This window comes from Giraffa tippelskirchi, chromosome 4 (assembly GCF_054371585.1).
Source record: "Giraffa tippelskirchi isolate mGirTip1 chromosome 4, T2T-mGirTip1v1.2.pri, whole genome shotgun sequence".
Lineage (NCBI taxonomy): Eukaryota > Metazoa > Chordata > Mammalia > Artiodactyla > Giraffidae > Giraffa > Giraffa tippelskirchi.
Genome location: NC_137278.1, coordinates 5,284,980 through 5,539,433, shown reverse-complemented (window position 1 = coordinate 5,539,433; position 254,454 = coordinate 5,284,980). Strand labels below are relative to the sequence as shown.

Below are 254,454 nucleotides of genomic sequence, written 5' to 3'. Positions count from 1 at the left end.
TTTGCGTGCAGTTGTGGCCATAGGAGCCCCAGCACCTGAGCCGGTGACCACTCCATCCTATTCCCCCCCCCCCCCACCCTGTCCCCACGAGCATCCTGGTGCTGTCCTCAGCTTTACTTTCTGTTTCTGGCAACCCCCAGAGATGTTTCTGAGTCAGATCTCTGGTGCTATGGAGAGGGTGTGGGCGTTGCGGGCTGACCTGACTCTCACCCTCACTGGCATCAGGGCCGGGACGAGGCACGTGGCCTCCTAGTCTCCCTCGGCAGTGAGATCCCGACCTTGGGGGCCCTTGTGAAGATGAAAGGAGGGTCCACCCTTGGAGCACCCAGCACAGAGTAGGTTCTCACTAAACGGTGGCTCTTCTCACCCTACGGACCTCGCCCTACGTCCCAGGTAAACAATGTTAGATAGATCCCCACGTCAGCCTCATCTGGTTTGTGACGGGGGGCATCTTCCCCCTGGCTGTCCAGCCCTAGGCTTAGCAGATAGGGGACCACCTGGGAGAGGGGTCATCCCTGCTTAATGAAGTTCTAACGTAGGTGGGTCCGTTTCCCCCTGAGATGCTGGCCCAGCAGAGGTGAGTTGGTCCCTTGAACCTGTTTCCAACAAGCTTCACAGGTGATTCCCACGAAGATGGTCCGTGTTCATGTTTAAGGACAGTAAACACTTTCTCCCTGGGGACATTGAAAAGAGGCTCTCGTGCTGTGGTCGTGTTCACTTTGTCAGGAGTCCAGGGTGAGAAATCGAGCACCACTGAAGGACAAGGAATAACAAGAGCGTGGACAGATCTCAAATCAGATGCGAATCCCCAGCCTTTGCCTTTAGGTTTCCTAACTGGCAGAATGGGAGTGTTACAAGGGCTAGTGCAAGGCACGATGAGCCTTTTCTAAATGGAAGCTGATATCAAGAGTTTTTTAGAAGGTTTGGATGAGAAATTGGCTACTCTAATTAAAGGACATGATTTAGGTTGGTCTGTATTACATACAAATACCTTTGTCATGCTGGCAGACCAACTTTTCAAAACCATTAAAAAGAAAAGGACATCTCTATAAAAATTATGAATCTTCACTTGCGCCAATTAAGTAATCAAGGTCTGTCAGTGGTTAACAATTCTTGGTCCGATCCATGACTCATAAAGAAATCTAGTGTTTGCTTTTACTGTAATCAACTTGGTCACCTAAAAAGAGACTGCAGAAAATTTTTAAAAAATTGAGGACAGACTAGATTTCAAATGAGAATTTCAAGTTAAACAAGAATTAGAAAAAAAAAAAAAAGAACTAGAACTGCTCTGAGGAAACCTGGGGAGTCTTCCCCCTTCTCCTTTCTAACACCGTTGGGGAAGTAGAAATGAATATATAAGGAGAAACGATTAAAGCCTTAGTAGATACAGGAGCCGCCTTCTCAGTTTTAAGCCCTACCAAAATCAAAGGCTCCCTCCCTCAGAGTAACACCTCAGTGCAGATAGTGGGAATTTCCAGTGCACCCATTAGGGCTTTTAAATCATTACCTTTAGAATTTTATTTAGCAGAACTTCAAAACATTCCTTTTTCCTAGTAGAAAGTACCCCTAGTCACCTGGTAGGTAGAGATTCATTAGAAATACATGGCGCCCAGATTTCTTTTACTCCTAAGGGAGAAATGGTTTTAGGTGTAAAAGATCAATCAGATTTCTCTCTTCATATAATGTTTACAGCCCATGATAAAGGTGATGCAGAGCAAGGAAAACTGCTAGGCTTAGTGCCTGAAGAGTTACAGGCATGTGATCCTGCTGACAGGGAGAATACATTCCTCATCACCATTAACATTACCATAGACCAAAATAGCCCCTGCCCAATAGTCGTCAATATCTGTTGCAGCAGGAAGCTATAGAGGGAACCCTAGTGGTGGTGGTTTAGTTGCTAAGTCGTGTCCATCTCTTGCCAATTCTTGGACTGTAGCCCACCAGGCTCCTCTGTCCATGAGATTTCCCAGGCAAGAATACTGGAATGGGTGCCATTTCCTTCTCCAGGGGATCTCCCCAACCCAGGGATCAAACCCACATCTCCTGCATTGTCAGGTGGGTCCTCTACCACCGAGCCACTAGAGAAGCCCATAGAGGGAGTAAAACCCTTGATTATCAGCTTCCATTAGGAAAGGGTTCACTGTGCCTTGCACTAGCCCTTGTAACTCCCTCCCAGTTAGAAAACCTAATGACAAAAGTTGGAGATTGACACAGGATTTGAGATCTATCAATGCTATTTTTATTCCTTGTCACTCTGCGGTACCTAACCCCCATACCTTACTGTCCTATATCCCTAAAAACAGTGACTTCTTTTCTGTGATAGATCTCTACATACTGAGTGCATTCTTCAGTATCCCTATACATGCTGATGATCAGTATCTTTTTGCCTTTACTTGGAATGAATGGCATTATACGTGGACTGTGATGCCACTGGGCTCCACTGAAAGCCCCACTTACTTTTCTCAGATATTAAAAGCAGATTTAGATGATCTAGTTTTTCCTCATATCAGTCTTGATACAATATTTAGATGACTTGCTGTTGTATTCAAATTCCTTAATAGATAGTCAGCAAGACACCCTGTACTTGCTCCAGAAGTTAGCTTCAAAAGGACATAAGGGGTTCGAAGAGAAATTACAGTTGGGCTTCCCTGGTGGCTCAGACAGTAAAGGGCCCATCTGCAATGCAGGAGACCCGGTTTGATCCCTGGGTCAGGATGATCCCCTGGATAAGGGAATGGCTACCCACTCCAGTATTCTTGCTGGGAGAATTCCATGGACCGAGTCCACGGACAGAGGCATCTAGCGGGATACAGCCCATGGGGGTCTCCAAGAGTCAGACACAGCTGAGTGACTAACACTTTCTCAAGGCTAATATAAAGAATTCGGGACATGTGATACCTAAGGGTGGCTTTTAATTGATCTAGACGGAGTAAAGGGCATATTGGCCTTCCCTGCCCCGGGAACAGAAAGACAACTGAGAGGATTTCTAGACCTTGCCGGCTCCTGCAGGAATTGGATTCCAAGTTTTTCCCTAGTAGCTCAACCATTATATGATTTAGTTAAACAAGACCAAACTGAACCTCTTTGCTGGGAAACAGAACATTCTAAGCCATGGAGAGCTTTAAGGGCTTCCTGGTAACGGCCCCAGCCTTAGGGCATCCAAATTAGGATTTACCTTTTTCCTTTGTCCATGGAAACAAGAGTGCTGCACTGGGCATTATCCCTATGGCATGGCGGCTACTTCCGACCAATAGGTATTGCAGCCTGCAGCCAGATGCGGTAGCCAGTGGCCTTCCTCCATGTCTCCAAGCTGTCACTGCAACAGCTATGATGTGTCGAACCACAGAGGAGATAGTTCTGAGTCACCCTCTCACTGTCTTTGTTCCACGCTTTGTGGAGGCCTTAGTAAATTCTCATCGCACACAGCATTTATTCAGCAAGGCGTTTAACTTCTCATGAGGTTATCTGCTCTCACTGAGCATAACTCTCTATAGGTGTAACAAGCTTAATCCAGCTGCCTTGCTCCCAGAAAAATCGGATGAGGAAAAGCACGATTGTATTGTTGTAACTGACAGTCTTTTATTTCCTAGGATTGACCTTGGAGAGAGTCCGATGAATAATCCTAACCTTATTTTATTCACTGACGGTTCATATTTATGAGGACCTCATGGAGAACCATTTGTTCTTGCCGGTCTTGTATCTCTCCTCAAACGACCTTTGCCTCTCTTCAGAAGCTGCGAGTTTAGGTCGGTCTCAGTTAATAAAGGAGAAGGCAATGGCACCTCACTCCAGTACTCTTGCCTGGAAAATCCCATGGACGGAGGAGCCTGGTAGGCTGCAGTCCATGGTGTCGCAAAGAGTCGGACACGACTGAGCGACTTCACTTTCATGGAGAACACCAGGCTGGCTATGCTGCTGTTTCTCCAGCGTCCATCCTCGAAAAGGGTCCTTTGCCTAGTGTCTCTCACCCAACAGGCTGAGTTAATAGCACTGACCAGGGTGTGTCAGTTGGCAAGAGGGAAATCTGCCGGTATCTACACGGACAGCCGCTGTGGTTTGGGAGCGGCACGTGATTTTGGTATGCTTTGGAAACAAAGAGGATTTCTGACATCCTCAGGACGGCTTATCAAAAACGGGAAGCAGGTAGCAGAGTTGTGAGATGCCATTCTGCTACCACGTGCGCTTGCTCTTGTTAAGATGTCAGGTCATTGAAAGGCTGACACTGCAGAGGCCAAAGGAGACCCTTTAGCTGATGGTGCCACCAGGAGGGGCAGCCTCTCTAATTATCAACAGCCAACTAACTACTGCCTTTTCCCTTTCAGTCTCCAGTAACCCCACTAACATGTTGTTAAAGCTTCAGAGAACAGCAGCAGACCAAGGAAAAGACACCTGTGTACAGAAGGGAGGGAGGTTTCAATTGCAGCAGGGCGTAGGCGCAAACGGGAAACCTGTCCTTCTGTTTTCAGCCCAGTATCCTGTTTTACAATACATTCATGAGTTAACTCCTTGGAACCCAGATAAGATGGTGTTGTGGGGTAAACAATATTTTTGGACACCTTCCTTTACCATAGCTTGGAAGGTCTATTCAGGATGCGATTCGTGTCCAAAATATAACCCAGAAAAGGCACTGCCTAGTTCTCAGGGAAGTTTTCCGTGACCTGCAAGTCCTTCTGAAGTATAGCAGATTGATTTTATAGCAGAAGCCTCCCTTGCAAGGTTATCAGTATGTTCTTGTTATGATGTGTATGTTCTTGTCATGATCTGTGTGTTTTCACACTGGGTTGAAGCATTCCCCTGCAAAAGGGCCACGGCACAATCGGTCAGGAAGCTGCTTTTAGAAAGAGTGATTCCCAACTGGGGAATCACCCCAGAACTACACAGCAACAGAGGGACTCATTTTACTGGACAAATTGTTAAGGAAATTTGTAAAATTTGGCCTATTATGCAACATATCCACTGTGCCTAACACCACCAGTCTTCTGGGTTAGTAGAAAGGGCAAATCGAACAAATGAAAACTCAATTGGCTAAAATAACAGTTGCTTATTCCTTTCCCTAGCCTGCAACCTTTCCATTGCTTCTCTCCAACCTCAGACCCACTGCTTTTGGCTAACATCATTTATCTCCCTTCAAGATTAGCACAGGGAGACCAGTGAGAATGGATGAAGGGTTATATGATCCTATATTACTAAAGGGAGATATATTACATAATTGCAAAGTTTTAACCAAATTATTAGCAGGACATCCTAAGCTTGTTTTTGAAGCTCATCACAGTAATCTGACCTCATACGAAGATCAGATGTCCTGTGACTTACAACCAGGAGATTATGCATACTGGAAAAGACAAATCTAAAGGACTCCCTCCAGCCTAGATGGAAGGGCCCTTGTCAGGGTCTTTTAACTAGCTCATGTGCAGTGAAACTGAAGGGTATTGATTCTTGAATTCCTATTTCGCACCTTTTAGGGCTCCTGAAGCAGAATGGTATGTAGCGAGAACTGCTGACCTCAAACTCATTTTAAGGCGTCGCCCTAATGAGGTAGAAATACCAACACCAGGACCAGACAAAGAGCCTGCTACCCCAATACGCTGGACTTGACCTGTATGATTATTCATAACATTCTCGGTTTCTTGGACTCTTACAGATGAATCAAGTATTTTTCTATCATGGACATGATCTTATGCAGATTTTAAAATCAAATTGTTGGGTTTGTGGTCAATTACCTGCATCCTGTACTTCTGGTTTACCACGCTGGGTTTCTCCCCTCCAAGGCTCTGATTGGATGGCTCTTAGAAAGTTTATTTTAGAAGAAAGGAATTATAGTTCCGTGTGGGCCACCACTGATATCACCAGATGGGACCCACTCACTCGGCCAATCAAACATACCTATTCAGACCCTGGCCATAAATATGAAATTTCAGAACAGCAAGCTAAATTTCAGTCACAAAATGTAAATTCTGTGCTCTCAGAAGGGACCTTCCCCAGTTACGGGATGGATTTGTCTATCTAAAACGCCAGGCTATCGTTAGACGTCTAAGTTCTCTAAAGGCCTCCCTATGGTGGGAACAATCAAATCATACTAATCAGCCTAGCAACCCTGGAGAATTAGACTGGGCGCCTTATGAAAAATGCCAGTGTTTCATTTCCCTGAAGGACAGCGATTGGCATGGAGCGGATCGGGTCAGACAGCCAGAAATACACTGGGTGGCACCTAACAGGACCCAATGGCTCTGTGTGTCCAGTCTGTGGCCCTGGTGTCTGGGAAGGTGAACTTGAGGGTTCCCTTGGGCTCAGGGCCACTTACGTGCCAATTTAGATGCAACTCCAGCAAACTTACCATACATCCGAGCCTGATGAACTGAGAGGTCTGTGTTCCACTGGTGTGATCATTGGGCAGCTATTTTTGTGCCTTCCCTAGGATTGGAAGATGTTAATTTCCCACACTGAAACCTTAACAAAATTCGCTCAGAAGCCTTTAAATGATAGCAGCCAGGCTATTAGCCTGCTAAATTCTGAGGTCTCTATGAGGAGGAAAGCTGTCTTACAAAATCAAATGGCCCTTGATATCCTCACAGCATCTCAAGGGGGCACCTATGCCATAATTCAAACTGAACATTGTGTTTACACACCAGACAAATCCTCTAATGTAACACATTTAATGACTCATCTGAAAAATCAAATGGCTGCCTGAGATGATCCATTTCCTAACCTTGGTGATCTTTTGGGAAGATGGTTTGGCTCTGGAAAGTGAAAGTGAAGTCGCTCAGTCGTGTCCGACTCTTTGCGACCCAATGGACTGTAGCCCACCAGGCTTCTCTGACCATGGGATTTTCCAGGCAAGAATATTGGAGCGGGTTGCCATTTCCTTCTCCAGGAGATCTTCCCGACCCAGAGATTGAACCCGGGTCTCCCACATTGTAGGCAGACGCTTTACCATCTGAGCCACCAGGGCTCTGGAAACCCATGGCTTAAATCCCTGCTTGTATCTTTAATAACATTACTAGCTGTATTACTCACAGTTTTGTTGCAGCAAAAATAGAAGTGTAATTTTTCCTGAGAACAAGGAAAGTAAAGAGAACTGTGAACAGACTAGAGAAGAAACAAATGGGCCTGAAAGAGCTAATCACGCCTAGCCTTACTTTAACTGTTACTAACCTGTGGTCTGTATCTCTCAAAACTAACCTGACGGTCTGTAAACGACACCCTGCACCCACTGCCCCTAACTTACACATGAGTTACACCCTGCACCGACCTCCCCCAACTCTGCATGTTGCACCCTGCACTGACCTCCCCTAACTCCAGGCAAATTACATCCTGTACCTGGTGCTTACCTTCCCCATGCTTCTTAGCAGATCAGCCCTGTAGCTTTTTGCATTTTAGAAGGAAGACCACAATACCGTAAACCAGAGACAGACCCACGTACAGGCCTACCTGATACTAGCTCTGACCGGTTTGAAACAGTGCAAGAAGAAGAATGAAGACTCACTGCTTTGCGCTTATCACTTACCCCAGACTGTGAGCCCCACCTGGGTGATCCCCTCAGATTCCCCGTGGTAGGGGCACAGTTCAGGCTCTAGCCTGCTGCGTTCTCCCTTCAGCCAGCTGAGAACTAAAGCCATCTTTCTATTTCCTCCAGACCCTGTCTCCATAATTTTTTATTTGGTGGGCAGAGAAAGCCAAGATTTTGGCCGGAACTATTTTATAAGATTGTTGTCGGGTTTCCCTGGTGGCTCAGTGGTAAAGAATCTGCCTGCCGATGCGGGAGACACGGGTTTGATCCCCGATCTGGGAAGATCTCACGTGCCCCGGAGCAGCTGAGCCCATGCGCCACAGCTATTGAGCCTGTGCTCTTGAGCCCAGGGATCACAACTACTGAGCCCACACGCCCTAGATCCTGTGCTCTGCAACAAGACAAGGCACTGCGATGAGAAGCTCATGCGCCGCAACTAGCAAGCAGCCCCCACTCCACAAGTAGAGAAAAGTGCACACGGCAATGAAGATCCAGCATGCCAAAAATAAATAAAATTATTTAAAAAAACAAAAGATCGTTGTCTCTTGCATTACACGATGTGTAACCAGGCCCCCAGCCAAATTAATAATGGAGCCAAATTAATGATGGCTAAACATCTTGAAGAAATAGATCACATGTATAACAAAGAATAATTGCAACAATGTGATTCTAGATATGGGAAGAAGCAACAAGGGAAGTAGCTCCTGGACCATAATAGGTTAGTAGATAGAGGATCCAGAGAAGATTTAATTATCAGAAAGCGAAAGTGTTAGTCGCTCAGTCACGTCCCACTCTGTGACTCATGGACTGTAGTCCACCAGGCTCCTCTGTCCATGGGATTCTCCAGGCAAGAATACTGGAGTGGGTTGCCATTCCCTTCTCCAAGGGATCTTCCCAACCCAGGGATCAAACCCAGGTCTCTTGCATTGCAGGCGGATTCTTTACCGTCTGAGCCACCAGGGAAGCTGTTTGATTATCTACCAATGAGCCTAATCCAAAAATTAACACCTGGAGTGATGCATCAGTGAGAACTTTTGCCTGATCTAGGATGAGCCTCCCAGCACTGTGGGGGACAAAACTTAGTCATGAGATGTCTCCCAAATATTGATCGAATTCTAGACCAAGAGGAGGAACTGAGAAGTGGAATATTTCCTCCCATATCAGTTAACCACAAATATCACAGTCACCAGCAATTGCAGCCACCAGGTAAGGTGAGCTGGTGAGCCCTGAGGGAACTCAGGAAGGAAGAACACCTGCCATCTAGCAGCCGTCAGACCGCAGCCACTCCCTACAGTGAGCCCCGAGGAAGCTCAGAATGTGAAAAACACAGGAAACTGGCCCCGGATGGCTGAGGTGCATATGAAAGGGGTGATTTCAGTGAGCTCAGACGCTTGCCTCTTCCCATACAAAGAAAAGCACTAAATTCCGTAGATTAGGATATCTGGTTCTCTTTCATTCACAAAAATATGCTTGACATTCAGACTCCCTCCCGGGCTTAAGTCCTAAAAGTTTCCACCAAGTAAAACAGAACCCTCAACTTTTAGGTTGCATGTTATTTTTTGAGTCGACAGGGCTGAAGGATCTTTCTGAAGTCACTGATGAGAGGCACCGAGTTTTAAGTTTCAGCTGCGTTTTGGGCACCTGCTCAGGAGAGGCCCACAGGTGGGCCGTCCCCTCCTTTCCCTGGAGGTTTCTGTTGGCCGCTTCGGTGAGATGTCCCCGGTTAACGGGCGGAAGGAGGGCCCCTCCCCAACTTCATCCACCTTCCCACACTGCTCACTCCGCTGTCTCTTGTCTCCACATCATCCTTTTAGACAAAGTCCTGGAGGAGGGGCAGCGGCGGCTCTGTCCCTCTCCTCTCCAGTCCCATCAGCCCTGGGTTCCCACTCGGTCTCATGAAGCGCCTGTCCAGCGCTTCCAGGCACCGGCCGGCTCCCCCACTCCTGCTCCTTCTGTTAGTAGGTGTCGCCTGCTGAGAGGCGAGCAGGGGCGGGGGTACCTCCCGGCCCCCGGCTTCCACCATCAGTCACTTCCTCCTGCTGCCCTGGTTCACTCTGATTTGTCTGTTCCTCACTCACATGAGGAGGGGAAAAGCAATCAGACTGAGACGGTTTTAGCCCCCAAACCTCCGCTATCTCCAGAATGTTTCCTGTGGGAAGGTTGCGTGTGTGGGCTCAGTCACTTCAGTTGTGCCCAACTCTTTGTGACCCACAGGCTCTAGCCCTCCAGGCTCCTCTATCCAGGAGATTCTCCAGGCATCAATACTGGAGTGGGTTGCCATGCCCTGGATCTTCCCCACCCAGGGATTGAACCTGCATCTCCTATGTCTCCTGCATTAGGCAGGCGGGTTCTTTACCAGTAGCGCCACCTGGGAAGCCCAGAAAGTTTATATATTCATCCAAAACATAAAGGGTTCCCTGGGTCAGATAAGTTGGGGAAGAGTGAACAGAACAAGATTTTAACAGATCTTTTTATTGAAGGACTCTGTGTGTGTCTTTAATATGCAAATTGGCTTTGTAAATCAGTAAGATGAAATAGTCTGCCGTTTCCCAAACATTGTGACCATGGAGCCTTTCTTCTGGAGCCAGGTTCCTTGGAACTCATCCTTGCTTCGTCATGGGTGTCTCTGGACAAACGCAGAGCTTATTTACTTCCCGAGGGTTGTGTTTCCAAGACGTTCCTCTCTCGTGTTTGACGATAACAGGAGTGAGAATTCATTCAGTGATTACCAGCTGCCAGGCACTGTCTGTCCTGAGTGCTTCTCGGACATTTTCAAGTGTAACTTAGGTCTTTCAGATGAGAATGAGGCCAAGTGAGGAAGCAGTTTGCTGAGTCCCAAGCGTGGGTAGCGGTGGAGCTAGAAAGGAACCCTGGGCGGTGCTTCCTGCCTGACCCCCACCGCAGCCCCCTGCCCTCAGCTAGGCCAGGCCACCATCACTGGCTCTCACAATCGTTCTCCCTCAAGCTGGTCACTGCTTTTAGAATAAATACCTGCCTGATTGTTCCAAGGACCTAGAAGAAATACCTGCCCAATTATGCCAAGGACCTAGAAGAAATACCTGCCCGATTGTGCCAAGGACCCTGCCAAGCCCCTCACACGCCTGTCGCGTCCACCCCACGGAACGACATTGGATGTGGACCCCGGTAAACGCTCTGCCTGTCGTGTAGTCACTTACTGGCTCCAACCTTGTACGTGATCGTCTGTCTAAGCCGCAGCCCCCGGGGAGGCGGGGTGGGGGCAGGGGCCGAGTCTGTTGAGCCCATGTTGGCACACGCCATCCGCAGATGGGGACTTGCCAGCCGCTTTCGGAGGAAGGTGATCAGACCCTGGAGGAAGCAGCTGGCCCCACGCCCTCTGGCCGGCTAATCCCCTCCTTCCTGTGCCGTCTCTTCCGGGGGGTGGGGGTGGGGGGTCTGGCTTTGAGGCTTTCCAGAGTCCCCCAGGAGGTCGGCCACAGACCCACCGAGGCGGCAGTCGCTCCATTGTTTAGCCCCTCCCTCTGTGCTTATAAATAGAATCCCAACCATCCCACAGCCCCGGCCGGAGATTCTCCACATTGTTTGTGGCCCTGGATCACCAGCTGCAGAGAGTCTGTGCAGGCGGGGTGGGGGGCAGGCTGGAGCCTTGGGTGCAGCGGGTCGAGCTCATCCTCTTTTCCTCTTTTGGGTAGTTTTCACAGCCACGGCCGCCATCACGAAGGTCCGAGAAGGGAATCCTTACCGTGGCCCGCGGGTCACACATCCGGGCCCGCCCACCCCTGCCGCCCCCTCTTGCTTCACCACCTTCCTCTGCAGGCCCTTCTGCACTTTCTCTTCCTCAAACGGTCGGCGGGCCTCCCTCCCTGCTCAGGGCTTTTCCACACTCATCTCTTCTGCAGGGCCCTCCACTCACCCTGCAGGTCTCAGCTTGAATCCTTCTGCTCCCCCCACCGGCGCCCCCCACCCCACCCCAGGCTGCCTGCCCTGCTCAGATTCATCTGTGTCCCGCCCCACTGCCATTTTGAGGCCCACATCACAGTTACAAGTATTCGTCGAATGGGTGGGTTGTTCGTTTGTCTGGTCTGTTCCATGCCTTCTCCCCCCCGCACCCCCAATTTTCAGCTCAGGACGGGCAGAGGTCGTGTCAGCCTTGTCTGTCCACAGCCCCTGACCGTGCCAGGATGACAGAGTCAGGAACTGTGGGCAGAAGCCACCCAGGATGACTTTCCAGAAGCAAACCGGGGGGCTCCCTCCGAAGCCAGACCCCAGCAGGGGAGGACACGGGGGTGGGGGCAGGGCTGCTGTTGAGGAGCGTGGAGCCAGCTGATCACAGCAGGGCTGCACATCGTCCTTCAGCCCAGGGCCTGGCTCTTGGCTCTCTGCGCAAGCCGGCCGGAGCCCCCCACAGGCATCACTGCAGCGGCTGGCCCAGCGGTCCCCACCCCGCCCGGTGGCCCCCGGGTTCTCAGCATCCCTGCACAGTGCTCGCTCGGGGCTAGCCGTCTGTGGCCCGCAGCAGGTGACGGGGAGGGGGGGCACAGGCCGGACGCAGAGAGGCCTGGGTACAAAGCTGTCCTCCTGAGACTTTCCAACTGGAGCTGGTCGTGTCCTCCGGCCCAAGTTAGAAACAGGCAGAGGCTGCACGCCTCACAGAACAGGTGTGCCCTAGGCCATGCCTGCACATCACTGGGAGTCTCACCCGTGGCTTCCCGGGGAGAGACGAGAGACCCACGAGCTGTGGCAGCCTGGCTCAAGCAGGTGAGCCCCCGTGCCTGCCCCCCGCGTCCCCTACCTGGGCACTGACCTGCCATATTTTCATCTGCTCAGTCCCTAAGGAGGGACAGGCCTCAGGCTGAAAGATACTTGGCTCCTGCTTCTGCCTGACTCATCCTGGCGCAGGAGGGTGCAGGCCTCACACACACACATATGCATGCACATACACCTGTCCAGGCTACACACACACACACACACACACACACCCATCCAGGCTACAGGTTCCTGTGCCTGCAGGTAAGAGCCGCCAGATCCACGACTCACACCCCACCGGCTCCCCTCCAGCCCCACCCCTTGCTAATCTGCCCACCCAGAGCCCTCCAGCTGGCCCGGGGGGTGGTGGGGGGTGCGGGAGGAGCAGGAAGGGCCGCAGTGCCAAGTTTTGATTCACTGGCTGCAGCTGACAGAAGGAGCGACGGAACAGCTTGGCTGTCACCAGCCGGCGTTTTCAGGAGCACTTAGAACTCTCAAGTCCTGGGCTGTTTTGCTTTCAGATTGCTTTCGTGCTCTGCGTTTTAGGGAACAAAGATGTGCCCCAGTGTAGGGAAATGAAACTGCTATAATTGCAAGTTTCTACTTGCAGCGCAGCCCGGACCTCTGCCACCAGCCCTCCTGCCCGGGGCCCATGAGAGCCAACGTCCTCTCTGATCAAGTAGCAGCAGTCGCTCCGAGCTGCACTCAGACCAGCTCCTCGTCTCCCCTTGGGGCTTCGGGCAGCCGACCCGCCCCCTGACCCCTGACTCCTGTCTCCAGCTGCGGCTTTCTTCATCTTGAGTCATTCTGGAAACAGGAATAAACATCATCTCTGAGACATTCAAGCCAAGTGGTCAGTGTCGCAGATGGTGGCACCGGTTGTCACCGTCCACGAGCATGTACTCGCGTGTCCTACTTCCTGGGTGCGTCTGCACGCCAGTCCCTCGTTAGCACGGCGCACCCATCACACTTCCTCCTGATGGGCAGTGGGTCCGACTGCTCCAGCCACGGGCCCTCTTCTCACCAAGTGTGTTGCTGGCTGTGGGATCCGTGTTCTGGGCGGAGGCGGGCCCTTCCATGGCCTTGACATGCAGCAAAGCCGGCCCCGGCGGGACTCAAAGCAGCAGTGTTTGGGGGCTGAAAATGGCCCTGTTCAATTCCACCCTCAATACAGAAGGGAATTCAGACCTAAAAACGGGAAGAAAGTGACTCAATCCAGCAAGTAGAGTTTATTGGTTAAGATCATGTGGACACATGGAATTCTAGGCTAGAATTCCATCCTAGCTGTGTGACTTCAGGCAAGTCACTTAACCTCTCTGAGCTCCAGTTGTATCATCTACTTAAAAAGGGGAAATGATTTTTTTAAAAGGGGAAGAATGACATATTCGTCCAGATTTGCTGAGGATTAAATGAGACGTTATGTGTAAAGCTGGTATTGTTATCCTCACTTATTAGACTGAGCGCAGCAGCCTGAGTTCCCTATACCTGACCTACTTCTCATTTATTGCACATAAGGAGCCTTGCACTCAGTATATGGCAATAATTGAAGAGCTAAAATGAGTCTGTCGCAAGCTCTGAGGCTCTTCTCTGTTAGCTGTTTGTACTCCAAAACAAATGAGCTCGACTGCCCAGAGCTAAATCTTTCTCAGAGCATTACAGCTCAAAAAGATATGCGAGATAGGTCAGCTTGTGCAATAGATGTTCACTGGATAAGAAAAATAACCACAGTCAAACTGTGGTAAACGTTTTATCTTCACGTTTTCAGCCACAGGCCCTGAGAATCAATTATTCAAAGTTGCATCCTGGGAATCTAGCTGTAACGTGGGTCCCAGTGGTCCTGGAAGGTCTTAGTGGTCCATTTCAGATTCTGGCTTCACAGGTGCCTGACGCGCAAAGGTGCAAACCGTGGGTCGTGGCTGTTCACCCACATGAGTCCCTAAGTGCCTCTGGGTGTCCCTGATGCCCTCTCTGCACACGTTTCCCAGTGGAATGTCTCCCACGAAGGTGAGATTTCACTTTTCATTCATCCATGTTAAAGCCAGCTCTCTCAAAGTGCTACTGCTGCTGCTGCTAAGTCGCTTCAGTCATGTCCGACTCTGCGACCCCATAGACAGCAGCCCACCAGGCTCTGCCGTCCCTGGGACTCTCCAGGCAAGCACACTGGAGTGGGTTGCCATTTCCTTCTGCAATGCATGAAAGTGAAAAGTGAAAGTGAAGTCGCTCAGTCGTGTCCGACTCTTCGAGATCCCATGGACTGCAGCCTACCAGGCTCCTCCGTCCATGGGATTTTCCAGGCAAGAGTACTGGAATGGGGTGCCATTGCCTTCTCCGTCTCAAAGTGCACTGGGCCTGAAATCGGAACCTGCGAATACACAGAAATTAAAATTCTGCCCCAAAGAAGCTTCTTAGTCTGATTTTTGTTGTAGAGATCAGCCTTTTCATGATGGTGTCCATCTACTATCTCTTGGATATAAAATCAGAATGTTCCTCGGGCTTCTCTCAAACCCATTTCTCTTTGCAGTGGCTCTTCTTGCCTATACAGGAGTTGTTTAGTCGCTCAGTCGTGTCCGACTATTTTGCAGCCCCATGGCCTGTAGCCCACCAGCCTCCTCTGTCCATGGGATTTCCCAGGCAAGAATCCTGGAGTAGGTTGCCATTTTCTTCTCCAGGGGATCTTCCCGACCCAGGGATCAAACCTACATCTCCTGCATTGGCAAGCGGATTCTTTACCGCTAAGCCACCAGGGAAGCCCTATAAAGGAGTACTTTGTGCCAAAGCTATTGGATTCAGGAGTTTGGAATGAGAAAAGACCCCAGCTCTGCTCATAATTTAATGTCGATCAGGGCACAAGAGCAACTTGCCTGAGCAGATAGAGCTCTTCTTTCCAAAAGTCAATTGAATTTCCAACTGGATTCTTAATCAAAGCTGTTTATTTTGTCTTACAGCTAAACTTCTGTCAAGAACAAATAGAACCGTCAGAGTACACTCAGCTTAGCTACCTGATAACGGGAAACAGGACCATGGGGGCCTATGTGATGGCGACCCGTTGCTATTTGTAAGTTTATTAATGCTGTCCGATAGTGACTCCTGTTTATTTCCTGGCACTAACACCTGATTGGATTGGTAGGAGAGGGCAGAGGGCTAGAGGGGAAGACAAAACCACTCATCTTTAAAGTAAAACTCTTTCAACCTGTATCTTGGTCACTGATGCCAGAGCTATGGACTAAGTTCCCAAACCTCTGGGCAACATCCTCTAGAAGGGTCTGTGGATCTAAAAATGGAAGTTTTTCTTCAACACAGAATTCCTTAGATTTCCTTCACATGCAAGGAAAATGACTTAGTTAGAAAAGGTTACCCATATGAGGTATTCCCAGCTGAAAGCATGGGGAAAGTCTACAGAGAACCCTAGGTCCCTGTTGAGATGTGCAGCTCTCATGCAACTTCCCACTGCATCAAAGCCTGTCAAGAGAGCGGGGAGTCTTGAAGTCTGGGGGAGGGCCAGATTTTCTTCAGTGAGCATCAGCATTGCCTTGAATTGGTCATGGCTTTTAGTTGTTACTTACGAATGAATTCATAAATTTGAGGATCACTGTTGTCCTTTTGGATGGGTCACTGTATTCCTATGAAATTGCTGCCATAATGCCTTTTGCAAAAAAATTAGTCGATCCCTCTGATTCTTGGTTGTTTCAGAGTTCTTTTCCTCTACAAATTGTAGAAATGCATGACACTGGCCCACGGATTCTTTTTTATTTCCAAGGAAGCTGACCTCGTCTGTTTCCAGGAAGATGGATTAGTAGCTACCAGATTTACCTTCTTTCTAAAACAACTAAAAATCCAGTCAGTTTTCAAGACAGTTGATGGCAAACAGCAAGTGACAGTGACCCCTGAGGTTCAAGGAACAAATGAGGTGAGTCCTACAACCGCCCCAGCCTGCCCGGGGAACATTAACGGATCACAGCACCAGAAAGGAGCCTCCAGGTGGGGCCCAGTAGTCTTTCTGCGTTCGTAAGGCGAAGTGTCAGAGAGGACAGAGGTGCACAGCGAGAATTCTGGGCTCTGCCAAGGGTCTCTCTCTGGTACTAAGTACTGATCCGCACATCCATGTGAGGAAATCCCATGTCTGGAGAAAAAGCAACATGAAAGGTTTAGAGACAAAGTCCTCAGGACTCCAGGCCATAAACTAGTGCTGGTTCCTATCAACCAAAGTGGAAAACCTCATTATTCACTTAGCATTAGATAATAAACTCAGAAGGGTCTTACCTCAGTAGTAGGGGGAAATTAATCCTAACAAAATGCCACTCTTATCTAATAAAGCTTAGAAGCAAGACCCAGATAAATAAGATCACTTCCAGATCCCAGAACTAAGCTCAGGAAACTCACAGAAATACAAAATACCCAGTACGCAATGAAATAAATTTCACAATGTCCAGCATCCAATCAAAAATTACCAAGTATGCAAAAAAGAGAAATGTGAGCTGTGGTGAGGAGAAAAATCAATTGAAACTAATCCAGAAGTGACCCAGGTGATATAATTAGTGGTCAAGAATTTTTCAATCATTATTAAAACTGTATATGTTTAAGAAGCTTAAAAAAAAAAAAGACAACATGTTAAATAGGGGTATGGAAAAGACCCAAATCAAAGTAGAGGTGAAAATTATAATGTCTGAAATGAGAATATCCTGGATGGGATGAATACAGTATTATACACTTTGGAGGAAGATTAGTGAACTTGAAGACACAGCAATTGGAACACTCAAAATGAACCATGCAAAGGAGCCTGAGAAAAAATTGAAATTGAGCATCAATAAACTGAAGAACAAGCCCAGGCACCTTAATGTATGTGTCATGAAACTCCCTGAAAAGAGAGGAGAGGTGGGGGAAATATGAACGGCGTTAGAAATGTTAACTATATGAGTAAATATAAAAATTGGGGGGGAGGTGTTTTTCAAGGCTCTTATACTATTGTAGAGCTCATCAACTACAGGTTAAAGATGTAGTAAACCTCACAGGACTGGGGGAAACAGAGACTCCTGGGGGCACAACAAAGAGTTATGGCTCATAAACCAACAAAAGGGATAAAACGGAAACATTCAACGAATCTAAAAGAAGGCAGAAAAGAGGGAGGAAAGTCACAACAAGAACACCAGAAACCCATTTGGATCTGGAGTTCTCTTTATGAGAAAGTTCTGAATGATAATGTCATTTATGGGAAATAATGTCCCATAATGTCTTTATGGGAAATAAAGAAAAATCCAGGTCCAAATGACTTGCCTAGTGAGCACCAGCAAATATTTAAGGAAAAATAATGCCAATTGTATACCAACTCTTCCCCAAAAAATCGAAGAGAGTGGAATACATCCAATTTGTTCTATGAGGCTAACATTACTCAGATAACAAAATCCAAAAAAGATATATAATATAAAGGAAAACTATAAATATCACTCATCAATATAGATGTAAGAATTTTTAACAAAAGTTTAGGCATCAACTCCAATTATTTATATATATATATATATATTTATATATATGATAATGATCGAGTGGGATTTATTCTAGCAACTAATTGTTGATTTAACATTTGAAAACCAATTAATACAATTATATTAACAGAGTAAAAAATAAAAGACATATGATCATCTCAATAGATACAGAAAATGCATTTGATAAAATCCACTGTTCAATTCTGACAAAAATTTTCAATGAAGTAGAAATAAAAAAGAATCTCTTTGACTTGATAAAAGGCCTCTAGAAAAAAAGCCTACTGTTAACATCATACTTAATGGTGAAAGAATGCTTTCACATCAGATTCAGAACAAAGCAAGAATTCCATTCTTACCTCCTCTGTTCTATGTTGTACAGGAAGTTCTAGCCAATGCACTGAGGCAAGAAAAAGAAACAAAAGGATCCAGATTAGAAAGGAAGAAGTTAAGCAGAAGTTTGCAGATAACATGATTATCTATAGAAAATTCTATGAAATCTATAGAACTACTAAAACTAGTAAGTAACTTTAGCAAGGTTGCAGGACATAAGGTCAATGTAAAAAGCCAATTGTATTTCCACATACTAGCAATCAATAATCAAAAATTGAAATTTAAAAAGCAAATACCACTTACAATAGCATCAACTGTATAAATGACTTAGGTATAAATCTGACAAGATTTATAATACAAGACCTATACACTGAAAACTATAAAATATCGCTGTGTAAATTTAAATAAAAAGAAAGATATATATGCATGAATCAGAAGACTCTATATTAAGGGATGTCAGTTCTCTCCAAACTGATTTACAGATTCAGTGCAATCCCATGAAAGTCACAATAGGCTCTCTTTTTTTCCTTAACAACTCTTTGCACATTATATTTTTCTTTCTTTTTTGCTCTATGCGCAAGGTTGAATATAAGTGGTAAAAGTGGACATCTTTGTCTTGTTTCTTCTGCCCTCCAAGCAGCCACAGTGATGTGTCCTGTGGCTGAGCCTTGGCAGTGGAGAGGTGGGGTGAGGTGGGTGAAATGAGCACTAAGGGGTTTTCTGTGGCACCCGGTTTTCTGGATTCTCAGGCTGAATTTTCAGGACCCCTGTCCAGCTAACAAGGAAGCAGTGCTTCTTCCTAGGGTGTCTGTCTCCCTCAGAGCCCCCCAGGGAAGAAGATGGGTTGTGGGCAGGATTCAGGCCTTTTTGGTTTCCCTGACCATCAAACCCATCGATTCTGCCAACACTGCACCATTTTTCACATCTGTCATTCCTATAAGATCATTAGCTTCGTTTCGAGGTGGGGGTAGGGGTTGGATTCTCCTCCTCCATCACCATCAGAGAGTGGAGGAATGTGTCCACGTGGCAGAATTACCATGATGTAATTCTGTGTCACGTGTGTCAGAGCCATGTGTCAAGAGGACAGCTGCAGAATGTGGACGGCCCTAGAGATTGTCATACTGAGTGAAATAAGCAGAGAGAGAAGGAGAAATATTGTATGATATCCCTTATATGTGGGATCTTAAAGAGATGATACAAATGAACTTATTTACAGAACAGAAAGCGACTCACAGACTTTTAGAACTTAAGGTTACCAGGGGTGGGGGGGTGGGGGGAGAAGGATGGGGGAAGGGATGGTTAGGGAGTTTGGGATGGACATGTACACACTGCTGTATTTAAAATGGATAACCAGCAAGGACCTACTGCGTAGCACAGGGAACTCTGCTCAATGTTATGTGGCGGCCCGGATGGGAGGAGAGTTTGGGAGAGAATGGATACATGTGTATGTAAGGCTAAGTCCCTTCGCTGTTCACCTGAAACTACCCCAACATTGTCAATGGGTTATATCCCGATACAAAATAAATAAAACATATATGAAAGAAAAATGAAAAAATAAAATGGATAACCACCAAGGACCTACTGTATACACAGGGAACTCCGCTCACTGTTATGTGGCAGCCTGGATGGGAGGGGAGCTCGGGGGGAAGTGGAGACGCGTGTGCGTATGGCTGAGTCCCTTTGCTGTTCACCCGCAACTATCACAACTTGCTAATTAACAGCCTTTTTAAATTTGTGAATAAGTACAGGACAGAGGAGCCTGGTGGACTACAGTCCATGGGGTCCCAGAGTCAGACACAACCTAGTGACTAAACCAGCACCACAGCCTTGTCAAATCGTCTGTACCCCGATACAAAATTAAAAGTTTAAGAAAAACAAAGAGGACAGCTTCAGAAGCCAGGTCAGCCTCCCCTCACTTACCTTTGCTGGAAATGTCAGGCTGTTTACAGGGAAATCCCTTGGCCTTGCAGGTAACAACATCCTAAGGGCTGCCTTAGTCCCTCAACCCACCTCACCGGCTGCCAGGCTTAATCTCTGAGGCCCCGCCGTGCAGAGCTCCTCACTGATCAGAGATACCAGAAGTCCCAAAGGGAACTCCTTTTCCACTGCTGACAGCCAGATCTACAGCCAAAACCGAGCAATGGCTGAAAATCAGGGCAGATGCCCCGGCCACTGACCCACGACGAGGCCATCAGGTGACCAAGTGGGAACACCCTGGCCACAGCCTCTAGGTCCCATCCTGTCCCTGCCACCTCTTGTGATGGGCTGTGTCCAGATTAGAAGAACTAGGGATGCCCAGGTTTCACCTGTGAACACCCGCCCCGAGGATGTAACAAAAGTGAAAGTGAACAGCGCTCAGTCGTGGCCGACTCTTTGCAACCCCAGGGACTATACAGTCCATGGAATTCTCCAGACCAGAATACTGGAGTGGGTAGCCTTTCCCTTCTCCAAGGGATCTTCCCAACCCAAGGATCGAGCCCAGGTTTCCTTCATTGCAGGCAGATTCTTTACCAGCTGAGCCACAAGAGAAGCCCAAGACTACTGGAGTGGGTAGCCTTTCCCTTCTCCAAGGGATCTTCCCAACCCAAGGATCGAGCCGAGGTTTCCTTCATTGCAGGCAGATTCTTTACCAGCTGAGCCACAAGAGAAGCCCAAGACTACTGGAGTGGGTAGCCTAGCCCTTCTCCAGGGGATCTTCCCAACCCAGGAATCAAACCAGGGTCTCCTGCATTGCGGGCGGATTCTTTACCAACTGAGCTATCAGAGAAACCCTGGATGTAATAAAGGACCATCTCAAAGGTCACTCTGAAGTCCAGGGTCACTATGGCACTTCAGAAAGTGCTTCCTTATACTCTCACCTTTTATGTGCATCGAAATAACTTCATTTCATGAAGAGCCTTTTATAGGTGAGTTTTTCAGATGAGAAACATTTCTCTCTTTAAGTCCTCGGGATCTTTTTATTTTCACCAGTTGGAGGCAACTCTTTCAAAGTGGACCACACAGGGACTTCCCTGCATAGCTCTAGATCTGCCCCCAGGTTGATGACTCACTGCGGGCAGCAGGAATTGGGGCTGTGATCTTGGGACACGTCCGCCTAGTCAGGGCCCAGCGAGGGATGGTCAGACCGAAACCCTCAAAAAGGAAGGAAATGTGGACACCCGCTCCCGTGTGGATGAACCTTGAAGACAGGATGCTACGTGTGATAATAAGGCAGACACGAAAAGACAAATAATGTATGATTCCACTCGTCTGGGGTCCCTAGACTAGTCAGATGCATAGAGACAGAAGGAAGGGTGATTTCCAGGGGGTGCTGGGGAGAGGAGACTGAGGAGTTGTCACTGAATGAATACAGAGTTTCTGTTGTGTAAGATGAGAGTTGTGGAGACAGAGGGCAGTGAGGGTTGTGCAACAATGCAGGTGATGTGCGATGTGAATGGCACAGAACTGGATGCCCGAAAAATGGGTAAGGCGGAACACCGTACATGTGTGCGTTCAGCCCCTTCATCCGTGTCCACTTCCTTGCGACGTCACGGACTGTAGCCCACCAGGCTCCTCTGTCCATGGGATGATCTCAGCAAGAACACCGGGGCGGCTTGCCACTTCCTCCTCCAGGTCGGTCTTCCCGACCCAAATATCGAATCCGTGTTTTCTGCGTCTCCTTTGGCAGGCCGAGTCTTTACCACTGAGCCACCTGGGAAGACCCACGTTGTACATGTATGTTACCACAATTAATAATAGCAATCAATAACATACCACCGGCCTTCTCAGCTAAGGATGCTGGCAGTGCTTGGGGAGGATAACCATAAGCCAAGGTGAAGGCAGTGTTCTACTCCAGGACCGCGTGCATCTGAGCTCAGGACCGTGGTGAACGTTCGCTGGGCCTTCAGCGCCGGGGGAGCACAGGGTAAATAAAGCCCACAGAGTCGGGGTGCTAGACTTTGTGCAGTTTTTTCCTTTTTTTATTGCTGATTTAATTTCATTAAACTGCTAATTGGTCATAGTTGTCTCTTATGATCCTTTGTATTCCCGGGGTGTCAGTTGTAACTTCTCTCTTTCTCTTTCTGATTTTACTGATTTGGGCCTCTCTCTTTTATTCTTGATGAGTCTGGCTAAAGATCTATCAGTTTTGTTTAGCTTTTCAAAGAACCAGCTCTTTTAAGTTTATTGATTTTTGTAATTTTTGGTCTTATGTCTGCTCCCAATCCTTATGATTTCTTTCCTTCTCACATTGAGCTTTGTTTGTTTTCTAATTCCTTCAGATGTAAAGTTTGGTTGTTTATTTGAGATTTTTCTTGTTTCCTGAGGTATGGCAATAAAATTCCCTCTTCCCTCTAGAACTGCTTTTACTGCATCCCCTAAATTTTGAATAATTGCGCTTTCATTTGTCCTTGGGTAATTTTGGTTTCTTCTTTGATTTCTTCAGTGATCCATTGGTTGTTTAATAGTACATTATTTAGACAACACATGTTTTTGTTTTGTTTGCAGCTTATTTCTTAGAGTTGATTTCTAGTCTCCTAGCATTATGGTTGGAAAAGATGCTTAATAAGGTTTTTTTGTATATCTATTATAGATTTTTGCTTTGTAGTTACCATGAGAAGTGTGTATGTGTGTGTGTGTGTGTATGTACATATATATGATTTATTTCTATTAATAATCACATGTATAATGATTTTAACTTGCTGATCTCTAATTGTAAATGCATTTTAACTCTGCATTTTAGTCTTCTCCCCCCATGATTACTGTTTTTGATATCATATTTTGTAACTCTCTGTTTTGTGTATCCCTTAACTACTTACTGCAGTTATAAACGATGTTAATACTTTTGTCTTTTAGCCTTCCTGCTAGCCTTATACACGGTTGGTTTGCTACCTTTACTGTGTATCTGCCTTTACCAAGGAAGTTTTCCCTCCGTAATTTTCAGGAAATGTTTCTAGCTGTGTCCTTTTCTTTTTCATTTCTTGGAATGAACGAGAAGTCCCTTTAACATGTTTTGTAAAGCTGCTTTGGTGATGCTGAACTCTTTTGGCTTTTGTTGTTATTTAGTCTCTAGGTCATGTCTCTCTTCCGAACCCCTGGACTGTAGCCCACCAGGCTCCTCTGTCCATGGGGTGTACCAGGCAAGAATACTGCAGAGGATCGCCATTTCCTTCTCCAGGGGATCTTCCCGACCCAGGGGTCAAACCTGAGTCTCCTGCATTGACAGGTGGGTTTTTTACCACTGAGCCACCAGGGAAACCCCTTTGAGCTTTCGTTTATCTATAAAGCTTTTTACTTCTCCATGAAATCTAAATGAAAACCTTGCCAGCTAGAGAATGACTGGTCATATTTCCCTTTCATCACTTGAAATGTATCATGACACTCCCTTCTGGCCTGCAGAGTTTCTGCTGAAAAGTCAGCTGTTGGCCTATGGGAGTTGCTTTGTACATAACTGTTGCTTTTTCCTTGCTGCTTTTAATACTCTTATCTTTTTTTTGTTAATCATTTTTGAATACAGTATATGTCGCTGAGGCCCTCTTTTGGTTGATCTTTTTGGGAACTCTCTGTGCTTCCTGGACCCCCATGTCTGTTATCTTTCCCAGGTTAGGGAAGTTTTCAGTCACTGTGTCTTCAAATATGTTCTCTCCTTTTTCTGGGACTCCCATAAGGTGACCGTTGGTATGCATGATGATGTCCCAGAGGTATCTTACACCATCCTCATTTCTTTTCATTCTTGATTCTTTTTGTTATTGTCATTCAGGTATTTAGTCCTCTGCCTTCCAACTCACATCTTCTAATCTACCGTCGATTCCATATTCTAGTGTATTTTTTTATTTCAGTTATTGTATTCTTCAGCTCTCCTTTGTTTATATCTCCTAACTCTTTGTTAAACGTCTCACTGTGTTCATCCATTTTTCTCCCGAGTTCTTTGATCATCTTTTTGCTTCCTTACCTTGAACTCTCTGTAGGGTAGATTGCCTATCTCCACTTCCCTTGGCTTTCCCTCTGGGGTTTCATCTTGTTCTTTTGTTTGCAACATGTTCCTCTGTTGCCTCATTTTTCTTAATTTGCTGATTTTATTGCTAAATATCTGGTAGTTTGGTTACATTTCCCGACCTTGGAGAAACAGCCGTTTACAGGAGGCGTCCTACGTGTCCCCCACAGTGCCTTTGGTCACCAGAGCTGTATGTTTTCTAGGGGCGCCCCCTCTGTGGGCGGCATGAGTCCTGCTGTGGGGGACTGACTGCTGAGTGTGGTCCGGGGGGTGTGGCTGGCCCCCAATCCGCATGGTTGCCAGGCCCTGCCTGTGTGGAGGCTGCCAGCCCCTGTTGCCAAGTCCACATCACAGGCTGCGGTATCCCAGGGGGTCGGGGGGTCCTGGTGTTGATGCTGGCTCACTAGTGGGCAGAACCAGGCTCTGATGTGCGTGGTTCTGGGGCCAGGGTTCCTGGAGCTACTGTCACCCCTGCTGGTGGGTGGGACTGATCCTTGAAAGGGCTGGACGTAGGTTCTAGGTGCCCCAAAGTGGGTGCTGGCCACCAGTGGGTGGGGCTGGGTCCCAAGGTGCCTTGCTGAGGGGTCCAAGGTGTCTCAGAGGTGGTGTGGGCCTGCTGGTGCCCATGTTGGCTGGGTCCTGACAGGCGGGCTGCAGGCTGCAGTGGTCTTGGGGCTGGTGAAAACTGATCGTGGGTGCGATCAGAACCCAGGAGACTCCAGGGCTAGTGCCAGGCTACTGGTGGACAGTCCCTGGTCCTGGGGTCTCTGGCTGCAGGGCCCAGGGGTCCCAGAGCTTGTATCAACCCACTGCTGAGTGGGTCCCAATCCCAGGGCAGCTGACTGAGGGGCCCAAGGTGTCTCTTCGTTGATGGTGGCCTGCTGGTGGGAAGGGCCAAGGCCTGACGCATTGCAAATGACTGCCTCCACCCTGGGTCTCCACATGTGGGAATCCTGTATGCGCCCTTTAGGAGCAGAGTCTCTATTTCCCAGAGTCCTCTGGGCCTCCCGAATGCACAACACCCTGCTGGCCTTCAAGGACAGAGGTTCTGGGGGCTCCTCTTCCCATGGCAGACCCCAGGGCTATGGAGCCTGCTGTGGAACCCAGACCCCCTCACTCCTCGGGGGAATCCCTGCTGTTGCAATTATTTTCTCATTTGCAGGTCACCCACCCAGAGGTATGTGTCTTTCCTACACCTCGACTCTGTCTCCTCCTCCCGCTGCATCCCAGGGCTGGTGCCAGGCTGCCAGTAGGTAGACTGGGTTCTGCTGTGGCAAGTTGCAGGACTGTAGTAGTCTTGGGGCTGGGGTCGGTCCTCCCATTGGTGAGCAGGCCAGGGCCCAGGGTTTCCTGAGTCAAGTACTTGCCCACTCATCTGAGGCTGGTCCCCAGGATAGATCTGGCTGGCTTATGGGCAGAGCCAGGGCCTCAGGGACTCTGGGATTGGTTCCTGCCCACGGCTGGGTGGGGCCTGGTCTTGGAATCCCCAGCTGCCAGGGCCCTACGAATCCTGAGTCTGGTGCCTGTCCCTTGAGCCTTCTGGTAGACAGGGCCTTGTCCAGGCACACTGTAGGCTTGGGGGATCTTTTTTCTTACTGAATCTATCTGCCTGCACCAGGTCTTAGTTGCAGCACTCAGCGTATCTTCAGTTGCAGCAGGTGGGATCTAGTGCCCCGACCCAGGATCGAACCCAGGCCCCCTGCATGGGAAGCGTGGGGTCTCAGCCACTGAACCGCCAGGGAGATCCCGGCTCAGGAGATCTTAAGGCAGCCTGCCCGCTGGTGGGCGGGGCTTTGTTCCCACGCGGCTCACAGCTTGGCCTGAGATGTCCTGGGCCTGGGGCCGACAGGCTGGCGGGCAGGGACAGGTCCTGGCACTAATGACCTCGGGGAGGGTTCCAAAATGGCACTTGCCAGCACCAGTGTCCATGTGCTAGAAGAAGCCCCGGGATCTGTGGCCAGCACCTGTGTCCCCAGGGTGCGCTCCGGTCGCCGCCTGCCTCTCCAGGAGGCTCTCCAAGGTCAGCAGGTGGTCTGATCCGGGCTCACTGCAAATGACTGCCTCCGCCCTGGGTCTCCGCGTGTGGGAATCCTGTGTGCGCCCTTTAGGAGCAGAGTCTCTATTTCCCAGAGTCCTCTGGGGCCTCCTGAATGCACGACACCCTGCTGGCCTTCAAGGACAGAGGTTCTGAGGGCTCCTCTTCCCATGGCAGACCCCAGGGCTGTGGAGCCTGCTGTGGACCCCAGACCCCCTCACTCCTCGGGGGAACCTCTGCTGTTGCAATTATTTTCTCATTTGCGGGTCACCCCCCCCAGGGGTACATGTCTTTCCTACACCCCGACTCTGTCTCCCCTTCTCACCTCATTGTGATTCTTCCCTTGTATCTTCAGCTGTAGATCTTTTCTGCTAGATTCTGGTCCCTCTGCTGAATGGTTGTTCTGGAAATAGTTGTTCTGGAATTTTCGGTGTTTCCCTTGTAGGAGGGGCTTCAGTAAGTAAGGAAGCTGCCTGCAATGCAGGAGACCTGGGTTCGATCCCTGGGCCGGGAAGATCCCCTGGAGAAGGAAATGGCAACCCATTCCAGTATTCTTGCCTGGAGAATTCCATGGACAGAGGAGCCTGGCGGGCTATAATCCATGGGGCCACAGAGTTAGACACGACCTAGTGTCTAACTAAACCACCACCACCTGGTAGGAGATGATCTCAGCGTCTCCCTACTCTGCCATCTTGGAGCAGAACTTCGTTAAGCAGCCATGTTTATCCCCATTCTCCATACGCACACCCATATATCCTGCTCAAGTTCACGTGACCAGGGCAGGGTGGAGCCGGCCCGCAAGCCCAGCTGAGTTCACCGAGACCCTCTCTGCCCCGGTGGCCGGAATAGAACAGGAGCTGCTGCCGTCTGCAGAGACCTGAGAGCTCCTCCTGACAGGCAGGGGGTCTGGCACGCGGCCTCCACCACTGTCCTTCCCGGAATCACCTCTGGGTCGTTCCCAAGTGACCGCACCTTCCGGAGAGCTGCTGCCGCCGCCACACAGCTAACCCCAGGCATAGCCGAGCACCCCCTGTCCTCACTGCTCCTAAAATAACAAGCGCTCCTTCCCCAGGCTTGGCTCTGGCCACCGTCTCTCCAAAGGGCTCCTCACCACCCCACCCCGGGGGGCTCTCCCAGCTCAGACTCTCCAGGCGGTGCTCCTTCCCCGCCCCGTTCTCACAAGGCTCGGACTCTTCGGTTCATCCTCCAAGTCTCCGTGACAAAGCCTCCTCCTCTGGGAAAACTTGCCCACTCCTAGCTCATCTTCTGAAACCTTTCACTCTCACCTTTTCCTCGGGACTGTGGGCTCCAGGCTGCTGCCTCTCAGGCACCGAACAAACGACCTCGTACACGGGAGATGACCAAAAGTGCATTTGCCGGGACGGGCCTGGGGCTCCAGTGGCTAAGACTCCGTGCTCCCAATGCAGGGTCCCAGGTTCGATTCCTGGTCCAAGAACTAGATCCTGCAGGCCGCAACTAAGAGTTCATATGCTGCAACTAAATAAGATTTTGCAGGCTGCAATGAAGATCAAAGATCCTGCGTGCCGCAATTAAGACCCGATAAAGCCAAATAAGTGGGCTTCCCTGGAGGCTCAGTGGTAAAGAATCTGCCTGCCAATGCAGGAGACACAGGAGACATGGTTTGATCCCTGGGTTGGAAAGATCCCCTGGAGGAGGAAATAGCAACCCACTCCAGTAGTCTTGACTGGGAAATCCCATGGACAAAGGAGCCTGGTGGGCTACAGTTGCAAAGAATCAGACATGACTAAGCGACCCAGCACACACACAGCCAAATAGATAAGTAAGTAAATGTTTTCCAAGTGTGTTTCTTAAAAAGGGAGTGCTGGTGTGTGCCATAGCACAGGGAACCTGAAGACATGTTCAATGAGGAAGCTAGGCAGAAAAGACCACCTTTCATATGATTCCATCCACACAAAATGTCCAGAATAGGGGCATCTATAGAGACAGAAAACAGATTAGTGGTTGCTAGGGCTGGGTTGTTGGGGAGGGAGTGGGCAGGCCATAGTTAATGGGTGCAGGGTTTCCTTTTGAGATGAAAATATCCCCGAATTCACTGGTGATGGGTTCACAACTCTGTAAAGATACCAAAAACCATAGAATTGGACACTTTAAATGGGTGACTGTTATAGTATGTGAACTATATTTCAATACAGCTATGGAAAAAAAGTTTAAGACATCTGTCTGGAAGACCAGCTAGCCCTTGGTGTATATTTGTGAGGATGTGTGCGTGCCGAGTCGCTCAGTCGTGTCCAACTCTTTCGTGACCCCATGGAATGTAGACTGCCAGGCACCTCTGTCCATGGGATTTCCCAGGCAAGAATACTGGAGTGGGTTGCCAATTCCTCCTCCAGGGGACCCTCCCGATCCAGGGATCAAGCCCGCATCTCCTGCATCTACTGCGTTGTAGGTGGGTTTTTTACTACTGCGTCATCAGGAAAGCCTCTATTTGTTGAGGATGCTAAGTCCTAAATAACCAACTCCTGTCGTCTGGATGTTGTCGAGACTTTCAGCCACAGTGAAAGAGAGGAATCTCTGGTCTCTCATAGAAACCGGGATCCAGGGTAATCCTTCTCAGGCAGCCCCCTCTGCACATTTAACATTGAGCACCACCCCTGCCCTTGGCGGGGTCCCACAGGGGAGGGCGGGGGGCGGGGGTGAATGTCCCAGCTTGCAGATTAGGAACCGGGCATGAGCGACCAGCCCAACCTCTCTCAGAGAGACAAGTGGCAGCCAGGAATAGCACAGGGCTTCTAACTGCGTCCCGCCTGCTGTAAACAGCCAGCAGGCCACCCTTCATCTGTCTGATTTTAAAAAGGACCATAAAATATGAACCAGGGCAGCGGCCCTGAAACCTGAGTTGGGCTCAAGCTGATGGAGAATTTCAGCATTTCCCAGTCTGCAGGGACATGTGGGGAAGGCCCAGTGGCTCGGAGCTGGGCCAGCTTCTGCCAGGACGGGTGTCAACCGTGTGGCTCTGCCTCTCTGGTCACAGGCACAGAGGCTGAGCTCATCTCGAAGATGTACTTTTTTTTTTGCATTGGATAATTTCTGTCTTCCAGCACCAGAGGGGCTGCAGATGATGCATATTAAGCCTCATACCTGGGGACCTTGTGTGCTAGTTAATGAAGGAACAGTGAAGGGCAGTGTGGTAGAATTGGGGTGTGGTGGAAAACGGGGGGGGGCGGGGGGTAGCCAAAAAGCCAAGTCAAAAGACAGCTGTTTGACTGCAACGGCTGAGCCCCTGTGCTGCAACTACTGAAGCCTCCATGCCCTAGAGCCTGAGCTCTGCAACCAGGGAGGCCGCCGCTGACAGAAGCCTACGCACCGCAACTAGGAAGCAGCCCCCACCCTCTGCAGCTAGAGAGGGCCCGTGCACAGCCACAAAGACCCAGTGCAACCAAAAATAAATACGTAAATAAATAAATTTTAAAAATAAATTTTTTTAAAAAGACAGCTCTTTCGAAAGCAGCCCAGCTCCGTGACTTCCCAGCTGAGGGAACTTCAGCAAGGCCCTCAGCCCTTTTGGAGGGTCAGTTTCCTCATCTATAGAAGAGGAAGAACACCATTTGATGATGTATAGGGACAGGAAGGGGCTTCCCAGGTGGTTCAGCAGTAAAGAATCTGCCTCCCAATTCAGGAGACACAGATTCCATCCCTGGGTGGGGAATCCCCTGGAGAAGGCACGGCAACTCACTGCAGTACTCTTGCCTGGAGAATCCCATGGACAGGGGAGTCTGGCGGTCTCACAGTCGAACACGACTTAGTGACCGAACCACAATGACAGGGATGGGAAGGGGTGGTGACAGACCAAGCGTTCACTCTTCAGATGCCAACCGTCTTAGCGGGATTTTGTTCTGTTGATGATTCGGATGGATCCTTGGTGGACAGTGTGTGTGCACTGAGGTCCATACCTACGACATTTGCCTTAATTGAGGGCCCAGATCCCAACCAGGAGAGAAACAGTCTCCTTGGGGCCATTCAGGCAAGATAGATAAGGACCAAGAGACCACTCAAGGCCGAGGGGAGAGCGAGTACATGGGCCATTAGAAATGTCCAGGGGCTTGAGAGTACCAGCAGCCTCTAGCTTTCTGCAGTTGACAAAAAGCTGTCTCCCTCTTGGACCCAAATGGAGTTTCCTCTAGGCCTCAGCTGAGCCACAAGGGAAACCCTGGTGGCTCAGACGGTAAAGCATCTGCCTGCAGTGGGGGAGACCTGGGTTCGATCCCTGGGTCGGGAAGATTCCCTGGAGGAGGGCATGGCAACCCACTCCAGTACTCTTGCCTAGAAAATCCCATGGATGGAGGAGCCTGGTAGGCTACAGTCCATAGGGTTGAAAAGAGTTGAACACGACTGAGCGACTTCTCTTTCTTTTTTCTAGGCCTCAGGGCCCAAACTAGAGGGACTCTGTCCAGAGCAGAGGCTTGGCTGGACCCAGAAGTGACTTTAGAGGTGGAAGGCAGGCTGGGTGTGCGGGCCCGGGGCACCTGCTCCTCCCTGGTGTCTTGGGGCAGGTGGTCCTGGTGCGGTCCAGACAGCCGACTCTCCACGCCTTGGCTCCTGGCGGGTGGAATGCTTCAGCAGCCGGCGGGAGCCTGGTGTCTGTGTCTCACCCCAGTCTGGGGCTTCTAAATTTAACCTGCTATCAGCCTGAGAGGCCGGAGGCTTCCACCGAGTGACAAAATGCCACTTGGAATCCATTTTGCTCCTAAGCGCTCCCCCTGCAGAATCCCCTCCCAAATGTCACCCCCAAATGCAGGCAGCCATCTGAGCATCCTCGCATGTCAGCGTGCAGATTCAAAAGCCCAAGCAACTGCAGACCCTGATGGGGTCCAGCCCGGCTTCCTCCTGCCAGGAGCCAGGGCCACACCTCATTGTCTGTTCATACGCGCACACACATACATTCACACACGTCCAAGCAAACACACATGCACGCCACAGTCTCATGGGCAGAGCGCAGGAGCTGACTCTAAGGTCGAAAGCCAAACCACAACAGCAAACTGCACCACCCATAAGCCATCTGGGTGGAGGGTGGCCAGGCCCATTATGCAATTTCCTGCTCTGGTGTTTCAGACCCCAGAGACAGGATGCAGAGTGGCGTTGGGATGCTGCAATGCGGGAAGCCCAGGAAGACACCAAACCAACGACCACCGTGAATGGGGCCCCGGGATCTCTGCAGCCTGCTGACCTGGCGGCCCCTCCCAGGCAGGGACCCAGTGGGCTCACCGCACACAAGGACTTCCTGTTGGGGGAGGAAGGAATTTCCTGCCTGGGGAACCTAAGATGGACTGAGCCACAAGCAGGGGGGCCTTCTTATTGTTTTCTTTGTTTCTGTTTTGTTTTTAATTTTTGGCTGCCCCGTGCAGCCAGCAGGACCTTAGTTCCCTGACCAGAGATCGAACCCGTGCCCCTGCAGTGGAAGGGTGGAGTCCCAACCACTGCACCGCCAGGGAAGTCCCTTGGCGGGCCTTGTTATTAATAGGCGCCATTACTGGGCACCAACTGTGTGCCCCATGTTGACGCACTGAGGTTGAGAGCACACAGCGGAAGGTTTGGGATGGCGTTCAGATTCTGGCTCTGCTTCTTCCCAGATGCTCTTGGGCAGCTTATCCACTTGCGTTCTCCCTCAGTTTCCCCATCTGTGAAATGGGGACCAAGAAAACACCTGAGGGTTCAGTAACACTCAGAACCCAAGTGAAATGGGGTGTTCTCACCACGTCAGCCAGGGGGTGGCTACTCAGAGCACCCCATCTTCCATGCGCGGTAAGTGGGGTCAGAGGGGCTCAGTCTTGTTGTGAGTCTTGCCCAGACTCTCAACAATGACCTTGAGTCCATGGCCCACCTGTAGAGCCCACACCCACTTCAGGACCTCTGGGCCGTCCCAGCTCCCATCCTTCCATAAGAAAGTTCTGATAGAAGACGGTATTTAGAATCGGTGTTCTGGCCCCACACAGCCCTTCAGCAGCTGCAAGTGTGGGCAGGGTGCAGGGTTGACCTTAGTTGACCTTGGCTTAGCAGCTGCGTCTCCACGTGAAGATGGGTTTGCAAATCTGTGGGTAAGGACCCAGTCCACACACTAACCCCCTGTCACACAGCTTCCACTGTTTGCCAGAAAACCAAGCTGCCCCCAAGTCCTAGCTCCATATCCAGTCTCCTGCCCCAACCCGGGGGTGCTATGGGTGGGGAACCAAGGTCCCAGGGCTGTGGACGGCAAAGTGACTTGCCTCCTCCTGGGTTCTCGTTCCAAGCCCTTAGCACCAGAACCCCCAGGCCCCAGCCATATACCCACCCCCAAATACATTCACCTCCTAGGCTGGAAATAGAGCCATCACCACCACCCTGCCCCCTTGCCAATAAACCCACCACTTCAGAAACATCCAGATCCTAGCCAGGCCTACTTTAAAATTACATTTTATTTCTCTTTGTGAGTATTTGTTGCTGTTGTTTTAAAAAGGTTCACGGTACATTTTTTTTTTTTTCAAGAGTCTTGTGCCTCCTGGTAAGTGCACTGGTTTGCTTTCACAGTACTCTCCACGAGCGCGGACGGTCCTTATTGCTGAAGGAGTGTGTCCACGCCGGGGAGTGGGGACACCGGAGGGATGGGGGGCAGCCCAGGTGAGAAGCCTGGGTCTGTGCTCCTGACCCGACAGGCTGAGGGACCAGACCCAGGCTAAGTCGAGCATCCTTAGCCAGACCTCCAGCCTCCCCCGGGTCTTCCCAGCCGTGTCTTTAGAAAGGCTGGGAGGGGTAGAGAGAAAGGGGCGAGGGGTAGAGGATGGGGTGGGGAGTGAGCCAGGCAGCAAGCTGACTGGGGGCCCAGGCATGCAGTAGGCCCGGGTGGAGACAGCCGGAGCAGCGATGGCCTCCGAGAGGGCCCTGCTCCCTCTCAGGGGGAGTGGGCTTGGGAGCCTCTGCCCCCGAACAGCTCAGGACCACCCTTTCCCCAGGCAGAACTCCTCAGCGATGGCCCAGCCCAGAAGCAGCACTCCGGTTCCTGACCCCTCACCCAGAGCCCTCCCTCCTTTTTAGTGCAAGAAAGACCTGAGTGCAGAGAAGGGCCTTGCCGCCTAGAGGCCAGGTCCCATCCATGGCAGCCAGACTTCACCACCCCGGCCCCTCCACAGCTTGTCCCTGGGCGGGGGCCTCGGATCCCCCTCGCTGGTGGCTGTGGCCTCTCTGGGTGGCAGGCCTCCCTCCAAACACACCAAGGGAAGCTGGCCGTTTCCCTCCACCCCACCCCCAACCCCGGGGGCCTGACAGGGCTCCCCGAGCACCAGGTGGGCCGCCGGCCACACCAAGTTCTCCCCCGTCCAGTGGTTCCAGGAGAGCGGCCTGCCTCCCATCGGGAGCGGGCTCAGGAGATGGCTGGACAGTAAGCACCCCTTGAATAAACGCAATATCCCACGGATAAAGGAGCATAACGAGGACTCAGTGACCCATGGCCTCCCACAGTCACTGGGGCTCCTCCAAGTGGCTCATCTGTAGCAGAAATGCCTTATTTCCCTCATAGGACAGTTTTCTGTGCTTGACTATGATCCGTTTGAATGAGGGGACCCAGGTGACGTCGCTGTGGGTCTGGCAAGCTTGGAGGAAGGGGGCTTCAGCTGGGTGTCCCCTCAGCTCCTGCAAGCAGCAGACATTGCTAAAAAAAAAAAAGCTTGGCGTCACTCAGAACCAGGTCCTGGGGCTCCAGAGGGCCCAGGCCCACTTCCATCCCCCAGCTGGGGGGGCCCTCGTTCCCTTCTGTGAGGACAGGCAGCAGGGGTCTGCCTTATGCCTTCCCAGGCCCAGGAATGCCCATCTGTGGGTGCCCCCACCTCCAGCACCACAGTGCCCAGAGCCTGTCTGCAGCCCTCCCCCAGAGTACCTGGGAGGGGCGTCCCCTGAGAAGATGCTGCAGGGAGGTGCAGGCCCTCTTACCTCTGAACTACAGCTGGGTAGGGTGGCTGGCCCCCTCCAGGCATCGGGGACCAGTGTGGATGGAAAGAGAAAAGCTGAGATGTGCCAACAGACCCATCTAAGGACCAAGATGCTGGTAATTCCCTGGGTTCTTACCTGCAACTCACAGGACCTGCCCTCTCTCCTCCCAGCCCCACCCAAGGCAAGTTCTGGCTGCAGAGGAGAGAGGTGGGGCGCCCCCCCCCCCCCCCCCGCCCCGGCAGGTCTACCCTGGGCCCGAGCTCAGCCCTCTCTGCAGGTATGGGGTCGGGGATGGGGTTCTACCTGGGGCAGAGAGAAGGGACTTTGCGGGCAGAATCTGTCTGTGGTTTCGGCTCAGCTAAAACGAAAGATTGAGCAGCTGGTTTTAGATCTACCTTGGTACCCTCGACGGCCTGGGCAATACCCAGGAGGAGGGGCTCGGGGCGTCTCTCTCTTTCCCCATCCCCTCCTCCCTCGCCTCTGGCAGAAGATACAAAGTCCAATAGAAAAGAGATCCTGCTTTCTTTGTTCCGGGTTTTTTTTTCCTTTAAAATCAGCTTAAGGCAAAAGTTTGGCAAAGCAAGTCTACATAAGGCCGCGTGACGGAGGACGAGGGGAGGGGGGGGTCTTTCCCCTGGAGGGGCCGGCCGCACCCACCAGGCTCATCAGCAGCTCCTCCTCAGACCCTGAACCTCGTAAAGAGGCGTTTAAAAAAAAAAAAAAAAAAACAGAAAAAGCAGTTGTTTCAGGGCGTCTGTTCCAAATGAATGACTGAACTTGCGAGGAGAGGAAAGGAGACCCAGGCTGCCACTGAGGGTGCACGTGGGGGTGGTCGGTCCCGCCTGGGTCTCCCCGCTCCCCGCAGGAAAGCAGGTTCCAGAAGGGCGGGGGCGGGGTGGGGTGGGGCCATCCCAGGGGCATGCGCACAGTGAGATCCGCCCCTCCGGAGAAGGTAGAAAGGTTGTATTTCGCTGACCGAGCGCAGAGTCTTTGTGGGGGGTTGTTCTAGCGGTGTCCTCATCCGGGGGTCGCCCCGCGGGCGCCCCGGCCGCTACCGGTGCTTGGGCGGGATCACCACCAGAGGCTGCCCGAACTTGGGCCGCCACATGAGGACCTGAGCGTCGTTGGCGTTGGGCTTGACCAGGGCGCTGGGCGGGATGGGCTCGTTCTTGCTTAGGATTTTGGGCTGGTCCTGGGCAATGGGCTCTCGGAGCCGGGCACGCTGGCCCAGGGGCCGGGTGGGGTTCACCTCGATACTCAGCTGCATGCGCCAGTGCAGGGTCTGCAGGATGATCATGTCGTTGGTCGAGGTGTTGGTGGCCACCAGCCATGTGATGAAGCTCTGGTCCCGGTAGATGTTGGTCAGTTTGGCCACGTTGCTCTCGCTGACGGGCACGGCCCACGTGACGCTGGGGTAGAAGTTATCGTTCATGCTGATGATGAACTTGGAGTTTCTCTTGGTGGGGCCCACGATGGTGCAGGTCTCCGTAGTGTTGCCGTACCATGGGTAGTTCACCCCGTCCGAGTCGCTGATGGCCTCGATCTTGCCTTCCTGGAGGTCCGGGAGCTCCCAGCTGGACCTGAGGACGGGAAGGCAGTTTACGTCACCAGCCAGCCAGCCAGCCACAGGCTGGTCTGCATCCCTTTGTCCTGCGGCGGGGGTGGGGGGGGGACGGGGGGGCTCACCTCTGCGGGGGGTGGCCGACAGGAAACAGACTATCCAGCATCAGGTCGGGGAATTGGGGCTCCCCTAGACCTGGCAACCCCCCCTCAAAAGCCACATCCTGTTCTCTTGCATCATCTCAGATTGGTCTCTCCCTGGAAACCACTCTAAACGGAGCTGGACTTTGGGAAGTCCTGGCTGCCCCTGGCCTTGAAGGGATGTGTCCCAGGGAGGGGCCTGGGGGCAGTGCACAGTAATGGGGAGCCCTGACATGCGCTGTGCCCCCCAACACCAGGTCCCAGTGGCTGGTGGAACAGCCACATGCAGCCCTGTGATTTCAGTGAGGGCAGAGGCCGCTGACCACGAGGGGCTGGGGGTCGGGGGACTCTCCTGGACACACAGCACATCAGGGCGCCCTGCATGGGAGTGCAGGGGGCAGGGAGTTTCTTTCTCTTGCTTTAGGGGCTGACAGGAAGCTTCAAGGCCCAGGGGCCGTGAGGTCGGCACATCTTAGAGTGATTCCAGTCCCTCCATTGACCAGCATGTGACCTAGGTCAAATGCCTGCGCTCTCTGAGCTTCGGTGTTAGCACCTGGGCCAGAGGCACAGGAATCAGTGCCCGGAGCCCTCGCTCAGACTCTGTTGCCTCTCCTCCACGTCTCCTCCACCACGTGTGGGTCTGGGCTCCCTGGCCCCTGCCCAGCATGGCCAGCATCATAGGTAGGTTCTTTCTGCTCATGCCTGCCTAGAAAAGGAAGCACAGTACGGCCTGAATTGCTCCTGCCCAGCCGGCCCCTGTCTTTGGAGCAGCAGAACCAAGAAAACCTAACCAGCCCATCTCAAAACACCACACTCAGTCCCTGCCTCCAGGCCAGCTATACAATCGATGTCTCCTGGCCTTGCTGCAGCTGCCTGGGAACCTGCTCTTGCAGCTTCAGGCCCGGCTGAGTACCAGCAGTACTCAGTCAGCCCGTCTTGCTTTCAGGGGGCTCAGTCTTCCTGGGGTGGAAGAAGGCGGCTGGGCTGTCTGGAGTTTGGACTCAGGAAACCTATTGGCCTTGCTCAAAGTCTCAGCCACCCTCTCACTGGTGTGACACCCTGAGCAAAGTCCCTGCACCCCCTGGGCCCCAGACTCATCACCTTGTCCCACCTGGGGTCATGGAAGGATTCAGGCAGGAACATGCCAGCCCAGGGCAGGGCACAGGACAAAGGCCAGTGACTGGTGTCTGCTAGCACTGTTGTCGCCATGGTTGTTGCTATAATAATAGCTCTCAGGCAGAAGAGGGCACTGGGCTGTCCCAAGTCACTCTGAGGACACGTGGGGCTGGACAGCAGCATCCGGGGAACCCACCCCTTAGAGACTCGTCAACAGTCACCTCCACCACACTAGGCACATCAAGTAAGGGAAGTTGGGGGCAGGGGTCTTTTTCCCCAGGTGATTCAGCTGAGCAGTGAGACCTGGGCATCTGCCCCACCAAAGCTCAGGACGCTTTGCCCCCAGAATTCTGCACACCTGTGTACCCCAGCAGTTCTCTCCAGAATATATATTACAAAATGCATTTTTGTTCATGGCAGCACTGTTCACAGTATGTGTTCACTGCTCCAAAATGTGGAAACAACCCGAGTGTCCATCCCTGGACGATGGACAAAGTGGTCTGTCCATTGCAATGGAATATTATTCACCCTGAAAAAGGACGTTCCAGCATGTGCTACAACATGGATGAACCTTGAAGACATTTTGCGAAGTGAAATAAGTCAGACACACAAGGACAAAGACTGTGTGATTCCACATATGTGAGGTCCCTCGAGGACTCAGATTCATAGAGACAGAAAGCAGGATGTGGTTGCCGGGGGCTGGGGGAGGGGCATGGGCAGCCAGGGTCCCATGGGTGCAATCTCAGTTGGGGAAGATGAAAAATTTCTGGAAATAGACACACAACAGTCTGGGTGTTTTTAATACCACTGAACTTAAAAATGGTTAAGATGATAAATTTTATGTATATCTTTGCTGTTGTTTAGTCACTCAGTCATGTCTGATTCTCTGTGATGCCATGGACTGCAGCCCTCCAGGCTCCTCTGTCCATGGGAATTTCCAGGCAAGAATACTGGAGTGGGTTGCCATTTCCTCCTCCAGGGGATCTTCCCGACACAGGGATCAAAGCTGCATCTCCTGCATTGGCGGGCAGATTCTTTACCACTGACCCACCAGGGAAGCCCATGTATAACTTAATCATAATTAAAAATGCATTCCTGAGATGCATCATTTAATGTTAGCAGTTAGTAAATGTCACTACTGGAGGGATAATTAGGAATGCGATTTTGCTAATTTTTCTGTTTATTTCATTAAAAAGGTCACAAATTAGTGTAACACCTGTCTCATAGGCCATCTCCAGCCCCGGGGCCCTGAGCTCATCAGACTCCAAGGGAGGAGGTCAGAGTCGTGAACCTGGAGATTCAGCTGTCCCAGGGGGATGGCCGCCATGGAGCAGAGAAGGGGGGCAGGGTCCTGTCCTGAATTTCTCAGCAGCCCGTGTCCCACCTGCATCCAGCCTCCTGGGGCGGAAGGCACCCACTCCACCCGCTCATGGTGTTTCACTTGCTCTTAAAAATTGCTTTTTTGTTGTTTTTTTTTAAGGCAGAAAGCCATCTCGCCAAAGGCCCCCTTCCGCTTCCTTAGAGCTGGCTTGTTTGGGGGGGTGGGGCTTGGTACCCCCATAGCCCCCCTCTCTCTGTGTCTCAGCCTCTGACCCCAAAGCTTCAGGTTCCCTTTCCCCTACCAGCCGCCCCCAATGCCTAGGCGCTGGCTCGGTCACAGACGGGTGACGGTCCCTGTGAGCCAGACAGCCGTGTCTCACGTGGAGTATTACTCAGAACCAGGGCCAAAGGCGTCTGTTTTCACATCATCGCAGGCCAGCTGAGCTAGCTCTGGTCCCCTCAGTCCAGTCTCCGAGTCGAGGCGGTACAAGGGGGCGTGGGTAAGGGCACGGTAGCTGAAGGATGTGGGCCAGCCCGGGGCCAGTATCTCTCCGGCTACCAGCTCTGGTCAAGTCACAGATGTCAGTTCCACGCCGGTCCACCGTGGTAATCACACCCACCTTCCAGGTTTCTGTGATGATTAAACCTGTCGACACATACTACCTGGTACGTGATAAACAGCAAAACGTGGAAACTCCCGGAGAACATCTGAGGGAGGCGTGCCTCCCACACTAATGGATTTGCCAGCCCCGATGTGACCTGAGGCCTTCTGACCTCACTTATGTTTCCAGATTATCCGGGCTCTGAAAGGAATAATTCCATACAGTTCCTGCCTCGAAGACTTCCTGTTTGTTCTGCAGGGACCTCGGGCTTCAAGGCAGACCCTCGGTTTTCCACTCCCTGCACAGCCTGAGCCTTCTGGTTTGCAAGGTGAGGACAGTACAGCTACACATGTCACTGAAAGGTCTGGGCAAGGCTCTCGGGTCCACACGGATGCCCAGCCTCCACCAGATCTAGGTGGAGGAGGGGGATTTGTGAACACAAGCAACCGCCCATCTCTGCCCCAGCGCCTCCTGTCCAGACCTCAGGGTAGGTCCTGTCAGGCCTCCCACAGGGGAGCAGGGGACATGGTCTCCCCCGCGTCCTCCCCGCCTTTGCTCACCAGCCTACACTGGTCTTCAGGGCGACAGTGGCCACAGGATGTGTGGGACCAGCGCGAAGTGCAAAAGTTGTGCAAAAGGTAAGAACTGTCATGTGGTGACAGTGGAGCCTGGCATCAGGCCAGGGGGCCCTTCAGAGCACAGGACCTCGCTGTGCCCACGCCCAGGAAACTGGCCCGCTTCCGTCACTCTCCCGCCCTCATCCCGGAGGTGTGGGAAAGCAGAGGACAGCAGGCAAGTCCAGGCTTCAAGCCGGACCGCAGATGCTTTCTGGGGCCCGCTGGCAGCACGTCTGAGCCAGACTCCTGAGTTCACCTCGACCCCCGTTCCTTCTGCAGTGCCATCCACCGGCCACTCAACAAACGTCTGCAGGGACCCGCCATGGGCGCTGGCCGCGCCGCTGTGGGGACCCGGTCATTGGCGATGTCGGGGGCCCTGCACCCTCTGGACACCCGAATCCATCGCTGACTCCCCGCTTCTCACTTCCAGACTGCCCCCTACCCCAGCCTCACCCCTGGCCACGACCCTCAACCTCTCCCAGCTCTCCTCCTGCCATCTGTCAGGCTCTCCTCCCGGAAGCACGAGCAATCTTTAAAAACACAGATCGGATGGCACGCTCCCTCCCTCCAAACCCGTTAAATCTGCCACGACCCCCCTCCCCACGGCCCTGAAAGTCAGATGTAGGCGAAGCCAAGGGCCCCCGGGTGCGTGCATGCACGCACACACACACACGCGCGCGCTCCGAGCAGTACAACTGACGGGGAGTGAGTCTGAAGGGGTTACCAAAGGCCTTCCCTGCAGGCCAGAGAAGCGGTTGAGGCTGTGCCAAAGGGTGCCCGCAGAGGCTGGGGAGGGTCACCCTGTGGCCCCAGGCCCAGCCACCAGCCCGAAGCTGGCTCTGCTCGAAGGCCTGTGGGTAGAGAATGAAGGAAACCAGAGGTGCCCAGAGGCCAGAGGTGTGACCCTCCTGTGACCACTGTTTCCTTCCACCTCACCCTTCCCTCTGTGCCCAGGCCACAGTCCCAGGGCCTGCCACGAGGCGGGAAGGGCCAAACTGTACCTGTTTTAGTTTTCAGTTACAAAAGCTGTGTTTTTGTTTTGTTTTTAAAAAGCAAGCCATAGAGAAGTACATAAAGTGAGAAACGAGAGTCTTGCCTTCCGGGCCTCCCCCTCCCTCGCCAGGGTTTTACTCACCACATCCCACTCTCGGTAAACATCCTTCTAAAGCTTTCTCCCTGCACATATGCAGTATATGTTCAGCTTTTAGCGATGATCACATGATATAGAATCTTGATTCGAGCCCTCCTCGTCCTATGCAGCAGCCTGGCCATACTCTGCCCTGGAGACAGGACACTTGGGGTGTTCATGGCTCTCTTCCACGATGGCCAGAGCTGGAGTTTCTGCCCCCACACACAACCTGCCCCACTCCTTGCATTCATGTATTCATTGATTCATTTGTTCAGTAGACTTTTTTCATGCGCTTACTACCTGCCAGGCACCAGGCCAGGGGCTCAGCTTCTGTGAAGACAGACGGCAGAACTACTGGGTTGGCCAAAAAGTTCGTTCAGGTCTTTGTGTTTGTGTGTGGTTAGTTGCTCAGTCGTTTCCGACTCTCAGCGACCCCATGGACTGTAGCCCGCCAGGCTCCTCTGTCCATAGGATGCTCCGGGCAAGAATACTGGAGTGGGTTGCCATTTCCTTCTCCAGGGGATCTTCCCAACCAAGGAATCGAGCCCAGGTCTCCTGCATTGCAGGCAGATACTTTCCTTTCTGAGCCACTGGAACACGAAAAACCTGAATGAACTTTTTGGCCAGCCCAATACAATGGCAGAGTTGAAGGTCCCAACTACTTGAAATTCTGAAAGCTCATCTTCCAGAAGCTGCCCACATTGTCCCCCCATGCCAGGCATCACTGACCCTTTCCATTTTTAACCCAGATCCTATCAGCGGGAAAAAAAAAAGCATCTCCCCGTTTCATTTGCCACTCTCCTGATCATGGCGGCGGCCAGTGCCTCCCCGCATGGCCTGGGAGACACCAGCTTTTGTTTTCGGCCCTCGGAAGGTGAGGGTGGGCATGATCACCAGGCGAGGGCTGGTCCAGGGGCAGTTCTTCTGGGGCTGGGCAGTACCCCCGCCCTCAACTTCCTTCCACCCCAAAGCCTGGAAATGAGGACTTCCCTCTCTGGCCTCCACCAAGGCCCCGCAGATGGGGGAGGCTGCCTTCCGGGCGCAGAGAGGAAGTACAGTCCCCAATTGTTCTGCCCGGCCCCCCGGGCAGGCCCAGGCCTCAGGAAGAGGCCACGTGGTCACCAGGCCATGCCTCCTGACCCAGCCCCATGCCCGCTGGAGCAGAGCAAGCCTCCTCGGGCAAGTGGCCTCGGGTCTCAGTGGCCCCAGCCTCAACATAAGTGAGGACCTCGTGGAGTCCTTGGGAGACCAGAGAGAGACTGGGGAGCCGGGCAGAGGCCCCTCTACCCCAGCCCGGCCCTTTCCCACTGGCCTCGTCATCCTGTGACAGTTCAAGTCACTGCAGGTCCGGCTACAAAAACCCTGAGAGGTCTCATCACCAGAGATTCCCATGCTGTAGGTGGGTATGGGAAACCCAACCCAAAAGAAGACCAAGAGCAACGACTCTAGCCCCGCAATTTGTGCTGATTCCTTGCCGGGCGCTGTGTAATTGATGTTGAATGATTGCTAGTTATGGTAGGGATAGCAACTATGCAAGCAGTGTTCTGTATACGCAGGCACTGTGCCGAGTCCTCATCAGGCACTATCTCATTTAGTCCCTCAACAACCCCATTTCACAGATGGGAACAGTGAGGCTCATAAAGGTTGGGAACCTGGCCCAAGCTTGCCACACCTGTGGATGGTGGGGCTGGGTGGGCCATGCCCTGCTGGACAAGGGCATGGGCAGGGGGCATTGTTAATCCAGAGAGACCCCCCATCTCTTGAGCTGTTCTCCCCTCACCCCAAGCCTGCCCTTTGGCAAAACCTGGAGCCAGAGCCGTCCTTGGCCTTGACTTTGACTTTGGCCGTGGGCCAGATTCACTGGGGGCTCCAGCAGAGGGCAAATTAGGGATAACATGAAGCGTCCCACACACGGGAGAAATTGGGACTTGTCACTTGGAAGACTGTGCCAGCTGACAGGTGGCGGCTGAGGATTGCGGAGGATGGGGCTGTGGAGGCAGGCGTCTCCAACAGTTTTTTTTGGGGGGGGGGTAGCTTTTAAAGCAATGTGGGCTGAACCCCAAACGATATAGAATCCTCTCAAGCTGGCACAGGAAACTCACCATTTTCTAGCTCTCATCTTTAAGCCAGGGCATTACTGGGGTTTGGCCTGTGGCATTGTTCCACTGCAAACATTTCCAACCCACAATGTCATTCAAAAGGGTTCTCCTCCTGGATTAGAGATTAATTTCAAGCAGGGATAATGTTTGGGGGTATTATGGGTTTTGGTTAAGTATTTGGAATTAATATTTTCAATACAAGAACAGAAACCCTAACCTAACCTTTGCCACGGGCCGTCCCCTCCCAAGGCCTTTAAAGCCCAGGGGGGCTTCATTTTAAGGCTTCAAATTGCCTGGATCTAGCCCAGCAGTTCTCAATCAGGGGTGACTTTTCACCCCTCCTGGGGACATCGGGCAGTGTCTGGAGACATTTTTGGCTGTTGGGGCGGGGGGAGGGAGGCTACTGGTATTGAGTGGGTAGAGACCAGGGACACTGCTGAATATCCTGCAATGCACAGGACAGCCCCATTCCCAGCAAAGTTAAGGGACAGCTCCGCGCAGCCGGAGGCCAATGGTCACGCCACCTCTCACCACCTCTGACTTTCCTTCACGTCAACGGGGTTTAAAAAAGTGAAGAAGCCTCGTTATCACAGGAGGTTTCAGATAGGGAAGATGGGAAGAGTCTTTTCATCCCATCAAATTGCTTCCATCTGGGACTTCCATGGCAGTCCAGTGCTTAAGACTCTGAGCTTCCAATACAAGGGGCGTGGGTTCAATCCCTGGTTGGGGAACGAAGATCCCACATGCTGCGTAGCAAAAAAAAAAAAAAAAAAATGCTTCCATTGGCATTCAAGCAGGCACAGCTGTTCAGGCTTTTTCTGGAGGCCAGAGCCTCCCCACCGGCCAGAGGAACCATGCTACTTGGTAATGCAGTTTCTTAATACAATTTTGTTGATTAATAACCAAGCAGTTTCCAACTGTGCATTTCAGCCACAGGGCAGTCACCTACAGCTGTCCTCTCCTCGAATCCTCCCAGGAGCCTGCGGGCACTTCTGACTCCCCGTCCACAGATGGCAAAACCTAACCTCCAAGAGGCAACTTGCTGAGGCCCCGGAGCCAGCACTGGGGGTCATCCTGACCCTAGAGACTGAACTCATTAATGGCTAGTCCCTCCTGCCCCTCCAGGGATCCTCCAACTCTGCCCTTTCTCTGGGGCTGGTCCCATCTCCACTGGGAGCTCAGTGGACCCTGGAGAAGGAGGTCTCTGGGACACAGGGGTCCCTGCGCTGAGGCATGTTCCGAGAAGGGGAGAGAACAAAATGAAACACATACAGAACAAGGAAAACAGCCTTCAACCACTTGAAAACTCAAATCACACGTGACTTACACTGTTAACTGTTAAATTCTTAAATCAGGGAATGGGCTCTGTGTGAAACAGGAAGACCTGGACTGGGGAGAAAATTCAACACAAGGAGTAATTTACATCTGTCCGAATTCAGCCACAATTCTTTTTACAGGTCTCATCACACATTCCCCATCTGACAGAAGGATCATCACAGTAACAACAGCATTAAAGACAACAGTCACTTGCAGTGAGTATTTACCATGGGCTTGGCACAGGGCCGACAGCTTGACCAATGTCATCTCCTGTAATTCAATAAGCCCATGCTGCAAGGCCTATGACTGGCCCCGATTTGCAGACAAGGAAACTGAGGGTCAGAGTGGCTAAGGTCACACCCTGGAAAGTGACAGAGCCTGGACTGGCGCCCAGGTCTGCTTGACTGCAGTCTAGGTGTGCACTCAGTTCCTCTAACCAGGAACCAAGGACTGGCACAGACAAAGAAAGGTCAGCTCAGGTCTCCTAATGCAGGCCTGCCTCCAGCCGTAGTGCCCGAACGGACCTGGAGCCACCAGAGGTAGCCCAAGGCCTTGAAGACTCACCGGTGGGGAAACAGAGGCTCCGGGCCAGGCCTGCTCCCTCCCCACCACACAGCATGTCCATCTCCGCAAAACTCAGTCCCTTCAACCCTCCCCAACTTTCCTCTTCCTGGCGCTTGCAGGAGGACGGAACTTTCCAACTTCAGAAGGACCCTCTGACTTCCCTATTCTTTCTCGGGAAGAAAACAAGCTTAGCCTAAAAGCCTAGAAAAACCTTTGTGTCTTGCCAATTGTCCCAGATGCCTTGCAAAGCCTGAGAATATTTCAGGCTTAAGACTTCTTAGGGAAGGTCCACATCAAGTAACTAAGAAGCACGTTTCCCTTCTTGGGATGGAAAGTCAGCAACCACCCCCCCCCCCCAACCCCACCTGGTTTAATAACCACTTGGAGGGTCAGACGTGGAGCATAGATGTCAGGTAGGCAGTGGGGAGCGATGAGTGTCCAGATATGGCCCACGTGCCTCTCGGGGCGGTCATGGTTACGCCTAGTTTTCAGTTTTTCCATGATCCTCCTGTTGCCCTTGTAACATCAGAGTCACAGGTGGAGAAGCCACAAGATTTGGTGTCCCCTCCCCATCCTCTCTAATTTCAGGTGGCCCCGGAGGGATTCTTAAATCAGTTCCAAATCCGAGGGCAAGTTGGCTACAGGACGGGGGAGGTGTGTTGCAGGGGTGGATCCCGAGAGAGGCTTTGGGCGAGCGTCCGTGGCCACTCCCAGGGGTCTAGTTGGGGGGCTGCCTGGTGCCCTCAGAAGCCTCCTCATGCTCAGAAACAGCTATTGTCATTCATCACCCTGTCTTAGGCAGCCCTTCAAGTTAAGTCACTTCCCTCTTTGTCTACCGCTGCTCTTTGCACACTCAGGGTGACCATCTCTAAGATCAGGGCACCTGCCAGGATCCCAGGGGGCCACACCGAGCGCTACATTATCCTGGGGACATTCTAGGAGACTGGGCTGGAGAGGAGAGGCTCATGGACTCCTCTCAGCTGTTAGGGGCCCCCTGGAGCCTTCTGCACACTCACGATGGAGGTCCACAGAAAGTGGCCTTCTGCCCTGGAGAGAAAGAACACTGCACTGCAATGCAAACCGCGTTTCTAAAACCCTCTCCAACAAAACTCCGTCCTGAACAGAGCAGAGCATTCCCCCAGGTCCTGATGTGCCTCTGAAAATGCGATCAGGCCCAACACAGAGCCCTGCACGCTAACGCTGGAGGCTGTGGAGGCCGGTCTCTCCTTCCCTGAGTGCCCACCACGACCACATGGGCTGGCGGAGGCCTGAGCCGGGCCAAGCCCTGGCCCCTCCAGTGACCCGGGACAGCACGCCTGCTTTGCCAGAGAGGCACCAGTGGAGTGTCCCTCTGCTTCCTGGGCATCTTGCGGGGAGGGAGATGGGAACCCCGGGGGATTCACGGACAGTGGAAAGGAAGGTCCTAGAGCTGTGACTGCGATCTGAATCAACAGGCAAGCCCTCTAGGTCGCCTGGCAGAAGAGGACTCAGAGAGCACTTCCACGTCTGCCTCATGCTTCCCTCCGGCCCTGGAGAGACCCTTCTTTAGCCCCCCGCCTGCCCCCGGAGCTCCCCGCTCCCAGCAGCCCCCTCCCCGAAGCTTGCTCTTGAGCAGTACTCACATGCCCTGCTCCCCGTACTGGTTGTAGAACTCCATGTGGCTGCACGCCTGAATCCAGCCAACTATCCAGGTCTCCTTCTTGGGGATGGGCGGCATGACCACCTGGGCCGAGGCACGGAAGTGGGGTGTCCGGTAGCGGAGCACCACGCTGGAGGACTCATCGATGCTGGTGGGGATGGGGTCGATAGAGGCCTTCACATCAATCACCGTGATGCCTTCCCGGAAGACTCTGGCTTTGCCTCCGATGCTCTGAATGCAGCCCATGGCACACAGGACCGCTCTGATCTCCAGGGAAGACCAGCAGTCCCAGGGGAAGCCGGGCATTGACAGGATGGAGGCCGCCGGACCCAGTGCAGACAGTACAGCTCTTCAATCTCAAATCCCAAAACCGATATCCATAGGATACAAGATTCACTGAGTCCAGGGGGTTTGCATATCACTACTGCGGGGCCACTTTATAAAGAAGGATTTTGCTGCATTTCAAGGGCCCTGGGTTCTCTCTTCTTCTGCGAGCAGTGAACAAAAATCACCGATATTCTTTGGGTTAGAAAAAGGGAAGTTTGGAGGTTAATGGATAAGCATGTTGTTCAGACATCCAGCCCTTCCCGTGCCTCACACGCGGGGAACGCAGCTCCGAGAGGCTCCCTGAAGTCTTCGGGCAAAGAAGGCAAATGCCGGCAGACACATAAATAAGGAAGGCTGCGTCCCCTGCGCGGTGCCGCCACCCTGGCTGCCAGAGACCGACTTCCTGCCCTTCTGCCTTCCGCACGCGCTCGGGCACACGCGCCCGGCCGCTCGCCCGGCCCGGTCGAATCAATGGGAGAGCAGTTTCTGTTCAGTCGGCCAAGGTCCAGGGGCTCGGGGGCTTCCAGGAGGACGAGCGCCCGGCGCGGGCCGCCCGCGGGGTCCCCGTCCGCGCCCGCTCGCGGGCGCGGGCCGACACCCCCACGCGGGCGCGCCGCGTCCCCCTGCCGCTGTCGCTGTCGCCGCCCGCCGCCGCCGCCGCCGCCGTGCGGGGGGCCCCGGGGCTGTGCTCCGGCCGCCGCCTGGTTCGCCGCGGCCGCCGAGGACCTGGGAGGGGAGGTGGAAGGGACAGGGCGTCAAGGCCCGCCTCAAAGTTGAGCAGAACTTTGCGGCGGGGGACGCGCGAGGCGGCGACGCGTGTGCGCGGGGCGCGGGGGCTGCGGAGCTGACCGCGCACCTCTGGGCGGTCTCCCCGGAGGCGGCGGCCACCCGCCCACACCCGCCCGCCCCGTCAGTGGCGGCCGCACGACCGCGCGCACCAGCGAATAATCGCCGCCCGTGACATCTCCGCTGACACCTCGCGGCCCGGAGGCGGGGTTGGGGAGGGGGAGGCCACCGCCTGGCACTGCCAGGGGGCCTCGTGGACTTTTGGGTCCTGGCACTGCCCCCACCTCCTCGCCGCCGGCGCCCCTTCCTGGTCAGACTCCCTCCGGGCCCCACCCCCCACGGGGGGCGCTGGGCCACCCTGCAGGCCGGTCAGATCGGACGCACGCCCCTTCCCGAGCCGGGGGTCCCCGGGCTCCCGGAGGGCGCAGTGCCCCAGCCTCGCCGCTTTTGTGCCCCTCTAGCCAGCCCCAAGCGGCCCCCGATCCCCGCGCGTCAGGCGCGCTCGCCGCCGCCGGGGAACTTTGGCGCGCACGCCCCCACCCGGGCGGCGCCGCCGACTCACCTGCCCCTCGGGCCGCTCCGCGTGCCCAGGCTGCCGCCCTCCGGACGCCCCCGACCCCACCAGGGGTACGTCCTGGGGGCGCCCCCACCCTCTTTCTCAGGGCAGTGTCCTTTAGCTCTACAGGGGTTTGGGGGCCGGCGGGGACGCCCCCCCGGCCCCCAAGTCCTTCTAGCTCGGGGCTGCCTGGCGGGTGGGGGTCGGGGGTCGGGGGTGGCCGGGGGCGGAGGGGTGAGGCTCGGGGCTCTCTCGCCCCCACCCCGCGTGCCTGCTTTATTTTATGATCATCTTGAGCGTGCTGTCGCCGCTCAGCCCCGCCGCCGCGCCGCAGCCGCCTGGCGCGCCCCGCGCTGCCTCGCTCTGCTGCAGCATCGGAAAGGCAACCAGGTCAAACTTTGCAGAAACTCAGCCCTTGCGCCGGCCTGGCCCCGCGTCCGCCCGCAGCCACCGGCCGGGAGCGCAGCGCACGCAGGGACCGCCGCCCGCTCGCCGGCCCCGCGGGGGTGCAGGTCCGCAGGCGGCGGCGGCGGCGGCGGCGGCGGCGGGCGGGCGGGCGAGCGGGCGCCGCCTCCTCCTCGCCGCCCGCCCCGCTCTCCACTGTCGCTTCCCGCACACAGCCCGCCTTCCCCCGACCGGTGATCCTCTCCCCCCACCCCTTGCCCCCCTCTCGGTCCCTCGCTGTCTCTGCAGCTGCTGGGGGAGCCAAGCCTCTCCTTGCAGAAACGACATTTCCTTTTTGGCTAGCTCCGGGAATTCTGGGTAGTGTAGTTCGGCTGCTGTCTCCGGTCCAGGTGGGCTTTGAACTCGTGCCCTTTGAACTCAGCGGGCTTTCCCCCGATCAGGGCAGGCGGAGGGGTGGGAGGTGGGCGTCGCCCTGGCCTGGCTGGTTGGAGACAGTGCAGGACTCTGGGGAAGCTCCAGGGCTGCAGGGCTGGGAGGTTGAGAGTGGGGGGAGGAGGGAAAAACGTCCCTGTGTTGCTGTCTGTGCTGGGCCTCTAGGCACCCCGACAGGTGGTCAGGGCCTGTGGGGCCCCAATTGTGATCAACACTGGACAAGCCTAGTCATTTCATTTACCATCAGCCAGCGCCCCATGGGAGGCTTATCGTGTGTATTTCACAGAGCCCAGGGAATCCAAAGCTGGGAGATTTCCAAGACTGGCCTGCCAGTCCCACCCAGCTGGGTGTCCTGGCTGAGACCAGGCGGTCTACGTGCAGAAGAGGTCCTAGAGGGGCTTGACCCTGGACAGGGGGGATGCTTTTAGCCTCTCTAAGCATCTTTGAGCCAGGACACCCCCCCAACCCCCACCTTGGAACTGCCGCCAGGGAAAGGGGGAAAGGCCAGGTGGTTTGTGACATCAGAAAACCTGATAGCCACACTAGAGCCATGCCCTCCTCCCATGACTCTGCCCACCACCAGGCACAGGGAAGGTGGTTCCAGCCAGAGCATCCTGACAGCCAGTGAGGGCAGCATTTGGAGGAGCGGAGGGTTCCCACCACTCTGAGGTCTCCTTTTTGAGGGGTGATCAGCCAGCCAAATGATCCATCTCATATCAGCTCCAGCTCAGGCCACAGGCAGGAAGTGGCCGGTCGAGATGGCCACTGCATCGTGCCCAGCTACACCCCTGCCCTTGCCCTGATGACTGCCACGGGCCCTGAGCCTAATGAGGGGTCATCCCTTTCCAAGTCAGCTAGTAAGTGGTTTATTCCTGGTCCTGGTGACTGAGACCAAGGTGCAGTGGCCCTCAGGATCTGCCTACTGCCAGGAGGGAGGAACCCCACAGGGCTCCGAGGGACCCTGTGTAAATTTCCACTTCCGGGAAGAAGCTTTTCCCGGCCTCAACCCACAGCGTCCTCTCCCTGCCGTGAACTCATGGCCTCCACAAAACATCCTGCCCTTCTTGGATGTACGTCAGCCTTCACCCACTCCAGCTGGTGGGTGAATTATTACAGTGTTCACTTTATATAGAGATAAGATATTAACTTTGGGGGTGTCCATCTCATCTGCCCACACCATCAGCCCCAGTGCCTGAATACTGGAGTGGGTAGCCATTCCCTTCTCCGGGGGATCTTCCCAACCCAGGGAAGGAGCCTGGGTCTCCTGCACTGCAGGCGGACTCTTTTCCGCTGAGCCACAGGGCAAACCTGCTCTTCTTGCTCATCTGACGTGAAAGAGCAGAAGTCAGAGCCCTAACGTGCCTCCTAAGCAGCCAGGCCCCCGGAGATTATTTCCAAGAGTCGAGTGTCCTTGATGCCTCTTAGAAGTGATGTTACACCCTGCAGTTCTGGGTTTGGTTGGCCTGGGTTCATGATGATGATGATAAGGTGTCCACCACGTGTCCATATGTGTGCGTGCTAAGTCGCTTAGGTCTTGTCCAAATCTTTGCGACCCTCTGGACTGTAGCCTGCCAGGCTCCTCTGTCCATGGGATTGTTCTGGCAAGAATACTGGAGTGGGTTGCCGTTTGCTTCTCCAGGGAATCATCCCAATCCAGGGATTGAACCCACATCTCTTATGTCTCCTGCATGGCAGGCGAGTTCTTGACCACTAGTGTCACCTGGGAAGCCCACCACGTGTCCACACCGCTGAGCAGATCTTGTCTCTTCCGACCTCCTTGGCCCCAGGAGGTGGGCTGGACAGAGAGACCCATGGGTCAGGTGACAGTGGCTTTCCAGAATCTGCATGCTCCCCTAGATCTGGCCAAGTTCAAAGCCCACTTATCTTCTCCTCTAGGCATGCCCCACTTGCCTGGGGGCCAGCCCCCTCTGAGCCCGGGTGGAAGTGACACTAGAAAACCCTCTGTCTGGGAAGTCCCACCAGAAGAGTGTTCGGGTGCCCGTGGGGTGAGCAAAAAAATAGAAAACCCCTGACCCTCAACCCCAGAGATGCCTCCCCTTCCACGTCATCTCCTAGGCAGTATTTTTCTCGGGCTAGTTCATGGACCAGTTCTGCAGAGGGAGAGCACAGGCAGTGTCTGGGGGCCTTTTTCCCTGGCTCTGAGCTAAGGACAGGCACCCCTGGGGCCAGCCGTGAGCGATGGAGGGTCTGAAAGGGCCAGCCCACACCTGCCTCCCCTGCCCCGGCTCCCTACGGGCCCTCCGAGGTCCGGCTCCTTCCCTAGCGCTCGGGCCCTCCAGCCCTCCTGCCTCTCCGTGCAGCCCTTCTTCCTGCTCAGCGTTTTCTGGAGTCTGTGGGTGTTGGGCACAGACCCACGGCTGTCTCAGCATATGTGAGGGCCCATGAGGCCTCCACACGAGACTGAAAAGCTGGTGTCTGCAGAAAAGAGGGAGGGGACATCTGCTTGTGACGTGCCCAGCCCTACGGGCACACTCACATGCCCCCCTCAGACCTCAGTCTCCCCAGACACCTCTGCGTTGATGTCACCAGTGAAGGGGAGAGAGCAGAGGTCAGGAGGCACAATCCAGCCCCTCCTCGGGGATGCTGAATTCCCCAACGTGGCAGCTGGGGAGCTCCAAGTGCCGTTGGTGGGAGGACAGGGTCCCTCAGTTCGCAGCACGCTGGCCCAGAGAGGTTGTGAAAACCCTAAATCACACAGCAAACCAGAGGCAGAAACAACCTGGCCCCACCCAGCTGGGTTTATATATATACACACACACACATATTCATTGGTGTGCCGGGTCACGGTGGCGGCACTCAGGATCCTTAGTTGTGGCATGTGGGATCCAGTTCCCTGACCAGGGATCAAACCCGGGGCCCCCTGCATGGGGATATCGGAGTCCTAGCCTCTGAACCACCAGGGAACGCCCTGAGCTGGGTTTTAACACACAGTGCCAATGAGTCCAGAGCCCTCCCAGGTCCACAGAAAGAGCTAGATGCAGGGTCTCCTCACTGAACATCACTGTAGCCAGGGCCTCTGCAGGCATCAGCTTCTTGGCTCTCCACAACAACCCCATGAGCTGGTCCCAGTACCAGCCCATTCCACATATGAGGATACTGAGGCGTGATGAAGAAGGAAGAGTGGATGGAACCCACCCACCTGGCTCTGAGACCTGGAGGCTGGGGGATTCGATGTAGCAGGCATTCTCACCAGCATTCCCTGCAGTTGTTGGTGGTGTCCAGCTGCCAAGTCATCCGACTCTTTGTGACCCCATGGACTGCAGCACGCCAGCCTCCCCTGTCCTCCACTATCTCCCAGAGTTTGCTCAAACTCATGTCCATTGAGTCAGTGATGCCATCCAACCATCTTATTCTCTGCCATCCCCTTCTCCTCCTGCCTTCACTCTTTCCCAGCATCAGGGTCTTTTCCAATGAGTCGGCTCTTCACATCAGGTGGCTAAAGTATTGGAGCTTCAGCTTCAGCATCAGTCCATCCAATGAATATTCAGAGTTGACTTCCTTTAGGATTGACTGGTTGGATCTCCTTGCAGTCCAAGGGACTCTCAAGAGTCTTCTCCAACACCACAGTTCAAAAGCATCAGTTCTTAAGCGCTCAGCCTTCTTGATGGTTCAACTCTCACATCCATACATAACTACTGGAAAAACCATAGCTTTGACTATACTGACCTTTGTCAGCAAAGTGATGTGTCTGCTTTTGAATACGCTGTCCAGGTTTGTCATAGATTTCCTTCCAAGGAGTAAATGTCTTTTAATTTCATGGCTGCAGTCACCATCTGCAGGGCCACAGCTGGTCCTCCAAGAGCTCTCAGCCTCAAGGGTGCGGTCATCATAAGACCGGAAAGGCATTTCACAGGTGGGAAAGCCCTTGTTTTACAGATGGAAATGTTAAGTGCTGGAATTCTGTTGCCCTGGGAGACAGGGTTCTATCCTTAACTGTTCAGGACCAGACAGGAAGCCAATGGCGAGGCTTGAAATGTCCACCTGGGAGACAGGAGGGCCGGGTTGGTGGGCCCAGCAGGTGGCTGGAGGGGAACCCATTAAGAGATGAGGATACTACAGGGCTCTCCTGGCATGACTGAGACACCTCACCTCTGCAGGGAGAGGGCTCAGACTGGCCAAGCCGGCACAGCTGGGATCTCAGAGCAGGCTCTGAGCTAGCCTCCCCTACAGAGGGAGACGGGCACGGCAAGCTCACACAGAGAGGGCTCTGGGACTAGAAGCCAGGCCTCCTGGCCCCCAGGTCCGTGATAACCTCACTGTCTCTGCAGGGGCAAAGGTGTGTCATGGGGGTGACTGGGGTGGTCGCAAATCTTTCCAGCCAAAGGCTCAGGCACACATTTCTTCTGGGTCTAATCAGGGAGCCTCCCCACCATCTCAGGCCCATGCATTCCCTCCCCCATATTGACTGGACACCTGGGCTGGGCGCTCAGAAGACACTGGGGCACACAGCCAGGCCCGGACAGACAACAGACCTGCTCCCCTCAGCACTCACACCCCCGTGGGCCCCCGAGATGCCAAGAATGATGAATGGAAGTATTAATTAACATGAATAATAAATAGGTACAAATTCATACTGGAAACAGTTATGAGTAAGTATTGATTGCTATAAATTAGGACGTGTATGAGTAAGTATATTTGATGTGCCTGTCCAGTAGTGAGCTTGGGGAGGAGAGAGTGAAGGATGCATGTTCCAGGGGTGTGAGGGGTGTGATGGTGTGTGAGGCAGTTAGAGTATGTGGGTGACTGTGTGTGTAAATGAGTGTGTATGATAGTGTGAGTTTCTACGTGTTAGGGTATGTGACAGTTGTGTTTAACTGTGGGGTGTGTTTGTGTGTTTGGGAGGGCGTATGTACATCTTGTGTCCATGTGGGTGCGTGTATGAGGTGTGTAGTCGTGTGAGTGACCACAAGTGGTGTGGGTGTAGATGAGATTGTGTGTATATTGTGTCTGGAGGTGTGTGCCTTGTGTGACGATATATGCGAGAGTGTGTGTGAGTGCAGAGGGCAGTTTGCTGGTTGTGTGAGTGTGTCTGTGTGAGTGTGCACAATGGTGCGCATTCATGCATGTCTTTGGGGTTGGATGTGAGCCTGTGTGTCTGTGGGTGAGAGTGTGTGTCTGGGTAGATGTGTGGATGTGTGTGTGACAGTGAGTGTAGAGGGGGAGCACATTTGGGGTGGGCCCTAGCGGCGTGTGTGAGTGTGCATGTCTGTGCATGTGTGCGTGCTGGATGTTATTTTGAGGCTGGAGAGGATCATTGAGCCTGTGGGATGAGCAGGAAGGGCGGGGGAGGGCTTGCTTCTCCCAGCCTGGCGCCCAAGGGCCAGTCCGCGTCCCCGGCTTCACCATCGGAGCTTCGCCATCGGAGCCGCAGTTCGGAGCAACAAACGCCTTCTCAGGTCTCTCGAACGCACCCCGTCCCCGCAGGAGGGAGCAGCGGCGCCCGGGTCCTGGCAGCGGCCCGCGCAGCGAGCACGGGTGCCCCGCCTCCCACCTGGTCACCTGGCGCCGCCCCCGGCGCCCCCGCCCCGCCCAGCCTGGGCATCCTCGCGGCGGCGGGGGTGGGCATCACCGTCCCGCGCGCCGCGCCTCGGAGGCTTGCTCGGCCCGGCCCCCCGCGCGCGCCCCGCCGCCTAGAGGGACGGGGACGGAGGCGTGGTCAGCAGGCTGGGTGCGGCCTCGGATTGGGTGCGGCACTGGGAGTTCTCCAAGGTGCTAAAATAAACCCAGCGAAGGATCAGGTTTCCCGACCGAAATAACCCAGGAACGGCCTTGGAAATGCGAACTGAGAAAGCGATCCGGGGCGGGAGCTGGCGGGGTGGGGGGAGGCGGTGATGAAAGATGCTTTTCGCAAGGCGGCCTCGCTGCGGCCCCTCCCTGCTCTCCCCTCCAGCTCTGCCTGTCCCCAGAGTGGAGCTTCTCACCCTTCCCCTCCTCTTTTTGGGGTCATCACCCCCAAATAGCCTGCCTCCTCTTGGCCATCCATCTCTGGCGGCAAGATCTGTAGATCAGAGCCCAGCCAGCCAGTCATTACATATATGTTTATTGAGCTCCTACTAGGTGCCAGATGGGCTTCCCAGGTGGCTCAGTGGTAAAGAATCCACCTGCCAATTCAAGAGGCGTGAGTTCGATTCCTGAGTTGGGAAGATCCTTGGAGAGGGAAATGGCAACCCACTCCAGTATTCGTGCCTGGAAAATCCCATGGACAGAGGAGCCTGGCGGGCTACAGTCCATGGGGTAGCAAACACTCAGACACAACTGATCAACTAAGCAATAACACCGCCTAGATTCCAGGCTCCCTGGACAACTTGTGCGCCTAAAGGAACAGACAACAGGCCCTGCCTCATGGGCTCACACTCTGCTAGGAGGACACAGGTCCTAAGCCCACACAGAGTAAGTAAGTGTATGACGTGTTAGAAAGGAAACTGACCAAGGAGAAAATAAAAGGGCAGGAGAGGGTAAGGGGTATTGGGGTGATGTTTGAACCCCGAGGTATCCCGCTGGCTCACTCCATGATTCAGAGAGAACTCCTTCACCTCTGAGCTCGGGTGTTCTCATTCGTGCCTTGGGGACTAAAAGCCTGTCTATGAAGTTGAGGTAACGACTGAGACACACGTTTAGCTCTGAGTCTGCCAAGGAGCAATGTTAAGTACAAGTTAATGATAAATACGCTCAGTGGTAGTAGTCGATTTATCTTAAACATTTAAAGACAACGAATAGCAGCAAGTGTCTATGATGTACAAACAGCTCTAGGCCCCAGGATGTTGCCAGAAAACCTTTCCTGCTTTCAAGTGACAGGCAGTGTAGCCAAGCGGTTGGGGCAAGGACTTTAGGCTGAGTCCTGAGTCACTTCATTGCACACCACACACTCCTCTCTCAGTAACGGACAGTGCTAGAAGAAAGAAGTTATATGGACCAAGGGCCAGGTGAGGCAATGGTTCGGAGAGGCCAGGTGGTCTGCAAGCATGCAGCCATCTTTGTACTTCCCATTGGTTTTGCCTGGGGAGGGGGGCCTGACACATGGCAGACCCCAAAAAGTGTTCCAGGGGCTTCCCTGGTTAAGACATCATGCTTCCAGGGCAGGGGGCACAGGTTCAATCTCTGGTCAGGGAACTAAGATCCCTCCTGCCACAAAGTCAGAAAAAAAGAAATTAAGTGTTCCAAGAGTGAGAGAGTGAAGGAGTGAGTGACAGATGAGGCCAGGTAGGTAGGGAACAGAAACACTGCGGGAAACAGAAAAACCCACGGCTAGGAAGACAGCCCTCTGGCTCAGAGTTATAGGGATCAGCCAGCTCACATCTTAACTCTGGCCTTGCTTGATCAGCTCTGCGGGCTCATAGGTGATGTCACAACTCTAGCCTTTTCTTCCTCAGCTCTAACATAGGAAGAGTGTGGTTAGACTTGCCATGTTGACTAGAAGGACCCTGTCCTGGTTTTCTCGGTCTGGGCACTGCAGTAGGTGGCTTAGGTTGATCCATCAGACCTCACGGGGTTTCATCCAAACACACTGTTTTATCTGGTACTCACTGCTGTAGCCACTTATTCATATTCTGCCTAAGTGCACAGGGGTGTATGTGTAAGGATGGCTATGCCACCTAGTACTTAGTAGTTTTGAATAGTCACAAAATAGAAACAATCTACATGTCTAAAAACAGAGAATTGCTTCTACAAAGTTTGGCCCATCCACATGACAAAATACCAAGCAGTCGTTGAAAACTGGTGGGTTGTCATGGAGACATTGCCAGGTCTATATTGTTACATGAAAAGGCAGAGGTTAAAAGGATATATAAATACAGTCATATTTTAAATGCATATTTGTTTATCTCTGTATTTGCTATACATAGATACAGTTTAATAGATATTCTTTTTGATTGTTAAAGTAATACTTGGTTGTCATAAAACATTTCAATAATTGGAAATGAGAAGTGAGAATTCCTTTGTAATCTGACCATTCTCATGTTAACAGTCGTGGCACCCAGGCAATAGAATTATATATATATATTTATTTATTTATTTATTTTGCAGCGCCATGCAGTATGTAGGATCATAGTTTTCTGACCAGGGATAGAACCTGCAGACCCTGAAGTGGAAGCACAGGATCTAAACCACAGGACCACCGAGGAAGTCCAGGGTTACACCTAAATTGTATCATCTGTATTCATTGAATTTATTGCTGTAAGACTGTAACACTTGACAATAAGAAAAAATAAGGCTATCGGTAAAAATATATTGTTTTGGAAACTGGCTAGTTATTTCACAGGTGTATATGCTATCTCCCCAATTATACAGGAACTATAAGCAGGAAGAGATCAATGAAAGCATCAATTCAATGGATGAATGAATTCTAAGATGCCTAGAAGTGGAACAGTGTAGCCTGTGATAGGTGCTCATAAAGGGATGGTGCCTGCTTCTCAGTTGCCTGAGAATGTGAACAGGGTCACCCCAGCTTACAGATGGAGGGGTAGGTCTTGGTCTGAGTGAGATCCCTGAAGGAGAAAGAGAGGCCAGGAGTACTGGCAGGACGTGCCTGTGGTCGGTAAAGTAGAGGAAGCTGAGCTGGGGTTTGAACCCAGGGTGGTCCCAATCCAAAGCCCACTTTTCACCACTCCTGGGCCAAAGTCCAGTCAGATTCCATGGCCCTCCCCGGCATGGAGCCCATTGTAGCCCTTGGAACCTGCCGGCAGCTCTTGCCAGGCCAAGATGCTGACACAGGCCTCTGGATATTAATAACCCCTCTCTGGGCTGGGCTCCTCCTCCCCTCCTGAGGTCAGCCTGGATCATGGGCCCCACCCAGGAAGAGTGGGGTGAATGCCCTGATGGAAAGCTGAGTGGCCGCGTCCCAGTCCCTGTGGTCTGCAGCATCTGAGTCTGGAGGCCCCAGGGACTTCTTGGGAGTTGGGCCTCACCTGTTCTGGGTTTCGCCCCGCTGAGCCTCAGCTTCCTCATCTGTAAGGTGGGCATGATATCATGACTTCACCGGAAGGTTGGTTACACGGTGTCAGTAAGCTAGAACACAGAGCACAGTACACTGCCCCCACTCCACGCACTCTGCACCCAACTTCATGTGTATCTGTCCAGGTTCAGGACGGGGCTGCACAGGTCATCATGGCCACACCCAAGAAGGTGAGATGTGACACAGTCTGGGACATCCTCCTCTGTGGCTGGATGGTCTGAGTGGAACATTCTGGAAGAGAAGTGCCAGGAAATCCACAAGGAACCCCAGACTAAGGATTCCTGGCATCTGGCTTCTCACCAGCCAGGTACAGAGCAGGGGCCAGACCTTGGGGGGACGGGTGGGTGCTTCTGAAAGAGTTACTCAGAGGGAGAGAGGTCTTTGCCTCATTTGTTAAACAGACCAGTTCCTAACCCAGAGGCTTGAAGGCTCTCTATGTGGCAGGGACCCTGTTCAGCACTTTACATCAGTGAGACATCAACTCACTGACTTCACAACAGCCCTTGGAAGGTGGACACTAGTATTCCTGTGTTACAAGAGGGAAAAAAAAAGACTAGGCCCAGAGAGGCCAAATGACTTGCTAGAGGTCCTACAGCTAGTTGGTGGCAGAGCCCCAGGTCATCCCCTATCTGTCTGACTCTGGAGCCCCCAGGCTGGTCCCAGGTGACCAGAGAGCATGCACCCCACCCAGGCAGCTTCCTGTCCTTGGGAGTCTGTGGACCTGTTCCCTGGAAGGCTGCGGGGTGGGCCTGGGGCTTCCCAGGGGCAGGAGGGGGCTCCATGCTTGGAAGGAATCCCGTCTTCATCCCAGGCCTTGGCTGCTATAATAAATCATGACACCAGGGCATTCACTTCTAACTCTGCTGGTTGCCCTTAACCAGCGGCTTCCGTTTGAGCCCAGTCCCGCTCAGCCCTTAAAGGGCTGTCAGACTGGGTTTCCGCAGCCAGGGAGCCGCAATTCAAACCCCGAATCCTCCAACTCAAATCCCTCTTGGCCTGCTCTTCTCTGGGTTGGCAGCCTCTCGTGCCCCCTTGGTCCATGTATCACCGCACGGGCTCCCAGACCTCACAGCTGGCAGGAGGAAGGCTCTCCCCTACCCCGGGCTCCTCACCTGCTCTTCCTTCTGGGGAAAAGCCCCCCAGACCCCCAGGCCAGGCCTGGAGCCCTGTTCTATGATCCTGAAACACATCCGCATGATGCTTGCAATCATCCACACATGTCATTCATTTAATCCCTGCTGAAATATAACTTTTTCCGGGGGACAGGGCACACATAATGTGTTCCCTTCACTACAGCGCCAGACACCTCAGGCGGCACCAGGAGCTCAGGAACTATTTACTTGTTGCCCGAAGCTGCTACAGTGATCCCATCCTCCACAAAGCTCCAGGCAGCGGAGGCCACCTCCAAGAGGGAGATCCATTACCAACCAATTCATTACCTCTCCCTCGAATGGAAATCAAGTCTTACAGATTGAACAGTCATGCACTGAAGCAAAATTCAAGACTGAAAAATGTCAAAACCCAGCCTGCCAGTTTAATGAAATGCTGGCATGGAGAGGAGGGGCTGGGCTCAGCCCCGCCCCCAGCAGACCCAGAATGATGCTGTCAGTGACGTCATTCACCCCATCGGGTGCCCGGAGGAGCCTCTGGCCTGGGCTCCGCTGTCTGGTCCATGGGACAAGACCCAAGCCATCCAGGCCAGTGGGACAGGTGGGCCTGGCTTCCTGGGCTCTGGGCTGCTCAGAGGGAAGCTGGTCAAAGCAGGGGTGAGTCGGGGCCCACCTCTGGGCCTCTGGCTGGGGCACAGCCGAGGCCAGACCTGTAGGAGGACTACATTTCCCAGAGTCCCCCAGGTCCCCCCCAAAGCGAGCCATTGGGAGATTTAAATAGCCCAGGCCTGAGGCAGCCAGGCCCCAGCTGTGGACGCGTCCGCCTCCCGGTGGCTCCATTGGCGCTGGCCGGCACTGGGGGCCTCGATTGGCTGCCCGGCTGGCACTGACATTCCCCAGGAGCCTGGTGGCAGCCGGAGGTAAACAGCCATGTGCAGGCCCGCTCTCTATATTTAACAGCTGCCGAGGAGCCAGCAGGGAGGCAGGGAGCAGGGGCGGCTCCTGGCGCTTCCGTCTTCGGGGGAGAAGGGCCTCGCGGCCAGACTGGTACCGGCCCTTGCTGGGTGATCGTCAACCATGCCCGCCTCCCAGAGCCGGGCCCGGGCCCGGGACCGCAGCAACGTCCTCAACCGGGCCGAGTTCCTGTCCCTGAACCAGCCCCCCAAGGGGGCCCCAGAGCCCCGCAGCTCGGGCAGGAAGGCCTCAGGCCCCTCGACGCAGCCCCCAGCCCCTGGGGACGGGGCCCGCGAGCGGCGCCAGTCCCAGCAGCTGCCCGAGGAGGACTGCATGCAGCTGAACCCCTCCTTCAAGGGCATCGCCTTCAACTCCCTGCTGGCCATTGACATCTGCATGTCCAAGCGCCTGGGGGTATGCGCTGGCCGGGCCGCGTCCTGGGCCAGCGCCCGCTCCATGGTCAAGCTCATCGGCATCACAGGCCATGGCATCCCCTGGATCGGGGGCACCATCCTCTGCCTGGTGAAGAGCAGCACGCTGGCCGGCCAGGAGGTGCTCATGAACCTGCTTCTGGGTGAGTGTGCCTGCCCGTCGTCTGCCACCCACCCTGCCAGGCCTCGGGGAGGGAGCCGGACCCACCCCGCCCCTGCCAGGGCCAGCGGGGCCCCTCAGAAACTGACTGGAACAATCTAATGAGGTTAGCAGGAAGGGTGCCCCAGAAACTGGCAAGCCTCTGGCTTGGGGAAAGAGGGAGCTGAGGATGTCCAGACCATAGTCCCCTGCAAAGTGGGGGCCTTGAGAATGCAGAGCCCCAGCAGGAACTTCTGAGGAAGAGCCCTGCCCTGGGTAAAGCACATCGCTGCCCCAGAAGCAACTTGGAGGGGTTGCTGGAGGCCTTGAGGGACGTGTCCGGGAGTCTGGCGGGTGCTCTGGAGTGGGGTGTCTAACCCTGTCACTCCCATCCCAGGGATAGGTCCTTGAGTTCCTAGGCTGCTTGCAGGCAGCAGTTGTGAGCTGCCCACCCTCCCCCGTCACCCTGCTTGGCTCAGGGACCCTGAAAGCCCCCCAGGATCCCTGAGGGGTGCAGGGGCCCAGTCTGGGGCTCCCACCCGCTCAGGGCCTCCCTGAGTGCTTACCTGCCACTTCCCTCGGGGAGTCACTGGAGGAGAGGACCTGGGGAGCTTTGGTTTGTTTGCAAAGTCTTTGCCACCGGCGTCTTTTGGTCGAGCACTGCCCCGTGCCAGGTGCCACGTGGGCCCATGTGGAAGGCAGGCCCTCCCCTCTACCCAGGAGGTGACGCCCAACCCCCATCTGGCCCACCCTCCAGGCGCCTGCAGATCCCCGAGACGCTCGGGCCCCTCTGCCACCACCCTCCAAGCTGGGCCATGTTGACCTCCAGGCCCTTTTAGGCACAGCCACCATTTGGGACACAAGTGTGGGGCGGCGGGGCATGGCTCAGGCCAAGCCAACATTGACAAAGGGTCCCGGTACTGAAGGGGTGTGGGTTGGACCCCTGAGAACTGCCATCCAGGGGAAGTTACAGTAACTGTGAGTCTTCCCGTTGGGGTCTCAGAGCATCTGGGGTGGGTGGTGCTGGTGGAATGTGGGGAGGGCGAAACAGCAGACGTTCATGCAGGAGATGCCGGGTCTGGTACATCAGTGTTTTCTTGTTCTTATTCCTAAATGATCTGCTTTCCTTGCTGTTATTCCCAAATAAACAGTCACAACGTGGCTGCTGCTCTTATCGTTCCCACTTCACAGATGAGGAAACTGAGGCTCCTGTAAATAAAGCAACCTGGCCAAGACTTCAGAACTTGACATTTGCACCAACTCCTGCCTGACATCCAGGCCTGTGCTCTTTCCAGGCACCCAGGAAGCCCTGGGCTTGGGATGGAGGGACAGAGCATGTGGCCCAGGTGCCAGGCTGGGGGGTTTTGGGGGCAGTGCAGAACCGTGGTCTCAGCATCTAGTGCCCGTTGAGGCCTCAGACAGAGCAATGACTCAAGAAAACTGGGGTGGGGGGGTGGGGGTTGCGGTCAGGTTGCCTGGTGTCCAAGGACGGGCGTCGGAAACTGTCCTTGAGCCTCTCTCTCAACCCCGCTCCCTAGACCCATCCGCACGGTCCATCCGTGTGTGATGCTGGAAGTGGTGAAGCTGTGCTGGGCACTTACTATGTGCCCGGTTTTTCATAAACCACATCATTACATGTCATCCTCACCACAACTCCCAGGGAGAAGCTGCTATGTTCCCCATTTAAAGGCGGGGTGGAAACTGAGGCACACAGAGACGCTTTGCCCTCAGCCATGCGGCTAGTTAGTGATGGAGCCAGGACTGGAACTGGCACAACTCTGGCTGGTCAAGACAAGGCTTCTGGCTTTTACAAGCAAACCAGATTCTGTGGACACAAAGTTGTTTGTTTCACAGGACGGAGAGCAGGATTCAAGAAATCTCCCTTCTTGAACAAGAAGGACAGTTGTTTCTCAGTTTTTAAAAACATCATTTAGTGAGCTTCACTTAGGTACCAAGTACTATGCCGTGAATGTCTTGTATTTCATGATGCTAAAATCATTTTAATGACCATATAATGTAAATTTCAATGTATCCACTACACAGATGAGTTAACTGAGGCTCAGAGGAGTTGAGAGATTTGTCCAACCCCACATATCTGTAAGTGGTAGACCCAGGAACCAAGACAAGTCCTCTAGGCTGCAAACCTCTCACCTTTCCGCTCACTTTTGGTCTGCAGGTCGGGCATACCAGTCCATACTGAGGAGATACCTGTCCCTTTTACCAGCACCTTCGCTGGTGCATCCAGGTACCAAGACCATGGAGGAAAAAAGAGCCTGGCCCAGAGAAACTGCTCAGAGCAGGCAGGGTGTTCTGTAGGCCTGCATTCTTGGTGGGAATGTGGACCCAGAAAAGCAGCAAATAACCAAGGTGGGTTGATCCCACAGCTCTGACCTGACCCACCAAAAGGGGCTGCCCACACTGCCTTCTGCCCAGGGATGACAGACCATCCTTGGGGCACAAACTGCACATATTGGTCTATTCTTTAGTCTTTGGGGCCCTGGGCATGGGGGCAGGGGCTTTCAACCCTGCAGCTCTGAGGTTGGAATGGACTTGTCCTGGTCCTCACTCTGACCCTTACTCACTCTGGTCAAGTGAGTTCCCATCACTGAGCCTCAGTTTCTTCATCTGTACATGGGGCGTCAGGGCTGTGGTGGAGATTCAAGAGAAGCTGGCAAAGCAACAGGCACAGTGGATGACAGGTGGACGTGGACACTGCAGGGCCCAGAGGGATGAGGGGCCCTGCCTTGTCCTGCCTGCCTACTCTGAGCACCAGGCATCCAGCGGAGTCCTGGAGGCAGAGCCTCTGTGGTACCGTTGGGACTTGGGCTCTCCTCGGCCCCAAAGGGGAAAACTCAGGAGCCTTGGGAAATGGAGCTCCAGCCACTGGACCCAGAGGAGTCCCAGCTGGGCCGGGAGGAAGTCCTCCCTTCTGTTCCCTGAAATCCGCCTCCCTTGTTGGGGCCTGTGATGTGTTGCACAGATTCTGGAAGCCTCAAAGCCAAAAGGGGTCTTAGCAGCTGATGCGAGCTTGGCTCCAGAGTTGGCCGGACCTGGGTGCACATCCTGGCCTTGCTGTGGGAACTGGGGCAAGTGACTTGGCCTCTCTGAGCCTCATTTTCCTCATCTGTCTAATGGGTTGGTGGGATACTTCCCTGAAGAATTACACATGGTACATACCCACGCCAGTTAATGCTTGGATGGCAATGAGCATTAGCACCCTCATCACCACTGCCATCATCAAAAGAAGTCCCAGGTCCAGGGTCCATTCAGGTCCCCTCCAAGCTCTAGGCACCTATGACGTGACCTGATTCCCCCCTTTGTCCTCTCTCTGCAACACCCGGCTTGATGACCCCAAAGCGGGCAGGTGATAGGGGACCCGGGCCATCCCCGTTCACCAGGCCCATCCTGGTTTCCCCCTGGGCCCATCCTCAGCAGGAAATGGCTTCCATGTCTCATTTCCATGATCTATAAAATAATCCTTATTGAAATGTCCCTGATTATGAAAACTATATATTCCTTTTTTTCTGTGTCATTTTTTATTGTGGTAAATAGACATAACCTAGAACTTACCATGCCAGCCATTTTTAAGTGTACACTAGTATGCAGTACAGGCTTCCCAGGTGGCTCAGTGGTAAAAGAATCCGCCTGCCAATGCAGAGGGCTTGGGTTCCATCCCTGGGTTGGGAGGATCCCGGGGAGAAGGAAATGGCAACCCACTCCAGTATTCTTGCCTGGAGAATCCCATGGACAGAGGAGCCTGGTGGGGCTACAGTCCACATAGTCACAAAGGAGTCAGACACGACTTAGCGACTAAACAACAACATTCAGTACACTCACATTGCTGAGCAACCACCACCATCATCTCCAGAACTTGACGATCTTCCCAAACTGAACCTCTATCTGTGAAACACGAACTCCCCACTCCCCCTGCCCACAGCGCCCAGCACCCACACTTCCTGTTTCTATGACTCTGATTCATCTAGGCACCATACAGCATCTGTCTTTGTGTCTGACTTACTTCCCTAAGTCTCCTGTCCTCAGGGTGCATCCATACTGTAGCAGGTGTCAGCATCTCCTTTTTTAAGGCTGAATGATACTCCCTAGTGTGGATGGACCACATTTTGTTTATCCAACATCTGTTAGTGGACCCTTGGGTTGCTTCTAGCTTCTGGCTGTTGTGAATAATGCTGCTCTGAACACGAGGGTACAAATATCTGTACAAGTCCACGCTTTCTCTTCTTTTGGGTGTACACCCAGGATGGAATTGCTGGAATGAATGGTTACCCTAGGTTTAATTTTTGAGGAACCCCTGGGCTGTTTTCCACAGCAGAAGTACCATTTTACATTCCTGCCACCTGTGCACAAAAGCTCCAATTTCTCCACAAGTGTTCTTGGCCAGCACTTTTTTTTTTAATAATAGCCGTTTTAATGGGTGTGAAAAGTGGTGTCTCATGGTGGTTTTGATTTGTGCTTCCTCGGTGATAAGTGGCGTTGAGCGCTTTTTCATTATATATCCTTACGATAAGGACAACTCAAACCAGGACAGATGACAAAGCAAGGGAGGGGTTCCTTGGTGGCCCAGTGGTTAAACTCCAAGCTTCCATTGCAGGGGGCGAAGGTTCAATCCCTGGTCAGGGAACTAAGATCCTGCATGCCTTGAGGCCAAAAAAACCTTGTAATTAAAAAAAAAATAAACGTCTCCCTTAAGCCCCTTCCCCAAGAATAACCGCTGCTGCGGTTTGGGTCATGGGCCTCTGGATGTTTCTCTTTGCTTCTAAAATGACCTCCTGCCATGTTTTGCCCAGCTTGGCCTCATTCTCATGGCCCTTTCAGGCCTGCTGGGCCACGTACCTCCCATCTGGGCCCCCCTGAATCCCTTCAGATCAAACAGGAGGGGTTCAGAAACCAGAACCAACTCCCTCAGCCTAGCAGCACTCCCCACCCCAACTCCCCGCAAGCATCTCACAGTATCTCCTCCCCCACCCAGCCCCTGCTCACCCACCCCCCAAATAATCTGTTCTGTCAGCTCCCCCACCCCTGGCCCCTGCTCTGGGGGACAGCTTAGGTGACAAGCCCTCCCCGAGGCTTGCACAGCCTGTCCCTAGTTGATGGATATTCAGACTGATCTCAAACCTTCACCGTCGGGAGCGCTCCGGCTAGAGACGCCAGCTCAGTTCCGCAGAGGGAGAACGTTCTCCACCCTTCCCGTCTCATCATCTCAGTGCGGCTCAGCGAAAAGGTCCCTCCAGTTGGCCTTTGGCCACCCCCAGATGGGGTCAGGGCCCCCTTGTAGGGAAGGGAGCCACGGGGGGGGTCCTCTTCTGTGTCACTCCACTCCCCCAGCCAAGCCTGGTGCCCTTAGACTTCTATCTATACCCATGATTTTGCTTTCCTTGCACCCAGGCGGTCTTCTGAGATGAATCAAGCCGCTTTAATATCTGGGTTCTTCAGGTGAGAATATGGAAACCTGCAAAGTTCTAGAACTCGCTTAGAGTCATGCCGGCCAGGGGAGTTAGGGACAGACCGGGACACTCATGTCAGCCCCTCTACCCTGGACGCCGAGGGCTGGGGCAGGGTATCTGGCTGAAAGCAGGGCTGCCGTGGTCAGGAGAGATGCCGTGTGTACACACACACACACACACACACACACACACACACACACACACACACTCAAACACACTGCTCACACCAACAGAGCAGAAGTCCCAGTGCCAAACGCCTGGAGTGTTTCTGCCTCCTCTCAGGGTTTCCCTTCCATCAACCTCTCTGCTCACTGCCCACCTCCCCAGAGCTGTGTTCTTCTAGAACAGTGCACTGGTTTTTAAAATAACTGTTGTGCGCACGTATGCATGCACTAAAACACACATGGCATAAAATTTGCCATTTTAACCATTTTTAAGTGTCCAGTTCAATGGCATTAAGTTGTGCAACCATGCCCACCACCCATCTCCTGAATTTCATTCATCTTCCCCAGCTGAAACTCTGCACCCATTAAGCACTAACTCCCCAGCCCCTGGCAACCTCTAGTCTACCTTCTCTCTCTATGAATCTGCCGGTCCTAAGGACCTCATGAAAGTGGAATCATGCAGTATTTGTCTTTTTGTAAAAATAACTTTTTAAAAACACACACAAGTCATGCCTCTTCACGGTCAGAAAAAAAAACAAAACAAACGTTAATGCAGAATTACAGAAAGACAACAACGAGCCTCATCCTCCCACCCAGGGAGAAGCACGGTTAACATTTAGCACAGCACCTTCCAGACTTTTTTCACCATGTATAGACACATTTACATCTTAATTTTACAAAAACAGCATTATCCTACTGTAAATCCGGTGTGGTCATTGGCCTTTTCCACTTAAAGCCCAGAGCTATCCTTCCGTGGCTATAAATACTCATCTGCTTCATCATTCGCAGCGGCCCCAGAGCGCTCCGTCGTCTAGACTTGGCCGCGGTCTGGCCCATCTGTCTCCAACTCAAGGGCATCGGGTTGGTGCCGGGTTTTCAGCGTCACGAAGGATGCTGCAGTGGACATCCTTGACCGTGAATCGTGGGGCACATCCCTAACTATTTCCCAAGGAGACAGTCCTACCCATGGAAGGGCTGAGTCAAGGGAAGCCTGCTGTAGAGACTTCTGAGTCTGAATCCAGAGCCCTTCAGAAAGTTTAGACCGATTTACACCACCTCAGAGCGCTAACTGGGCTGTTTCCCCGGCTCCCGGAGGGAATGGAATCGGGGATCAGAGGCCAGAAGAATGGGTGCACTTCCTCCCAGCCCCAGGCAGTAAGAGAGGTCGGCACTGTCTTTGCTCCTTGCGGAGCCCACAGCTGCCCCTTCCCCACCCCTCCCTGGCCTGCCCTGCTGCTGAACTGGTCCCATGGTGGGCATCTCAGGGCGAGCAGCCAAGCTCGAGGGACCATGAGGGGCCACCCCAGCAGCCCCCCCGCCCACCAGAATGGGAGAGAAAGTGGGTGCCAACGCAGGTTCTTGTCACCTCTGAGGCACCCGTACAGCACCTAATAGTTGTGTTTCCCGCGAGGGCATTTAGGGCATTTGAGCCACCCACCTGGTGAGAGGGGAAGGGACTGGAGATTGTTGGTGGGGCCCAGCCCTGCAGACCAGGCAGCCCTCAGAGTAGCTTCTGGAATGACCCCCTCGTTCTATCAATGAAGGAAAGAAGCTCAGAGGGAGGGCTGTGCCAAGGTCTTGAAATTCACAAGCAGTCCATCTTGAGGTCTACCTCTGATCCTGGACTCCAGGGGTGCAGCCTCTGCCCTACTTGATGGCAGTGAGCAGAGGCCCAGGGAGGTTAGGCCACCAGCCCAGGTCACATACCGCTGCGGTTCTGGCCCCTGAACTTGCTGCCACGCGGACCTGTCCCCACAGGGCGGGGGGCCCTGCCTCCCTCCCAGTCCAGAAAGAAATATAGGTCAGGGAACTCAACTGGCTGTGTGAGTGGAATTCACGGAGCCTTGAGTGACGGAGCCGTTTACTTCTATTTCTGGGCACCGGGGTATGTGCTGACGTGTTAGAATCACAGTCACTAGAGGGTTGGCCATGGTGCTGGGGGAGGGGCAAGCAGCCTGGGGGGGCAGCGGGAGGAGCTTGCGGGGGGAGACCCCAGGGCCATCGACTCTGCTGGGGAGCCGTTCCCCACAGCCTCCTCTACACCCAACCCTCAAAACCCGGCAGCAGCAATAGGGGGAGAGACCACGGGCTCATCACACCTGTAAAGAAGCCCCCTGTCTAACTTACTGCCCGTCACCGCCCCCCGCCCCGTCATCTGGTACCCTGCCAGCCTGGCTCACCAGCCCCAGGCCTGGCCCTCACCTAACACACTCAGAAAGCAGTGGGACCCAAGACCTACAGGTCAAGTGAATGAATGAAGGACCCTGAAGGCCCAGGGCGGAGGGGCAGTTTTCACTCATTATGGCTCAAGGGACAGAACCAGGCGAAAACAGCAGATTTCCAAAGGCCCAGATGTGGGGATTTCAAATCATGGCACACAGCCAGCCTCGGAAGCCTCTCAGGGAACGGGAGGGTCCCCCATTTCCAGTAGCCCCAGTGACAGCCATGGGGCTACTTCTCTTACCTGTTCATACCCTGAGTCTCTGTGTATACTTGTTCAGTCGCTCAGGCATGTCGGACTCTTTGGGATCCTGGACTGCAGCACGCCAGGCTTCCCTGTCCTGCACCATCTCCCAGAGTTTGCTCAAACTCATGTCCATTGAGTCGGTGATGCCATCTAACCCTCTCATCCTCTGTTGTCCCCTTCTCCTCCCGCCCTCAATCTTTCCCAGCATCAGAGTCTTTTCCAATGAGTTGGCTCTTCACCTCAGGTGGCCAAAGTATTGGAGCTTCAGCTTCAGCATCAGTCCTTCCAGTGAATATTCAGGGTTGATTTCCTTTGGATTGACTGGTTTGATCTTGCAATCCAAGGGACTCTTAAGAGTCCTTCAGCACCACAATTCGAAAGCATCATTTTTTTGGTGCTCAGCCTTCTTTATGGTCCAGCTCTCACATCCCACTGATACCTGACTACTGGAAAAATCATAGCTGTCTTACATTGGAAAAAAATGTTTTGCTGCTAAAAAAAGTTTGAAAGGTGTGGGTCTAGCTCGATTCCTGGCCCATCGGTCTCAACAGTCCTCGAGAAGAGCTGGGACACCTGGCCAGGGGGCGGGGAGCGGCGAGGCAGAAGCCCACCTGGCCTCCAGCCACCACATCAGGCTGAAGCCCTGAGCCCAGCTCCCCAGCCACAGGCAGCCCATGGAGGAGCAGATGCTGCCCCTCCCTCCCCTTCCTCCTGGAACCCAGAAGCTTCCTCTGGGCACCTCTGCTTCAGTTCACACTCGTCTGGGAAAGCAGATTCATGCCAGTGAGAATTTGCCAACTTGCTGAGCCCTGGTTTTCAGCTGAGAAACTTGGTCACTAATTAGACAGATGGCCCACATGGCTCAGACGGTAAGGAATCTGCCTGCAGTGTGGGAGACCTGGGTTCAGTCTTTGGGTTGCGAAGATCCCCTGGGGAAAGGAATGTCAGATCACTCCAGTATTCTTGCCTGGAGAATTCCATGGACAGAAGAGCATGGCAGACTACAGGCCATGGGCTCACAAAGAGTCGGACACGACTGAGTGACTAACACACACACACACACACACACACACACACACACACTCACATCCCCCACATCTTCCTAGTGGCCAGTGTCATGGTTCTGTCTAGGGGCCCCATCCTGGTTCACGTCAGTCCCACCCCCAGGATGCTGTGACCTTCCTTCAGGTGCTGAGAGTCTCAGAATCTGGGCCGGATCATTTTGACGCTGGTGGGACCTCAGTGAAGGAAATCCTTTTGCTGGTGCATCTGCTCAATACCACCCAGCCTCCAGGGTCTGACAGCCTGGGTCAGGCCAGGCTGGGGCTTTGGAGTAACAAGAGCAGCCGTGCCCTTGACCAGCACATACCAGGCTGTTCTAAGTACTTCGCAGGCACTAGGAGCTCATCTCATCCTGCGATAACCCTTGTTACAGGTGGGCAGACTGAGGCTCCGACAGGTGAAGGCACTTGATGAGGCGAGGAGCTAGGACTGGAACCCCACCTGTGACTCTGAAACCTGCAAGTTTAACCCCTTACTTGTGAACTGCCTCCTCCCCAGGTGGCGACAGCCTGTCATGAGGTCGGGAGCGGCCTTTCTGGAGAAAACTGGCTGCCTCCTCTTGGCCTGGCCTCATCCCTCCGCTGCTCCGTTGGGCTCAGGGTCCCCGGGGGTCAGATGCCACCACCTTCCTCCAACTTCCACCTGCCCTTTTGGTCCCCTACATCCTGCTGGGACCGTGGCCCCCATGTCCCGTGGGCTCCAGATGCTCCCAGCCTTGACCTGGGTTAGCAGCCTGCATGCTGGAAGGTCTGGGCTCCTGGGAACAAGTTGCCATGGGAACATGGTGGGGGGGAGGGAGGCATGCAACAAGGTGGGCTCCCTCCATTAGGCTCCTCCCCTCCTCATGTACTGGCAGTCTCTGCATCCACCACTTCCTGTTTCTGCCCCCCTCCCTGGGTGGTCGAGGATGGGCAGACATCAGCTGGCCCTGTGGCTAAGGAGAGGGGCAGGCCCTGGGGAGGCCAGGGCTTCAAATCCCCAACCAAGAGCCCAGACTGCAAGCAGCAACCCTGCAGAGGGCAGGAAAAAAGGAGTCCTGATCTGCCCAGGGAGTGCAGTGTTACCCAGGTGCCTGGACGTCCAGCCCAGGGACCACCAGATAAATACCCCGGCACACCCCCAGACACTGCAGCTGACCAGTTTCAAAAGCAGGTTACAGAACGGTGTGTGTGGAGCACGTTACAGCTCTGTAGATGGAGAGAAAGTTCTGGGATGGTGGCTACCTCTGGGTGGCAGAATTACAGGAGATTTAAAATTTTATTTTGTCTTCTGTTTTGTAAGTTTTCTGCAATGAACATCAATTGTGTCATTTTTTCCCAAAGATTTTTTTTTTTCCCGTTTCTGAACAAGAACGATTGCAGCGCAACAATTTCGGTATCTCCTGCAGTTTCCAGGAAAGCTGCCAGCGCCAGACTGCCCTGATCTGTCGTTTGATACTGATCTTCCACCCTTCTCTGGCCCTCCCTCGTCCTATCAGCTGGGACATCCCCGTTTTAGTCCTGAACCTCTTATGTCCCCAAAACCCTTCTGTCCCAAGCAAACCCAGGACAGTCAGTCACCCTGCAAGCACTGTGCCATACTTCTCTGGATAGCAGGCGGTTGTGATCTTGCCTTAGAAGTGAGAGAAGTTAGGTGACTTGCCCAAGGTTGCAGGAAGCGCCAAGGTTGGCACTCAAACCCGGGTCTCTGGGACATTTATGAGCCCCAACCTTGGCTGCCTGGGTGAAATCAGGGCCTTGGCTTGGGGCCTTCGGCTAAGGGCCCAGAGAGGCAGAGCACCCTCTCCAAGGCCACACAACGAGGTGCTGGTGGGGGCCGAATGGACAGAGAATCATGTCTCCCCCAGTGGGAAAGAGCCCACCCCTCTGCCCCAGGCCAGGACTCAGCTAACACGTGGAGACCTGCCCTTCCATGTCTGATGCTGGGCAGAAGCCAGTGAACAAAACAGACACGGCTTGGCCCTGCCTCCACGAAGGGATGATGCGAGGGAGGGAGGGAGAGCTGATCCGGAGACTCACCACCCAGTGGGGAAGCACGGTGAGGATGATGGAGGGGAAGTCAGAGGGAGGGGAAAGGGAAATCAAGACAGAAAGAGGAACAGAGTAGGATGCTCAACCTCCAGGGCTCTGTCTCATCCCTGTAAAGTGAGGACAACAGGGCTCCACTGCCATGGGAAACAGTTTGGTGGCTTCTCAGAAAGTTACACATCGTTACTGCATGATTGGTGGGCTTCCCTGGTGGCTCAGCTGGTAAAGAATCCGCCTGCAATGCAGGAGACCTGGGTTCGATCCCTGGGTTGGGAAGATCCCCTGGAGAAGGGAACGGCTACCCACTCCAGTATTCTGTCCTGGAGAATCCCATAGTCCATGGGGTCATAAAGGGTCGGACATGACTGAGCAACTTTCACTTCACTGCATGATGGAGCAATTCCACCTGTAGGAATGTGCCCCCAAAGAACTGCAAACAGGTTCTCAACGAATCCTCATCCACAAATGTCATAGCAGCATTATTCACCACAGCCCAAAGGGGCAGACCACCTAGATGCCACCAACAGATGAATGGACAAAAAAAATTGTGGCAGGTCCAGACAATGGAATAATAGGCAGCCATAAAAAAGGAGTAGACGTTTTGATGCCTGCTGCAACATGGATGGGCCTCAAAAACATTACGGTACGAGAAAGAAGCCAGACCCAAAAGGTCACACATTGTACAGCTCCATTCGAATGAAATGTAGGGAACGGGCGAATCCACAGGGCCAAAGGCAAATCAGGGGTTGCCAGAGGCTGGGGGAGGGAGGTGGGGACTGATGGCTTGATGGGGACCGGGTTTCCTTTTAGGGGATGAAAACGTTTTGGAACTCAGTAGAGGTGGTGTTTGCCGAACATTGTGAATCCACTACACACTACTGAACTTTACCCTTAAAAATGGTTAATTGTGTTAATACTTAGTGTTAGTTGCTCAGTCGTGTCCAACTCTTTGCGGTAGCCCACCAGGCTCTTCTGTCCGTGGAATTCTCCAGGCAAGAATACTGGAGTGGGTTGCCATTTCCTCCTCCAGGGGATCTTCCCAACCCAGGGATCGAACCCAGGTCTCCTGCAATGCAAGGGGATTCTTTAAAGTCCGAGCTACCAAGGAAGCAATTGTACACATGAATGTCACTTTAATTTAGAAAAGATGGGTATGGGACAACCTGTTCTTGGGACTGGAGGGGACTTCAGTGAAGTTCCTTAGGAAAAACCAGCAGTCCAGGGCCCCTTTGGTCAGGATGAGATTCTCCAAGGTGCCCACAGTGGCCCATGAGACCCCCGCTCACCACTCTGAGCACCTTTCAGCACCTTTACCTGTCCGAACATCCCAGGGAGGGCTTCACTAGTGGCTCAGTAGGAAAGAGTCCACCTGCCAATGCAGAAGATGCAGGAGATGCAGGTTTGACCCCTGGGTTGGGAAGATCCCCTGGAGGAGGGCATGGCAACCCAGCTCCATATGCTTGCCTGGGAAGTCCTACAGACAGAGAAGCCTGCCAGGCTACAGCCCACAGGGTGGTAAGTGTCAGACACGACTTAGGGACTAAACCACCACCGCCACATCCCAGGGAAGGGTGTTCCAGGGAGAGGGAACAGCCACAGGCGAAGGCCCCGAGGTGGGAACCTGCTGGGAGGTCCAAGTGGCCCGAGTGAGGACAGCAGGGAGCAGCCGGGGGGGTGGGAGGATGGAGAGGGGGCAGGGTGGCGCTGACGACCTAGGGGCCCCCTCTCTCCCGCCCACAGCCCTGCTCCTGGACATCATGACGGTGGCCGGCGTGCAGAAACTCATCAAGCGGCGCGGCCCGTTCGAGTCGAGCCCCAGCCTCCTGGACTACCTCACCATGGACGTGTACGCCTTCCCCGCCGGGCACGCCAGCCGCGCGGCCATGGTATCCAAGTTCTTTCTGAGCCACCTGGTGCTGGCCGTCCCGCTGCGCATCCTGCTGGTGCTCTGGGCCCTGTGCGTGGGGCTGTCGCGGGTCATGATCGGCCGCCACCACATCACCGACGTCCTCTTCGGCTTCGCCATCGGCTACTTCCAGTTCCGCCTGGTCGAGCTGGTGTGGATGTCCTCCAACACCTGCCAGATGCTCATCTCTGCCTGGTGAGCCGCTCGTCCGCGGGGTGGCCCGTGGGGCCGTCGGAGGACACGGGGCTGGCAGGGGAGGGGGGAACCAGGCAGCCCCAGCTCATCCCCTCACCCCCATCTTGGCGGGAGGCTGGTGACGTCCGGTGGGCCCGCCAGTGACCATCCCGCCCCTCCCACCGTGCAGGGCGACCCCTGCTCCCTTATTCAGACTCTGAGTCCCTCTGTAGACGGGCTGGGGCCCAGCCGTGGGGACAGCCCTGCTGGGCTTCTGCTCTGGAGGGCACCAGGCCAGAACCACGATGGCGGCAGTGGGGGGCCGACTCTCATCTTGTCCTTTCATCACCACGACCGTTGAGTTCCTGGCTGTGCCCACCTCACCGCAGCACGACACCCGACAAAATACCCACAGCCCACCGCCCAACACAGGTGCCATCGCCATTAACGGTCACCAACAGCTTACTTAGGGCAGTGCTTTCCAAAGAGTGCCCCACCGGACACCAGCCTGCAAGACGCTTTGGGAAGAAAAATGGTCTTGTGGTCAAACAAATTTGGGAAATGCTGCATACACACTGGATATCCACGGGGGCCGGGACTGTCATAAAGGCTCTGACAAGTCCTACAGAAACGCTTCTGTCAAACCTTGTTTAATCCATGTTTCCTAAACTTATTTGACCACAGAACCCTTTTCTCATGGAACAGCTAGAAACCCTCCAAGGAACTGTGTTGCTCCCAGGGCGTTTTGGGAGATGCTGCCCAGGAGCAGAAGGGCCTGAGGCATGAGCTGGCCTCTCCCGGTGCCGGGCCCCAGAGCCCCGGGGAGACCAGGTGTCCGGGCTGCTGCCCACGGAAAGCCTTGGGCAGCGGTGCCGCTTTGGCCCCCAGGGGCTGGACTCTCTGTGACCTAATAGGTCGTGTCCAGGTCAGCCGCGCCGGAAGTGCAATTCACGTGACAATACAGATGACATGCAGACATCTCACCTGTGTGGGTGTTTTTCCTGCTCTGATGCAAGTCTCCAGGTGGGAGAATCCCTGTTAATTGGGGGTAGGGGAGCCGATTCCTTTAGCCTGAGTCAGGCCACAGGGTCAGGTGGTCAGGGAGCCGTGGGCTCCTAGGGCTGGATTGCCCTTCTCCCTGAGGTCTGTGCTAGGGCTCCCTCCATCCCCAGGGTGGCACGTCCGTGCAATGCTGAGCAGAAGGTGTGAGGGTGGCTTCCTTTGCCCTTCGCCCCCACCCTCGGGAACCTGGGAGCCTGTCATCAGGGCGAATCTGGCTCCAGCTTTGGACAGGGGACACGCTCCGGCCCTGCAAGGCCCATGCCTCCAGCGGGCCCCCAGGGCCTCTGCCTCTGCAGAAGTCGGCGGTGATCTTTAGAGTCTTTAGGATGAGGAGGGGTTTTCTGAAGAACAGAGGGCTCTCAGCAGACCCCCTAAGCTCAGGGTGGGTATTAGAATCCAAGTGCCTAACAGACAGTTAGGAGGACAATCTCCCGGGAGAGGTGGTGGGCAGCTGGCCTGGGAGAAACATCCTGTCCTGCAAAGCGTCCAGCACCGGGGGCTCGGGCCAGGGCCAGCGCTGACTCAGCGGTCACCTCTGCGAGCCTGGTGTCTGAGCTATCAGACAGGGCTGACGGGGGTCCCTGTGGGGTCGTGTGTGACTCAGGGGTGCTCCCCGCTGGGGGGCGCCTGGTGCAGGGTCCACCCTGCCATCCCAGAAGGATCCCGCCGGCCGGGGGCAGCCCGCAGGAGCAGAGCCTGGGATGGGGGCAGGGAGGAGCCTGTGGCCCCTCAGAAACACCCCATTCCTGGAGAGACGCAGAGCGCATATGCTCACTCGCCTGTGGTTAATGCACTTCGGTGATTGAAGCCAAGAGCCGCTCTCACTTTTTATGGTGAATTATAATATTTGGTTCTTAATGGTAAGCCCACTTGCACACCTGGGATAAAGCCCACGTGGGGTTACCCTAGCCCTTTCCAAATATCACCGCGTTGGGACTTCCCTGGTGGTCCAGGGGTTAAGGCTTCACCTTGCAATCCAGGGGGGTGCGGTTTTGATCCCCGGTGGAGGAGCTAAGATGCCGCATACCTTGGGGCTAAAGAAGCCAAAACATAAAGCAGAAACAACATTGTAGCAAATTCAATAAAGGCTTTAACAACGGTCCACATCAAAAAAATCTTTAAAAAAATTGAAAAAATATCACCGCATGGGATTAGATACAGATTCTGCTGGGACATCCCTGGTGGTCCAGAGGTTAAGGCTCCATACTCCCAGTGTAGGGGACACAGGTTCGATTCCTAGGAGGGGAGGGGGGAGAGCTAAGATCCCACATGGCAAAAAAAAAAAAAAAAGGATTTGTTAAGAATCTCTATCCACAGGCGATGTTCAGGTTGTCTCCTTGATTTGTTTGTGTCCGCTTCGGTTACCGGGGTGAAGTCTGTATCGAGTCGGTATTATCTCCTTTTTCACTCCTCTGTCTCTGTCCCTCATTCCTAACCTCTCAGAGATCAGCCTGTCCGTGAAACTGACATTCGCGCTCATGACTTGGGTGAGGCGAGGAGGGGGTTTATGGCTTCCTCGCTGATTCCTCATCATGACCTTGTCCCTACTTCACAAGTGAGGAGACTGAGGCTCAGAGAGGGAAGGTCATTTCTCCAAGATCACTCAGCTAGGATTTGGCAGAGTCAGGATCGGAACCCAGGCCCCGGTGGCCGCAGAGCAGAGAACCCTCTGGAAAACAGAAACACAGGGCACCCCACTAACCTTGGAGTGAGGCTGGGCTGGTGAAGTGTCGGGCACGGGGGTGGGATGGCTTTTATCATTCTTTTTGAAGAAATATATTTATTTTTATTTATTTGGCTGTGCCAGGTCTCAGTTGCTGCATGCAGGATCTAGTCCCCTGACCGAGGATTGAACCTGGGCCCCCTCCACGGGAACCTTGGAGCCTTAGCCATTAGACCACAGGGAAGTCCCCTGCTTTTTCTTTTTTGTAACAAACAATCCAATCCCACTGTGCCAGATGGCCACGTGTGTTGTCTGAGCTCACCCTTGGCCAGACTCTGTGGGTCCCGTCCAGACGGGACGTTGGGTATGACGGGAAGAAGGCCCACTGGCCCACGTGTAGCCGCAAAGCTCAGCCTCAGTGGGGTGTGTCCTCCCCCACGTACTCACTCCGACCCACGCCCACCCCCAGCCCTGTGGGCCCCCACCTGCCCCTCCCGGAGCCTAGAGTCAGTCCTGAACTTGCCCAGTGCCCTCCTGCCTCCCAGCATCACCCCCAGCTGTCATGGGCAATGTGACCACTTCCCAGAACACAGAAGTTCACCTGAGTTTTTTTGTCAAGTTCACTAGGATGGCGAGCCAAGAGGGGCTCGGGGACTGGCTGGGGGTGGTCTGGGCAGGGTGATCTTGAGGAAATGGTGCACACATAGGAGTCAGACCCTAAGGGCCCTAAGTCATTGAGCCCTTCTGAGCCTCAGTTTTCCCTTCTCTAAAATGGGGATAATGCTTACCTTGCATAAAGCTGGAGCATCCAGAGCGGTGTGGCCCAGGCTGGCACACTGAAGGGTCGAGAAGGAAGACAGAGCTTCTTGGGCTACACATACCCCCCAAGAACCATATGTCCCTGCTGGGCACTCAGGCACAGGGCAGGGTACTCTGGAGATCTGATGGGCAGAGGTCAGCGGGGACTGGAACAGAGAGGTGGGCACCTACCCATGTCATGGCGGGCCCAGTGGCTTCTTTTCACAGATGGGGGCCCTGAGGCCCAGGAGGGGTGTCCAGCCCACACCAAGTATGCAGGCACTATGCAGCCTGCCCTGAACTCCACCACCCACTCCGCGCTCCCTGGCTTCAGGCTGTGGGCGGGCGAAGGGTGTGTGAACTGACCCCTCCACCCTGAGCCTGTCTTGTTTCTCCTCCAGGCTGCCCAAACCCTCCTTCCAACAGAGCTGGGATTTTGGGCCAAGGAGGTCACCCCTGACCTGACTTTGCATCTTCGTAGGGTTTCTATTGGATTCCTAGTTGTCAAAATAAAGAACAGTAAGTTGGAGTTCTGAAGACCCCTGACAGCTATGGCCTGGCAATGGCAGGCCTGGCACGAGAAAAACCCACTGCCAAGAACACACTATTGTGGGTGTTAACAGGCTGAACTGTTCCCCCTCCCCACAATTCATACGTCGAAAGCTTAACCCCCAGGACCTCAGAATGTGATTCTATTTGAAGACAGGACCTTTAAAGAAGCAATTAAGTTAAAATGAGGTCATTAGGATGGGCCCTCGTCCAATAGCACAGGTGTTCTTATAAGAAGGAAAGTTGGACACAGGCACGCAGAGGGATGACCATGTGAAGACACAGGGAGAGGACAGCCCCGTGCGAGCCCAGGAGAAAGCAAGACTGTTCGTCGCTCAGTCGTGTCCAACTCTTTGGGACCTATCTTTGATACACCTGTGGACTGTAGCCCACCAGGCTCCACTGTCCATGGGATTTCCCAGGCCAGAATGTTGGAGTGGGCTGCCATTCCCTTACTCCAGGGGATCTTCCTGACCCTGGTCTCCTGCGTTGCAGGCGAACTCTTTATTGTCTGAGCCACCAGGGAGAGGCCTCCATCGTGGACTTCCAGCCCCCAGGAAATTGAGCGAAAACATTTCTGTTGTTACAGCCACCCAGTCTGTGGTCCCTTATGGTGGCAGCCCAGGTTTATCAGGTCAGCTGGCCATCACCTGTCACCACAGGAAGAGCGAGGCTCGGGGGAGAATGGGACACAGGCCAGGTGAGTCGGGGACAGGCTGCGACAGGCCGCTTCTGGGCGACGTGGGGAGACCACTGAACTAGGAGCTGCCCCGGGGGCGCCAACACCTCCCCAGACACCGTCACCATGTCCTGAGCCCCTGCCGGGGGGGGGCCACTTCCCGGCCGAGGCAACTGGTCCAGTTCAAAGTCCCCAGGTCCCAGCCCCTGCCCTGCCTGGGGAAAGCTCCAGAAGGGGCAGGAGAAGGGGATGGCAGGAGCTCGAAAAACGCACGAACTCTGGGATCAGCCTCCATCTGGCTCCAGGAAGAGACAGAACATCTGGCCGCAGCGCTGGGCATTTATGTAACCCACGTGCAGACACACGTGGCTCGCCAGGCAGGCGGGCAAGGCTGGGCCTGGGCCGCACTCCATCTGACCTTCCCCTTGGGAAATGGGCCTCGTAGGGAGAGAGCTGTCGTGGGCGTGCGACGACACCAGGCTGGCACGGGCTGACAGCCAGAGAGCCCTCCGCACGCATCCCAGCCCCAGCTCGGACACACACGCACGTGCGCACACACACGCGGTCTGACTGGCTGGCCTCCACCTTCGCACGTGTACAATTACGGGTAGGAGATTTCCAAGCCTCCTTTCAGTTCTAATGTTCTGTAACATGCGCGTCTGTGGACACTCCCACATCGGACACTTCATGTGCTTGGGGGTAACACACATGCATGCAAAACAGGAAAACACAGACATGATCATCTTTGCACACATACATTTATACGTTCACTTCCGTATCCCAAACATTTCACAACCATGCACCGGCTCAAACACACAGTGAAATCTCTCTACACCTGCCTTCTAGTGTGCATACACCTTGGTGACGATGTACACACCTGGCCTTGCATGTGTTTATACACACATGTGTGTGCTCTTGCAGGGTGTACAGCCTTAACCACATGCAAGTTCTCTGCATGCCCTCTGTTGACCGGTATCAGGCTCAGCAGATTAAGCAAATAAAGATGAAGGATCAGGGACTTCCCCAGTGGTCCAGCGGTTAAGAATCTGCCATCCAACACAGGGGACACAGGTTCCATCCCTGGTCGGGGAACTAAGATCCCACATGCCGTGGGGCAACTAAGTCCACACACCGCAATGAAGGATCCTGTATGTGGCAACAAAGATTGCCATGTGCCGCAACTAGGACCCAATGCAGTCAAACAAATGAAAAATTTGAATAAATTCCATTAAATCTTTAAAAACATTTTTTTTAAATAGAGGATTCAATCTTTGGGACATAGTGATACTCAAAAACTGTTCATTTATCTGACATATTTAACCAAGGTCTCTATTTTATCTGCCAACCCAACCCTAATATGTAGTATACATTCACACACACACGGATTCATGAGGCCCAGCCCAGGACATGCTATTTCCCTGGGAGACCTTCTAAGACCTTCTCTGAGTCGGGTCATTAGAACCCTGCTGCTCCTCTGGCCTCAGCAGAGCTCTGGGCCCCCAGTTACGTCTTTCAACAACCTAGCCCAGGACCCGGCTTGCTAGCGGGAAGAGGCAGGGCTTCCAGCAGGAGCAGGGGGCCGGCGGGGGCGACTTGCTGGGACCCTGGGAAAACTCCTCTCACCAACATCCCAGCTGTGAGATCTGGCAGCAGCGGCCAAGCCCTGGGAACCCCACCCGAGCCCGGTTATCGTGGGGCCGGGCCTCGAGGAGGGACCTCCGGCTGGGGTCAGAGATGCAACGTGAGGCCCCAAGGCCGGCTTGGCCGCAGCTCCACTCCGGGGCTGCTTCTGCTGCTGGGAGACGAGACAGGGCAAGGGGGTCTTGAAATCCTGTTTCCTCCTCTTAAGTCCCTCGTCCAGAAAGGTCTGTAGAGGGATAGGGTCGGGCAAGGTCCTAGGAGGGGCTTAGCTCAGGGAGATGGGGTCCCCGGGGGGAAGACCCAGACCTGCCCCTCCCCACATGACCTGGCCGGCCTCCCCGCCCCCTCCCAGACAAGAGAGGAATTCTAGTCCCGAGCCCAGGGCCGGCAGATGTGTGATGAGTCTCCAGAGAGCCTCACAAAGAACAGGATGAATTTTTCTAAGGAAGTATCTGGTTATCTTGTTTTTTTGGTTACATAAGAAGACATTTTCATTATTTCACGGAAAATCAAAAGCAAAAAAAAATTTTTTTTTTGCTTTTTCCTTGCAGACATTTTTCTCCACCTTCCTAAAAACAGAGAGTTATTTTGACCCAAAAGTCATTGCATGCCATAGCTTTGTGACCTGCTTTTAGCCTGTATCGCATATTGTGAACCACCTTTTTGCATCAATAATTCAACATCTCCATCTTGGCTGAGAGCAGCCTCCAGTGATTCCTTGTATGGAAGAGACTCTCTCTCTCTTTTTTTTTTTTCGATGTTTAGATGGCTACCAGTTTGTTTGTTTTTAATTGCAGTGAAATTCACATAATATAAGATTAACCAGTTTAAAGGGTACAATTTGGTGGCGTTTAGCACATTCATCAGGTTGTGCAACCACCACCTAGTTCCAAAATATTTTCATCGCCCAAAAGGAAACCCAGGAGGGCCGTTTGTCCTCGCCCTCCCTCCCCCCCAGCCCCTGGAAGACACAGTCTGTTCTCTGTCTCTATAGATTTGCCTGTTCTGGACATTTCATATGAATGCAACCATAGACTATGCGACTTCTTATGTCTTCTTCCAATTAGCATAATACCTTCAAGGTTCACTCATGCTGTGGCAGATATCAGTACTGCACTACTTTTTACGACTGGATAATATTCTAATGAGGCTTCCCTGGTGGCTCAGTGCAATGCAGGAGACTTGGGTTCCATCCCTGGGTTGAGAAGATTCCCTGGAGGAGGAAACGGCAACCCATTCCAATAGTCTTGTCTGGAAAAACTCATGGACAAAGGAGCCTGGCAGGCCACAGTCCGTGGGGTCGCAGAAGAGTCAGACATGACTGAACGACTAAACAATACTCCATTGAGTGGAGGGGCCACAGTTTGGCCGCCCACTCCTCCCCTGATGGACGTCTGTGTTGTTTGCATCTTTTGGTTGTTGATCATTTTATTTACTGCTGCACTGTCATAGCTTTATAAGTCCTGATATCAGATGGGATAAATTCCTGTCCGTATTCCTCCTCTCCTGGAGTAGCACAATCCTTTGCTCACTCATATTAAACTTTGGAATCACTGGTCAAACTGAACCTGGGTCTCCCACATTGCAGGCCGACTCTTTACCAACTGAGCCATCAGGGAAGGCTCAAGTTCTACAAAAGCCCCCGTTAAGACTTTAACTGGAATTGCATGGAGTCCACAGATCAATCTGTGGAGAATTGTCATTTTTATGCTATCTGGCCCTCCTGTCCTTAAGCATGGGTTATCTGTCCTTTTAAGCCTTAACTTATTTTCATGGGCTAGTATAATTTTCTCCCTAATTCTTACCTTTATTTCGTTAGACGTATTCTTGCATCTGAGTGCTCAATCGCTCAGTTGCGTCCAGCTCTTTGTGACTGCATGAACTATATCCCACCAGGCTCCTCTGTTGCGTCCAGCTCTTTGTGACTGCATGAACTATATCCTACCAGGCTCCTCTGTCCATGGGTTTTTCAGGCAAGAATTCTGGAGTCAGCTGCCATTTCTTCCTCCAGGGGATCTTCCCAACCCAGGGATTGAACGTTCGTCTCCTGCATTGGCAGGCGGACTCTTTACCACTGAGCCCCTGGGAAGCCCATAAACTTATTTTTAGATACTTAAATTTTTCGCACTCTTAGGACTGGCCCCATCCCCTTTTCTAAAGTCCATTTCCAGAGTCCTAGTGTCTAGAAATGCAGTTAATATTTTGTGTATTGTTCTTGTATCTTGGTGTCTTGCTAAACTCTTCTTTTTGGTTTCCTATGTTGTTGAGCATCTCTGAAGAGACTGTGTTTTGTTTTCTCTTTCCCTACCTTTGTGTTTTTTAATTGATTTTTATAGTCTTATTGTTAAGGGAGCATTTCCAATGCTCATTGTTGAACAAGAGCAATAATGCAAAGCATAATGTTTCTTTTCTGTCTTTGGCCTCGCCATGCAGCATGTGGGATCTTAGTTCCCTGACCTAAAATCAAATCCACACCCTCTGCAGTGGAAGCACAGAGTCCTAACTGCTGAATTGCCAAGGAAGTCTGAAACATCATGTTTCTTATGTCTAATCTCAGAGGGAATGTTGCTAACGTTTACCCATTTATCAGCCAAGGAAATTCCCTTCTATTTCTGATTCACTGAGAAGTTTCCTACCACGAATTTATGCTGAACTTTTGAAAATACTTCTTCAGCATCTATTAAGATGATCCTGTAGTTGTTTCCGCCTTTAACCAGTTAATGTGTTAAATGCACTGATTTCTCCAGTATTAAACCATCCCTTGCAATCTTGGCATAGAGCTCATTCCATCATGTGTACTACACTTTTTTATACACTATTGTATTCAGCCTACTAATGTTTTAGGTAGAATTTTTTTTTAACATTTTATTTTGTATTGGAGTATAGCCAACAGCAAGGAGATCCAACCAGTCTATCCTAAAGGAAATCAGTCCTCAATATGCATTGGAAGGACTGATGCTGCAACTCCAATATCTTGGCCACCTGACGCGAAGAGCTGACTCATTTGGAAAGACCCTGATTCTGGGAAAGATTGAAGGTGGGAGGAGAAGGGGACAACAGAGGATGAGATGGTTGGATGGCATCACCGATTCAATGGACATGAGTTTGAGTAAACTCCGGGAGTTGGTGATGGACAGGGAGGCCTGGCGTGCTGCAGTCCATAGGGTTGCAAAGAGTGGACATGACTGAGCAACTGAACTGAACTGAACTGATAGCCGATTAACAATGCTGTGATAGTTTCAGGTGAACAGTGAAGGGACTCACCCATACATATACATGTATCCATTCCCCTCTAGTTCTCCGCCAATCCAGGCTGCCACATAACATTGATCAGAGTTCCCTTACTATACAGTAGATCCTTGGTGGTTATCCATTTCAAATACAGCCATGTGTACACGTCCATCCCAAACTCCCTTACTATCCCTTCACCCCATCCTCCCCCCAGCAGCCATAAGTTCATTCTCTAGGTCTGTGAGTTTGCTTCTATTTTGTAAATAAGTTCATTTGAACTATATCTTTTTAGATGCCATCTACAAGGATGTCATATGATGTGTTTGCTTCTCTGTCTGACTTACTTCACTGAGTATGACAGTGTTCATTGCAGCACTGTTTACAATAGCCAAGACATAGAAAAAAACCTAGATGTCCATCGACAGAGGAATGGATAAAGAAGATGAGGAACATATATACAATAGAATATTGCTCAGCCATCAAAAAGAATGAAATAATACCATTTGCAGCAGCATGGGCCAACCTAGAGATTTAGTACTTTTACCCTTATATTTTTGAGTGACATGTGTCCCTAATTTTTCTTTCATGCACTGGTCTTGTCTGATTTAATGATGCAGATTATATCAGCCTGGTGGAGTGAATCACCCTCATTTATTTCCTGGGAAACTTGGTGTGATATTCGAAGGATCTGTTCCTTAGATGTTCTATAGAACTCACCTACAGATCATCAACTCCTGGTGTTCTCTCTATCTCTTTTACTCCTTAATACTTAAGGATATTTAATTCTTTTTCATAGTCATATTCGGGGCTTCCCTCATGGCTCAGTGGTAAAGAATCTGCCTGGCAGTGCAGGAGACACAGGCTTGATCCCTGGTCGGGGAGGATCCCACTTGCCGCAGGGCCACTAAGCCCGTGCATCACAGGTACCGAAGCCACGTGCTCTAGGGCTGGTGCCCCGAAACGAAAGAAGTCACCGCAGTGAGAAGCCCGCAAACCACGAGAGAAAAGCCTGGGCAACAGTGAAGACTCAGCACGGGCAAAAATAAACAAAATTATGTTAAACATAGTTGTATTCAAGTGTTCTACTTCCTGATCCCATCTTGGTAGGTTATATATTTTCCAAGTTGTGGACCATTTTATCCAAGTTTTCAAATGTATTGACATAAAGTTGTTAGTCATATTCAGATCCTGGGCTTACCTGGAGGTCCAGTGGTAAAGACCCAACACTCACTTCTGTGTCTCTTGTTGGGGATGGGGGGGGGCGGTCCTTGGAATTTTCTCCTTTTTTATGAGACCTGCAATGCTTCCAAGAATATTCTCCATCCAGGGTCAGTGGCTACAGAGAAGGTTTATCCCTTGGAGCTCCCAGAGTCATCCTTCAAAAGCTGAGGCCCTCAAGCGCTGAAATTTGAGCCTGTTCACGTGCTGCAGGAACCACCGCCCTCTGCTGTGTCCCAGGCTTCTCACTGTTGGTGACTCTGCCATGATGCCCTGGAGGGCTGGCCACTTGCCATGGGCTACCTGACCCCCTCCCCCAACCGGCCAGCCTCCTTTACTTTTAGAGTTCTCACGTCATCCTTTGAAAGCTCTCCCCCACCTGCCTTGCCGCCAGACCCTCCGGGGGCACAAGGTGCAGCGGCCCAGCCCGCCCTCACCTCTGGGTCCAGGCTCGCTGTGGCTTGTGCAGAGCGCAACCTGGGATCGGAGTGCTGGGCCGTCGGCGCTGACTTTGACAGTGCCCAGCTCGGCACTGTCTGCAGTGTCTTTCTCTGCATATTTTCTTGGCGATGGTTGGGCTGAGACCACTGGAGCGTGAAAGTGCTGTGTAGACAAGGTGATAACTGAGCTCATTTGAAGGCACAGGACTGTGGCCGTGGAGAGCTCGCACGTGGAAGTCAGATAGACTGGGACCCAACCCTAGCTCCTCCACTTAGAGCTGGGTGACCCTGGACTAGTGACCTCATCCGTCTAAGCTTCAATTTCTTTCTTTCCCTTTTTTTTTTGGCCTCAGCTTGTGAGAACTTAGCTCCCTGACAAGGGATGAAACCCATGCCCCATCCATTGGAAGTGCAGAGTCTTAACAAATGGACCCCCAGGGCAGACCCTAAGCCTCAGTTTCTTCATCCACACAATGGGAATCACAAAGATCTCTTGATCCAAGAGTGCTGGGGACTAGGATGGTGCTTGTCCATGTGGAGAGGCAGGCGCACACCTGCCGGGTATTTAATGATGAATCAATGTGTGTGCGTGCATGTGACCCACAGAGAGAGGTTTGCAGCCTTGCCTCGGGTACCAGCTGCATACTTGGCCCTCTGCACGCTCCACCTCACTGCCCTGAGAGGTAAGACCCTCCATCACCTGTGATTTGAGCCTCGATTCTCTTATCCTTAAGGGGGTGCACAGACAGGTGTGTAAGGATGATGGTGCCTGGAGACCCTGCCCAGAGGGACCTCCAGTCTCTGGCTGAAAGCCCCGCCCTCCTCACCCACCATATCCTGGCTGCTGGGAGCAAACAGCAAGCACCCCGATGAGGTGGGAGGTGGGAGGGAGGTTCGAGAGGGAGAGGACAAACGTTTACCTATGCTGATTCATGCTGATATATAGCAGAAACCAACACAATATTGTAAAGCAATTATCCTCCAACTAAAAAAACAAATAAATAAAAATAAATCAGGCCAAAGAAGCAGCTGTCCCTCCCCCAGGCCCACCCAGCAAGGTCACCACTTCCAAGGGTCACACTCCAGCCCCCGGGGTTTTCTCATGTCAGCGGAAGAATCCAGTGCTGGGGCTTCCTGTTGTGATAACCCCCTTCCTGCCCCTGGAGTGCCCCTTCCCCACTTGGTAAAACTCAGAAGAGGGGCCGGAAAGTGGCAGGCTCTATTTTCCCCACCTTCCAGGGGCGGTTGGGTGGAATGTGTTCCCTGATAATGAGCCGCGAGGGGCCGGGCCTGGGAGGGCTGCCTGACCTGTGCTGTGTGGAGCTGGCTGATAAGGGCTCCGGAGGGCCTCGGGAGCCAACGCCCGACCCAGGGATGGAACCCGTCTCCTGCACCGCAGGCGGATCCTTTACCACTGAACCACCAGGAAAGCTCAGATCCCTCATGCTGCAGCTAAAAAGTCCTTCATGCTACAATGAAGACTGAAGATACGAAGTGTTGTAACTAAGACCCAGTGCAGCCAAATAAATAAATAAAAATAGTAAGGGCTCTGGACTCACCCAGACCTGGGTTTGAGTCTTGGCTTTATCACCTTGTGGCAGCTGACTTTGCCTTGTGGGCCTCAGTTTCTTCATCCAAAAAAATGGGAAGAACAGGTATCTTGTGAGACTTGGAGGAGAGGCCATGTGTATCTCACTCAGGCCAGGCTCTGGTGCCTGGGAGGTCCTCAGGGAATAGTTTTAAACCATGATTGGGGAGCTCCAAGGGCCGGGCGGTCAAGAAACGATCCACCTCCCCCTGTCCTTTCAGGGCCCTGTGGAAGTCTGGGGCAGGAACGAGGGTGTTGTATGGGGAGTGCAGAGCGGCCTCCTGGATACTGGGGCGGGAAGTGGGTACAGAGAGGGCTGAGAGCCAGGGGCTGGGGGGCTGCTCTCCTGGGGCTCCTGTCTTTTCATGCATCCACTGCAGTCTGATCCCTCTGTTGCCATGGACACAGCTGCACGGATCCCTCATCACCTCCCTCCCCGAGCCCAGATGCTCTTCCCTTTAGCCAGTGCCCACCCCATGTGACCAGAGTCCCCGAGACCCAATTCCAAATGTCTGGGAGAGTTCATCGGTTTGGCCGTAGCAGGGGCCCAGCTTCTGTCTGGGCCCTGGCTGCTGGCTGGGGGACCCCACGCTGGGCAGCCGGTGAGCTCTTTTGAGAACCGGACCATGCTGTCCTCCCACCCTCTTCCCCGCTCTGCCCCGCCTGCCGGATCCACAGCGACAAGGACAGGGCTGGGCCCCCAGCAGGGCCTTTTCTGGAAGGGCAGCTCCTGCTCTCAGCCGCTCCTGTGTGCCGGGCCTTGGAGGAGCAGTGCCTGAACCGGGGTCTCGCCTCCACCTCTAAGTCAGGTGAAGTGACCTGCCCCCCTGCCCAGGGCCAAATATCTACTCAGAGCTGCAGGGCTCCCAGCCCGAGGTGGGCAGGGCAGGCGGAGAGAGGAGGCTGGGCAGTCAGGGATATTCCTGCCTCTGGTCTTGTGATGCTGAAACTCAAGAGCCCCCTGACTCAGCAGGATATTAATAAGCCTGGCGGGCTCCCAGGGGGCCAGCTCCGCCAGGGGCCAGAGCAGGAGGACTTCTAGCCCAGTGGCCTGGGATCTCCTCCCCATGTCCATAGCTGGCCCCACAACCCTAGCTCCTTCCCCAGGGCCCCTGGGCACCCTCATACCCCAGCCTCTCCTGGTAGAGAGACCCCCTCCCCACCGCTCAGGAGGCTGGGGTAAACCTCACTGAGTTAAAGGGAACTATCTAGAACGGACCCAGGAGGAGAGACAGAGCCAAACATCATGAGGTTGAGGGCCACGAGGTCCACCCTTCAAGCTCTGGGGTTAGGATCAAGTTCAAGCTTTAGTGCTCTCTAACTTAGAAGTGAAAGTGAAAGTCGCTCAGTCGTGTCCGACTCTTTTCGACCCCATGGACTATGCAGTCCATGGAATTCTCCAGGCCAGAGTACTGGAGTGGGTAGCTGTTCCCTTCTCCAGGGGATCTTCCCAACCCGGGGATCGAACCCAGGTTTCCTTCATTGCAGGCGGATTCTTTACCAGCTGAGCCACAAGAGAAGCCCAAGAATACTGGAGTGGGTAGCCTAGCCCTTCTCCAGGGGATCTTTGTGGCCCAGGAATAGAACCGGGGGGTCCTGCACTGCAAGTGGATTCTTTACCAACTGAGCTATGAGGGAAGCCCCTCTAACTTAGAGACTTGGGCCAAATCACCTAACGATGCTGAACTCGGTTTCTTAATCTGTAAAGCGGCAGAGGGGGTGCTAACAGTACCAAGTCCTAGGTTCACTGCAAGGACCCAGTGAGGTGGTTGTCACAAAGGGCAAGTCGCGGGAATGACAGCTTCTTCTCGCTTGTCACCGTTGCTGGTTTCAGCTGAACAGGATGGTTGGTCCATCCGGGACTGGGTTTCTGTCCCACAGCGCCCTCTAGTGGGTAAAGGTGGTTATTGCATGGGCTCCCCGCAGATGGTGTGGGTTCCCCTGCTCCTGAGCTCCAAAGGGTCCAAGAGGTACCTTTTCTGATCGACTCAAGTTCGTGACCCCTGTGATGCACTGGCAGTGCAGACAAAGAGGATGAAGACCAACTCCCTTCCTTTCAAAGTTCAAAGCACTCGACAGCCTGCCTGGTTTGGCATCAGTGACCTCCGTAAATCCTGTCCTGGGTCGTGCCCCCCTCCAGCCGGAACAAGTCACAACCTCCATCACAGGTCTCAGCTACAAACGGGCACACGAAGCCCGAACTGGGCACAAAGTGAACCAAGTGCATGCACACCAGCACTTAGGGGATTTACTCCAGCCAGAGACCCCCGCAGTGGTGGATCCAGAGAGAACTTGAGGCCAGGGTCCCCAGGGGTCCCTTTTCAAGGCTGCCCAAGGGGAACATTTGCAGAGAGCCGACCCAGTCTGTCTTCTCCTCGCCTCCTAGTCCCTCCTCCTCCCCAGGCTGGGCAGCCTGTGGGCTTAAACAGATGTCTGCTTGCTGAGGGTTCCCCAGGAAACCCTCCCCACCTGCCTCAGTGGAAAGTAACCACATTCTAGGTCTCTTCCCTTCTCCACCCCCAATAAAACCCTTTCCATCTCTAGAGCTGCTGCGGGCAGAATGGGAGCAGGGAGCGCAGGCAACCAGGGAACCAGGGCAGCATGGCAGGTCCTGGTGACCTCGCAGGGCTGGCAGTGAGCTCCCCACCTTAGCGGTGTTTATGCAGAGTGGCCGGTCATGTGGCCAGCACGTGGGAGAGGTGAGCCCACCTGCAGAGAGCTGAATTAGCAGATCTTAGATGGTAAAGCATCTGCCTGCAATGCGGGAGACCCGGGTTCAATCCCTGGGTCGGGAAGACCCCCTGGAGAAGGCAATGGCAACCCACTCCAGTACTCTTGTCTGGAAAATTCCAGACGGAGGAGCCTGGTAGGCTACAGCCCATGTGGTCGCAAAGAGTCGGACACGACTGAGCGACTTCACTTTCACTAACCAGAGGGTCTCTGGTTTTCTTCAAAACTTTCTAATTTCTCCTAATTTTTTTTTAAAGTCATAAAAGAATAGAGCTCAAAAAGAAGCATGAGGCACCGCAGTGTTCACTGCAGCACTGCTCACAGTAGCCCTGCACGGAAGCAACCTAAACGTCCATAGACAGATGAATGGATAAAGGAGATGCGAGACAGCGATTTCCACGGTGGTCCGGTGGCTAAGACTCCAGGCTCCCAATGCAGAGGGCCCAGGGTTGCCGTCTCCTACTCCGGGAGCTCTTCTCGACCCAGGGATCGAACTCACGTCCCTTGCGTTTCCCGCGTTGGGAGGCAGGTTCTTCGCCACTAGCGCCACCTGTCGTCGCTGTTGCTCAGTCGCTCAGTCGCGTCTGACTGTGACCCCGTGGCCTGCAGCACGCCAGGCTTCCCTGTTTTTCACCATCTCTCGGAGTTCACTCAAACTCCTGTCCATTGAGCCGGTGAGGCCATCCAACCATTTCATTCTCTGTTGCCCCCTTCTCCTCCTGCCCTCAGTCTTTCCCAGGATCCGAGTCTTTTCCAACGAGTCGGCTCTCTTCATGTCACCTGGGAAGCCCCTTTTAAAGCTCATCAACGAGTCAATGTATGGCAAAAATCACCACAATAACGTAATTAGCCTCCAATTAAAATAAATAAATTAAAAAAAAATTTTTTACGGAAAAAAATATCTATTATCGTAATCAATTCTCACCACAAACTCAGGAGGAAAATAGTAGAAGTCTATTTTCCCACTTAAGAGATTAGAAAACCCACGCTCAAGATGAGGTCTTCATGGCTTAGGAAAGACTTTAATCCAATGACTTGAGTTCTTATATGAGAAAAGGACAATGTGGACACACAGACCTGCCCAGGAAGAATATCACAGGACAAGAGAAGCAGAGGTTGAAGTGATGTGTCTCCAAGCCCAGGAACACCAAAGATTGCCAGTGAGCACCAGAAGCTAGAAAGAGGCAAGGAAGAACTGCCCCCAGACCCTGCGGAGGGAACATGGCCCTTCTGATACATGAACGTTGGACTACCAGCCTCCAGAACGGTGAGGGAACACATGCCTATTGTTCTGAGCCACCCAGTTGATGGTACTTTGTTCTAGCAGCTTCAGGAAACCCATACAACAGCACTGGAAGAACAGAGACTGAGTGAGAGATGTTCCACTACCAGTGTCCATCTGGCCCTGAAGTCTGGCCCCTTCTGACTGGAGAAGTCTTTGAGGATTTTATTACCCATGTGATCCCTCCCATGTCGTGGAAATCAGGCAAAGCCCCTTCTCAGTTCACTGCAGAGAAGGCTTTCAGAAACACTGAACAGGTTTTTTTGTTTTTTACTCTGAATATTTTTTTATTTCTTAAAAACTTGTAAATTGAAATATAGTTGACTGTGATACTAAAAACAAATGTGATATATATAGATATATTGATATATAATGATATATATTATGGAATATTACTCAGCCATTAAAAAAGAATAAAATATCATTTGCAGCAACAGGGATGAACCTAGAGATTATCATACTAAGTAAAGCAGGTCAGAAAGAGAAAGACAAATATTATACAATATCATTTATATGTGGAATCTAACACCATTCCCATCAGTTGGTCTTAGCATGCTTGTTGAAAATCAACTGATCATAGACATGACTGTTTACCTCTGGCCTCTCAATTCTATTCCATTGGTCTATTTATCTAGCCTTATGCTAGTAACACTCATTTGACTACTGTAGCTTTACGGAACATTTTGAAACCAAGAAATGTGAGTCCTCCAAATTTGTTCTTTTTCAAGATAGTTTCAGCCATTCTGAGCCCCTTGAAATTCAAGATGAATTTTAGGATGGATTTTTCCATTTCTGCAAAAATACCATTGAAGACGTCCCTGGTGGCACAGTAGAGGAGAATTCGCCTGCCAACGCAGGGCACATGGGTTCGATCCTTGGTCTGGGAAGATTCCACATGCCTCAGAGCAACTAAGCCCATGCACCACAACTACTGAGCCCATGCTCTAAAGCCTACAAGCTGCAACTCCTGAGCCTGCATGCTGCAACTCCTGCAGGCCACGTGCTCTGCAATAAGGGAAGACACTACAATGAGGAGCCTGTGACCCACAACAGAGCGTGGTCCCTGCTCACCACAAGTGGAGAAAGACCACGCGGAGCAATGAAGACCCAGAGCAACCAAGGAAAGAATAAATGATTTGTTTAAAAACACCATTGACATTTTTGTAGGACCTGAATGGAATCTGTATATTTCTTTGGGTAGTATTGCCATCTTAACAATAATTAAGTCTTCTAACCCAGTGACACGTCTTTCCGTTTATGTAGATCTCTTTTCATTTCTTTCAGCAATATTTTGCAGTTCTCAGTGTACAAGCCTTACACTTCCTTTGCTGAATTTATTCCTAAGTATTTTCTTCTTTTTCATGGGATTATAAATTCATAATTGTTCTCTTTATTTTCTTTTTGGATTGATCATTTCAGCACCTAGAAACACAACTGATAGCTGAACAATGATTTTTTTATCCTACAACTTTGCTGAATACATTTACTAGCTCTAACAGGCTTATTTTTAGACTCTTTAGGATTTTCTACATATCATATTGGGCTTCCCAGGTGGCTCAGTGGTAAAGAGCCCACCTGCCAATGCAGGGGACTCAAGAGACACAGACTCAGTCCTCGGGCTGGGAAGATCCCCTGGAGAAGGAAATGGCAACCTGACTGCCTGGGAAATCCCATGGACAGAGGAGCTTGGCAGGCTACAGTCCATGGGGTTGCAAAAGAGTTGGACATGACTTAGCAACTAAACAGCAACAACAATGGACTAATGTATGCAGAACACTTGCCCAGACCTGCATGGAAACAGAGAACCTTAGGTATTTGTGGGTTGCCATTCCCTTCTCCAGGGGATCTTCCCAACCCAGGGATCAAACCTGGGTCTCCTGCACTGCAGGCAGATTCTTTACCATCTCAGCTACCAGGAAAGCCCCCTGTGTAGTATTAGTTATTATTATTGCTGGGCTGGATGAAGCACAAGCTGGAATCAAGATTGCCAGGAGAAATATCAATAACCTCAGATATGCAGATGACACCACCCTTATGGCAGAAAGTGAAGAAGAACTATAGAGCCTCTTGATAAAAGTAAAAGAGGAGAGTGAAAAAGTTGGCTTAAAGCTCAACATTCAGAAAACTAAGATCATGGCATCCGGTCCCATCCAGAAACAGTGGAAACAGTGGCTGACTTTATTTTTAGGGGCTCCAAAATCACTGCAGATGGTGACTGCAGCCATGAAATTAAAAGACGCTTACTCCTTGGAAGAAAAGCTATGGCCAACCTAGACAGCATGCTAAAAAGCAGAGACCTTACTTTGCCAACAAAGGTCTGTCTAGTCAAAGCTATGGTTTTTCCAGTAGTCATGTATGGATGTGAGAGTTGGACTATAAAGAAAGCTGAGCGCCGAAGAATTGATGCTTTTGAACTGTGGTGTTGGAGAAGACTCTTGAGAGTCCCTTGGACTGCAAGGAGATCTAACCAGTCCATCTTAAAGGAAATCAGTCCTGAATATTCATTGGAAGAACTGATGCTGAAGCTGAAACTTCAATACTTTGCCCACCTGATGCGAAGAACTGACTCATTTGGACTCATTTGCAAAGACCCTGATGCTGGGAAAGATTGAAGGCAGGAGGAGAAGGGGACAACAGAGGATGAAATGGTTGGATGGGATCACCAACTCAATGGACACGAGTTTGGGTAAACTCCAGGAGTTGGTGATGGACAGGGAGGCCTGGCTTGCTGCAGTCCATGGGGTCGCAAAGAGTCACACAGGAGTGAGCGACTGAACTGAACTGGATTGATGTTTCAGCATGTACGCCCCCTGCTGGTTCTGAAGAACTCATGGATTTATCAGCTTTGGTTATGTGACAAAAGTAAAAATATGGGTAGTCCTGTACTGACAGAATAATCTCAAGTACTTTTAATCTTCCTAGAAAACTGAATGACCTGGAATACCCTTAATGATCTGATTTGGGGACAGTTTCAAAACAGCTATAAGGTAGAATGCTGTTCATGTTGTCTATTTAAAATATATGTATATTTATTTGGCTGTGCTGGGTCTTAGCTGATGCATTTGGGATCTTCGATCTTTGTTATGGTTTATGAACTCTTAGTTGCAGCACATGGGCTCAAAACCGGGCCCCCTGCATTGGGAGCACAGAGTCTTAGCCACTGGACCACCAGGGAAGTCCCTCTTGTTGTCTTATTTCTATCTTATATGTCACCTCTTTATGTGCCTCTGTTCCCATAGGTCTCTTGGAAATACTGTTATGAAGGTGACTGGCTTAACAGACCTCACCTTTTAGTATCACTATGTCCTTTTGAGAATATGTTACCCTTGTTCAAGGCCAGGGTGCACCATTGCAGGGATTTTCACTAGGTGGGAAAGTATGTTTCAGTCTGTTAAATATAATCAAGGGGCATCACAAGAAGACCCATCATTATTGTTTTCTGTTGTCTCTGATAACATGGAAATTTTTCACTTTATTCAGATTGTTACTGTTGTCACTCTTACCACTTTAATGCCACAGGCAAGTACACTGTGCATCACTGAGAACTCAGAGTAAGCTTGCAAAAGACCTTCTCCCAGAAAGTGGATCGGATCTCTCCTAGGGCCTCAGACACCTCACTGATGAAATTGTTGATCCAGAAATATGTCTGGCTTTTTGTGGTGATGAGTGGAGGCTTCCATTTAAATTCTTCAACAACTTTATGACTTTTTTTTTTGCCATGGCTGGTGGCTTGTGGCATCTTATTCTGGACCAGGGATCAAACCCGGTCAGCAGTGAAAGCGCCTGAGTCCTAACCACTGGACTGCCAGGGAATTCCCAGATGATCTTGGCAGATAAGCTCATTTCCCCCAGATGTTTGTTCTTCTGCAAGAATTATGTTCAGGACAGGGTTTATTTGCCTCCCAGGTCACAGAGCTTCAGACAGGAGAAGTTGTGCACCGATTTCTGGTTGCATTTCTCCTGGATCCTTCTCCCTTGGCCAAATGTCTTCAATTCCTCCATTTGGCTCTGGAGATGAGTTTACAGGCCTCGCTGTTAGCAAACAGCTTTTTGATTTGTCTTTTCCAGTTCCCTTGCTAACAAACCTATGGCACGCAGGTTATCCCTCTGCCGCAGAAGCTCCACCTGCTCAGTCACACTCAGTTTCCTATAACTGCTCCAGGCGGGTTGTGGCCATGTACTTAAGAGACTTCTGCAATCCTGGGTTCCAAACCATTTAGGGCTTCCTAGGCTCGATGGCTTCCCAGGTGGCTGAATGGTTAAGAATCCACCTGCAATGCAGATGTGGGTTCAATCCCTGGGCAGGAAAGATCTCCTGGAGAAGGAAATGGCAACCCACTCCAGTATTCTTGCCTGGGAAATCCCATGGACAGAGGAACCTGGCGGGCTACAGGCCATGGGGTCGCAGAATTAGACACGACTTAGCGACTAAACAAGGCTCGGTGACAAGGTGGGGGCCTTGCTAGCGGTCTCGAGTCAGACTACGACGTCTAGCTTCATCGCAATCTCCTCCACCAAGGTGCCCGATGGCATCCAGGCAGGTCCTTCCCGGGGCAGCGGCCGCCATCCCGCCTCGCCTCTATCTCTGGCTTCCCCCGACCCCTCCATCCTCGGGCCGCACCGTCTGACCGGCCCCATACCCTCTGGGCCCTGGGTTCAATCCGCGACGCCCGAAGGAGAGCACCGGGAAGTAAGCGCCCAGTCGGGGCGCGAGCCCAGTCCCCGCGTCGCCGTTGGTACAACGTTTAGGTTTGGCCAACCCCTCACAGCTCCTCGGCCAATCATCGATGCTCAACGGTAGATAGGCGGCGGCTCTGTCCAATTGCATTCTTCCGACCATAAGCAGCTCGCCCAATCGCTAGGGGAAGTAACCAAGGACGCCTCCGGAAGAAACTGGGAAGGCGGGGGAAATAGAAGGGGTGGGGCCACAAGGCCCCGCCTCCCACTCTAAGAGGCGGAGGTTCTGCGCGTGCGTGATGGAGCCTGGGAGGGTTAGGGTGGAGGCGGTCCATAACGTGGGCGTCCCGTCATCATTAATTCTTTACAGGAATCTTTAAAAACCTCTTGTCCACACTGTGAGAGCTAGCTTAGCCAAAACTAAACATATCACACTGATCTCCTTATCCAAAGACTGCTTCTGTGTATTCTAGAAAAAAAAAAATCAGTAATATTAAATTTTACTAATCACTTCTTGGCCTTTGGGCTAAGATCAAGTGTAGTATGGGGACTTCCAAGGTGACACAGTGGTAAAGAATCCATCTGCCTGTGCAGGAGATGCAGAAGATCGCAGATTGGATCCCTGGGTCAGGAAGACCCTCTGGAGTAGGAAATGGCAACCCGCTCTAGTATCCTTACCAGAAAAATTCCATGGACAGAGGAGCCTGGTGGGCTACAGTCCATGGAGTCTCAAAGAGCCTGACATGACTGAACACAGACAAATTTTACTAATACATATTATACAGATTGAGCCTCAACTGAGAGAGGACGACAGGATCAAGCTGTGTAATACATACTGGCAAAATTTAATACCACTCATTTAAAAAAAAAATTTATTAACCTATGGTTGATTTGCAACATTGTGTTTAATTTCTGCTGTACAGCACATTGACTCAGTTATACATCTATATATTCTCTTTCATATTCTTTTCCATTATAGTTTATCACAGGATATTGAACATAGTTCCCTGTGTGAATTAAAAAAAAGAATAAAGATGAATCAGGACTTCCCTGGCAGTCCAGTGATTAGGACTCCACCTCTCAAGGTAGAGATGCAAGGGGCACAGATTCAATCCCTGGTCAGGGAACTAACACCCCCACATGCTGCGTGGCACAGCCAAAAAGAAAAGAATAAAAATAAAGGTGAATAAAAGGATCATATTTCCCTCTTGCACCCCAGTGGACCAGCTGGTATTCTCCTCAGAGTACTAGCACCTCACTTTGGAGGCTCTGCCCTACAAGTCCATTTGTTGTCTTCAGAGACAGGAGAGCAGCAACACTTTATCTATATTTTGGAGAAAGTCTGCCTAGAATGACTCCAGGCAAGTCAGTTAACCTCTCTGTGCAATTTCCTCATGTTTAAAATAGGAGTATTAACAATATCTGTCTCATAGGGGCTTAGGGAGGATGGAGTGAGTCAATAATATGAAAGTGCTTGGAACAATGCCTAACAGCACAGGATAAGCTCTTAAATGATAATGATGGGTGAGTAGGCGTAGTGTCAGAGTAGCTCCCTACTGCTAATCTGTCCTTACTTCTTTTCAGTTATGGCTTTGGAGTCAGAGTGATCTGGTTCCACATTGATTTATTCTTCAAGCATGAGCCTCTCACCTCCTTGCAGTTGTTGTTCGGTCACTAAGTCGCAGCCGACTCTTTGCGACCCCATGGACCACAGCACAGCAGGCTTCCCTGTCCTTCACCATCTCCCAGCGTTTGCTCAAACTCAGGTCCATTGAGTCGATGATGCCATCCAACCCTCTCATCCTCTGTTGCCCCTTTTCTTCCTGCCCTGAACCTTTCCCAGCGTCAGGATCTTTTCCAGTGAGTTGGCTGTTTGCATCAGGTGGTCAAAGTATTGGAGCTTCAGCATCAGTCCTTCCAATGCATATTCAGGGTTGATTTCCTTTAGGACTGCCTTCTAAAATGTACTTAAACTTTCTGAGCCTCAGTTTCCTCCTTCATAAATGAGAGGCATGCTATGCTGTGCTTAGTCACTCAGTTGTGTCTGACTCTTTGTGACCCCATGGACTGTAGCCCCCCAGGCCCCTCTGTCCATGGGGATTCTCCAGGCAAGAATAGTGGAATGGGTTGCCATGCCCTCCTCCAGGGAATCTTCCCAACCCAGGTATCCAACCAAATGAGAGATGAAGTATAGATAAAATGACAACATGAGTGTAACTTATTTATCTCGGTGCCTGACATTTAGTAGATTCTCAGTTAAAAAAAAAAAAAGAACTATCATTTTTATTGTAGCAGAGATTTAATGTGTTTAACAATCCCCACTTCCTTTTCTTCCAGGGCACTCCACTAGACTCTGTTTCCCAACCTCCCATGCTGGCAGGCGGGGACACAAGACAGTTCTAGCCGGTGGAGTGCGGACAGAAGTAACATGCACAGTTCCGAGGCCTGCCTTTCTCTGGAGTGATGGTAGAACCAGAGGATGGAAGGGTCCTGAATTCCCGAAGCTCCATTTGGAACAGAAGGAAATAGGAAAACCCATGTGGGAGAGAAAAAAAACAAACTTGAATTGAAATGCACCGCTAAAATGCTGGGGTTGCTTGTCACAGCCTTGAGCCAACTTAATACATAGCCATTTCTCTTGTTATCATACTTTTTTTTTTTTTTGAAATCTCAACTTTCCTGACTTCAGTTGGCACAAGATTTGTTCTACATTTTCAGAAGTATGCTGTTTGGTGATGGCGTTTTAAATGTGTGCACACTGCCCCCCCAGCAGGACTGTAAACCCATCTTTGAGCTGTTTCTTTTATGCACCCTCCCTCCCAGTCCTGGGTCCCACACCCACGGAGCCCAGTTCCTCCAGTGGCACCTGTGGAATGATGCAAGGGTAACTATCCACAGATGGGTGCAAAAGTTGTTCCCTACTTCATCACATTCCTAGCTCACCTGTTTTTCTCCTTTCCTCTCCTTTTTACGGGTTCCTGTTTTTTAAACAATTTTAATTGTATATTGGAGTATAATTGATTTACAATGTTGTGTTGGTTTTAGGTGTATAGCAAAGTGATTCAGTTATACATATACACATATATGGTCTTCCTAGGTGACACTAGGGGTAAAGAACCCACTTGCTAATGCAAGGGACATAATGAGATGTATATATGATCCCTGGGTTGGGAAGATCCCCTGGAAGAGGGCATGGCAATCCACTCCAGTATTCTTGCCTGGAGAGCCTGGCGGGCTACAGTCCATGGGATCTCAAGAGAATTGGACACAACTGAAGCAAGTTGGCACACACATGCACACATCCACATATATCTATTCTTTTTTCTTTGGCCACGTTGTGTGGCTTGCAATATCTTGGTGCCATGACCAGGAATCAAACTCATGCCCTCTGCATTGGGAACACGGAGTCTTTTTTTTAATTTATTTATTTTAATTGGAGGCTAATTACTTTACAACATTGTAGTGATTTTGCCATACACTGACATGAATCAGCCATGGTGTACGTGTGTTCCCCATCCTGAACCCCCCCTCCCATCTCCCTCCAAAGGGAACATGGAGTCTTAACCACGGGACTACGAGGGAAGTCTTTATCTATTCTTTCACAATTTTACTTCCCTGACCAGGGATTGAACCCAGGCCATGGCAGTGGAAGCCCTGAATCCCAACCACAAGACGTCCAGTGAATTCCCTATCATTCTTAGTATACCCTCTTTAGACCAGTTATACAACTAGCTGCTAACCCACAGTCCCAGGCAAATGGAACCAACACGTCTTCATTCACTGTGTTAACTAGGAAGTAAACATTATATTTATGTAGGCAGCCTAGTTATTCAAACTTATTTCCAAAATTCTCCTCTAATTATTTTCCTCTCTTTCTGTTCATCTAATGCTACACCAAAGATTTTGCTGCCAAACAAATTCAGTATGGCATAATGATTTGAAATCAGACAAAACTGGGTTTAACTCATTGATCTGGTCATCATTAGCTGTATTGGCTAGTTACCTACTCTCTCTGAGTCTTGCTTTTCTCATCTGTAAAATGGGGATTGACAGATTCAGTGAGACAAGGTATGTAGACTGTTTAGCACAAGACCTGGCATGTAGTAAGCCCTGTAGGTGGCAGCCATTCCTCAAGACTCAAAAAATGTTTATTGAGCACCTATTAGTACGCACGCACGCATGCATCATGGGTCATGTGCTCAAAAAGTAACTCTACGTGAGCCTACTTCTGGTAGTTTTATCTGTTCTGCTTTTTAAAATTTTTAAAAATCTGTATTTATTTAGCTGCACTTGGTTTTAGTTGCAACACAAGGGACCTTTGATCTTCTTTGGGGCACGTGTGATGTAATTCTGTCAGCAGGGATTGAACCTGGGCCCCCTGCGTCGAGAGCAGAGTCTTAGTCACTGGACCACCAGGGTAGTCCCTACTTTTATTTTTGTTGTTGTTGTTGTCGACTGCCCAGTTTGTAGGATCTTAGCTCCTCAATCAGAGATTGAAAGTGCCCTTGGCAGTGAAAGTAGAGAGTCCTTACCACTAGATTGCCAGGGAGTTCCTTTTTCTGCTTTTAAATTAGGAGAAGAGAAACATACTTAGGCACATTGTTTCCAAATTGTGGTCTACAGACCCCTCGGGGTCCCTGAGACCTCCAAAGGACCTAGAAGAGTCAAAACCATTTTCATAGTAATACTAAGACATTATTTGCTTTTTCACTGTGTAGACAGTTACTATGGTGGGTAAAATTGCTGGCTGCTTAGCTTGAATCAAAGGAGTGGCTCCAAATGGTACTATTAGCCATTGCATTCTGCATTGCCATGTTCTTTCCAGAAAAAAAGGAAGGCCACTTCTACTTTAGAATAATACTGATGGAGCTGTAAAAATAATTTTAGTTAAGCTCAACTCTGAAGACATGCCTTTTTAGTATTTGTCTGACAAAATGGGAAGTACACAAAGGCAATTCTCTGAGGCAGACCAAAGAACTCTGGTCGTCTCCAAGAAAGGCACTTGTATGACTCGTTGCCAGCTGAACTGGCTGCTTTTTCTCAGTGATCACCATTTTCCTGAAAGACAAACGACCTCTATGGCTATTCTGACTGGGCTATAAAATAGATCTGCCATCCACTTGACTGCTCTCAGCTTGCCAGCCTCGTCATCATTAGGCCATCTACTCCTAATTGGGACCCAGGAGACTCCTCAGATGCCATAGGAGAAAGTGTCCCTGATTCCACAAACTCCGTTTCCCCTTGGACTCAGATGAATAAGCTGATTAGAAATAAAGTGTGTATTTCCCTTAAAATTTAAATATCACCAGGAAGGTTGGAAACCTAAATGATACATGAGGGACTTTCCCGGCGGTCCAGAGGCTGAGATCTGTGCTCCCAGGGCAGGGGGCCCGGGTTCCATCTCTGGTCCGGGAACTAGCCCTCTGATCTGGGAACTAGATCCCATGTGCCACAACTAAACGTCTCAAGCTGTGACTAAAGATCTTGCATGCCTCAACAAAGATAAAAGATCCCATGTGCTGCAACTAAATAAAAGACCTGGAGCTGTTTTCAAAGCTAAATAAAAGTCCTGGAGCAGCCAAGTAAATAAATAAACAGATAGCTCTTTAAAATTAAAACAATAAATATATGCATGTGAACAGATGGCAGTAATGTTAACTGACCAAGATCCCAGCAAAAGTGCCATTTCAAATGAGAATATTTTTATTGTGGTAAAATATACATACCGTGAAGTTCACCATTTTAACTACTTTAACGTGTGTACATTTCGTACACTTGCAGTGTTGTGCAACCTTCACCTCTATCTAGTTTCATCATCCCCAAGAGGAAATCCCACACCCATTAAGCAGTCACTCCCCATCCCCACTCCTCCCAGCCCCTGGCAACCCTAATCTGCTTTCTGTCTCTATGGATTTGCCTATCTGGAGTATGTCGCATAAATGGAATTATGTAACATATGGCTGTTTGTATCTGGCTTCTTTCTCTTTGTGTAATGTTTTCAAAGTTCATCATGTTATAGCACTTAACAGTACTTCTTTCCTTTTAATAGTAAAATAAATAATATTTCACTGGCACTAGTGGTAAAGAATCCGCCTGCCAATGCAGGAGATGCAAGACACGCAGGTTCCATCCCTGGGTCAGGAAGATTCCCTGGAGTAGGAAGTGGCAACCCACTCCAGTATTCTTCCTTGGAGAATTCCATGGACAGAGGAGCCGGGCGGGCTGCAGTCCATGGGACCAAAGAGTGCTGAACACGACTGAGCAACTGAGCACATGAACCTACCACATTTTATCTACTCAGCTGTTAATGGACATTTGGGTTGTTTCTACCTTTTGACTACTGTGAATAATGCTGCTATGAACATTCCTGTATAAGCTTTTTTTTGAACCTCTGTTTTCAACTCTTTTAGGTAAACACCTAGGTATAGAACTGCTGGGTTATGTGATAATTCTATGTTTAATGTTTTGAGAACCCTACATCCTGTTTTATAGAGCAGGCACACTGTTTTACATTCCCATCAGCAATATATGAGTGTTCGTACATGCCCATCCTTACCAACACTTGTTATTTTCCATACAGGCATCCCAAGGGGTATGAAGCTGTATCTTACTGTCCTTTTAATTTGCATTTCCCTGATGGCTAATGATGTTGAGTCTTTTTTCATATGTTTGTTGGCCGTTTGTATGGCCAGAAGATTCTTTGAGAAATTTCTATTCAAGTCCTTTGCCCACATTTTCATGGAGTTGTTTGTCCTTTTGTTATTGAGATGTATTCTTTAGATATTCTGGATATCAGACCCTTTTCAGATATATGGTTAGCAAATATTCTTTTTTCTCATTTTGGGTTGTTTCCTCCCTTTTGTGTCAGAAAGTTAGATTTTGAGATCTATTATTTCTCCAGTACCACATTTCTGGAATCCTGCCACAGAGGGCAAGACCTGACTCCTAAATTCTCCTGCTAATGACCTTCCTTTATTCTTCCATTAGTGTCACCTCCCAGTAACACGTCAACTCCATCAGTTGGTATGGCTTCTCAGGCTCCGTGCTAAAGAAGATTCAAAAGTGGGAAGATTCTCATTGGGGAAGAGGACCACAATTCAGGAATCCTGCCATTGGTACTTGCCTTTGTGGAACTTGGCATCCCATCTTCATTTAGAAGCCTCCTTAGTGAATCTCTTCTTTCCTTTCCCTCCCTAAGCCCTGCGTGCTCATGATCAGTCGCTAAATTGTGTCCAACTCTTTGCAACCCCATGGACTGTAGCCCGCCAGGCTCTTCTGTCCATGGGATTTCCCAGGTAAGAATATGGGAGTGGGTTGCCATTTCCTTCTCCAGGGGATCTTCCCAACCCAGCGATCGAACCTGAGTCTCCTGCGTTGGCAGGAGGACTGAGCCACCAGGGAAGCCCTATCCCTCAATAATTTTTTAACTCTCTTCTCTCAGCCAAAGTTGCCAAGTTTTTTTTTTTTTTTTTAAATATATGTATTTATTTGGCTGCACCAGGTCTTAGTTGTAGCATGTGGTATATATTTCACTGACCAGGGATCAAACCTGGGTCCCCTGCACTGCAAGCTTGGAGTCTTAGCCACTGGACCACCAGGGAAGTCCCAAAGTTGTCAGGTTTTAAATCTTATCTTGACACATCTTTTCTTCCCCAGTCTTGGCTCGTTCCCTCTCCTAGGTCTCTCTCCATGGTGGAAAATGGAGGGCAAATTCATAAGACTCAGGTGTGATGTTGACACATTGACAGCACTCCAGCCCTGAACTCCCTTTGTCATAAGCCCCTCAGAGGAGACCTTGCTTTTAAGCCCATCTGTGTGAGATACTGAGACCCAGATGTGAACGCCAAGGTCTGTGCAGGGCCCAGGCTGCCTGTTCAGACCCAGGCATCATATTTTTAGCCCAAGGCTCTCATTCCTGCCAGAGGGCACATTTCCTGGGATGTGGCCACTTTTCTGATGGCCACCAGCCAGCCCATGGTCCCCTTCTGGGGACCAGATGCTCCCATCTCTGGCCCTTCATTCAAGCTGGTCCTTCCATCTGGAATGTTCTTCTCCAGTCTCCTCTGATTAAACTCCACCCTTCCTTCAGAGCCTGGTGTCAAGAGCACCTGATCCAGGAAGGCTCCCCCAGCCTCCTTGGCTGGAATCAATTTCTCCCTGGACTACGGTCATTTTTTCCTTCAGTTAAGATGACCACATTTTCTGAACTGTAATTGGGACTCAGGCTCTCTGTCATTGGTACAATTGCCTTTTGGAGAACAGGTGCAGAGAATATGACAGCCGGTCCATCCAGGAATCCCTGGCGTGTGGGATCACTGCACAAGCTGTAGGCTCACATTCCTAGATTGTACTGCAAGTTACTGCAGTTCTGGGCCAGGAGGGTGTGCTACCAGGTCGGAACCAAGCCTGGATGATTCAGACCCAGCTCAGGCCCGTGCCTGTGTAGTAGGGAAGAGCCTTCGTGTTCTGTTACACGTTAATCACCAAAGGGATGTTGCCTGTAAGCTTCAATGATACATAATGGCCCATCTCTGAGAACCGTGCCTCCCAGGTAATGAGCGTTAAACCAAATACCTTTGTTTAGCTCACCAGGAAACCTCCTGACCAGGCCCACCTGGTAAATGACTGCAGGAAGGGAGAAATGAACACACTCTGGACGCTGACCGGAACCAGGAAATGTTTGACTTTACTACCCCCACTTTTTAGTATAAAAGAAGTCTGGATTCTAACTCAGGCAAGATGGCTCTTTGGAACACGAGTCTATCATCTCAGTCGGCCAGCTTTCAGAATAATCGCCGTTCCTTGCCCGAACAACTCGTGTTTCGATTGATCGGCCTGTCTTGCCACAAGCAATACAAGCTTTAACTCAGTGGCACCTGGAGGTAGCGAGAGCTTGATGGATCAGTTTTTATTTTTGTTGGGTTTGGTTTTTTTTTTAATTCCTCTTGAAAGTTTCTTGAATGAAGAGATAAGTTATTTCTCACCTTGCCATTTCTCAGCACCCTGACTGGCTTGCCGTGATCGATCTCAGTAGTTTTTGGCTTCCCTGGTGGCTCAGATGGTAAAGAATCCGCCTGCAATGCAGGAGACTTGGGTTCGATCCCTGGGTTGGGAAGATGCCCTGGAGAATGAAATGGCAACCCACTCTGGTATTCTTGCCTGGGAAATGTCATGGACAGAGGAGCCTAACGGGCTACAGTCCATGGGGTCTCAAAGAGTCGGACATGACTGAGTGACTAACACACACACACACACAAATAATTTTTTCAGTTGGATGGAATGTCTCCACTAGACAGGATGAGTGGAGGTTTGGCTAAGACATGGGGTGAGGGAAGACAAGAGGTCCTGAGAACTGACTCAGTGACTGACAGAATGCACTTGTAAGAGGCCTGTCAGCTTCCACTTTCATTCCTTTGGAACCCAGCTGCCATGCTCTAAGGAAGCCCAGACTGCGTTTCTGGAGAGAGGGGCCACAAGGAAAACCCTAGAGCATGAGATACCTCTTGGAGGAAGAGACAGTGCAGTGGCCTCAGTGACCCCAGTCAGTACCAGATGGAGTGGAAGACCCATCCAGTTCAGTTCAGTCGCTCAGTGGTGTCCGACTCTTTGCGACTCTGTGGACTGTAGCACATCAGGCCTCCCTGCCCATCACCAATTCCTGGAGTTTACTCAAACTCATGTCCATTGAGTCGGTGATCCCATCCAACCATCTCATTCTCTGTTGTCCCCTTCTCCTCCCGCCTTCAATCTTTCCCAGCATCAGGGTCTTTGCAAATGAGTCAGTTCTTTGCATCAGGTGGCCAAAGTATTGGAGTTTCAGCTTCAGCATCAGTCCTTCCAGTGAATATTCAGGACTGATTTCCTTTAGGGTGGACTGGTTGGATCTCCTTGCAGTCCAAGGGACTCTCAAGAGTCTTCTCCAACACCACAGTTCAAAAGCATCAATTCTTCGGCGCTCAGCTTTCTTTATAGTCCAACTCTCACATCCATATATGACTACTGGAAAAACCATAGCCTTGACTAGATGGACCTTTGTTGGCAAAGTAGTGTCTCTGCTTTTTAATATGCTGTCCATGTTGGTCATAACTTTTCTTCCAAGGAGTAAGCATCTTTTAATTTCATGGCTGCAGTCACCACCTGCAGTGATTTTGGAGCCCAAAAAAATAAAGTCTGCCACTGTTTCCACTGTTTCCCCATCTAGTTGCCATGAAATGATGGGACCAGGTATCATGATCTTAGTTTTCTGAATGTTGAGCTTTAAGCCAACTTTTTCACCCATCCACACACCCCCCCAACCAAACTGTGAGAAATTACAATTAGGTGTTGCTTAAATTCATGTATTTGTTTATTTGTTTTTGGCTGTGCTGGGTTCTTGCCGCTGTGAGCAGGCTTTGTCTAGTTGTGGCTAGCAGGGGCTCCTCTCTAACTGTGGTGTGCCGACCTCTCATTGCGGTGGCTTTCCTTGTTCCAGACTTAAGAGCTCAGGCTCAGTAGTTGCAGCACATGGGCTTATTTTTTCCTGAGGCATGTGGAATCTTCCTGAAGCAGGGACTGAACCCATATTTCCTACATTTGCAGGCAGATTCCTAACCACTGGATCACCAGGGCATTCCCTGTTGTTGTTTTAAGCCACTAAGTTTTGGGGCTGCTTGTTACAAAGCAACTGATGACTGACAGGGCAGGCTCCAAGGTGTCTGAGGAGAAAAAGGAACAGCAGTAATAAGCAACATGCGCTGAATGCCTGCTAGTTGCCAGCTTGTGCTGACAGCTGATACAGTGTGCGCATCACCTCGTTCAATTCTCGCGACATTCCTCTTCCCCGGTTTCAGAGGTTCGGTGAATCACAGCCACTTGTCTAAAGACACACAGTAAATGAGAATAGAGACAGAATCTAACTAGGAGGAGTCTGACTTTGAATCCTGCCCTCTACCTGAAACCATGGCTCCACGCTGGGGGCAAGCCCAGGGGAAGGGCATAGACTCAGTGCCTGCTTCAGGGTTGAGCTTGGACACCCACCGAAGAGGTGAGTTCAGGTGAGCTGACTGGGCCTCTGTGCTTTCTGGAACTGTGAGTTGTGTGCACGGCCATGCCGTGGATGAGACTCGGGCTCCGAGCGGCTGAAGGGAGGCTTGGCTTTGAAAGGAGATGGGGCCACCAGGAGAGGCTTCCAGAGCTGCCTCTGGGCTCCACGCCTGAGTCAGCGCTTTAAGGCTGGCTTCCTGTTTGTATTCTGTGTCTAATGGTCCTCCACTTTCCTCCCCTTCAGTGCGACATTGATTTGCCAGAGCTTTCTGAGGTTTGGAGGGCCAGAGAGGCTCTCCTGTCCATCTCACAGCCAGGCAGTGGTGGTGGATGAACGTCTAGTAGCCTCAATAGATTGATCTGTCAAATGGGGTTGATGATAGACCCTAACTCACAGAATCATGGTGAAGAGGCTGTGATATACAGAAAGTGGGAGCAGTGACAATAAGCCCTCAACAAGTGTGTGTTCTCCTTTCTACTCAACTCTGTCACCAGCTCCCTATGGAAACTCGAGCAACTCAACAAATCTGTGTTTTCTTTACCCCAAAGTACTCAATAAATAGTGACTATTCTTTTTGTGTGTGTGTCTGGTTTGGGTCTTATTTGCAGCATGTGAACTCAAAGGTGCAGCTTGTGGGATCTAGTTCCTTGACCAGGGATGGAACCCAGGCTCCCTGCATTGGGAGCACAGAGTCTTAGCCACTGGACCACCAGGGGAATCCCAATGGTGAATACTCCTGATGGAGGGATGAAAGAAACCCAGTCAAGTCTTAGACTCTCCAGGCAGTGGAGTGATGAGGGGCAGCTTTTCTGGCTTCTTTTTGAGGCCAGGACTACAGGACACCAGCAGAGGTCAAATTCTGACTCTCAAGATTCTCTATCCCTTCATTTTTTTTCTTCTTTCATTCAATCATCTCTCATTTAGCACCTATGATGTGATACAGATTGTGGGCTAGGGGAATTAAAAAAATGAACAATTCAGTGAGTCTGGCTGGGGGAGCTCCTAGTCTTGTAGGGGCCACAGATATGTACAAAGATGAGGACCACCAAGAAGACTGGGACTGTGACAGAGGGAAGGTTGGAGTGTGCCACCGAGGGTTAAAGAAGAACAAAGTAGAGCGAAAAAAAGAGAGAGAGAGAGGAAGAAGAGGGAGCATAAAGGGAGGCAACTTTCCAAAGGACTAAAAAGAAAAAAAAAAGACCTGAATATGACCAATGATGGGCTTTCCATGTTCCATGTGAAATTAATGCAAAGGAAATCAATATCTATCCATAATGTGGTTTTAAAAAAGAAAATAATGAATAAATATATGTATGTGTTATACAAAAATATTAAATTTCAATGTAACCAAAAACAGTGAACACATTTTGGGACAAACAAAATTATGGATTCATAAAATCTGCAATGGGCTGTGAGAAATAGATGTAATCCTCCCTCTGACTCAGTTTGGGGGTTCGAAGAGATTTCTCCACTCATAAGCATAGTTGCAAGCTTCTGAATATTTAAAAGAAGAAGATGAAAAAACCCTAAACTGAACAAGGTATGGTTTTTCCACTAGTCACGTATGGATGTGAGAGGTGGACCACAAAGAAGGCTGAGTGCCAAAGAATTGATGTTTTTGAACTGTGGAGCTGAAGACTCTTGAGAGTCCCTTGGATAGCAAGGAGATCAAACCAGTGAATCCTAAAGGAAATCAACCTTGAATGTTCATTGGAAGGACTGATGCTGAAGCTCCAATACTTTGGCACCTGATGCAAAGAGTCAACTCATTGGAAAAGATCCTGATGCTGGGAGAGATTGAGGGCAAGAGGAGAAGGGGGTGACAGAGGATGAGATGGTTGGAGGGCATTACTGACTCAATAGACATGAGTTTGAGCAAACTCTGGGAGATAGTGAAGGACAGGGAAGCCTGGCGTGCTGCAATCCATGGGGTTGCAAAGAGTAGGACACAACTTAGCGACTGAATGACAAACAAAACAAAAAACTGAACTAACTCTTGTCCATTGCTTCACGCCAGCTCTCTTCAGCTTTGCCTTGCTTGGTCCACTCAGTTCACACTTCCTTTCAATGTTTAGCTCCGACTACTGCTGTTTACTTTATAGTTGTTGTTCAGTTGCCAAGTCATGTCTGACTCCTCAACCCCAGCAATGGCAGCACACCAAGCTTGCCTGTCCCTCACCATCTCCTGGAGTTTGCCCAAGTTCATGTCCATTGAATCAGTGATGTCATCCAACCATCTCATCCTCTGTCGCCCTCTTAGTAACTTGAACGAAATGAAACTGGCTCATTGATTGTTCCCCTCTATATTGCCCGCAGTCTCTTGGGGATAAATGACCCCAAAGTTCAGCCCTGGTCCAGTCCTGATACTCTGCTCCCTCCTTCCTCCTACCTACCTCTGTCCTCTCTAGGTCTTCAGTTCTGGGAGAGCTTGATGGACACTTTCAGGGTGCTGGAGAAACCCCAGGTACCAGCCCTAACTGATAGTGTTAGACCAAGGATAACAGCCCCTCTCCCTGCTCCAGCATCTTAGCCTTGTTTTCCCCAAAGGCCAGCACAGCTGGGGTCAAATCCTTGCTCCACCACCCGTGACCTCAATTCCTTATCCGTCAAGTGGGAACAATAATAACTGTCTCCCATGTATTGAGTTATCTCTTGTAAAGTGCTTAGCAGCCTGCCCAGCCCGGAAAAGTGCTCAATAAACAGTACCTGGCATTGTGGCTGTTGTCACCCCAGAGAAGTGCAGGATGAAAATGATCTCCTGAGTCTGGGACAAAAGCCGGCTTTCCTGGTGCACGTGAAGCATGCCATTTCAACTCCCAGGGACTTAGTAGCCTCTGCTGTCCCCAGAGGGCATCACTCTCCTTTCACTTGTCCACTTGACTTTCTCCCTGCCTGCCATCTGTAGTATTTCCTCACCTGTCTTCCAGAGCACTCAAAACCCTCCAGAGTTTTCATTTTTTTTTTGTCCTCTCTCTCCAGATAATAAAAGTGATAACCTCCTGATGCTTAAAGAGTTCCAGAGTCCCTTACCTCCCAGCCAACAAAGTCAAGGGCCACTCATTCATCTCCATTCCACAAACCAACCAATATTCACTGAGCGCCTACTCTGTGCCAGGCACTGGGGTGCTCAGTGCTAAGCATAAACTTCGCCCTGATCCAAGTTAAGTTGAAGCGGGTTAATTTTCCTCCCAGGTCTGGCTGTGTGGCCTTGGACAAGTTCCTTCACCTCTCACAGTCTCCATGTCTCACCTGTGAATTGGAGCAACCAATATCCGCCCCGCAGTTGGGATGAAACGAGACCAATCACTCCCTCGCGGCTGGCCGCTCCCCGTCGGTGCTGACAGTGTGTATGGACAAGTGCCAGAGACGATTTGGATTCTCAGCTCCAGATACATATCTTTGTCTCTGCTCTTTCAAATCGCTTGCTTTCCTAAGTGCTCAAGTATCCAGAATAAAAAGCGAGAATGCCCCTGAGCCCTCAGACCGCAGAGGTCTCCGGGGCAGCGTGCCTTCTCCCTGATCTTTTGTTTAGCCTTCACACACACACACACAAACACTCAAGAGGCTGGGTTTATTATTGTCCGTCTTACGAAAATGTAATAAAGTATCTAGACTGGGCGACAACCTTGCTTTTGAATTAACAATGTATGATGCCTGCGGTTCGCTTTCCGGGCTTCTGTGAAATAACGTGTTGTAACAACAGCCAGGCTCCCCGTCTGGCGGCGGGCGCCGCAGTTCTGCAGGGTTGGGGGGAAGGGGCGGGGATCCGGACTCTCACCGCCCCCCACCTCCCCCCCACTTCCCAAGCCGCCCTGCGCCGGAGCCTCGCCCGCCCCTGGCCCCCTCCAGCCCAGCAGCCCCTCGCTTCCGGCCCGCTCTGCCCGCCTCCCGACCCAACCCCGCCTCAGGGCCTCCTTCCCTTTCCCTCAGCCCCGCCCCTCAGGCACCCCTCCCCCCTCGCGCCCCCGGCCTCTTCAGGGGGGCCCCCCATCCCAGATTCCCCCTCTACCAGGCCCCCTAGTCCCGGCTTCGTCTCCTAAGCCCTGCAGCCCCTTCCCTGGGCCCCTCACGCGAGCCCGACCCCCCTCTCCCGGGACCCCAGCGCCCCCCCCCTTCAGGCCTGGAGGCGGGAGGCGACCGCGGGTCCCCGGAGGCGCGGCAGGGGGCGCTGCGCGGGCTGAGGCGCTGCGCGGGCTGAGGCGCGGCTGCGGGCTGAGGCGGCGGCGGCGGCGGCGTGAGGAGGAGGCGGGCGGGGGCGGCGGCAGGCGGGGGGGCGGGGAGCCGAGCGCTGGAGGGAGGCGAGTGGCGAGACACAGGCTCCGAGGCTCCAGCGAGCGAGCGAGCGAGGGACGAGCGAGCCCGGGAGGGAGGGAGCGAGCGAGCGAGCGAGCAGCCGCGCCGCCGCCTCGCAATCCGCCGCCATCCCGCCGCCTGACCGCCGCCCGACCGCCATCGCCCGGCTCAGTCGCGCCCGCGGAACTAGACCAGGTGGGCCCCGGGCGCGGGGCGGCGGGGGGCGGCGCGGGGCCGGGGCGGCGGCGGCGGCGGCGGCGGGCGCAGCGCTGAAAGATGGAGGCGGCGCGTCCCGGGCCGGCTTTTGTCTCTCGGCGGCGGCTGACTGACAGCGGCGCTCGGGCCCGGCCGACCTTTGTCCGCGAGCGCGGGGGCTCGGCCCGCCCCGCGCCGCCGCCGCCGCCGTCGGCCCGCGGGGCCGGGCCGGGGGCGACGGTGGGGCGCGGGGTGCGGCGGGCGGCCCTCTCCCCATTGTTGCGGCGGCATCGAGCGGCCTGGGCTCGGGCGCGCGGCGGGGTCGGGGCGCCCCCGGGGCCAGGGGGCCTCCGGGGGAGGGGCCGCGGGGCGGCTGAGGCCGCGGAGCGCCCGGGGAGTCGCCTTTCCGGCCCAGATTCCGGCGGCCGCGGGTGTCTTGGCGGCCCGAGGAGTCTGGGCCGGTTTCCTGCTGCCCGGCCCCCCATCTTGCTTCCTCCTGAGAGCGGCCGCGGGATGCAGGGCCGGGGCCCGGGGCCGACCCTCGGGGCCGGGGGGCGGAGTCCCTCGTCCCCCGCCGGGTGTCCCCGCAGTTGGTGATCAGGGTGGCCGGCCTGGGTGCGAGGCGCCGGGGGCTCACAGCCTCTCAGGCGGCCGCGCTTTGAGTCCGGGAACATGAGTATTATATTTAAAACACTTAATGCTCTGTTGCTGAAAATGTTTAATAATAAACAGGATGTCTCTCCGCTCAGGGCCAGCCAGATGGTTTTTTTTTTCCCCTCTCTTCCTCCCCGCCCCCCCCCCCCCAAGTAAAACCCAGCACTGTTGAAATCGCGGGCCTCTGAAGAGTGGATTTGTGCCTTCGTGAAATTGGAAGGCTTTTTTTTTAACCGTTTTCTCCCTCTTTCGAAATACCGTGGGAGGTCCGAGCCCACTTTGAGGCGAGCCAAGGAGGTGTTTTTCAGCGGAATGGTCGCTTGAAGGAAGGGGGAAAGGGGGGCTGGGAGCTCTCCGGAGTGTGTCATTTGCTACATGGCTGCCCGAGAGAAACCTTTAGAAGGCTTTGGTTCACAGGATTGTTCAATTGTCCCTGAGATTGTTGTTTTTCCGTAAGGTTTTGGGTGCATTTTAAGTGGCTTTGTACATCATCCAGTTTGGTTCCTGTAACCGACGGTTTGAAACCTCAGCATGGTTTCTCGGAAAACAGTTGCAGCCATCTAGTCCTGTTTGCTAGTGCTGGGGTGTTAGGTGGGCCTGGGGAGGCCCTGACTTTGAGGTGCAAGCCCTGCTTGTGTCAAACAGCTCAGATTCCCAGAGCCGTCGTTGACATGTGTAGGGACATTGCATCCTCTTCCTCATAAGGCCTGGCACACAGTTGGTGCTTAATGGTGGTTTCTCCTGTGGCTGTTTGTACACCTGCCATCAAGTCCTAGGATGGAAGCTGAGCCACTTGTGGTGCCACCCTTTGTGCTGAGTGGTCAGGTAGATGCCACAGGTGCTGGGCTGAGGCATGGCCAGGGAGGACTGCAAGGCACAGAACATCACTGGGCTCTTGCTTGTTCAGCACTGGGGCTCAGCGGGGAGACCAGGATGGAGAAGAGCAGGCTCTGGAGCCCTCAGGAACTCCATCAGCCGGGGCTGTGTGGTGGTGAGTTTCTGCCCTGGGGTCGGGATGCCGGCCCTTTCTGAGGCTGTTCCCGCAACTGGGTTTAAGGCACAGCAGAAAACATGAGATGCTTGAGGCTTCAGGACAACAAGCAGAGGCCCAGGGAGTCCTGCCTCTTGAGGGTAACTGCTTTCCATCGGGAATGGCAAATAAACATTTGCTTGGACACGTGTCCCTTGGAGCCTGGATTCTGGTCCTCTTTGGGTTAGCTTACGCAAGTCTCAGCCTCAGCTCCTGCATCTGTAAAATGGGAATAATTACGCCTTGCCTTGGATATCTGTTGGGGCTCTTGGGAGCCTCACGTACTATTTGCAGCAAAGCACTTCCATCTGTGGGACGGTGATGAAAATGTACGTATGTATGTTTTTGTTGGTTACCTGGTTTTCTGGTGTCTTTCTAATTCCTGATCTTTTGCTCCTGTCAATTTGGTGGATGGAACCACTCCAAATTCTGTCCGCAGCCTGTGTTTTGATCTTGCCTGGTAGCACCAGAAAGGCCAAAAGAGCTAGGCTACTCAGCCAAGTCTGAGGTTTGTGCTCTTTATGGGAGACCATAGGAAGGACAGAGGCTAGTTCAGAGAGACCGACTCCAGTCTTGGCCATGGGTGAGGGCTGAGACCCAAGTTACTTCTGGACCAAACCTATAGCTTGTTTGTAAAGGGCCCTGGAGGCTCTGCTTGAACGTAAGGTGGTTCTGCAGTCAGTGGGGCATTTGTTTCAGTTCACTTTGGCATTCCCACAGCCACCTTGGTTTTGTTTTGTTCTCTCTGTGTGCATGCATGTGTGTTTAACCTCCTTGGAACCTTCTGGCCTCCTGGCTGTGTGACTGAGACGTTCTAGTGGGTCAAGTCATCCTTTCAATTTTCCCTGCTTCCTGCCTCTTGGCCCATCCTTTCTGTCTGATTTCAGTCTGGCCCAGCAGTGTGGAGGTTAGCTGGGTGGTGATGTGATGAATTCACTGCCCCTTCCACAACCTTTTTATTTACCTGTGAATTTCAGCTGTGACTGGCTCCTTAATGCTGTGTGCACGGTGGAGAGGCCTGTTTCAGCCAGTTGTGGGTGCTTGTCTCTCCTTAAGCATTCTGGGTCCTCTTCAGTCTCCTTCAAGCCCAAATGGGTAAAAAGAGAGTCTGGGGAAGGAAGAGCCGGAAAACCTTGGGAGAGAGGAATTTCAGGAATGGCAAGTCAGAACTAGTTTCTGCCCGGTCTAGTTGCCTGGAGCCTGGCCCAGGGATTTTTGTTATGCCTTTTGGTTGGCCCATCCCCCACTCCCTTTTAAATTTCAGTTCTTTTTTTTTTTTTCCCTGAAGGATTATTTTATTGTGCTTTCAAGTTTTCTTTCTTGCTTTTTTTTTTTTGCATTGCACAAAGTACTGACTCATGTTGCTAATGGCTGTATGCTGGCTGTATGTCTTCTTATTCTATGGCTTTAAGATTGCTCATTTCTTTATTTGTTTCTATTTCAAACCAGAATAGGCCAGTTGGGCTAGTTCATGTATTTCTAAATTTGATAATGAGGCTTCTCTTTTGTCAAAGGTGTGTATCTTGTTATGGGTGGGCAGGTGTTAAATAGGGCCTGTCTACACTAGATTTTAAAGCAGTGCATTTCCCTGTGAAAAAGAAAATTTCTAACAGAGATGTTGGGGTTTGTGTCCTGAATTTCATATTTTAGTTAGGGCAAACTAGACTGGCTTCATTTCCAGTCATAGCTTGATTTCTTTCTTAAGATTTTTTTCTGGGGCTTGTACAGTCTTGGGAACCTTGGATTTGTCCTTTGAACAAAGAAATAAAGGCATAGTTTGGAAAATATATCTACATATAACCAAGTCATTTTCCTTTACACCTAGAACTCAGTATTGTAAATCAACTATAAAATTCAGTGGAAAAAAAAAGGCAACGAGGTATATCACAGGACTCTATTGAGTATCTTGTAATACTGTATAAGGGAAAATAATCTGAAAAAGAAAAATATGTGTAACTAGATCATTTTGCTGTACACCTGAAACATGTATTGTGAATCAACTATAATTAAAAAAAGAAAAGGACTTCTCTGGTGGTCTAGTGGTTAAGACCACTAGAACTCTGTGCTTCCAACAGAAGGGGGTGCGGGTTTGATTCCTGGTCAGGGAACTAAGATCCCACGTGCCTTGTGGCACAACCAAAAAATAAAGTAAAACAAAAAAAGAAAAGGCATGGCCTGTGGTGCTGGAGATGAGAGAATGGTGGGAGATGGTGAGCTTTCTGATGGACTAAAATTGTTTAGGTAGACAGGCTTTTGGGTGAACAAGGTGCCATTTGGACTGGCATCCTCCCCTGGGAACAGGAGGACCTGGGCTTTGCTGTAGGTGATGTCGCCGAGCTTCTGTGGGTGGCACGTGGGAATCTGCTCTGGGAGGGAGGCCTGCCTTCCTGAGTTGAGCCAAAAGTCTTGGTTGGGCTTGTTTTTAGCTGTGCTTGATTTTTTTTTTTTGGTGGTGGTGGTTTTCTGTGTGGCCTGAGCTCAGGGCTGGGTTGCTTCTGTGAGGGTGTTGGCTTGTGAAGCTGGGCAGGTGGGAGGTGTCTGTGGGCAGAACGTGGTCTATCTTGAGTTGCTGGCAGTCCTTCACATTCTCCCAGGTGACTTCCTTCCGCTCCCACTTCTGCAACTGGTTTTGTACCTCTGCTCTGTATCCTTCCTCCTTTCAAGAAAGCTGCCAGCCTTTTCCTCCTTGTGGTAATGCAGAAACAGTTTGTGTTGCTTTTAGAAGTCACTGCCGGACTTTGGCCAGGCATGGTGCAAGGTCCTTTAAGTACTCTTCTCCCAAAAGCAACATTTTCCCTGATGGGTGGGGTGGGGGACTGCAAAATACTGAAAAGAATAAAGACAAAAATAAAAACACAAATCACCTGTAACTTCACCATCCAGAGATAGCTACATTAAGACTCATGTATTTCTTTCCTTTGATTATATGTTTTATTCAAAATCAGAAAATACTGCTATATACACTATTCAGGGATTATAGATCCTCTTAATGTTACAGTATGTTTCCCTGAGTTATTGAAGACACAATTTTTTAATAATTGTGTAATTGCTGTTACATGGGTATGTCATGATGTACTTAATCCTCCATTATTAGATTGTTACCCATTTTTTGTTGTTACAAACAAGACTTTAGGGAGCATCCCTGCATTGTAAGCCTTGTGTCCACATTGCTGTTTCCTGTAGGTGGAATTCCCAGTTGGAGGGTGTGCTGGCTCCTGCTTTGGCTCAGCACCAGTATCTCCTGCAGCCCTTGGCCACCTCTATGTCCAGCCTCGGTCACAAGGCAGCTTCCTTCTTGGACCACTGAGTTCTGGGTGTCTCAGTCCTGGCGAAGCCCTTTGATGAGTGGAGTTGGGGTCTGTTTCCTGGCTTGGGTGTGGACAAAGGCCTTGATTTAGACATTTACTGTTCTGGGACTTAGATGTGGATGCCCCGCTCATGTTCCTCAGGAGCTCGTGTCCAGTGGGGGGAGCCGGCACCTCCTTAGAGAGGCCTTCCCAGCCACTCAGCCCGTCTCCATCATCACCCTCCGTGATTCTTCCCTAGCCCTTGCTGCTTTTCAGTTTGCTTTTTTCCTCTTGCTTTTCTTTTCACAACTTTAAATACAGGGGTTTTTTTGTTTTTGATTTTTTAAAAAAACATTATTGTGGAATACAAATGACATAAGATTTACCATTTTAACCATTTTTAAGTGTGCAGTCTAGTGGCATTACGTACGTGCCCAGTGTTGTGCAGCCACTGTCTGTCTCCAGAACTTGATCGTCTCTGTAAATTGAAACTCTTGAAACTCTGCACTGATTAACATGCCCCCTCCCCACCAGCCATTCCCCCTGCCTCAGGCCCTGGCAACTTGCATTTTACTTTCTGTCTCTATGAGTTTGATTAGTCTGGGTCCCTCAGATAAGTGGAATTATCCAATATTTGTCCTTTGGTGAATGGCTTCTTTTACTTAGCATAGTTTTTCAAGGTTCATCTATCTGTGTTGTTGTGGCATGTGTCTGAATTCCATTCCTTTTTAAGGCTGAAAGTAGTCTCTTACAGGCTTCCCTGGTGGCTCAGCTGTAAAAGAATCTGCAGGGACCTGGGTTTGATCCCTGGGTCGGGAAGATCCCCTGGAGGAGGGCATGGCAACCCACTCCAGTCCGAGTGCCTGGAGAATCCCATGAACAGAAGAGCCTGGCGGGCTCACACAGAGTTGAACACGACTAAGCAGCAGCAGCAGCAATCTATATTATACATACAGCAACTGCATTTTGTTTATCCCTTTGTCCGTAGATGGCCTACAACTTAGAAATATTTTGATTTTTGTTGTTGTTGTTTATTTGTTTGTTTCTGTGCTGCCCTGCATGCAGGATCTTAGTTTTCCCACTAGGGATCCATCCTGGGCCCCCTGCAGTGGTAGTGCAAAGTCCTAACCACTGGACTGCCTTGGGAACTGCCCAACATTTTTGTTTTGTTTTCTGACTCGCCCTTATGCACCAGTGGAATGCATGTCACATGAAGCGGATTCTTTGCTTCCCGCGTCCTGGTGCTCTGCGTCTCACACAGACGGCTCTCTATCCGTACACGGGTGAGAAGTTGAGCCCAGCTCGGCCTGGGTTCAGGCGGTCAGGGAAGGCCTTCTGGAGAACGTAGCCAACTTGAAGTAGCACCTCTTGAAAATAGGGAGCCCTGGAGTATTAAAAATGTGTTTCTAAGTTGAAACGCCTGGGCTGCAGAAGAAAGCTAGTGAGTCAGCTTGCTTTCCAGAGCGCTAGGCCCTTCAAATGTGGATGTGGTGAGAGTGCTCTGCGGGGGCGGGCAGGGGGCAGGTAGGACTTCAGCTCCAGGCCTTGAGCTGATTTTCCCAACGTGCTTTGAGCTCATCTCTGTGTGGAATTGGGGGGTGGATCTCACTGCCGCACCAACTGGAAAAAGGAGGTCACCTCCAGCACTCTCTCCACGGTTCCTTTGTTTCTTTAGAGCTTTTTTTGGCAGGTGTTGTTTACATCCAGTTAAAGAACTGCTCTGTTCCAGGGCGTACAGAACACACAGGCTGGTCTGGGAGGGCCAACCTGTCCGTGGGACTGAATGGGCTGAGTGTTCAGAAATAGTTGGGGAGAGTGGAACACTGCCCTGAAGCATAAAGTGGAATTCTTTCTGATATAAAATTAATTGCAAAAATATACTTACTGGGGAAAAAAAAGTATGTGTAGAAAAATGAATGCTCTTCTCTTTAGATTCCAAGGCACCAGGCGTCATTTATGGTTCAGTGTGTTTATCCTTCTCATACTAAAGAGCAAAGATGGGCTCGTGCTGTTCTTTTCTTCATTTTCAAACTTAATCACGAGCTTTTTTTCCCCAGACTAATATATACAGATCTATCATACTGTTAATGTTTTAAAAATATTTATAAGTTTTTTTTTTTAATATGCATGTGTATGGAAGAAGAAAACAAAAATAGGTCTTAACCTTAACCTTGGCCCAGATAGTCCCAGTTGACTTGTTTTAGAAAGTACTTAGGAAAATTAAATCTATATTGAAAAATAAGGGTTCTTCTCCAGTCTTTCTGAAAGGAGACCGTTGTTTGAAGGTTTTTTTTTGTGATTCCTAGCAGGGAAGAAAAATTATGCACATTATCCATTCCCCCTTGTGTGTGTGTGTGTGTAGACCTACAGCAGGCTGCCCCTCACTGAATGTCGTGTGTGTGTGTGTGTGTGTGTGTGTGTGTGTGTGTGTGTAGACCTACAGCAGGCTGCCCCTCACTTAATGTCTTGGTGTGCTCCATGACACCTGTGTAGACGGATTACATCATTTATTTTAGCGACTACAGAGAAGGATCTGTGGATTCACATGATTTACCCTGTTTCCTATTGGTGGACATTGGGCTATTGCTAATTTTTGGATAATACAGTTTTGGTGAAATTCAGTCAAATTTGTCTTCACAAACATATAATTTGTATGTGATAGCACTTGAGAGTATGTTCCTGTAGTGTGGGGTCTTCCCATTGAGTAGCATTTCGATAAGAGTTCTGTTAAACTCTTTTTCAAAAAATTTTGTGCCAATTTACATAAAGTAGTATATGAGTGTGGGTGTTTCTGAACTGGGGGCTTTTCTAAATGAATCATCGTTTGGGGTCATTTTGGGCGCGCGTGTTTCCCAAATTGAAAGCAGTGACTGTTGAAGGTTTCCTGTGGTCTGGTGTAGGATCTCAGCTTTGGTTGGCATTGACAGGCACAGCAGAGATGGCATTCCCCGAGGACTCCCAGTGCAGGTGCCTGGGCATCTGCTTAGATGAGGCCAGTGGGGGGCTGGTGGGGGCGAGGTGGGGAGAGGCACAGGTAGCCAGGTTTACTTTGATTTTCCTTTTCAGTTAAAGTCCTGGTACTTGGCACAGATGTTTTCTTCTAGCCTTTGTGCATTCAGAGACCTCCCCCATTTGGAGTTCTCACAGTAGCCCTTCCGGAGGTTTCTGAGGCCCGCATTACAGCCCTCGGTGGTCTTGCTACTGTTGATGCATCTGACTGTGTGGGAGGGGTTTATCTGGAGGCCTGTGCTCTCTTGCTCCCAGTTCTTTACTCATCCACTTGGCCTCTGGCCCCCACTTCCCCGCCTGGCTATTCTAGGAGCTCACACCTAGTGGGTGAAGTGACTATGGAAATGAAGCCCCTGGAAATGCCTGGGTGGGATTTCATCAGGCCAGGTGCTCTGGGAGATGAGTGCCCAGGGCGGGGTGCCATAGGGAATACAGAGCACCGGCCCTTACGCTTATTGTTAGTTGAAACCTGGAGAGAATCCGTTAGTTGAAACCTGGAGAGAATCCATCAGATTCCTTTTCCTGAGGGAGAGTAGCCCTTGGCTTTGGTCAGCTGCCTTCATATCCAGGTTCTTCCACTTGTGAGCTGGGTGATTAAGATGATTTAATCTTCTGGAGTCTCTGTTTTCTTTGTCTGCAAAATGTCACAGTGACACCTGCCTCCTGGCATTGGGGGAGGATTCAGTGGGTCCTACGCTGAAGTGTTTCTAAGGTGCCTGGCACAGGTGGGCAGGCACTCAGTAAACAGTAGCTATTAATGGTTCCTGGATCCACCACTAGCTAGGGCCTGGGGGTTTGGAGCAGGCAGGCTTATACGCTTGGGGCTCTTTTGTTTGCTAGAGGTTGAGGTTTCTAATTGTGTGCTCAGCCCTGTGCTGAAGATTTAAACCCAAGTCTCACAGCCCCTGCCCTCACCTGCAGGAGCTCAGACAATGTAACCAAGGGCCTCCCCTTGGGGCATTGGCGCTCTTCCTACTGTCCACTCTCTCCAAGGTAAACATCCCCAACAGGAGCATCTGATCACTGCCTGCTGCCCTTCACTGAGTTTGTTCTTTTCTTGGAGAGTTTTAGGTAAATGTCTTGAAAAGAATAAAAACGAGGTTTGTTAAAGTTCATGGTGTCAGGCAGACAGACCTTTTGGACCTTAAACAGACCTCCTTCACCCCTGTTTCCATATGTGAGCCTCTGTTTCTGTTTCTCTGTCTGCCCAGAGGGGAGGGAACCTGCCTCCCGGTGTTGCTGGGTCAGCTCAGAAACAGGACACCATGCTGATTCTGCACTGCTAGGTTTGGTGGTGGTGGTTTAGTCGCTCAGTCGTGTCCGACCCTTGCGACCCCATGGACTGTAGCCTGCCAGGCTCCTCTGTCCATGGGATTATCCCCACAAGAATACTGGAGTGGGTTGCCATTTCCTTCTCTAGGGGATCTTTCCCACCCAGGGGTCAATCCTGGGTCTCCTGCATTGCAGGCAGATTCCTTACTGACCAAGCCACCAAGGATTCTCACAGCTCAGTTTACCTAAACACTAAAAGAATGTAATGCAATGACAGGACAGGCCTGTTACCCAAACCCCAAACACTCCAGAAAGTACACAGAGTAGAAAATAAGTCATTCCTTGCAGTTGCTCTCTCTCAGTTTGAGAGATGAGTGCTGTCTTAAATAATTTCGTTTTCTAGTAATGGGAATGTTTTAACCACGTGTGAGTTCTTACCCTGACGTGACCAGCGGGAAACAGGAGATAGGAACCAACCTTTATGTTTATATACTTAAGACATCCTGTATGTGGTTCCCCAGCACTGTCACTTCGGTCCTTTCCTGTCTAGAAAGGGCCCTGGTCATTCTCTGTCCACCTGGGTGAATCCTCGCGGCGTGTAGCAGCAGCAGAGAATAGGGTTCGCCAGATGCTGCTCTCCACAGAGCTTCAGGCGAGTGATAAGGTGTTGGCGTGGGGAGTCCGCGGAGCGGGGACAAGGTGGGCGTGCGCTTGGTGGCGTGGCCTTGTCGGGAAGGGGCAGCACAGTCTGTGATAGTTGGGGGATGGGGCGAGGGTGGAGTGGGCAGGACTGGGAGCTGTGAGAGCAGAGAGCTCTGTCCGGAGGGTGCTGGTCCCGTAAGAGCCGTTTCTCATTAATAACCTGTGAGTACAGTCAGCCTGCGTGCGTGCGGGCACATGGCTCCTCTTCTCCAGTGCCAAAAAGACAGACTGGCATCCTCCTGAAAGCCTCTGGGCAACACTTGGCCTTCCTTTTGGGGGTTCTTCCTTTTCAGACCTGGTCTTGCCTGATTGGTGGCCCGGGACTATCACCGTCCTGGGTTTCCTCTGGAGTCTGTGGCTTGGAGAGTAAATGGCATATGGATTCTCAGGCTATAGACCTTTGGAATTTGTCGGAGAGCATTGAAACCAACCAAGCCCTTTTAGCCCTCTGCCTTCAGTATGTGTGTGTGTTAGTCACTCTGTTGTGTCTGACTCTTCTGAGACCCCATGGAATGTAGCCCACCAGGCTCCTCTGTCCATGGAATTCTCCAGGCAAGAATACTGGAGTGGGTAGCCATTCCCTTCTTCAGAGGATCTTCCCGACCCAGGGATCAAACCCGGGGTCTCCTGCATTGCAGGCAGATTCTTTACCATCTGAGCCACCAGGGGAGCCCTGCCTTCAGTATATTGGGATTTTATTTTCTTCAAAGAGGAGTAGCTTGGGGTGGTTAGTTATTGATGAACCATCTCTGTCACAGCAAACACCCTGCTGCACGTGGCTTAGCTCTGAATGGGCATGATAGAATGAGAGAGGGCGTGGTGTGACCTTGGCCTGGTCCTTCACCTCTCAGCCTCCACGTCGTCATCTAAGGGGGCGACAGTGAGGACGGCCACCCCAGGCTGTTGGCAGGATCCTCTGCACAGCTGTAATTACTATTCTGCCAGCCTGGTGGAGTAATTCCCCGCTCGGATTAGAGGGAGGTGTTGCCCTCCAGGTGGAATGCTTTTTTGCTAACAAGCCTCCTCTGGGGCCGCATGCAGCCTGAAGCTGGGGAGGGCAGTGAGTGGAGGAGGGCTGCCTGAGGAAGACTGGGCATGAGCTTCCGGAGGGCTTCCCGTGTGATGAACCTAATTATAGAAGTCTGGGGTCTGAGCACTGCTGGTTTCTCTGGACAGTTCTCCTCTCCTTCCTCACCTCTGTCTGCCCTGCGGTTCTTTGGGCACAGACTAAAAATAGGCTTCGTAGAAATGTCAGACAGTACAGAAGTATTGGCCCACGTGTAAAGTTACATGTAGCAGGATGTTGGCTGTAGCATTATTTGTCACAGGATACTGTTGGAAATAAGTTACACGTCTGTCTGGAGAGCGTGGGTAAATAAATTTGGCACAAATATTCAGTGAAATACTAGGCAGGCATTAAAAAGAGCCTCAGAGTGGTATGTGTTTCCTTGAAAAAAAAAATGACCACAGTGTATTAATAAAAGAACCAAGTTTCTGCATGATACAGTAACAACCTTCATCTGTAGAATAAAAATCCAAGACCACAAACTGCTGATAGCTGTACATAGCATCCTCCAAGTTCACATTGTTACCTTTTGAGTTGGATTGACTTGTTTTGCGTATTTTAGGGTCTTTTGAATTTGTTACACTGAATGTGTATTAGAAATACTTGTTAGTTAGCAGAGATAACTAATTACAGAGGTAACCCATATAAATTCAAATGAAGACACATACCTATGGGCCAGACCCCTGGGTTGGTGGGGACTGGTGCCTTACTGGCTCTTTCCTGGCAAGAGCATCATCCAGGCTCTGAGTTTTGATCACACTCGCCCCAAGTGCCTCACCTCCTGGTTCTGGGGCCCTGATGGGGGTCACAGGAATCCAACCAATTCAGTCATGTCTGTTTTGTGTATCACTGGTCCTCAGAAATTGCTCTGTTGCTCTGGTTAAAAGGAACAATCCAATACAAATGCCATCTCCAACTTCTCTACTAAATCAGATTTTACAATATAGAATATAGATTTCGATGGCATTTGCAGAGTGGTTCTCACTTGATAATTCGCCGTTATTTGGAGGCGGAAAAGGAAGGAGAAACGGAAATAGAGCTTATGTGTCCTGTGTTTCTTTTATTTGCCATGTCCTTGGTAAGTTTTGACCCTGGGCAGGGAGACCTTTGTGTGGCACATCTGTCCAGCTGTCCGTTCCTGGCTGTATGTTGAAATTGCCTTAAGTTTTTTATTTAAAAAATTTTTTTTACTTGCTAAGTTAACTGCATGTTGAAAAGGTGAGATAGGCCAGTAGCTTTCTGCAGATTGCAAGTGGATTTCTAGCTGAGTCCTTCTCAGGCTTCAGCTCAAGCCAGTGTCCCACTGAGCTAGGTGGACAGGGACTGACCCCACTGCTCGTGAAGGAAGGAGCTGTGTAAGAGTTTTAAGTTGATCAGCAATGATGACGATGGTCACTGGAACCACTGAGCAAATGCTGTGCTCGGGGAGATGCAAGGCAGACCCCAGTGGGTGAGGAGCCTGGAGCCGGCGCACACCGGGGGCCTGTTGGGCCCTAAATTAAGAGTGGGGTTCTTTACCTGATGCTGTGCCTGCTCAGACCCCACTCCACCCTGGGCCAGACTCTCCCTGCACAGTCAACATGGCCCCAGGGGTATGGACAGAGCCTGGGAGAACTGTGGGCATTTTATTCTGGACCTCAGGGCCCCTTGGTGGTCAGCATGGACCCTGTAATCGCAGTAGCAGGAGTTTCTCCAGTGCCCAGCACTCCTGGAGCAGTGCCTGGATGTCAGACTTGGCTGGGTTCAAGTTCAGGTTTTGCTGTGCCCTAACCTGAAGCTAGTGACCTTGGGCCAGTCATTTAACCTCCCTAAGCTTTGGTGTCTTGTCTGTAATTGAGGGTACAAATACTTTTCTCTAAGTGACTATTTTATCTTTTGTTCCAAAGAACTCTTGTTTTAAGTTTCAGCTTTATTCAAATGTGCTCGTTAAGTTACTTTTGGCTGTTTTCTTTGTTAATTGTTTCTGCTTGCCTTGGCATTCAGTTGTGTCTTTTTTCTGACTTCTTATCAGATGCTTAATTTCATTCTTTTCTGTTAGGAATTTTAAGTTTTTAGATGATAAAATTTCCTCTGAGTACAAATTTGTCTTTGTTACATGTGTGGTGTTCTTTTTTCCGTCTGTGCTATTTTCTAGGTTTTCTGCAACTAGGGTTTTGAATTCCCCTTTGAGTCAAAAGTTTTTTAAGAGGGAGTTTTAGGTTTTCCAACTGATAGTGTTATTTTTACTTCTGCTTTCATTACATCTTGTTTTATTGCACTGTGGTCAGAGATTTTTGCTTTTTCAGGATTTGGGGTTTTCCTTAAAGTCACACATATAGAGTAACTTTTTGAACATGTTTGCTGATGTACCTTTTCACATGATTTATTAGTTTCTGTTTTGAGTGGGCTTTAGATCAAATCTTACTTAAGACCAAGGTGTAGAGATTTCTGTGTTTTCCAAAGTTCTCTACTTATAGTGATTTTTTTCACTTTTAAATTATATATAAATATAGGTTCATGACAGTTGTATTTTCATTGTGGAGTGTACTTCCTACTCATGTAAAAGTGACTCTTTTCATTCTGCTTTTGTATATGGCTTCTTTCATCAGTGTTGTTACATATATTTGTGACTTTCACCCGTGTAGTTGTGTGTGAGTTTATTCCTTCTTATTTATCTTTTTTCCAGTTTTATTGAGATATAATTGACAAGGTGTATAGGATAGTGATTTGACTTTCATACACTGTGAAATGATTACCACAGTAAGTTTAGCGAACATCATCTCATACAGATAACAAAATTAAAGAAATAGAAAAAACTTTTTTTCTTCCTGATGAGAACTCCTAGGATTTACTAACAGATTTTCATATATAACATACAGTAGTGTTAATTATGTTTATGTGTTGTACATTGCATCCCTGGTACTTACTTATCTTGTGACTGGAAATTTGTACCTTTTGACCACCTTCATCCTTTCCCTCTCCACTCCCCTCTGGTAGGCACATATCTGTTCTCTTTTTCTGTAAGTGAGTTATAGTTACTTAGTTACTTAATTACTGGTACTTTGTTTAATTGACCCACAGCACTATATTGGTTCTTGGTACACAGCGTAGTGATTCAGTATTTTTCCACATTTCAAAATGATCACCGCGGTAAGCCTAGTTACCATCTGTCTATTCCTTCTCATTGTTAAATAGTATTCTGTTATGTGAATATAGTGGCTTCCCTGGTGGCTCAGACAGTAAAGCGTCTGCCTGCACTGCAGAAGACCTGGGTTTGATCCCTGGCTCGGGAAGATCCCTTGGAGAAGGAAATGGCAACCCACTCCAGTTCTCTGGCCTGGAAAATCCCATGGATGGAGGAGCCTGGTAGACTACAGTCCATGGGGTCGCAAAGAGTCGGACGAGACTGAGTGACTTCACTTTCACTTTCATGTGAATATAGTATTTGTTGATTCTAGTAGTGATAGATTTTTTAGCTTGTTTCCATTTTGAGCTATTCCGAATAGTGCTGGCTGCCATTAACACCCTGACACATCTTCCATGCGTGTGAGTATGTGTTTTCTTGGGTTCATACCTAAGAGTGGAACTGCCAGGTCACAGGGGAGGCACTCGCTCGACTCGAGTGGACGGCTGCCTGTTTTCAGAGATGCTGGCAGTTGGCATGCCCGCTGCGGGGCGGGAGCAGTGTCCCCTCCACACTCTGCAGCATTCGTCCACCGGTCTCCCGATTCCGTGTCACTCCAATTCCATACCGATTTCTGAAATTTATATGAAAATCAAAGGCCAAGGATAATCAAAGCATCCTCGAAGAACACAGCTGATGTACTGAACAACACAGTACTAGATGTGAGGACTTGGTAAGAACTACAGTAAGTAAGGGATTGCAGTGTTGGCAGAAGGATAGACAAATAGATGGATAGAATAGAACTGATCTTGAAACAGCCTGTGCATTAATAGTCACTTAATTTGTGACAAAGGTGCCACATGACAGATGGGAAAGGTGGCCTTTTCAAAAGTATTGGGAGGGGACTTCCTCAGTGGTCCAGGGGTTAAGGCTCAGCTTTCTAATGCAGGGGGCGTGGGTTCAAACCCTGGTTGGGGAACTAAGGTTCCACATGCCATGGTGCGGTCAAAATTTTTTTTAAAACATAATAAAATTAAAAAGTACTGGGAAAGTTGGAGTCTCTGTATAGGGAGTGGGGGGAGGATTTTTCTACCCAAAATCATATCCAAGATTAGTTTTAGGTAGATTACAGAGCTAAACATGAAAGAGAAAACACCTTCTAGAATAAGACAGGAGAATTAGCTTTATGATCTTGGAGAAGATAAAATTCTTTAAATAGGATACAGAAAGCACCACCAGAATAGGAAAGATTTATAAATTGAAGTTTACTTTAAACTTCCTATCTTCTGGAGCATTTGATTACAAATGCTCCAGTAAAATGCAACACATACTGTTTTGTAATTGCCCAGATGCATTAGAAAATCTGTCAGTTCTGTCTGCCCTGGGGACCCCTGCCCTGCTCTCATCAGGGCTGGTCCTCTCTTGCTGTAGTGCAGCTGCCATCTTGGGCCTTGGGTGGTGGTCCCTCTGGGTCTTGTCCCTTTGTGCTGGATCCCTTGTTTCTTGCATCCTGTGTATATCATCAGTTGGGGAATATGAGCATCAAGTAACAGAAACTATCTTAAGTTGTCTTAAACAATAAGGACATTTATTGGCTCAAGTAAGTAGAACTCCAGAGGTGGGCAGGTTCTGGGTGTTGGCCCTGGGTGGGGTGTCCCTAAGGAACCAGGTGGGTCACTAGCAAGGGGGCTGGGTTTTTCCCTTAGACCAGGCGTGCCCCTCGCCCAGCTGGGTATGGACCAGTCTCCCAGGTCTCTTGTCTACCTGGGGGAGGACTAGGTCACTTCCTCTAGAAAGGAAGGATGGAGAACTGGCTTCCAGGCAGGAATGGCTAGTGCATTTATTTGCTTCTTGTTCACTAGAGCATCTTTCTCTGCAACCTTCTAAGAACGTAAATGTTTTGTGGCCTTGTGTGAGTTGAAAACGTCCTTCCATCCCCACACTTGGCTCGGTTACCTGGGTAGGAGGGTTAATGATGCTCATGAGACTCAAGTCACTGGCTCATGAGGACTCACTGCCATTCCCATTGTTCCTCCCTGGGACCTTTTTTGCGGGTGATGGTTGGCTTTTGGCAGCTTTGGGGTTCTTGTCTTTATCCCTAATGTATTGAAATTTCCCGTTGTATCTTGTGTTCTTTTTACATCCATTTCTCTGAGCACTTGGCAGATCCTTGCAGTCTTGTATACTTCAGCTCTGGGGATTTTTCGTGTAATTCTTATTTTATAATTTCCCTCCTCTTGTGTTTCTGGAAATATTAGTTAAATTCAGACCCTTGGACTAATCTAATTTGGGGTAGGAATAGAGACTAGTATTCATGTATCCCCTTTGTTAATTTTTCTGGGAGATCCTTTGTCTTGCATTTCTTCTACTGACATGAAAGTTAAAACTTTGTAAGAATAGTTTGGATTTATAGAAAAGTTGGAGATTCTGTATATTCTGCTCCCAGTTTCTCTTAAAAAGATCTTCCATTATTATGGTCCATTTGTCCTGGCTACTTAACACCGGTATTTATACATTGAAGTCTGTTTTATTCACATTTCCTTGATTTTTGCCTAATGTCCTTTTTCTCTTCTAGGATACAACATTTAGTTGTCACGTTTAGGTTCTTTTAGATTGTGATAATTACCAGATTTTCCTTGTCTCCAGTGACCTTGAGAGTTTTGAGGAGATATTTTGTAGAATGTTCCTAGTTGTGATTTGTCTGGTGCTTGTCTCATGATTAACCTGACATTATGGGGTTTTGGCTGTCATGTCTTTAATTCTTCCTTGGGCTTTTTCCTGTTTTCTGATTGCCTCTTAAGAGAAAAAAAAATCCTGTTTTTGTTGCATGCAGCATCTTCTCTTAATTTCCTCAGGACATTAATTAAAAAAAAAACAACTTTGGTTCCTGGGCCTTTGTCTGTTTCCTCCAGGTTCTTTTGTCTGTTTATTTGGTTTCTGTCTTTCAGTTGAGATCTCAGATGAACACAGCTGATTGGGAAACCTGGTGGGTGGGTCAGAGGGAGCTCTTGGTGGGGTGGGTGAGTGAGAAGCCATCCTTTTATTCTTGATCCCCCAAGAGCTTACGTTTTCGAGAGAAGACCCCTTCTTTGCCAGGAGTGTGGAGACCTCCAGGGAGGCAGTCTTGTTTGTCTGCCTCTCTCCTGTGAGGCCAGCAGCAGAGGGAGTCTCAGGCCCTCAGGGGTTGCTCCTCAGGTTTTCACTTAGCCTCTTTTTTTTAGCTCCTTTCTTCACTCCCACTACCCTCTTTGACCCTGGTGTGCTCATGTCTAGACTTCTCTTCATTTATCCAGAGGGGAGGGGGAAGAGAGAGGGCACGTGGGAGGCTGGCTGTTGTACATACAGCCTTTCTGCAAGTGCTCCCCACTCTGACATCCTCTCTCCCACTCCCCACTCCCACCCCAGCCCTGCAGTCTACAGGGCACCCCCTGCTCCTAGGATTTCCTGAGCTCTCTGGAGTCCTCAGTTTCTAGGATCCTTGAATCACCTAAGTTTGTTACTACTCATTGCTGTTCTTTGCTGAAGTTGTCCCTGTCTTTTGGATTCTCTTTGCTGTTGTCATTTTAGAGGGTTTTGGAAGGATGAACCATAAATGCCTGTGGTCCTTCTGCCATGTTTAGCCAGAACACCCCTGCTTTTTAAAGAGTTTCTGTGAATCAAGTGAAATTGAATGAAGGGTCATTTCTGGGATGTGTGTGCACATGTAGATAGGTATACAGTCATGTTTACGTGCGTATGTGTAATTGTGTGTGTGTGTTTGTCGATGACACCACTCAGCTGCTTTTTTCCATGTGATCAGTGGTGGTTGTCTCTTAGCTTCAGGACATCTAGAGCTGCCGTTTGCAGTTGTGGCTGTAGAGGTTTGTGAGGCCCTGAAAAAAGGGTGGGTTGGGATGTCTGGTCCTTTGGCACCATGTCCTTACAAAGCTGTCTCTGCTGTCTTGAGAAGTGAGAGAGTCTGAAGGTGCAGTGGGGGTGGGGTAGGGGAGTGACCAGGTCTATTGGTGGATTTCTCTGCCACGGAGGTCTCCATCACACCTTGGGACCACTATCTCTAGTCTCCTCAACAGCCTTCCAAGTAGATCTTCTGTCCCCACGGTGGGCTTTGGGCTCACAGGCTCCTTCTGTCCTGGCGATCTGTGTGGAGAGAGTTGCTGCCTGCTGGAGGGAATTGGTCCTTGTGGGGAGGGCTTGCCCCCAGAGCCCTTGCGGCAGCAGTGGCTGTTCCCTGGTGGGTGATAGAGCCAGTCTCTCTCTCTCTCTACTGTCTTCTGTTTTCAGCAGTGGATCTGTGAGGTCCTGGGGTTTGGGAAGTTTGGAAGGCAAGCTGTCTCCTGGGCTAAAGAAAAGCACTTCCTGTCAGTTATTCCTCCCACTTCCAATGCCCAGACTCCAGCTGCTTCGGGTGATGTCATTCCTACAGCATGGGCTTTGGGTGTAAACACAGTCGCCACTGGCTGCATCAGGGCAGCGGGGGAGAGTGACAGGCATGGCTGGCTGGGACAGCGGCCTCCAGTGCTTGTGCTCAGCTTGTCTGCAGTATTCTCTTAAGCTTTCCTTAAAATTGTTTTCATAATTTTTTTAAACAAAGATCTGTTTAGAATTTAGATAGTAGTTTTTGACTTTCGTTGCAGAACTCTTGAAATAGGAAACAAACAGAACGAGTAGCAGGAGGCAGACAATTAGCATCACAGCCTGGTGGCCCCTGCGCTCTAGTGACTTGTGCTGGTAAAGAGGTCCAGCAGTGTGACTGGGACCTGGTTGACACGTGATCATTTTTCATTTTGTTTTTTAAGCTTTACGGTTTTTCTGTATTGAGCATATATTCCTTGTTACTAAAACATGTTAGGGGTGAATGAATGAGTAGGACCAGTGCTGTCCACCTCAAGTCTGTCCTCACCCCAGCATGTGGTTGCCTTGAATACCCCTCTTACTGCCCTCACGTGGGATGCCGTGAAATCGGGGCAGTTCAGTGCTTTTCAAAATGTGGTTGCAGTGGAGTGTTGATCTCAAGGGTTTTCTGAGCATTAAAGCACATCTGTGTCACCTAAGAATTAATTAAAGGTGTCCACAGGCAGATCCTGAACCCCTGTGAATTTTCGGTCTTGGTTTGAAGGTCTGCTCTCTGCCGTCAGGGTCCGTAGGCTGTGAGACTGCAGAGAGGGGTCAGGTCCCTGGAGCCTGGAGGTAGGCAGGAAGCTGGAGGCGTCACTGGTCGCAGAGAAGTTGGAAGATTAAGTAGTGTTGCAGGGCCAATGGTGGTGCTGAGCCTGGGGCCTGACCTGTGGGAAAAGCCCTGGATCGCTTGTGTTGTGTTCTTCATTCATTCATTCCTGATGCCGGACCTGTGAGGTATGTAGCAGGGTGTTCATCTCAGTAAATCCACAGGGAAACTGGCCAGCGTGGAGGTGACATGCTGACCTGAGTTTGGAGAGAGAAGAGCGGCGAGGGTGGGGTGGGGATGAGAGTGGCAGGGGTGTGGGGTCGCCTGTTGGCCCTGGATTTGACCCTCCTGCAGGCATTGAGATGAGGTTGAAGTTGTCTGAGCAGGTGCCCCTGACCTGGTTTGGTTCTGGTGGGGGGTGGTTAGGGCTGGACGGGGTTCAGGGAAGCGGGGGCGGGGCTTGCAGACCCCAAAGTGTGCCAGGGAAGTGGGGGTAGGGAAGGGCTCTAGTCCCTGCAGCAGGGGCTTTCGCCCTTATTGCCTTTATTTTTAACTGCTGTAGCTTCCTAAGTGTGCTGTCTCCTGGGGGTGTGGCCCTCTTCGAATCCCTCGCCTCGCATCCTTCCCACCCCTTTGTTGTTCCCTCAGGCCTTTATTTTCCTTGTTCTCCTTCCCTGGAGAGGTTTGTGCTGTGTTCTGCAGTCACGCCTGACGCCTGTCCTGCAGAAACCTCACCTGCCTGGGGTCCTGCAGGTGGAATGACTGGGCCCAAGCTCCAGCTTTGCAGGTAGGCCTGCTCTTGCCTGTTAGGACCTGGAGATGTGTGTTAGAGGGGGTCCCCTGCTTCCGGCAGACCAGCCTGATTTTCTGACTGGGGCCCTGCAGGGAGCCACTGAAAGCTGGAGGTGTGGAGTTGGTGTGCTATTGCTGGGTGAGACAGCAGAAGCTCCCCTGTAAACCCAGATGGGGTTCCCCACTCCCCACCCCATCCTGGGGTGTATGTGAACCCCTTTTTGTTGAGTCCATTTCCATATCTACTTCTCCCGTTAGACTAGGGGTCAGCTGGCTGCAGCCCCCAACTCCGACCCCCTTCCTGTTTTGGTGAATGGAGTTTTGCTGGAGCCCAGCTCTGCTGCTTTCTGTTGTCTGGTTGCAGCCGTGCAGGGCAGGGTGGTTGACGTGTGAAGGAGATGCTCAGTCTGGCCCTCCACGGAAGGCACTGTGAAGCCTGCTCTGGAGGGTGGGCTTGGGGTCTTTGTTGCCTCCACACGCCCGGTGCTGAGTGACCCCTCGTTTGCTATGGAGTGGGCAGCACACATCTGAGAGCTTGAACTCGGTGGTTGGCACCCACTCTGTGTTAACATTCCTTTTCTGCAGACACTGACGTGTTGGAGAAGGATGGGATTGTTTATTCATCTCATCCTGGATTGTGTGGTGATGGCTCTTTATGTTCTGACTGAGACTGGACAAGCATACTGTCGGGTGACCATGTCCTTTCCAGACCTCCTTGTTTCCTGACCTGTTTATCCAGCCCTGCTTGCCGCTTCCATTCCTGAATGGTTCATGCTTTTTGGTGTGTTCTGTGTGGCAGTGGGATCTTTCCTTCTTTTCTCCTCACCCCAGGTTGGGGGCTTCTACTTGTGCCTTGTGGCTGTGGCACTTAGGCTGAACACACTGTTTTTGTGGCTCGTGGGTCTTCCCCAGGGACCCCTCTGCTCTGAGCATGCAGTGGGTCCTTCAGTGTTGGTGACTGGAGGAGAGAGCCACATGGTGCTGGCTCCAGGTGTCCTCAGGATTGAGGACTGCTTAGGAAAGCAGATGATTTGCCCAAATATTGCCAGACTCAGGGAGACCTGTGAAAAGCCTGGGTTTGCCCTGATGTAAACCTGGCTGTTGTTGGTTGGCAGCATTGGGGTGTAGAAAATGTTTTGTTTTTAAGCACCTTGTCCAGTCCCGTCATCTGTGCAGTTGTTCAGGAGGCACCCTTTGAGCCAGGGTTGCCACGTGTCCGAGCCACGGCAGTCGCTCCCCCCCAGGCCAAGCCCCAGCAGCCTGGAGTCGGGGTCCTTGGGCAGGGAGTCTGCAGCCAGGTGTCCCCGCCCGGGCTCCCGGCCTGCCCCAGCACTCAGTGGCCTGTGACCCTGGACGGTTTACTCCTCTGTCCTGACCGTAATGTAGTGTCCTTCTCTGTAAAGCAGGCTGATGACTGTAGTGTCTTCTGAGCATGGAGAGCAGTAAGTGTCAATGGGTGCCCAGCTCGCCCTGAGTGCTACCCGGGGGAGTCCCCAGCTGGGCGGGCATCTGCTGCTGGCTGGTACCCAAGTGGAAGTGAAATGAATCCTGTTACTCGGAAATGGCTCTTTATAAGCTGGGAGGTCCTCCCTCTGGTGGAGGAGAGCAGGCGTCTTCTGGTGACCTGACGACTGGGACTACTGTCTGGAGGGGCGGGGCCTGGACTAAGTTGCCTTTGTTCTTGTTGTTCTTGCTGGTTCCTTTGTTCCTGTAGAGCCTGGCCTCTCGGCACTTTAAGGAAAGTTGTCAAAACAGGCAGACCTGGATTTAAGATGTCCTTTTCTTCATTCCCCTAAAGTTGTCTTCACACGGATTTTGGGTGATTTTTGTCTCTTTCTAGGTGAGAATGCCCAGGGACCCAGGCAGGGCCTGGGGGTGCTGGGTGGTGGGGAGGGCTTCCAGCAGGAGGGCAGGATGGGATCCCTTGTTTTGTAGTTGCTGTAGATGGAGTACTGGGGATATGTATTAGATCTTGTTTAGAAAAAAAAAGCAACACCCCAGAAAAGAATTCTGCTGCCTACAAAAGGGGGCGCGTGCAGAGCGAGAGCCCTGGCTGTGCTCCAGGCTTGCTCTGTGCCGCCCACAGAGCCTGGAGTCTCCACTGGTTCGTCCCCATCGAGCCAGGCTGAAGGGACATGCCCCTGACCCACCCAGAAGCATGTTCTCTCGCCTCCCAGCTTCACGAGCCGCACCCACATGTTTGCCTGCACGTTTCTGCCATCTGACAGGCTAGTTGAGCCCTTGTGTAATCTTTGTGTGTGTATTGACAGACCAGAAACTCAGCAGATAGTTGTAAGCTGGGTAAAGCCATACTAACAGTATTCTGGGCCTGATGTTTGTGAAAACCCAAAGGGTAGGCAGAGCAGCCAGAGACGCAGGTGGGGCAGAGCTGGGCCCTAGACATGATCCTGATTCTTGGAGGCGATGGATACCTGCGTGCTGGTGGGGAAACCAGAATGCTTTTATTTGTATTTGGTGTTTGCTCAGTGAAGTGAAGTGAAGTGAAGTGAAGTCGCTCAGTCGTGTCCGACTCTTTGCGACCCCGTGGACTGTAGCCTACCTGGCTCCTCCGTCCACGGGATTTTCCAGGCAAGAGTACTGGAGTGGGTTGCCATTTCCTTCTCCAGGGGATCTTCCCTACCTAGGGATCGAACCTGGGTCTCCCGCATTGCAGGCAGACACTTTGCCCTCTGAGCCACCAGGGAAACCCTTGCTCAGTGAAGTCTGGCTTAAAAGAACCCTTGCATGCCCCGAGGCTGGTGTCTGTAACCTTGCTTTGTAAAGGGCCAGGTAAATACCGGTAGCTGTTGCTCTGTGGGCCCTATGCGGCCTCTTGCAGTTTCCCCAGGCTGGCTGTATGTAATTGGCCCGCCCTGCTGGAAGGGAGAATTGGGCCCGAAGGACGTCCATCTGTGCACTCTTATGTGGAGCCTTGTGGTGAACAAGTATCAGGCCCCCTCCCCCATGGGGCTGTTTCCATAGCGATGGTGACTCAGTCGCATTGCCTATTAGCACCCCAGATTTCTGTAGGAATGCAGAATCCAGTCCCAATGTGTGGTGAGACGCTGCTTTGACAATAAACCATGTAATTCCATGGCCGTGGGTTATTAACATTGGGTATGTTTGATTTTAGAACCCGTTGGCATTTGTGAAATCTGGCCATGGTCCCTCAGTCTGTGTGGGAAAACTGAGGTCTAGAGCAGCCAGTAGTATTCTCAAGTGCATAACTTGGTTAAAAAGTGGGAGAAGGGCCTTCCAAAAAGTGCGCCTGTGGGTTTAGAGCAGGTGTTAGTCCAGCGCGTTCCCGTCTTGGTTTCACTGAGGGGCTTTTGTCAAAAGGAGTAGAAAGCATATTCCCTAAACATAGTAGGTGCTTTAGCATTTGCTGAGGGGTTGAGTTTATTTAGAGGACGCAATTCAAACAGCAGTTGTTGACAGATTAACATTTCTTAGCTCCCATTGGCTCAGATTTTTCCCTAATTTTTTTCCAGGATGCCAAGAGTAGGGTTGTGGTCAGGCTCTGGTTCCCTAGTGCTTCTTGGGGGTGAGTGTGGGGACTGGTTAGTTCTGAGTGGCATGGTGTCACCAGGAGACCCACTGAGTGCTATGTGTCCACTTTGACCTGTGTGCACTCTGACGTCTGCCCCTGGGCCCAGGCAGTGCAGAATCAGGGAGATCTGCTTGTGTCAGTGAACTGGTGGAAGTTTGGACAAAGGAATACTTACTTCTTAAGATTTACTTTTTATCGCGGTAACACTGGTTTATAACATTGTATGTTTTTCGCAGTAACACTGGTTTATAACATTGTATGTTTTATCTGTACAACTTGGTGTTTCTATTTCTTGTGCCCCAGAGCATGCTCACCACAAAGAATTGAGTTTGCATCCGTTATCATACAGATAATCCTCTTTGTGATTTCTTCGTCTCCCTGTCCCTCCCTTTCTGCTCACCACTGTTTTCTGTATCTGTGTGTTTTTGTTTGCTTTGGTTCTTCATTTATTTTTTGTTTGTTGGTTTGATTTTTATATTCCACCTGTGAGTTGAAATCATAAAATATTTGTCTTTCTACATCTGACGTATTTCACTTAGCATAATACCCTCAAGGTTCATCCTTGTTGTCACAAATGGCAAAGTTTTGTCTTTTTAAATGGCTGAGTAGTATTTCATTGTGTATATGTATCACAACTTCTTTATTCATTCATCCTTTTGGCTATTGTAAATAATGCTGTGATGAACATTGGGGTACATACATCTTTTCAAATTAGTATTTTCATATTCTTTGCATAAATTCCCAGAAGTGGGATTGTCAGTTTATGTGATAGTTCAAGTCTTAATTGTTTTGATTGCCCAGAATGTCTGATGAATAATTTTTATTTCACTTGTCTTTGTTGGTTTGTTTTTTAATTCAGTAAGGAATAGTGTATCTGGATTTAAATGGATGATGCTGCATCTGTAGTCCTGCAAATCGTGTGGCTGGGAGGGAGGCACCCCTGGCTTTGTTCAGAAGTGTTTGTAGGTTCAGGGGCAGCTGAGGTGCGGCTGTGACTTAGCGTTTCCCACGACTGTACTAAAGTGAGACATTCTGGAACATGCTTCTTATTAATCCAGCTGTGTGACTGCGGGTGAGAACCGTCTCCCTGTAGGCTGGATGTGGGGCGGAGGTTGTGTCCCAGGCCCAGCTCAGGGCTTGAACACACGACAGTGCCTGCCTAGTAAAGACGTGTTGAATGAATGAATATATTAGTTTTCTGTTGTTGCTGTGACTGATGACCATAAAACTCCAGTGGCTGAAAACAAAACAGACACGTTCTCCCCTGGTTCTGGATGTTGGAAGCCTGCAGTGATGCTGCTGGGCTGAAATCAGAGCTGCGGCAGGGCTGCGTTCCTCCTGGGGGCTTTCCTGGCCTGTCCGGCTTCTCCAGGCGGCCTGCACCCCTCTGCTCTTAGTCCTCTTCCAGCTTTAAAGAGCCTTACTCCAGCCTGTGCTCCTGTTAACCACCCAGACTCTGACCCTCCTGCCTCCCTCTCTAAGACCCTTGTGATTACATTAAGCCCACCCGGATAATCCAGGATAATCTGTCCATTTCAGGATCCTCAATTTAATCACACCTGCAAAGTCCCTGTTGCCTGGGAAGGTAACATACTCACGGGTTCTGGGAATTAGGGCATCCACACTTCCGTAACTCAGCAGGCCACGGAGTTTGTGGAGAGTGCTCATAGTCCTCGGTGGAGTAGTCTGCTACTGATGAATAAAAATAAAAGACTCCACCCCTCTGCCTGGGCCACTCCCACTTTGCGGGGGCCCTGCTTGGACCCCTGCTGGAGCTGTAGGGCCTCCTCAGGGGTGCCCATCTATTTCCCATGTTCAGGGCTTTTCCTTTTAGACCCAACCACATGTGCTGTTGCATATTCTTTGTTTTTTAAAAACAAGTGTGAAAATGTGGTGGGGGGAATCATCTTTACCTTGAGGGCCTTACAGAATGAGCCCTTGACTGGGGCCTGACTAGTATTTTGCCAACCCATGTTTTGGACTGAACCCTGCAGGCTGGGGCTGCCTATGGCTGTCACCTTGGGGGCAGTTTTCAAGGGCTCTTGTTAATAGTGCGATGCGTGCGTGCACATGAGTGTATTGGGAGGGGTTCATGTTCCTACCCTAGTGAACTTTTCTATTGTTTCTTCTGTCTGACAGAAACATCTGAAAATTAGATCTCATCTAGTCTTAATGGAGAATTTCAGGTGGTTTTCTGTTTGAAAGCCTATTAATTATTGGTCATTCTGACATGGGACAAGATCCAGTCTCTTTCCTGCAGGGCCTTAAAGCCCAGCGTTGGGAAGCAGCCTGGGGAGGTTATTACCAGTTCTGACTGTGGCAGAGACTCCCTGTGTGCAGCTTTGGGGGCGAGGATTTAAAGATAGAGGGTGTGTCTGTAGCCCCCTGGCATGTGGGCAGGCACCGGGGAGGGAGCTGCGTGGAGCATTCTGATGGGTCGTCTTGGTGAGCGCTTGAGGTTCTCGCTGCTCCTTCAGGGAGCCTGCTCTTCTGGCCAGTGTCATGCTGTTGGCGTCCTGGGGCCTGAGTCCTGGGGCCTGAGTGCTGTGCTGCATGGGGGTCTCTTCCTGGCCGGCTGTGGCTGCCTAAACCGGGCTCTGAGTGAGGAAGGGAGTTAAGTACCCACCCTGGGTGGCTCTGTCCTGGTGACTCAGTGGTAAGAACCCACCTGCCTGCCAGTGGAGGAGATGTGGGTTCCATCCCTGGGTTGGGAAGATCCTCTGGAGGAGGAAACAGCAACCCACTCCAGTATTCTTGCCTGGAGAATCCCGTGGACAGAAGAGCCTGGCGGGCTACAGTTCATGGGGTCCTAAGAGTCAGACACGACTTAGTAACTGAACCATCCTACACTGCACCTGAGTGGCTGAAACCCTGGGGGGAGGAAAGGGGTACTTGCGTGAAGGAGGGTGACCCCTGGGTAGTGACCCCCGCACATCGTATACAGCTCAGGATGCTCACCCTGGGGTGTCCATCGAGGTGCTGGAGTGTTTCCAGATACAGATGGCATGCATATCTGTTCCTGCACCCGAGACAGGGACTGGCAGGGCTTGAGTATCGCGCTTCATGTGCTGTGAATGAAAGGACAGGTGCCCCAGCTCACGGGGCGTGCTCCTCTGGCCGAGGTGGCTTCAGAACAGGGTGAAACGACAGACCTTCCTGCAGCGGCTACGCCAGGTTCCTGTTGCGAGTCAGGGATGTTTTCACTTCCCTTTTGTCACTGAAAACATTTTATCAGTAGGTCTAAATTGATGCTTTAGCTTTTTTCCCATATGTTAATTCCAGTGGGAAGTAACAGTCACTTGTACAAGTTTTTCTCCCACGATCAAATTTAGAACCTAAAGCCAAGGGTGAGCTTAGAATGAAAGCACTGGAACTGCTGGTCCTCAGTGCCTGGCACGTGGCCTCACTGGTGTTTAAATTGATGAATGCCAAAGTGAATGAGGAAGGTGCTCCTGGAGGAGCCGGCGGAAAGGTAGAAAGAAGGTGGCACTCGGGAGACGCTGCTTCCTTGGCTGGCCTTTCAAGATTTCTTCCCAGTGGAGGGCAGGCGTGGACAGTACTGCCCACAGGGGCTCCTCTCCCCGGGGTCCTGCTGTCTCTCCTGTCTATGCCTCAGAGAGCCCTGCTCTTGGTGCCTGAACAGGTGTTTCCCTGTGGGTGCTGGTTCTTTGGTTTGAAAAGTGCCCATACCAGCTGCTTCAGGTGATTTCCTGGCTGTGCACTTCCCTCTGGTTTGGTTTTGCTCATCCTGGGAATGGACAGCTTTCCATGAGGAAGGCGTTATTTGTGATGTTACATTGTTGAGCTCACAGGGGGATGAGCCTTTGTTTTTCCACCTTGAGGAGCTGTCCTTGATTCAGAGGCCTGACGTGTGAAATTTACATCTCATTGTGGCTGGTGAGGGAGAGGGTGCAGCTGATTTTCAGGCAGGGAGAGTCCCTGTCGTTGGAGGTGGGGTGGTGTCTACAAGATGTTCTTTAGATGTGAGAAAGGCTGTCTGTGCGTGGGAAGGGCATCTTTCTAGGGACAGAGTCCAAAGCTTTCTTCACATCTTCAAGGAGATCCACGATCCCTAAGGATTCAGTTCACTGGATCAGAGGTTCTGGTGGATTAACACTTTTTTTTTCCCCCCATTTCAAAGGCAGATCGGGAGCGGTGCCGAGAAAAATTTCCTTACTAGATGACATTTCATCGCAATGTCCGATCGTTTGGGGCAAATAACCAAGGGCAAGGATGGGAAAAGCAAGTATTCGACTCTCAGCCTGTTTGACAAGTATAAAGGAAAATCAGTAGATTCAATCAGATCCTCAGGTAAGAGCAGGCGGGGACCCAGTGCCCTATGCTTTCCCTTAGGTGAGACGGTTGGGTCTAGGACCAGGAAAACCTAGGGTTCCCTGTCTGGTCAGACAGATGTGGTCCACACAAGCCAGTCTTCTGGGACCATGGAGTCACCCCCGTAGTTCTTGGGGAGCCCATTGCCCTCTACTTCTATGTGATGTCCTATTTCAGACCCTGGACTATCCTGACTGCTGTAGCAGGATTATTTCCTCATCTGTCTTGTCTTGTTGAAGCTCTGGCTATTTTGACCCGATGGGTAGAATGGAATTTAATTTGCACTAGAGTTACCCTTTTTAGCTTTCGTGGTTCTGCTATTCCAGAACTTGGTGGGAAAATTGCCTGTTGATTCTGTCCACACCCCCTGAGAATCTTTTGAATGTCAGGGGCCCTGCTCAGGCTTGGCTGAGTCCCTGCAGTCCTGCTGTCACGAGGCCAGAGCAGTCTCCCCTGGCAGAGGGCTGGTGATTGTGTGGGATGGAGGTTTTGGGGCCTGGCTCCTCACTGTGTCCTAAACTTAAACTCCCTGAGCCTACTGCCCACAAGTAACTGGAAGCCTCCGCAATGGCTTCAGCAGCCTGTGTCTCTGAAGTCCTCGGTGAAGAGCTTCTAAAGTGACTGACTACAAGTGACGACCAAACACTTTTGTGTGTGTGTGTTTTTTTTTAATATTTTTATTTATTTCTTTGGCTGCCCTGGGTGTTAGTTGCCGCATGCAGGATCTTTAGTTGAGGCATGTGGGCTCTTGGTTGTAGCATGTGGGATCTAGTTCCCTGACCAGAGATTGAACCCAGCCCCCTGCATTGGCACTGCAGAGTCTTAAGTCACTGGACCACCAGGGAAGTTCCTTCTGTGTGTTTTCTGGCAGATGTGTCCCTTGTTTTTCGTTTGGTCGCCATTGTCATCATCACTTAGAGTTTAGAAGAGCAACTGAGTGAACCCAGCATCTCTACGTCCGTGACTTCCTGTGCAGCCTCTCTTTCCATCCCTCCCCCTGCAGTTATTCCTCGACATGGCTTACAAAGTCTCGGGAAAGTTGCCACGGCCCGGCGCATGCCACCGCCTGCAAACCTGCCAAGCCTGAAGTCTGAAAACAAAGGAAACGACCCCAACATCGTGATAGTACCCAAGGACGGAACAGGATGGGCAAACAAGCAGGACCAGCAAGACCCAAAGAGGTGAGAGCGAGGGGTGGGCGGTGGGCAGGAGCTGGAGAAAGCCTCTCTCGCCTCAACTCCTCCTGCTGAGTTGTTTCTCACTCCATGGCTCCTGGAGCCAAAGCGGCAGGGTTTCTGTGAGCCACCTTGTTCCAGTGATCAGTGTCCCTTGTGCCCTATTAAGAAAGCCCTCATCACTCCCAGAGGAGCTTATGCAATGCCTCGCGCCGGTTCCTGCACGAGCCACTGTGGACAGAGCCGAGCGCTTGATTCTGGTTGGGGTCCCTGGGTGCTGGGCCCCAGGTGGAGAAGGAGGAGCCTTCCGGGCTGTGGGATCCCAGCGCCCCACACAGGCGGCTGCCCTGCTCCCCACAACCTGGTCACTGAGGAGAGCCACCCCGGGTCCAGGCACTGCGGGTCAGTGCGCAGCTGCCCTGCAAGCCCACCCTCTGCAGCACAGGACTGAAGAAGCCTTAGGAGGCCCGGGGTCTGACATAGGAATCATCACGAGAGGAACAGCGCAGCTGCGGTGGCCGCTGGTGTGTGGTGGGCTGACCCTTTGTTCCTCCCTCCACAGCCAGTGCCCCGACTGCACTTCGCCAGAAACGAGGGTTGGGGTCTGTGCTGGGAGGGCATCAGGGAAGGATAGGGCCTCACTAAGGCCGGCCGGCAGAACCCGGCTGCTGGGGTTTGCCTGTCGGGCAGTGGAAACGGAGCAGTCTGGCCTCGTCCACCTTTGTGCCCTGTGTCCCTGAGGTCCAGCTGCTGATACTCCAGACCCAGAAAGTAAAGGTGGCCCAGATCACAGCCTGCCAACCAGGGTCCTTTTCTCTAATTGAAAATGGCCCAAAGCTTCCTGTAGTTACTTCAGACAAGATGTAGAGAGTGAACAGATCATTCAGCCAGGTGATTGATGAGTAATAACCAAATATTGTATGAATAGGGATCATCCCGATTCATGGTATAGTGTGACTTGTAGAATCAGATACTGCTGTGTGATTTCTAGCCAGGCCGTTTATTAGCTTTGTGGAAGCGGGGGAACCATTTGACTTCTGACCATCAGTGTCTTCTTGTGAAGTACAAATAACCCCTGGCTCCAGGGGCGGCTACAGGAAATGGATGAGAGGACACGGTCACGTGCTTGGCACAGGGCCTGGCACAGGGCCTGGCGGGTGGCAGATGTCAGTGTTACTGTCATTCCTGTCAATCATAAACACTGCAGCCTCTAATGAAACTGATGCTACACGTTTCAGTGTAAGCAGTGAAATGCCTCTGCTACTGCTAGTTCGAGAGAGGACAAATCGCTCCCTCCTTTTATCTGGTCTTAACACACCATCGCCATAGCATCAGGCAGCTTGAACGGGGCCGGTGTGCTGAAGCATGTTTGCCAGCGAGAGGTGAAGAGCGTTGGTAGCGGCAGCAGACGCCGGCACTGCATCCATGCTGCCCCCTCCCTGGCAGTCAGGGAGGTGGCCGAATCGGGGGGTGGGGTGGGCGCAGACCTGCTGGGACTCAGTGTTTGGAGCACACAGAAAAGTTCGTTGTGGTTTTATCTGTCATGGAAGAGAGTCTGGAGATTGGCACATTCTAGGCCATCACCTGTGTCATTAGAAGAAAGCGGTGGATCCACGTGTGTTGTCATAGAAAGATGTTGGGTACTGAGTAAAACACAAGTTACTGAGGTGTGTGTGTGGTGTTATCGCACTTGTGTTAAAAAATACTATGCTAACGTGTGTAGAAAAATCTGCTTGAGTTTCTTTCCGGAGGATGAGATGGTGACACATTCTGTATTGTATGTATTTATTTTAACCTTGAGCAAAAAATTTTTTTCATAAACCAAAAGAAGGTTAAAAAAAAAAAATCTCCTGTTTCGGAGTGGTCAGCCCCTGAGGAGCTGTGAACCCTTGGTCAGGAGTGGGGGGGGGGCCCTACACCCACCGCTGTAGCTGCCCTTATGGCAGATCCTCCTGTCACTTTGTTATTCACCCCTTTGTTGTTCACAGAGAGCTTTCAGTCTTTGCAGACAGAAGGCTCTGCAGGAAGGCAGAGAACTGGCCATCCTGTTAGGGGGTCGGTGAGCAGACCTCACATGTTGTCTAGTTTCTGGTTCTCTTGGCCAGCTTTGGAGTCTGCCGGGGGGGAGGTATTTTTATCCGCCGGAGGTTGGAATGTGGAGGGACTGTGAGGCCGTGGCCTGTCTGATCCTCACGTGTGTCCTGCCTTTGTCCAGTTCCAGTGCAACGGTCTCTCAGCCGCCGGAGTCGCTGCCGCAGCCGGGTTTGCAGAAATCTGTCTCCAATTTGCAGAAGCCGACACAGTCGATCAGTCAGGAGGTAGGTGCTGGGGACCCCGTTGCCAAGAAGGGTGGCTCCGTGTGACCTGCCCATTCCAGAGGCCAACCTGAAGAGTGACTTTCAAGAAAGACCCCAGATTCAGGATAGACTGTAGATGCCTAGTTTGATTCCTGTTGGCTTAGCTCGAGGTGAGTCACCTGGGCAGCTCCATGCTAGATCATGGCTCCCCAGTGTCTCCCCGGAAGCGGGAGCCATAAGGAGATAGCAAGCGTTAGGCCACAGAAGGTTCAACAGTCTGGTGAGTTTGGAAAACAAAACAAAGCAGTCGCCTTCACTGAGTTTTCTTAGTGTCAGACTTTCTCTCTGTGTCTTCAGTATGTTGATGTGTCCTGTCGGTCTCCCGGCAAAGGACGTTGTGGACAGCAGTCCCCGAATTTACTTGTCCTTGGAAATGTCTTTTAGCAGGCTGTCTGTGGGGACGAGTATTTCTCAGAGCACGCTTTGTGGAATAATGAGCTATAATCCTTCATTTGTCTATGCATTTCAGACACCTCTCTAAACAGAGGGTCATGATTTAGTCAAGAGCTCGTATTGTACTTGGTCCGTCAGCGTCTGTGGGTGCAAAGGCCAGCAGCTGGTGGCTGGAAATCTGGACAGATACCTGGCACTCGCTGGCTCTCTTGAAAAGAACCACTCTGTGGGGAACATTCACGGCTTTGCCAGAGGGACACCCTCCTCCAGCCAACACTGAACTGTGCTTTGAAATCAAAGGAAAAGAAGAAAAAAAAAATCCACATTCGTGTGAGACTCCATGTTCACCAGCCTAAGTCCACTGAGGCCTGTTGAACAGTGGGTAGCGTGGAGTTCATGTCTCTTTCCCAGATTTGAAACCAAGTGCGGTTAAGGGGCCTTGGTTGTTTCTGCAGCCCTGGTTCTACGTCAGAGCTGGCTCTGCGAGCCTGTTAGAGATGAGCTCGCTGCGTCCCCGCCATGCAGGGCCTGGCCTCCTGGGGAGAACGAGTGCTGTGGGACTGTCGGGGGTCGGGTCAGCCCCTGTCCTGGAGTCAACCCGCAGCCCCTCTGTCCGGCGCTTCCTGGCTTTCCTCTCCTGCAGAGATGGTGAGAGGAAGAGACCCCTAGAGTTTTCCGGCTTTGAAACCTCATCTCAGAGGCAGTTTGACATTGGGCACGCAATTTGCTGCAGTGTTAATAACCCTTCCTCAGCTAGCCCCATAGGCCTTCTCTTCCAGTTTGGTGCCCTTAGTGGGTGAGGGCCAAGGGTCCTGTGACTGCAGACCCCAAGGGGGTGGCTGTGGGATAGCAGTGACCTGGGGCCTCTGCCTCCTGGTCTGGAAGCCCACTCCCTGCCCCCAGCTGTTCAGCCCCGCCAGGGCCTGTGGGCATTCCAGGCCACTCGTGGCAAGTCTGTGATAAATGGGTTGTTGCACCTGGTCAGCTCTGCCTTGGAGGCTGGAGAGACGACCATCTGCCCTGAGCGTGTGTGGACGTGGCAGCAGGGGAGGACGGGAGGAGGGAATTAATTGATCTGGAATCCAGTCCAGTGGGTGATGAGACGTCACGCTGCATCAGCTCAGTTTCGTGTATCTTTACCTTCAGTTGTTAAGGTATGTTGCTGGGAGAGGCAGCTGAGCTCAGTGGTTGGGGACCTGAAGGGGCTTTGGACCTTGGCAGGGTGGGAACAAGTCCTGGTCCTCCCTCCCTAGCTGGGTGTCTAACCCAGGTGACCCTGGTGTGCCTGGCACCTGGCCTGCATGTAGGGAGCTTTCAGCAAAGGTGCGCCGAGCTGGCGAGCCCAGATGAGGGGGGAGTGGAAGGCTGGCCTTGAAGGATGACAGTAGCCGTGGGAAGTGGTGCCGGGCTGGCCAGCAACACAGCAGGCATATCAGCTTTCCCACGCGTGTGTTCTCTTAGCAGCGGCACAGTTTTTAAGGCACGCTCTAGAGTTGGGGTTTGGTCTTGTCCCTGGAGCAAGACAGAGGAGCTCTGTGTGGGCACGTGTTCCAAGGTGTGGCTATGGCTCTGCTTTGTGACCCTGGGCTGGCCGCTTGCCCTCCGGCCTGCTCCGCATCTGTCCTGTGGCCAGTGGTTCCTGAGCCCGGGCTGCTTCCTGAGTGGAAGGTTATGTGGCAAGCACATGTGCTTGGGTCCTGCCCGGCTGATGGTAGTGGGTACAACGATGTAGCCTCAGGGCACCTTGCTCTGACATGGTCGGGGCATGGACAGCAGCCTGCTGGGCTGGCCCTGTTCTCATTTCCTTCCTTCTTTCAGAATACAAATTCAGCTCCAGGTGGACCAAAGTCATGGGCACAGCTGAATGGAAAGCCAGCAGGACACGAAGGTGGTAAGTGTGCGTGTGGTATCGCGGTGGGTCGTGGGAGGGATGAGTACCTTTTCTGGACTGTCCCAGTTCAGTCCAGGCAGTCTTCAGCCTGAAGCTTTGTGGACTCTCCTTGCTGAGCGAGGTACTGCCTTTGCCTGGCGTGGAGGCACTGATTCTGCGGACCATGTCAGCTTTCTGGTCTCATTGAACATTATCACTGAAGACAATCCCCCCGGTGTGCAGAGGAGACCCCAGCGCTGGCCCTGCACACCCTGGCTGGCTGAGCTGCTAACGGAATAAGTCCTTGCTCAGCAAGCACCTGCCTCCTCCCTCGCGGGGCCAGGCGTCGTGTGCGGGGCGCTGGCTTGCAGCCCGGGTTTGTAAATCCGCAGCCCTGGGAGCTGAGTTGCTTGCTTTTGGACAGTGGCACCAGAGCAGGCAGAGGTTACATGGGGTGTGTTGCCATGGTGTCCCACCTGACACAGGGAGACACTCAGATGGCTGCGGTGTTTCAGCCCAGGGACAACGGAGGGCGCGAGGAGGAAGTGTCCAGAGTTTTAGGTCAGTGCTGAGCGGCGCGCTGAGATGGCTCCAAGGCAGGCCGGGGTACAGTGGCTGCGTGGTGTGGCTGGGGGGCGATGGGGCAGGGGAACCCAGCTCCCTTGGGTCTTTGGGCCCAGCGTCAGCAGGTGTTTTTGCAAGGAGCCAAACATCCGGATTTCTATCTGAACTCTCCTGGTTTTCCAGCGTTGGGGGCATGTTTCTAGCACGATGCGTAGACGGCGCCAGGCAGCGCCCCGAGCTGGAAGGAGAGGGGTGGAGGTATGAGCGGCTTGACCACAGCTGCCCTTTCTTCCGTGACCAGCACAGGCCACCATCTTTACCCTCAGCCCTGTCCTGGCATTGCCTCTGTCTTCTGCGCATCTCTGTCGGCCGAGGCCTTGCCAGGCCTCACGTGTCATGGTTGAGAGTAGATACCAGCTCCACACACCAACTGCCCTACACAGCTGGCTGCTCTGACGCGCTGAGCACGGGCCCTTCTTGGCCGGGTTGCTGTGCAGATGAAGGCTCGCCCCTTCCTCCTTCTCCAGTGGGGATGTCGGTCAGTCGGTGTGGCAGGGGACACACAGCTCCAGCCTGGAGGGTGAGGTGGAGGGAGCCAGACAAGCAGAGAGGGGTGGGGTGGGGAGTGTGACAGGTTCTTTCAGACGTAGATAAGGTCCTTCCAGAGGCTTTATGGAGACCATTCACTGGGCTGTTCACAGTGGGTCTTAGCCCTCCGTAGCCTCTATTTCTGTGAGGTTGAAATATTCTTAAGTAATTTCAATGTATTTGTTTTTAATTAACAGGAACGATAGAGATTATTTGAATTAAAGTTGACACAGCTCTTATGGAGGGCAACCTGGCACTCCCTATCAGTACCAGTCTGATACCCTCTGACCTGGCAGTTCCACTGTGGGGCAATCACCCTGCAAGTGATACCTGTTACAGCTGTGTGACACAAGCTTACTCACTGCCACATTGTAATCGCAACAGATTGGAAGCAGCCACGTGAAATGTCCATCAAATGATGGTACTTTAATGAAATGATGTTTGGCTAGAAGGAAGAAAATGCGGTTTTGTACTGATCTGGCAAGCTTTCCAGGACATATTCTTAAGTGAAAAAGGTGTAGAGTTGTTACCATTTGTGTGAAAAATTGGGATGAGAGAAAATACATTTCTAGAAAATGTTGTATGTGCACTTAAAAAAAAAATCTCTGGAGGGAAACATAAGAGGAAGGAAGGGAGGGAACAAAACAGAAAAGTGCATATTTTGTGAGGACATTTGATGTAGACCAGGGCTTCCCTGGTGGCTCAGACAGTAAAGAATCTGCCTGGAAAGCTGGAGACCCCAGGTTCGATCCCTAGGTTGGGAAGATCCCCTGGAGAAGGAAATGGAAACCCACTCCAGTATTCTTGCCTGGAAAATCCCGTGGACCGAGGAGCCTGGTGGGCTGTAGTCCATGGGGTCGCAAAGAGTCCCACACTACTGAACAACTAACACTTTCACTTTTCTTTGATGTGGATAGATGGGGCATCTGGGTGGGAGGAGGGCTGCTGTTGATTCTTCTTTAAGGCTGTTTACCTTTGAACCTTTTGATTTACTTATGGAAATAAAACTTGGTTTAGAAAATAATTCTAAAACACAGTAAAATATCCTGTCAACATGTGGTAGTCTGGGAGGCGGCAGAACCCAGTAGCACAAGAGGAGAGAACAGATGTGTGCTGACTATGACCCCTCCTGCGCGGGGGTTACAGCCTGTGAGGCTTCCAGGGCTGTGCACAGACATTTTCACGACTTTGGAACTGTCGAGGTTCTTCCTGAGTTGACAGACTCTGCATGTGGAGGGTGGTCCCGGGCCTGTTTGGCCTGGACCAGGCCCAGGCCTGCCTGTGTGAGTCAGGCAGAGGCGGGAGGTGCGTGGCCCGTGGGCTCTGCTGCCTGAACCACCAGCAGCTCCCTCTGGGGCCTTGCAAGAAGACCCTGATTGTGCTGCCTCCCTTCCTCCTGGCAGAGAACAGAGGGCAGGAGGGAATGCTGGGCGAGCACTGTGGGGCTTTGAAGCCTTAGGAATACGACTTTGCTGTGAATGTTTGAGTTCTTCACTTTGTCCTTGTTATCTCTGGAGGGTAAGTTTTATTCGTGATTAGAATATCACCTTCATGATTATCAACACAGGAAAAAAGTACTAGGCTTTTGTTTGTTTTTGTTGTTTATTACTTAAATTTCAAACTGTCTACCTTTTTTTGTGTGTGTGGCCACACGACTTGTGAGATCATTCCTTGACTAGGGATGGAACCCGTGTCCCCCTGCAGTGGGAGCTCAGAGTCTTAACCTCTGGACCACCAGGGAAGTCCGTCTATTCATACTTTTAAAGTATGACTTTCATATTTCACTCCTGCCAATGACCTTTTGATACAATGAGGCAACTGTGTCAGCAGTGGTGCTCCTTCGTGACACCTGGTGATTGTCTCTCAAGTGAATCATTGGTTAGTAATGTGTCCGTTTACCCCCCTGGTGGGTTTGTTTGACCCCCCTGGACCTTTTTACTAAGGGAGATGGTGAACGGATGGCCACTAACCCTGCTGCCTCTTTCTGAGAAAGTCTGCCGTCGTCAGCAGGTCCTCTGATCAGTACCTCCTAGGGACAGAGTTGGGTGTATTGCCTGGGGGTCAAGGTGAGTCACAGTTGGATATTTTACTGTGTGATGTTGCTGTTGTTCAGTTTGTGTGGTGCTGCACATGCGCTGTGTGTTCACTGAAGGGACCAGATCCCACTCCAAGCCCCCAAATGCGTCACTTGTCAGTACCCGTTCATTGAAGAGATGATCGCAGGGTCCCAGTGCTCCTTGCTCTGAGTGATAGGAGCAACGCTCAGGAAAGATTGCTTCTCTGCAGGGGCTGATAGTGCTGGGGACTGAATGAAAGAACAAGGAAAGTTGTTCCCGGGATTATAAGAGTTAAAGTGTTTGGCTTTGCAGGGCTTGAGGAGCTTTGTAGGAAATGGTTTACTGGAGTAGACAGACAATCCAGGAGGCAGTGGGAGGTGTTGGGGAGGGGCATTACCTCCACCCAAAAGCCGCTGACCTCACTGGACAGGTTTCCCCAAAGACCGTGCTTGTCTCCCCCCGCCCAGGACCACCGCCAAAAGGACAGTACTGCCTTCCTCCAGGAGTGGGAAGGGAGGCTCAGACTGCAGTAGCTGCCATACCCAATCCCTGCTGTTTGTGATCAGCTCCGGCAGGGGGCCTGCTGTGATCTGCGGGCAGCCTCCCCGCATCATCCTCAGGAAACCCTGGTGCCACTCTGTGGGCACAGAAGGCCAGCACAGATGGCACCGCAGGAAGCAGCGCCCTTCAGGGTGGCAGGGCAACCAGTGTGCGACGAGGCTGAAGCAGAGAACCGTGGACGCCAGTCTCACCTGCCCCCTGAGTCTTTCCGATTCTCTTGACAGGTTTAAGGGCCTCAAGCCGACTGTTATCCTTCTCTCCCGAGGAATTTCCGACGCTGAAAGCAGCTGGAGGGCAGGACAAGGCTGGCAAAGAAAAGGGCGTCTTAGATCTGTCGTATGGGCCAGGACCAAGCCTCCGCCCTCAGAGTGAGTGAGCTGCAGCCCCCGTCTGGGAACAGCAGAGTTCCCCTTCAGCTTCTGCCCCTCTTAGACACGAGCCATTTCTCAAGCAGCCAGGCTCCCTGCCTGGAGAGCACGGCTGGTGATCCTGTACTGGGTCCTTGTGTCTGTGGACTCATTCCCTGGGCTGGGCTGGAGGTTGCACCTCCCTTCCCGTCCTTTGGGTCAGTCCAGGCCTTCCCAGTAGTCATCGAAGGCTGTGCTGTGCCTGGGTGGTCACGGCAGGGACAGGTGGACCAAGGGCCAGTTAACTTGATTCCCAGTTCAAGAGCTTATTGTCTAAGCAGTGGTTTCCAGAGCTAGCCAAGTCCTGTCAGAATCACTTGGGCGTTCGTTAAGTCTGATTTCCAGCCCTCTCCCACCCCCTAGCCGAATTAGAATCTGTTTTTCAACATGTTTCCCTGGTTGAGGAGCCAGCCCAGCACTCATCTCCATGGCCCCTCATCTGAGGTCTGGCCAAGGGGTAAGCAGGGTTGTGTAGCAATTCTTACTGGTAATACTTTTTTCCTTCATGGCCTTGGGTGGTTAGAATTTAAGGTGTTGTTTGGGAATGGGATTTACCATCAGTTCTAATCACAGATTCTGAAATAGCCCTTGGGGTGGGGAGTTGATCAGGTCTTGAAATATGAGAGACTTTTTTTATCTGCTTGTTTTGATTAATCCCCAAGTCAGAGATTAATCCCAGAGTCAGAATGGATATCATCCTATATATGAAATGATCACCATGCAGCTCTTTAATAAAACATACTATCTTCTCAGTGGTCTGTGCTGAGTTATTTTGTTTGTTCCAAATATATAATCAAATTCCTTAGGCCAGAAATGTCAACTTTCTGGGATTAATTAAGATGAGCTGCTGTAGGACTGTAACAATTTAGAACTAGAAGAAGCTTCTGGAGTCAATTCTATCCCCTTGTTTGAGAAGATGAAGAAGCGGATGATCTCAGGGGTGACCAGGGCTTGGCCAAGGTCATGTACAAGGTGGCTGAAGAGTTGGGAGCAGTGTGACTTTGTGGCTCCGATCCTGGGTTCCATTCTCTTAGGGGTCAAGTATTCAGGGACCTGTCATGTTTCAACTCTTCTAACTATAAGTTGACCGAAAAGAGGAGTCTTTTTGGCTCATCTGATTCCTTGTTGGCCTATAATCCCACCAGGCTTTGCTACGTTTAGCAGGAGAAAGCATCATCTTAAAACGATGGTCAGAGAGGATTGGCAGATTTCAGTCTGTGACCTGTAGGAGGTCCCCCCAGGTCACTGTGGGAGCAGGTGGGGTAAGGCCTGAGCAGGGGGGCCCTGACTAGAGTTGGCACTGCTGAGCAGGGTTTGAACTCAGGTCAGGAACTCTGGTTCCAACATCAAGTCCAGTGCCGAGCCCGGTGCCAGTCCCGGTGGGACTGGGTCAGTGTTAGTGGAAACAGTGACCCAAGACAGCACTTACGGGGCCTTTTGGGTCTCTTTGGGGTGTTAGGTCTGAGGCTGTGCGGTCTCTGAGTTGATGAAGGAAGACCACCTCTTGTTTACACTTGCCTTCCCTCTGAGCAGACCGTGTTTTGTGTTTCTCTGACAGTCAGACACCCTCAGCAATTTCATACTCATTGGCCATATGTCTGTCCCCCACCTTCCCTGACAGACTTGACCAGTCAACTCAATTCTTCACTTTTGGGTTTTCTTTTTTTTTTTAATTTTTGGTGAGTGAGGGGGGTCCCTTGACCTTCAGAACCTCATACAATCCCTCCTCCCCTCCTCTTTCCTCTCCCCTTTTGCCCCCTTTCAATTTCCAGATGTGACAAGCTGGAGGGAGGGCGGTGGGCGAAACATAATTTCTGCCACGTCTCTGAGCGCCTCCCCAACTGAGCTGGGCAGCAGGAACTCAAGTGCGGGAGACGGAGCCCCCTCCTCGGCATGTACCAGCGATTCTAAGGACCCCTCTCTCCGCCCGGCTCAGCCTGTCCGAAAAGGGGCTTCACAGTTCTTGGGGAATGTATACCACCCACCTACATACCATGACATGCTTCCTGCTTTTGTAAGTCTTCAGAGTGCCCATTCTCTCCCCACAGAGTCAGATCGTTCATGTCCAGCAGAACCTACTTCACATGGTTGAATGTCCACCGTTGGTGTCCCCCATCCCCACCCAGTCTCTTTGCCCTGGTATCTTACCTTGGAGATTTCCATTACTTTTGCGTTTTCACTCCCCCTTTTCAAATTTTAAGGGCCTCTGGCTTCTTTCCCTGGTGATGTGGATGTTATCTTAACCTTAGATCTTTTAGAAGAAGGAGAGGCAGGTATTCCCCAAGACACAAGTCCCCAGATTTGTGTACTGATGGCAGGAAAAATGGGGGAGATGGTGATAGGATTAATTGGGAAACCCCAAGACTTTCCTGTTTCTGTTTCCCATTTGCTAGAATAAATTCTAATGCCAGTGGAACTTAGACTCTGGGCCATTACTGGAAAACCCTGTTCATTGATGTTATGTTTCAGATGTGTTCGCCACAGTCATCAGAGAACCAGGGTACAGTGGAACGAGGATCTTTTCCCCTTCCTCAGCTCCGTCTTGAGCCCCGTGTTCCTTTTAGACAGTTCCAGATGAATGACCAAGACGGGTAAGGCCATTGCATTGTAGTCACGTACGTAGAAGTCACCCTGGTTGGTGATATTGGGACAGTACAGTGGGTTCACATAGGAAAGTGCTTTGACTTCTGGAGACCTCAGAAGCTAGAAACCAACCTGATACCCCAGGGTGTGTGGGAGGGCTGGCCTCTGGGGCAGGACGAGAGATAGGATTGTGAGTTCAGGTTCCTGATAGTTGTTTATTGCTGTCACAGTAGATTAACACCGAGCTTTATATAAAACTGCAAAACGAAGGAGAACTTCTCTTGGGGATGTATTTATTGGTTATATGTTCTTTAAAAAGGGGGTGATTATAATAATATCAAGGGCACACGTGAACCTTTGCACTGGGGGACATAGTTTTGGAGAAGTATTTGGGTTTGCTTCAGTCTGTGTACTTGACACCAGCCCAGCGTTTTTACCCTTCTCTCTGTCATCAGAAAAGAAAATAGACTAGGAGTGAGCCGCCCGATCCGTCCACTGAGGCCGCTGGTGGAGCGGGTGCCACGACCCACCATCGTCAACGCAGAAAACCTGAAGGGCCTCGACGACCTGGACACCGACGCCGACGATGGCTGGGCAGGTGGGTGGTGGCATTTGCTGGTGGGCTCTCGACTGATGGTTCAGCAGGTGGGGACCGCACTCTTGTTTCTGCTTCTTGCCAAGGTTGGCAGTTCCTCCGACACAGAGTCCACGGGGACCCCTGTGGGCAGAGGGCAGCAGCAGCCTTGGCCCCTGAGAGAGCCTCGCTGGCACCCTTACCAGCAGTTGCTTCCTCACGCAGCCACGTCGTCTTTGTCTTGGTCTTTCGTCTTACTCTTAGAGGGAGAAAGAGTTTTTGTAACGAACGAGTTAAAACAGGAGTGTGATGAGCCAGCCCCACATAGCACCCTGTCACCGCATTTCAGCAAGTTCCAACATTCTGGATTCTCATAATCACCCACACTCCTTATCTGATTATTTTCTTTTAAAATTCTTCTGGACGTTTGTTTCCAAGTAAAAGGCACACATTTAGTTGTACGGTTTTGATAAACCCACGTGCTTGAGCAGCACAGCCACATCAAGACACTGTAGTACTCACTCCGTCCCTCCCAGCCAGTCTTCCTCCCAACTCTGCCCAGGGCCTCCCCCTTCTGACGAATCCTAACTGCAGATGGTTGGAATGGTGCAGCTTTCCTTCTGCTGTAAGGTTTGCGAGATCCATCAGTGTTATTACCTATGTCAGTGGTTGCTTTTAATTACTGAGGTATGTGTCATTGTAGCAAATCCTGTAATTTGTCCAAAAGTTTATTATGGATGCTGTTCTCATTTCTCTTGGGTTAATATTCAGTAGTGGGTCGTTGGTTAAAGGGGAGGTGTGTGATCAGGTTTGTAAGAAGCACCCAGACCTCCGTGGTGGCTGGTGGTACACTCCAGCGGCAGTTTTGACAGTTTGGCTCTGCATCCTCACAGTGCTCTGATGTCTCTTTAATTTTAGCCATTCCAGTGGGTGTGTAGCATTAGCTCATTGTGCTTTTAATTTGCATCTTGCTGATGAGTAATCAAACACACGTTTTCATGCCGATTTGGCTACTGGTATCTTTCTTTGAGTGTTCAGATACACATCCTTGGAGACTTAATATTTCACATAAGTTTTTTTCCTACGGCCTGCCTGATCCATTTTCTTAGCATTGTGTTTTGATGAGCAGAGGTTTTATATTTTGATGAAGTTTGACTTATGAATTTGTGTTTTTTGTGGCTTTACTTTTGTGTCTTTTATGAAAATCTTTGTCTCTCCTGGTGGCAAAGATACTCCTTTATGTTTTGTAATTTTAACACTGATTTTTAGATGTGTGGTCCATGCATTAATTTGTATATGGTGTGAGATGGGAGTCGGGGTTCCATTTTAATCCATAAGGATACTCAGTTGTTCTGCACCATTTGTGACAAGACTTCTCTTTCCCTGTGGCATTGTTTTGACACCTTTGCCAACAATTGATTGATCACATAAGTGTGGGTCTGTTTCTGGACCCTGTTTGTTCTGTGTATTCATCCTTATGCCAATACCGCACTGTAGCTTTGTAGTAAGTTGGTGTAAGTTTCCCACCTTTGTTCATTTTTAAGATTATTTTACTGTTCTAAGTCCTTTTCATTTTCATATAAATTTAGAATCTTTTTTTTTAATGATGTATGTAAGATCTGTAATGATATAGATATCACTCTTTTTCATCCCTGATAACTAGGTAATTTGTATTTTTTTCTCTTTTTCTTGTTCACTTCTGCCAAGGGCTCATTAGTTTTACTCATCTTTACAAAGAACTTTTGACTTTAATTTTCTCCATTGTTTGATTGTTTTCTAGTTCACTGATCCTTTTAATTGGAACTTTCTAGATTTCTCATTTAATTCCATTGTAGTCACAAGGGCATATTCTGTGTGACTTCTCTTCTTTCCAGTTTATTAAGACTGATGTTATCACCAGGATAGGCTTCCCTGGTGGCGCAGAGGGTAAAGCATCTGCCTGCAATATGGGAGACCTGGGTTCAATCCCTGGGTAGGGAAGATCCTCTGGAGAAGGAAGTGGCACCCCACTCCAGTACTCTTGCACGGAAGATCCTATGGATGGAGGAGCCCGGTCGGCTACAGTCCATGGGGTCGCAAACAGTCGGACTCGACTGAGCAACTTTACTAGCACTTTATCACCAGGATATGTGGTCTGTTTTGGTGAATAGTCTTAAGTGCATTTGAAAAGAGTGTATTTTATAGTTGGAGGTCACATTCTGTATGTATCCGTTTAGTCAAGGTGGTTGGTAGTGTCGTTCAGATCTTGTGTACTAACATTTTTGTCTAGTTTCATCAGTTACTGAAAGTAAGCTATTAGACTCTCTACTACAATTGCAGGTTTATCTGTTTCTCCCTTTAATTCTGTTAGTTTTTGCTTCATTTATTTTGAAGCTGTTACATACATTTTTTTATTTTTATGACTGGTGTGCTGACCGTTTATATTGTTTTCACATACTCTTCATCTCTCCTAACACTTCTTGGCTTGGAGTCTGTTTTGCCCTGTGTCAGATCATTGTTCTGACTGTATTTGTTGTTGTCATGCTGTGTTTTTGCATCCACACCCTTCAGCCCATTTGTATCTGTATGCACCGCGAGGCTCTGGGCTTTTTGTCATGTCCCTTTTTTCAGTGATATAATTCATGTGACAGATTTTCATATTACGTAAAATTTGCCCCCTTAAAGTCTACCCTTCAGAGATTGTTAGTATATTAACAAGTTTGTGCAGTCATCCCCACTGTTGAATTCCAGAACATTTCCATCACCCACAGACGAAGCCCCGTGCCCACGAGCACTCACTCCCGGTGACCCCTCCCTCCACCCACAACCTCTGGCAAGCGCATCTACTTTCTGTGTCTGGGTTTGCGTGTTTTGGACGTTTTGTACGAATGGAGTTGCACAGTGGAGTATGAGGCCTCTCACACCTGCTCCGTCACTCAGTATGGTGTCTTCAGGGGTGGTCATGCTGTAGCAGGTGTGTGGACTCTTTTTTTAATATGGACAAATCCTGTTCCATTGTGTGGATCTACCACATTTTGAGTACTCACTCATCAGCTGATGGACACTTTCTGCCACCTGAGCCACTCGGGTTGGGGAGGGCCCTGGGGCAAAGCAGCCACTCACAGGTCTCACCGCTCAGGAGTGTGTGTTGGCGGGGAGGCCTCTTGGCGGGCTTCTGCCTGCTTCTGCTCACTCCTCACCTTCTAACACACTTGCAGAAAACTTGGTCTGCATAGATTTAAGGACTGTTCTCTTAACGGAGTTAATCTAACCAGGGAGACTACGGTGCTGTGACCAAAGCCAGTACTGTCTTTCACTTGTATTTTTGTTGTTGTTATTTGTTTATTTTTTAATTGAAGGATAATTGCTTTATAGAATTTTGTTTTCTGTCAATCCTCAACATGAGTCAGCCATAGGTGTACATATATCCCCTCCCCTCCCTTTTGAACCTCCCTCATCTCCCTCCCCATCCCACCTCTCTAGGTTGATACAGAGCCCCTGTTTGAGTTTCCTGAGCCAGACAGCAAATCCCCGTTGGCTGTCTATTTTACGTGTGGTCGTTCGTATCTGTTTTAATATTATTTGTGTTTATTTACTTGGCTGCATCATGTGTTAGTTGTGGGATCCAGATCCCTGAGCAGGGTCAGGCCTGGGCCCCTGCATTGGGAGCGTGGTGTCTCAGTCCCTGTCCTCCACTTCTCTCTGCAGTCTGTGTTCTGGTGGTGGCAGCCGGGGGTGCCCCTTAGCCAGGTGGGCTGGCACCCTTCCTGCCTGGAGGCAGTGCTCTTAGCACTGCTGCGATGTGCATCTTGCCTCCTTCTCACTGGCCCTCCTCCTGTTGCAGGCCTCCATGAAGAAGTGGACTACTCCGAGAAGCTGAAGTTCAGTGATGATGAGGAGGAGGAGGAAGTGGTGAAGGACGGCAGGCCAAAGTGGTAAGGGCCCCATCCCTGCTCACAGCACCGCTCCCAGCCAGGGGGTGGGGGGGCATGTGACACTTAACGGATGTACGTGCACTGGTGTTCTCTGTGCTGCCGTGAGCCGTGCGTGTCCTGGTCACCCCGGCGACCTCATTTGGGCAGATGCTGTTTCCATTTTGCAGATGGAAGGACAGCCGTTTGGGGGCGGGGAGCCAGGGTGGGCACCAGGTGTGGCTGGCTGAGTCCTAGCCACTTAGCCACCATGCCCGCACTTTCCCAAGTGTGTCTTGTGGACTGATTGTTATGCAGATTGCTGTGAGTGTGGTGCCCCTAAAGGTTTCTTTGGGCAAGCAGATTTGGGAAACCAACTGGGTTCAGGTCTACTCCAAGGGTGCCCAGAGCCTAGGGTGTGCGTGCTGCAGCCTGCTGGGAATCTGGGAGTTGGGGGAGGAGCCGAAAGTGGGGTATGCCACGTTGTCTAATCATATTTGACCACTTGAATCTTTTCTCTCTTTTTTTGGATCGTTTCGTTGGACTGATTCTTGCTCCCAACACCATTTGGAAAATACTTAAATTGTAGTCTAGTTGGTCTAGTTTTCAGCAGAATACCAGTAGCATTGGCTTGTACTTTTAAAATAGTACCTGTGGTCGCTTTAATTTGCATGCCCACCCCACCACCACCCCAGTATCGGCAAATATGGATGCTTGTCTTTGTATGGAATTGCCTGTTTCCTTTGTATATATATATCTGTTAGACTTACTGTGTTTTCTGTTAAAATGTGATTACTGTTTTATTTTGCTTAGATAGTAGTGCTTTGGTATTTTTTTTCCCTTTGTCTGTTTTACTGTCAGTAATTGAATGTTTATGTAGTTGGGTCTGCAAGTCTTTGTTGTGTCATCTTGGGCTTCACAGCTCCTCTTCTGCAGGGAGCTGGTAACGATCTTCTGTCACTCTTCCTCAGCTGGCACACAGACAGTTAGCTGATTGAGGCTTCTGTAATTTATTTTAATGTTGTTTGATTTCAACTGAAGCTTTGGATGCCCTTGGGAAATAAATATCTATGGGTCAGTTTTTGGAACTAAGCTCAGAAGGAGATGTGATCCAGAATTTAAATCAGTGGAAACATGAAGCTTTGTAGATTCATTGGAGCAGCAGGCCACTCCGTTCCTCTCTCTTTGAATTGATGTGACTTGAATGTCCATCTGAAAGACTTAGATTCTGGCTGACACACCACATTGAGTCCCCAAGCAGGCCACCAGTCAGTGTTCTCTGAGCTGGCTGAGACTCCTCCTGCACGCCCCCACCCACGATGGGCTCCTGAAACCTCCCTGGCTCCATCCCTTCCTGTTCACTGTCTCTGGGGCCACTGGGACCTGCATCCTTTCTTTCATGCACCATCCAGAGGCTGGCCGGCCGGTCCCTCCTTCCCTGTCACCCTCGCCCTGTGGCTTAGTCGTCGTCTTTGATAGACTCGGGTCTTTCCTGGCGGGTCAGGAACCTTTTGTGGGCACCACACCTCTTGGCTTGCCATCAGGCACTGGCAGTCGTTGCCCTGTCTCTGGTCTCCTGACCCTTCTCACCTGCCTCATCTCCCTCCATCTCCAGAGTGTTTGTGCATGTGTGTGTGCACGAGCACGTGTATTAGCCAGGCCTGACTCCCTGGCTTTCTCTGTACTCCCGCTGGGCTTTTGGGCACCACTTCCGCGATAGAAGAGGTGCGCGTAGATGCACACGTTTCTTGTCGCAGAGCCTTTGTTTGCGCTGCAGCGTGTACGGGTGAGCACTACTCAGCGAGCCTTCCCATAGCCTCTGCCGGGCGTCTGTCTCCTCCTCCCTGCAGTGTGTGCATCGCTCCTCGGGCTCTTTCTCAGGCGAGCCCTCTTCTGCTGTTGTGAGGAGCATTTGTTCAGCACTGGGATGGGGCTTTGGCACAGACAGAAGGGCCTGCAGTGGGAGTCCTGGGCTCACCTCTGTTAGCTCTTTCTTGTGAACAGCTCCCCAACCTCCCGGAGACTCAGTGACAAACTCTTTAAAATGGAGGAAGTAGAGGCGTTTTTGTTCATTTTTTTTGCAGTAGATGAAGTAATGGGTATGAGGCATCCTTCCTGGAGCTGTCTTTGGGACTGACTTGGTAAAATGGGTGCTGGTGTAGGTGCTCTGGGCATGTCCTCTCTCCTGTAAAGGGGGTGCGTGGTGGGTCTTTTATGAAGGAAATCAGTTTGTAGAAGCTAACTTTCTAATTCCTAATGGTCTGCCCGGGAAAATGAGACCGTGCCTGGGGCGACCAGGAAGACCAAGTCTTCACGGTTTGTCCTAGGAACAGTTGGGACCCCAGGAGGCAGCGGCAGTTGTCCTTGAGCTCTGCAGACAGTGCTGATGCCAAGCGCACCCAAGAGGAAGGAAAAGACTGGAGTGAAACAGGAGGCGTGACCCGTGTCATCCGGAAAGTGCCAGAACCTCAGCCGCCTTCCAGGAAGCTGCACAGCTGGGTGTCAGGCCCTGACTACCAGGTACTGTGGGCACTGGGCGGGGAGGGGTTCTGTGCCTGCTTAGCTGGGGGACAGGCATGTGCGTGAGCACACACACAAGCCCTTTCTAAGTTCAATTGACCAGAGATCCAAGGCAGAGACTCCAGCAGGTCACCTGAAAGGCTGTTCTGTGCGTTTACAATGAACAGGAAGGGATGGAGCCAGGGAGGTTTCAGGAGCCCATCGTGGGTGGGGGTGTGCAGGAGGAGTCTCAGCCAGCTCAGAATACTGAGTGGTGGCTGGCTTGGGGACTCAATGTGGTGTGTCCCTGGTCACTACAGCAGAGTCTAAGTCTTTCAGATGGACATTCAGTTAGGTTTCACTGAGTTCAGTGGTCTGGTCGGTTTTCTGTAAAAGTCGAAGCAGACATTTCTCTCTCTCTTTTTCTAAGTTATTTTAAATTGGAGGATATTTGCTTTACAGTATTGTCTTGGTTTCTACCCTACAGTAACATGAGTCAGCCATAAGTATACATATGTCCCCTGCCTCATGAGCCTCCCTCCCTTTTTTTTTTTTGACTGCACTGTGCAGCATGTGGGATCTAGTTCGCTGCCCAGAGACTGAACTCGAGCCCCCTGCGTTGGAAATGCAGAGTCTTAACAACTGAACCTCCAGGGAAGTCCCTCTTTTTATTTTTTTTTTAAGTTAAAAAATTCTTCTTTTAAGATTTTGAGAACAGTCACAGACTTACAGAAAAGTTGGTGTAATACAAAGAATATTTTTTCCTGAGCCATTTGAGGAGTAAGTTGCTAGTCCGATCAGGCTCTGTCACCACAGAATGCTTCTTAGGTAAGCACAGTCAATTCCAGGAAGCTCACATTGATGTACTGCTGCCACCTTGTCCTCAGACCCCATCCCACTGCCCCCAATGTCCAGCTGATGGTCTTGATGCACAGGAATCTGGGTCAGGGTCAGGCGTCCTTCAGTGTGAAGTGGACCCTCAGCCTTTGCTCAGCTTTCCTGAGGTTGACGCTCTGGAAGATCAGAAGCCAACTGCTTTGTGCAGTGTGCTGTTTGTCTGGAGCTTCCTCTTGGTGGGGTTCAAGGCTTCCCTGTTTTGGCTAGAGTCTCTCAGAGCTGGCACTGACTCTTCTCATTGCTCCCGCCTGGGTGACCCTGGTCCCTCTCTGCCTGCTGTGACAGCCTTACTTTAATCTCAGGATTGAGGTGTTGGCTATCGGGTTGCACAACATCGAGCTTTCACATGCACTGCAGATTCGTAATTGATAGCAGTTTTGTGGCTAGTTACTTTAAGACTATGAATATCCTGTTTCTCATCAAAGTTTTAATTGTTTCTTTGGATGTTCAGGTTGTCTTTGGTTTGGGAGCTTCAGGTTGGCAGCCATGTGCTTTTCATGTGTTTCCATTCTTTCTTGAGGGATTCCTTGCTTTCTGGTAGAAAAAGCTTTTCCAAGCTCATTTTGTCCTTACCTAGCCTTGGCCCTGGAGTCAGCCTTTAATGACACTTATAAACCAGTACGTAGGCACCAGGAGTGCCACTGCTTCTGGCCTTTTCCATGGATAGTTGGGGAATGTATGTACGCGAGAGAGAGAGAGAGAGAGAGAGAGAGAGAGAGAGAGAGAGAGAGAGAGAGAGAGAGAGAGAGAGAGAGACACACACACACACACACACACACACACAGAGTTGGGGAATGTATGTATGTGAGAAAGACACACACACAGAGTTAGGGAATGTATGTATGTGAGAGAGTGAGAGACACACACGCACGCACACACACACTTCATTCTGGCTGTTTCCCGTCATCTCCCTAGTCTCCCTATTTCTACCCTCACCCTCTCCCAGAGACCCTGAATTTCCTGCTGAGCCATCTCTTCTAGAAGTTCCTTCCTCATCCCACTTGATTGGGCCCCACCTTCCTCGTCAGCCGCACCTCCATGTGGACACCCTGCTCACCTGCCTGGGCTCTGACCACCTGCCCTGAGCTGTCTGAGCCCTGGCGCCAGGTGCCTGCCTGGTTCTGCCACGTTGCGTGACTTTGGGATGGAACTGAGCAGGAAGGGCAGAGCTGTGCATTGGAAGGCATTAATTTAAATAAACTCGGCAGACTTGCTATTTTTAGTGCACTTCACTATTTAAAGGACTCCTGTTCCACATCTTCCTCTAAAGTGAAAATACCCTTTATCTTGAGTTTTTTGTGCTGAGCACATACCATATCATATCATGCTAGGCATTGTGCTTGGTACAGGGGACACAAGAATGAAAATAGACACAGTACAGCTCTTGTGATTAACCCAGATTTCATTCCTACGTTGAGGTTGCTCAGTATTCAAAAGAAGATTTTTTTACTTTGATCTGCTGATAACAACGATGAATTATCTTGAGTGTTTTTGTTATTATCTAGAGTCAACAAAGATAAAATCTCTTTATCATTTCATGAATCCAAATTTCTGAAAAGATTGTCACAGCTTAAATGTTTTGCAGAATATTTAGTTATAAAATGATAGGTCACTTTGGGCAGTTTTGAAAGGCACATCTGTAGTTTTGATGATAATGCACATACCCTTTGATTCTGGTATTTCATTTCCGGGAAATTGTGAAGGGAATAATCAGGAGTGTGCCTTAGGGATCATCTGCAAGGTGTCCTGAGCACCAGGGGGTGAGATGTGTCCTGGTGGAGACTCGAGATGGGACAGTACATGGCTGTTATGGTGCCTGGACAGATGGCAGTGGTCGGGGCAAAGTAAAAGGAGAGTGCACACTTGGCCCCAATTATGTAAAAAGTACCTTTGTGCTTCTAAATTAGACATTTATAATCTTGTAATGGATCTGGATTATAATAAGTTAGTTTTTAGGAGAAAAGTCTCTCTACTGTCACCACTACTTACTGCTTTTATGGAGGTGTAATTTACATAAAGGGCTTCCCTGGCTTCTTCAGTGGTAAAGAACCTGCCTGCCGGTGTAGGAGACATGGGTTAGATTCCTGGGTCGGGACTATCCCATGGAGAAGGAAATGGCAACTCACTCCAGTATTCTTGCTTGGGAAGTCCTATGGACAGAGGAGCCTGGCAGGCTACAGTCCGTGTGGTCACAAGGAGTCAGACACAACTGAGCAACTGAGCACTATTGTAAACCTGAGGCAGCCTTTCTCTTGAACCTTATAGTCCATGGGGTTGCAGAAGAGTCTTACAAGACTTAGTGACTGAATGATAACAATTATAATACAAGAAAAGACAACAGATCTCGGTTTTGTATGTCTGATGACTTTTCGACAGTTACATTCATCTGTGTAACTATCACTCAAAACAAGAAGTTGTCTGTTTTTCTGCCAGTCGTATGTCATTAGACTTCCAGCGGCTGGGGTCCAGGGACCCAGCCCATCCTTTGTACTGCTCCATATTCTACCTGCAGCCTCTCTTCCTGCAAATCAGTGAGAAATCTTCCCAGAATTGAGAGGTTTTCACACTGCATCGTTGGCACCCTGGTGGATGTCTAGTAACTTAACAATCAACTTGAGACTTAAAAGTAGATAAAATACCTTACAGAGATGCTTTTTTGTTTTTATATTTAATCAGTTTGAAACCTCAGTGTGAGTGTGAGTTCTGGTGTTTTGGGGCTCTTTGTATCCAAAAGTTCATCTACTGTTGTGGGAGGAGCAGTAGGGCAGTTCTGTGGCTGAGAAGTGATGAGCATGTGGTTTTCTGCTCCTGTTCTTGAGCTCTGGACACCCTGACCTTGCATGCCCAGAGGTGGCTGCAGGAGCGTCCATTCTCTTGAATGTTTCCTGCATTTCAGTCATGATGTTAGGTTTGCAAATGATTCCATGCACCTTTACAACCCGGAGGGCTTCCTTGATTATCCTCAGTTTCCAAAAGAGAAATTAGGGTTTAGACTGTTGGTGCTTGCCCAGCCCTCTTTCCAAATGCAGTGTAGGGCAAAGCAGGATCGAAGCCCAGGTCCTCTTGCTGTGGGCCTCTTGAAGGTGCCCGAGGGTCTTGAGAAGGGAGCCAACCCCCTCCAGGGGGTGGCCTGTCTCTGAGTCGTGACATCCTCTGACTGTCTTCTCTCAGCAGAAGTCCTCCATGGGCACCGTATTTCGGCAGCAGTCTGCCGAGGACAAAGAGGACAAGCCCCCGCCACGGCAGAAGTTCGTCCAGTCGGAGATGTCCGAGGCTGTGGAGCGAGCCCGGAAGCGCCGGGAGGAGGAGGAGCGCCGGGCACGCGAGGAGAGGCTGGCCGCCTGTGCCGCCAAACTCAAGCAGCTCGACCAGAAGTGCAAGCAGGCCCAGCGGGCCAGCGAGGCCCAGAAGCAGGCAGAGAAGGAAGCTCCCCGCTCTCCAGGGGCTGAGAAGGCGACTCCCCAGGAGAACGGCCCTGCCGTCCACAAAGGTGAGCAGTGAGCCCGGCCCCTGACCTGGAAACAAGGGCTGTGTCACTAGGCATCTCCCTGGCTTCTTAGCACGAACTGTGGCCAATGGCTGGACACACAGGGATCCCAGTTATTGAGAGTTCAGGCCTGAATCAGGGGCCTGGGTTCACATCCTGTTTTCACCACTGAAGCCAGCTGGCCATGTGCCTCCCCTCTGACTCCCCACTTTCCTCGCCCGTGAAATGGGTTGGGGAGAGTTTGTACCCACCCCCACCCCCTGGGCTCAGGGTCCTGGGAGATGATGTCACGAAGCACGCGGCACATTTCTAGATGGAGAAGCACCCGCCTTCTCACGGTGTCATCACTGTCGTCGTTACCACTACTGCTCGGCAGTGGAGATGTGTGTGCTGGAGGACCTCAGTGGGAGCACAGCGCTCTCTGTGACACTGACGGAAGCCTGCCCGCTTTTTAGAATACATTTTCCCTGATGTTAATCCTAAAAGGACTGGATCATGTGGCTGCACTAGAGACACCGAACAGTGTTAAGTGGTGGAGGGTGTCTCTTGCTCTAGTTTTTAATAATATGATCAGTTATGTTCTTTGTGACTTTCTTAAATGAACTCAAACAAAGTCTCTAGAGTAGAGAAGGGCCTGATGTTAGTTTTAGTTGCTGAAAGCTTCTCAGATAGAGGGCATACCGGTAACCTGGTGGTCGTCAGTGCCCTTCTGGCCAAGGAACTCAGACCCTGGTCCTTCTGTAAATGTGTCACTAAAGTCTGAGTGAAGCCTGGGCCCAGTGTCAGGGACTTACTGAGGAAGCAGTAGAGAGTCGGGGTGGACGGCAGGGTGTGGAGTGGGCCTGGGTGTGGAGTGTGTCCCCGGCTCTTCCACACCCACCCTGCCCATCAGCATTCCTCTGGGACGCTGCCCCCACCCCTAGGCTTTGCACTGGTGTTTGTTCTCTGCAGTAGATTTCTTAAGAAGGCAAATGTCAGTTATAATAAAGCTGGAAAAAAGAATGCAAAGCTGGGATGGGGAAGACAGCAGGGGATTCCAAGGGGCACAGTCTCGGAGACCGTGGGGAGCATTCCATTTGAAGTGCACCCTGTGGACCAACCCAGTTAATGCTCACAGAAGCCCCTTGGGGTCGTTGGGGCTGTCATCCTCAAGAGGGGCTGCCTGGCCGGCCTGACTCACATAGCTCTGGGTGGAGGTGGGGGCACGTGGGCTCTCTTTGAGGCCTCGTCCGCTCTGTTGTGCTGGGTCCATTTTAATAGACCCTCTCTCACCTGGAATTGTATCCCAGCTCTCCTGCCGACCGTGCGACTTCAGGCAATTCATCTGATCTCTCCACCCTTTGTTTTCTCATCTGTGATGGGGCTGCGGGGGGAGACCGTGAGCTCAGGCATGGGAGGTGTTAGCCCAGTGCCAGGGTTTGGGGATGCAAATAGTTTAGCAGTGCAAAGTATGTGCCAACAAGAAAAAGCATTTGCCATTAAATATTCTCTCAGCCAAGCTTTCATGAAAACTCACCTGGCCGCTTCTCCACTTACTTGTTCTGTAGGCTCCCCTGAGTTCTCTGCCCAGGAGACCGCCAGCACATTTTCAGAAGAAGCCCTCACAGCTCCTCCAGCAGTGGCTCAGAGCAGCAGCAGTGAGGAGGGGCCCAGGGAGGCTGGGTCCCCTGCGCAGGAATTCAACAAGTACCAAAAGTCACTCCCTCCCAGGTTCCAGCGCCAGCAGCAGCAGCAGCAGGTAAACAGAAGACTCTTAGCCCATATTGTAAACAGACCCACCCCTCTGTCTCCCAGGCCCCTTCAATTAAAGCAGACGACACCCACCCTTCTGTACCCCGGTCGCCAGGAGGGACGTGGAGAGTGGGGGCCTTGGAGATCAGCCCTGGCCTTTCATTTCTCCAGGCAATTCACCCTCTGGATGAAAACCTTTGTTGGTAGTTTGTGGACCCTGTTTTCTAGTGTTGAATGGTTGGAGGTGTCTGAGTGGCTTTCTCATTCAGAGTTGTACAGTGTGGCCACTCTTCACACTGACGGTGGCCCCACCCTGGGGCCTCCCCAGGAGGAAGAGGCCTGGGGGCTGTGTGGAGAGCACGAGAGAGGCATGTTGGCTTTGAGTTAAGGGCGGAGGTTTGTAGGTTTTGTGTCAAACAGCTTTAGGTTCTGGTCCTAACGTGCTGCTTATCTAGCCGTGTGGGGCCTTGGACAGGTCAGTGTGAAGCAGAATGGATGAAGCCCTGACTCTGTGGCGGTGAGCCGTTCTGCGATGTCTGTAGACTAGTTTGTTGGTAGTCCAGTAGTGTCTTTATTGGTGTTCCATCAATGTTTTTAAAATGTTGAGTCTCTCTTTGTTTTGGCTGTGCTGGGTCTTCGTGGTGGCACGTCAGCTTCTCTGGTTGCAGAGCATGGGCTTAGGTGCCCTGTGGCATGTGGGATCTTAGTTCCTGACCAGGGATCAAATCCGTATCCCCTGCATTGAAAGGTGGATTCTTAACCACTGAACCCCCAGGGAAGTCTGGTAAATTATTGTTAGTAATCGAAAATGTTCCAAAATGTGGGTACCCTGGGGAAACAGATCAAATTTTACCTTTACCCAGAATTTTTTAAAGTTGCCTTTACAGCCTTCACCCCAGACCCTATTTTCCTTGGGCTCCTAGGAAGCATTCCAGAAGCCCACCATGGCCTATGTTCTAGACAGTTAGGTACATTCATTGTGCTGTTGTAGTTTTGTACCGTGAGCAGATGCCATGCAGTCACTCCTAGGCTTGGTAAAGATTTACTGCCGACTGGAGAGATCTCTGGAGTCACTCCAGCCAAACACAGTCATAACAGCTGCTCTAGGGAAGTCTTCTGGGGAGGGTGGGGATGGGCAGTGACAGGTAAATCCTTCCTGAAGAGTAGGAGGAAGTCTGAACGTGCCAGAGTAGCCTGAGTGAGTCTGGCTACGGACTGTCTGGTCAGCTTCCCTGGGGACCTGGGATCTAGACAGGAGGAGGAGCTGTGGGCAGAGCCCAGGAGAGCTCCGCTTACTGAGTGCTGAGCACTCCTAAGAGGTGCTGGGAGCACTGGCAAGCCGTCCAGGGAATCCAGCCCAGGCTGGAGTTGAGCCAGCCGCCTGGTAGGATAGTGGGTGCCGGGTCACCTGTCCGATTGTTTGACTGCACCTGTGTCCAGCCAGAATGCTGGTTTGGGATGCGCTTGTGAGGGAAGCCCCGGGGGTCATCGGTGCTGTGGAGCAGGGTCTGAAATGAACCCTCACTGGGTCTAGGTCCTTGATTTTTAATATTCTATTGATGTGTTATGTTCATCCATTCATGCAATGAACTTTTTCCCTACCATGTCTGATGGTAGAGGTGAGTGGACTGCAGTGAACTTGGCATGCGATCCCCTGATATAGGGAGGGAGGCAACCGCAGGAGAAACACCAGTGCTGTGAGAGCCGAGAACAGGGGACCTGATCTTCCTCGGAACTTGTGGCAGGCTTCCCAGAGGAAGTGCTCTTTAAGCTGAAACCTGAAGGAGCGGTGTGGGTGAGCAGGTGTGGGGTCCAGGGAACAGATGGCTCAGCATGTTTCCAAGGCCTGAAGCAGGTGGGCAGGCAGGTATGTGGACTGGAGGCTGGGGCAGTTGTGGGAGGTGATGCTGGAGAGGCAGATGGGTCAGGACCCGCAGGACCCTGTAGATCACATGCAGCCCTGTGGGATTCCGGCTGTTGGATGGAGAGCTGTGGAGAACCCAGGAAGACTCCGGCTGTGGTCAGGGCATCAAAGTGTGGAGAGTGGATTGAAGGGACAGTGGGGGCTAGGGTAGGGAGGAGCATCAGAGAGAGGTTCTCTGGGAGGTGTGTTGGTCACGTGTCAGCTCCAGGAGAGCCTTTGATCTATGTGAGCACCCAAGCTGCCATGTGTAGTGGAGGAGCCCGAGGGCCCTGTGTGACGATGGCATGACTGTGCATCCTTCCTAGGGGAGGGCCCGGGCCTGAACGTGGTCATGCATACACTGGGGCCTCCCCTCTCTGGTCTTCTGTCTGGGTGGGTTTTCCCTGGAAGCGTGTGTGTGCGTGCACGCACAGCCTGTCTGCTCCACAGCACCTGTGCAGCCAGGTCTCTGTCTCTGCCAGGAGCAGCTGTACAAGATGCAGCACTGGCAGCCAGTGTACCCACCGCCGTCCCACCCGCAGCGCACCTTCTACCCGCACCACCCCCAGATGCTGGGCTTCGACCCCAGGTGGATGATGATGCCCTCCTACATGGACCCACGGATCCCACCCGCTCGGACCCCAGTGGATTTCTACCCCTCGGCCCTACATCCCTCGGGTAAGTACCAAGATGCAGTGAAGGCCAGGGTATGTGGTGTAGTCAAGGGCGTTGCCTTGGGAGGTAGACAGACCCCACGTGGATTCCAGTCTGACCTCTTTGCAAGTCACATATCCAGTCTGAGTTTTAACTTCCTTGTTTGCAAAATGAAGGTGTAATAGTACCTCCCACAAAGAATTGTTAGGAAGAGACTTTAAGATTATGAATCATAAACTGTCTTAATTAATTTTCATATCTCTGCCATGTAGTTTTGTCCCTCTTACCATTCTTTAGTGTCCTTTGTGTTCTCTCTTTTCCTTTATTAGTCTTTCCCAAGTTTTGTCGAATGCCATTTTTTTAATGCCATTTTTTAAAAAGTATCTTTTGAGGTTCTTAATTCCTGTCTTTTATTTGGTTTTTTATTTCATTAATTCCCCCCCTCCATTACTTCTACTGAAATTATTTTGTTCTTTTTCTGATTATGTTGGATGCTTAATTAGATCACTAGTTTCTGAGTTTTCTGATGTATTTAAGTCTCACCTGAGTTTATGAGCCACTGAGTTTTAAAACAACATTTTTAAACATTGTACAGTTTTAAATATTAGTCTGATTTTGAGTGATTTTTAATGGTATGTTGTAAAATTTCCAAATACAGAGTTTTAATATCCATATGTTGTTAATTTCTACTGTGGCTGCCTTTTGGTCATGTATCATGGTCTGTATGATATAGACCAGCAGTCACAATTTTTTTCTATTAATACCAGATAATAAATATTTTAGTCTTTGAACTGCTACTCCAGTTTTGCTGTTGTAGAACAAAAACAGCTATAGACAATAGTAAGTGAATAGGTGTGGTTGCTTTCCAATAAAACCTTATTTTTAACAAGTGGCAGATGAAACTTCACTCAGGGGCTTGAAAAGAATATATTCTCCTATTGGACATGGTCCATTAAAGTGTGCTTGCTAACTGTGCTGTATAAATATCTATCATCACAATTTTTTTATCCCCTTGATCAGTTCCTAAGAGGTGTGTGAACATTTTCCACCATGATTGTGGATTTGTCAAATCTTGTAAACCTGTCAGTTTTTGTTTTCCCCAGCTGGAAGCATATAGGCTTGGGATGACTGCATCTTGTTTCTTGTATCTTCGTATAGCACCTTTGTTTCTTGGGTTTTCTACCTTTAACATCTACTTTATCTGATGATAATTTCATTCCAGTTTTCTTTCGATTAGTATTCGTGTGTTATCTTTTTACCCCAACTTTTTATTGTCAGCCTGATTCCTTTTTGGAGGAGAATATCTTTGTATGTTTAAGATGTGTCTGGTTTTACCCACATTGAGTGGGTAAAACTGTGACTTTAGTTCCAAAGTTGTTCCCTTTAGATTGGGGTAGGGGGTGTCAAGTTTTCCAGTTCTTTTTGTTTTCCTTCTACATTCTGTTTCTACTGTGAGTGGTTAGGTTAAATTCTAACATGCACCCTTGACTTAACCAAGGCTAATCAGTTTACCCTGAACCTGAGCTCTAATTCAGGAGTCTTGTAATTTTTGCCTAGAATTTTAATTCTTCCTTTGTTTTGATGCTTACCAAATTATTATCTTTGTTGTTTTATTCAATCTATGCTTGTTCAGATCTGCCTGTATGTTTACTAGTTTCTTTGCTGCTTATCCTTTCATCTGGGTTCCATTTATTTTTTCAGAATGTACATTCTGTCAAGGCCTCAACGAAAGTTTTTTTTGCAATACATATTCTTCACATGGGGCTTGCCAGGTGGCACTAGTGGTAAAGAATTCACCTGCCAGTGCAGGAGACATGGGTTCCAAACCTGGGTCTAGAAGATCCCCTGGAGGAGAAAATGGCACCCCACCTCAGTATTCTTGCCTGTGAAATCCCATAGACAAAGGAACCTGACTGGCTACAGTCCATGGGGCTGCAAAGAGTTTGACACAACTGAGCACTATTTTTCACCTATGGCAGCCTTTCTCTTGAACGATAGTATAGCTGGGTATAGAACTCTAGGTTTGCAGTTACTTTCTTTTAGGACTGTGAAGATAGTATTCCTTTTCTTCTGGCTCCTGTGTCTGGTGTGTGTTGCTTTAAGATCTCTTTGTCTTTGGTCTCCTATAGTTCTTTCTCAAAATGCTGTGTCTAGGTATAGATCTATCCTTACTTTATTCTGCTTAAAACTCATGGTGCTCAAATCTAAGGTTGTATTGCTTTCATCATTTCTGGGAGTTTCTCTTCTAATTATCGTGTTAACTATTTGCCTTTTTTCATTCTTTGTATCCTTTCTTCCTAAGTCACCCACTTGGATTATTTGTACTGATCGTACTGTACAAATGCCTGCATCATCATGATTCTTCTCAGTTTGCCTCCAAGTCTCTTGAATATATGAGAGCTGATTTCTGTGGTGCCTCCTGGGAAAATGCTTAGAATTATTTTCTAATTCCATGTTCTCTCCAACTGAGTCTAATCTGATGTTTTTATTTTATTTTATTTTTTACTGTCCAGTGGATTTTTAATTTCAGTGACTGTATTTTTATTACTAGACTTTTTCTCTCAAATCTTTTTTTTTTCCTTGTGTCTTGTATTTTTTGTGAGTTTTCAATTCCTTCTTGTTTGCTTTTAATCATGTAAACCATAATTCTCTGGTGTTTAACGTTTTGATCTGTTTTCTGAAGTTCTTGGGGATGGTGCATGATCCTGTGGACTTGCTGTGGACTCGTGGTGGATTGCTTTCCTCCCGATGTTCTGGGGGTTTTGACTCATGAGTTCATTTCCAGCAGAGCTGTTCTTAACTTGGGGATTCAGTATAGCTTGGTTTGAGAGTGCATCCCTCCAGGGTGGCTCTGTGTTTTCATCTGCCAGCCTAGAACTACCTTTTATTGTAACTCAGGAAGTTTTTGGAGAATTCTAGGGGTGTAAATCTGAACTCCACTCTGCTACCCCTGGCATGTGGCCATGAATTCCTCACTGGGAACTGTTTTCCCTGACCTGACCCTGGCTGGACACCAGCTCAGTTATCTCCCTGTCCTAAAGAGTGTGAGGTTTTTCTGGTCTGCCTTGTAATTGAACGCATAGCCCGTTGAGGGTCTTTGTGTAAGCAGCACCTCAGCTGTAACTCTCTGCCTTGTACAGAGAAGCCCCATCTCTTGTCGAGGGGGTGAGCGAGTGGTGTTTAGAGGCACACCTGTAGGTTACTACATCTGACAGATGTGTCCCTGGCTCCCCTCTAGGGAGCCCTGGCTCATGCCCCTGGCCCGTGGCTCTTGCCCATGGCTGTGGTTTCAGCTCCCTGGGGGTTTCCTGGCTTTGGGGAGCAGAGCTCTGCAAGTGACATGTGTAATATGTTTTGTCCAGTGTTTTTGTGACAGCAGGTTTTTTTCAGGTAATTTGAGCTGCCATATTGCTAAGAATAGGTCTGTGTAGTGCGGAGCAGTTCTGCACACCTCATAATCAATACTTAGTAAATGGTGTGTAAAATTTAGGATTCCAGAGAGGGTCCCCACCACCACATGACTCAGACTACCTTTGTGCCAGAGTCATATATTGGTAACATTTGGACAGAGCACTCCACAGCTGAAAGAAAGTATAGAACTACTGACCTGATGCAGAATCATTCTCCTGATCAGATTATCTCAGCTTTAAAAATGGGCACAAAAACATTGGTGGCCAGTAATTAGCTTTGTGAAATATCTGAAAAATCAGACCCTCTTTTCTGCACAGACTCTGGCCCAATGGGAGGCCTTTAATGTCGTCTACAACATCCCATCTGGCAGAAGTGGACAGGGGCCCTAGTGAAGGGGCGCCGTCTCCCAGCTGGTTTGTATCTGGTTGGACCGAGATGTCAGCATATCTCTGTCTCCTTGGGCCAGTTAAGAGTTGAGTATCATCTGTGTGTCCCCTTCTCCCCTTCCCTGGATAGAATGTGGATTATCACTGTAAGCTCAGGGGCAGAAACAAGCAGAGCTGAAGCCCAGACCCCTTTCTGAATCTTCTTGCAGGGTTTGGACGCAGGCAGACACTGCCTCTTTGGTGCATGTAGGCTCCCTGGAGTATAGCTCATCTTCCCTGTGTCTGTGCAAGAGACCCTCGGGCATCTCCCGCTGCTAGCTGCCTGGCCCCTTAGCTTTCTGCTGCCAGCCATGAGCTCTCTAGATGGTTGTGTCCTGTTACCATTTGTCAGTTTTTTATATCCTTCGACATAGGGGCTCTTCATCGGGAGCTAGGATTGGACCTCCAGGGTCTTTGAACAGGCCTTTGAGATGGCGTGCCTGTGTGCCTGTGTGCTTTCAGAGGTTCTGTGATCAGATGACGTGAAGCAGGTGGGGTGCTGCACCCGCGTGATGGTCGGGGCAGCTTGTCTCCTCTGGGCCTGTGGGCGACCCATGGCTTGCTGAACGAGGTGACCAATTGGCTGTTTGCCTTCTTCAGGATTGATGAAACCCATAATGCCCCCGGATTCCCTCAGTGGGACCGGCTGTCGCTCTGAGGACCAGAGCTGTGTGCCCCCGCTGCCAGAAAGGAAGGTGACCGCCATTGACCCCGCCCCTGTGTGGAGCCCCGAGGGTTACATGGCGTTGCAGAGCAAGGGCTACTCTCTGCCCCACCCGAAATCCAGCGACAATTTGGCCATGGACATGCATGTCAGGTGAGGCGACGATTGGTCCTGCTGCCCTGCAGCTGAAGGAGGAATCTGGGTCCTCAGTGAGATGGGCTTTGGGAGGAGGCCCTGTCCCGGGAGACACCGCCCTCAGGGAAGGGGCGCCTTGGGAGGGACCGGTGTGCTCTGGGGTTGGAGAGTGAGATGAGCATGGCTGGGTGCTTTCATGTGAGAGGCTCCGATGGTGACTGAAGGCCCAGGAGGAATCCTGGGGTCAGAGGCAAATCCCACAGAACCTTGGGCCAGGGCCATGGGGTGGAGTTGAGCACGTGTGTTATGGCTCCTTCCTGTGAAAGTAAGGCAAGCTGGCTCTGCCGGCCCAGCACCCCAGACTCTTCTCGGACTTCCCGGCTCCAGCGTGTTTGAACCAGAGGATGCCCAGCTGTTCGTGGAGTCCACCAGCCACTGATCATCACTCTGGACTCCAGGGGCCACCACCAGCCCATGGCCCAGCATCTCTGAGGCCCGTTTAAAGATAGAGCGAATGTTCGTGCCTATGTTTTTTTCTTTTTCTTTAAAAAAAAAAAAAAAAAAAAAAACAACTTTTTTTTTTTTTTTTTTTTAACTGTGTTCAGCGTGGAAACCAGGAACCAGGCTCCAATCACATTGACTGATTTTTCTGGTTCCTTTTCAGGAGTGAAAGCTCTTACTCTGCCTCCCCCGGAAGGTCAGGGGGCGTGAGTGCCCAGCGCGAGCTCCTTGAGGAGAGAGGGCAGGAGTACTTGAGCGCTTCTGACAAGAAGGCCCCAGCAGACTGTGACTCCCGTGTCTCCTCTCAGAGAGTAGGCCAGGAGCTTTTGTTTCCACCCCAAGAAAATGGTCAGGAAGCAGGCACTCCTGTGAGTCACACCCCAAACCTCAGGTGCTCCCCACTGGAGCCCGACTTTGTCCCCACGGAGAAAAAGCCCGAGTATGGCGACTGGGATGTGACCCACCAGTCAAAGGTAGCCGACCCAGACGCTGCGGTTGAGAAGGAGGTACCGCGGGAGGAACCACCCTTCAGCGTTTCTTCCTGGGAGAAGGAAGGGAGCCCGGGCAAGTCGCCGGCTCTGGAGCCCGAGTGGACACCAGAAGCCCGGGGCACTGGCAGCCAGCACCTGGAGCAGACCGGCAGGACCCGTAGGTCCGGCCCCATCAAGAAACCTGTCCTGAAGGCCCTCAAGGTGGAGGACAAGGAGAAGGAGCTCGAGAAGGTGAAGCCGGAGCTGGCAGAGGGGAGCACCCGCCTGGCCCGGGAGACAGGGCCTGTCCACGAGGCGGCCGAGGACGAGGACCAAGAGAATGACCCCGTGCTGGCCAGTGCAGCCCCGGCCACCTCGGAGGACCAGGGCTCAGCCCGTGCGAGCTCGGGCCGTGAGGCCAGCCATCCCGAGGAGGACAAGTCTGATGGGGCCCCAGAGGCCAGACCCTCCAGGGAGGCCAGCCACACACCCCCGACCAAGAGGAACAACTGGATCTTTATCGATGAGGAGCAAGCCTTTGGGGGCCGGGGGCCAGCCCGGGGCCGAGGCCGCGGGTTCCGAGAGTTCACCTTCCGCGGGCGGCCCACTGGTAGCGGCCTGTGTGGCGGGGGCGTCCTCGGGGCGCGGGGCCTCTACAGCGGCAGCCAGAGGAGTGGCCGGGGCCGGGGGCCACGGGAGTTTGGGCCGCCGGATGACTTCCCCCGGGCCAAGCCCCGGCGGAGGATCGCCAGCGAGACCCACAGCGAGGGCTCTGAGTACGAGGAGCTTCCCAAGCGGCGGCGGCAGCGAGGCGCCGAGCCCGGGGATGAGGGCGCGCACCTGGAGCGGGAGGAAGCCACGGGAAGGAAGGGTGACTTCAGGGAGTCCTGGCGGTCCAGCAGGATGCACCCCGAGGACCACGGTGGGCCGGAGGCCAAGAACCGAGGCCCCCGGGCCTTCGGGCGTGCCCTCCCCCCGCGGCTGAGCAATTGTGCGTATGGCCGGAGAACCTTCGCGGCCAAGGAGGTGGCCCCTTGGCCCAGCCGAGGTCCTGGTGCCTCCTGGCAGGAGCCTGGCCCCCCTGACGTGTGCGGGGCCCGGCGGCCCTTAGACAGAGACTACATCCCAGACACCTACAGACGCCCTGATGCCTTGGGCTCCCGGGGTTTCGAGGATGGCCGCATGGAGGACAAGAGGGCCTTCTTCCAAGATGACCACGCAGCAGATTCCGAAAATGCAGAGAACCGGCCCTTCAGGCGAAGGCGGCCTCCACGCCAGGACAAGCCCCCCCGCTTCCGGCGCCTCCGACAGGAACGGGAGGCCCTGGGCCTGTGGGGGCCAGAGGATGAGCCACCCCTGGCAGCCGGCCAGTGGCCGGGCCGTCCCAGACCCTGCCCCGGGGACAGGAGCAGTGCCACGGGCCGCAGGTCCCCTGAGCTCGCCTATCAGAACTCTTCCGACCATGCCAACGAGGAGTGGGAGACGGCCTCTGAGAGCAGCGACTTCAGCGAGAGGCGGGAGCGGCGGGCCGGCCCCGAGCTGGACCCCCAGGCCGATGGCGGCTCCCCCGGGGTGAGCGCAGGCGAGAAGAAGGAGCTGGCCAAGCGGAGCTTCTCCGGCCAGAGACCCTTGGTGGACAGGCAGAGCCGGAAGCTGGAGCCGGGAGGGTTTGGGGAGAAGTCTGTTAGGCCAGGTGGTGGTGACACTTCTCCCCGCTATGAGAGTCATCAGAACGGGACGCCTCTGAAAGCCAAAAGGTAAACCAGAAGCAGAGTCCCGGGTTCTTTTTTGTTGCTGTGGTTCTGTTAGCCGGTGTTTCCGGCAGCACCTCACGCATGCTGTCCCGCCATGTGTCAGAGCCCCGACTCCTTCCCTCTCATTGTGCTCCAGGGGCGGCCGCCCGCCAAGGCCATCATATGTGAGCACCTCCATCACTGGCTCTCGCCCTGTTGTCTGCTTCTCTTGTGGCGTGTTGTTGTGGCTTCAGAACCGAGACTAGAGGCCCCATCGGTAGTCCCCCTGTAGTGGCTGTCCCAGTACCACTAAAGAGTTCAGTCTCCGTATGTCTCCTAAGAGTCCAGCCAAGGGGCCACCACCACAGGGTTGGGGTTGCTCCCTGTGTGTGGTGCCCGGTGAGCACTGGTTGGTTCCCTAGACTCCTCGGCCCCCGACTGCTGCCACGCAGTTTCTTCGATGAGGCATTGCTGGCCTCCTGGCCCTGCCGAGAGAGATCTTCCCTGTGCCTTTGCTTTTCCACGAAAGACAATCAACCCCACTCCGGGGATTCCCTCCCACACTTGGTGATAGCCAGGCAGTAAGCAGGGGCTGTGAGTGACTCCCGAGGCCCAAAGGGCGCTTCTCCGGACTTGGAGGTGTTGGGGTGGGTGCCCTGTGCTCGGTGTCTGCTCGCTGCCCACAGCTGGCCCGGGATCAGGGTAGGGGCAGAGCCCGTGCAGCCCGCGTCCCTGATGTGGCTCGGGCCCCACCCAGGTGCCGAGGAAGACAATTATCCCGCTTCCCGGCCTCCTCAAGAGTTCAGGACACAGAGGCCTGGGCTGTAGTTCAGTCGTATCTCTGAACAAGGCGCCACAGGAGAATGTGGGTTCTTGTCGGTGTGGATCTAGAGGAGCTTTCTAGGCCCCAGATGCCAAGATCTGGCTTTGCTTCTGGTTTCTGCCCCAGGGGACTGGCAGTTGAGCGAGGCCTGGGCTCCCTCTGTGGCCCTGTTCTAAACCTTGTCCCTTCTCTCTTTCCTGTAGCCCTACTGGGTGTGGTAGGCAAAGGGAAAGGACAGGAGTACTAGCCGGGGGAGGGAGTGAGGACAGAGCAGCTTCCCCATGGGCTTTGCTGGAGGAGTGGTCTGGGGCGGCCTCCTCACGGGCTCGCAACAGCCTGTAACCGGCCACCCCTTCTGCTGGGTGGAGGGGACACCAGGAGGAAATGACGGAGATGAGGGCTGAGCTTGGGTGTGTGCTGTGCGTATATGCAGCTTCTCCTTGGGCCACTTCTGAGCTGACGAGATCCTCCTTGCTCTCTAGGTCCCCAGACGAGGCCTTGCCTGGAGGTCTTGGCTGCGGCAGTGGGAGCGGCCACTACACGCTGGAGCGGGCAGCCCTTGCTGCCTCTGACGTCACCGAAGCCTCCTGTGAGAAGGCAGAGAAGGAGGCCAAGCTGGCCACCCAGAGGTCAGGCGAGCAGGGAGAGACCATGAAACCATTTGACCTGAACTACGGACGTGAGTGTCAGCTCACATCTTCAGGGGAAGAAGGATCCAGGCAAAATGGCGCGGTTGGAGGGCGGGGGTATGGCCACTGCCATGGGTTGCTGAGTTTGCCCTTTCACTGAATATCTTAGGTTCTGGGCACGTACTGGGTTAAGAGCAAAACAGGATCCTTGCCGTCGTGTTGCTCACAGCCTTGTTGTACTCCTGTAACAGCCCTGCAGTGTCTCAGTTGTAAAAGATGGGAAGCTGAGGCCCAGAGAAGTTGAGTGGTTTGTCCAGGGTCACACAGCGGGCTAGGAGTGGAGCTGGGACTTCGGTGTGTGTGTTTCTGAGGCCTGTTTTCTTACCTGTAACCTGTTTGGTTTGAGATAACAGTGCATTGCAGGGTTGTGAGAAATCCTCGCTGGGTTTCCTAGACCCTGGTGATGGTGAATATGCTGAGGCCCAAGCCAGCTAAGCGCCTGGCCTTTTGAGCTGACTCAGTGCTTAGATATCAGTTGTCTGTAGGGTTAGGTTATTCTTAGCTTTCAGTAAATGGAACCATTGCCCTTCCTTGTGAATGTTGGTTCAGACGCCATCATTGAAAATTGCGGATCTAGCCCTGGGGAGGAGAGTGAGGTGGGCTCTCTGGTGGGCGAAGGCTTCATCGAGGTCCTGACCAAGAAGCAGCGCCGCCTGCTGGAGGAGGAGAGGAGAAAGAAGGAGCAAGCCGTGCAGGTACGGGCGCGCTGTGAGGGGGCGCGGGGCCGGGGCACAGAGAGACCTGTAGCCTGTGGCGTCAGAGTGTTCTGAATTCAGCCCAGGCTGAGAGAGGAAGAAAGGCACGCTTGTAAGCAGGCGCTGCCTCCCAGGGCCCACTGTCACTGTGCTCCTTGGGGTAGATGGTGTGATTTTCCTGCTCTCAGAGGGCGACTGGTCCTTGGTGATACCAGCTGAAACGGGCTGAACAGGACGCAGACCTCTGTTAGCCCCTGAAGTCCAGCCTACTCCTACTGTGGTCTCAGATCATAGCCCACTGGGCACTTGCAGGGGTGGTTTGGTTGGCACTGCAGTTCCCGTGTGGCCGAGGTCTTAACCGATGGTTGGTGAATTCTCTGGAGCAGTTTCCGGGTGTGGTTTTGGAGCCCAGAGTTGTCTTCCGGGAGGAGCTCATTTTTCACGTCTGCCATCGAGGCTGGACCCTATCACCCTCTTCTCCGTAGGTTCCTGTCAAAGGCCGAAGTCTTTCCTCTCGAATTCCTCCTCGGTTTGCGAAGAAGCAGAACAACCTGTGCCTGGAGCAGGGAGAGGGGCCTGTGCCCAGCAGCAGCCTGGGCACCGAGATCTGGGAGAGCAGCAGCCAGGGTAAGAGCTTGTGTTTGGACCCGAGGCTCGGCCCTCCTCCCAGGCTTGCAGCCCTTCTCAGGGAGGATTCTGCCTTGGGGCCGTGAGCATAGGCACAGCACTGCCTGTCTCCTGGCTTCCTCTGCCGAGTCTGGGGTTAATGCCATCTGAGTGCCATGTGTCGCTACAACCTCTGAGCGGATGTAAGAGTTTCCCTGCCTGAAGTGTGGTGGTGAGCAGAACATTCCGCATCCAGTGACGGGAAAGAGTGGTCCCCACCCCGCCTGGCTGAGGTCGCTGAGGAGTTGGCTTGACTGTTGCCCATGTCAGTTATCCTTCCTTCTTACCTTGAGGGCGAGCAGCAGACAACTATTTGGGACAATAGGAGTCCAGAGCTTTCTCGTCTGTGCTGTGTGCTCTTTCCTTGCCAAAAGGAGGTTTCTGTCAAGTACTCCCCAAATGCCATCTTAGACTTGAAACCAGACTAGGGTGGCCCTTAATTTGTAGAAAATTGGTTTCCCTGAAGTTAAAAGAATTTCTTATCCAATGGTATTTTTCTGGTAACCTTTCATTTTAAAATACAAAACTGTTTTAATTGAGCAGATTGTTCTTGAGTTCCTGCTTTGGGCAAGGCCCTGCAGGGCTGGCAGCGGGAACTTGGTGAACTCATCCATTGCTAGCTCTTTTATTCAGAGCAGCTGAGGCTTCCAGAGTGAAGTGACAACCCCGGAGCCACGTGACAGACACCCAAGAGCCTGGGTTCTGAGCCTGATTCTCTTAGTTTTACCACATGGCCTATCTTCATGTTTCTGATTAAAACCTTGATTCTAACACATTTCAACGTAATATTGGGAAATAGTTAACTCTGATTGAAAGTATAATAGTCTTTTAGTAAATTTTGGTATCAGTCAGTTTGGTTTTGTGAGAGTGGTGGGTGTCACAGTGTTAATGTCCAAAAATATGTACCTGCCAGCTTGGTCAAGCAGAGTGGACCAACTCAGGAGTCGCCCTTGGCTATCAAGGCTTTCCCTCCTGGACTGTGCAGTGTCTCGTGGTTGCTCAGACCAGGGGTGTGTAGATGGCGTCAGAAGGGCCGTGGATCTTGAAAAAAGCTCTGGAGGTTTTGTGCGCGCACACACGGGGTCCATGACTTTTGGTGGAGTCTTGAGAATGGTTGAGCTAACAACAGCTGAGTAATAATCAGCTTGACTCATTCAAAGACTTGTAGAGAGGTGCCAATTTGTAGAAATAAATAGTTGGCTTATGTGAGAAAAGCTTTACCACAGCAGAGGTAGTGATACGGAATTCTAATCCCTGTGAGTGAGAAGTTGCTGGCGTGTTTACCTGGAGCTCATTGTCCATGAAATCATGGGAAGCTCATTTATAAAGGTGTTGCTGGGGACATTGGGAAGTCGAGTGAAGATGTCAGACTGAGGAGGGAGGTGGTTTGGAGACTTGAGTTTGTGTGAGCTGCCCATGGTCATGTTTCTGGCTTGGTTGTTCTTCTTTGATGTCCTGACTCTGTCTTCCTCCTCGGCAGCCCTCCCCCTTCAGGCCTCGACCAGTGACTCCTGGACCAAAGCTGCCACTGCCTTCACCAGCACCGAGCCTGGCTCTGCTGAGGTGAGTGGCCTCCAGGCAGTGGGCCTGGCTCATCACTGGTCTCCAGTCTTGCTTTCAGGTGTGTGGGAGGGAGAAGGAGGGGATGGCCAGGGAGTACCCACCCTAGGTCCTTGGTGTCTGGCCATGCTCACAGTGCAGGGGCCCACATGTACCGGGGATCACGGGCTCGGGCCAGGAGACGTGTCATGCCCCAGGTCTCGCTCTGCGGGACTCAGGTGCTGACTAGCCGTGTGTCCTGCACAGCAGGGCTTTAAGAGCAGCCAGGGAGACAGCGGTGTTGACCTGAGCGCCGAGTCCCGAGAGTCCTCAGCGACCTCCTCGCAGCGCAGCTCCCCATATGGCACCCTGAAGCCCGAGGAGGCAAGCGGGCCCGGCCTGGAGCCCAAGGCCGACGGCCACAAGGAGCAGACTCAAAAGCAGTCAGAGCCAAAGGTAACCTGGAGCCCGGCTCTCGGGCCAGGCTAGGCAGAAGGGCTGGTGTCTTTTTGTCTTCTTTTCCGGCTCCCGGTTCCTTGGAAGCTAGAGGTCAGGGTCACTCTAGGCTGTGTGTCTCAGCCTCTTCGCTTTTCCATCAAGGATTCAGAACAAGGCTCGGGACAGAGCAAGGAGCACAGACCGGGACCCATCGGCAATGAGCGCTCGCTGAAAAACAGAAAGGGCTCCGAGGGGGCCGAACGGCTGCAGGGGGCTGTGGTTCCCCCTGTTAATGGGGTGGAGATTCACGTGGACTCTGTGCTGCCTGTGCCACCCATTGAATTTGGAGTCAATCCGAAGGTGAGGCTTGAAGTGTTTCTTCTACCCAACTTCCCAACCCCCGTTTTTGGTGGTTGGAGAGGAAGGGGAGGGGCCTTTCCTGGAGGAGTGGGGTGGTAGGTGCTGGCAGCCCTCCAAGGGATGTTGTGGGGTGGCGTTGTGGGTGAGGAGCTGCTGTGGGCTGGTCCCGTCTCCCTGCCAACGCCAGGCAGGTTCTCAGACCAAGCAGGAAGCCAGGCAGAGAAGGGGATGGCCGCCTTGCTTGGGGGCTGTCGGAGAACAGCTGGCTGTTTTGTTCACTTGGTGAATACAGCTTATTTATTTATTTATTTTTAAATATTTATTTATGTGGCTGTGCTAGGTCTTAGTTGCATCACATGGAGACTTTGATCTTGGTTGCGGCATATGGGATCTAATTCCCTGACTACGGATTGAATCTGGGCCCCCTGCATTGGGATCCCGGAGTCTTAGCCCCTGGACCACCAGGAAAGTCCCATACTGGGTTTTTGAGTTGCTGAGCCTATGGGTCTACTTCATGTGTGTCTCTGCCAGAAGGTGAGCCAAGGCGATTTCTGTGGGCTTTGTTCCCTTTTTTTTTTTCCTAGGACTCTGATTTCAGCTTGCAGCCCGGCTCTGCCTCTGGTCCCGCAGGGAATCCAGTTGTCAAACTTCAGGACGCGTTGTCCAGTAACGTAAGTCTGTGCTTCTACCGCCCAGCTTTGCGGTCAAAGAGACACAGGCCCGGGGCGAGGAGAGCCTCGTCAGTGTGGCTGTGGGGTTGGGCGGGTCGGTTTGTGTCTTGGTGCCTTTCTAGCTAGTTACACGCCCGTAGCAAGTTGTTCCACTTCCTGGTTTTGTGAACTTAAAATGGAGTGGTGTGATTCCTAAGGTCTGGTGTATTTGGCACTTAGTGATTCAGAACTTTCTGAGTTCCACGGTCACACACTTTTGAGAATGCTGTGCTAAATAAACAAGTTTCTTTACGCTGCAATTTCTCAGAAACCCTGTGACCTGCAGGTGGGCACTGCAGGAAGGGAGTCTAATGCTATATTTCTGAGCATATTGCCAGGGCCTCTTTTTCACGGTTTGGGGGAAGGGGCTGAGACAGGAACTGGGACCTCCACAACGTGCACTGGGGCCTGTGTGTTGGCCGTCAGCCGTGCTTCTGTTGCCGAAACACAGCGGCCTTGCTGGAAGGCTGGGTCCGGGCAGGAGGGGTGTGGCTCCCCCGCCTGCAGGTGTCCCACCGTGTCCTTTCCTCCAGGCCGGGCTGGCCCCCAGCATCCCCATCCTGCGTCGGGACCACCACATCCAGAGGGCCATCGGCCTCTCCCACATGTCCTTCCCCACCGCCGACCTCACTCTGAAGGTAACTCGGGGCCCGGCTTGTGAGGGGGCAAGAGCAAGCAGACCCCACCCCAGCACACCCCCTCCCCCCACCCCGGGGCTTAGCTTTGTGCCGCCTGCTGCCTTCCGGCTGGTAACTTCCATCTCCCCCCACCTCCTTGCTTCCAAAGATGGAGTCTGCACGCAAGGCTTGGGAAAACTCGCCCAGCTTGCCGGAGCAGAGCTCACCAGGAGGCGCCGGCTCAGGCCTGCAGCCCCCATCCTCCGGGGGGGCCTCCAGCGGGGTCAGCTATAGCTCCTTCGGGGGCGTCTCCATGCCCCCCGTGCCCGTGGCCTCGGTCGCACCTTCTGCATCCCTTCCAGGTACCTCTCCCCTGGTCCAGCTCAGGGATCCTTCTCCATTCCCTCGAGGGAAACATGGGGTTCGTAGCCCTGAGCACCCCCCCACCTTGACCTAAGGAGCATGTTCCCGGCTGGGGGCCACAGGTTCCTGTGTGCTCCCGTCTCTGGCACTTGCTGCTCTTGGCTTCCAACCCTGGGAGGCGACAGGACTCTGTGACCTCAGCAGGGCTCTCTCACCTCCTGGAGAGAGGCCCCAGCAGAGGCTCTGTTGCATGAGCAGCTATCTGAGCCTTTCCCCCTCCTCTGTGAAATAGCACAGGGTCGTGATGGCCGAGTGTGGGGTCACCACGCTGACGAGACAAGCTCACACCTGGAAAGGGTTTCGTATCAACTGAGCCTCAATAAGTGGGAGCCAGTTTTACCCCAATTGTCACTGTTTTCGTCACGGTGTCTGTGCCCAAAGGAGCCCGTGGGGATTCAGTGGGCCCAGCTGCCAGCGTCTCAGTGATGCGATTCCAATAGATCCTTCTGACCCTCCACTGTGGACTCAATAGCAGGGAGATGAAGAGGACCGTGACTGAGAGACCATGGCAGCCTCCTTTATGACCGAGCCCCTCCTGGGTGTGCGGGGTGGTGGGTGAGAGGGGAAGGCTGGCTGCACAGGAGCCCAGGACCAGCCCTGCCACGTTCCCTCCCCCACTGCTTCGCGGGACCTGGAACAGTGAGACTTGATCCTGCTCCCCTGCCTCGAATTCTGTTTCCAGGCAGCCACCTGCCACCTCTCTACCTGGATGGCCATGTGTTTGCAAGTCAGCCCCGGCTGGTTCCTCAGACCATACCTCAGCAGCAGAGTTACCAACAGGTGATGCCAGAGAGACAGGTGACCCAGGGATACGGGGGAGGGTACAGCACAGGGCGTGACTGGCTGCTTCATGTACCTGTTCACAGCCTGTCTCGTGTTTTGCATCCCTCACATTACTGCCCCGTACCTGGCACGTTACGGCAGCCAGTCAGTGTTCACTGAGTGAACACGTGAGAGCCGAGGAGGAGGGACGGAGCTGAGTGCTCTGGACTGCTTAGCTTTCCTTTCTTGACGCTCTCCTTCCTGCACCCTAGCCGGGGAATTCACTGAAATGGAATTCTCTTTGGTGATCAGGTATCCTTCTGATGAAGAGAAGAAAGGCCTAGACTCCCAGGCATGGATGCGTTAGAAAGAGGTAGTTGTAGAAGTGAGCAGGTGTCTGTTCATGCACAGTGGGCACACTGCTGTGCTGCCAGGGGCCGCGTGTGGGAGTCACCCTCCTGAAGCTGGTGCTGGGCCTTCCACGGGGGGTCCTGTGCCCGCCAACCCCTGTACCTGCAGAAACCAGGGTGAAGCGCCGCCCCGGGGCAGAGGACAAGTCCCGTCCTGGTCTTTTCAGAGCATATTCTTAAACATTATGTCGTTTGGTTCTGCAAGGTCTCGTAACTGCGTCATACCGCACGTATTCCTGTGTACGTGGCATTTTCCATCCACTGTTCCGTTTCTGAACCCGCCTCTGTTGGTCGTGGAGCTCGGGCTCATTAGTCCCGCTGTACAGGGTCCAGTGTAGGAACGGTTGTAGTGCTGGTTTGGGGTTGCTGCCAGTTCTCTGCTCTCTCCCAAGAAGGAAGGAAGCGCAGGCAGGCTATGTTGAGTTTGCTTTGAGGGCGGTGTTGGCTGCCCCAGGGAGAAGGACCTGGGTGGAGGTGAGGGGGTGCCGGTGGCGGGCTGTGAGAAGCAGCTTGCAGGGCAGCGCAGTGACTGCCCGCCTCCCCATCTGCAGGCTGCCGCTGCCCAGCAGATCCCAATTTCCCTTCACACATCTCTGCAAGCTCAAGCCCAGCTCGGACTGAGGGGCGGGCTGCCCGTCTCCCAGTCTCAGGAGATCTTCAGCTCCTTACAGCCCTTCAGGTGAGATGCTCGGGTTTGGGGGGGGCTTGGCGGCTTGCCTCCAGGGGTTCCGTCCTTCACAACCTGTGGGGCTGGTCCCTTGGCCACCTGTTGCTGTGTACACGTCCGCAGGGGCTGGGGGTGGAGGGTGAGCTGTGCCGTGGGAGAGGTCACAGGCCCAGCCTTGTCTTTTGTCCCCGTGTTCTCCTGCCCCCCTCCCTGCCCTCCCTCCTCGCTGCCCCTGGCCTGCTCTCTCGGTGTGTCTGTCCTGTGCTTTTGGCCTCACACAGGTTTTCCTGTGCTTCATACAGCCTGTATGTCTGCCTAATCTGGTGATGTTCAAACTGGGGTCCTTAGACTAGCAGCAGCAGCATTTAGGAGCTTGTTGTAAATGCAGGTTCTCAGGCCCCATCCCAGGCCTCTGAGTCAGAAACCCTGGGGCTGAGCCAACAGCCCACATGGGAGCAAGCGCTCTGGGGTCTGAGGTGAGACCAGCCGGTCCAGCCAGTGCAGCCGTGTACCTGACTCGACCGTCCGTTTGGCTTTCGCAGGTCTCAGGTGTACATGCACCCCAGCCTGTCACCGCCCAGCACCATGATTCTCTCTGGAGGCACAGCCTTGAAGGCCCCCTACTCGGCGTTCCCAGGCATGCAGCCCCTGGAGATGGTGAAGCCCCAGTCTGGCTCGCCCTACCAGCCCATGAGTGGGAGCCAGGCCCTGGTCTATGAGGGCCCGCTCAGCCAGGCAGCCGGGCTTGGCGCCTCCCAGATGTTGGACTCCCAGCTCCCGCAGGTCAGGAATTCAATCATGCCCTCCTCCAAGCCCCAGGTCTCTTTTATTCTTGACCCTTTTCCCTTGTATCTGTCTCTTGACGCACCTTGGCTTCATGTGGCTCGTTGCCGCTGTGTGGTGCCTGGGCTCAGGCCCGGGCCGGCTCCTCCACCTGCAGTGAACAGCCCCGAGACCTGGCTTCTCTTGCAGCCTTGCCCCCGACCCGGGCTCAGTGGGGGCTGGGTGTCCTGTCTCGTGTTCACTCATGCTTCTAGACCCTCTAACCCTGGCCCCACCCTCACCCCCCATGTGCTGCAGGCACCACGTGACAGGATCTCTGGTTCCACATCCTTCTGTCCCCTGGCTCGTGGGCACATTAGACTGTTCTGAGGGCCACTCCCTTCCTTTGGCCCCTGGATCAGTCTCGAGCTCCACTCCGGTCTGGTTCTCGGCAGGGTGGACATCTCCGTGGATGACCCTCCCACAGCCTCCTCACCCCCGGTGCTCCGCTCACCAGTCCAGAGTCTGGATTGGTCTTTGCTCGCAGCTGCACCTCTCCCATCATCTCGGGCTTAGGGGTCCTACCCAGTCACCACCTTGAACTTTTTCACCTCCTTCCTCTAGTGACCAACTACCTCCAACCACTTTTTAACACTCCCTCTTACTTCCCTACTCCTTGTCGGGTGGGGTGCACCACAGCTTGTAGGATCTTAGTTCTCTGACAGGGATTGAACCTGTGTAGTCTGCAGTGGAAGCGTGGGATTCTAACGACTGGACCACCAGGGAATTCCCCCTTCTTGTCGTTTGCACTCAGCTTCCCACCCTCACCTCTGTGCTCACCCAGGTTAAACCCTAGCCTGCCTCTGCTCATCTGCCTTTGGATGGATTCAGGCTAAATACAGACCCTCCAGACAGCCCTCCACAGACACAAAGCCCTTCCCACCCAGCGCACAGCCCCCCGCACACACACAGGGCCCTCCCCACCCAGCGCACAGCCCCCTGCACACAAACAGGGCCCTCCCCACCCAGCGCACAGCCCCCCGCACACACACAGAGCCATCCCCACCCAGCGCACAGCCCCCTGCACGCACACAGGGCCCTCCCCACCCAGCGCACAGCCCCCCTCGCACACACAGGGCCTTCCCCACCCAGCGCACAGCCCCCCGCACACACAGGGCCTTCCCCACCCAGCGCACAGCCCCCCGCACACACAGGGCCCTCCCCACCCAGCGCACAGCCCCCTGCGCACACACAGGGCCCTCCCCACCCAGCGCACAGCCCCCTGCGCACACACAGGGCCCTCCCCACCCAGCGCACAGCCCCCCCCACACACAGGGCCTTCCCCACCCAGCGCACAGCCCCCCGCACACACACGGCCTTCCCCACCCAGCGCACAGCCCCCTGCACGCATAGTTGCTGGTGGTCTTGGCGCCTCGCCTCTTCATTGCCTTCTCCCCCACCTTGATGGTGCCTCCTGTGTCCCCAAAGAAATGTGAATCGTAACCAGGAAAGAGACCATCTACAAGCTCCCAGTACCACGGCTCTGAAGGTCGGGAGGGGAACTGGGGCGAGGGTGCAGCCGTCCTGACCTGCCCGGGTACCGCCCCAGCATGTGTCAGTGCCTGCCACCCTCAGCTATGAGGGTCTTCCACCCTGCTCCCGCATCCCCAGGCAACCCTGTCCTTCCTCTTTTTTCTAAAAATGGAAACCCTTTAAGGGCATTAGCCAACTGCACATTACTGAACCTAACGTTCTTCATCCTCCTCCTCCTGAGCATCTGACCCATGGGTCATGCTCGCTGGGCCGCGAGGACGCTGCCCCTGGTCCTCCTCCCTCCCTGAGGCCCTCTTCCTCGGTCTCCTTTGCCATTTCCTCCTCGCCTTCCCAGGCAGTAAGTCACTGTGCCTCCTGGGCTCTGTCTAGACCTGTGGTTCTGAGCCTCATCCCAACGCAGCTCTCCCTGGTTCTGTCTTCAGTCCAGACCTGTCTCTTGGACTTGAACTCAGACCCACTGCGCTGCCCACCATCTCTGCTCACAACTCACAGTATCTCAAACTTAAGGGAAGCAAACTTCATGTCCAGCAGGATCATCTTTGGGTTCCTGTTCCCCTCAGGCCCCTATTGATGCTTAAGCCCATTCCGTCAGCTATACCTCTGAAAAGTACTCAGAGTCTGGGCTTTTCTCGTCCTGTCTACCCTGCTCCCGCCCTCGTCCCCGGCAAGGCTTGGCACAGAGTACATGTGACTGCCCCTCGTCTCAGTGATGCGATTCCAATAGATCCTTCTGACCCTCCACTGTGGACTCAGTAGCAGGGAGATGAAGAGCACTGTGACTGAGAGACACGTGGTGGCCCCCCTCCTGAGGGTCTCCTGACCCACCTTGCTCTCTCACACCTTGTTCCAGACTTCAGGAGCCTTCCCTTGGGCCTGGTGGTCCCCGCCTCGTCCTGTCATAACAGGCTTCAGAAGGATCCAAAGACTCTGGGAACCCTAAGCCCCAGACCCCAGTTGTTTTCTGTCAACTTTGGAGGCAAAGCATAAAGGACTCCTGTGTCACAAAAGGGGGCACAAAGATACCCTTGCTCTCCAGCTCTCTTTGGGGGACTCGCTGGGTCACTACTTAGGGGATCTCTGGGCCTCACTGACCTTTCTCTCCCTCCGCTTGACACCCGCAGCCAGTCTGTGGTTCTTGTCTCCCATTCTCCTGAGAGTGTAAAATCTAGGGTGATTTCTGCTGCAGTCTGTCGAGAATCTGTCCTGCTGGGGGAGGGCCTTGCTTCCTCCTCTGGAATGAGCCCCTGAAGTGCAACACGGGCTTGCTCTCGGACGTGCGTGCCATCCTCCTGACTGTTCCCCTTGTCCAGCAGCTGACAATGCCCCTGCCTGGCTCCCAGCTGCCTCTGCCCCGGTACGGCTCCGGGCAGCAGCCCCTGCTCCTGCCACAGTCCATCCAGCTGCCCCAGGCGCAGAGCCTCTCAGTCGGGGCCCCCCGCAGGATCCTCGCCCCTGGGTCCCAGCCTTCGGTCCTCAACACCAGCAGAGAGGTGAGGCGCACTCCATCTTGCTGTGATCCTAGGATGCGGGTGGGAGTCTTGGCCTTGGGGACCCTCCTGGCAAGTCAGGAGCCATAGCTGTCATGCAGCGTGCCGGCACCTGGAGTGGAGGCTCTGGGCCTCACCAGACGGCTGGCTTCCTGCTCTCTGCCAAGTCCTCTCGGTCCCAAGGCAGGAGCCCCTGGCTCACGTGTCATTAACAACATGGACAGGCCTGGGTGTGTGGATCAGGAAGGCCTTAGGGGGCTGTTGCTGAGGTCCGGGGGCCAAAGTCCTCGCCAGCTCCAGGGCTCCACAGAAGGTGGCCTCGGGGTGGTGTGCAGTCCATCCTCCCCATCTCGTGGCACCGCCCCCCCAGCTCTGCCCAGGGTGGTGGGGTGGGGGCAGCTGTCCCCAGGGCCCTCCTGTGACCCTGTCGCTTTCCTTCCCGGTGTCTCTAGTCCTCTCAGATGGAGATGAAAGGCTTCCACTTTGCCGACAGTAAACAGAATGTTCCTTCAGGAGGCTCCGTGCCGTCACCGCAGACCTACAGGTAAGGCGCCACCCTGGGGTTGGGTGCTCACAGCCGAGCCCTCAAGGTGTAGTCGTGGGCCCAAGGAGAGCAGGGCAAAGGCAGGGAGCTGAGGCAGGGTCACCTTTGTCAGCCCTCCTGTCACCAGGAAGCTGCAGCGCGGGGATGCAGGAGACTCGGGGATGGTTCTGCTTTTAATCATTATCATAAACGCTTCTGATGCCGGAGAACTTTGTGGAGAGATAGGGAAAGGAAAGGCTGATGTTACGGTAACATCAGGGCTGGCCCTGGCTACTGGCAGCCTTCTCACCAGATTCTTCATAAAAGACTCACTGGCATAGGGGGTGCACACCCTGGAGCAGGGATTCCTCTCCTGGGGCCACGTGTCCCCCATGGGCTTCTGACCCACCAGGGCTTACTGCTCTGGGCTCATGGGCATGAGTGGACCTCCTCTGGATCCGCCTCCACCTCTAGTAAGTGTCCCAGGTCGCTTGCTGGACTCAGAGGGGGCTTGGTGTATGTATGTAAGTCATGGTGCTGAGTTATGGCTGACCCTTGAACAATACAGAGGGCAGGGGTGCTGACCTTCCACGCGGTTGAGAGCATAACTTCACAGCCCTTCATATCCACGGTTCCATATCTGAGGATTCAGCCAACTGTGGGTTGTGTAGTACGTGTATATTGAAAAAAATCCATGTGTAAGTGGACTCTGCAGTTGTTCAAGGGTCAGCGGTTCTTAGTATGTTAGAAAGTTAGGGAGCATCCAGTTCTGACAGCTTTTGCACCAACTGGGAAGGCCCCACACTCTGGGGTCTGGCCCGAGGGTTGGCACAGTCGACTCTTGTTAACTGTGGAAGGTTCCTGGCATTCCCTCCTGTTTGCCCGTGAGGAACACAGGTGTGCGTGACCTGCAGTGCCTGTGTGAGGTGACCGCGTGGCCGTGGCTGAGCTCACCCCCACACAGCCAGCTGCCTGCGCCCTCGATCCGGAGCGTGGAGGCTGAGTCGGCCTCCTTCACGTCAGTCCTCCAGCTGCAGTTCCCGAGAAAGGGGTTTTTGTGAATTGTCCCGTTTCGTTACCTTTCTGTTCTTTATTTTCACTCTGTTGGCTTGGCTTTTTTCCTGTTGGTTGTTTTCCAAGCATATTTTTCATGTAGGCCAAAACTACAGACCTGTAAAAAATGTATATGGGCAGCAGCAGCAGACAGTGAGTGTGATTGGGAAGAAAAAAGGAAGCTTCAGGCACAAACAGATTCCTCTGCTGCCACAGACAGGTTTTATCCCCGTCTGATCGGAGAGCCTTCCTTGGAGGCAAACCCAGAAAAGGCACGCTCACGTAACGAGTCGCCTGTGTCCCTTCACTGTCGGCATGGCAGCAGCAGCTTTGTTCTTGGGAGAATGCTTAGAAAAGACAAGCTTAGCTGGTAGCCTTTGTTGGTGTCTTAGTGGGGTTGGGAGAATGGGAGTTGTTTACAGTGCATTGTTGCCCAAATTTTCTGGAGACAGGGCTTTGACTGCATGCCCTGTCAAAGAAGGGTTCCTTGATCAGATACTTGGCGGGGGTGGGGGGTTGGTGAGCCCAGGAGGGCTTGCTGGGGAGTCAGGGTACGCCTCAGCAGAGGGCCTGCTTTCCCCTGGCCCTCAGGGGGTCTTGTTGAACTCGTCTCATGATCTTTGACCACAGAATCTTTCTCCACATGTTATTTAGTCGCTAAGTCATGTCCAACTCTGTGGCCCCATGGCCTATAGCCCACCAGGTTCCTCTGTCTATGGGATTTCCTAGGCAAGAATACTGGAGTGGGTTGCTATTTCCTTCTCCAAGGGATCATCCCTACATAGGGATCAAGGCCGCATCTCCTGCATTGGCAGGCGGATTCTTTACCACTGAGCCACCAGGGCAGCCCTTGTTTCCCCATAGCGCCTGATTAATTAACATCCTTAGAGCTAGCTGTCTGTCAGTGGACACATGTAGAAAGGTGATCTACGTTTTTATTACTTTGGGTATTATTCTTCGCTACCCACTACCCTCCACTTCCCAAATGAAGACTGGAAGGATACTCGGCATAGCTCATGTATCAGGCTTTTTGGTGGGGGGCCACACTGTGTAGCTTGCAGGATCTTAGTTCTCCAGCCAGGGGTCGAACCTGGGCCCCAACAGTGTGAGCACTGAGTCCTAACCTCTGGGTCACCAGGGAGTTCCCTTCTTTTTAAAGTCTAAACTCCTGTTGGAGTTCAAGCTCATTTTTATTTTAAATAATTTATTTCATCTATTATATATACACATACGTATCTGCTGTGGCACTCGGCTTGTGGGATCTTAATTCCCTGACCAAGAATTGAACCCAGATCCACGGCAGTGAAAAGCAGAGTCCTGACCACTGGACCACCAGGGAATCCCCTCATGTGTCACGTCTTATAGCCCTTTTGTCTGGAGCATCAAGTTGGTCCAGACCCTCCAAACCTGAGAGACGGTTGGTGACCGTCTGTCATTTGGTCAGTGTCTGCCCATGGTGGGGACCTGGCCACCACCCCTCAGGTGCATCCCTGTGAACTGGGTTGGAGGTACCAGGGCCCTGTGGCGACACCCTCGCCCCCTGTGCCTTGGCTGTCTGGGTCTGTGTCCTCCAATGGAGGCTTGACTCCGTTTCCGTGGTGACGCGTGTGTTCTCACCCCCTCCTTTGGTTTTTTCAGGCCTAGCTCTGCTAGCCCCAGTGGGAAGCCCTCTGGATCAGCAGTTAACATGGGCTCTGTGCAGGGACACTACGTTCAACAGGTAGAAGATGGCTTTCCAGACCCTCCAGCCCCGGACGCTTAGGCCCGTCTCCAAGTGCCAAAAGAGAAGGGACTGTCCAGCCCGTTTGTGTGCTCCTCTTAGAAAGAGACATGCCCTAGCGCTTAGAGAGTGGCGCCGGGAGCCCGCGTCCCTCCCGGAGAAGGCGCTTCTCCTTTTGCCGGGCGTCTGGATCCTTCCTTGTCCTGCTGAGAAGGGAGGATGCGGATTCCTCGGAGGAGGTGACGCCGGAAGGGGGACTCTCCCTCCGTAGCAATTGGGCTGTGAAGGCGCTGGGACCCGGTTAGGCCCAGGGGTCCAGCTCTAGAAGCCGGGGGTATGCGGGCACGTGCGTGCCTGGCACGTGTGCCTGCGCGTGCCGGCCTAGTAAGTGCTGTGTCTCGTCCTTGTCTTGGCCGGGTGGGGTCCAGACGGAATGACATTCTCCCGTTTATAACGAGAGGGCTGGCTCAGCATCTTTGCCTTCGGCACAATCTCTTCACTCCTCTAAAATGTAACTGGGCTCCAGAGCTCAGACAAGTCAGGTGTGGGATGTTAGCAAGACAGCCTTCCTGGCTGGTGGAGGTAGAGGCTCCGTTGTTCAGTTCACTTCTCCTAACTCAGTTCCCCAAGGGTCACTCTCTGAGTTGCTAGGCCTGAGCTTCTAAAGTTTCCTTGAGAACTCACACCACCGTGTGAGGGGCAGAACCAGGCTGCTCACTTGGTGACACCCCTCACTGTGCAGAGCTGCAGCATAAGGGGGCCCTGGCTGTGGCTCTGGAGGTCACACTAGGGGCTTGGGGAAAGGCTCCCACAAAATGGGAGTCGGGAGGATTGAGGATCTGGGAGGCTGAGTTGGACGAGAGGCCCCATGCCCCTGCAGCACGGGCCAGGGTGCGCTGATTTGAGAAGGTCCCTGGGGCGGCCTTGGGCGGGCCGCTCCTGCAGAGGCCTCTGGGCGGCACAGATGCTTCCCCGGGACCTGGGCCTCCTGCCTCTCTGAATCACTGCACTCAGCGCCCTGGGAGGGAGCAGAGCCTTCTCAGGCCAGGGTCCTGCCCAGGAGAGGCATTTCTGAGTCTGGTCCTTGACTGAAAGATGAGCTCCTTAGGGTAGCTTTCCTTTGACGCAGGAGCAGGAAGCAGGTGGTGGGACCACGGGTCCTGGCAGGTATGTCTGCGCAAGGCTGACTTTCTCTGTCTCCGTCCATCTGTCCAAAGGCAAAGCAGCGAGTGGATGAAAAGCCCGGCCTGGGAGCCGTGAAGCTGCAGGAGCCGCCCTCAGCTGCTTCCCCACTGAAGCGAACTGGCGCGATCAAGCCCCGGGCGGTCAAGGTGGAGGAGAGCAAGGCCTGAGGGGCTGGGCCTGGCCTGCCCAGGAGGACTCTGCCCTTGGCCTCACCGCCGCCGGATGCTGGGGAGTCTCGCCGAGGGATCCCTTGTCCACCCACCTGGCCCGGACTTCGAGATCTCCCTTCTCTCCTCCGCTCCCGAAAGCTCCATTGTCCAACCAGCTTGCACCCGTGGATCTCTGGCATTGACCTGCTTGCTTTAATACGAAACAAACAAGCAAACAACTCCATTCCCATCTCCTTTCCACCACAACCGTGGAATGACCGAGCGTGGAGTGACCGAGCGTCATGCCGTGCAGACTAACCCTGCCCTCTCTCTCTTCCTCCCCTCCCATCTCCCATCCCCAGGCACCGTGGTCTGGCAGCAGGGCCGTTTTAGTTTGAGGCTTTTTGTTTTAAAAAGCAGCTACAGGTTTTTACAAAAGAGAAAGGAAAAGAAAACAAAAACACAAGCTTTGTATAGCTGGACTTTTATCTGTCCTTTGCCACCCTCTCCCTGATCTCCTGTCACAGTTGTCTCCTGTTACCTCCCCTGTGCGATGTGTTAGGTCACTGTGGTACCGGAAGGGGTGATGCTTGGGAGCACGCCTCTCCTGCTCTCTCCGCTGGTTACTTGCAGAAAGAAGTGGTTTCAGACACTGCTTCTGAGTTCGGGAAGCCGTGACTTGGGCGGAGGGGGCCGCGGGGAGATGGGAGGTGGACTGGCATTTCAGTGGCTTCCAGCCTCTGGGCTGATAACCACAGGGAGCTTATGGTCAGCCCACTGACGATGATGTTTTTAGCCTAAGAATGACACAGAACTTCTGTCTCAGACTCTTCCTAAAGCTGGTGGGGACACTGACCGCTGGGAACCTGAGGTGAATCATGGAAACAAAAGGCAGTGGTGTATTCCCATCTTGACCTGGGTGGTGCGAACTGACAGCACCTCCACCACCACCCCACCACCCCCCAGCATTGCCTGCTGCACCCACAGGGCCTGATGTTTTCTCACGCCCCTTCTCCTCCGAGCTGCCGTATCTCTCTGGGTCCTCCTGTCCCTCCACCTCTCCTGCAGCTTGGCATTGGAAACCCCGCTGTCCTCCATGGCTACAGGCGCCTGGACCATTGTCACTAGAGGTGACAGTTGTGGTTGGGTCTACAGCCGCAGCCTGAGCTCCGGGAGGCAGCAGGAGGGCTTGCTTCTCTCCCTTTCTGCCCTCCCAGCTGAAGGCCCAGGCTGTGGGGCCAGAGACCTGAGCGGGGCAGTGGGGTCCCTGGTCTTTCCAGAGGCCAGAGCAGGGCCCATGGGGAGGTGGACAAGTGCAGGGCTGGCGATGCTGCCAAAACAGCCCGCCTAGCCTCATTGCTGTCCAACTGTGGAGGCATTTTATGCTGAGTCTCTGTTTGCTTTTAAAATAAGAACTAGAAGGAAATCATCCTAAATTCCAAAAAGGCGAGGGGAAATTTGAAGTTTTGCCCATGCGTTTGAGAGAACAAAACTGCCATCAACCTGCTGTTGCTGGCAGGTCTGGGGAAGCTCAGAGGATGGGAAGCAAGGAGACGGCACGGCCCACAGAGTCCACCCGCGGTGTCGCCCCAGGTGGTGACAGCTACTTGGGCTGAGACTCTAGGCTCTGTCGAGTGCAGAACACTGAGAAGGAAGGGCCTTAGGAACCACTGTAGTCACTTGTTGCTCTTCGCTGCTTTAGGGAAGTGTGGGAACAACAGCCTCCTGGCAAAGGGTGTAGGGTTTCAACGTTTAATCAGTGGTGTCCAGCACTCCCCTCCTTGCCTCCACCCTCAGACCTTACTTCTCACTGGCGTGGGGTTTTTTGTTTGTTTTTTCTTCTCCTCCGTCTGCTGAATCTTGAATCTGCAGTCCATTCTTGCAGGGCTGCCCCTGGACGGAGCTCCCTGTCTGCTCACCTGTCCTTGTCCCCTCCCACTGTGAGCGCCTGGCTACTGTCCCCACGGTGACGGGGCTCCCCTCCCCTCACATAAACAGAGACGTCGCCAGACCCCTCACACCTGGTTCCAGTGCACACTGTCAAAAAGGCTTTCTCGTTTTGATATTCAGCAGGACAGGCCTGGATGCTGTTACAAACTCTTTTAAGATGTGCCCTTTCAGGTGAACCTGCCCTCAGAGTGACAGTACTTCCTGTTTGAGGAAAAGAAAAAAAGAAAGGGTCACCTGTTCTCCAGCTGTTTTCTCTACCTACCCCTGTATTCCCCCCTGTATTCCCAATAAAAACAGAAAACACTAGAATTTATTTATATGTATTGATGTCGTAGGTCTAGGTGGAAAAAGAAGTAAATGTTTCACTGCTCTATTTATATATAATGTCTGAATTATTCTGTGCAGGAAAGGCCAGGAAAATTGCATGTGAAGTTCAGTGCGTTTACCACCTTCGTGTGCCCAAGCTACAGTCTCTTTCCGGATAAGACCTAGATTTTACATTGAACTCCGGAGGCGCCCACCCAGCATCCCATCCCTTCCTTGGTCTGATGAAATGCAGTAATTAGTGCAGAGATGTCTTGGGGGACAATCTCTCCTTTCATGTGGTTTTAGAGCTAATCTCCAGGTAATAGGGCTTGGGGTCATATTTTGCCTTCATATCCCCATCCTCAGAGTGCAAATCCACGCAGAGGCCTCTGCCACAAAGCCTTGGGTCAACCAGTGGGAACACGTAAAGACTAGCACTCAACAGTTTTCTGCTCCTGGGCAGGGGCAGGGGCCAGAGCCCTCTCACTTTGCCTTCAGCTACTCAGATTACCCTTCTTTCCCACACTGGCTGCTCCACCCTGGTCGTTGATGATGCATCCTGTTCATCGGCAACCAGTCACCCTGTAGTACTGTGTGTCGTCTAGCATCAATTCCTCTATGGGGTAAAACCCAAGAGCGTGAGCTCATGTACCCATGAGGCCTCATCCACCCCCTGAAGCCTTCTTTGCCAGCTGTATTTGGTCTGGTTTTCGTTTCCTGTTTTGAATCAATGTTACTGTTTTCAAACTTGGAATTTCTACACTTTGGGCTCCAGGTTCCTTCAGGGAGAAAACTAAAGAATGACTATTACCCAGAAAAGTCGGTTGGTCCGGTTCCAAAGCCATGGTCATTGCAGCAATTTCTGGGGACAATGGGGTATCTTGTCTTGTAGATCTGCCTTCTGGATGGCTGATGAGGTTTGTCAAGGGCTGTGGAGGCTCAGAGTGTGCACTCACAGGCATGGTCTCACTCAGAACTGGCCTGCTGAGGCAGCGTGGGGTCAGTGGCTGAAGCCCCCTCCCTCCTGTGTGGTCCCCTCCGCCGAGTAGCTGCATGTTACCTCTCAAATCTGTATTTGTCCCATTTTTCTTCTTGCAGAGCTAGCCTGGGTTAGAAGGTCTGTTGGAAATGGCCTTCGAGCACCGAGGACACTAGGGTACTTGAACTTAGTACTATACTGTGATGACTGGGTAATGCAGAATTCAGAAAGCTGGCTCTCCCAGTTTGAAAAGTGAACCGGACCTAAGACATCACCAGGGCTGGAGCGGCTCACTGTTGGGGTCGGACACTGTCGTCCAGCCATGCCCTCCACCGGGACCATCAGTACATATCTGGCCAGTGATCTTCCAGGCGCGTCCAACCTGCCGTTCACCATTTCCCCACCCGTTAGGTGACCTCCAAGAGGCAACAGTGTCCCCGAGGCCCTGCCTTCAGCATGTTACAAAGCCTCAGAGTGGAACTTTCTGTTGAGGCTCTCGGAGGATGACCTCCTTCCGTTGTGAAAAGGGGGTCCTGCACACCAAGCTTTCGACCTCATGCCTTGCATAGTAAAAAGTGTTCGGGTTTTTTTGTTGAGAGGGTTGTGTTTTTTGTTTTTGTTTCTTTTTGATCTTATTTTGGTCTTTCCTCTCTTTGTCTTTTCACGTAGACCAGATATTTGAAAGGGCAGACGATGGCTAAAAGGTGTAACGTGCAGCTTGTTTCTACGTTGTTTGGGGGAGCTTTTACCTTAGATGGGAAAATGGAACCCTGGATTCACCAGGCCATGGTGGCACCCTCCTCCTTCACCCTTCCCTCCGGTTCAGTACCTGTTGTTTCTCCTTTCAAATATGTGATTGTACTAGCTCTTTCCATATGAAAGAATTCTCCTTATTTAAATAAAAAAGTTAAAAAAAAAAAACACCCACTGAAACCAAACATGCTTTGTTAGGCTGTGTGTCCTTCAACCTTGTCATTTGAATAGAAATCGAATTAGAAATTAAGAGTGACTTGTGTGGAAATTAAGAGTGACTGGGCAAAGTGAGGGTGAGGAGGGGCCGAAGCCTGGGGTTATTAAGGTGGGTCTTCCCAGTGGGTGGACGTTAGCACTGCCTGCCCTCTGCCCTCCCTCACCCCACTCCCCTTGAGAAGTGGGTGGGTCACAGAAGGTAAGTGCTTGACTTGTGTTTTGTTGCCACTTCTAATGTCCCTTTAGTTTTGCTGTAATAGGAGAGGTAATAAAGTACAAAGTTTTGTGGTACTTTGGGCTGGGAAAGCAGAGCAAGCCAGGTATGGGCCATGAAGGATGGAGAGCCGGGATGTGGGTTTGAGCGGTAGTTCTCGGTTCTGCCCTCCACTAGATGTTGTCACCTTGGGAAAGATACCACCCACCGCCCAAAATTTTCATAAGTGTAAAATGGGGGTTGTAAACAGTACCTACTGGGCAGGGTACTGTGGATGCAGAGGCCATGGCAGCATTCAGCACAGTGCCTAGCCCCAGGTAAAGATGTAGGAAAATTACACATCCAGTAAGTTTAACACTTTACAAAAAGAAACCTTGGGCAGGCGTGGCCCCTGGGTTCCCTGCTCCTGGGAACCGGCAATTCACATCTCCAGGAGCCTGGCCGTGAGGGAGCCCGCAGGCCAACAGGCGGGAGGCCCTGGATCCTCAAGACCAGATGGCCCCTACTTTGAGAGCCCAGTCCCACTCCTCTGGGGCCCAGGAAGCTGCAAGCAGGTGAGCCCGCGCTCCCTCCCTCTACACAGCCCGGGTGAGAGTCGCCTGCGTTACCTAATGCTGGGTGACGGGGGCGGGGCGGAAGGCAGGAAAGAATGGTAATTAGTTATTAGACTTGCAGTACCCTCCCATCCAGGAGTTTAGTCGCTAAGTCGTGTCCGACTCTTTGCGACCCCATGGACTGTAGCCCGCCAGGCTCCTCTGTCCATGGGATTTCCCAGGCAAGAGTACTGGAGTGGGTTCCCATTTCTTTGTCCAGGGAATCTTCCCCACCCAAGGGATCGAATCGCCTCTCCTACATTGGCAGGCCGGGTTCTTTACCGCTGAGGCACCAGGAGAGCCCGACCAGGAGTACTGACTCCCAGATAGACGAAGGTGGGCTGGAGAGCAGGGTTGCTTTCCTGCCCGTTAATCGTCGGGTTATTCCCTTGACCGGAAGACGCCGTGTCCCGCTGCAGAGCGGGCTCTGAGGGGCCCCACGGGCCGGAGGGTGGGGGGCACTGCCGGGGCGGGGATGGGCCTCCGCGTCACACCGATCGAAATGCCGATGCGGTCGCACTGTGCCGTTTAATAGATGTAGCCGTGTGTCTTGTGGCGCAGAGGAGCCTGGACTCCCCAGCCAGGAGTCAGATTTAAAAGACTGACAGCCCTCCGGGATGTCGCACAATCTTGGAGCGCCGATCTCGGCTCGTCCGGTGCGCAAGCGCGCCGTCCTCGCTCAGTGCGCAGGCGCGCTGCACTCCCCCGCCCCTCGCCCCGGCAGGCCCCGCAGGCGCGGCGAGTCGAGCGTCGAGCGGGCCAGTGGGCAGCAAAGAGTGCCGAGCGGCCTCACCCCCCATCAACGATCGGCCTCACCACTCACCCCGCCCCCAGACAGGTCTGAGGCGCTGGGAGCGGCTCTGCGCGGACCTGAAGAAACAGCAGTCCGTTTGTGGCGCCGGGGACCAGAGCCCAGTCGGGCCCCCCGGGCAGGTGAAACCCTCGAGAGAGAAGCGGAGTGCCAGGCAGAAGAGCGGGGCTCCCAGGGCGGACAGGGTCCCCGGAGAGAAGGGGGTGCCCCGGGCCGACGTAGCGGCAGGAGGGAAGCTTGTCGCCCTGAGGATAGAAGGGGGCCGCCGCAGGCCAGAGGCGGCGTTGCTGTGAGAACGCGGGGGAGGGGGGTCCCCACGGCACCTGTAGCCTCCAGAGAAAAGTGGACCCGAGGGATGGGGGGAGCCTCGGGAAAGAAACGGGGTGCCCGGTGTGGACGCGCCCTGGAGGTGAGAAAGGGGGCGCGACGGGAGGGAGGTCCTTGGCACAGAGAGGGAGGCGCTGAGTCTCGGGAGGTGGGGGGTGGGGGGCGGACGGAGGTCACCGGCTGTAAGCCAGCCACACTGCCCAGGTGGGCAGGGGCCCGGGTGTCCATCGCTGTCACTGACTGGAAGTGCTCTGCAGGTGGTGTCGGAGTGAGAGACTCTTCAGTCCTGAGGTGGCCACCTCACCGCGTGTGACTACTGGTGAAAGAGGGTCCTGTCACAGCCTCCTCCTAGCCTTCAAGGGAGCCACTGGTGTTCTTGATGATCGCTTTTCCTCTGCTTTTCCAGGGCATCCTCCTCCCCCGGGCCTGCTTTTCTGCAAGATGTTGGGATTCTTGCAGCGCCCTGTGGTGGTGACCGCTGAGGTGAACTTGAATATGGTAGCTCTGACCGCGGTGGGATTGCTGAGCCGACTGTGGCAGCTTGCCTATCCGAGGGCCGTGGTGTAAGTCAGGCAACTGGATTCTGGGGACCTCCATAAGGAACTGTAATTTTTTTCAGTGCATTGATGGCCGGAAGTGCCTTTTTGAGCCCCATAAAATGGGAGAGCCAACTTCTGGGCTTCCTTGGTGATGGATGCCTTGGCAGTTAGAGGAGAGACCAGCTTGTCCCCAGGAAAGCCCCTGCAGAGTCCACCTGTTCAGTCTTGCCCCATAGGTCAGTAGTAGGTGCAGTAGCCATGATGGGTGACCTTTGACAGCCCGGAGAGTGGAGGGCAGAAGACTGAGGAATTTGGAAGCGAGTCCTCACTGATGGTAGAGTGCGTTCTTTGTCATAATGAGAAATGATTGTTGTTATTATTAAAGGGCTGTTAATGATCTGATTAATATATGTGTTTCTTTTCACTTAACTTTTTATTATGGAAAACATAAAACATATACAAAAGTACAGAGAATGATAGATTAGTCACCCAGTTGCAACAGTTTCCAGCTCATAGCCTACTCCCTCCCTGCAGTGTATTGTTTTGAAGCACATCATAGACACTATATTTCATTCATTAAACAATTTAGTATCTTTAAAACATCAGGATTCTTGAAAATCACACTATCACAGTAGCATCATCACGCCTAAGAAACTGACAGGGATTTCTCCGTGTCAGCGAATGTCCCTGACTGTCTGAAAGAGGTTTGCTGCAGTTGGCACCTCTCCCTTTTACACCTGCGACTGTTTTGTTAGATCACCAGCTCTGATTCTGACTCTCAGCTGCAAACATGCAGGTGGACAGCCAGATCAGCTTTCTGTCCAGGAGGCCTTTGGTAGACTGGCTCATGGTACACCCTAAACCCACACGCAGGGAGAGAAATAGAATCTGTGTCAGGAAAGCCTCCTGAATGCCCAACTTCCGGGGGGCATTTTCCCTCCTATCCTTGTGGATGTGTGGTGGTGCACATGTGTCTTAATATTCAGGGACGCCATGCAGTTGGGGCAAAAGATCCAACCTTGGCTGGTCACTCTCCCAAGTCATTTGGAACCAAAGGTGTACATTGATCCTCGTACCTTTTGTGTACAGTTAAGATCTCTAGCTGAATATAACGTGGGTTTGCTTTGCAGTTTTGATGAAGTGTATTACGGGCAGTACATCTCTTTTTACATGAAGCGGATCTTCTTTTTGGATGGCAGTGGACCACCATTTGGACACATGCTTTTGGCCTTGGGAGGTAGGATTCCTTAGTAAGAGAAGTGGCTCTTTAACACTTAAGCATGGAAGTTCATGAGGGCAGAAGCGGTGTCTTATTGTTTTATTTATTTATTTATCTACTTTGGACTGCCCTGGGTCTTCATTGCTTTGCACCGGCTTTCTTGTGCCGAGTGGGGGCTAGTCTTCATTGTGGCACACGGGCTTCTCCTTGCAGAGGCTTCTCGTTGCAGAGCACAGGCTCTACGGTGCACAGGCTTCAGTAGTTGCTGCACACAGACATGGGCTTAGTTGCTCCGTGGGTCTTATTCTTTTCTTTATCATTGTTCCCCTGTTGCCTGCCACAGTTTGGTGCTTCAGAAGTATTTATTGAACAGGATAGTTATTGATTCATCTTTTGTTTTAGGTTATTTAGGAGGATTCGATGGTAACTTTCTGTGGAGCAGAATTGGAGCAGGTAAAATATCATTTTCATCGCCCTTATTAATGTGCACGTGTTAGAATTGAGAGGAAGTAGCTATCCTAGAGATTAACAACTACAGTATATTCATCTGAATCCAGGGTATGATAAATAGTTTGAGTACCAGTGAAAGACTTTCAAAAAGCCCAGTAAATTCCTTAGTGCTTACTTGTAGTAAGTATATTATCCTTGGTTTTCGGTACACATAGCACACTGTTTGTACTTGGCATCTGATTTCAGGTACTTTTTGTACATATCCGTGTGTTGCCACAGTGTTTTTGGAAACAGATTGGGTAAATCTGTAAATAAGCGTTAACTCATTTCAAAGTCCTCAGCATCATCCCGTACTTCCTGAGAACCGGCCCTCGACCACATGACCCATGGCCCGCACACTCTGTCCCTGGTGTGACCCAGCCTTGTAGACTTGCGCTGTGGCCCGTGGGCACGTGCACCGTGTGAAGAGGCGCGGCGGGGTAGGGAGGGGGTTGTGTGCCCCGTGTGCCCAGCCCCGCTGTGCTCACTCTTCCAGAATACAGCAGCAATGTGCCCGTGTGGTCCCTGCGTCTGCTGCCGGCCCTCTCGGGGGCCCTGTCGGTGCCCATGGCCTATGAGATTGTGTGGGAGCTCGGCTTCTCTCACTGTGCCGCCACGGGGGCCGCTCTGCTGATGCTGATCGGTGAGGCTCAGGCGTCTGCCCGCTCCGGGGGGGCCAGGTCGACCCCAGTGCTGACCTCTGACCTCTGTCTGTGTCTCTGTGGCCCAGGAGGGCTCGGGGTTTAGTGGACGTGTCTCCTCCCATGTCTGCTACTCGCAGGACAGAAGGAAAGCAGGTCCAGGGTGTCCACGTCAGACTCTGCGAGTCACCCCACGCCCTGGCCAGGGATTGTGCGTAGGTCTGTGTGTTCAGACTGTGATGTTGTGGAGGGGCAACCAGTGTGTAGTGGGACTGCCCAAATGATGCTCCTATGTACGTGCCCCCCACTGGCGGACCATTGCCCCTAGCAACCCAGTCTGTCCTTGAATGAGAACCTCCCCTGCCCCCCACCCCTGATCCCCCAAGCCTTGACCAGTGGAGACAGAGATTTAGGAATGAGTGGGTATTCCTCAGAGGGGACTCTCTCAGCCCAGATCTGTGAACAAATGAAGTTAAGTCAGATGAAAATAAACCAGAATTCATGTCTGTTGAGTGACAACCCTAACTGGGGCCCGTGCCCACAGAGTGTTAGAATGTCCAGGCACCCTGCAGAGTTGGTATTTCTCCTACAGATGAGGAAAACAAAGGTTCAGGAAGGGCCAGTAACTTCCAGCCAGCTCGAGCCGCCACTTCCTACCTCCACACTCTGGGACCTTTGGCAAGGACCCTTTTTTGTGGACATTCACCCTTGCTCCTCGACACTTGATGCCCGTGTCCTTTTCCCAACAGAGAACGCTCTCATCACTCAGTCAAGGTTAATGCTTTTGGAATCAGTGCTGATATTTTTCAATATGTTGGCCGTGCTGTCTTACCTGAAGTTCTCCAACTCCCAGAAACACAGGTATGGAGAATGAGACAGGAGTCCGGGGACTTATCTACCTGAGCAGGTCTGATACCTTTCCATGGGCACCTCCACTGGCTCTCGGCTCCTGACTTCATAAATAATTCTCGTCTCTCTATAATGTCAACTAAGTGGAAACATTTTCTGACCCAAAGGAGAAGTTGTATCAGGAGGACTCCTCTTCGGGGAGATGAGGAATCTTTTCCTTGTACCCGGAGCTCGGCATAGCCAGCTGAGATCTCTGAGGCCATGCCTTCTCTGGCCTTGGGGGGAAATGTTCCGAGGCCTCAGCTCTGCTTCTGTGCTTTACTCCAGGCCCTTCTCCCCAAGATGGTGGTTTTGGTTGGTGCTGACAGGCGTGGCCTGCTCCTGTGCAGTTGGGTAAGTCTGGTGCACTGGGTCTGGGGCGGCAGCCACGCCCTCCACGTGTGTCTGTCTAGACTTCCTTTTCATCCTGTGTCTTTAGCATCAAGTACATGGGTGTGTTCACATACTTGTTGGTGCTCGGGGTTGCTGCTGTCCACGCCTGGCACCTGATAGGAGACCAGACGGTGTCAAACGTAGGTGCTGATGCCAAGGGTTGGGGCGGGGCTGGCCTGGGGGCAGGGCTGGCAGGGGGCAAGGCTGGGGGCGTCGGGTGGGGGTGGGGCTGGTGGGGATCAAGGGTGTAGGTTTGGGGTCAGAGTTTGGCTGATCCTGCTGGGGCAGGAGGTGGGGCGAGGGTGGGGGTGGAGCTGAGGGCGGGGCAGAGATATGGGGGGTCAGGGATGAGGTGTGACTGGCTGTCGAGGAGCGAGGAACAGGATGACAACCCTGAAAGGAAGACTGGCCCTGGCCCGCCTTCCCCCGAGTCGGGTGATGTCCCCTCCGTCCTCTGGCAGGTCCGTGTGCTCTGCCACCTGCTCGCCCGAGCATTGGCCCTGGTGGTGCTGCCAGTCCTTGTGTACCTGCTGTTCTTCTACATCCATCTGCTGCTGCTCTACCGCTCTGGGCCCCACGACCAGATCATGTCCAGTGCCTTCCAGGCCAGCTTGGAGGTAAAAGTGCTGTCCTAGAAAGAAGGCCACACTAGACTCAGAGTTTTCTTAACATAAACCACCCCAGGCAAGCATAAGAGGGAAAACCAAATCGGGGAAGTGAGGCCTGTCTTCACTCTCTCTACACCAATTCTGAACGTGCTAGTGGCATGGGAGGGGATGAGGGGTCCGCCCTCCACAGTGTGACCTGCGGGCAGGTGCCAGGCTGCACAGGACAGACATATCTCTGGTGTTCATGCAACTCATTTTGCAAAAATAAAAACAGGCTCCAAATGAGGTGTCAGGAATGTAGAGCCTGAAGTTGGTGGACCTGCTCTTAAGGGCCAGCTCTGCCGATAGCAAATTCTCTGAGTGTTCGGGCAGGTTTCTTAACTCACCCACATCCTGAGTTAGTCAGATGTAATTGCTATTTTCATGGGCTGCCGGCAAGAAGTAAGTGAGGACGAGCAGGGGGAGTTCCCTGGAGGTCCAGTGGTTAGGACACTGCACTTTCACTGCCAAGGCCTGGATTCAATTCCTGGTCAGGGAACTAAGATCCCGCATGCCGCATGGCATGGCCCCAAAATCAAGTAAGGACAAGGAGGGAAGGGTTAGGTGAGTGCCTCCCCAAGGGCCGCCTCCAGTCATTGATAACGTGTAACGTGCCAGGATCATGTCACACGTGACCATAGCTGATGGTGTGACTATGGCCCGGATGTGGGGAGGGGCTGTCAAAGGGGCTGGCTTGGGTGTCACGTGTGTGCTCTCTCTCTCTCCCTCACTGGCCACCCTTGTGCTCCTGTCTCAGGGGGGGCTGGCAAGGGTCACGCAAGGTCAGCCCCTGGAGGTGGCCTTCGGTTCCCAGGTCACCCTGAAGAACGTCTTTGGCCAACCCGTGCCCTGCTGGCTTCACTCTCACCAGAGCACCTACCCTATGATGTAAGTAAGGAAAGTCATGTTTTCAATCCAGAGGTTATAACATGTTTTGGGGCTTTTTTTTTTTTTCACGTTTGTGCTGTTACCAACTTTCATTTCATGTGAAGGAGCTTGTGAGATTGAAAGAAATGGAGCTCTCAGACCCTGGTGTCATTGAGTCTCATTATATACCATCACTGGAGGGACCAGCCCCTCTGGGATGGAAACATCTGACGCCTCGCTGGGTGGCGTCTGTAGGGACCTTGGGGGGAGGTGCCCCTGGCACCCTACCTGCATTTGCACCCTTTTATTGCAGATATGAGAACGGCCGTGGCAGCTCCCACCAGCAGCAGGTGACCTGCTACCCCTTCAAGGACGTCAACAACTGGTGGATTGTCAAGGACCCCGGGAAGTGAGTACAGGTCAGGGGACAGCCTGGACTCAGTCGCTGGCCTCTTTGCAGCTTCGGGACCAGGTCTGTGCCAAGAAGCCCACAGTCAGGGACATAGCAGCGTTCCTAGCAAGTACAGTACAGTTCAGTTCAGTTCAGTCGCTCAGTCATGTCCAACTCTTTGCGACCCCATGGACTGCAGCATTCCAAGCCTTCCTGTCCACCACCAACTCCTGGAGTTTACTCAAATTCATGTCCATTGAGTCGGTGATGCCATCCAACCATCTCATCCTCTGTCGTCCCCTTCTCCACCTGCCTTCAATCTTTCCCAGCATCAGGGTCTTTTCAAATGAGTCAGCTCTTCGCATCAGGTGGGCAAAGTATTGGAGTTTCAGCTTCAACATCAGTCCTTCCAATGAACATTCAGGACTGATCTCTTTTAGGATGGACTGGTTTCATCTCCTTGCAGTCCAAGGGACTCTGAAGAGTCTTCTCCAACACCATAGTTCAAAAGCATCAATTCTTTCGCACTCAGCTTTCTTTATAGTCCAACTCTCACATCCATACATGACCACTGGAAAAACCATAGCCTTGACTAGACAGACCTTTGTTGGCCAAGTAATGTCTCTGCTTTTTAATATGCTGTCCATGTTGGTCATAACTTTCCTTCCAAGGAGTAACCATCTTTTAATTTCATGGCTGCAGTCACCATCTGCAGTGATTTGGGAGCCCAAAAATGAAAAATCTGCCACTGTTTCCACTGTTTCCCATCTATTTGCCATGAAGTAATGGGACCCGGATGCCATGATCTTAGTTTTCTGAATGTTGAGCTTTAAGCCAACTTTTTCACTCTCCTCTTTCACTTTCATCAAGAGGCTCTTTAGTTCTTCTTCACTTTCTGCCATAAGGGTGGTATCATCTGCATATCTGAGGTTATTTATATTTCTCCCGGCAATCTTGATTCCAGCTTGTGTTTCTTCCAGCCCAGCGTTTCTCATGATGTACCCTGCATATAAGTAAAATAAGCAGGGTGACAGTATACAGCCTTGATGTACTTCTTTCCCGATTTGGAACCAGTCTGTTGTTCCATATCCAGTTGTAACTGTTGCTTCCTGACCTGCATAGGTTTCTCAAGAGGCAGGTCAGGTGGTCTGGTATTCATTCCCATATATTTCAGAATTTTCCACAGTTTATTGTGATCCACACAGTCAAAGGCTTTGGCATAGTCAATAAAGCAGAAATAGATGTTTTTCTGGAACTCTCTTGCTTTTTCAATGATCCAGCAGATGTTGGCAATTTGATCTCTGGTTCCTCTGCCTTTTCTAAAACCAACTTGAACATCTGGAAGTTCACGGTTCACGTATTGTTGAAGCCTGGCTTGGAGAATTTTGATCATTACTTTACTAGCGTGTGAGACGAGTACAATTGTGTGGTAGTTCGAGCATTCTTTGGCATTGCCTTTCTTTGGAATTGGAATGAAAACTGACCTTTTCCAGTCCTGTGTCCACTGCTGAGTTTTCCAGATTTGCTGGCATATTGAGTGCAGCACTTTCACAGCATCATCTTTTAGGATTTGAAATGGCTCAACTGAAATTCCATCACCTCCACTAGCTTTGTTTGTAGGGATGCTTCTTAAGGCCCACTTGACTTCACATTCCAGGATGTCTGGCTCTAGGTGAGTGATCACACCATCGTGATTCTCTGGGTCATGAAGATTTTTTTGTGTAGTTCTTCTGTGTATCCTTGCCACCTCTTCTTAATATCTTCTCCTTCTGTTAGGCCCATACCATTTCTGTCCTTTATTGAGCCCATCTTTGCATGAAGTGTTCCCTTGGTATCTCTAATTTTCTTGAAGAGATCTCTAGTCTTTCCCATTCTATTGTTTTCCTCTATTTCTTTGCACTGATCACTGAGGAAGGCTTTCTTATCTCTCCTTGCTATTCTTTGGAACTCTGCATTCAAATGGGTATATCTTTCCTTTTCTCCTTGGCTTTTCACTTCTCTTCTTTTCACAGCTATTTGTAAGGCCTCCTCAGACAGCCATTTTGCTTTTTTGCATTTCTTTTTCTTGGGATGGTCTTGATCCCTGTCTCCTGTATAATGTCACGAACCTCTGTCCATAGTTCATCAGGCACTCTGTCTATCAGATCTAGTCCCTTAAATCTATTTCTCACTTCCACTGTATAATTGTAAGGGATTTGATTTAGGTCATACCTGAATGGTCTAGTGGTTTTCCCCACTTTCTTCAATTTAAGTCTGAATTTGACAATAAGGAATTCATGATCTGAGCCATGCCATGTAGGGCCACCCAAGATGGATGGGTCATAGTGGAGAGTTCTGGCAAAACGTGGTCCACTGGAGAAGGGAATGGCAAACCACTTCAGTATTTTTGCCTTGAGAACCCCATGAACAGTATGAAAAAGCAAAAAGACAGGACACTGAAAGATGAACTCCCCAGGTTGGTAGGTGCCCGATATGCTACTGTAGATCAGTGGAGAAATAACTCCAGAAAGAATGAAGAGATGGAGCCAAATAGAAAACAACACCCAGCTGTGGATGTGACTGGTGATGGAAGCAAGGTCCAGTGCCGTAAAGAGCAATGTTGCATAGGAACCTGGAATGTTAGGTCCATGAATCAAGGCAAATTCAAAGTGGTCAAACAGGAGATGACAAGAGTGGAGGTCGACATTTTAGGAATCAGTGAACTAAAATGGACTGGAATGGGTGAATTTAACTCAGATGACCATTATATCTACTACTGTGGGCAAGAATCCCTTAGAAGAAATGGAGTAGCCATCAGAGTAAACAAAAGAGTCTGAAATATGGTACAAATAACATAGTCCGAAATGCGGTACAAATAAAAGAGTCCGAAATGCAGTACTTGGATGCAATCTCAAAAAAGACAGAGTGATCTCTGTTCGTTTCCAAGGCAAGCCATTCAATATCACAGTAATCCAAGTCTATGATCCAACCACTAATGCTGAAGAAGCTGAAGTTGAACAGTTCTATGAAGACCTACAAGGTCTTCTAGAACTAACACCCAAAAAAGACGTCCTTTTCATTTTAGGGGACTGGAATGCAAATGTAGGAAGTCAAGAAACACCTGGAGTAACAGGCAAATTTGGCCTTGGAGTACAGAATGAAGCAGGGCAAAGGCTAACAGAGTTTTGCCAAGAGAACGCACTGGTCATAGCAAACACCCTCTTCCAACAACACAAGAGAAGACTCTACACATGGACATCATCAGATGGCCAACACCGAAATCAAACTGATTATATTCTTTGCAGCCAAAGATGGAGAAGCTCTATACAGTCAGCAAAAACAAGACCTGGAGCTGACTGTGGCTCAGATCATGAGCTCCTTATTGACAAATTCAGATTTAAATTGAAGTACAGCACGCTGCGGTCAATGTGATGATGGCAAAGGGGGCCATGCCAGGAAGCGTGGGAAGTGACCCGAAGTTTCAGAAAAGAGTTAAATAAAACACCTCTTACGAGGAACACACTGACGGGGTGGCTGGGAGACTCCACAGAGCCCCAGCGAGGGCCCCATGAGCCCAGCCATGCTCTCTTCCAGGCACCAGCTGGTGGTGAACAACCCCCCGAGGCCCGTGCGGCACGGTGACGTCGTGCAGCTGGTGCACGGCATGACCACCCGCCTCCTCAACACGTGAGTCCCCGCCGCTGCTCGGAGCAGATGTGCCTGTGTCACCGCCTCAGGTCCTGCTCTGCCCTCGGTGTCGAGGGCGGGGAGGGGAGACCCCAGTGATGGCGCGCGGGCTGGGAAGGAGAGTCCCACCCAGAGTGAAGTGTGGGGCGCCCTGGCAGACGGGGCACCTGCTAAAAGGAGAAGGGAATTCAAGAAGGCCGTGAGCTGGGGGACAGAGCCAGGAACCCTACCTGGCCTGACCTCTGGGCCACCTCTGCTCTCCTTCCACCGGCCTCTCGGGTCATCCACATGGCCTCAGGGACCCTGCCCTCCCACCTTGGACACCTCGGCTCTCCATGCCACGTCCGTCTTGTCTGCTCCCCCTTCTGCCGTCCCTGGGTCGGGAAATCCACGGGGCTCCAATCCTTCCTGCCCTCTCTCCCAGTCCCGCTGGGAATCGCCCGCCCTCTACACACGGCAGGCACTGCTCCCTCTGAAAACTCACGCTTGACCAACCTCACATCTCTGCCAAGAGCCTCCAGGGATGTCCAGCATGACCGTCACGCTCAGAATAACTCCCCACTCTTCCCTAGCTGCCGGCCCTGTGACTGCCTGGTAGACTTCATGCCAGTCACACTAGCCCCCCGCTGTCCCCAAAATGACCCCGTGCAGCCTCCCTGGGGCCTTTGCTCACTCTGTCTGCCTTAATGTTCTTCAACTCAGACCCCACCACCATCCCCGCCATGGCTCACTCTTCCACTTTTTTAAAGAATAATTTTATTCATTTTTATTTTTGGCTGCACCGGGTCTTCATTGTTGCCCGTAGGCTACTCTCTCGTTGTGGTGCTTGGGCTTCTCATTTCAGTGGGTTCTCCTGTTGCGGAGCACGGGCTCTAGAGCTCGGGCTACCGCAGTGGTGGTGCGTGGACTCCGTAGTTGCGGTTCCTGGGCTCTAGAGCGCGGACTCAGTTGCTTTGCAGCATGTGGGGTCTTCCTGGAGCAGGGATAGGGCCCGTGTCTCCTGCATTGGCACGCAGATTCTTTACCACTGAGCCACCAGGGAAGCCTCCACTCAGTCACTTTATTCAGGGGTCAGCTGAAATGTCCCGGCACCAACAGCATTTCTTGTGCACTGTGCCCGTCGGAGTCGGGTGTTGTTCGTGGCGCTCACAGGGCTTGCAGTCGTATCTGACTTTTCCAGGGTTGTGAGGGCCTCTTCCTTACCGCTCACTGTGGGTCCCCACCGTGGGGGCCCACACAGTGTCCGATCAGGCATGGTTTCCCAGCAAGTGAACGAGGGAAACTGATGTTCCTGGGCACTCGTTTTGCAACGGTATTCTTGGTGCCCCAGCCATTTCCACGACCTGGCGTCAGGGAGTGGCCAGGCTGTGCTCCCGGCTCGGTGTATGCTCTGTGAAGGGGATGGTGAGCCTATGGTTTAGATGGACGTCCCCCTGCTTCCCCAGAGGCATGCCTCCCCAGAGGCATGGTCACTGCAAGGCCTCTGCCCTCTGTGAGGGATTTATCGCCCTAGGGAATGGCAGCCGAGGTGCTTGAAGGTTGAGCTGGCTTTGTTTCCTGAAAAAAAGTGTTTTTTTTCTCCTTAAAGAACAGTGAGTGCCTTTCAGGAGAGCTTGGGGCGCCCCCAGCAGCACTGTTTGGTTTTTCAGGCATGACGTCGCAGCCCCCCTGAGCCCCCACGCGCAGGAGGTCTCCTGCTACGTTGACTACAACATCTCCATGCCCCCTCAGAACCTCTGGCGGCTGGTGAGTCCCCAGCCACCTTGAGTGCAGGCGTCACGGCCCTTCCTGAACCACGCTCTGGAACAAGGGAGCCCCTATTCTACAGAAATGGGGAGCCAGGGGGCTTTCCTGTGTCCAGGAAGGAGCTGGGGGATGTTGGGCGGGTCTCGAAGCCCTGCGGGGAGGAGGCCCCTCCTGCGGCTCGGCCTCAGACCAGCTGCCTGGACACACCCGGAGCCTCTTTGATCAACCCTCGCTCCGGGACAGGCAGGGCCATGGAGGAGTGGGGGCGATTTCTGGCACTGACCCCGCTGGGCCCAGGGCCCTCCTGCGGGTGAACCACTGGCTCTTCAGGGTGGCACACCGTGTCCTGGGCCAGGCTGCAGGAGGGAAGTTCCATGGCTGGGCTGCTGGATGGTCTGAAGTCAGGGTCATGAGTGTGAAATGCAACAGCAGGGCCGTGACTGCATTGGGCTTTCTTCTGGGAGAGGTGCGCCCCCCTTCAGCCTCCACGGCTGCTCCCTCGTAGCACCAGACCCTCAATGGGTTCTCGATGCTGTGAGGTGAAGCCAGGGGCCGTGAAGGCTGCCTCTATGTTTGTGCACAGCGGGGCCTGGGCGCTGGGCGCTGCACACGGGTGCTCTGTGCGTCTGTCTCTGTCCCTCCCCTGAGGCTGCTCTGATGTGGTTGTCGCCCCAGCTCCTTGTCCCCAGGGTTGTCCTGAAGGTCCTCCCCTCTCCCCTCTCTGGTGAGGCCCATCACTCACTGACCCCTTCTCTGCTCCTCAGCCCCTTTCAGCCCCACATGCCCCCGTTTCTAGGACCTAAAGCTCCATGATGGGCAGAGAGGATGGAGGACCAGAGGGTGTGGCTTCCTTGTCCTGCTCCCGCTCAGGCCCTTGGGTGCTGGCTTGTCAGTAGCCATAAGACCTCCTGGGGTCGTGCCAGGCACCAGTAAGTTTACCCAGCAGTGCCAAGCTCTTCCGGTGTCAGTTCTTTATTACCTATCACCAGGAGTCCCCTCTCAGGGCAGAGTCTTGCGGGGAGAGTCTCTGACCTTCCTCTGCACTATCTTCATGTTTGGCCTGAGGTCTCAGGGAGTAGGCATCACAGAAGCTCAGGGAGGAGCATCATCCTTAAATCCCTGCTGGAAAGGCTGTGTGCATCTGGGGGAGGGTGGTGTCCCCACCCCCACTCCCCAGCACCTCGCACAGACCTCTGGAATAAAGTCAATGGCACTGTCTGGGATTAGCCGTGTCAGCTCCCCTTGGGGGACTGTCCCCTCGTATCAGACCAAGCCAGTCTCACCATGGTGACTGGTCTTCATTTTTACATTTAAGGAAATCTGAAAAAGAGTGAACTAATGGCCCAGACCTGCTTTTACAGGACATCGTGAACAGGCAGTCAGACACGGATGTCTGGAAGACCATCTTGTCGGAGGTCCGCTTTGTGCACGTGAACACCTCGGCCATCCTCAAGGTCAGGGACACTGCCTCCCTGGTCCTGCCCAGAGGGACAGACCGAAGAGGGTCCGTGGGAGGTTGCGGGGTCTCTGTAACTGCTCAGAACTGAACCCTGGTGTGAAGCTTCCCGGAGGCGAGCTGCTGTCCTTGTGGGTGACCTGGGGTGGGGTCCCCGCGGCTGGGCGGACCCAGGCCCTCCCTCACGATCCCCCCACCATCTTGCTTTGCCAGCTGAGCGGAACGCCCCTCCCGGACTGGGGCTTTCGGCAGCTGGAAGTGGTCGGGGAGAAGCGGTCTTGGGGCTACCACGAGAGCACCGTGTGGAACGTGGAGGAGCACCGCTATGGCAGGAGTGAGCGCCCAGCCGGCTCCTGGGGGCGGGGCGGCCGTGGACCCTCCCCCTCTCTCCCCCGCTCCCTCCTGGGGCTGAAGAAGTGTGAGCCCTTGGGTGGGCGAGGCGGGCAGTGCCAGCGGAAAGCAGGGCAAGGAGAGCTTTCTGACTGGGAAGATGGCCAGGCGGGTGGGGGGCCGCGGACAGTTCCGGCGGGTTCTTTGGACCGTGGCCGGCTCCCTGACCGGGTTCTGCTTGCGTCCTTGGGTCCCGGTGTGCCTGCCAGGCCAGGAGCAGAAGGAGAGGGAGCTGGAGCTGCACTCCTCCACCCAGGTGGACATCAGCAGGAACCTCAGCTTCATGGCCAGATTCTCCGAGCTGCAGGTGACAGACGGGGGAGGGGTGGGTGACCTTGCTCCTTGCAGGGAAGGCCACGTGGTCCGCCCAGCATCAGCCTTCAAACTGCTGGGACCTGACTCGGCAGGGAGGGCCTTTGCCCTCTGTCCTCTCTCCGCATCGTGCCTGGCACCGTCAGCCCCCGGCCTTCCTGCCCTGTGGCTTTGCTGGCAGTAACTGTCAGGAGCCGAGGAGACATGCAGCAGTGTGGCACTGCTCCCAGGTCAGGTCGACACAGCGCAGCCCCAGAGGAGTCGGGAGCAGGCACTCAGCGTCCCCAGTGTCAAGGCGCCCTTACCGCCCCGTCCCATCCCTTACTCCACAAACTGGAATCCGGGAGAGGCGCCTCCTGGGCTGCCTCTGCAGGTGATCTGAGTGAACTTGAGGTTGGACGCCCCTGTGAAAGGGGCAATGGTTTACTCCGCCCCCTGGCACATCCCTTGGCCGTGAAGGGTGTCTGGCTGTCTGGTGACTCCTGGTAGCCTCTGCTTTCTGCAGTGGCGGATGCTGACGGTGAGAAGTGATGACTCAGAACACAAGTACAGCTCCACGCCACTGGACTGGGTCACGCTGGACACCAACATCGCTTACTGGCTGCACCCCAGGACCAGTGTAAGCACAGCATCTGCGGGCAGTCGGCCCGCGCCCCAGAGGCCTGTGATGTTAAGAGCAGCCACTGTGTCCGCCCAAGCCCCGGTCTTCTGGCGCCTTCCTGACAAACGCCGAGGGCTTGCTGTTCTCCAGTGCTCTGGCAGCACGGGGCCCAAGCTCCCCTGAGGTGCCAAGGGGTCAGTTCCCCACGTGTCCACAGGGACAGACACCCGGCTTTGCTGCTGCTGTGGCAGTGCGTGGTTCCCCTTGCCCGGCTGACGTGGTTTCTAAATCCATCCCACTTGATTTCCCGCCTGGCACCTGATGTCCAGGCCGGTCAGTGCTCCTCTTCCCTGTCCAGCGTGTCTTCACCTGGCGGGGCAAACCCAGCCCGTGGTCGGCGCCTGGTAATGACTTGAGCTATGGGGGTGCACTCCCATTTCCCACCCCTGGACGTGGGGGGCCATGGCTTGCTGAGAAGCGGGCTCTGAGACCAGCAGGTCCTTAGCACCCTGCCGCTCTGCATCAGCGCCCCCGTCCCCCTCCTTGTGAGCTGCTCTGCAGTCCGGAAACAACCCCATCTACTCCCGGTTCTCAGTGTCCACTTACAGAGCCGAGAACCTTTGCACGTCTGACCTGGCTGCCAGGGCAGAGGGTGGGGCGGCGCCCGCACCTGCCCTGGGCCACACCAACCAGTCTCTCCCTCCCACAGGCGCAGATCCACCTGCTCGGGAATGTCGTGATCTGGGCCTCGGCCAGCCTCGCCACCTTGGTGTACGCCTTGCTCTTCGTCTGGTACCTGCTGAGACGCAGGAGGAGAGTCTGCAACCTCCCGGAGGGTCTGTGCCTCGGTCCAAACGCCTCTCACGCCCTATCCCTCTGGTTCAGGCCAGAGCTCCGTGTGCTTCGGGGCCGCATCAGCAAGCACGGCCTTGGGGCCATCTCTGTGTTTCTGCCCCGAGGGCACTTCTGTCTCTTCCCCAGAGACAGGATGCTACACTCCAGTCCCCGTGTCTCCCTCAAGGCTTTTCCAGGGCCATGCAGGTGTTGGGCCTGAATTGCTCCCTGACCCCAGCACCCCTGGAAGTGGCAGATGGGACAGAGCTGCCAGGAGGCACTTGGGGGGGGCTGGTTTGCAAGAACAGAAACCCCCTTAAAACTGTCCTGATAGGGGAAAGGAGACAACGCCTGGGGTGGGCCCCGAAGGCCGCCAGGGGCGGGGAGGCGCCCTCTCTGGCTTCGGCTCTGAGCTGGTCATTCTCTCCATTAGTCCCCGCTCCCCTGGGCGGGTGCACAGTGCAGGCCCGCCCCTGCTCCCTGAGGAGTGAGACCAGGAGCCCCGCGGGGAATCAGGAGTGAGCTGGGCCTGGCCCAGGGCTGGTGTCTCAGGACGGGGACTGCAGGGGCAGCAGAAAGTCCAGGAGGTTCTTGGGACACAGTCTGCTCCTCCTCCAGAGATGGTGGGAGGGGCTAGGAAGGGAGACAGAAAGCAGGGGCTGCGAGTTCACGGGCTCACTTGTGGATGACGAGGTGAGGCTGCCCGACGGCAGGGAGCCTCCTGGCTCAAGACGGCCTTCCCCCGCAGACTGCTGGCTGCGCTGGGTGCTGGCCGGGGCTCTGTGCGCCGGGGGCTGGGCCTTGAACTACCTGCCCTTCTTCCTGATGGAGAAGACGCTCTTCCTCTACCACTACCTGCCGGCGCTCAGCTTCCAGATCCTGCTGCTGCCCGTGGTCCTGGAGCATGTCAGCGACCACCTGTGCAGGTACTGGGCCTTGGCAGCCACGCGCCCCGGGTTGGGGCGGGTAGGGTCCGGGGGGAGTCACGAATGGCGATTCCAGTGTGGTGTGTACGGGGTTAGCCAGAAGAGGCACTAGCAAGGCTCCCCGGGGGTCGGAGCATGAAGCTAAGGCTGTGGGAGGTGAAGCCAGGGGATACGCGCGGGGAAGGACCTTTGGCCTGGAGAACAAAGAAAGAAAAGGGAGGCGCGGGGAGGGCAGTGGCCAGTGGCACATATACCAGGGGGCCTGTAAACCAGAGTGGGTCCTGGAGGCCGGGCCTCCCTGGTGCTCCAGAGCCTGGCACAGCTCAGGAGGGCGGTTCTGTGCTCACGCGGGACTCAGGAACAATGAGCTGAGATGGAGTAGGAGCTTGGGAGTTCAGGAAGCAGGGCGAGTGAGGGGGGCGCTGAGTGGGTCTGGCAGGACTTGACAAGGGCTGACACTCCGGCCGGGGTGCCGAGGGGACGTCGCCGTGGGAAGGGCCAGCCCCCCACGCCGTGCTCTGCTCCGGGCCGGCAGGTCCCAGCTCCAAAGGAGCCTCTTCATGGCCCTGGTTGTGGCATGGTTCACCTCTGCCTGTCACGTGTCAAACGTGCTGCGCCCGCTGACCTACGGGGACAGGTCGCTGTCACCCAGTGAGCTCAAGGCCCTTCGCTGGAAAGACAGCTGGGACATCCTGATCCGGAAATACTAGCGGGACACAGACTCGCCGACGAGCAGCAGGGCCGGGTCAGGACAAGGTCTTGGATGGCATGTTTCCTGTGGGAAGCAGAGCGGCTCTGAGCTTGGTGGAGACACGGGCTTGGCTGGGATTCTGCTCTGGTTTCGCTGCAGAAACAGCGCTCCGACAGGCACCTCGTTTTCAGCAGTCTGTTTTCCCTGATCATAAAAAGCACCTCCTCACTGCTGCCTTCTAAGAGCCCCGTGCACTCGCTGAGTGTGGAGCTGCTGGGTGGGACTCGCAACAGCCGAGAAAAGGCAAGGAGGGGCTGGTTCTAGTCAACCAGACAAGGCCCGCCCGGTCTTGCCCAGAGGCTGGTGGTGGGCTCAACCCGGGCCCCTGCTCCTGCTGACCTAGCAAGGCCCCAGGGACTCCCCCTCACAGTTCAGTGGCCCTGAGCCCTGGAACACCAGCCCAAGGGGGCTGGGGGAGGCTGGCCATGACTCCTCTTGCTGACCCCCAAGCTCCACCCAGAGCCTGCTGAGAGGTGAGCAGTCGCCTGTCATCCACACATTTCCTGGTCCTGATTCTGCCTTTATGTAATTAAAAAGGGACACATTGGCATTCACATTTGGTATTATTTATTGGTTCTCTTTCCAACAAGTACAGTAAACTTGACAAAACTGTCATAGTCGTCAGAAACCAGCCCTTGAGCTCAGCCAAGCTCACCCGACGTCCCTGTGTAACTAGTTAGTACTCGACAGCTGGCGGCAAAGGGGAGGGACCACTTTTACAGGAACAGCTGCCACATCGAAGGGGGGACAAACCAGGACAAGACCACCAGTGTCTGGGAGGTGAGGTCACTGGGCAAGCACAGAGGACTGGCCGCGTTGGGCCACAGCATCTGCTCACGCCTCCCTGATCCACACACACCTTGGCCACGGGCAACAAAAGGAAAGGCCCGTCCAGACGGCAGCCTGGGCTCAGGGGCCCCAAGCAGGACGCCGTGGTCGCAGGAAAGCAGGCAGGGCTGGGCCAGGGGGACCCCAGCTATGTGTTTGGTGCTGGTTAAGAAAAAGCTTGCTCCCCAGGGCTCCCTCCTGGCTGTGCCTTCGGAGCACAGGCCAGAAGGAAGGATGCCTCTCCGTGGCTCCTTGCGTACCAGATCAGTGTGTACCAGGATCACGACCCGCTGGTGGGTCATGAAGTTGGGTTACTAGGTCACAGCGAGCATGGTGTTAGGAAACCAGAGTAAACAGAAAACATGTGGTTGTATAACAAGTAAAACGGAAGAGGGTTATCTCTTCAAACCTGTGTGCCAGTTACATGTGTGTGAACTAGGTCACACTAGTCTCTCTTGCCAAGGGTTCACCATCAAAATCACAGCGACTGGGCTGTTTCTTCATCGTTCCCCCAAACATGGGCCTTGCATACCACACATTCTGTGGTCTTTCTCAGCAGCGAAGAGCCCTTCCAGCCCCCGTGACGTGAGGAAGCAGGCGGAGGTGGTCAGGGCTGCCGGCAGAGACCTGTCACACCATCTGGATGACTCGTCTGGTCTGCTGAGTTAGCCGGGACCCCGACAGCACCCCGTCTGCGGTCGTGTGTTCTCCCTGGGCCTGCCGGGTGCCAAGCAGCCCGCTCCTCAGTGGGGCCTGCTGCTGGACTCCAGGTGCGAGCGCTTGCCTGAGGCCAGCACCGTGGGGTGCTCCCCCGGCTCCGGGAACGCCCTCTTGTGGCTGCGCCCGTTGGCCCCCACGCGGTGCCACTTGCAGATGTCACCGTTGAGGATGTCCTGGATGTGCTGCACGATGAGGTTGATGGCCACTGCGGGGACACATGGGAGGGGTCAGCTGCCCGCCCGCGCAGCCGCCACCTGCTGTTTCCCGCAAAGCACACGCTTCCCTCCACGAGGCATCCGCCTGCCACCAAGCCTCAGCAGGCAGACCGGTGTCCGCTGGGGCTGGGCACGGTAAAACCGACCTGGTGTGGTGGCACAGGTTTCTGTTAACTAACCCTGGGTGTAATACTTCCTGCCAATAAGGGACTTCCTGTCAAGCAGTCCTCCATGCAGTCCTTCATGTATTTTTTTTTTTTCCTCATCACCTTTACTGAAATTTAACTGACATCGTATGTTGGATCACCTTAAGGTGTAAAACGTGTTGCGTGTTCTCCTAAGTGTGTCGTAAACCTGTGCCACACATGCACGTGTACGGGCCTCACCCGCCGGGGGCATCTCAGTAAACTGGATGGGCCGTGCCGTGCCTGCTGGGTGGCCCTGAGGGGTGGGGGGCGGCACAGGCCTGCTCCTTACCCATGTTGTCAACCCCTCGAGGGATGATCACATCTGCGTACTTCTTTGTCTGCAAGGCAAGAAAAGGAGGGTCTTGTGAGATGCCTGGGCCTAGATGTGGGGCGCATGCGCGGGCTGCAATGAAGGGTGAGGAGGTGGGGGCAGGGGCTCAGGTGAGAGGCCACAAGCCCAGGAGGGAGGGAAGCCGAGCCGAAGCAGCGGGAAGGGACGGCGCGCGTCTGCCGGCCTCTTGGAGACGCTTGTCTCCGTGAGCACCGCTGTCAGGACCAGTTCTCTGCGCTGACCGCCTGGCGCTCTGGGCCGGCTGAAGTGGGGTGCCCTCCCAGTGCACACAGGGCTCGGAACCCTGCGATGGCAGGGCTGCGCCCCAGGCAGGGACATCGCGGGACCTGCTCCTCTTCCTGCCTCGCCCCTTCTCTGCTCCCATGCCGAGTAGCCCACCCCTGTCGGGCACCTATGGTGCCGCCGAGGAGGGACCCCAAGTGCTGCTGGGGAGGCGAGGGGCGCCTCCGAATGAGCGGAGAGAGCTGAGGCAGGCTCACAGACTGCTGAGTGCCGTCGGCGTGTGGACGTGGGCCAAGGAGGCCTGTCCCAAGAGATGCGCCGCAGGGGTACGGGAGGGACAGGGACAGACTGGGTCCCAGGGCAGCCGTGTCTGCAGGCAGACGAGACCCAGGGCTGAACTCTCACGGGGCTGGGCCACTCTGCTGGGCTGTGGGGGCAGGCAGGGGGTGACCAGCAGAGGGCTGAGAAAGGTCCTAGCGACGAGGACGCGGGGACACAGTTGGCTCAGTCACCTCACCGTGGCTACCCGTGAAGGGGAGGGGAGGGGAGGGACTGGCCGAGCACACTTCTGCCTCCATCCAGGGGCACCCGGTCACACGTGGCGTCTAGAGTTTCACGGTAAACGACCTACTTCTCAAAAGTGTCTTTCTGGGGATAAGAGACTGCAGAATAGTCAATTTCCTAATCATTTTCTAGAAACTCCAAGACCATGAATGTAAAATAAAATGTTTTCATGAACTAGCAAGGACAGAACTCCTTTGTCCCATTTATCTAAAGCAGGAATCCTGCTTCTAATTCCTCTGTGCCTCACTTTTCCCTTAAGGAAACAAAATATTGTGCAACTTCCCTTTGAATCTCTCCACAATCCTATCCATGAGAGAGGTGAGATGGAGGAAAAGACAGATGGCCGCACACAGTGAATCCCTCTACACGCCAGCTGGACCTTCCTCCACCCCAGAGAAACACATGGTGTGGAGGAAGTTTTTAAGCACCTACTGTGCGCCAGACAGCACTTTGGCAGCCAACAGACAGAGATCCCTGCCCCCATGGACCACCCCCCGGCCCCCGATCAGAGGGGCTGGAGGGAGGAGAGGCACAGTGTGTGTCAGTGGACGAGCAGCGCCTGGACAGATGCAGACAAGAGCCCGGGAGGAGGTGATGCCAGTGCATGGGGTGAAGCCTGGCGCGGGGAGGAGGGGTATGAAGGACAGAGGACCCATTCCCAGCTGAGAACTGCTCCCCAGGACCGTGGGCACGTGAGGCTAACTTCTCCGTGTATACAGCAGACTGCGTCCGTCCACGACTTGGCTCTCACAGAACGGGCACCAGGGGGCCTTCTGACAAGGAGGGAAAGGAGGTCCCCGGGCAAGCGGAAGGCGGTACCGGCAGGCAGAACTCCTCGAAGGCTGGCTTGACGAAGGTGGTGTACTGCGTCAGGATCTGCTCCAGGTCCCGGCCCCGCTGTACGTCCCGGAGAACTGCAGCGACAGGAGAGAGCAGGGGCCTGCAGACGCCGGGGCCCAGGGCCGGGCCAGCCAGGGGCAGAGGGGCCTGCGTCCGCCTTACCTCTCCGAGACAGCCTGACATCGGAGTCGGTGTCCACGAAGAGGCGCAGGTGGAACATGTCCCGGATCTCCTGGCTGTAGAAGACCAGGATGCCCTCAAACAGGACCACGTCTGCGGGGTAGACCACGGTGGTCTCTGCAAGCCTGCAGGGCGGGCCAGGGGAGGGGCCTGCCATCAGTGTCAGACCCTGGGCACGGATGAGGGGGGCTGTCCCGGGAACCAGTGGGGCGCAGCCCCAGGGCGGGGAGGGGTATCCTCACCAGCAACCCCCCCACAGCCCTCTCCTCCCCAGAACCGCCTGCTTACCTCGAGTGGGTCACAAAATCATAGGTGGGGACCTCGACCGTCTTGCCCTCCACAATGTTTTTCAGAGTCCTGTGCATCAAATCGTTATCAAAAGCATCTGCAGGGGTGGAACAGAAGGCAGGACAAGTCCTTGTGCTGAGATCTCACTCTGCCCTGGGGTCTGCTGGGTGCGGGTGCTGCCAACGACCCTACGGAACATCTGGCCCAGAGGAGCCCCCACGGCTTCCATCTGCGGGGCCCTCTGCAAACCACAGGCTGGACCTGTCCTCACTGCCCCGAGGCAGTGCCACCGCCTGGGCTGCTGTCCCACCCACAAGTCTGAACACACGGCTCTCCTGATCAGCCAGTTCCGGGAGGTAGGTGAGCTAGGCGTCTTGCTTCTAGTTCTGGGAAATAACATAGACTAACGCTCCTCGGGCCTTCTTCCCATGTGTCCCCTGGAAAGGAATGAAGATGGGAGCCGGCCACTGGGCAGAATCGTCTACTAGCAGCAAGGAGGGGCAGCATGGCTATCCTCCTAGCCCACCCCCTCTCCACCTGTTCCTCCGGCCCCTGACCAGACCAGGAAAGAGAGCTTCAAGGCCTCTGGTTCTCGTTTACCCACTGCTGGCCTCTAGAGGACTCTGCCCCCGTGGACGTGGTCTGCATAGCAGGCCCCTGATAGCAAGAAGGCATTTAGGTTTCTCCACGACCACAACTGTGGCAGAGCAGTGGGCCTGAAGGGCCTTCTGAGGTGCAGACTGCCTGACCGGCTCCAACCGATAAAGCCTGGAGCTCCTGCAGGGCCCAGAGGGCACAGGAGAGACCCCCGGCTTAACCCCCAATGCGCTCCACAGAGATTTAGCCAGGGACCACCCGGACCTCTTGCCCATCCACGGCCAACTTTGGACCCAGTTTCCGCCGTCGGCCCTCCTCCCCCGCTCCCTCCCCACCTTCAGGGTCTCTACCTGGGTGGTCGAAGTTGTATTGCCCCTTCAAGGCCTTGGCCTTCTGCTCCGCAGTCAGGACCTTATAGAACCTGTCTTGGCTCAAGATGACCAACTTGCGCTGCCGGTGATCCACTTCATTCTGTCCCAGCAGCTCCATGATCTTCTCGCACACAGTGGACTACGAAACATACAAACAGGAGCCCCGCCTGGAGACGCCCACCTCGGCGCATCAGCTCCCGAGGGGCCGCCAAGTCAGCGGCTGCGCCTGGCGGGGAGGGCGCTGGGGTGCACCAGCAGGGGCAACGCGGACCCGGAGGCCACGTGCGGTCAGGCCAGCCGGGAGCTTGCGGGGGAGCCCCGGGGTCCAGCGACCCGCTCCCCGCCTGGCCCGCTGCGGCCGCAGCCCCTCCGCCCCCGGCCCTGTCTACGCACGGGAGGTGGGTGGGGGGCACCTCGTGGCAGCTAGAGGCGGGGGTCTCCCTCTGGACTGAGGCCCGACAGGCCGCGCGGAGCCCCGGCGGCGCCCAGGACTCGCAGGCCCCGCCGCGCCGCCCAGCCCCTTACCTTGCCGCTCGCGGTGCCGCCGCTCACGCCGATCAAGAAGGGCCGCTGGTGAGGGCGGTCCGCCTCGGGCCCGGTGCCCTCGCAGTCGCCACTTCCAGCCGAAGCCATCTCCGGCGTCGCTCGACCGCATCTGGCTCCCAGCTCCCGCAGCCGCTACCACCGCGCAAAGGTCGGAGACGCCCCCCGCCCGGGGCTCCACTTCCGGGAGGCACGCGGCGCGGCGGGGGGGCGGGGCGGCGGGCGCACGGGGCACGGCGGGAGTTGTAGTCCTGGTTGGTGGCTGAGGGCGCCGCGCGTGCGTGGGCCTGGCCGGGCCCTCCCGCCGGGCCTGGGAGGCCGCCGAGGCCCCTGGACCTGTTACCGCGACGCCGGGTTGTTTTTTATTATTTGCTGCAAAAGCCAAAAGCCAATCGGTTTCGCAACTGGCTGCAGTAGTCTCCAGATGTCTGGCGGGCTCCGAGAAGCTTCCTTCTGCCCGTACCTCCGCGTTGCCCGGGGTGGCGGTGGGGGCTTCGGAATGATCCCCCAGGACCGCAAGGTCGGGGTTGGGTGCTTGGGCGTAGAGGCGGGTCGGACTCCTGAGCCCTGTGACCCGGGTCGGAAACTAGAACCGGTTCTGCAGCCTCGTGTGCGGTCACCCAAGAGCACGCTGTCACCTCCGCACCGGGACCTGGTGCTCAGCCCTTGCCTCCACCACGCGGGCCCAGCCCTCTTGCCTGGGCACAGGCTTAGCCCTGCCCCTGTTGGCCCTCCACGCCAGCCCAGCCTCCACGTTATCCTCCCTCCCCGAGTTTCTTAACATGACCCTGAGCCTTCAGTGTTCCCCCACTGCCTCTGGCCAGCAAGCTCCTGGCCTCCTCAACCTGCCCTGTACATGGTAGGCGGAAGTCGTGGGATGACTTTTTGACTGAGCCCTAGACAAGCTGTGAAGAAGGGACCCTGTCTGCTGGATTCCACCTGTGCCCCTGGTCCGAGAAGGCAGATGCCGACCCATTCCTGTTGTACAATGTCCTCAAGGCATCAAGTCTCTATGCAGGCCTAGCTCCTACTGCACTGTGAGCCCTCCGTGAATATTTGATGAAACTGAAATATGATGCAGGAGAGACTAACATGGAGATGTCAGGTGAAGTTGCTGTTTATGTCACTTCAGAAGCATTAACCCATTTCAGCAAGGGTTACAGGACGGTTCTGCTGGGGGTTGGGGGGGAGCGGAGAGGGGATGATGAGGGGTTGGAGGGGGGTGGTTGGGCCTCCTGAGTCCTGAGGACCTGGGCAGAGGGAAGAGGATGAAGGGCGGCTGGGTCAGCATGAGAAAGCCCCGCCCCGCCCCCCCACCCCCAACTGAGAGGAGCTTACAGGGAAGCTCAAAGTAGAGCATTCACACGTTCCCGGAGGGCGTGACAAGGTTGGGGCCCGAGCCCCAGGGCGAGAGTTAACAGTGACTGACCACCATGTTTCCTTCAGTTCAGTTCAGTTCAGTAGCTCAGTCGTGTCCAACTCTTTGCGACCCCATGAATCGCAGCACGCCAGGCCTCCCTGTCCATCACCAACTCCCGGAGTTTACCCAAACCCATGTCCATCGAGTCAGTGATGCCATCCAACCATCTCATCCTCTGTCGTCCCCTTCTCCTCCTGCCCCCAATCCTACCCAGCATCAGGGTCTTTTCCAATGAGTCAACTCTTCCCATGAGGTGGCCAAAGTATTGGAGTTTCAGCTTCAACATCAGTCCTTCCAATGAACACCCAGGACTGATCTCCTTTAGGATGGACTGGTTGCATCTCTTTGCAGTCCAAGGGACTCTCAAGAGTCTTCTCCAACACCACAGTTCAAAAGCATCAATTCTTCGGCGCTCAGCTTTCTTCACAGTCCAACTCTCACATCCATACATGACTACTGGAAAAACCATAGCCTTGACTAGACAGACTTTTGTTGGCAAAGTACTTTTGATCTCTGGTTCCTCTGCTTTGTAATATGCTATCTAGGTTGGCCATAACCTTCCTTCCAAGGAGTAAGCATCTTCTAATTTCATGGCTGCAATCACCATCAGCAGTGATTTTGGAGCCCAAAAAAATAAAGCCTGACACTGTTTGCACTGTTTCCCCATCTATTTCCCATGAAGTGATGGGACCAGATGCCATGATCTTAGTTTTCTGAACGTTGAGCTTTAAGCCAACTTTTTCACTCTCCTCTTTCACTTTCATCAAGAGGCTCTTTAGTTCTTCACTTTCTGCCATAAGAGTGGTGTCATCTGCATATCTGAGGTTATTGATATTTCTCCCGGCAATCTTGATTCCAGCTTGTGTTTCTTCCAGCCCAGCGTTTCTCATGATGTACTCTGCATATAAGTTAAATAAGCAGGGTGACAATATACAGCCTTGACGTACTCCTTTTCCTATTTGGAACCAGTCTGTTTTTCCATGTCCAGTTCCAACTGTTGCTTCCTGACCTGCATACAGGTTTCTCAAGAGACAGGTCAGAGGGTCTGGTATTCCCATCTCTTGAAGAATTTTCCACAGTTTATGGTGATCCACACAGTCAAAGGCTTTGGCATAGTCAATAAAGCAGAAATAGATGTTTTTCTGGAACTCTCTCGCTTTTTCGATGATCCAGCGGATATTGGCAATTTGATCTCTGGTTTCTCTGCCTTTTCTAAAACCAGCTTGACCATCTGGAAGTTCACGGTTCATGTATTGCTGAAGCCTGGCTTGGAGAATTTTGAGCATTACTTTACTAGCATGTGAGATGAGTGCAATTGTGCAGTAGTTTGAGCATTCTTTGGCATTGCCTTTCTTTGGGATTGGAATGAATCCTTATTCCCCAACTGTTAGGGGGGATGTTGTGATTTTGTGAAATTAATGTATGTGAGTGAAGACAGGGCAACTGATGGCGGGCAGAGGCTCAACAACAGAAATAGAGAAATTTATTACTCACAGGTCCTGGAGGAGGTACACTGCATGCCTGGAGGGGTCACACAGGAGCTCTAGGCAGAGTGCAGAGAAGCAGAGAGAGGCAGGCCCTGGGGCTTAGTCCTTTATCAGGATCCCTGGGTGGAGTGCTTTGGGGTTCCCAGACTAGGCCTGGATTGGTTAATTCAAGCCCAAAGAGTAGGGTTTTGCTCAGCCCTATGGGGATCTTATCTCTAGGGCACTTAAGGCATAGAGGCACTAGAAGGCAGGGGAGACTCTTGATCACAAGAGCATGTGTTTGCTGGTGAACAGGCTGCTATCTAGGGTGTGCGGGTGTGTGAAGGGGCTTGAGTCAGTTTGAGGTCTCTGCAGGCAGTTAGCCAAACCCAGTGGATACCAGGCAGCAGAACAATGGAGTATCTTAGTGAAACTCTCAACGGGGAGACCCCACGGTGAGGCTGCCATGCTCAAGGCACACGGAGGGCCTGGCATAAGGCCTGGCTCTGAGGAGGTGCCTGTTCTGTTTTCTTCGTCTCTGCGTTTGTCTACTTGGCATCTGTTTCTCACAGGGCCAGTTGTATTAACTATATTTTTTGTATGTGCGTGTGTTCTCAGTCGTGTCCGACTCTTTGTGACCCCATGGACTGTAGCCCACCAGGCTCCCCTGTCCGTGGAATTTTCCAGGCAAGAATACTGAAGTGGGTTGCCATTTCCTCCTGCAGATCTTCCCCACCCAGGGATTGAACCCACGTCTCCTGCATTGGCAGGCGGATTCTTTACTGCTAGTGCCACCCGGGAAGCCTATTTTTGTGTGTGTGTATTTATATATATTTAATACTGACAGTTTTTTGGGGAGGAGGGTGTGCTACACAGGTTGTAGGATCTTAGTTCCCTGACCAGGGATTGAACCCTGGCCCTTGGCTGTGAAAGCTCAGAGTCCTAACCACTGGCCTGCCAGGGAATTTCCGTTATTTTTTGTATTCTTCTTCTAAAAAAATTATTATTATCTTTTGGCTACGCTGCATGGCATGTGGGATCCTACTTCCCCAACCAGGGATCAAAGCCACAGCCCCTGTGTTGACTGCTCAGAGTTGGAACCACTGGAAGTCCCTTCTTCTTTTTTTAATATTTATTTATTTGGCTGTGCCAGTCTTAGTTGTGGCACTCAGGATCTTTGATCTTTGTTGTGGCACGTGGGATCTAGTTGCCTGACCAGGGATCAAACCTGGGCCCCCTGCATTGAGAACTCAAGAGTCTTAGCCACTGGACCACCAGGAAGTCCTTATTTTTGGTATTCTTGTTGCTCTGGCACAAGGCTAGCCACTGGTGAGGGACAGCAAAGGGAGCCCATCTTTCACAAGCAAACCAGCCCACCCCCAAGCAGCTGTCATCTAACTCTACATGCTCCCACCAAGCCCCAGGCCCACACGCCCTCCCAGACCTCCCACCCCACCCTCTGCCTGGCTGACTCTTCCCAGCATGCCCTGGTCCTCTCCCACAGCTGGACCAGGCCAGCTCCTCAATGTTCTCCATGGAAAGCATGGACCACAACTGCAACTATGGAGCAGGTTTTGCAGTCACCTGCTTGATGTTTGTCTCTAGAGCTGAGCCCTGGGCTCGGTGAGGGCAGGGCTGTGGCTGGCTTGTTTGGCCGACTCTGCCATGTGCAGGAAGCATCTGTCATTGCTGAATGAGTAGTAGGGTTGAGACTCAGCCTTCGTTTTCTAAGAACCAGGTGAGGCAGAACTCTGGGATTCTTGCCCCCATCTTCACCATTGCCCCACCCGGTCAAGTTCACAGGAACACAGGAAACATAGCTTTCCAACGTGGCCCTCCTCCCCCACCCCCTTAGCCAGCCCCAGCACCTGCAAAAATTGTCGGTTCATCCCCCTCAGGTCTTTAAGCTTTTGTTGAACACAAGTTGATGCTCAGCACTTGGGTTGACCAGGTGCCTGACATTTTAAGAGTATTTATTGCTAGTTTCCCAATCCCAGGTGTAACCCATGCTCATTGCAAAAAATATATACACACAAACATGCACACAAAACTAAAATCAACCATAACCCCTCACCTGAGGAAAACCGTGGTATTGTATTCTGGTATTTGCTTTTCTGGTCTGATATGCCCGTGGCTAGATAGTGCAAAGTTAAACAAGGTTTGGTTATGTATCTTGAATAGGAGCAGGTTTACACAACCTGTCAAAACTGCAGAAATAGCAGGAATAAACCCACAAATCATTAAAAGTGTGTGTGTGTGCGTGCGCTCAGTGTGTCCAACTCTCTGCGACCCCATGGACTGTAGCCCTCCAGGCTCCTCTGTCCATGGGATTTCCCAGACAAGAATACTGGAGTGGGTTGCCATTTCCTACTCCAGGGGATCTTCCTGACCCAGGGATCAAACCCGTGTCTCTTGCGTCTCCTGCATTGGCAGGTGGGTTCTTTATCATTGCACCACCTGGGAGCCCATGAATAGTTGAAGTGGTAACTGTTAATAGTAAAAGTTGATTGTGCAAAAGACAGTTCTTGAACAAAGAGCTCGCAAAGCAAAACACAGAATAAGGCTCAGGGTACGTTATTATAAAGCAGCTCGGACAGGGAGAGACAGTTGGCTGTATTCTTCGCCATGACTGGTTATATTAATATGTTGGGATTTTCTTAAGTGATAGGGAATTGGTTCCCTCATACCAAATCTGGGAAACAGTTTCAGCTGTGCTTATGATTTCCAGAGGCAGAAGAAAGGAATGACCCCAGTCAAGTTACTCTTGCAAAATAAGCTACATTAAATTTTGTTTGTATGACTGAACTGTCACCAAACTTGAGTGTTTGTCTGAATGTAACAAAGCCAATCTACTGACACCAGGTTGTGGTGAAGGAAAATGGAGCGTTTATTGCAGGCGCCAAGCAAGAAGTCCAGGACAACTAGTGCTTAAAAGTCCTAAACTCTCCAAAGGCTTTCAGGAAGGGTTTTTAAAGATAGGGTGAGGGAGGGGGTCGTGTGATGTGTGATCAGCACTCAGACATTCTTCTGGTTGGTTGGTGATGAGGTAATCAGAAGTCAACATCATCAACCTGCTGGTTCTAATTGGTCTGGAGTCTGTGTGCTTGTGGACAGCAGATAGTTAACTTCTTCCACCTGGTGGGGATTTGGGTATCTGCAAAACAGCTCAAAGGACACGGCTCAGAATATTAACTGTAGCCCTGGAGGAGGAACTAAAGGTTCTTGACTTTAATAGCTAAAGTATTATTATTTTGTCTTGCTTGACTGTTTTCCTTTCTGCATTTTCTCACTTCTCTGATTTAATGTACTGTATAGAACTTGGGTTTCCCTTGTGGCTCAGCTGGTAAAGAATCCGCTTGCAATGCGGGAGACCTGGGTTTGCTGCCTGGGTTGGGAAGATCCCCTAGAGAAGGGAAAGGCTACCCACTCCAGTATTCTGGCCTGGAGAATCCCATGGACTGTACAGTCCAAGGGGAGGCAAAGAGTTGGACTCAGCTGAGTGACTTTCACTCACTTAGGACTTGGGGACGGCCTAAGATGCTAGTGGTTTTTCTACAGACAAGAGGCAGGTGGGGGACATGGCGGGGGTTGGGGGTCTGTTCTGGGAAGGCCCCATAGAGTCCTGCTTGGTTACAACACCGGTTTTGTCTACTCAGGGAACTTTCAAGGCTGGTCTTTGTTTTTGATTTTAACAAACCCATTTTCCTGATGGGGAAATTGAGAAGCAGAGAGATTACATGGTTCACCCAAGGCTTGTGGCTGCAAATGGACCTCCAGTCAAGAGAGCCGAGCCAGCACTCTTGCCCACATACACACTCCAGACGTGGAGGAGGGCATCGTCTGCCCAAGACAAGAAAGGGAAATACGGTATCCAGGCCTTGCGAGAAGGGTCTCACTGCCAGTGGTTGAAGCCTAGTTGTCCATGACGGGGCCAGAACCCGATTGTGCCTTGGGGGCTGGGAGTCAGAGTCACAGCCCCACACACGGTAGCAGGTTCTAGAACTGGCCCTCTGCATATGGACGGAGACCGAAGCAAGCCACTACTCCAATGGCTCTGGGCAGAGTCCTCCCGCAGAAAGTGGAACGGGCCCTCCACATGGTTCAGAAATGCCAAGTGGTTCACCAGAGGAGCCACCTGACTCCTGTTGCAGGCGCACGTGTGGCTCACGCAGGGCAGAAGTTTACTTCCGCTGACCTTGAACTCATGATGATGCCAAAGCCCTCGAGGAGACCTGCCTCTTGTGCAACAACCAGTGCGGCAAATGGGCCGATTGGTATCGGAGAAACTAGACATATTCCCCGGGAGACCTGGTTTGGGAAGATCCCCCGGAGAAGGGAAAGGCTACCCACTCTAGTATTCTGGCCTGGAGAATTCCATGGATTGTATAGTCCCTGGGGTTGCAAAGAGTTGGACAGCACTGAGCGACTTTCACTAATAATGCCAGACCCCTGAGACCACTAGTGTACTACAGGGCACAGACAGAAACTTCCACTCCCACCCTGGGTCCCCTCCTCCAGGGTTTGCCTCCTCTTCCTTGGTCCCAGGGACCTCTGTTCCCATCTTGGCAGCTCAGCTATGAATTGAAACTGCTGTCTGGCTCCTGGGTGTAGTTTGTCTAGCATTTCTGGATGTTTGGAGCAGACCTGCTTTGAGTTCTCCAGTCTGGCAAGTCTCAGGAAACAGAGGTCTCACACACATTGTTTTAAACCCCAGGAGATTTCATATGAAACTCTGCACTGCTGGCTTCCCTTTCTGGGAGGCATAGCAGGGGAGACTAGGCACCCCTCGGAGCCGCTGGGCTCTCCGGGCCGGTCTCCCGTACTCCTTCACCGCCGCCCCCTCCGCCCGTTCCCAGCTGGGCCTGGGATGCTCCCCTCCTCCCACCCGCCTCCGACTCGGCCCCCTTCCCCGGGGCCGGGCGGGCGCGGGTCCTGCGGAGGCGGCCAGGCCGCGCGGGTTCGGGCCCCAGCGGCCCGGGCGCGCGAGGAACCACCTGTTGACCCAGCCGCGGGCAGTCCTGCGGTCAATGATTAACCGGCCGCGCAGCGCGCACCAGGAAACCCGAGCCGTCCGCGAGAGCGGAGCCCGGCCCGACGGCGGCGGCTTCGGGAGGTGTGCAGCCCGGCTGGTCGCGCCATGGACGCAGGTAAGGGCGGCGGGCCCGGCCCGGCTCCTGGGGAAGGCGGGGGCAACCCCCACCCGGACCCCGAGGCTGGCTCCGCGGGGTCCCAACCTGGCCCTGCCCTGGGACGCCTCTCCCTCCCGCCCGGGACTGGGGGAACCGGCGGCTGCCGCAGGAAGTTCGGGGACCTTGGCGGTGCCCCCCTCCGTAGGGCGGGGCAGCCCTCGGCTCGGCCCCCGGGGGGAAGCAGTGCCCCTGCAGTGGCGATGTGGGGGGCTGTGTCCCCCCCACCCCACGCCCCGACCTTCCTCTAGTAACTTTCTTCGCTTCTCTGGTCAGGCTGAAGTCCTTGCAGCGGGGAAGGGGCGACGCTGGCAAGGGTGGGGGGGCAGAGACGGGGAGAGATGTGGAGAGCCCCCCAGACTGAAATAGGGACCGAGGGAAGCGGCGCGAGCTAGAGAGCTGGGCGGACTGGGTTGGGGGCGCGGGAAGGCCCCGCAACTTTGGCGTCCGCGGCCAGCACTGGGGTGGTGAGCGCTGATTCGAGAATCCCCCGCCCCCGGCCCTAACCTCGGGAGTCCCAGGCTAGAGGGTCAGGGGCTGCTGGTGACGGCGGGGGGACCCGGAGCCGCGGAAGGTCCGGTCTGCCTAACAACCCCCCCATCCCCCCGCCCACCATCAAACTGGGGCGGGGGCGCCCCTAGGTCTCTTCTACAAGGGTCTCCCAGGGGGTTGCTGCTGCCAAGAGGGACCGGGCCCCGCCTGGCTGTATCTGCCGCCGCCACCCCAGACCTCCGGGAAGCACCCTCTCTTCCCCACCCTCGAGCACCTCCCACCCGGCTCCTGGCCCCCCCTTTCCGGCTGGAATGTCCCGGCGAGGCTCGGGTGTCAAGAACTCGAGAACCCGAGGCCACGGCGCGGCAGCCCCGCCAGCAAATGTATTTACTCTGCAGCCGTATCTCCGCGCCATCGGGCCGGGCCAGGTATTTGTCCAGGCGGCCCGGGACAGCTGCGGTTTTTGTTATGATAACTGGGGCTGGGGCTGGCGTCTCCGCGGGGCGCTCAGTGCCCGAATTGCGGGGGGGGGGTGGGGAGGTTCAGGTTACAGCTGTGAACCTCAGCGAATAAGGCCCACCTGGGGCTCCCCTGGGACACTCCTGTAGGAGGCTCTCAAAACAGAGCCTGGCCGTGTGTCCACTAGTGTCATCTTTAAAGGATCTTTTTACTGTTCTTGTCCCCATTTACACGTGAGGGAAGGGAGGATGGGGAGTTTAAATCTCTTAAGTTCTCACAGATGACAAAGCTGGCTCTGGTTTTTTGTTGTTTTTTTTTTTCTTTAAAGATAACTGAGACACTTAACTTTAAAAATGTTTTTGGCTGCGCTGGGTCTTCCTTGCAGGCGCCTGGGCTCTCTTGTTCTGGCTGGGGGAGGAAGGGGTGCTATGCTTTGTCTCTAGTTGAGGGGTGCCAGCTCTCTCTAGCTGTGGTGGCAGGCTCAGTTAGTTGCCCCGTGGTGGCATGCGGGATCTAGTTCCCTGACCAGGGATTGAACGCGCAAGTCCTGCATTGCAAGGAAGATTCTTAACCACTGGATCACCCTGGCTCAGGATCACTGCAGACGTAATTATTCTCAGGGCCTGGCACCTGATAAATGTTTCAAAACAGTAGCTGCTCATTTGAACATCTTCGTGGCAAAGCTTCATCCACTTAGCAGCCGTACAGGCACCTAACCTTGCTGAAATGATGGTATTTTGGTAGGATGTATTGTACAGAATTGTATTTTTTCTGAAGTATGGTCGATTTCCCATCTTGTGTTAGTTTCAGCCGTGATTCAGATACATATCCACTCTTTTTCAGATTCTTTCCCATTATAGGTTATTACAAGATACTGAATTCTGTTCCCTGTGCTATATAGGTCCTTATTGTTTATCTATTTTATATATTAGTACTTTGTATATTAATCCCAAACTCCTAATTTATCCCTCCCCCACCATCCCCCTTTGGTAACTCTAAGTTTGTTTTCTAAGTCTGTGAGTCCCTTTCTCTTTGCTGTCTGTTTTTGTAAATAAGTCCATTTGTATCATTTTTTAGATTCCACATGTAAGTGAAATATGGTATTTGTCTCTGTCTGACTTAGTGTGATCATCTCTGCATCCAACCCGAACTGTATTTCTGACCTTAGAACGCTAGTCCACTGGAGTTGCCCAGTGACAATGTGTGGGACTGAATGGCTGGCTGGCTGGGTGCCTCCACCTCGTTGTATATTCAGAGGGTAGTCTGGGGGCTTTGTGTACCAGGGGAGGTGGATTTTGGCTGAGAGCTTCGTAAGGCAGTCAGCCAGTGACCCCTGGGCTAAGAGGATAGCCCTCTGGCGTAGACAGCAAAGGCAGCTGCTCATATTCCCCACAGTGTCCCCTTTGTTGTTGTTGCCTTGATTATTTAAAACCCTCCAGCCCTTGGCTGGGTGGGTGAGGTTGGGAGCTGCCCTGGTGCCTCCCCCAGGGATATTTGGGCCGGCCTGGCCCTCCAATAGATCAACAACCCTGAAGCGCCAACACCCCCACCCCACCGACCCCCCCCAGATCCTTCTGGAAGAGCCCAGCTCTCTGGGTCAAGCTCAGAAGTCACAGGTCTTGCTGATGTTGTGTGACCTCATTTCTCAATGGTTTTCATTTCCCGTGCTTCTTGTAGATTCCTCAGACTGGCCAGAACACCCTTCTAGTTTCTTCCAGCCACTCCTAACCTCAGATCACGGAGCCTGTCTTAGTTGAGCGTCCGAGTGCTGCACACCCACACACTCATCTCATTCCCACAACGACCCCGAGAAGTGGTGGTGTCCCCATTTTAAGGACGAGGAACCTGAGAGGTGCTGGGAGGGGAAGCAGCCCAGGCAGTCTGGCCACTGAGCCCGAGCTCCTGGTTGTGACCTAGACCCTCGTCCCAGGGACCTCCCTGGCGGTCCAGTGGTTAGGACTCAGCACTTTCACGGATGGGGCCCGGGTTCAATCCCTGGCCGGGGAACTGAGATCCTGTAAGTTGAGTGGCACAGTTGGAAAAAAAACAAACCCTCATCCCATATCCACCAGCCCAGCTCTGCCCCGGGCACTGAGGGAGGAGGGAAAAGAGGCGTGCGTGATGTGCCCTGTCGCTCTTGCCAGCTTACTTCTGCTCCTCCCCTCTGGATGCGGTCGGGCTGGGTGCACCCCCACTGTACCGCCCCAGTCCCCCCACTTGTCTATACCCGTCTGGCCCTTGGCCTCCCTTCTGGCTCAGGCCACTGCGGCCTCTCCCTTTATTCAGCCTCTGCCTGCTCCCCACTCTCCTGCCCTCATCCTGGGCCCTTCCACTGCTCCCAGAGGAAACCTTCTGTATCAGTTATCAGGTGGCTTTTGTTGCAGAACAAACCAACCCAGAACTTAGTGGTCTCATACAGCAGGCATATATTGTCAGGATTGTGTGGGGCTGCAGGGTGGGGCTCCCTGGGGCTGAGTGGTCTGGGGACGGGCAAGGCATTGCCTGTGGGTGCCCCCATTCTCCTCCTTGGAGCCGGTCCAGTGGGTGGCAGAAGGATTCCCAGCAGTGAGAGAGAGCAGGCCCCAGTGGGCAAGTGTTCAAAAGCAGGTTTTTTTCTTTAAAGAATGTCATAACTTTATTTGGGGTATAATCGAAGTACACCAAGCTGCCCATATTTAAAATGTGCGTTTTGATCAGTTTTGACATATTGTGCGTCTCTTCAGCAATCAGTACATCAAAATAACAATCTTTTTCTTTAATATGTATTTATTTAACTGCACCAGGTCTTCACTATGACATGTGGGGTCTAGTTCCCTGACCAGGGATTGAACCTGCACCCTCTACATTGGGAGTTCAGAGTCGTAACCACTAGACCATAAGAGAAGTTCCAAAATAACAGTCTTCCCCCCCAAAAGTTTCCTTGTGCCCCTGGTAATCCCTTCCTGGAGCTATGGGTGGCTTTCTGTCCATCTCAATGGCACATTATTCTAGGATTTTATGTACATGGAATCATATAGCCTGGACACTCTGATTGGCTGCCTGTCCTTGGCTTAATGATTTAGCGATGCATGCACATGGGCTTCTGTGCACATCCAGAGTTCATTCCTTTTTACTGCTGGGGAGTTGTAACTGTTAAATTACAGGTGGTCCCCAACTACAAATTACAGATGGTTCAATAGTTTTGTTTTCTGCTTTACAATCATGTGAAGGTGATGTGCATTTGGTAGAAACCAGACTTTGAGTTTTGAATTTCGATCTCCCCCCACACTGGCAGCATGCAGCCTGCTACTCCGTCACAGTGCTGCGTGGCGGCAGGGCCGTGGCGCCCCGTCACCCCCTGAATCACGAGGGTACATTGCAGCCATTCTGTACCCACTCAGCCATTCTATTTTTCCCTTTCATTACAGTGTTCAGAAAGTGACAGGAGATACTCAGCACTTGATTGTCAAATAGGCTTTGTATTAGACAGTTTTGCCCAACTGTAGGCTGTTGTAAGTGTTCTGAGAAGATTTAAAGCAGGCTGGTTTAAGGCTATAATGTTCTGGAGGTCAGTGTACTAAATATATATATTTTTTCCCAACTGCATGGCTTGTGGGATCTTAGTTCCTTGACCAGGGATAGAACCCATGTCCTCGGGAGTGAAAGTACAGAATCCTAATCAATGGACCACCAGGGAATTCCCCTAAATACATTTTTGACTTAACAATATTTTTTAACTTTTGATGGGTTTATCAGGATAATAAACCCCGTTGTGAGTTGAGGAAGATCTGTACTCTCAACGCGTAAGTGGTTTTTTTTATTAATATAATTTTATTTACGTGCGTATTTATTTTTTGGTTGCATGGGGTTGTCTTCCTAGGAGGGCTTTTCCCTAGTTGCGGAGAGCAGGGGCTGCTCTTCATTGAGGTGCGCAGGCTTCTCGTTGCAGAGCAGCGGCTCTAGGGTGTGTGGGCTTCAATGGTTGTGGCTCCCGGGCTCTAGAGCACAGACTCAGTAGTTATGGTGCACAGGCGGCATGTGGGATCTTCCTGGACCAGGGATCGAACCTGTGTCCTCTGCATTGGCAGGCGGATTCCTATCCACTGTGCCACCAGGGAAGTCCCCAGCACTTAAAGAAGCCACATTTTAAAGAACCTGTATTTATTACCGTGCAGTCTGGTGTGGCTGGGCGGGGTGCCTATGTCTTGAGCTCCTCCTGAGGTTGTAGTCAAGTCATCAGATAGGATACAGTCACCCCAAGACGCTGCAGGGCTGCCTGCAAACTCACTGACCTGGTTGTCCACAGGTTTCGGCACCTCATGGGTGGTTGGCTGTTGGACGAGGGCCTCAGTGTCCTGCCATGTCACGTGGGCCTCTCCCACCATGGCTCGCTTCCTTCTGGAGTCGCGAGAGACACATAGCAACTGACAAGAAGGCAGGAACTTTTTAAAACAATCTCAGAAGCGACCACATACCTGCTGCCTTAGTCTCTTCACTGGAAATCACGCAGGGGCTTCCCAGGCGGCGCTAGTGGTAAAGAACCCACCTGCCAGTGCAGGAGACGGAAGAGATGCGGGTTCAATCCCTGGGTCAGGAAGATCCCCTGGAGAAGGAAATGGCAACCCACTCCAGGATTCTTGCCTGGAGAATCCCCATGGACAGAGGAGCCTGGTGGGCTACAGTCCATGGGGTCGAAAAGAGTTGGACACGACCGAAGGGACTGAGCGTGCATGCGGGGACGTCCGTGATGGTTCAGTGGTTACGAGTCTGCCTTGCAATGTGGGAGACACCAGTTTGATCCCTGCTGGTGGAACTAGAATCCCACATGCTGCGGGGCAACTACTGAGCCTGCGGGCTCTAGAGCCAGTGTACCGTGGAGTTTGTGAGCCGCAGCAAAAGAACTCCCATGAGGCAACTATGACCCAATGCATCAGATAAATAAATCAGTGTATATATACATATTTTTAAAAAGTCACTCAGTGTGGTGGACGCTCAAGAGGAGAGAATCATGTGTTGGGGCTCAGGGGTCATAGAGGGTGCCTCCTGCAGACAGATTCCAATGTACGGACACCGCACAATTGCTTTATCAATTCATACACAGTTGCTTTATCCATTCAGCTCCTGGGTCGTTTCCAGTTTGGGTCTATTGCAAACAGAGTTTTCTGTAAAACATTTGTGTGGTCATACGTTGTTTGTATTTCTCTTGAGTAAATACCTAGGAGTGGAATAGCTGAATCTTAACGGCGTATGTAGGTTTAACTTTTTAAGAAATTGTCAAACTATTTCCCAAAGTGGTTGTTACTGTTTTATTTTCCTATTTGCAGTGTTTCCTATTTCCATTGTTCTACATATTTGCTACAGCTTGCTGAGGTCACGTTGGCTGGTTCTGTTTTTTAATTTTAGCTATCCTAATGGGTGGTGATAGCTCTTGGCTTTAATTGGCATTTCTAATTTTTAAAATACTTTTACTTATTTGGCTGTGCTGGGTCTTCATTGCTGCAGGGGCTTTCCCCTAGTTGCGACGAGTGGAAGCTACTCTCTAGCTCTGGCGTGCGGGCTTCTTATTGCGGTGGTTTCTCGTCACAGAGCACAGGCTCCAGGGCACTCAGACTTCAGTAGTTGTGGCTCGTGGGCTCCATAGTTGCAGCTCCCAGGCTCTGAAGCACAGACTCAATAGTTGTAGCTTAGTTGCTCCATGGCATTTGGGATCTTCCCAGATCAGGGACTGAACCTTTGTCTCCTGTGTTCTTAACCAGTGAGCCACCAGGGAAAGCCAGCATTTCTAATTTTGATGGCATTTCTGATGACTAAGGACATGGAGCATCTTTTATGTGCTTAGTGGCCATTTGAATGTCTACTTGGAAGTGTTTACAAGTATTTTGTCCACTTTCTTATTGGGATATTTGCCTTATTATTGAGTTTGAGTTCTTTGTTCAGTGTTGATACAACCCTTTGTCTGATAGATGTATTATATTTTCTTCCACTCTGTGACTTGCCTTGGTAATTCTTAGTGATGTCTTTTAAAAAATATTTACTTGGCTGGGTGGGGTCTTGGTTGGGGCCTGCAGGATCATGCGTTGTGGCCCACGGACTTTCTAGTTGTGGTGCGTGGGCTTCGTTGCTCTGTGGCACATGCGATCTTAGTTTCCCCCACCAGGGATGAAATCTGTATCCCCCGCATTGCAGGGCGGATTCTTAACCACTGGACCCCCAGGGACGTCTCTGCATCTCACACCTCGATGTGTTCTTTCTTCGTGATCACCCAGTTCAGAATCACTTTTCAGTTTACGTCGTGACTTTATTTTTGGTCCGTGAAGTCTTTCAGGTGTATTATTTAATATTCAGGTAGTTGGTGTTTCCCTGGATACATCATTACTGTTGGTTTCTGACTCTGCTGTGGCCAATGAGTACAGCTGGGACGATTTCAGTTCTTTGAACACTGATTTGCTTTATGGCCTAGTATGTGGTCTGTCTTGGTAAATATACGTTGTGTTCTTGAACACAGAACAGTATCTGCAATTGCTGGGTACAGTATTCTGTAAACATCCGCTGGATCAAGATGCTTTATAGTATTGTTCAGATTGTCCGTGTTCTTACCGATGGTTCTGTCAACTGGTGGGTGAAGGTATTAACGTCTAATTGTGCATCTTGCGTGTTTCTCTTTTACTCAACCAGCTTCTGTTTCGTGTAAATTGAAGCTCTGTCATTAGGCACATGTGCATTTATAATTGTTAATGTCCTCCTGGTAAATTATTCCTTTTATAATTAGTGTTTCTCTTTATTGCTGGTAAAACATTTTTGTTTTCATTTTTTGTTTGTTTGTTTTGGCCACACCTCACAGCTTGTGAGATCTTAGTTCCCCAACCAGGGATTGAACCCAGGCCCATGGCAGTGAAAACACCAAGTCCTAACCACGGGACCACCAGAGAACCTGGTGGTATTCTTAGTCTGTTTAGTCTGATTAAAAGAGCCATTCCAGCCGTTTTTGCTTAGTTTGTATGGCCTATCTTTTCCTACCCATTTATCACCTCTGTTTTTTAAGTGTTATCTATTGTCGTTTGCTTGTACATCTTGGTTTTTATTTGTTGTGTCAATCTCCGATTTTTAATTGAAAAGTGTAGATCAGCATTTATTTTAATTATGGATATGTTTTTTAATTATTGATATGATGTGTATTAGTTGCTCAGTCGTGTCTGACTCTTTGAGACCCCGTGGACTGTAGCCTGCCGGGCTCCTCTGTCTATGGAATTCTCCAGGCCAGAATACTGGAGTGGGTTGCCGTTCCTTCTCCAGGGGGTCTTCCTGAGCCAGGGATCGAATCCAGGTCTCCCTCATTGCAGGCAGATTCTTTTACCTTCTGAGCCACCAGCGATGCCCATTGATACGATATTTAAGACTAATTTTATTGTTTTCACTTTGTCACCTCTGTTTTGTCCCTCTAGTTTCTACCCCCTTCACTCCCGTGCTGTGCCCACTTCCCAGCTTTGTTGGGTATTAATCTGAATATTTTTTAGTGTTCCATTTTAATTTATCTCTTGGTGTTTTTGCTGCATAGTTTCTGGTTATTTTTTTAGTGGTTGTGCTGTTCCAACCAGGGTTCTTGGCCTCCTTAATCAGTGAAATTGATCAGAGGCCAGACACAAAATTCAGGCAAGGCTTTACTGAGGGCCCTGCTGCGGTAAGGGTGGGGGGGAGTGAGAGCAAGTAACAGGTTCCCTTGCCTGCTCACTTGCTGAAGAGGTGGAACAAGCTGGTTCCTTATATGAGGTGAGGGTAGGGGTGTCCAGGGGTTGGGCTGAAGGGGTGGCTTAGGTGGCTTGCCCACTCCTTAGGTGGTCATGTGTGCAGAGGTCATGCACAGGACCATGCTTTTGCTCCCCAGGCTCACTGAAACCGGCAGTTGGTTGTTTTTTTTTTTGAATCTCTCTGTATCTTTTTGTCCAGAATTTGCCCTAACTGCACATGCATGCAGTTATTTTTAGTCCCATATAGACTCTTTGTATTTTGTTGCTGGAGGAGAGGTGTGTCCAGGTGCAAGCATTGAAGAAAAGGGTCCCAGGTTCCAGGCCTGTCTCAGGATTAAAATACATACCTAACTTCTCACAGAAGAACTGTACAAAAAAGATCTTCACGACCCAGATAATCACAATGGTGTGATCACTCACCTAGAGCCAGGCATCCTGGAATGTGAAGTCAAGTGGGCCTTAGGAAGCATCACTACAAACAAAGCTAGTGGAGGTGATGGAATTCCAGTTGAGCTATTTCAAATCCTGAAAGATGATACTGTGAAAGTGCTGCACTCAATATGCCAGCAAATTTGGAAAACTCAGCAGTGGCCACAGGACTGGAAAAGGTCAGTTTTCATTCCAATCCCAAAGAAAGGCAATGCCAAAGAATGCTCAAACTACTGCACAATTGCACTCATATCACACGCTAGCAAAGTAATGCTTAAAATTCTCCAAGCCGGGCTTCAATAATACGTGAACCGTGAACTTCCAGATGTTCAAGCTGGTTTTAGAAAAGGCAGAGGAACCAGAGATCAAATTGCCAACATCTACTGGATCATCGAAAAAGTGAGAGAGTTCCAGAAAAACACCTATTTCTGCTTTTTTGACTATGCCAAAGCCTTTGACTGTGTGGATCACAATAAACTGTGGAAAATTCTTCAAGAGATGGGAATACCAGATCACCTGACCTGCCTCTTGAGAAACCTGTATGCAGGTCAGGAAGCAGCAGTTGGAACTAGACATGAAACAACAGACTGGTTCCGAATAGGTAAAGGAGTACGTCAAGGCTGTATATTGTCACCCTGCTTATTTAACTTCTATGCAGAGAGTACATCATGAGAAATGCTGGGCTGGAGGAAGCACAAGCTAGAATCAAGATTGCTGGGAGAAATATCAATAACCTCAGATATGCAGATGACACCACCCTTATGGCAGAAAGTGAAGAATAACTAAAGAGCCTCTTGATGAAAGTGAAAGAAGAGAGTGAAAAAGTTGGCTTAAAGCTCAACATTCAGAAAACTACCGGCCCCATCACTTCATGGAAGGTAGATGGGGAAACAGTGAAAACAATGGCTGACTTTATTTTTCTGGGCTCCAAAATCACTGCAGATGGTGATTGCAGCCATGAAATTAAAACATGCTTACTCCTTGGAAGGAAAGTTATGACCAACCTAGACAGCATACTAAAAAGCAGAGACATTACTTTGCCAACAAAGGTCCATGTAGTCAAGGCTATGGTTTTTCCAGTGACCATGTATGGATGTGAGAGTTGGACTATAAAGAAAGCTGAGCACCAAAGAATTGATGCTTTTGAAGTGTGGTGTTGGAGAAGACTCTTGAGAGTCCCTTGGACTGCAAGGAGATGCAACCAGTCCATCCTAAAGGAGATCAGTCCTGGGTGTTCATTGGAAGGACTGATGTTGAAGCTGAAACTCCAAAACTTTGGCCACTTGATGCGAAGAGCTGACTTGTTGGAAAAGATCCTGATGCTGGGAAGGATTGGGGGCAGGAGGAAAAGGGGACGACAGAGATTGAGATGGCTGGATGGCATCATCGACTCCATGGACATGGGTTTGGGGGGACTCCGGGAGCTGGTGATGGACAGAGAGGCCTGACGTGCTGCTGTTCATGGGGTCACAAAGAGTCGGACACAACTGAGCAACTGAACTGAACTTCTCACAGTCTCCTTAGAATTAGTATTGTATCACTTTCAGTAAGGTGTAGAATCTTGCAAATTTATAGATCTCTTTACCTTAATCCCCACGCATTAAGCTTTTATAACTTTAATAAGTGTTATAGTTTTCATATGTACATATTGCAAACTCATCATAATATGTTATAATTTTGGCTTTCAACAGTCATACATTAGAGGATTCAAGAGGAAAAAATTATCTTTTATATTCACCTCAATTATTATACGTCTATTGTCCTTCCTTTATTTCTCAAGTTCCAAGTTCACCTCTGGTATTATTTCTTTTCAACCCAAAGAAATTTTTTTAACCTTTCTTATGGAAGGTCTCTGGCAAGGAATCCTCTTAGTTTTCTTCCATCTGAGAATGCCTTACTTGTGGTAGGCAGAACTCGAAAGATGGTGCCCGTGTTTCTCTTCCCTAGTTATTCAGTCAAACACTAGTATAGGTACTGCTGTGAAGGGATTTTTGCAGACAGAATTAAAGTCCCAATCAATTGATCTTAAAATAGAGATTTTTCTGGATGGGTTTGACCCAATCAAGTGAGCCCTTTAAACGCAGAGATCTCTCTCTACCTGGTAGCAGAAGGAGAGACAGGGAGTTTTGAAGCATGAGAAGGATCTGATGTGCATTCCTGGTTTTAAAGATCGAGATGGTCGTCTGGGAGGGGTGGCAAGCAGACTCTAGGAGCAGAGAGCCTCAGAGCCACGGAGCTAGAATTTGCCAACAACCGGAATGAACTTGGAGGTAGATTCTTCCTTCAAGCTGCAGATCAGAGCCCATTCCACCTGACACCTTGATGAAGACCCGGAGTTGAGTCAGCCTGCATGTCTGACCTACAGAACTGTGAGCCAGGACATGAGTGGTGGTTTTGGTAGTTTTTCCCCATTAAAAAAAACAACTGTAAAATGCACATATCATAAAATGTATCATCTTAATAATTTTTCAGGGTACAGTTCAGTGGTACTGAATGCATTTACCTTGTTGTGTAACCATCACCCCCATCCACCTTCATATTTTCTTTCGTCTTTCCAAACTGAAACTCTGTCCCCATTAAATAGTAAGTGTCCTCCTCACCCCTCTTCCCCAGGTCCTGGTAACCACCGTCCCCCTTTCTGAGTCTAAGGACCTCAGACAGTGTGATCTTTTTGTGACTGGGTTGTTTTACTTAGAATAATGTCCTTAAGTTTCTTCCACGTGGTCAGAATTTTCTTCCTTTTAGAGGCTGAGTGGTACTCCCTTGTGTGGATAAGCCACTCTTGACCCATTCATCAGTCGGTAGGCCCTTGGGTTGCTTCCGCCTTTCAGTTTTTGTGACTGGTGCTGCTCTGAACATGGGCGCATAAATCTCTCTTCCCTGCTCTCACTTCTTCTGGGTATGTACCCAGGAGTGGAATTATTGGCTCCTGTGGAAATTACTTGTTTTCTTTCTGGCTGCATTGCATGGCTTGTGGGATCTCAGTTTCCCAACCAGGGACTGGACCAGGGTCACAGCAGTGAAGAGTGCCAAGTCCCAACCACTGGACCACCAGGGAATTCTCTGGAAATGTTTCCTTCTTTGAGGAACTGGCGTGTTTTTCACAGTGGCGGCACCAGTTTACATTCCCATTAACTGTGCACAAGGGTTCCAATTTCTCTACATCCTCGAATCTGGGTTTTTGTTTTTTAAAAATGTAGTGAGGTGGATGGGTGTTGTACGCCACTGCGTTCATGGTAATTTGTTATACAGCAATAGAAGACGCACACGTGCCTCTATTCCTGAAGGATGTTTCCTTTAGATGTTGGTTTCTGGGTTGCGAGTTCTTTCCATCAGCACTTTACGATGTTGATCCACTCTTGTGTAACATGTTGACCCTCGGCTGTCTCTTGACTATCTATGGAAATTCAAATTGTTGTTCCCTTGTATATAATGGGTCATTTTTCTCTGCCAGTTTTCAAGGCTTCGATGTTAACTCTTTTGGTTTTGAGAAGTTGTCATTGTTTTGGCTGCGCTGTGTGTCATACAGGGATCTGAGTTCCCTGAAAGTGAAAGTGAAGTCACTCAGTCATGTCTGACTCTCTGCGACCCCATGGATTGCAGCCCACCAGGCTCCTCCATCCATGGAATTTTCCAGGTAAGAGTACTGGAGTGGGTTGCCATTTCCTTCTCCAGGGGATCTTCCTGACCTGGGGATCAAACCCAGGTCTCCCGCGCTGCGGGCAGACACTTTACTGTCTGAGCCACCAGGGAAGTTCCCTGACCAGGGATCAAACCGTGGCGCCTGTAGTGGAAGCTCAGAGTCCTAACCGCTGGACCGCCAGGAAGGTCCCCGAGGAGTTTTATGATGCTGTGTCTAGGGAGTTTTCTCCCACAAAGTGCCTGTTCTGGATATTTAGAGTTTTATGAATTTGTCTTTTACCACATGTCATGTAGGAGGTTAGCCATTATTACTGCAAATGTATTTTTCCCAAAATCTGTCCTGGGACTTGACATGGAGTGAAGACCTTCTCCTGTTACCATCGGCCCCTGAAGCTCTATTCTTTCTTCCTTAATCTCTGTTTGTCGGATTGGTGCTTCTTCAAACTCACTATTTTTCCCCCCATCACCTCCATTTTGATATTAAAACATCAATGAATTAAAAAAAAAAAGATATTATGTGTTGAAAATTTCCTGTTCCTTTTTTTTTTTTAATCCATGTCAAACCTTCTAATTCTTTATTGAAAACTTTTTTCAAGTGTGTTTATATTTTCTCATGGAGTTTGTTATAATAGCTGCTTTTTCTGATAATTCCAACATCTCGGGTAGACATATGTTGATTGTCTTTTCCCCTGGGGACTGGTCACATTTTCCTTGTTCTTTGTATGGTGAATGATTTTTGGATTGGGTCCTGCAGATCTCATATATTATGTTGTATAAATTCTCAGTCCTAAAGGAAATCAACCCTGAATATTCATTGGGAGAACTGGTGCCGAAGCTCCTATACTTTAGTCACCTGATGGAAAGAGCCAACTCGTTGGAAGAGACCCTTCAGTCTGGGAAAGATTGAAGGCAGGAGGAGAAGAGGATAACAGAGGATGAGATGGTTGAGTGACATCACTGACTCAATGGACATGAGTTTGAGCAAACTCTGGGAGATGGTGAAGGACAGGGAGGCCTGGGGTGCTGCAGACCATGGGGCTGCAAAGAGTCAGACACGACTGAGCGACTGAACAACAATAAATTCTAAGTCCTGTTATAGTTGCCTGGAAAGTCTTGAATTATTTTATTTTATGAAGCAATCAATGTAGGTAGTTTCAGATCACTAATTGTACCTTCTATGAGTAGCATTTCCAATCTTGGTCCAGTTTTCTGGGTTTTTTTGTTTGTTTGTTTTTAGGTACAATTGACATTACAGTAGTACCAGGTGTACAATGTAATGATTCAGTATTTGTATACATTGTATAATGATCACCATAAGAAGCCTAGTCAACATTTATCACTGAGATCATTAGGAAAATTGTTTTCTTGTGATGAGAACTTTCAAGAACCAATCCCCTCAGTTCAGTTCAGTTCAGTTCAGTCACTCAGTCGTGTCCGACTCTTTGCAACCCCATGAACTGCAGCACGCCAGGCCTCCCTGTCCATCACCAACTCCCGGAGTCCACCTAAAACCATGTCCCTCGAGTCGGTGATGCCATCCAGCCATCTCATCCTCTGTCGTCCCCTTTTTCTCCTGCCCTCAGTCTTTCCCAGCATCAGGGTCTTTTCCAATGAGGCAGCTCTTCTTATCAGGTGGCCAAAGTATTGCAGCTTCAGCTTAAGCATCAGTTCTTCCAATTAATATTCAGGGTTGATCTCCTTTAGGATGGACTGGGTTTGATCTCCTCACATCCAAGGGACTCTCAAGAGTGTTCTCCAGCATCAACATTCAAAAGCATCCATTCTTCGGTGCTCAGCCTTCTTTATGGTCTAACTCTCACGTTCATACGTGACTACTGGAAAAACCATAGCTTTGACTATACAGACCTTTGTGGGCAAAGCGATGTCTCTGCTTTTTAATATGCTGTCTAGGTTTGCCATAGCTTCTCTTCCAAGGAGTGAGTATCTTTTAATTTCATGGCTGCAGTCACTGTCCACAGTGATTTTGGAGCCCAAGAAAATAAACTCTGTCACTGTTTCCATTTTTCCCTCATCTGTTTGCTGTGAAGTGATGGGACCAGATTGCCATGATCTTAGTTTTTTAAATGTTGAGTTTGAAGCCGACTTTTTCACTCTTTTCTTTCACCCTCCTCAAGAGGCTCTTTAGTTTCTCTTTGCTTTCTGCAATAAGGGTGGTATCTGCATGTCTGAGGTTGTTGATATTTCTCCTGGCAATCTTGATTCCACCTTGTGCTTCATCCAGACTGGCATTTCTCATGATGTCCTCTGCATATAAGTTAAATAAGCAGGGTGACAGTATACAGCCTTGACATACTCCTTTCCCAATTTTGAACCAGTCTATTGTTCCATGTCCGGTTCTAACTGTTGCTTCTTGACCTGCATACAGGTTTCTCAGGCAGCAGGTAAGGTGGTCTGGTATTCCTGTTGCTTTAAGAATTTTCCACAGTTTGTTGTGATCCACATAGTCAAAGGCTTTAGCATAGTCAATGAAGCACAAGTAGATGATATTCTGGAATTCCCTTGCTTTCTCTATGATCCAATGGATGTTGACTATTTGATCTCTGGTTCCTCTGGCTTTTCTAAATCCAAATTATACATCTGGAAGTTCTTGGTTCATGTACTGTTGAAGCCTAGCTTGAAGGATTTTGAGCATTACCTTGCTAGATATGAAATGAGCTCAATTGTGCAGTAGTTTGAATATGCTTTGACATTGCCCTTCTTTGGGGTTGGAATGAAAACTGACTGTTTGCAGTCTTGTGGCCATTGCTGAATTCCAAATTTGTTGGCATATTGAGTGCAGCACTTTAACAGCATCATCTTTTATGATTTGAAATAGTTCAGCTGGAATTCCATCACCCTCATTAGCTTTGTTTGTAGTAAAGCTTCCTAAGGCCCACTTGACTTCGCATTCCAGGATGTCTGGCTGTAGGTGAGTGGCCACACTATGGTGGTTATCTGGGTCATTAAAATCTTTTTTGCACAGTTCTTCTGTGTATTCTTGCCACCTCTTAATATCTTCTGCTTCTGTTAGATCCTTGCCATTTCTGTCCTTTATTGTGCCCATCTTTGTATGAAATGTTCCCTTGGTCTCTCCAATTTTCTTGCAAAGATCTGTAGTCTTTCCCATTCTATTGTTTTCTTCTATTTCTTTGCATTGTTCACTTAAGAACGCTTTCTTATCTCTCCCTGCTATTCTCTGGAACTCTGCTTTCAGTTGGGTATATCTTTCCCTTTCTCCTTTACAGTATTAGAGATTCACCATGCTATATACTACATCTCCAGGACTTATTTGTTTTGTAACTGAATTTATACCTCTTGACCCCCTTCACTGATTTTGCCCACCCTCATCCCCATTTTGGACAACCACCAATATGTTCTCTGTATCCATGAACTCGGGTTTGTTTTTTTCCGATTCCACATGTGAGTGAGATCGTGCACTATTTCTCTTTCTCTGTCTGACTTATTTCACTTGACATAATACTCTCAAGGTCCATCCACGTTATTGCACGTGGTAAGATTTCATTCTTTTCTGATGGCTGAATAATATTGTAAGTGTGTATAACATATTTCAAAGTAAGATTTTTGTTAATATGTTTACACACACACACACATCATTTTCTTTATCTGTTCATCCATCAGTGGACACTTGACTTGTTTCCATGTCTTAACTACTGAAAATAATGCTGCAATGAACATGTTGAGTGCATATAGCTTTTTGAGTTAGTGGATTTTTTTTTGTCCTTCAAAGACTCAGATTGGAATTGCTGAGTCATACAGTAGTTCTTGGCTTCCTTGGTGGCTCAGTCGGTAAAGAGTCTGCCTGCAATGTGGGAGACCTGGGTTTGATCCCTGGGTCGGGAAGATTCTCTGGAGAAGGGAATGGCAACCCACACCAGTATTCTTGCCTGGAGAATCCCATGGACAGAGGAGCCTGGTGGGCTACAGTCCGTGGGGTCACAAAGAGTCGGATACGACTGCGTGACTAACTTTAGTATTATTTTTTTTTACAGTAGTTCTATTTTTAATATTTTCAGGAATCTCTATACTGTTTTCCATAGTGGTCACACCAGTTTACATTCCCACCAATAGTGCATGCACGTGGGTTTTCTTTTTTCTACCTCCTCACCAACACTTCTTAATTCTTTGCTTTTTGATGACAGTCATTCTAACAGGTGTGAGGTGATAGCACATTGTGGTTTTGATTTGCATTTCCCTGATTGAGCATCTTTTCAAGGTACCTTTTTGGCCCCCTGTACGTCTTTGGAAAATGTCTGCTCAGATCCTCTGCCCGATTTTTAATTGTAGGTTAATTTTTTGCTATTGAGTTATATGAGTTTTTAAAAATATACTTTGGATATCAACCCATATAAAATACATGATTTGCAAATATTTTCTCCTATTCAGTAGGTTGCCAGTTCATTTTGTTGATGGTTTTCCTTGATGTGCAGAAACTTGTTAGTTTGATGTTGTTCCAACTTGTGTGTTGTGGCTTTAGTTGCCTTTGCTTTTGGCTTCAAATCTAAAAAAAAAAAAAGTCATTGTCAAGACTAATACCAAGAAGCTTACTGCCTGTTTTCTTTTGGGAATTTTATGGTTTCAGGTCTTACATTCAAGTCTTTAATCCATTTTGAGTTAATTTTGGGGTAATGTGTTTGTTTATGGGTATGGTGTAGTGGGAAGAATATATTGTTGAATCTTGTTGCTAATATTTCCTTGTTGCGGATTCTTATATCTATGTTTATCAGGGATACTGATTTGTATTTTTCTGGTGGGATCCTTTTCTGATTTTGGTATCAAAGTAATGTTGGCTTCATAAAATGAGTTTGGAAGTGTTTTCTCCTCTCCTTTAGTTTTTGGTAGAGTTTGAGGATTGGTGTTAATTCTTTGGGTGTTTGGTAGCCATCTGGTTTTAGACTTCTATTTGTTGCAAGGTTTTTGATTACTGATTCAGTCTCCTTAGTCTAGTGGTCAGTCTGTTGAGGTTTTTTCTTCATGATTCAGTGTGGTACGCTGTATGTGTCTAGGAATTTATCTGTCTTCTAGGTTGTCTAGGTTGTCAGATTTGTTGGTATGTAATTGTTCATAGTAGTCTGTCATGAGCCACTGGATTTCTGTGGTATTGGTGGTAAATGTGTCCTCTTTCATTTTTAATTTTATTTGAATCTTCTTTTTTTCTTAGTCTAGCTAAATATTTGTCCATTTTGTTTATCTTTTCAAAGAAGCAGCTTTTAGTTTTATTAATATTTTCTATTGTCTTTTTAGTCTCTGTTTCTACTCTGATTTTTGTTATTTCCTAACTTCTACTAGCTTTGGGCTTCATTTGTTCTAGTCCCTTGAGGTGTAAATTTAGAATATTTATGAGATTTCTGATGTTGTATAGACATTTATTTTTATGAGCTTTGCTGCAGCTGAAGTTTTGGTGTATTCTATCCAATTTCATTTGTCTGAAGGTATTTAAAAAATTTTTTTTCTTTTGATTTCTTCTTTAACCCATTGGTTGTTCAACAGCATGTTGTTTAATCTCTGTGAATTTTCCAGTTTTCTTCCTATAATTGGTTTCTGGTTGGCAACAATGCTTGATGTGATTTCAATCTTCTAAAATTTAGAAAGTCTTCCTTTGTAGCCTACTATGAATTATCCTGCAGGATGTTCCACACACCCTTGATAAGAATATGTACTCTGTTTATTTTGGATTTATTCTCTGTATATAAGTGTTTGAGTTTGTCTGGGCTAACATGTCCTTTAAGGTTGCTGTTTCCTTATTGATTTTTTTTTAATCTGGGTGATTTATCCATTGATGTAAGGTGGATATCAAGGTTCCCTATTATTGTGTTGCTATCAATTTCTTTCTTTAGGTCTGTTATTATCTGCTTTTATATTTAGGTGCTCCTATATTGTATGCTGGAGAAGGCAATGGCAACCCACTCCAGTACTCTTGCTTGGAAAATCCCATGGACGGAGGAGCCTGGTAGGTTACAGTCCGTGGGGTCGCTAAGAATCGGACACGACTGAGCGACTTCACTTTCACTTTCCCTTTCATGCACTGGAGAAGGAGATAGCAACCCACTCCAGTATTCTTGCCTGGAGAATCCCAGGGATGGTGGAGCCTGGTGGGCTGCCGTCTATGGGGTCGCACAGAGTCAGACACGACTGAAGCGACTTAGCAGCAGCAGCATGTTGTATGCATATATATTCACAAATGTTATATCTTCTTGTTGGATTTGAGCCCTTTGTAATTTTGTAATGCCTTTTTTGTCTCTTATTACAGTTTTTGTTTTATAGTCTCTTTTTGTTATAGAAGTATAGCTACCTCAGGCTTTTTGGTTTCCTTTTGCCTTGAATGTTTTTCTATTCTTTTTTGGTCTGTGCGTGGTCTGCAGACTCACATCTGCAGTGAGTCTCTTATAGACAGTATATCTTGTCTTTTTATCCATTCAGCCACTCCATGTCTTTTGGAAAATTTAGTCTATTTACATTTTAAGTAATTGATAGGTATGCACTAATTTGCCATTTTGTTCATTGTTTTCTGGCAGTTTTACTGGTCCAGTTGTATGATGGTCTAGTTCTGTCCCCTATACATGCATCTTGAGGGTGAGTCTAGGACTTGTGTGGATCCATTCTAAGATGACTGACCGTTTCTGGATGTGAGATTTTTAGGAGTGAACCCAAGGAGGTCCTGGACAAGCTTATATACATTGGTCACCCCAGTTCACACACGGAACTAGGGGATTCAGAATCCCTCTGTGTACTTCTTCTCTAGGATTTCCCTACCCTCTCCCTTCTGCAGGGCCCCTTTCCTGGTTCCTCTGGCCAGAATGACAGAATTTATCATGGAGTTTTAGCTGCCTGGTCATGTGGTTCTGGGGCTGGAGCTTTGAGCTTCGAACAAAATGAGAGGGAAAAACGGGCAGTTCACCCCCTTTATGGTCACTTCTGTGTTTTGACTACCCTCCATAGTCTGCTTACTTTTGTCCATTTTTCAGGGTTGTCTTTTGTATTTTGTCTAGCGTTTTTAGTAGTGATCAGCAGGAGAGAGAGGCTTTTTAAAACTGGTAAAATGTGTAAGGTTTACCATCTGAACCATTTGTAAGTGTACAGTTCAGGGGCATTTAGTACATTCACATTATTGTGCAGCCATCGTTACCACCCCCCTCCAGAACGCTTTCATCCTTCTGGTTGGAAACCCGGTCCCCACTGATATCCAAACTTCTCATCCCTCCCAGCCCCTGGTAATGGTGAAAGATGTAGGTTTTTAAAGCCACTGTTTGCAAGATGTTTATTAATGTTCCGTTGGCCAAAGCAAGTCACGTGGCCAAGTCCAGCCTGAAGGGGGTAGAGAGAAATAGGAGGGGCAGCCAGGCGGCCGTGTGGTGTGCAGGCCCGAGCACCTGCATGGGTCTCAGGAGAAGCCGTGAGTGAGACCCTGGCTGCTGGGAGGAGGTGGGTGGGAGCTCTCAGGGGCTCAGTACTCCTGTCGTTAGGATCCCTCCCCTAGGGAAACCTGACCTCTGATTCCACCCACCTGCTGTATGGGCGGTGGGAGTGGGAGGGATGGGGGTGAGGCTAGGGGTGGGAGGGGGATTTCAGCAAGGCTCCCCCACCCTCAGCAGCGCTGTCACTGTTAGGTCTGTTTTCTTTTTCTCTCTGCCTTCTATAACCCCTAAAGACACTCAGGAAATGAACCTCAAAGCCACACCCTGGGATGCCCCCCCCCCTTCTCTGTGCCCACCCAGGTCTGGGTGGGGGGTGGGAGGGTGTCCTGCCCCAGCCCCCTTCCAGACTGTTCCTCCAGGACCTGCGGCCTGGAGGGGCTCAGCTGGTCAGGACACTCTCAGGGGGTGCAGGGGGGGAGCTTCAGGACTTGTTGGGATGGGCTGGGGTGCCCGCAGAGTTTATTGAGTGGATGCTGGAGGTCAGGGCCAGGCCTGGAAGGCAGCTGAGAGCCCTCCTTCAGGCTGCTGGGTGGGCTTCTCTCCACCTACTGTTTCCTGGCCGCCCCCTTCCCCTCCCCCACCCCGTTCACGTCTCTGTTCCTTCTCCGCCTCGGTAGGCTCTTGGCCCTTAGTGACCTCCTGGCTCTTCTGGGTCCTTGGGTAGCCAGGGCCCAGCGACTCCAGAGCGGAGATCTGATTGGCTTAGCTCATCCCCTCAGACCAGCTCCCATTGGACGGTGTCTCAGCCTATGAGGGGGCTGCCCTGCGCTGAAGCATCGGCCTTGGTTCCATCTGCTGGGGCATCAGGGCCCTGGGGGCAGGACCACCTCCCCGCAGGTGCAATCAAGGGGGGTACGGCCTGCCTTCCATCCCGCTGGCCATCTGTACTGGCTGTGCAGCCGCCAGGAAGGCACGTCCCCTCTCTGAGCCCTGGTTTTCTTGTCCCCTGGCTGCACTTTGGATAGAGCTTCAAGGGCGCAGGCTTGGCGAGGCCTGAGTGTGGGGTTCACGGCGGGTCAGGGTCGGCATGGTCACTGTGACTCTCTCCTCGGAGGGGCTGTGTTCTGGGCTCGGTGAGGAGGACTCACCCCTGGCCCGGCATCCTTTTGGGGGCTCACTGCCTCTGCCGTTTTTTCTCAGGAGCGGACGTGAAAGGGGGCGGCGGCCCCGCAGACCCCGAGGACCCCGCGCGCCCCGGGCTCCCCCAGCTCCCGCGCCGCCCGCAGCTCCTGGAAGAGGACCGAGCGCCCAGCGAGGAAGCGGCCGCTGCGGACGGAGGGGACGCCGCGGCGCCAGAGGGACCCCCAGGCAGCCCCCAGGCCGAGGCCTCCGCAGTGCCCCCCGCCCAGGCCCAGGCCCAGGCCCAGGCCGCGGGTGAGGCCCTGCAGATGCCCAAGGCGGCGGCCGGCGGGGTCCTCAACATCGGCTTCGTGGGCGAGCCCCCGCCCTACGCGCCGCCAGACCCCAAGGACGCGCACCTGCTCTACCCGCCGCCCTTCCCGCCGCCCGTGGTCTTTCCGCCCACGCCCGCCGCCCCGGCCCTGTACCCGCCGCCCGCGCCGCTCTTCCCGGCGCCCGCTGCGCAGCCGCTCTTCGCGACCTTCCCGGTGGTGAGTCAGCCCGCGTGGACCCCTCCCTCCCCCTGGCCACCCTTACAGAGGACCCGGCTGTGCCCTGGGACGCAACAGAAAAGGGCTCCCTCAGCCTGGAGCGTGAGCGAGCCTGGGCTGCTTCGCTGGAGCCGGGGGTTATTTGAGCTGGGTCCTGCGGGATGAATAGAAGAGTTCAGGCAGAAGCGAGGAGGAGAGCCCAGCACAGGCGTTGCAGGGTGGCCAAGGCTGGTGCATCCTGGGAGTGAGGGTGGCTGGTTCAACTTATTGGGGAGCAGATAGCAAGAGGTGGGGGTTCCACTGTGAGGGACCCCAGGGAGGGGATGAGTTGATACAGATTTTTAGAAGAACCCTGACTGCCTATGGAGGAGAGCTTTGAGGTCCCCCCGCTGGTGTGGAACAGTGGAGGACATGGAGACCTGGTAGCTATACTCTGGACTGAGCAATCTGTAGGGGGCAGAACCTGGAGGACTCCAAGGGGCTGCATGGCAGGCGGGGGTGCTGAGCTGGCAGGAATGGGGCCTTGCTCCCTGGGCGCCCTGCAGCCTGGCTGGGTAAGGGTGGGCGGTGGCTGGAGTGTCAGCTCCATGGCTGTCGCTGACCGTGTCCTCACGCTGGTGTCTGGAGGCTGCAGCCCGCTCCCTTACCACGCCGTGGCCTCTGCCCCTGCAGTACAACAGCCCCGTGGCAGGTGTGCCAGCCCCGGCCCCGGTGGAACACAGGCGCCTGCCCAAGGACTACATGATGGAGTCTGTGCTGGTGACCCTCTTCTGCTGCCTGCTTACCGGGCTCATAGCCATCGTCTACTCCCACGAGGTAGGAGGGTGTGGGGGGCGGTGCCCTGGTGCAGCCTCCCAGCCTGCCGTACCCGGGTCCCCCGTGTTTCCCCTCCACCCCCAAGAAGGCTGGCAGAATTGGGAGATCAGTGCCCAGTTGTCTGGGGTCCTGGCCCCTTCCTCTGCCGTCTCTGCCCCCTACCACTCAAGATCGGCTCTAGAAGATTCCACTGAAACAGTTCACACTGAAGGCGTGAATGATTCAGGCCCAGGGAACTGCCCATCCCGTGGGGCTTGTGTTTCAATTTAGATTTTTTAAAAAATAATTTTATTTAATTTGGGCTCTGCTGGGTCTTCGTTGTTGCTCGGACTTTCCCTAGTTGCAGGGAGCAGGGGCCCCTCTTGGTTGTGGTGCGGGGGCTTCTCATCCCGGGGGCTTCTCTTGTTCCAGAGCACGGGCTCTGGGGCACGCGGTCTTCAGTAGGTGCAGCGCGTGGGCTCAGGAGTTGAGGCTCCCGGGCTCTAGAGCACAGGCCAGTAGTCGTGACACACGGGCTTAGTTGCTCCATGGCATGTGGGATCTTCCCAGATCAGGGGTCGAACCCACGTCTCCTGCATTGGCAGGTGGATTCTTTACCACGGAGCCACCAGGGAAGCAGCAGGGGCTTGTGTTGAATCCGTCCATCCACTCGTTTATTCTCCCCACCACCTGCGTCTGTCCTTTCCAGCTACCCATCTCTCCGTTCACCTGCTACCCCCCTCTCCACCCACCGTCTGTCTAGTCTCCATCTATTCATCCACCCACTCCATTCCCCATTAACGCACCCATCTGTTTCTTCAGCCACCTGCCTGTCTGTCCGTCCACCATCCACCCACCCGCCATCTCGATAACACCCTTCTTCTTCCCTCCCCACCATTCCTGACCTTGACTCGGCCCTGGGGACTCGGCACGAGGCTGTCCTAATAGAGTAGGAAGGCCCTGGGGCTTCTGCTCAAGGCTGACCCGGCGAGAGCCCTGACGTCCCCCGGAGGTCAGGATCCCTGGTCGTGAGCAAGACGGGGCTGGGGCAGGGGGTTGAGTGAGGACGGGGCCCCTCAGAGGTGTGATTCTGGAGGCTGCTGCCTGCCTGTCAGTTCTGGCTCTGCTGCCAGCTGCGGGGCCCGAGGGTGGGTCACTTAACCTCTCTGAGCCTTTGTTTCCTTGTCTTCAAATTGGGGCCAATGATGATACCAAACTCAGGGTTGTGTGGATTGTAAGGGCTGGGGCCTGGAGTGCGGATGTGGGTCAGGCCTGCGGCCAGTGCCCGGGAGCTGGCCGCCACCACCTCGATCTGCTCCCGCGTGAGCCTTGGCCTGGACAAGCCCGCAGCCAGCCCCTGACCGCCTGGCGGGGTCAGCTGTCCAGTCTGTGCACTGGGGCAGGGCGGGCTCCGTGGTGTCGCTGGGAGGGAGTGCGGGGTCTGGGTCTGCTCACCGCTCCTCCGATCTTGTTGCAGACCCGCGCGGCCCTGGCCCGGGGGGACCTGGCCCAGGCTCAGGAGGCCTCTCGCAAGGCCCGCTCGCTGGTGCTCTTCAGCCTGCTCTTCGGGGTCTTCGTGTCCACCAGCTGGGTCATCTACGTGGTGGTCGCGCTCTACCTGCCCTGAGGGCTGCTGGCTCCCCCAGGGACTCCTGGTCCTCCGCCAGGCTCCTCCTGTGGACTTGAATTCCCGCCGGCGGCCGCCTGTCACCCAGAGGGGACCCGGGTGGGGGGCCCGAAGACGGTGGGCTCTGAGGCCCGCGGCACTCCTGTGGCCGGGCCTCAGTATCCTGGCCAAGGGGGCTCCAGTGCCCTGGTGGCTCCAGCTGGGGGGTGGGGGCCAGCGCCCCCATGCCCTGGCCTTCGCCCCCATGCCCTGGCCTTCTCCTGTCCCCGAGGGACCAGCGCCCTCCTCTCCTCAGAGGCGCTGGGAAGGATGTTGCCACCTCCGGCCGCCCGTGCCCGCAGGGCTGAGCTGCCCGGCTCTCGCCCTCCCTGTGGGAGCTGAGGGGAGCAGCCTCCCCTCTCCTGGGTCTCTCCCGCCGGTCAGTCTGCGCCCCCACCCCACCTGGGAGGCAGCCTCTCTCTCTCCTGCTGACCCCTCGCCCCGAAACCCAGGCCACGGCATCCGGTCAGTGGACTTACAGCAACATGCCGGGCGGAGCGTCTCGTGGCTGCTTCGGGGGGGCTGCTGTTCCTGGTTCCTGCAGGGGCTCTGGGGTTCCCCCCTCCTGTCCCTCCGAGATGCTGTTCTCTGCCCATGCTGCCACGCGGGGTCTGACTCGTGCACGTGGGGTGGAGCTTGGTGGGAATTTCTCTCGGGTCTTTCCTGGCCAAAGGTGACACGAGAGTAGGGACATCCACCCACATGGAGAGGAGGAAGGGACCCCAGCAGAGTCATGAAGGTGGACAGCTCCGTGGGGCTCTCTGAGCACCCACTGGGTGCCGGTCACCGCCCTGGCACCCGCCAGGACCGGGAGCTGAAGCAGGAGCACGTCCCATCTCGACCCTTGGGATGCTCCCGGAGCCCGGGAGACGTGGATGCAGAAGAAAAAGAGGCAGGACGCTACGTGGAGCTTGAGAGGTGGCCTCATGGTCCAGGCAGCGGGGCTGGCTCAGGTTAAGGCTCTCAAACCCTAAAATGCATGGTCGTCACGAAAGAGGAGAAGGAAACGGGATTTAGGGGTCCATAGACGCCGGACGGCCACAGCGACTCCTGTCACTAAACTCTTTTAAGTAAAATCAAAATAGAAATCATGTAGACCAGTGTGCCACTAGCCTGAAAGCCTACAGGAAACAGCTGGGAGCCTTGTTAAAGCGCAGATCCTCATTCCGTAAGTAGGGCCGAGATCCTGCAGTTCTCATTTCTGCTCCCAGGTGCCACTGACGCTGGAAATGGACCAACAGCATATGATTAAAACTGTTATAACCAGGACCAAGCCACGGACGCCCCCTAGAGTCTCCGTTCAGCACAGTTGTAAGGTTCTAGCTAATGAAACAAACAGCAAAAAACGAAATTTGTAGTATGAAAACTAGAAGAGAAAAAATGATGCTCTGGCTAGAATATGCAAGAGTCCATGAAAAATCAGAATAGGAGGACTCGGAAAAGTGATTATAGTAGTCAGTAGCAATATTCAGTTAAAAGTGGAAAAAATTTAAAATTCCACTCACAATAGTGATTAAAAAAAACGGTAAAACTTAGGCATAAATTTAACAGGAAAAAAGAGAACAATTTTAGAAGGAAAGTACATGTGTTATAAGGCACCATGCAAGGAGTCTGGGACAGCTAGTGTTTAAAAACAAAAACCCAAATGCCTCTAAAAAGAGCAAAGAACAAAATATCTACATAGGAAGATGTAATATCATAAAATATCTAGCTTTCTTAAACAGACTTAATGAAATTCCACAAGAAACCCAAGCTTCTAAAACCGAGAAAGATGTTTAAAAAATTTAATATGGAAGGAAAATGTGCAAAAATTGCTAATTTTTCAGTTTAATGAGGGAAGACTATCTTCACCAGATTTTGAAACTTAGGATAAAGCTACAGTAAACGCAGGGCACAGTATGGCTTTGCCACAGAACTGGAATGGTGAAACAGAAAAGCCCGGAAAACATTTTAAGTGTATGTGAGACATTAATTTCTGGCCCAGATAGCATTTTAATTGAGTGAGTCAGGGCGGACAGTAAGCAGAGTTGGCTAACTGGTTGGAAAAAAAAATGATTCTCTTCCTG

General features: G+C 52.0%; 6 protein-coding genes, 3 long non-coding RNA genes and 2 other non-coding genes across 104 annotated transcripts; 8 read left to right on the top strand and 3 right to left on the bottom strand.

Annotated features, from left to right (window-relative positions):
• Positions 1-10,417: 10,417 nt before the first annotated feature.
• On the top strand, positions 10,418-22,038 carry LOC145546793 (uncharacterized). 2 transcript variants are annotated; one of them, XR_014083276.1, is made up of 4 exons: positions 10,418-10,651; positions 15,178-15,287; positions 15,990-16,139; positions 21,710-22,038. It is a non-coding gene; the product is annotated as an uncharacterized LOC145546793 (long non-coding RNA). The 2 variants fall into 2 exon arrangements; XR_014083275.1 differs by having other exon boundaries at positions 10,418-10,696.
• Positions 22,039-32,463: 10,425 nt separating this feature from the next.
• On the bottom strand, positions 32,464-34,218 carry LOC145546791 (uncharacterized). Its single transcript, XR_014083273.1, has 2 exons — positions 33,987-34,218; positions 32,464-33,708 (listed from the first exon to the last, which is right to left on the bottom strand). It is a non-coding gene; the product is annotated as an uncharacterized LOC145546791 (long non-coding RNA).
• Positions 34,219-34,934: 716 nt separating this feature from the next.
• FAM78A (family with sequence similarity 78 member A) lies at positions 34,935-47,073 on the bottom strand. Of its 2 annotated transcripts, none has more exons than XM_081594717.1 (2): positions 46,074-47,073; positions 34,935-35,566 (listed from the first exon to the last, which is right to left on the bottom strand). In XM_081594717.1, exons 1-2 carry the CDS (start codon positions 46,394-46,396, stop codon positions 35,038-35,040), a joined length of 852 nt encoding a protein of 283 aa, XP_081450843.1. In that variant the 5' UTR covers positions 46,397-47,073; the 3' UTR covers positions 34,935-35,037. The 2 variants fall into 2 exon arrangements, with proteins under 2 accessions (XP_081450843.1, XP_081450844.1); XM_081594718.1 differs by lacking the exon at positions 46,074-47,073 and adding an exon at positions 40,478-40,506.
• LOC145546792 (uncharacterized) lies at positions 38,749-46,550 on the top strand. The gene is made up of 4 exons (XR_014083274.1): positions 38,749-38,789; positions 38,915-39,053; positions 44,028-44,102; positions 45,309-46,550. It is a non-coding gene; the product is annotated as an uncharacterized LOC145546792 (long non-coding RNA).
• Positions 47,074-59,466: 12,393 nt separating the features above from the next.
• Positions 59,467-100,975, top strand: PLPP7 (phospholipid phosphatase 7 (inactive)). Of its 5 annotated transcripts, XM_081594712.1 has the most exons (4): positions 59,467-60,204; positions 73,123-73,483; positions 78,124-78,234; positions 83,882-84,147. In XM_081594712.1, the coding sequence occupies exons 1-4, from the start codon at positions 59,754-59,756 to the stop codon at positions 83,991-83,993; spliced, it is 1,035 nt and encodes a 344-aa protein (XP_081450838.1). In that variant the 5' UTR covers positions 59,467-59,753; the 3' UTR covers positions 83,994-84,147. The 5 variants fall into 5 exon arrangements, with proteins under 5 accessions (XP_081450838.1, XP_081450842.1, XP_081450839.1 ...); XM_081594716.1 differs by lacking the exons at positions 78,124-78,234; positions 83,882-84,147 and adding an exon at positions 97,358-100,975; XM_081594713.1 differs by lacking the exon at positions 78,124-78,234.
• Positions 100,976-110,364: 9,389 nt separating this feature from the next.
• Positions 110,365-195,426, top strand: PRRC2B (proline rich coiled-coil 2B). Of its 50 annotated transcripts, none has more exons than XR_014083264.1 (33): positions 110,365-110,531; positions 138,302-138,471; positions 139,496-139,673; positions 141,883-141,985; positions 144,236-144,308; positions 148,282-148,425; positions 150,237-150,478; positions 150,934-151,055; positions 151,503-151,645; positions 155,445-155,535; positions 157,845-158,031; positions 162,082-162,397; positions 163,942-164,132; positions 166,511-166,706; positions 171,119-171,335; positions 171,982-174,045; positions 175,327-175,523; positions 176,083-176,228; positions 176,714-176,855; positions 178,375-178,457; positions 178,704-178,889; positions 179,034-179,231; positions 179,816-179,902; positions 180,475-180,579; positions 180,728-180,920; positions 181,664-181,761; positions 182,056-182,116; positions 182,705-182,832; positions 183,363-183,603; positions 186,450-186,626; positions 187,076-187,167; positions 189,838-189,919; positions 191,137-195,426. XR_014083264.1 is itself a non-coding variant. In XM_081594617.1 (33 exons), exons 2-33 carry the CDS (start codon positions 138,357-138,359, stop codon positions 191,269-191,271), a joined length of 6,684 nt encoding a protein of 2,227 aa, XP_081450743.1. In that variant the 5' UTR covers positions 110,365-110,531; positions 138,302-138,356; the 3' UTR covers positions 191,272-195,426. The 50 variants fall into 50 exon arrangements, 37 of the variants coding, with proteins under 37 accessions (XP_081450743.1, XP_081450742.1, XP_081450740.1 ...); XR_014083262.1 differs by having other exon boundaries at positions 162,079-162,397; positions 178,701-178,889; XR_014083258.1 differs by having other exon boundaries at positions 157,839-158,031.
• LOC145504084 (small nucleolar RNA SNORD62) lies at positions 181,399-181,484 on the top strand. The gene has a single exon (XR_014052064.1). It is a non-coding gene; the product is annotated as a small nucleolar RNA SNORD62 (small nucleolar RNA).
• Positions 185,838-185,923, top strand: LOC145504085 (small nucleolar RNA SNORD62). The gene has a single exon (XR_014052065.1). It is a non-coding gene; the product is annotated as a small nucleolar RNA SNORD62 (small nucleolar RNA).
• A 1,670-nt stretch (positions 195,427-197,096) lies between the features above and the next one.
• POMT1 (protein O-mannosyltransferase 1) lies at positions 197,097-216,242 on the top strand. 33 transcript variants are annotated; one of them, XM_081594683.1, is made up of 20 exons: positions 197,097-197,197; positions 197,809-197,965; positions 199,072-199,178; positions 199,563-199,613; positions 200,146-200,292; positions 201,040-201,151; positions 201,467-201,532; positions 201,618-201,711; positions 202,033-202,188; positions 202,976-203,106; positions 203,399-203,494; positions 207,050-207,142; positions 208,792-208,888; positions 210,250-210,342; positions 210,558-210,678; positions 210,944-211,041; positions 211,552-211,665; positions 212,357-212,483; positions 213,230-213,407; positions 215,546-216,242. In XM_081594683.1, the coding sequence occupies exons 2-20, from the start codon at positions 197,844-197,846 to the stop codon at positions 215,568-215,570; spliced, it is 2,028 nt and encodes a 675-aa protein (XP_081450809.1). In that variant the 5' UTR covers positions 197,097-197,197; positions 197,809-197,843; the 3' UTR covers positions 215,571-216,242. The 33 variants fall into 33 exon arrangements, with proteins under 33 accessions (XP_081450809.1, XP_081450793.1, XP_081450799.1 ...); XM_081594667.1 differs by lacking the exon at positions 215,546-216,242 and adding an exon at positions 213,943-214,712; XM_081594673.1 differs by lacking the exon at positions 215,546-216,242 and adding an exon at positions 213,943-214,712 and having other exon boundaries at positions 212,357-212,487.
• UCK1 (uridine-cytidine kinase 1) lies at positions 214,709-220,233 on the bottom strand. 6 transcript variants are annotated; one of them, XR_014083265.1, is made up of 7 exons: positions 220,049-220,233; positions 219,503-219,662; positions 218,556-218,652; positions 218,250-218,392; positions 217,951-218,161; positions 216,399-216,447; positions 214,709-215,911 (listed from the first exon to the last, which is right to left on the bottom strand). XR_014083265.1 is itself a non-coding variant. In XM_081594709.1 (7 exons), the coding sequence occupies exons 1-6, from the start codon at positions 220,154-220,156 to the stop codon at positions 216,426-216,428; spliced, it is 693 nt and encodes a 230-aa protein (XP_081450835.1). In that variant the 5' UTR covers positions 220,157-220,233; the 3' UTR covers positions 214,709-215,911; positions 216,399-216,425. The 6 variants fall into 6 exon arrangements, 5 of the variants coding, with proteins under 5 accessions (XP_081450835.1, XP_081450832.1, XP_081450834.1 ...); XM_081594709.1 differs by having other exon boundaries at positions 217,999-218,161; XM_081594706.1 differs by having other exon boundaries at positions 218,067-218,161.
• Positions 220,234-228,051: 7,818 nt separating this feature from the next.
• Positions 228,052-253,754, top strand: PRRT1B (proline rich transmembrane protein 1B). Of its 2 annotated transcripts, XM_081594700.1 has the most exons (5): positions 228,052-228,099; positions 228,780-229,058; positions 249,458-249,927; positions 250,600-250,743; positions 252,200-253,754. In XM_081594700.1, the coding sequence occupies exons 1-5, from the start codon at positions 228,090-228,092 to the stop codon at positions 252,347-252,349; spliced, it is 1,053 nt and encodes a 350-aa protein (XP_081450826.1). In that variant the 5' UTR covers positions 228,052-228,089; the 3' UTR covers positions 252,350-253,754. The 2 variants fall into 2 exon arrangements, with proteins under 2 accessions (XP_081450826.1, XP_081450828.1); XM_081594702.1 differs by lacking the exon at positions 228,780-229,058.
• Positions 253,755-254,454: the final 700 nt, after the last annotated feature.

What these genes read in the sequence shown, in the direction of transcription:
- FAM78A (XM_081594717.1), bottom strand. Translation starts at nt 46,396, where the DNA reads ATGCCCGGCTTCCCCTGGGACTGCTGGTCTTCCCTGGAGATCAGAGCG. An exon ending in CAGTACGGGGAGCAGGGCAT is followed by an intron (nt 35,567 to 46,073) that starts GTGAGTACTGCT and finishes TCCCGTCCTCAG; the next exon opens with GTCCAGCTGGGAGCTCCCGG.
- PLPP7 (XM_081594712.1), top strand. Translation starts at nt 59,754, where the DNA reads ATGCCCGCCTCCCAGAGCCGGGCCCGGGCCCGGGACCGCAGCAACGTC. An exon ending in GCTCATGAACCTGCTTCTGG is followed by an intron (nt 60,205 to 73,122) that starts GTGAGTGTGCCT and finishes TCCCGCCCACAG; the next exon opens with CCCTGCTCCTGGACATCATG. An exon ending in CAGATGCTCATCTCTGCCTG is followed by an intron (nt 73,484 to 78,123) that starts GTGAGCCGCTCG and finishes CTGTTGTTACAG; the next exon opens with CCACCCAGTCTGTGGTCCCT.
- PRRC2B (XM_081594590.1), top strand. Translation starts at nt 138,357, where the DNA reads ATGTCCGATCGTTTGGGGCAAATAACCAAGGGCAAGGATGGGAAAAGC. An exon ending in GACCAGCAAGACCCAAAGAG is followed by an intron (nt 139,674 to 141,882) that starts GTGAGAGCGAGG and finishes GCCTTTGTCCAG; the next exon opens with TTCCAGTGCAACGGTCTCTC. An exon ending in TGTCAGGCCCTGACTACCAG is followed by an intron (nt 158,032 to 162,078) that starts GTACTGTGGGCA and finishes GTCTTCTCTCAG; the next exon opens with CAGAAGTCCTCCATGGGCAC.
- POMT1 (XM_081594664.1), top strand. Translation starts at nt 197,844, where the DNA reads ATGTTGGGATTCTTGCAGCGCCCTGTGGTGGTGACCGCTGAGGTGAAC. An exon ending in GCCTATCCGAGGGCCGTGGT is followed by an intron (nt 197,966 to 199,071) that starts GTAAGTCAGGCA and finishes TTTGCTTTGCAG; the next exon opens with TTTTGATGAAGTGTATTACG. An exon ending in GCCTGCTCCTGTGCAGTTGG is followed by an intron (nt 201,533 to 201,617) that starts GTAAGTCTGGTG and finishes CTGTGTCTTTAG; the next exon opens with CATCAAGTACATGGGTGTGT.
- UCK1 (XM_081594706.1), bottom strand. Translation starts at nt 220,156, where the DNA reads ATGGCTTCGGCTGGAAGTGGCGACTGCGAGGGCACCGGGCCCGAGGCG. An exon ending in TCGAGGAGTTCTGCCTGCCG is followed by an intron (nt 216,448 to 218,066) that starts GTACCGCCTTCC and finishes CTTGCCTTGCAG; the next exon opens with ACAAAGAAGTACGCAGATGT. An exon ending in TCGAGGGGTTGACAACATGG is followed by an intron (nt 215,912 to 216,398) that starts GTAAGGAGCAGG and finishes GTGTCCCCGCAG; the next exon opens with TGGCCATCAACCTCATCGTG.
- PRRT1B (XM_081594700.1), top strand. An exon ending in TCTTCGCGACCTTCCCGGTG is followed by an intron (nt 249,928 to 250,599) that starts GTGAGTCAGCCC and finishes CTGCCCCTGCAG; the next exon opens with TACAACAGCCCCGTGGCAGG. An exon ending in CCATCGTCTACTCCCACGAG is followed by an intron (nt 250,744 to 252,199) that starts GTAGGAGGGTGT and finishes ATCTTGTTGCAG; the next exon opens with ACCCGCGCGGCCCTGGCCCG.